General features: G+C 44.9%; 6 protein-coding genes and 1 pseudogene across 12 annotated transcripts in view; 4 read left to right on the top strand and 3 right to left on the bottom strand.

The window, feature by feature from the left end:
- The window catches only part of LOC144125288 (pregnancy zone protein-like), a 57,679-nt gene extending 10,657 nt beyond the window's left edge, over window positions 1–47,022 (top strand). Inside the window, exons 7-34 of one of the 2 annotated variants that reach the window (XM_077658538.1) lie at window positions 669–753; window positions 837–951; window positions 1,575–1,686; window positions 2,273–2,388; window positions 3,343–3,579; window positions 4,471–4,662; window positions 4,984–5,247; window positions 6,612–6,761; window positions 7,370–7,454; window positions 7,610–7,659; window positions 9,633–9,690; window positions 11,656–11,685; window positions 11,773–11,790; window positions 15,330–15,447; window positions 19,138–19,360; window positions 24,484–24,729; window positions 25,198–25,249; window positions 25,513–25,605; window positions 27,497–27,676; window positions 28,701–28,939; window positions 31,500–31,743; window positions 34,313–34,488; window positions 35,675–35,890; window positions 44,061–44,167; window positions 44,591–44,666; window positions 44,783–44,851; window positions 45,398–45,500; window positions 45,925–47,022. In XM_077658538.1, the coding sequence (XP_077514664.1) occupies window positions 669–753; window positions 837–951; window positions 1,575–1,686; window positions 2,273–2,388; window positions 3,343–3,579; window positions 4,471–4,662; window positions 4,984–5,247; window positions 6,612–6,761; window positions 7,370–7,454; window positions 7,610–7,659; window positions 9,633–9,690; window positions 11,656–11,685; window positions 11,773–11,790; window positions 15,330–15,447; window positions 19,138–19,360; window positions 24,484–24,729; window positions 25,198–25,249; window positions 25,513–25,605; window positions 27,497–27,676; window positions 28,701–28,939; window positions 31,500–31,743; window positions 34,313–34,488; window positions 35,675–35,890; window positions 44,061–44,167; window positions 44,591–44,666; window positions 44,783–44,851; window positions 45,398–45,500; window positions 45,925–46,142 (3,872 nt within the window). In that variant the 3' untranslated portion in view covers window positions 46,143–47,022. Of the gene's footprint in view, window positions 1–668; window positions 754–836; window positions 952–1,574; window positions 1,687–2,272; window positions 2,389–3,342; window positions 3,580–4,470; window positions 4,663–4,983; window positions 5,248–6,611; window positions 6,762–7,369; window positions 7,455–7,609; window positions 7,660–9,632; window positions 9,691–11,655; window positions 11,690–11,772; window positions 11,791–15,312; window positions 15,448–19,137; window positions 19,361–24,483; window positions 24,730–25,197; window positions 25,250–25,512; window positions 25,606–27,496; window positions 27,677–28,700; window positions 28,940–31,499; window positions 31,744–34,312; window positions 34,489–35,674; window positions 35,891–44,060; window positions 44,168–44,590; window positions 44,667–44,782; window positions 44,852–45,397; window positions 45,501–45,924 lie in introns of both variants that reach the window. The other variant, XM_077658539.1, reaches the window with a different exon arrangement.
- Window positions 47,023–72,952: 25,930 nt separating this feature from the next.
- Window positions 72,953–73,514, top strand: LOC144125287 (dynein light chain LC6, flagellar outer arm-like). Its single transcript, XM_077658537.1, has one exon. It carries the CDS (start codon window positions 73,051–73,053, stop codon window positions 73,375–73,377), a length of 327 nt encoding a protein of 108 aa, XP_077514663.1. The 5' UTR covers window positions 72,953–73,050; the 3' UTR covers window positions 73,378–73,514.
- Window positions 73,515–73,680: 166 nt separating this feature from the next.
- Window positions 73,681–123,883, top strand: LOC144125284 (uncharacterized). Of its 4 annotated transcripts, XM_077658536.1 has the most exons (9): window positions 73,681–73,811; window positions 91,823–92,098; window positions 94,548–95,030; window positions 95,886–96,063; window positions 97,815–97,907; window positions 98,007–99,924; window positions 104,088–104,479; window positions 120,803–120,855; window positions 122,691–123,883. In XM_077658536.1, exons 2-9 carry the CDS (start codon window positions 91,856–91,858, stop codon window positions 122,694–122,696), a joined length of 3,366 nt encoding a protein of 1,121 aa, XP_077514662.1. In that variant the 5' UTR covers window positions 73,681–73,811; window positions 91,823–91,855; the 3' UTR covers window positions 122,697–123,883. The 4 variants fall into 4 exon arrangements, with proteins under 4 accessions (XP_077514662.1, XP_077514661.1, XP_077514660.1 ...); XM_077658535.1 differs by lacking the exon at window positions 120,803–120,855; XM_077658534.1 differs by having other exon boundaries at window positions 97,815–99,924.
- Window positions 108,644–109,697, bottom strand: LOC144125285 (histone-lysine N-methyltransferase SETMAR-like; annotated as a pseudogene).
- A 9,998-nt stretch (window positions 123,884–133,881) lies between the features above and the next one.
- On the top strand, window positions 133,882–194,605 carry LOC144125283 (spatacsin). Of its 2 annotated transcripts, none has more exons than XR_013313357.1 (38): window positions 133,882–134,147; window positions 134,232–134,362; window positions 134,462–134,656; window positions 134,903–135,326; window positions 135,913–136,054; window positions 137,145–137,295; window positions 139,667–139,839; window positions 141,428–141,652; window positions 142,962–143,144; window positions 143,829–144,028; window positions 144,720–144,937; window positions 148,399–148,555; window positions 151,907–152,107; window positions 155,566–155,654; window positions 158,764–158,967; window positions 160,895–161,069; window positions 163,047–163,213; window positions 164,447–164,552; window positions 168,633–168,792; window positions 169,200–169,374; window positions 172,152–172,226; window positions 173,251–173,402; window positions 173,515–173,694; window positions 174,102–174,209; window positions 175,592–175,960; window positions 177,074–177,190; window positions 178,960–179,202; window positions 181,240–181,356; window positions 181,466–181,586; window positions 182,451–182,587; window positions 183,004–183,214; window positions 184,461–184,604; window positions 186,929–187,179; window positions 189,490–189,652; window positions 191,759–191,844; window positions 191,964–192,113; window positions 192,818–193,026; window positions 194,315–194,605. XR_013313357.1 is itself a non-coding variant. In XM_077658532.1 (38 exons), exons 1-38 carry the CDS (start codon window positions 133,897–133,899, stop codon window positions 194,496–194,498), a joined length of 6,687 nt encoding a protein of 2,228 aa, XP_077514658.1. In that variant the 5' UTR covers window positions 133,882–133,896; the 3' UTR covers window positions 194,499–194,605. The 2 variants fall into 2 exon arrangements, 1 of the variants encoding a protein (XP_077514658.1); XM_077658532.1 differs by having other exon boundaries at window positions 192,818–192,969.
- Window positions 194,606–214,517: 19,912 nt separating this feature from the next.
- On the bottom strand, window positions 214,518–219,723 carry eIF3j (eukaryotic translation initiation factor 3 subunit j). The gene is made up of 7 exons (XM_077658531.1): window positions 219,507–219,723; window positions 219,312–219,397; window positions 218,708–218,759; window positions 217,057–217,266; window positions 215,599–215,757; window positions 214,981–215,054; window positions 214,518–214,705 (listed from the first exon to the last, which is right to left on the bottom strand). Exons 1-7 carry the CDS (start codon window positions 219,520–219,522, stop codon window positions 214,592–214,594), a joined length of 711 nt encoding a protein of 236 aa, XP_077514657.1. The 5' UTR covers window positions 219,523–219,723; the 3' UTR covers window positions 214,518–214,591.
- Window positions 219,724–223,179: 3,456 nt separating this feature from the next.
- Window positions 223,180–286,747, bottom strand: part of LRP1 (LDL receptor protein 1) — a 116,585-nt gene continuing 53,017 nt past the window's right edge. For both annotated transcript variants that reach the window (XM_077658528.1, XM_077658530.1), the window contains 45 exons: window positions 286,570–286,747; window positions 282,881–283,061; window positions 281,401–281,605; window positions 280,718–280,907; window positions 280,105–280,233; window positions 279,137–279,262; window positions 278,680–278,904; window positions 277,233–277,385; window positions 274,011–274,151; window positions 272,675–272,791; window positions 272,101–272,229; window positions 271,112–271,231; window positions 270,111–270,233; window positions 268,926–269,057; window positions 267,334–267,456; window positions 266,677–266,805; window positions 264,276–264,484; window positions 263,888–264,075; window positions 261,253–261,479; window positions 259,783–259,971; window positions 254,798–254,936; window positions 253,691–253,911; window positions 251,856–251,990; window positions 250,767–250,886; window positions 249,004–249,246; window positions 248,457–248,573; window positions 247,792–247,908; window positions 247,319–247,438; window positions 247,116–247,235; window positions 245,447–245,560; window positions 245,136–245,264; window positions 243,681–243,955; window positions 242,474–242,652; window positions 241,647–241,885; window positions 238,141–238,317; window positions 236,564–236,728; window positions 235,162–235,231; window positions 233,122–233,229; window positions 232,316–232,438; window positions 231,287–231,456; window positions 230,011–230,284; window positions 226,775–226,989; window positions 226,476–226,566; window positions 225,352–225,502; window positions 223,180–224,321 (listed from right to left, as the gene is read on the bottom strand). The exon at window positions 286,570–286,747 is cut by the window's right edge and continues 56 nt beyond it. In XM_077658528.1, the coding sequence (XP_077514654.1) occupies window positions 224,166–224,321; window positions 225,352–225,502; window positions 226,476–226,566; window positions 226,775–226,989; window positions 230,011–230,284; window positions 231,287–231,456; window positions 232,316–232,438; window positions 233,122–233,229; window positions 235,162–235,231; window positions 236,564–236,728; window positions 238,141–238,317; window positions 241,647–241,885; window positions 242,474–242,652; window positions 243,681–243,955; window positions 245,136–245,264; window positions 245,447–245,560; window positions 247,116–247,235; window positions 247,319–247,438; window positions 247,792–247,908; window positions 248,457–248,573; window positions 249,004–249,246; window positions 250,767–250,886; window positions 251,856–251,990; window positions 253,691–253,911; window positions 254,798–254,936; window positions 259,783–259,971; window positions 261,253–261,479; window positions 263,888–264,075; window positions 264,276–264,484; window positions 266,677–266,805; window positions 267,334–267,456; window positions 268,926–269,057; window positions 270,111–270,233; window positions 271,112–271,231; window positions 272,101–272,229; window positions 272,675–272,791; window positions 274,011–274,151; window positions 277,233–277,385; window positions 278,680–278,904; window positions 279,137–279,262; window positions 280,105–280,233; window positions 280,718–280,907; window positions 281,401–281,605; window positions 282,881–283,061; window positions 286,570–286,747 (7,182 nt within the window). In that variant the 3' untranslated portion in view covers window positions 223,180–224,165. The remainder of the gene's footprint in view (window positions 224,322–225,351; window positions 225,503–226,475; window positions 226,567–226,774; window positions 226,990–230,010; window positions 230,285–231,286; window positions 231,457–232,315; window positions 232,439–233,121; window positions 233,230–235,161; window positions 235,232–236,563; window positions 236,729–238,140; window positions 238,318–241,646; window positions 241,886–242,473; window positions 242,653–243,680; window positions 243,956–245,135; window positions 245,265–245,446; window positions 245,561–247,115; window positions 247,236–247,318; window positions 247,439–247,791; window positions 247,909–248,456; window positions 248,574–249,003; window positions 249,247–250,766; window positions 250,887–251,855; window positions 251,991–253,690; window positions 253,912–254,797; window positions 254,937–259,782; window positions 259,972–261,252; window positions 261,480–263,887; window positions 264,076–264,275; window positions 264,485–266,676; window positions 266,806–267,333; window positions 267,457–268,925; window positions 269,058–270,110; window positions 270,234–271,111; window positions 271,232–272,100; window positions 272,230–272,674; window positions 272,792–274,010; window positions 274,152–277,232; window positions 277,386–278,679; window positions 278,905–279,136; window positions 279,263–280,104; window positions 280,234–280,717; window positions 280,908–281,400; window positions 281,606–282,880; window positions 283,062–286,569) is intronic.

The raw sequence follows: 286,747 nt of genomic DNA, 5'->3' as shown, positions 1-286,747 counted from the left end.
TCCGTCACACTGCTTCTCCGTATACCAGTTTAGAGATGGCTGTTGGTTAGATTTTTTTAGATGTCAGGCAGCTACCATGGCCGCAGCCGATATGTGGCATTAGTTCCGGCTTGTCGGCAAGCATTGCCCCCAGCAGTGGGGCCGGCGGAAGAGTGCCGACCTTTCTGCGTGCAAAAAGTGACGAGAGGAGAGGGAAAGGCGCGAAGACGCTGAACTTCAAATTTTGACTACAGATAACTCAGCTTCAACAATGCGCATCAAAAAAATTCTTGCTGGGGGGTATCCGTCAAGCAGCATCCTTCCACATCACAGGCATACCGTAACTTTATTAGAGCCGCTTAGAGCCCCTTTAATTTATATTCCGACTGCAGGCAGGGGCTTATTATTTTTATATCTTTTTACGTTGCTCAAACCTAATATTATGTATATGTGTTTTATATTTTAGTGGTGTGGGCTGGGACACATTTTTCTTGTTTCTTTTTTTTTTTTGAAGTCCCAATATAATTTATGTGTTTTATATTGTGTTTTATTGCTTTTTGGCATTGTTTTTGCATGGTAAGTCACAAATCTGTAAATTTAATCATAATTGTAAATAGCTTATGACTATTGCACACTTTATTTTGCCTAACGAGAGCTGTCAAATTGTTTTACCTCTTGCATTACCACAGTATTGCCCCGATTTGCTGTTCGTCTTACTGCACCACCGTACATTTTTCCTGAGGAATCTAGTACCACATGGAAAATATGTGCAAGGTACATTTCTCCGCTCTTTTCCTATTGCTGTTCTCGCTTGCAGCAGATTTCACTTTCGATGATATTTGCATTGTTTTCTTCAGCTACCTCTATGATAAACCTGTACGAGGTCAGCTCAGAGCTCAGCTCACATATAAACGCTTCCCCTGGACTTCTGAGCTGACAAAAGTTCTTCCAAGCATTGATATCGACACACCGGTAGGTGTTTCCTTGTCATGCATTTAATGCTTACAAGGCATTTTTCATTCATTTTATCTTTTACTGTTACTGTGCTTTGCAAGGATATGTTTGACAGGAGTGAAGATGTAAAATGCTAAACTTGGCATGAAATGTGAGCATACATAACCGTATCTGTTCTCAGTAACCATAAAGTCTTGCAATACAAGTCTTTTTATGAATACAAATAATTTGTTTGCTACATTTGAAGTCAGTGCTGAGGGAGCTTTATAAGAAAGTGTAACCACCTTCCCTCCAGGCATATTCAACCTTATGTTGACTTTTTCCTGAGTCTATGGCCCATTTTGACAAATTCTTGAAATAAATTTAATGGCATTGGTAGATCAAATTAAATACCATGCAAACAGCAGATGCTAATGCAATTTTTGTAAATGTAGCATTGCCTGCTGTTGTAGCGTAGCTGCTTGAAAATTTGTCAAGAAAGCTAGTCCTAATTCAGTGGTTATTAGTTATCTAATATTATATATTCACATGGTGTAAAGTTTCCACCAGTTTGTACAAACTTTTCAGCTTAGAGGGACAAGTGCAATGCCTTGAAACTTTTGCAATTACATTTTATATGCTCTCTTTCCTGTTAAGTGTAGATCAGAGGTTGCCATGAGTTTGAGGTCAATGGGAGTCATCTACTCTTCGCCAATAGAGATATCAATCGTCGTCCCCTCCTTCTAACAGCCGAAGTTACAGATAGTGCTACTGGTGAGTGCAGCTTATTAGATTAGCACAGCTTGATTTTATCAGCAATTGCTTCCTTGTAATGTCCAATAAGCACAGACACTGTGAAAATCAATGGCAATAACTGCCTGCTGATCACAGATATGTAACATCCCTGCAATTTTTTTCTGCTAGGAATATGTTGCCTCTTAATTTATTTTTGCCAAAATGCCTGGAAACTTCCATAGTCATTATCACATTATCAATTATTTGTGGTGCTTGAAGAGAGAATGAATGAAGGAAGTACTACTGAGTATCACTGTGGATATTCATTGATGGTTACACTGGTTGGTATATCAGTAAACAGAGGGGGTAATTAAGTGTGTGAATTTGTGGTATACTTTTAAATTTAACAACAAATGCTAACCATGTGTGCATGCCGAATATGAATGACAGATAATTTAGGACCTTTGACATGTAAAGTTCACTTCATCTTAAAATGCAGGCTTGAGCTCCAAAAGTGTAAATGCATTGATGTTTACTTGCATAAGTGGATGGCTGTTCTGGGTCATTTGTGTATGATGTTCAAAGCCCTCTCTGATAACTTGTCACTCTTTTTTCTTTTTTCTAGGAGAAACAGTACGCATCAACACTACAAAAGAGTTTGTCTGGTCACCATTCACCCTGGAATTTGTAACGAAACGCTCGGTGCCCAGTTTCAAGCCAGGCCTGGTCTACAGAGGACTGGTGAGATTGCTTTCTTCACGAGATTTCTTGAAAAATATGTTGTAATCAGGCTCTACATGCACTCGGAATTTCCTCCACATTGAATTAAACTGTGCAATGAGTGTTACATTTTCTTAATATTGCAATGAAATTCAGATGCCAGTTAACTTACATAGATGTCACTGATGTTCACTATTCTTCTGTCATTAATGGAAGGAGCTAGTCACTGTTGAGTGAGCTGGTACCAGCAAGTACGCTACAACACTTTTTTTTTATTAAAAGAACAGTTCACAAAGTCATTTACTTGCTTTAGGGTATCAGTTCTTAACTTTGAAATTTACACCTGCATATTATTATGCTTTCCGTGGTTCAGCCACAATTGCCAAGAGTGGTATATAGGATCTTATCAACTATGTAAGCATGCTGTATGGTTGTTTCATGTGACAGGGCATGTTTAAGATGACTCAATCATTGAGATAAGGTCTGTTCAGTGGTAGAAGTAGTAGTGGTTTACTAACATTAAAAATAAAAATGGAAGGAAACGATGGGTGCTGGCCATGGCAACTGCTGTCTGCTACCTTAAGCACCTGAGTTGCAGCTGGTGGAAAAGAAAGGGACAGGGGAGAAGGTAAGAAGGCATAATGTCATGGGTTTTATACTCTAATTCTTTGTTGAGTGACACTTAAGACCTGTAAAAAACTGCGCTTGCACATGATGCAACTTTGCCTTGAATTCATGTGCTCATCCTTGCAGTTATAACATAAAAAGGCTGTGTGTTCAAAATGGTGCAATTTTTCTTTTTATGCAAAGGCTGAAAATCGAGAACTGCATTGTCTGTTTTCATCTTTGCCATCACATGCTCGTTAATTACCCTTGTGCATCCTTAATTCACTTACCACAATTGTTGATTCAAAAGCCTTTCTGTTGCAGCACAATGGAACTTGATTTTTCAGCTACTGTTTTTTACTATTGCAGATTCAGGCAAAAAACCCAGATGGCACAGCTGCCTCTGAAAAGCGGTTCCGCATCTGCTTTTCAGCATCCTCACTTCCAACTGTCCGGTGCAGTGCACGTAGAAAACCGCAGTGCCAGCGTATGTCATCCACCAACGATGTTGCTACGGGATGCAAAGATTATGAGACTGACACTTATGGGCGTGCCCGCTTCTCTGTTCCTGCATTGCGTGGCACCTTGAACAGCCTTTCACTTACAGTGAGTATCAGTACATTAGATGTGATCGTATATGATGCACTAACGATAAGAATGTAAGGGTTAGGCTTATTGACAGTATACCCTTAAAAGGCGGTATGTCATGCTCAGGTTGTATATTCTAGCACTTGGAGACAACTAATGACAACATTGCTTAATCCAGAGACTATGCATACATCGATTTCATGCCACAATAAGGTACACACCTCTTGAATCTTATTCAAATTTGATAGGTATCTAAAGAACAAGAAAAGCAGCAAAACTCTGCTTCGTTGATAGATTTTCTTGTGACACTATCACTGGATGGCTGTATTAAGTGCAGTAGCATTTAGGAGTGATCCCTAGGGACAGCAAAACAAAAATGACCAAAGAAATTTCTGCTCTCATTCCTGTTAATATGTGATTGCTAGACATAAAAATGAAAGAAAAAAATTGTTATTGTCCTTTGCGGCATGAACTGTGTCGTGTAGTATGCTTTTTGTTGTCCTTTGCGGCATGAAATGTATCGTGCAGTATGCTTTGCAAAAAATAAAAAGCAGGGATATATGAAGAAAGAAATTGTAATTTTTTCTGTATGGAACAAGCACTGATAAATGTAATATGCCCTTAGTTATATGCTAAATGTTGCATCCTGGTCTGTTTGTTTCTAGTATCATATGGTGCCCAGCATATTGTGGAAAGGCACAAGAAACTAAGAAACATTTAAGCAGATACCAGCATCAGCCTTGTCTGCTTTTCAATCTTTTCTACGTACCCCTGTTGTCCTATTATCTATTATCTATAATTGCTTTTTTTAGTGCAGTGAAAAACTATAGCATTAATTGCATTATGTTCCAAAGTAAACTTCAGAACTTTCTGGCCATGTTCAGATTATATTTTTGTTGTTGCATTTAGGCCACAGCTGATGGTGGCTTATGGAACGATCCTGTCTCACGAATTCATCTTCGAGCATGGACCTCTATGTCAGGACGCTATGTGCACATATCTGTTCCTTCAAACAAGCTTCTTTGTGGAAAAAATACTCCCATTTCATTCTACCACACGAAGCTTAGAAACCATCCTCAGGGAGTCTCCTTTCATTATCAGGTGAGGGGTGCTCTTGGCATTGATAGATCATATTTTGCCACCCTGCAGCCAACAGGCTACGGTGCACATGTGGTGTGATATGAACTTTGAATTCGTATCATTCACATGTCACATCATGTAGTCACTGGATGCAGTGATCCAATATCAACATATATTTAGTGCTGTTTGATCAAATTATTTTTAATGTGGGCTTGTATTATGCCATTTGATATCAGTATTATTTACAAAACTTTTTGTTGCTTTTTGTGTCTGTTAGCAAGTACACCCTCACTTAATTCCTATTTTTTGCACTATTCTCTCTTTTGCATTGTGCTCTGCAAGGTTCTTTCTGGACATCACATTGTGGACAAAGGGACTTTGTCACCAAGACGTTCTTGGGACGATGTGACTGACCGAATTCCCCTCGACTCTTCATCAAGCAGCATGAGAGTCTCTGGGTACTCTGTGTCAGAGTTCAACTTAACAGTGAACTCTAGCTGGGGCCTGTCAACCACTGCGCATCTGCTGCTGTACTATGCACATCCCAATGGAGAAATAATTGCTGACTCGGTTCCCCTGGACATTGAGCCATGTGGCTCAAATGAGGTTTGAAATGCAAATGCTTACAGATTTAGAAATGATTTATTATATTTCTGATATTATTCTGATATGTTCAGTGGAATCTTAGAGAAAAATTATGGCACTATTTTGAAAGGCAATGTTTGCAAGATTACGTGCATGTCTGGCTGCTGTCTGCTCATAGTCAGAAATATTAGGTTATATGTTTGAACGAACCATAGATTATTTCAGCTTTCAAGATTATCTTCGGGAAAAAAATGCTGCCATATGGGTTACATGGCGTTGATGGCCTGCTCATACATCCGTGAGCTTTTTTGACATGTCACTATGATAAAGCAAACAACCTGTACAGAAGACTGGGCAGAGAAGCACTTTCTATAATGCACCTAAACCTTTTTATAACTCCACATGAAGTGAAACTCCTAATAGTTGAGCCTTCATCGTGATTACATTTTTCTAACTGCATTCTTTTACTGAAATTTTCTATTATCACAAGCACTTACCCTCTAAAACTCTCTCTGGAGCAAGTATCAATGGCCTTACCAATGCTGTTTATGCCAGAAGTGCAGCCTTCTGAAGTGTTTGGTAGCCTAAACACGTTCACTGTGTCGAGGGTCACCGGTGTATCGCATCATTTATTCATGCAGTGCGGTTACGAATACCGGATCACATGATTAAGCCGTAGGACAGATTTTATTGTCAGTTCGTCCTTCTTAGACCTCATAATAAAGTTTGGTGCATAGCTTCATTATGTGACCTCATATTTGTGACCGCAGAGCATTAATAAATAACGTGTCCGACTAGTGACCTACAATGCAGTGAACGGGTTAAGCATTAGCCGTCTAACAATGTCCTAGTGTTGGAGCATTCATGTTGTGTGCAGGAGGTGCTGGGTTTGAATCCTAGCCAAGCTCGCAGTTATGTTCTCAGTGTGTGAGGAGGTCGCTAGTACTACTGATTTAAATTACTTTAGCAGACGCATTGAAAGCCTGGAAATTTGTGGAAAGCCAAAAAAAATTGGGAGTCATTCTTATGACGTCTTGAAGGGCCCTTGTCTAATGATATGCTGTTTCTCAAGTAACTCTGCCTAATGTAAAACTGCCAATATAGTGAGCATTTTTGCTTTGTCCCGACAGTTTTACGATAAAAGGGTTCTATAGTATTTGAGAGTGTAAGCCTAATCCCTTGTTTTTTCTTATTCTCCGCTGGAATTTCGCTTTCCGACTTTTTTTTTTGTTCCATATTCAGTTAACATTTGTTGCTACTTTTCATGCCTTTGTCATCACTCTAGGTTGCAGTGATCAAGGTAGTACTTGAATAATTCAGTTCTTCATTTTTGCAAAAAGCTGCAGTGTGCTCATTACTAAATGTGAGCATTCATTTTCATGTAGGTGGCTCTTACTTTTGTCACAAAGACTGCACAGCCTGGAACACCAGTGTCATTGAGCCTGTCTGCTGCTGCGGGTTCTATGTGTGGTACCTGGGCCCTGGACCAGGGCCTGGTGCAGAGCGCACCTGAGGCTGAGCTTACTGCAGACAAGGTACCACACAACACATGTCCTCTGACCATGTTCAGCAGCTGATCAAAGCAAACCATGCTGAACACCTCTGTGCTTTACAGGCAACAGCCTTTAATGTGGCTGTTAGCCTTTGTTCTGAATAGCTTGAATCTGTAGTAAATTAGTGGGCTATGAGCGCTTTCATTATAACAACCCTGTGAATGAAAACAGTGCTGTGTAGTTTTGGGCAAAAGCTATTTTGAAGCAACTTATTCGAAGGAAATTTCCAAAACAGGCTGTCAATGAAATTGTCATTTTCAGTCTATTTGTTCACAGCATTTGCACAGCACAGAAATGGGTGTTAAATTTTTCGTATTGTTGACAGTATCTCTGCGTATACCTTGATGCTTTTGTGACTGTTCATCATAGGACCACTAAACCACAAGAAAACTCCCCTGCAAAGTGTAACCTGGCTTCCTGTATATGTTGCAATAGTCTGCCTTAAATACTATGTGCTTGTTCTTAACCTCTCAATGTTTGCTTGTGCAGGCCATGGGGCAAGTTGTGAGCCTATGTGCTTGTTCTTAACCTCTCAATTTTTGCTTGTGCAGGCCATAGGGCAAGTTGTGAGCCTGTGTCTTTTTAATTAGCTACGCAGCTTGCTGAGCCCTCTGGAAACCAAGCCAAATCGTCCCAGGGTCCTGAAAGGTCACTGTGTACTACGAGAAGAGAACTGTATGTCTGCAGATTTACATTCTTGTTGCATTTTTGAGTTGACGATACCAATGCATCTGTGATACCAAGGCTAGTTTACGCCTGTTCTAGTAGCATTTAGACAATGCCCATGTCATCTGATTGTTAATTGTTGTGAATTGTTTTTTTTTTCTCAGGGCATTTTGCAGGGCCCACATTATTTCTTGACTCTGCTGCTGCCTTTGAGGTAAACCTGGGACCTTTAGTTGCCTGTGGTTGCTATACACGGTGTTTCACCTAAGACTTTGTGCAATTTTTAAAAATAGGGTTTTTTAGTTAGAAGAGCACTTTTTTCATCATAGCACTCTCAGTGGTGTACTTTATCAGAATACAACAAAGACGTGCTAACTAGGAGGATGGTTAAAAATATTGAATAGTTAGTTTTTTAACTGTTATGGTTAGGCTCCATAATTATTGAGATGCGTGTAGCCCACTGTAATTAATATCCATATCAGTTTTTAGAATTTAAAAAACGCAGTTACCCTCGGTGCTATGGTCCAGCAAATTTTGGCTATTTCGACTAGTTACGTGCACTAGAGAGGTTGCTTTGCCTGCAGGCTTCTCGAAAGCACATGTATTTTGGTACGATGTAGCCAAAATTTGTAGGGCCAGAGCACTGAGGGCAATCGTGTTTTTGAAATTTTTATAACTGATATGAATATTACTTACAGTGGGCTACATGCTTCTCAGTAATCAAGGAGCCTAACAGTAATAGATGAAAAGTTAACTATTCAATATTAGCTAATCAGCCTGTTAGTTAGCATGTCTTAGCTGTAATATGATTATTACACTGCTGACAATGTAATGCTGAAAATCGCTCTTCTAACTCAAAAAGCCTATTTTTAAAAATTGTGTAAAGTCTTAGGTGAAACACCCTGTATAAGCATTTACTGCAAGAATATGTGACATTTGCAGTTGCCATATTGGTGTAAATCATGTAACTAAGAAGCTGTGCCAGGAAAAGGGCTGCTTGGCTCGTGGTTGTGGAATGATTTGCGTGATTTTGCATGTCACTATTTCATACTTTGCTTTTGTTGTTGTTGTCTTGGTCACTCCAGCCTCTGTAGTTGCCTTTAGTAAGATGTTTCCTTTTAAATGCACCATAAACGTCAGCTTTAGATTTTGCCAGTGGTTTTTAGCACTGTCTTAAATAAATATGTAGGAGTACAGAAAAAGATTCCAACATTTAATGAGAGCGTCTGCTGTTGTGTGCCAGCGTGACGAGAGTGACAGACCGCTTTGAGTTGCTACTGATTTTAACCTTTTTTCGTGCTCTGTCAAGTGTGACATGCATTAGGTTGGCTTTGTCTTAGTCTGATAGCTTTTCAACCTTGGTCTCATTCATGTAGGCCAGCACCAACAGATGCTTGTTAGCTAAGTTAGACGTTATCATTTCTGAACATGCGTAACTCATGCAGGACACAGCATACAAGTTTGTAAGCAAGTGCTCCTTACTGTCTTCTAGGACTTGGTATCAGCTAGGAAAGCAGAATATTTATTTGATTATTCTTATTCATCCTGCCAATGGCTTGGAGTGCTTGATTTAATTTGTTTTTATTATAAAATGTTCATTGCTTAATTCCATTCATTCATAGGCCTAAATACCTAATTCAGTGAGCGTGACTATACTGCATAGACAAGGGTCTCAAATTAGTTGCTGTCATGACATTGTTAAAATATACTCTGCATTTTTTCATTTTCTGGCTTACGATTTATCAGTGAGCTGCCCCTTATAAATTAGCTTAATTAGGCTTTTTGTCACTCCTGTCTCAGCTCTGCCACTTACCTAGTTTTAGTTCCTTCACAAAGAAGCACCACTCCATTCCCATTCCCATAGCTTCAAATTGGCTCATTTGCATGGATGCACTTTCCCATCACTGGCACAGACATATAAAGGTACAGGTGGAAAGCAACTCTTTCAAAATATAAAATAATCTTCTTTATTGTTTTCTGTGTTTCATTAAAGGCTTTTATGAATGCGCTCGAAAGCTAGTACTAGCTGTTCTGGTTATCCACGAAATTATGAGCAAAGGATCAGCATCCTTGACCATGTAGGCAAGCTACTGTAGCAGTACGTTGTGCATCACTATAAGTTGCATGTCATTTGATGGCATAGTATAGGTTTTATAGTTCTACCTATCTTCTTATTTTTTTTTTCAGGAGTCGTTGGTCCAAGTTATCACTGATATGAAGATTAATGTCCGGCCTTGTTGGGAGGGTAAGAGCAATTTCTGTTCACAGTGAAAAAGTAAACACTTCATAACATGAGAGGAAGTCTTGAATGGAGATGCACACCGTGCAAGCTCAGAGAAAGTGATCGTATTTTGATGCTTCAAACTGTCTGGGCTTCTTTATCATAAGTATGACTAGCAAATACTGAGGAAACTGCGTGCTTATTATAAGCACGCACTTTATTTTCTGCGTCAGTGGCAGTAATCTTTGTTATACAAGTCTCTGCCATTTACCAATTCAGTATTGATCATTTTTAGAACACCTTCTGTGCCAGCTAGCCATTCCTCAAATTGCAAAATTCTAAAGAGCTGCATATGATAGTTTGGATCCAACATATTGTTAAAAAACAGAAAATAACAGCGAGCAGTGGCAACAAGCAGAACACTTGCACTAGGTCTGCAGCCATTAAGTGATCTCACTGCTATCACTTTGCTTGTCATGACTTTTGGCTTGCTGCTCAGCAACATTCTGAACTGAATCATGCCACCAAACTGAGGTTAAATTAAGTATCCCTCTCACTTTTCGTGACCATGCTTCAGAAAGAAAGCTAAGCCATGATTCTTAGCACCCCATGTAATGCAGTGCGATGGCACTGCACGTTTCTCTTATATCATCAGTTAGACTCCTCAAAAACATTTTGAATGGTGTCAAACCTGATCCTGGACTGGACTCATGTCATGTGGCAGTGACTTCTAGGTGCCCCTTTCCACATACCACTGACAATCATGCTGGATGCTTTCTGTGGCCACTTTGTTGTTAGAAATGAAAAGTGCTTGTGGTACTGCAAGCACAGGCCTTCTTGTAACTCCAGTTGGAATGGAATATCTGTCCTCTGGATCCGAACACATGCGTTTACAAGCTGTTTTCAAAGATTTTATATAAGGGCACTGTTTGAAGTAGCTGAGGAGTGATAGCCTTCTAACAATATTGACTGAAAGGATAAAAGCACCTTGCTGACAACAACTGCTACTTGGATAGTCAATTCCTTTGTGAATACTGAACTATTTCTATTCATTTAAAAAGTGCTGCATTAGCGCTTTACTATGTTTACATGGCACGTCAATCAGGATGTTGTCTGCACCAGCCCTTCCCTATATTGAGAGGCCCATTTTTGGAAACAAGGAATGTTTGAATTCGTGGTAATACTGTGCTTACGAAACTTGTGTTACAAGAGGAAGTGTTTACCCGCCGTAGTGGCTCAGTGGTTAGGGCGCTCGGCTACTGATCCGGAGTAACCGGGTTCGAACCCTACCGCGGCGGCCACGTTTCGATGGAGGCTGTGCGATGTCGCGTGCATGTTAAAGATCCCCAGGTGGTCCAACCGAGCCCTAAGCCCCTTCACTACGGCACCTCTTTTTTTCCTTTCTTCTTTAAGTCCCTCGTTTATCCCTTCCCTTATGGTGTGGTTCAGGTGTCCTGGAGATGTGAGACAGATATTGTGCCATTTCCTTTCCCCATAAAAAGAAAGCCAAAAGAGGGAGTGTTTAAAAGTTTATTGCTACGTTATAGTAGTGCAATGCATCAACAAACTAGTGAAAGGAATGACTGCAATATTTCTTGAAGACTGTCTTGTCTGCAAAGCAATATTTATAAAGCAAGCCCTATGTAAGGTCACAGTAAGGTGTGCAACCTATACTTTGTTGGAACAGTTTTACATACACTCCTGCAGGCTTTTAAGTTGCCATTTGTTTGTTTGTCACGCAGTAGCACAGTATGAAAAGTACAATTTCCAGAACCTAATAAAATTTTTTAAAGGATTCTTTAACACATACTCCAGAAGTGCCCAAAAATATTTATGGCACTGTGTTATACAAATGTATATCTAGGAATGAGCTCCAAAATGGAAACTTCAGTGTACATGATGAACTTGCATGCTATGTGTTTGCTTTCCATTAATAACTTTCAATTCTGATCCAAGTCATGTTATGAAAACAATTCTGGTGGTTTGCAGACGGTGGCCTCTGGACTCCAGAGCATGGTGGTGAGTATTTATTTCCCTCATTCTTTTTTGGCCCGGATGCTCTTTTACAAAAGCCACTGATATATTTGTTTTGCATTTATTTTTCAGCACGTGCAGGAATTGGAGGTGAGGGCGAACATCTATTTTGTTTTTCTCTTGTCCTCCGGAGAACATGTTGTTCTGGCATGCTCTTTTTGCGTTCTTCAGATATGTGTGAAGAACTTGTACACTCTCAGTGCTTGTGAAGAAAAAGTCCAATTAATGGCAATTATAACTTTGTATGGAAAGTTAAACTGGAAGTAAATCAAAGTGGGGACAATGGTTGCATTGTGCCAATGAAGGTGGTATGAGCGCAGGAATAATAGTGCAAGCCACAAAACGATGACACAGCACTTGCCCATCCATAGTTTTATTTGTCCTATCCTTACTTAAGGTGTTGCTGTAAATCTGCACAAACTGGCCTAGTCTTTGACTTAATCATCACTTATGGCAGTTGATAAAAAATAAGACTACCTTCTTGTAGAATGCTCGAAAAAGAATTTGAACCATTTGTATGCTTTGCATTTGAAGAACTGACAAAATGGTGTGTAAACATCAGATTGAAGAAATGCCAGTCTACTATGCTCCTGAGCTAGCAAAAGTTGAAAGTGTGGCATTTGAAACAAATTTTTGAAATGACCGTGACCCTTTGAGGATGGCAGTATATTATTGTCATCAATGGTCAAAAGTGTGCTCCCTTCATTTAAAACATCTTTTGCACACAAGCAAAACTTGGCTAACAAAATGGTAGGCCTTCTTTATAGCAGCTGGTTTGTTTTCTTTATGTGTATTTAATAAAATTAGTACTGTTTTATTATCAGGGGAAGTGGTTAGGGGCTGTGGTTGTAAACTTGACTTTTTTTTTATGGGCCTGTTAAAACATGAAAGACTTGCTAGCGTGGTTAAATATATATGCATGGTTAAATATATATTCATATAGGTGCCGACTATGGGGGGGGCTGGAGGGCTCGAGCCCCGCCAGGAGACTGAGCGATGAGGTCAGGGGGCAGCATATCTTCTGCTACAAACTGGCACATTCACACGGGCAACGGGCAGTCGCTGACAGCGATGTCGTTGTTTCCAGCCGCATGCTTCACGACAGGAACGGTGCAGTACACTGGAGCAAAAAAAAAGCGCGCAGCAAAGTATATATATAAACAAACTCGTGCCGTGAGCCACTTTATATCAGCGACAACGTATCATTTGTCACATGTTGATCAACACAAATTGCACGAGAGTCACTGCCACACAAACACTTTTTTTTATTCAATCATGTCATGTATGTTAAATGACTAGAACTGCCTTCCTGTAGACACTGTGTAAATAAGCGATTTTGTTGTTTTCTTTTTTCGCCAGTCCCTGTCTGCATTTTTGTTTCGTGATTTGATTTAGTTTTCTTCACAAGTAGCCTGTTTTATTCTTATTTTTTGCCATGATGCGTTTTGCTCATGTTTGCATGATGTTCTAGTTTATTGGTTGAAAATTTGTACTACTTTCATTATGCTATGATCAGCTTTGCTAATGTTTGTATTGCGTGCTAGTTCACTGCCCGTAAATTTTGTATTGTATTGCGTTTGTTCGCTAAAATTCCCGCTGTTTGCTTGTTACGATTTGTGTAAACCCAATCCCCTCTATAATGCTTCGGCGACTGGGGGTATGGAAAATAAATAAATAAAAATCCATAGTTGGCCAAAACAGCGGAGCACATGAGCGCGGCACTACACCACTTCGCCATTGTTAATTTCGGGTGCTTAGAAAAAAAAGTTGGGGTAAAATCAATTGCAAACCTCTTCTTTTCAGTCATCAGGCAACAATATAGCAAAAATTGAAAAAATTTATGTGATCGAGCAGCCATACTTTCTTCGATCTTACGTGAAATCACCCTATCCATTTCTCCAGCGTACCTAGATACCAGGCGCCATCTTTCATATGGTAGGCAATATCAGCTATGCCAGATCATTACACACTATCTTAAACACCATATTTAGGGTACCTAAAGCCGGGAATCATTTCTTATGTAAATCCTTGTTACAATGCTATATAGTTTTAAAATCTGAAAAAAAAGGCAAATTTTGGTGCCCTTTCATTAACAGCATTGCATAATACTCAGACGCGCTGGGAGGCTTGTGTGTCAGGAAAATCGTCGCACATTTTTGTTAAGCTGGCGCGGCCCAAAGGAAGCACGCCGCAGCATAGACTGTTTGAGAATCTTGGAGAAGTCTCCCCTCTTAACGTGTTGAGAGTGTGTAACCTCGTGCACACTTGGCTTCATCCTCTCCCTATCACTCAGAGGTGGCGGTGGCTCACCGGTGGAGAAGCCCCTAGAAGGTTCCAGGCGTTTCCACCGCACCTGAGCAATGAAGACACGCATCTTGGCGGGAGGGAGAGAGGACACTTGTGCTGTAAAAGCTACGTGTATGTGCACGCCTGCTTTGGCGCGTTGTAGCAGACAGATGCGGCATGCCCTATAAATTGAGGTCACGTCGCTTCGGGAAGCTGCAGCTACGTTGCAGTGAGTCATCAAGTGCTGCCGCTTGGCTCCCGGAGCCTAACGACTCACTGCTGTTACATAAACTAGGAGTGCTGAACATTGACCCTGCAGTTCTTAACTGGACCCGTGGATTTCCTTCTTCTCATCTTGAATCTGTCAGCAATAATGATGCTGATTCCTCTACTCTACCACTTGGTTCTGGGGCTTCTCAAGGATCAGCACTTGGCCCCCTTACCTTTTTTTTTTAATCTTCTGTATTGCTGTGAATTGCCGTTCCCCTCTGTAATGTACTCTGTATCCTGAGAGTAAAATAAATAAATAAATATCTCTTGCCAAGGAGCGTGCCCGGAGGAGGTGGGGAAGGGCAAATGTAAAAAGAGAGAGGGTGCTAACTGCCCCCTCCCCCCCTTTCCGGCAGATTGAAAACTTGGTGCCTATGTCTATATTTATTTCTAATTATTCATAACCAGGTTTAAACTAACTTATCTGAATTCTGTGTAATTTCATCAGATCAACGCTCCAGACACAGGCACAGTTGATGCATATGGCCACCAGTTACACGGAATTATACCTTGAAATATAGCTTTTTTTCCAAGGGCGATTAAAGAATGGATTGCAATACCATATCCAGTTGTCATATCTTCCTCTGTTTGTGCCTTTGCTGCTGGTTGAGAGGATCTCATCTTCTCTGATATGAATGCATCTTAGCTTGTATTTCTGTTTCTGATGCACATAATACGAGTGTATTTTGCCTTTGTTCACTGCATGTCACTTTTTATAGATACTGCCATTGTATTGCATTGTCGTTTTTCATTCGTCGTGGAGCGAGACTTTGTATATTTTCTTTGTTGTATTTTTTCCACTCCTGTAAATTTCTCTTACTTTGGTTGACAGCATGAATAAACAAACAAACAAAGAATAGTAGAGCTAGAGTTTACAGTATCAGAACTTTATTGGGCTTTTGAATAGTGAGGCTAGTGGTTATATTGACCGCTTCACCATGGGGAGTGGATGAAAAAAGTTTTTGACGTGATTGCCTACTGGATGTGCCTTTTTTTTTTTTTTTGTTGTGGGAACCTCTTTTGTGGCTGTGGTGAATATTGCAATTGCCCTGACAGAGGTTTTATTTGTGCAGATGGGGGTGATGGTGAGATTGCTGAGCTGGCCCCAGTAGCTACAGTTCCAAAGTCTGCAGTGGACATCCGTAGTCACTTCCCTGATACCTGGCTCTGGGAGCTCCATCACATTCGAGGGCAAGTTTGGGATCTAAGTTGACACGAAACGCAATTGAAATTTAAGCTTAGAGTGGAGCATTCTTTATTTTTGCTTTTAGTAAAAGCATTGCTTCAGATATTAAGTTGAGCAGTACAGTAATTGTGTCCTGAGCGGATGGTACCAAATGTATGCATGGGAAAATCTGCATTTCAATTGCCGTGTCCTCCAGTAACCCACCTTCACGGCCTCGAAATCTAGGCATTAAGAAGACGCAAATGAGGTGGGCATTTGGAGTCAGAAAATTAAAATAGGTACCAAAATAGGCATCTTGAGCAATGCTTTTCATTGTTTAAAAGTAAATAAAAAATAAAAAGTAACATGATAAGAAATTAGCTATAGTCAACCTCTTCATACTCATAGTACAAGTGGACAGAGTGTGATCAGCCATGCAGAGGTCACACTCCTGAAATGAATAACTGAAGCATTTTATTAAAAGGCCCACGTTCAGGTTGTGAAGAATAGGTGTCCTTGTGGATTAACAGGGGTCTGAAAGGGTGCAGTGGCAGCTGAACTGTTTACAACATTAGTGACAGGCGCTATGCGATGCTAGAGAAAGGGGTAAAAAGTTCCGTGAAGTAACCCATCTCTTCTATGTAAAAGGGACATGAGGAAGAATAAGGTGTGAGAGGGGGAAGTGTGTTGATCATTGGGTGCAAAGGCAAGTGCAGTGCACACTAATAGACAAGTGGCAATAAATTACATCAAGTTTTCAGACTTGAAGGACTATAGGCACCTAATTTTTTTGCGTGTTTTCTTCTTTCAAATGATATGTTAGACATTAGAATACACGGATCACCATGTGGTATTCATCTACAACTACTAACTAATGTATAATTTAATTTCTTTTCTCATGCTGCTTCAGTTTCGGCTCCATCAACCAAACTTTACATCACATGAGGCAAAGAAAAACTTCAATATAAATGCTGATACGTAGTTTTAACTCACTAAAGCACTTAAACCAGCCTGCTTTAAAAGCTAGAATTACAACAAACGACGTATCAGCAGTTATATTGCCATTTTTTTTCATGCCGCATGTGACCTAAAGCTCAACTACACATCACAGTCATCATTCGATTGAAACCGAAACAGCATGAAGAAAAAATTCAATTATAAATTATTTAGCAGTCGTAGACAAATACCATGTGATACTCCATGTATACAATGTTTAACATATTGTATGAAACAAGAAAATACACAAGCAAAAACTTGGTATCCATAGTGCTCTAAAGCTTCTTTTGATCTCCATTTGAAAGTATATATCCTTATACTTTAAAAAAATTTCTTTCCACATCACACTTGGTTATTCACCTGGTTTTCATTGCGCTCTGCTGATACTTATATCTGGTCTTCCTACAGCTACATTTGGGCAATGTGCTTGTAAATTGTGATACAAAAAGCTGCTTTCGTCAGCAGCACTATCTGAATTTGCACAAGGCGGCACTTGTTTGCGGCTGAATGATCAGCTTACTCAGCACCTGGGAGTGTATAGAATCATTCTATAATATCGTTTAGTCAGGTTGCACTTCTTTGCAATGCGAGGGCAAGACATTTTTCACAAAAAGAGGAACTGCAGTATTTGCTTGAAATCCACTGAAAGGCAGACATGTCCCAAAATGCTGCATGTAGGTATTTATACGCACATACCTCGGCAAAAGGCCTGAAGTAACAGGCACTATACTAAGCACATAGTAAAACCTCATTGATACGTTCCTGGTTCATACGTTACCGGTTCATACCTTCCAATTCATACACTTAGAATCGCAGGCAATAAAAATGGCCAATAGAGCACTGTTTTCGTTCCCAAATAGCACGTTGTCCTGGCTGCTAGGTTAAAAATTTCAAACAAATCAGGTCGTGTAGTATGTTTAGCGACCAACTATGTGCAAACATAGGAGTGGGCCGAATCTGGGGGCACGTGGCATAGATCTAAAATGCAGCGACAGTCACCCGTCAGTGTGGCTTCTCTGCAGCGCCGTGGCGCAAAGGGGTGAAGCACAAAAAACGTTTGCAAACAAGCAGGCAGTTCCCGCAAGGACGCAACATAAAGAGGATAAACAAAGTGCCCTCTTCAGAGTGCTTAGGACAAGGGGGCGAAACACCTGAAGGCTACAGGGATGCGTTTATGTGCAAACTGGCTGGGTCTGGTGAATGCAGCACAAAAACACTTCTCAAGGACAAGAAGGCGCCTTTTCCGCTAAGCATTTGTACAAGGGAGCAAAGCATCCAAAAACGAGGAAGAAACTCGGATTAATTTTGTTTTTGCTGTAAACGAACCGGATGTGCTGTGAAATTTCTTCCTGCCAATGACAAGACAAATGCGGACTGAATTCTGCAAGCACTAGGAAAGGAGTCGTTCAGACCTTGTGCCAAGAAGTGCTATTGGAGATTTTTATGAAGTGAAAAATGACAATTATCCTCATTCAGTAGTCACATTTTTCAAAATTGGGTGGTTTAATTGACTCGTATGTTTTCCCAGACAATAAGTTTTTATTCCGCATTTCTATTTAAAAAAAACGTTTCAACGAAGTGTTACTGTAATGCATTTTTTTTTGGCACTGATGGTCAACTGGCCGGAAAAGTGAATGTTCATCAAATTTGATCTGCATCCTGCTCAGTTGTAAAAGCTAACTACATGTGACTTGCTCATTTTATAGACTAAAATTACCTCACTAAGTTCAATCATGTGCACTGATAGCTTTTATCTTATTCATTTTGTGGTTTATTAGCTTAACATGGACTGTTGAATTGTATGAGTCAAGTAATTTTATGTATTATAATATGAGGAAAAGGAAATTGGTCATTTATATAGTCGTATTGTGCAGGGGGTTAATTATCGTATTGCTTTTTTTTATGTATCCAAAGGTTGTATATTAATGGCAGAAGGAAATGGAAGAAAATTGGAAATAGATTAATACATTTCTTTTATACTTTACTTTTTGCTGAGGGAGAGTAGCAGAACTGTTCCTCCCACTTAAACTGAGAAACATGCAGAAAGGGAATCCAGTGCTATTTGACATACAATTCAGTGATGACTCAGCAAAGCTAGCTACATTATGACAGAACTTTCAAAAAAGTTGCCTTACATACATGTTGCCTGTCAGCTATAGGACACTGAGAAAGATGGAAGAGAACAGGACTAATGCAAATGCCTACAGTAAATGCACCTCTGGTACTGTTGTTCTGCTCTTCTGTTTTTCTTTTTTCATTTTTTCACACTACTGTTTAAATTATGGCGAACATTTACCAGCTAGCCCAGGTATATGTTTTACTAGAGGAAGATGCTGCACATAGCACACCATTATATTTCATTAGTCCATCGATGTTACAAATGTGATATTATGAACAAATTTGAAAGATGCAGAGTATATATATTTGTCACATAGTGGCATTTTGTTTACTTGTGCTGGTACACAAAAATTCCTATGTGCCTCATTCTGATGACAGACTTGAGCTGTCAGTTCTGTCTTCTTTTGATGACAGTTGCCTCTGCAGTGGCACTCAAAGTGTCACAGCTCTCGTGTCATCTTCTTTTATTTCTACATGCAGGTCTCAAGCTAGTAGTTGCATCACATTTTGAAATTCGCTTTAAAAACTTAGCAGCACTGATATGAACATTTTCAGTTTCACCCTATAATGATGTAATCATTAAAATGTCTCTCTCTCTGCAGGGATGTACCACTCAACCTGAGCCGAGAGTTGCCCCATTCTGTGACTAAGTGGAGAGCAGGCGCTGTGTGCGTACACACATCTCACGGCCTGGGTGTCGCCACAGATTCTGTGGATGCTATGCAGCCCTTCTTCATTCAGCTGTCGCTTCCCAACATCACCAGACGTGGAGAGATTATTCCTGTCACTGCTTCGCTGTTTAGTTACCTGAAGTCGTGCATACCTGTGAGTTCTGCTTCTCTGCCTTTACTTAAGAGCGTAGACATCAAATTTTTGCTTGTGTGTTTTCTTCTTTCAAATGATGCTTTAAACATTAATATGCATAGGTCACCCTGTGGTATCTCTCTTTGAGCGTTAAATAATTTATAATTGGATTTCTTCATAATGCTGTTTCGGTTTCAACGAATGAACAGTGGCTGTGATGGCGTGTTTAGGTCACGTGAGGCATGAGGAAAACTGCAATATAATCGCTGATACTTAGTTTTAAATCACTACAACGCTTAATTCAGCCTGTTTCAAGACCTGGAGAGACAACAAACGATGTATCAGTGAATTAAATTGTAATATTATTCATGCCTCACATGACCTAAACATTTCATACATGTCACCGCCATCGTTCGGTTGTTGAAACCAAAACCAAAACAGCATCAAGAAAAAATTTAGTTACTATAAATAATTTGTGGTCATAAGCGATAACCACATGGTGACTTATGTATTCTGATGTCTTATGCATCATTACAGAGAAGAAAACGTGCAACTAAAATTAGGTGTCTAATCCTTGAACGATCACTTGCTATCACTTAAAAATGCATCATACCATGTGCATTATGACTAGGGCCCTTCACTTTTGGCTTTTATTTTTTCAAGAATTCAGGGGGTAAAAGTCTGGTAATATTTTTTAGTTTAAATTTGGGTACAAATCAGGTTATTCAGCAAAAATTTCCATTATTCATGTTTTTTCGGGTATTTTTTTTTTTGCAACAAAAAATAATTTACTACAAGCGCTCGTTTTTGTGTGGGACACAAAACACCCTATTTTTTGTTTAATATTTCACAAATATGGAAATGACAGGTTGTGCTGATAAGAATTGTTCATCAGATTACATTTTTCTCCTCTGTTACAATTATTTCATCACGTAAACTGTTAATCTCCTACGCAGCACTTCACGTGCATGCAAGGCCTGCCTGCCTTGTATACTGTGAAAACAGGCATTAAAGATCAAAGAGGCTATTTTAAATGGGCAAGAGTCCTGGAGCAGGACACCATTAGCTTGGATAGCACTTGACATATGATGCCAAATAAATTCCTGATGAGTAAGAGTGCATGGTTTGGCCTTGTGCTTCTAAAAGCTAGTTTTTGAACATATCCTCAAATTAAGCCAAGCCATGAATAACAAGCTATAAAAGTAGTTTAAGATCACCTGCTGAAGGAACACTCCTGCAGAATAATATCAGGATGTCCACTACGTGCAGTGTCTTAAGCTTTGTTCAGGAAACCTCATGTTCTTTAGGCTCTCTCATATTTTAGTATATCATAACGAGCCCCTCATTCCCTTGCCCTTGTGTGTTCTCTAAAAGGGGCATTTTCGTTTAGAAATCGGGTTTAACCCAATTTTTAAGAAATGTGTTCGGGGTGCAAAAGTTGGGTAAAGTGAGTTTTACCCAAAAACTAAGGGTTATAATTATGACATATTTATCAGTGCTGTGTTAGCTTTTAATGAATGGGTATCATCTTGGCCACAACCTTCTATGATCAAACCAATTAACCCTCGGCCCTCAGTCCCCAGCGGCTGCAGAGCAACTGACCACGGCGGCGGTCAGACCTGTGACGCAGCGGAGGGTGCTAAGAATCTCTGGCTCCGGACAGGCCGCCATTGGAATCTGAACCTGGCAACGTTTAACGCTAGAACTTTAGCTAGTGAGGCTAGCCTAGCAGTGCTGTTCGAGGAACTAGCGGGAATTAAATGGGATGTGATAGGGCTTAGCGAAGTTAGGAGGACAGGTGAGGCGTATACAGTACTAAAGGACGGACACATACTGTGCTATCGCGGGTTAGAGGGTAGACGAGAACTAGGTGTGGGTTTCCTTATTAATAAGGATATAGCTGGCAACGTAGAGGAGTTCTACAGTATTAACGAGAGGGTAGCAGCTATAGTAATTAGGCTGAATAGGAGGTACAAGCTGAAAGTGGTGCAGGCCTACGCACCCACATCCAGCCATGATGACCAGACCGTTGAAAGCTTCTATGAGGACGTAGAATCAGCAATGAATAGAGTAAAATCGCAGTACACTGTACTGATGGGCGACTTCAATGCGAAGGTGGGCAAGAAGCAGGCTGACGACCACGCGGTAGGTGACTATGGGATAGGCTCTAGAAATAGCAGGGGAGAGTTATTAGTCGAATTCGCGGATAGAAATAATTTACGGATCATGAATACCTTCTTCCGCAAACGAGAAAACAGGAAGTGGACCTGGAAGAGCCCCAATGGTGAGATTAAAAATGAAATAGACTTCATACTATGCGCTAAACCTGGCATCATTCAGGATGTGGCCGTCCTCGGAAGGGTGCGTTGCAGCGACCATAGAATGGTAAGGTCTAGAATTAGCCTAGACTTGAAGAGGGAACGGAAGAAGCTAGCGAAGAAGACCATTAACGAGTTAGCCGTAAGAGGGAAAGCACAGGAGTTTAGGATAGCGCTGAAAAACAGATACTCGGCCTTAACTGAGGAAGATGATCTTGATGTTCATTCAATGCACGATAACCTGACATCAATAATTACGGAGTGCGCAGTAGAAGTAGGCGGTAGGACAGTTCGAAAAGATACCGGGAAGCTATCTCAGGTGACGAAAGATCTGATTAAGAAGCGCCAAAACATGAAGGCATCTAACACTACCGATAGAATAGAACTAACGGAGATATCAAAGTTAATAAATAAGCGCAAGGTAGCCGACATAAGGAAGTTTAATATGGAGAGAATCGAGCATGCTCTAAAGAACGGAGGTAGCCTAAAAACAGTGAAGAGGAAACTAGGCATAGGTAAAAACCAGATGTATGCATTAAGAGACAAGCAGGGCAATGTCATTAGCAATATGGATAAGATAGTTAACGTAGCCGAAGAGTTCTACACAGACCTGTACAGTAGCCAATGTAATCAGAACGCTAATGAAAAAGACAGCAGTGCACAGCAATGCGTCATCCCGACAGTAACGAAAGATGAAGTAAAGAAAGCCTTAGAAGCAATGAAAAGGGGAAAAGCAGCTGGGGAGGATCAGGTAACAGCAGATCTGTTGAAGGATGGAGGGGACATCGTGCTAGAAAAACTAGCCACCCTGTATACGCAATGCCTTATGACCTCGACTGTACCAGAAGCTTGGAAGAATGCAAACATTATCTTAATTCATAAGAAGGGAGACGCCAAGGACTTGAAAAATTACAGGCCGATCAGCTTACTATCCGTTGCCTACAAAGTATTTACTAAGGTAATCGCTAATAGAGTCAGGGCAACGTTAGACTTTAATCAACCAAATGATCAGGCAGGCTTTCGTAAAGGATATTCTACAATAGATCATATTCACACCATCAATCAGGTGATAGAGAAATGCGCAGAATATAACCAACCTCTATATATAGCTTTCATTGATTACGAGAAAGCATTCGACTCAGTGGAAACCTCAGCAGTCATACAGGCATTGCGTAATCAGGGGGTAGAAGAGCCTTATGTCAAAATACTGGAAGATATATATAGCAACTGCACAGCTACTATAGTCCTCCATAAAGTCAGCAATAAAATTCCAATAAGGAAGGGCGTCAGGCAAGGAGACACGATCTCGCCAATGCTGTTCACCGCATGTTTGCAGGAGGTATTTCGAGGCCTGAATTGGGAACAGTTGGGAATAAGAATAAATGGAGAATACCTAAATAATCTGAGATTTGCTGATGACATTGCCTTGCTGAGTCACTCAGGAGGTGAACTGCAAATCATGATCAACGAGTTAGACAGGCAGAGCAGAACGATGGGTCTAAAAATTAACATGCAGAAAACCAAGGTAATGTTCAACAGCCTAGCAAGTGAACAACAGTTCACAATTGGCAGCGAGAGCCTAGAAATTGTGCCGGAATACGTCTACTTAGGGCAGGTAGTGACAGCTGATCCGGATCATGAGAGGGAGATAACTAGAAGGATTAGAATGGGGTGGAGCGCATATGGCAAATTCTCGCAGATCATGAGTGGCAGTTTACCAATTTCCCTCAAGAGGAAAGTGTACAACAGCATAATCTTACCGGTACTCACCTATGGGGCAGAAACGTGGAGGCTAACGAAAAGAGTTCAGCTTAAGTTAAGGACAACGCAGCGAGCCATGGAAAGAAAAATGATAGGTGTAACGTTAAGAGATCGGAAGCGGGCAGAGTGGGTGAGGGAACAAACACGGGTTAATGACATCCTAGTCGAAATCAAGAGAAAGAAATGGGCTTGGGCAGGGCATGTAATGCGAAGGCAAGATAACCGCTGGTCTTTAAGGGTAACGGAGTGGGTTCCAAGAGAAAGTAAGCGTAGCAGGGGGCGGCAGAAGGTTAGATGGGCGGATGAGATTAAGAAGTTTGCAGGCAAAGGGTGGATGCAGCTGGCAAAGGATAGGGTTAATTGGAGAGACATGGGAGAGGCCTTTGCCCTGCAGTGGGTGTAGTAGGGCTGATGATGATGATGATGATGATGATTTTTTTGCAAGAGTTTTGTTGAAATTTTCTTATTTCTTAATATTTATGAACTTTTCTTGTCACGATTGAGGTTGAGAGACAACTTCTCTCATTTTTCTTTCTTCTGTGAGCTTCAAGGTTCGATCAAAATGTTATGTGGTTTTACTGTCTGAACTTTTGCCTATTTTTGATCCAAGCGAGACTAAAGGCACAGTAAAGCATTCGGGCAACTGGATGTAGCTCTTGTTACCAATGGTGGTTCTTGACCACGAGCTTGTTCCATTTAAATCAAATCAAATGAAATCAAATCACATTATTAAAATTATTTATTTTAAGTCACATTTTTATTTATATCATGATGTGCATGCACAGTTTGTTTCTGCCTGTGGCTGTAACAGTAGGAGAGCTGTTGAAAAGAACCAGTAATACTCAAGAGATGGGGAACTACACTAGATTGCGTTCGCTGCTAACATAATTTGGTCCTGAACATTTACATCTCACTCTCTTGAACGTGGCCTTGGGGAAGATATAATGTAGCATTCGTGCACGAAGCACAGTGCATATTTGTCATTACGGTTCTTAATACACTGCTTATAATATTTTCTTTTTGTGACATCTTTTATGACATGTTGGCACGACCTCCTTTTTACAGGTCAAGTTTGGTGTGACTGCTGATGCCGACTGTTTTAAGGTGACTGGCAGGGTGCAAAAACGCTTCTGCCTGTGCAGTGATGACACGGCTTCATTGAGGTTTTATGCAAGGGCAGAGTGTATGGGCCAAATCAACATCACGGCTCATGCCCTGAGCCTTCCTCGAGATGATTCCATTTGTGATCCTGGCAGTGTTCTCGAAACAAGAAGAGCTCGAGATGCTGTGCTCAAAAGCCTGCATGTTTTGGTAAGGCAATAAAGTACGTCTTTTTAAGCGATCCTTGCGCTAAAAGCATAACTTTTTTTTCCTTAGCAGCATTAGCTCTAAGCAGGCCTGTGAAGAAACAAAAATAGTGTTTTGGCAAGAAAGTTTCATTGATCATTAGTACGTTACTAAGGTTAACCATGTTTCTCTGTTTTGCATTTGTTATTGTCTTGTCTGAAGTATATTATTTAGAAAGTAAAAAGTGTGATGAATTACTTTATCTGTTTGTTTCCCTGACATTGTTAACACATAGCAAATAAAATGCGTTACTGATGCATTACTGTTTCATAACATTTCTTGTGTCTGGATATAAGCATCAGCTTCTATGGAAAGCTAGTAGTTATGAATACTTTGCTAGTATACCTGCTGCATAAAGTGGTGCATGTGCCAGGATTTTTTTGTGCTTTTATGCTTTTGTGTTAAAAAAAAAAAACGTCATCTGCCTTTCAGCCAGAGGGGATACCCAGGACAAAGTCAGTCTCTGAATACATATGCATTAACAGTAAGTTCTATTTTTTCACTATGTCATGCATGTATGTCAGGATGACGCTAAATTGCATTTTAATGTCGAATCATATCTTCAGAATTTTAGGTTGTACGTAAATTCTTGTCTGTTAAAATGACTAGCATCTAGACCTTGTAGCTAATTACTTCACTCTTGATAATCTGTGAGAGGTTAATCAAAGGTAGCAAAGGTAGCAAACAGTTCTACATACAAATGATGCTTTCATTGTGCATTTCAAAACTGTCAACCAATCTTTGCAGCCACAGAAAATGGCACAGCAACTCGCAGCTTTGTACTAAAGCTTCCCAGCAATGCCATTCCCGGCTCCTCTAGAGGACTGTTTATGGTTTCAGGTAAGAAAAGACATTCCAAATGCTTTACAAATAGCTTTTAGAGTGCACCGCATGTTTTTCATAAGAAAGCTACAAAGCTTATCATTATGTGTGTTGACTTGTGTGGAAATGAAAATGAAATGAAAATTGGTTTTTGGGGAAAGGAAGTGGCGCAGTATCTGACTCACATCCTGGGGGCGCCATAAGGAAAGGGATGGATAAAGGAGGGACTGAGAGAAGAAAGAGATGCCGTAGTGGAGGGCTCTGGAATAATTTCTACCAATGGGGCCACCACGGGTGGGTACTCTGGATCAGTAGGATCAGTAGGCCGAGCGCCTTTGCGGAAAGAGAGGTTTCTTAAATCTTGGCGGACAACCTCTTGCACATACTGTGAAATGTTACTTGCACCAATCGTAAACTTGCTTTGGACAGGTTCTATTTGTCGTAATTTATTGTGTTTAAAGAAAATGGTGAGCTTTTCACTCTTCCCTCATGCAAAGAAGTAACGGTGTTGTCTATGCTAAAAATCTTTTCTAGGGACTGAACGCTGAATTTTAAGCACCCAATTTTTTTGACCACTTAAAATTCAGCTTGCCATCTAAGGCGCTCAATTCCACAATGATTTTGTTAGAAACACTGTAGAAGATTTATACCAAGAATTTTTTTATCACTGCATGCGTACATTTTTATATCTGATGCTGGCAACCGTGATCAGTGAGCGCGATGGCGTTGCACATCAGCAAAAGTGGTGTGTCAGCACTAATGTAAATCTCACTGGCCAGACAATAATAAGGCGTTTTTAGTATAGCGTAGCAGCCATTTTGATATTTCCACACCCAAAGCTGTTAGTGACACAGTGATGTACACCTTGTAAACGAGAGTTTTAGAGGGCCATGTTATTGCTCCATCCAAAAAATTCAAAACACTATGGCACCATCTAGCAACAAAAGCTAAAAGCACATGGCCGACAATGCGAAAGGAGTGTTGCTTTTCATCGAAGGGCACACTAGAGAGAACATAAACTATAGTAAAACATGACTGACACACCTGAAAGAAAAAAACGCTGTGCACTTAAAAAAAAAATAAGTGATATTATACCGAGAAATGGTCATGTGATCGGATACACTGATAATGGCAAGGTTTCACCACAAGATGGCACTTCAGTTAGTTTTGTGCAATTTCCAGTGTAGAGTTAGAATTATAAATCCTCATTTCTTTGATATTGCAGCGCTCAATTCTTACGATATGAGGCACAGTATTTTAATTTACGCCATACGTCTTTGTCAGTGGTTGATTCCTTTCAGTTATAACCAATTATAAAAATTATGACATAAAGAATCCTTCCACTTGTTCTATAAGCAACCACAATGTTATGGTTTCAGTCCCACAACAAGCACCAGTTTTTTAAAACCCTTTGCTGGTGTTACATATATTTTAAACTGCCTTTTAAGCCCCTGTATTTTAAACTAACTGTGGCGGTATGCACTACATTATTGCTCTCTCAGAACTGAGACACTGTCCTGGCTACCATAAATTTACATTGCCATCCAAGAAACTATACGTTCCAGTGCATCTAACAGATCAATTGAGCCTGTACTACAGCCTGAATCCATAGTTTACTGTGCCTAGAACAAGATGTCCCAAATTTTATACTATCTTGAGTGGTTAAATTTTATTTATTTCTAGCAAATAAATTAAGTTCACTTAATGTTTGAAATGCCAAAGTTTAGAGTGCTGTTAGCCATCAGAGCAGAATATCAAACTGAAGTAAGCAGCAACGCAGACAGGGCATCGAGCCATGTGCGTAATAAGTGCATTTGTATTCTATCTCAGAAGCAGACTTATTGTTCACACTTCGCACATTGTCACCCTTCACCCACTCCCATGTCAACCCTTGCTCGCTGGGGTACAGGTGACATACTCAGCCCAGTTGTAGCATCAGGCCTGGAGTCCCTCGTTCAACTGCCAACTGGCTGTGGCGAACAGAACTTGGCTATGTTGGCCACCCGTGTGGTGGTGCTGGACTACCTCTTCTCTGTGGGGCAATCCAATCATCCCTTGGTGGCCAAGCTCAGGAGAAGCATCATCACAGGTTGGCCACAAAAGCATGAATAAATCTAGACATCAGCGGAAGAAAAAGGTCAGGAAGTGTAACGAACTAAGAGGGTAATCACCAGCTGCTTGCAGAATTTAATGTGATACAAAATACTGACAGACACTCAGATGGTCTGATGCAGTGAACTGTGTAAGCAGAATGTGCATTTAGGATGATGCTTTTATATTTGATGCTTTTCCCTTTTGCCACATCTCATTGCCTGAAAGTTGCAGCTATTAATTTTGCTTTACTTTCACTGGCTTTATGGCTTGCTATAATTGATTGTTTTGTGCCTTAAAATTTTTTTGTTTTACACATTTCGCCTTACTTGGCCCGTCGCGATGGATATGTCAATAACACGCACTCGCTTTAGGCTCCGCTTGTGCTTTCTCCACACTGGCTGCTCGCTTGGAGGTGTTGCTGTGTCCGTCTTTCCTCCTCCGCTGATGCAGATTTTGTTGCTCGCCTTTTGTTGGGGGCGGCTCTCACGTTCAGCTCGCTGCGGACACCTGACGTTTTACTTGGTGGCCACACAGACACACACTGGCATATTGTGTCCACAAATGTGCTAATTTAAGATAATTGGACAGGAACAGCATTTTTATGATGATGATTATGGATTTTTATGGCGCAAGGGCAACTGTGGCCAAAGAGCGCCATGACACAAGGTATTTTGCATTTTCTCAAGGTGGGGTCAAAGACCCATTTCCCAAGCATTTCACCCTAAATAAGCCGAGCACCAGACCAGGGGAAAGCTTGTACCTATTGTATCACCGGTGGGTACCCGGCGGCACTGGGGATCGAACCCTGCACCTCCCGCATAAACAGTATTTTTGTAGTCTAAATGTTATGTGCAGTGATGCTGAAGTGCATGTGAGAAACTTTCATGATAGTTAAAGCAGCAGCATATTATACTACAACATCTTGTCATACAGGACAACTGCAGGGTATATGTTCTGGTTTTAAAGAATGTCTTCACAAATACACTCTGATGTGGTACTGCTTTCTCTCCTTGCTTTAGGTTACCAACAGCAGCTCAACTACAGGCATCAGAACAATGGCTATAGTGCCTTTGGCACTGCAGATCCTGAACCTAGCCTGTGGCTGGCAGCATTTGTGGTGCGGACTTTTGGACAAGCCCGCCAATATGTTTTCTTTGATGATGCTGAGCTGAGCCTAAGCACTCAGTGGCTACTCGGGCATCAATATGATACTGGTTGTTTCCCATCAGTAGGCCGTGTGCTGAACACCCAGCTCAAGGTTTGTGCCATTTCTGCATGTCGTGCCTTGTTGTGTGCATTCTGTGACGTATTTTCTTCTTGTACAGGGTCTATTCTCCATCATAATTATTTGCATAAGAGCTTTAATTTATATGAGGGCTCATGAGTGCACTCATTTTATTTCTTTTGGTCATAAGTGCATTGCAAAGTGGCAGTTTTTAAAGTTTACTGTACAATGGCATTAATTTTATCAACAGCACATGGATACATTACATGAAGAATACGCAGTGCGCTTGTGTGGGCTAGGCGAATTCGAGCTCGTCGTTTCTGCCGTGCGCTTTTTCTTGTCCTCTGGGGCCTGATTAATATACACAGTTTCTAGATCCTAACTGAAAAAAATTGAGACCAACCAGAGCGGTCACTGCAAAACAACCGCAGCAGTGCACGCAGGCCACAACTTCTGCACAAGCCGCGCCACATCTGTTATCGTAGTTGACTATAAAATGAGAGGATCGCTGCCAGTTAGGTTGCCAGACAGATGTCGACTGCATCAAGGCATCGCTCAATGATGGTACATGCTGCACTTGTTTTTCGACCTGTGAGCATGTACCTGCCGGCCAGCGGCAGCTCTCGATGGCCGTGACAGCCCATTGATTTTATTCAAGGCTTAGCAATACTACGTGCGGGCATTTGCCGCATGCTGGCAGTCAGTTTCATGCGGAAAGAGCAGGGTAACTCATGTGAAAAATGCTAGATACTGCCTGTTTGAAAATGTCGAGATGTCTCACCGTGAGTGTGTGTGCGTGCGTGTGTAAAATCAAGAAATTGGTAATTTCTCATTTTTTGGGGCGTTCGAAGAGTGAAGAGCAGTACGAAACTATTCGAAGTTTTGGATGTTCGCACACCATTCTGTTTTGTGACGTAACCATAAATCTGAAGCTAGGTTAGTCCTCAATTGGAATTTATTACTTTTAAGTGACACGCCCCACCAAACCAAACCAAACTAAATAGAACAGGGCTCTGAGGCCAATGTCTTTACAGCTTTGCGGAGCTTTCGCAATTTGATGCCACAGGAAAAATATACCGCACCTCCACATTTTCATTAAACTTCTTATGCCCTTACCAATTTCAAACATTTGTAGGGTGCGTGACCTCACTTTTTTTTGCCTTGCTTCGTGCTAAACTCGTCGCTTATGTTCAGAAACACAGATGCTGACATGAAACGATGCATGTGGTTCATGGGCTGCATGTGCTATCCGCCTCAGTCAGCTTTAAAAAAAAATTATTTTGAGGGAAGGAAATGGTGCAGTAACTACTTTACTTCTCGGTGGATACCTGAAGGGCAATCAGGGAAGGGAGGAAGGTGGGAGTGAAAGAAGAAAGAGAGGTGCCAAAGTGGATGGCTCCTGAACATTTTCGACCACCTGGGGATCTTAAATTGTGCACTGACATTGCACAGCACAGAAGTGCCTCTCGCATTTCGATGGAGGCAAAACGCGGACTTCGTGACAGGATTCAAAGCTGGGCACAGCCAAGCCAGCTTCACTGTTTAAAAAGTGGCCTGCAAAAACGTTTTTACTGCACTAGCTGCAGTAATGCCATTTCTCAAAGTCCCGATGTTGTTGGTGCTCTTGTGAAGCCTCGAAAAAAAAAATAAAGAGGAGGAAGTATGTGCAGAGGATATCAGTGACCCCGTCGCCAGCTGTGTGGGTTTCGTGAAGGTTGCCGCTGACTATTACTCAGCTGCGTCACAGAAAAGTTATCTCACTGCTAGCGCAGATGCCAAAACATCAGAATGATTGCCTTTAAATTTTTCTCTTCACCACTTATTTAGCTCTTTGTGGACGGAAGCCATTTGAAGGTCTTTTTCTGGTATTGCAAGGCATTTTTACTTGTGTAAACATTATAGAGTTTCTCAAAATTACGAAGGAAAAGTGACGCCACCATCTATGCGAATTTCTCAGCACTGCAGGAACATCGGGAAGATGAGGTTCCTTATTTCGCTTAGCTGGGGCTGGGCCGAAAACATGCATTCTGCATTGGAATTGATAGCTGTGCCATGATGCTGTCCTCTGTTGTGTATTAAAGTATTTGAATTGTGCGTACGGTGTTAGGCTAGTACACAAACTTTCACAGCATTTCCTAGAGGTTTGCCTCAAGAAGAGCGGTTTTGTTTCAGCTGAATACATGTTTTATGCCCAGCAATAGCCAAACCAAGTACGAAACCACTTCTTCCCGACGTTCCTGTGCTTCTCCCTTGTGGATGAACTATCTCAGCGCCACATTTCCCTCTCGGTAATATTGAGAAACTATGTTTGTAAACGTCAAATTCCTGGTATCTAATGGACCACTGGTATCATCTGTGAAAAGCTCCTTACAAGCCGGGTGACATCCAACTCCCTTCCCTTGAAATGGAACTCCCTTGACTGCGGCGCGTTCCTCTAATTCAAGGGCGTTTTGGGCTGCCATGTGACAAGCCACGGTATTGAGGGTATTGTGTTGGTTTACTTTATAATGCCCCATGTAATTTTACATAGCTGGTACGGGTACAACAGTCTTGTAGAACAAGTAACTCCTGTACGATTCTTTTTTTTTAACAGGGCGGCGTACAGGGGACATCACTCTCACCACTAACATCCTATGTGTTAATCGCACTGCTTGAAGCAAATGTGACTCTCTCCAGATCTGTACTAAATGCAGCCATCCAATGCCTCATAGAAGAGACTCCTCACGAGCAGGACAGCTACTCACTAGCACTTCAGGCTTATGCCTTGGCTCTTTCAAACCATCATGATGCACAGCAAACTTTTGACTTGCTTTGGAGCAGGGCTGAATCAGACGTTGGTGAGTACACCAGGTAGCAGCAACTTTCTAACGGTGTTATTCCTTCTTAAGAAATCCAGGGGTGGTTTAATATAATGATTCTACAACCGGTTCCACGCCATTTTTAGATTTCTCGTCCTTCACTAATGGTTGATGTGATACCGTGCCCTACATTTGCTCTTCATTATTGCTGAAGCCTGGGGCATGGCATCGCTTCAGCCAATGGCGAAGTGTGGGAAATTCAAAAATGGGATCATGAATTCTGGAAGGAATAGTTATATTATATCGACCCAGGTCACAAGCAAGAGCATGCTAATTCCGATGGATGCTTGCAAGTCTCTTTGGCAGAATTGTGATTAACTTCAGTGCATCAAAATTGGAGTATAGACACCAAATTTTTGCTCGCATGTTTTCTTTCAAATCGTCGTCAAACATTGATCACCCCGGTGTACTCCCCTATGACCACTTCTTTATGCTGTTACAATTTCAACAATCGAACAATAGCTGTGACATGCGACGTACATTTCGGTCACACGAGGCATGAAAATTACTGCAATATACTCGCTGATACATAGATTTAATTCACTACTACGCTTAAACCGTCCTGTTTCAAGAGCTGGAATGACAACTAACAACTTAACAGTGGTAATGACTGGATTGCTTGGGGAGAAAAAGAAAAGACGAGAATTTAAAAAAAAAAAATTTTTTTTCCACGAAGGATAGAAAACGGGAAAAAAAATGGACGTGCTCTAGAGCAGGGGTATTGAAACTGGGTTCCACGGAACCTTGGGGTTCCTTGGAGTGCTACTTGGAATTCCCAAAGCACCCAAATTAATGCATGACCAAACCCCCCGCCTTTCCTTTACCTGCTTTATTTTGTGACTAATCGCACTATAATTGTTCACTGCACACTGTTCTACCAGTCATACCTAATTGAATTTGGGCATTTCTTGAGCTTCCATGTGTCTGCTTTTTTCGTGCATGTTCGGCAGGTAGGAGTGTAAGCCAGGACATGGGGGTACCTCAGTGCCTCTTGAAAACTGTTGGGGGTTCCCCAAGGCAAAGAAGATTGAGAACCCTTTGTCTAGAGGGCCCGTAAATGTGGCATTGAACAGTCATTCCAGTGAACATTCAAACTGTGTTAGATGGCTATTTCCGAAAATTCTTTAAATGCAAAAAAGTGCACTTCATTTAGTGTTATGCTTCGGTTCTAAAATAATTTGGGGTGGAGCCATTACATCATCCTTACCTTTCAGTGTGTAAGGAAGGTCAAAATGACAAATGTTGCACAGTCAGTTCTGTTCTGCGTGATAATGCGGCTACATCTGGTGAAAATTTAAAAACTGGATTTTTTAATCAGCTGCTACTATTTCCTTGTTACCGCATATCTATACCAAAAAAAAGCAACTGGAAAGAACACGTATATATGAACAAGAATCCACGAAAAATGTTTTTTGGCATTAGACTTTGTACGCAGAGTAAAGCTCGTTTATTCAAACTTCAGGGGACCTGAAAAAATTTTAGAATTATCTGAAAGTCCAAATTGTCAAATGGCCCTCCCAAAAGACTAACTAACAAGGATCGCTTGCATCTCATTAAATTTATTTGGTCACAAACTGGGAAATGAAGGTATGAAGTGTGAAAGTATGGAAGGTATGAAGGTATGAAACCAAATAATATTCTAGCTTCAAATGCAATGACCCACAAACACAGCACTGTAATTTTGTTGCCAGAAATATATGTACAGTCTTGGTCAAAAGACTTAAAGCCACAGCGTTCAGCTCCAGCGAAATGACTGTTCCTAGAATGCTCTGTGCAGCGGATCATTCAACACACAAATCAAGCAGGAAGCTTCTCTACCGCAAGAAGAAACCTTCTGCTAGCATTTCAAGGTCATTTCATCTTTAATACTGGCGTAATGGCTCTTTTATGTGGCCGAAGCGAAAAGCCTTTGGCCTTAAGATTTTTGACCAAGACTGCACACTGGAGAGGAAACTGTCTTAAAGGAGTGACTCGTGAAGATGATCTTGTTTCATTGTTGCCCACTATATTTGTTTGTTTGTTGGGGTTTAACATCCCAAAGCGACTCAGGCTATGAGGGATGCTGCTGTAGTGAAGGGCTCCAGAAATTTCGGCCACCTGGGGTTCTTTAATGTGCACTGACATAGCACAGGCCTCTAGAATTTGTTACATGGCTTGAGACTGGAGGGGACCACAAACTTTTATTCCACAGTGAAATTTGAAAGGTGTGGAGCAAAAAGGGGCCACATAATTTTTTTAAACATTCGGATAACATTGCTGATTATTCCTGGCATGCACGCAGTAAATTACTTGCATACATGCATTGCAGATCATATATTAGTGTGTCACAGCAATGTTAATTTCTTTGTTTTGACCTGTTCAGACATGGAGAGCAGTGGCAACTTCTTGTGATAGGAGCAAACCTGTTTTGGATATTCCTGAGAATATTCAAGCTGTACAGGAAGCAACATATCAATTCTTAACACAAAATTGAAAATACATAAATAAACCAGCAATTTAGCTCTGTGGCACTGACCCTTGTGTTGTCTTTATCATTTTCTTTTTGAAGATGGCACGTTACATTGGAGCCACAACGTGTCTTTGGGAGTGGCTGTAGAGACAAGCGGCTATGCAATTCTCTCCTGCATGACACTGCTCAAGGTAGCAGGTGTACCTAAAGCCTTGCCCGCAGTCCAGTGGTTGGTCAAGCAGAGGAGTGACCATGGAGGATTCGCGTCTACACAGGTAATGACATTCGATAGCTAATGACTTTGTGGTCTCCTTATAATTATTTTTTAATGAGGTTGATGATTTGGGCCGGCTACAACATACCTGACTAAAAAGAAAAATGCACCTAGGACATTCTGGAAGGTTGATAAACAGTGCCTCTTGTCTGTAGCTTTTCTCATTATTTTATTTTTATCTTTTTATTTTTTAATAATACTGCTGTCTTGAAAAACAAGACCATGGCAGGTAGGTACACACATTTGTACAGCAAGATAAAAAGTTGAAAACTTAAGAAAAAAAGGAAAAAAAGATGCGCATTCAAGAATATTACTTCAGAGCGATATTATCACACACAAGACCGTAGCAGATTATATTGTTATAATGTGAACAAATCAGTACAAATAACCGAGTAAATCAACAGTTAGTAAATTGCCAATTTGGTAGATGCTCCGAAAACAAAGACTAGGAAATTTGTGTTCCCACATTATCAGCTAAGTTGTTCCATTCAGTAATGATTTTGTATTTGTATTGTCTTTTCATCTGTTTAAGGTAATCATCTTTTTCTTACTGAACCAATGTCTGTTCAGTGTACACTTATAGAACACATAGTTTTTCACCTTGGAAACCACTTGTACATAATGATATACCACTTGTAAAGCCTGGTGATATTTCCTGCCATATAGATGTTTTAACTGTTAGGCATAATATTTGTCCAAAAAATGTACTGTATCTAAGTGCGCCTAAAAAGAAACGGAAAATTTTGTTGTATTCACATGCAAAGCAATGACGAGTTCTTATTCCACGCAGTTTGTGCACTGTCATTTCTTCTCTACAGTCTCCCTTAGAGAATTATGCAGTCTACATTCTATTTTAGATTGTCAAACATAGGAAAAAGAAATAGCAGGCACCAGTTGCCTTCCTTTGGCACATTGTGTTTGCATTCACATACATAGCTTTGATGCGTTGTCCAGAAAAGGTTTAGACAGCCAAAAAAGAAATAGAGAATATTCCTCCAGTTTTTTATTTTGCAGTTTGATAAGCATCTTTAATAACCTCCTATTCAACACACCTACATGTGTTTCTCTTTTTTTACTTCTGTTCTATTACCTTCCACTTTGCTTATGAGCTTGTGCATAATCAAGCTTCCCACCCAGTTTGGCCACTCCAACAGCCTGTCTTTTTTTTTTTTTTCACAATGATGCAGGACACTATTGTAGCCTTGCAAGCCCTGGCTGCATTTGCCAAAGCAACTGTTCTGCAAAGCACACACTTGTCAATGAGAGTGTTGTCCCAACACACAGAGGCCAAAGAGCTTTTTGTGGAACCAAGCAATGCAATGCTGCTTCAGGAGGTGGTCATCCCTACAGTGCCGGCGATGGTGAACCTCAACGTCACAGGGAAGGGGTGTGCCTTTGTGCAGGTAGGTGGATTTTAGGATTTGTGTTGCCCTTGTCAAGGTATAAGACCTGTTCTCTTATCAAACTTTGTTCTGAGCTGCTACCGTGCAAGCTGAAGTAGACATGAGCATCAAATACTTCTTTACAGCATTGCCATTCACGTGCACATCCAGATCAATATGTTCATGCCCATACATCTCGTATTGCTCTTGAGTTCATCATATCTAAAGCCAATAACTTCATAGTCTTCGCTCACCTTGCTTGCACCTTTTCATTCTTTGGTTGTCACATCAAGCAGAGCCCTTTTTTTCTCATCAGGCACTTAGAAGGACTATAGGCACCATGCAGTAACCCAGGCTGGAGCACTCTCGATGGACAGACAGTGCCGCCGGGTACCCACTGGTGATGCAATGGGTACAAGCGTTCCACTGGTCTGGTGCTAGGCTTATTTAGGGTGAAATGCTTGGGAAATGGGTCTTTGACCCCGGGTAATTGCGAGGGCCAGCATCAGTGCTGACGCAATGTGATTTCTGCCCAGTGCTCTAAATGTAAACATGAAGAAATTCAAAAAGCGAGGGTAAATGGCAGGAGTAACTATGGCTCTCTTGTATCGGCTGTCCGCTAAAGTGCTGCTGTCCAGACTGTAGCAGGAAAATCATTTTCACAAGTTCCAAGCTGGGTTCTCTGATGACAGCAGCACCTTGTCGAACTTACTGCTCCTACAAGCTCTCATGAGGGCTTTCAAAACTAAGCACCGTCCGTTATTTGCGGTTAGCTTAGATGTACGGAAGGCTTTCGACTCTGTGTCGCACCATGCCTTATTCTCTGCTTTTGAATGCAGAGGGGTTCCCCTGTGCTTCGTTGAGGTCATACAGGAGATGTACCGCCACTGCACGACGACATTTTGGTCAAGGGGCCTGACAGATGGTGTTCGGGTGCCAGTCAGAAGGGGTATTAAGCAAGGCGATCCTCTTTCACCCTTTTTGTTTAATTGTGTGCTTGACCCCTTGCTGGCTGAGTTGAACAACTCTATGCAAGGCGTATCTTTAGGAGGTGCGTAGCTCTCGTGTATGGGGTTTGCGGACGACCTCCTCCTGGTGTCTGACTCTTTGGAGGGGTTGGAAGCGCTGCTCTCGAGGACTGAGAGCTATATGTCAAACATAGTGCTCTCGCTGAATCCAAAGAAAACCAAATATTTTGGTTCGCGGGTTGTCCATTACACGAAGAGTTTTAAGTACAACCTCCCACCAATCGCCGTAGCCAACCAGCCCATCTCGGCGGTGCCTCGCGATACACCTATCCGGTACCTCAGCCTTGACTTTTTTGTTAACAAGGCCCCGAAGGTAGCAGGGGACAAGGCCATGAAGCTTCTTGCCCTCATTGAGAAAGCAGCCCTAAAGCCTTTTCAGAAGTTGCACTGCTGGAGGCAGTTGGTGATGCCAGCTTTTTTATACACTGCATCAAACTCCTTGGAAGTGCAGGCTGAAGCCTGCAAACTTGATAAACTCATGGGGCTCACCATAAAGAAGGCACTTCATCTGCCCAAGAGCTTTCCCAACAGCCATCTTTGGCTGCCCTCGCATTGTGGGGGTCTAGGACTCCTCCAGCTCCAGCAAGTGGCACAATTGGTTCAATTAAAGGCATTGGCTAGGCTAGCACGCCTTGGAGATGAATGTGTGGATGAGTTATTTGCCCTAGTTCTGGGCGAACGCTACAGTCGACTGTCCCAGCTGTTCGGGGTTCCGAACGGTGTGACTGCGAAGGAGCAGGTAGCCAAGGCAACTAAAAAAGGTTCGCTTGAGCGGTGGAAGAGACTCCAAGGAACCTACAAGAACAAGGACCTCTTTGCCCACAAGACCCAATTCCTCGCGAACTCTTGGCTATCTCACGATTCTAAGCTCCTGAGGGATGGCGACCACATCCGAGCCCTGCGCATGAGGACGAACATCTATCCGACGCGGACACTCTCGAATCGTCATTCCACGAACCCCGCCTACCGTCTCTGCCGTAGGTGCAAGCTGGCACCGGAGACAGTCTACCATATCCTTCAAGAGTGCCGGAACATGGACCTCCCCCGAATGGAGCGGCACAACTTCCTGGCCAAACAAACGGAAAGGATGGTCAGGGAGCGCAACCCAGTGGTTATGGTGGTCCGGGAGAAGCTCTACGTGGCACCTTCAGGCACAAGGCTAAAACCTGACAATATTGTAACCGATGGGGACAGTGTTCACATAGTTGATTTCGCCGTAACATGGGACACCAATGTAGCGATTCTGAGGAAAATGTGTGCCCGTAAGCGGCTGAAGTACAAATGTCTGAAGCCCTTGTTCCCTGGCAAGAAGGTCCAGGTTTGGGGGATGGCATTCGGAGCACAGTCAATGATTTGCATGGACACACTCGCGACGGCTAAGATGCTTGGCTTTACTAGGTCTGACCTTGGTTGGCTGTCAGCCAGGGCTTTGCTGGGTAGTATAATGGTGCTCAGCAGGTTTCGTCGACAAGTCGTGGCTTGAGCATTAGGGACAGTGGGTCTAGGCTCTGGGTCATTGCCCAATACTAGTGTTATTTTGTTGAGTTGTGTTTTACCTTTTCTTATGAATTTTTAGTGTTTTAGCACGCATTTATTTTGCCTTTTCCGTGCGCTACAAATTTCTAACCCCGTGGCCCCCCGGACTTTTTATTCACTGCCAGTACCAAAACATCTCTTTTTCTCAGACACTGCGGCACACTATAGCAGGGCTTGCAGTGCTGTCAAGGGGCTCTCATTGGCCACGCATGGTGGGGCTTCAGCTTCGCCTGCTTGGCCACAGTAAGCCCTACACGTTTTAGGCACACGCCCGGGGGGAACTTTTACCTTAGAAATTTTCAAGGACATTTTAGTAACTAGCCAAATTTCTCAAAATGGATGAGAAGGCGATTGATGAGCTGGTGCTTGCGCCTGGCCCTGATGTGCTAGAGGGGAACCCTTTAAGCCTGACCATGACGATGTCACTACCCCCCCTGGGGTCTTGTCTGCCTTGGCAGATACACGCTGAACTTGGATGAGATGGTTCTTTGTGGTGGAGTAGGGGAACCTGTTGCGTCACCAGGCCTGTTTGCCATTGACCCGGAGGCTGCCTCTAACGCCTGTGTCTCGAAGACTCCGGTGTTGGTGGTGAGTGGGCCTGGTGCTCCGCAGCCTGGTGTGTGTCCCTGCTCTCGCCCGTTGGTTCTGGAAGTGCAAACCAAGGCCCGGGACGGTGGCTTTAATAGTCCCGTGGCGTCGGCGAGTCGAGGCGCTTCCCTCCAACTCGAACGAGGCGTGGTTGTTGACTCTGAGGTCCCCGTGGGGGGGGCCTTGGGTGCTCGACCCAAGCGCCCTTTGGGTAGCGGCTCTGCTACCTTGGGGGGGTGGGGGCTGTGTTGACCTCCCTACCCCTTTTTCTCCCCCCGCTCAGGCAGACAGGGGTGAGGGAGGAGGGGTTGGGGGTTCTGGTTATAGCATTGCTTTCCCCTCCTCTGGGCCCCTGGCCCCGGCAGACGCAGTTGGGGGGGAGAGTGTCTCGATGTTAGTCCTTGGAGTTCGGGGGCTGAGGATGACTATATTCCATGTATGCTTCATTGAACCCGGAACCGTGCGCAACCAAAGTCCACTCCAGTGCACACTTCTTTGAAGCCGTCTGCAACGAGGTCCAGGCTGTTGCGGACAAAGGCTGCTGTAAGGGGGAAGGCGAAGTTTAGGCCGCCTCCCAATCGTGGAACATCCTATTCATCTTCGTCATCGAGCTCGAACACAGTAGCGATCAAAAAAGGTCGTCCTTTAGTGACATGCAGCGTTGCTGCACGTCCTTTATGTTTTCTAATCACATCTCACTCCTCAGATTCCGAAGTACCCCGGGGTCAAATATGCAAGACACATAACACCTGCATAGATTGTGGTAGCACATACAAAACCAAAGTTGGTCTTAGCCAACGCCGTAGGTTGGCCCACTTTGAAAAGTATAATGCCGACAGTAATATCCCATATTAAACCTAGATGGTCAAAGGAGGATAATTTCCTCCTAGCAAAAGCTGAGGTTGAACTCACAATAGCCGGACCGGTCCAAAATATAAATCAACTTCTTCATGAACGTTTCAAAGAAAGAGCCTTTGGTAGTATTAAGTCCCATAGAAGAGCAGCTGCCTATAGACAATTAGCTGACGATATACGAAAGGGGGCATATGCTGCAGCCGGAGGGGGAAGGGGTTCGGATGGGGATGAGTTCTGGGATGTGGATAGGGATAACGAGTTCTTTGCCCTCCCTGCCAAAAGTGCAAGGGATGAGTTGGTTGAAGAACTTTGTAAACTTGTAACTAAACAATGCCCTCGGGCATTTCATGCCTCTGAATTATGGAATATAGCAAAGTTGTATCTAGACCATGTAAATATTGACATGCAACTTAATAACTATGTCCGGGAGAACTTTTTTAAGGACCAGCCACTATCTTTTGGCAGAGTGGTTGGTAACCAACAGGAGACACCGATGGGAAGGCGCAAGAGGAGAAGGAGGGAATTTGCGAAGACACAATCAATGTTCAAAACGAACCAGAGTGCGTGCATACACAATATTCTGGATGGGGAGATGGTAACTAAGGTGGAGGACCCAGCCTCTTTCTTGGCTGCATGGGCCGAGATTATGGAAAAGCCTAGTACGGTACCGCCCCCTGCGTGTGGACAGTTTTACTCCTGACCCAGAGACCACTCCGTTGCGCCCATCATCTAGAGAATTGAAGTGTTTGCCATCTCTTAGCACTGCTGCGGGGCCCGATGACTTCGGCCCAGGGGATCTACATGCTGTGCCGACACCGGTCATCAAGGTTCTCCTCACCATTTTTATGCTCCAGTGGAGGCTGCCTGTTTGCCTCTCTGAAGCCCGTACTATCTTTGTTTTTAAGAAGACTGAAGCATCCGAGCCGGGAGACTTCCGACCTATAACAGTATCCTCTGTATTGGTCCAATTGTTTCATAAAGTTCTGGCAAACCGCCTCCTTTCTACAATAGACCTGGATTACAGACAGCGTGCCTTCCTGCCTGTGGATGGGTGCGCCGAAAACATCTTCTCGCTGGCTGGAGTCCTCTACGAGGCACGACGACGTTATCGGCACTTGCATATGGCCACACTGGATGTGGCTAAGACCTTCAATAGCATCACGCTTGAACGCTTGACGCTATTCTAGAGGGCCTTCGACGGAAGGGCATCGCCGATGACTTTGTCTCCTATGTGGAGGGTTTTTATAGGTCGGCAACAACTGTTTTGAACTTCGATGGACATATCCGTACTGTTCACCCTTCTCGTGGACTGAGGCAAGGAGATCCCCTGTCTCCTCTGCTATTCAACCTGGTTTTGGACCATTGGCTAAGGAACTGCCAGGAAGGGGTTGCTTTCACCAGCGGTGAGCTGGAAGTCAGCGCTTTGGCTTTTGCAGATGATCTTGTTCTGTTTGCAACATCACCACGCGGCCTCCAGACACAGCTGTACAGCCTGGAAACATATTTGGCGGAGAGGTGTTTGCGTCTCAACCCAAAGAAATGTCTAGCTGTGTCTGTGGTCGCGGACGCCAAGAACAAGATTTCCAAGATATCTGACGATCAGCAGTTTTTCATCGCTGGAGAGCGGATCCCCCAGGCATCTGCAACAACATTTTGGCGGTACCTGGGTTTCCTCTTCACTCCCGCTGGTATGGAGACGGCCCCTCTGATTCCGGAGATAAAGGATTATATTTTAAGACTAACTAAAGCTCCTCTGAAGCCTCAACAATGTTTAGTTGCTCTCAGATATTATCTAATCCCCCGTTTACTCTATCAACTGGTACTGGGGCCAGTATCGGCCAAGTTGCTTATCAAATGTGATAAGCTTTTCCGTTCGGCCATCCGACGATGGCTGCGTCTCCCCCAAGATTTCCCCTTGGGGGCGTTCTATGCCCCTATGAAATACGGGGGGTTTGGCATCCAATGTCTTAGAACTTTTATTCCAGCTCAACGCAACAAGCATATTTCTAAACTGGCCTCCTCTTCAAGTGAAGCGTGCCGCGCTATAGCGCGGATGGACTACATTAAAGCAACAGAATACCAAGCAGAGGAAATGTGCATGTATCGAGGCACTCTCATCGACTCTACGGTGGCACGCAACAGTTTCTGGAAACTTCTCTTCTCAATAGCAACGATGAATCCCCCTTGCTGGGGGTCTCCTCTGCACCCAGCTCTTCAGCATGGATCTCGGAGGGAACCACACTCCTCCATGGTCACGCTTTTATCAACGCGATAAAAGTACGATATAATGCTATGCCAAACCTCACCCGTACGAAAAGGGGACAGGATGTTCCTAAGCAGTGCAGAGCAAGATGCAATTCCTCGGAAACACTGACCCATGTACTGCAAAGGTGTCACCGAACATATGGCGCCCGGATTCAAAGACACAATGCTCTTGCAGCTTACCTGGCCGATAGCCTCCGTAAAAGGGGCTATAAAGTGCCAGAGGAGCCTATTTATACCACCTCACTTGGAGACTGCAAACCCGACCTGATTATCAAAAGGGATTCTCAGTTGGTTGTTCTTGATGTGCAGGTGGTGGGTGGTGGTATTTCTTTGTCCCAGGCATACCAATGCAAGGTATCGAAATACATGATGCATAATTTACTTTTTCAAATATCCCAAGAAAATAATAATTGTAAACCTCTAGTGACATCTCTGACCCTTAGTTATTGGGGGGTCTGGGCTAGAGAGTCATTCAAATCACTCAAGCTACTTGGCTGTTCGAGGAAAGATTTTAAAATACTAACTGTCCATTGTCTTGAGGGAGGGGTCCGTTGCTTCAGGGTACACCAACACATGGCGGGCACGTTGGTGCGCTGAGGTTCGGGCTCTCCGGCTGCAGCCCCGCGCCACTACTAACCAGCATACCACTGCGTCCAGTGGGAATTCGTTCCTCTTCAAATTCTCATGCGCTAAATTAGTTTAATCTTATTCGGCTAACGCGGCGCAGTTGTCACTCCGAAGTTCCCCACCGGTCTAGAGTTGATAAGGCCAGTCTGGCCTAAGGAGGTTTCGTGAGTGACAGCAGCGGGAGGTGGGGAGGACCGCAAAAAATAGCCGAATGCCTCGGTGGGCCGCTTGCCCCTCACGAATGTGGCCAACTGGAAGGACACAGCACTGTAAGTGGATAGGAGATAGAGATTGAGAGCAAAGGACGGGAGAAAAAAAAACTAACTACTCTATGGCTTAGTGAATACATTCAACGATAGCCGTCATTGGTTGCAATTGAAAACTTGCAAAATTCTGAAGTCAGCTTAACTGCAAGAATTTTTTCCCACAAGAAATTTCTTATTCACAGACTCATTTGCACTGCCTGCTCTGCTTACAAAAGGAGCTAGCATGAAGTGATGCTCCTGTTCCCTCCATTGCATTCTTTTTCGAAAAAGAGCGGGCTTGCCGTCACGAAAAATACTTTTGTTCATAAAAATTAGATTTTAAAAATATTTCAAATTCTGTTTTCTAAATTGCAAAGATGAAATGAAATTAAGATTAAAATTTACATTTGTCGAGTAGGCTAATTGGGAGCAGAAAATGAAGGAGCCACTTGGCGAGTAGCCCGATTATTTTCAGGTACAGAGAAAAAGTATGAATGACAGAAATTGTAGTATATCTTCTTTTTGGGAAGAACGTCCTGTGGTGAACCTTGACATGACTGCCAACTCAGTGGCCATCAGACAAGAGCGATACAATGTTCCCGTCACTTGGCTTCGCAGAACTTGTTTTGGAAACTTAGCGGGTTCTCTTATGTGCTATTGCTGATTGCAATGCAGTTTTTCATGTTTGACCACAGCATGCTGCCAGTATGAAGAATTAATGAAGAGTGCAACACACATCTGGGCAGCTTTACAGCATGTGTGCAGCATGGGTGGACACGTCTCCCACAAAATCTTTCCTTTTTACTGTGAGTGGAGTGAACATCAGCGCCGGAGTTACTCCTGCACGGAGCCTATAGGATCACTTCCTGATGCACTTCTTTAGCATAGCCAAATAGTTTGGCCCATCGCAATTAGCTGTTCAGTTATTTGGTGCAGAAAGCTGTTGTATTATATTTTTGGCTAAATAACTTGTTACTGAATGTGTTCTTAGTTGACGCCATGGCAGTTCTTGGTGTCAAACATTGCTTCTGACTGACATCTTTGCAGGCCTCTGCAAAGTTCAACATTCCTGCAGTGGCTGATACCAACAAGTTTGATCTCATGGTACTGGCATCCCATGCGGACTGTAAGCCAAAGATAGAGCTTTGTGCTAGGTAATACATTCTTGGTGCTTTTAGCCACTTTACTGCAGCTAAGGTCTTTTTATTATTGTTGTTTTCTGAAAATAAATATAGTTTTTGGTCTAATAAATATAAAAACCAACATTACATGCACTTTTTCTAGTGAACTGTATTATTCCTTTATATTTCATCTTATTTTCAGTTTTTATTGTGTGCATCAGTGCTAATTAGCAGTAAACCTAGCAAATGGGGTTAATGGTGATAACTGAGTAACAAGGAAAATTTATATGTGTATAGAGCAAGTTTCATGCTTTTAAATGCCAGCTAGCATCCAGAAGAAATGAAACTGGGCACACACTTAATGTTAAAACATAAGAAGAATGCTTGCACTCTCTCTGCCACATGGTTTTGGAAATTTTGTTGCTCGAAATTTTGTGCACCCTTTGTCTACTTCAGTTACCTCCTCTCCTGGGGCATGTCTGGAATGGTGATCATACAAGTCCATCTGCAAACTGGGTTCCGTTTGAGCAAGGTGTTTCCTTACCTTTTGTTCTTTATTTTCTGTTGTTTCTGTTCTCCCAGTATTTTCCACAAACTCTTGTTGTGCTTGCCATATTTTGTTGTTTACGTTACCCATTTAATTTTCAGGTTGTTGATGGCCTGGAAGTTAGGAAGACTGAGGAAGAGCCTGACAAAATAAACTTGTACTTTGATGAGGTGAAGTAAACATATATCTGTTCAGGCCATGGACCTTCGAACTGACACATTTACAGTTAAACTTCTTAGACTAATCCAGTTTGCTGACTTGATCTGGCAGCATGCTGCAACATCTCCTCAGTGCATATGTAGTCCAATGTGATTCTAAAAAATATTATTCAGGAAAACAAGGAAAGGCTGTTCAATCTGCTGTGAGAATATAGTGCTGTTAAGATCGATTCAGTCTTTTGTTTTTATTTTACTTTGGCACTGCAGTGAGCACATCTTTTGGAGATTTTTTTTATGTACTGCTTTAATTTATAGACCTACTCACAGTATAGGTTCAAGTGAGTCAGATAATATGTAAAGTGCATTTCATTGTTTCAAGCACAAATTTATGCTCTGGTGACTGCTCACACGCTGCGCTTTTCTTTTCTCTGACGCCATTATTTTTCTTGAGTGTTGTGCAGAAATTTCATCATGTATAATAAGTATTCATGACAACAGCAGGCTTTAGAGTGTGCCATAACTACAAAATGTTTTTTTTTCCTATTTTTTATTTTCCAGCTAAGTAATCGAAGAATGTGCATCACCTTAATGCTGACCCAGGAGTTTGAAGTGCAGGACAGTGCTCCTGCTGCTGTTGTATTGCAGGACTACTATGATCCTGGTTTGTGGAAAATTTATATATTTATTCAGTGCCCTTAAGGCTCCTCTGTTTGAGAATACTAAAAAGGGAACATTTAATAGGGAAAACATATTCCATTATATGGGGAGGCACAGTGTCATATCTTTTATAAATAAATAAATAAAATGTAAATAAGAAGGACACATAATGTCCATTTTTGCATGCAGTTAGGCAGGCTGTTGTTAAAGCACAATTTTAGGCTTCGTACCTCTGAGGAATATCGTCTTCACAGCCTGAAAGTGCACACAGTACACAGAAGACCACTGATAGAGGTGAGAAATCATGAAATGAAGAAATTTTGGGCCACTATTTTTCTTTCTTTCAAATGTTCAGACCTTTTAATTGAAATATTTAGTGGAATTAGTTTAATTTCTCATGCCAATAATTTTGCACGCATACTTTACAGGTGTCATTGTACTAAGGAACTACACAATTCCAAGTTGTGAGAGGGATCAACAAGACCTTAGTGACTCACAAATTCCCCTGCAGTCAGAAACAATGCAAGAAGATATTCGTTCAGCCAGGACTCATCTTGGAAACTTCCGAAATATTGAACAAGACTTGGACTTCCCAGATGGCCCTGAATCAAACATGCCTGTTACAGTGCCTGCTCCTCAGACCTGACCGGCAAAAGGACATAAACGTGCAGAAAACTTTCATACTGACAGAACTTGCAAGTTGCTGGGATGTGCTCCAAGTTGAACCTCAATGCACTCCAGTTTTTATAAAAAGAACACTTAGGAACAACATAGAAGAGCCAGAACTGTCTTTTGAAAGAAGCTTATAGTTATTAAGTTGAAGCTTTATTCGCTTTTGTGGTAAGCAAAAAAATACACTTGTTCAGAGTTTACGTCTGAAAACCAAATGTGTGCTTAACCTATTGAGCATGCGAACTTTCCTCATTTGGAACTTGGAAGTGCAACTGAGCAACATGTTAAATGCAGGTGCCCATATCTTTCTTGTGGAGTGAAGTTTGGTTACCTTGCTTGGTTGGCCCAATTTTTACAGTCTGTGTCATCATTGTACTGAAAGCCACCTGTTTTCAGCACATTATAGTCGGTAATATTTCCTCTATAAAAAGCATCATTCAAACCTGAAACTTCATATCATCGCCAGATTCTTGTTAAAAGCAACGCCGCTGTAGCAACGGTGCATGACGGTGGAGTCTATTTGGAGTCATGCCGTGCATCAATTCTTTGTATCTACTGACCATGAACTAATTAGCTTAAAATGCAAGCTGTCCAATATTTCTTTTCTGTAGCATACAATACTACTGTGCAGTAATGCCTTCCAGCTCAGGTTCCAGTTTAGCTGCGCAAAACTGCTGTAATGCGCATTGGGATTGTACTGAAGCGAGGTATAAAAAAATTGTAAAGAAAACCCAAAAAAGGCTAGCTCTTTTATTATGCACTCTGTCTGCGATTTTGCTGCTGTTCTTGGTGTCACCTAAGCACCCATCTGGACTGTAGACATGCTACAAAAAAAATAAATTCTTTAAAACATTTTCAGTTTTATTCATTTCTATTACATATGTGCTCAGAAAGAGAAATAAATATACATTCTTTTAAAGCAACTAAAGGGTTTTTGAGGTCTACTGTTTTTGACAAACTGTTTGCTACAGGTCCTCCTTACTCTACTGGTCTCGTGGAAAATTTTGCAGCTCTGGGGTGGTCTGTTTCAGCACAAACGGGTTTAAATGTACTGCATTTCGTGATGCCTTTTAAGGGGAATTTTTGAGGACACCTTAAACTTGCTGGTCGGGTTTGGATGTGTTAATTTCAGATATGTCATGAACAGGCCAGGGTCATCAACTGCAGTCGCTAGTTTGGCCGTCAAACCCATGCATGGTAGTTTTGGTTAGTTTTATTTCAAGGAACAGAAAAGGAAGGTGGTATGCTGGCCGCGCCAGGATTGCCTAGCCCAATATGTTTTGTACCTGATCATCATCAGCTGGTAGAGGGGGAGTAGACATAGAGAAAGGGTAAAAAGATGAGAAAAGGACACACAGGCGAGCACTGCCCTCAACTGCACAGCCTATTTTCAGTTTCAATTTCCTCTTCTGCACAATTATTTTGGCTACTATTTCGAGAAATAGGTTTATTAGCAAGGAAGGGGAGGAGGTCTATAAGGTGTTTCATATATAATCAGCATTTATATAGGGGCTCCGGGAGGTACCTAAATAAGAAAAAACTAGGGGAGGGGTCCTTCTTAACTGCATTCTGTGTCTAATGTTCTTTCAATTTTCCTGCCAAAACTTTGGTTCTTCTAGAACTTTCCGGTGCCTTCCATTGGATTATCATTTTGGGTTATACTAATCCGACCAACTAATTCACCTACTATTACACCTGAATCCATTTTCTGGGGTGGGTCTATACTTCCAAAATTTTGGGCGCCCTCAGATTGTCAAACTTAGCGCTGCACTATGATTTGTCCATGACCCTCTCAGTCGCGTTCATAGATCACGCTGTGGTGCAGCGTATCAGCAGTGCACTGCCCTTGCAGATAGCTGCTTCAAAGACATCTCGGTGGTGCTTGTGAGCAGAGACGGGCAGATACCCTCATTTTTATTGCCTTTCTTCCCTCATCCTCACCATGAAATATTTGGCCCTCCCTCATCTTTATTTTGAAGAATTCCCTGGCCCTCCCTCAACCACACCCTTAATGTACTGTTAACTTATTACCAATATGTATGTGCCAATATTATTGTTGCGCAACTAGGCGCTGTTCACTACGTCCGCTTTTCACTGTCGAGCAACGTGGATCTTGATTTGCACATTGATGTCCTCAGTAGCCAAGAATCGGCGCAAGAAATAGCACAAGTGACTATGGTCATACTGTAGTTGATCACTTGTAGAGCCCGGACAGTCGTATTTCTGGCAGCGCATAAAATTAAAAATTCTCAACCCCTATAGCAAATCAGCGAAGTGCTGGGAGAAGAAATTCTCCCGGCCGACCTGCCCACCGCTGCACACTCCACAAGTTTGGAAGGGCCCGGGGCATAGCGATAAACTGTCGACAACCCGGCCCGGCCTTGCACGCGCGCGTCATGCTTGGTTTGGCGTTGACCGAAGGCACAGGGCATATATACACGGCAAATTGGACAAAAAAAAAAATTGTAGCTGCTTTAGCTTACTTGGGCAAATGCGAAATACTGCGCTAGCATGTCGCGTTTATTTTCGCTTTGGGTTTGAAGCTAGAGTTCAAGGTTCAGGCTTCGGGCAAAGATAGGCGAAATCGATGATCGGGTACCTTAGTGGTCGCGCACTATGAAATTTTGGGACAACTTAACGCACCTTAAGAGGGCATTGCGATAGGGATGTGATCTGGATTCGTTGCGCACGGGTGGAAATTGATGAAGACGACTACATGCAATGCACAGCACGAGAAAGGTTACACACGAAGACGTTTTTTTTTTTCAAGATTGGAAGTGTTATTGCTTGAGTGCACTAAAAACTACTCGATCGGAATCAAGTTGCAAAAAAAAACACTATCATGCACAGTGTTTTAAGAGTAATTACAATTAACGTGATTTCCAAAAGGCAAGTTAGTGAAGCGTACATGACACAACTGAGCTAGTTAGTTACGTACAGATAAGACACACAAAAAAAAGAAGGTATGGTGAAATTAACACACGGGTAGAGAGAGAGAATAAACTTTATTGAGAAACTGCATGGACTTGAGAGTTGCTTGACGATCAGGTGGGTGGGGTCCTCATTCCAGAACTCCAATGGCGTACCGTGTATAATGACTAAAAAATGGTCGGCGGTTTAGCATTGCTGAGTACGAAATATCTGAAAGCACAGTGGGCCACCCAAATTTTGGGAGTGGGCAAAACCCATTCTGGGGGTGCCCCAAGTCTGTTCCGAACAACTCAATTTTAAAATTTTGGGGGGTGACCCACCCAAATTTCGGGCGTGAGCTAAGCCCATTTTGCAGTTGTCCCAGGTTGATCCTGAACGTGGGTCAACTCAGTTTTCTAATTTTCGGATGTGGGCCAACCCCATTTTTGGAGGTGGGCCAGTTCCATTTTGAGACAAGCCCTGTTGAAAATTCCAACATGGTTTCTGCTGTAAATCTTGATACGGACACATCAGAAACCTTGTTGGTTGCGTTGGAAAGTATATATTGGTAACGTTGGAAATAATAATGGGCTTCTTGGAGAGATGTTGGGTACGGTGGTGGCGTCTAGAACTCGTGGCGGCGGTACTGGAGAGGTTGTTGTGCACATGGCAGACGCGGTGGGAGCTCATGTTGATGACGAAGGTGGCGAAGCTGGGCGGGGCAGCTGGAAGTCGATGGAAACATAGCTGGGTGGATGTGTTAGCCGGTATAGCACTGGGCGTGCTGAATGATACTGCTCTCTAATTGCATGTACACAGTTGCATGTACGCAACTGTGAAGCACATGTGCGCACCACGCATGCCACTGGCGAAAATGGTTCGGATGATATTTGAAGGTATTGTCTACGAAGTTCCTGGTCATGCAAGTACGCAGGCGATAACTGCATTCTATCGGCGTTCTGACGTCGTACGTCGGCATCGCGCCCCTTCGAATTATGTACCACCGCCCGCAAACGTAACACGAACGCTCGAGCGCGGCGCTTGGAATGACATATATTAGCGTCGCTGAGCGTTCGCCTCTCTGTGCGAGACACGGTGCGCTACGTCGAGGCACCCTATTTGCTACGCGACATCAAGACGCAGAACCACCCACCCAATCCGCGAAGGAGGAGCGCAAACGCCACGCACGACATTTTTACGCCTAAAAGGGTGCACTTGAACTTGTCGCACAACTAACAACACCCATTGGGTGCGTTCTGTAGTGCTCTTCAGGATGGGTGTTTCCCAGCACTTTCTGGAAGTGTGCCCGTGACCAGATGGCGACGCAGCACATGCAATCATTTGCCAGTCCCTCCCTATGCCACTCGTAGTAAACAGCAATCTAGTAATTGGCACAATATAATCACTGTCTCGCTTATAGTATGCAGGAAAAATGAGGGAATGAAGCGCCTGGGAAACTACAAGTCACTTCCTAATACTATACTTTGTGAAGCAGGCGTTATGGGGGAAATGTTGGAAAGTTATACAGCATGAGCAAAATCGGCAGCTGGAATCACACACACGCATTCCCGTCATCCAAACCATAAAAGCATGCTGAGTAAGCAGCGGCATGGAGCTTGAAGGGGCTTTGAAAGGGGGTCTCAACAAAGATGTGATATGCCTAGGATGCTAAAGGACGCCACTTCGCAAATATCCTCCAGCAAGAATTTTTTAGATGCGCTTCGTAGAAGCCGATTTATCTGATGTCAAAATTTGAATTTCCTCGTATTCGCTTCTTCTCTCGTCACTTCTGGCACGCTGAAATGTCGGCGCTCCTCCGTCGGCCCTTCTCACTTGCCCCCTCCGCCGGCTGCCGACGCACCCGAACCCCAATTCTAGCAGTCCGCTGCTGACGTAACGAGCGCGGATTCGGGCGAAAGCGCAGCACTGCAGGTTGCTGCTAGGCGCGGAAGCGGTAGTTTTAAAAATTGTATTGTAAATTATCGGCTCGCTTTCGAGGTCTTGTACGCGGCATGAACGCTCGTTGAACTGTGCTCTACATAATGCGAGCATTTTATAGACAACCTCAAGCACCCTTTTCAGGGAGCCTTTAATACAGTATGTCTCAATTCAAAAAGAGCATCATGTAGAACCATACATAATTTCCGCTTTCGGCTTGCAATTTAGGAATGCAGTAAGCGCCGAGGCACGTTGGTCCATAAAAGATAGCAGCTGTTACTCTTGTTATTCCTATGCCAGCTGCTTGCGTAATTCAAGCATGACAGAAAAGGCTGTCGTTTCACAAGCTGCATCACGTAGCCCTGTAATGCAAAATATCTGTAAATCAGTGAGATTAATTCTGATATAACACTAGTAGAGATGACAGGACAATAGAATGTTTAAAAAGAAACACCAAGTTCCCTCAGGATGTGGACTGAACTGGTAGGTTCACTCTGGATTGCCTGATGTCTCTAGTGTAGCCACACTCGTGCGTTCTGCTGTGACTGATAATGTTTCCGTAATGCTGCCAATTGATGCTAATGGCTTGGAGTCTTTTTACCCCTGCGAGTTTAGCATGGCTGATCCTCTCATGTTTTGTAGCCACCTCGGTGGCTAAGTGGTTATGGTGCTCAGCTGCTGACCCGACGGACGCAGGTTCGATCCCGACCGCGGCGGTCCCATTTCGTTGTAGGCGAAATGCTAGAGGCCCGTGTTCTGTGCAATGTCAGTGCACGTTAAAGAATCCAGGTGGTTGAATTATCCGGAGACCTCCACTACGGCATCCCTCATAGCCTGATCGCTTTGGGATGATAAACCCTATTAAACCATAAAAACCATCTCTCATGTTTTATGATCCAGGTTTAGTGTTCATCACAAGAAATTATCAGACTTTACATCTCGCTCCACTTTTATTCATATCTACCAAGCATAAAAATCAAAACTTCAAGAGCATGTTTTGAGGGAAGATTAACTCAACTGCTCAACTACTAAAATAAAAACACTCCAAGTAGTGTAGGTGAATAAATGCGTTCCCTTTGTTATCTTGTATTGTCAAAATAACAGTGTTTAAAATAATCCAGACAGTTTAAAATATCGAAATGCAATAAATCGTAATTGTTTAGCTCTTTATTTGGGTTTTCTCTGTGCGAGTTCCTCTCACTTGAAACCTCTTCCAGCATTGATGAGACGTTTCTTGCAAAATCGTAAGTTAGATTTCCTCAGCGTCCTTGGATAAACCCCTCCAGATCCCTCATTAATCCTGAAATGGGTAAAAATATCTATTAGTTAAATGAAAACACTTTATTGACGACATCAGAACTGAAACTTTATTTTTGTAAAGCTTAATCAGAATACACGGATGTTGCGCGTCCGGGTTCAGTCATTTTAAGGAAATGAAAGGCGCAGTAACTTCTAAAGGAAGCGAGATAGAGAAAGGGAGAGAGTAGCGCCTCGGGGCACCACCAACACCCTCTAGAGCACCACACGGAGCGAAGGTAGGCAGGAAAGGGAGAGGCACGGTCCTTTGTCACCATGCCGTCGTGTCCGTGGTGGTGGTGGTGCGGGGTAGCTAGGGCTGAGGAACCCACTCTCCACGGCACGGGGACAAGGGCCCGTCTGTTTCGCTTTCCTGTCTAGCCTCTGCTACATTGCCAAAAAAGTCCCCAAGTGTAAGGGGAAGCGGGGATGAAGCAAGGGGGAATATGGCGCGTGGTTGATTCATGCAAGTGTACTGTGCTGTCGCAAGAAAAAAAATGAAATGGTTTTTGTTGTCGGATACAACTCTATAACGAAGCGACAAATGCCCTCCAAAGGAGACCCTCCAGCCAATGCGTCGACCGGTTTAAGCCGTGATTATTTCCCATTCATATGCCACCCCCTGCGATTTCACGGTAGCAGGTTCAAGTCTAGGTTCAAGTTCACGGGAGCGCCACCTCGTAGGTTACGCGGAATTCTGAAGAACCGGAGAGGGTCTCTTCGGGATCCGGCCAGCCTCACGAACGGATGCAGCCGTACGTTCTCGTCACCTTCCGCGGTAGGCGCACGGAGGTATGTTGTACCTTGCCGCTGGGCTTCCGGTTGCAGGCAACGAAGTGAGCGCAGCGAACGCGCGCTCTCGTCACCTTTCACAGCAAATGCTCTGGGATGGCTTTGCCCCAAGAATGCGGCGCGCACGGGAAAACCCGGCCGCCATTGTCGGCGCATACAAACGTTCGCCGCCGATACTTCCTAAGTCGCGTCCCTGCCCCAGCCGGTAAGTCGGAAGTCCTTCTTACGTAGCCTCCTACTTCAGAGGAATGCCTCGTTGATGTTTTGTAGCTAGCTGGTCCGCTCTGTGTATTGATTGCAAGTGTAATAAATAGCTTGAGTGTTAACGCTTTGTCGTCCCTTCCCTTTGTTCCCTCGAGCACGAACTCCTCCGCGGTTAGCGAGCGGGAACGCCGCATCCGCGGTTTGGGAGTGCGGGGGGGGGGGGGGGGGGGGGGGGAGGAGGCTGGTCCCTGATATTTCCACAAACTAGGTTCAAGGGGGTTCAAGATGATCGGTCAATGGGGAGAGGAGCGAGTTGGTCAAGGGGGAGAGGCGGTTGGCGCCATTGGCTGAGGGCCTAGGGCTCCTTTCAGGGGCGTTTGCCGCTTCGTTCTTGAGTTGTAACCGACTATAGGAATGGGAGGGAACTGTCTCACTTAATGGTGGACACCTGAACCGCGCCGTGGGGAAAGGGATGGAGTGAAAGAAGAGAAACAGATGCCAGAGTGGAGTGCTGCGGAATAATTTCGACCACCTGGGGATCTTTAAAATGCACTGACACCGCGCAGCACACGAGAGCCTTCATCGAAATGCGGCCGGGTCTGAACCCGAGTCCTGCGACTCGTTGGTCGGATGCCATAACCACTGATCCACCGCGGCGGGAAGTCGCAAGAGCGAGAGGCGTAGCACGTGCAGAGAGCGCGATAAAGGAAAAGTGACGAGGGAGCTCTCTGGATGCAAGTAGGACCTGGATGGGACGCAAGCAGGACCTCCGGAGCTTAGCCCAAGGTCTGATACACCAGGCCAGGCATGCAGCCAGAAATTTTTTTTTTTTTCGGGATGGGCCCGAGGCAGTTGTGTAGGACGAAACCCGGTGGGAGGGGGGCAGGGCCTATGCCTAACAAGAACAATTCGGGGGGGGGGGGTGCCTTGGATACGTCCCTGCACCAGGCACAGGCGGCCCCCGCGTCGGAGTTCTCCCAGGAGCGCTTGCACATGTTCAGTGAGCTGACTCAGGCCTACCGAGCTGAGAGACAGCTATACCGCTCACCCCACCCCTCCTTTGACAATTACAACCAAACCCTATGGCGCCACCTCGAGACGCGAACCCTCCCATCCCCTTATATTAGGTTCCCGCTGCCACCAAACCCTCGCCAACCCTTCCTGCACCCTCTTCTGCCACCCTCGTCCACATCATATTCCAATGCCCGGCGGTTCCTCCCCCGCGGGGCCTGGAGCTCCTCAACGCCCTGGAAGACTGGGAGACCGTTCTACGCTCTGAGGACCCGGCCCGGCAGAAGACAACCATGGACCGGGCTGCCAACGTCATGGGCCGCAGGAATCGAACGTTTTGAGTTTAGTAGGGTCATGTGGGGGGCCAGGGACCAGCGTGCCGCAAACTCCTCTGTTTCAATAAAAGTTTTTATTGCTACTACTATCGACTCGCACCACAAAACAAGCAAGAACAAGCAGGTCTTTCGATGTGTGTCGACGAAGCTTGGCGCGCCGAACAGCGGCCGCCTGCCATCAAAGTCGCGTTAAACCAGGCAAAACCGCGTCAAAGCGCATACATGCGTTGACAAGCAACAATCCTCGAATAAAACGCAGTAAAACTACCGCAAGGGTCATTCACGGCCTGTCATTAACGCAACGCTCCAGCCACACCGCACATAAACTAAAAACATTGACGCAATTAAAATCCATGCACAGCTGCGGCACCCCAGTCGCAAACATGCTGCGCCTAGCAAAAGGCCAATCATTGCGTAAAATTTTAATAAGTAAAAGTCAGAAGCACGGGGAAAGAATCCGTGGTCTAAAGCAATCCCTCTTACTACTGTCGCAACTTCGACGTATCAATTCTAATGATCGTCTGCCATTTTTTTATGAGAATTAAGCGCCATGCGTCCGTCTTGAAATTTTTTGCAGAGGCACTGAACGATCGACGCCGTAAAATACTTTCCATTATTCTGTTTGAACAGCATCTCGATTTCTTGGACCATTAGAAAAGAAATGTCAGTGTTTATTTTTTCCGTCACAGGCCTGTTTCAAATGCCGCGCGTCTTTGGACAGCATGCTGCAACGCCCACCAGTCTACGTCACTCCGTTGCGCACGCGCCAAGTGACTCTCTTTGTACCGCCCGCGCTGTGAAGCTCGCCGCTGCTCGATGCTCCAGGCAGGCAGCAGAGTGAAATGCGTGACTCGGGAGCGTTCTAAATTTTTCGGCTGACAACATCATGTTTACCGTCTGGAAGTCGTGTCTCAAGACGACGAGCCATTCGCTTGAGCCATGCTTGAGCGAGCAGCTGGCGTGGCGCAAAGAAGTGCGTTACTTGATGACGTAAGTTCAGGTGACGCAAACCTTCTACGTATTTCCTGCTGTCGGTTTGCAGACGCCCTTCGGCGATATAGGTCCAAGCGAATGCAAAAAAAAAGGCTGCTGCCTGTGGAATAATACGTCTTCGGTTGGACAGAAATACCGCGCATACACGCCTGCATGACATCGCCTGTAGAACAACCGTTCTTTGCAAAGGCATATGCCTGGTGAAAATCCCATCATGGCTGACCTTTCGTTGCCTACCGCATGCCGCGGTTATATTTCTTTTTTTTTTCTACAGATGCTGTACATACCGTTTTTGGCAAAAGTAACCTGGCTGCATACACTCTAAACACAAATACGCCAATATGAGAGCAAAAAGGGATTAAGCTGCCCTCTAGCGTACTCCCTTTTATGAAAGGGAGTACGCTATGGACAGCTTATTACTTCCTTTTTACCCTTTTTGTGTTTAGAGTGTAGTTTAGTTCTCACTCGTACGGTGGAACCATTACGGCTATCCTAGAGATCAAAAGGGCCTGAAAGGTGAGGGCTTTTCGAGGGACGGGATAACTGCGCCATTGTATACAGATGCTAACCATTTCAACTTGGCAAAGACGCTACGTATACCACACGTGCTACCGAGGCTGAGAAGCTTTCAGTTTGATAATTTTCATCTCATAGCACAAGTCACTTGAGGCATCACTGGCGATAAAACCTATTTGAAGCGCTGCTGCTAGATTTTACTGCGAGTAAAAAATAATAAAAAAGTAGATACTACTAAATAAACACTACTAATAAATAATAAATAAATTCTACTAAAAAAAGTAAAGTAAATACTACCTACCCGCCGCGGTGGCTCAGTGGTTAGGGCGCTCGGCTGCTGATCCGGAGTTCCCTGGTTCGAAGCCGACCGCGGCGGCTGCGTTTTTATGGAGGCAAAACGCTCTAAGGCGCCCGTGTGCTGTGCGATGTCAGTGCACGTTAAAGATTCCCAGGTGGTCGAAATTATTCCGGAGCCCTCCACTACGGCACACCTCTCTTCCTTTCTTCTTTCATTCCCTCCTTTATCCCTTCCCTTACGGCGCGGTTCAGGTGTCCAACGATATATGAGACAGATACTGCGCCATTTCCTTTCGCAAAAAAAACAATTATTATTATTATTATTATTATTATTATTATTATTATTATTATTATTATTATTATTATTATTATTATTATTATTAATGAAATACTACCTCGCGGAGTGAAAGAATAGAATAAACAAGGAAACAGTGGGCAGTTTGTTGAAATCGAAGGCTATGACACCGGGTGAAGCATAAGGTGTACTTATACGTGTGCTGTGCTTGTTTGAACCTTTCAAGCTTAATTTCGAGTGTCGCTTGCTGAAGTCCTGAACTGTCTTTTGAGTTAGCTCGATCCGCACAATGTAAAACCGTGACTAAACCTGCAGCAGTGCATTCGTGCGCATACGCCCACGTTTAGAGTGCATATATAAAAGATCCTGGTTCAACGCGGGCGTGGAGAAATACTGCGTGTCATAGCGACTTGAAAAATAAAACAAAGCAAAAAGAGAAACACCCGAGAAGGCTTTTTACTCGCGCCTTTCCGGTCGTTCCGATGATTGTCCGTGAAAGCCGATCGCCTTCAATTACAATCGTGCCCGCGATCACGTTTCGAAGATTCGATCGAGTTTGTGAGATCGTGCATTCTAGAACACCGCCAGTGCAACAGCTACAGAATTCAGCAGGTTGTTTTGCATGCCGCTTTTATCTGTCTTTTGCTCTGCGACAGATCTCAAGGTGCGTGCTTTCACGTACTTGAATATATCGACTTACACGATGGGAAAAAAAAAGAAACAAAAAACGGTCGACGTCTTTAAAGTACTTAACGTACGGCGCCGCGAGCGATGTAGCAGTTTCCCACAGTCGAGCCGCATATAAAACAGCTGCGCGGCAAGCAAAAATTCTGCGGCATTTGAGCTTTCTCACCGCACACACGGCGCGCTTGGCAAGGCCCCAAGACAGACTGTTTACAAACGTTGCCTCGAGTGCAGAAGCTTAAAGAAAAAAAAGAAGGAGAAAACAGGAGATGGGTATAACGCTGAGAGGAGCGCCAATTAGAAGAAACACCCAACGCGAAGGAGTCGACATGTTGCGAGGGAAAAAGTTGACTCGCCAACCGAAGCGCGTGTTCGCCAGCGGCGGTGCGGCGTACTACGTCGGTCTGGGGCGCCCCGGTTGATGCAGCAAGGCTGCATGACGCGTTCGTGCCGGGCATGGCGCGCACACAGCGAGGCCCAACGCGCGCTCTTTGTATTAATTCAAGCCACGCTCGTGATCGCGCGCTGCAGAGGAGTGCGTGCTCGCGGCCGCCGATTGCGATCTTCGGCCGGTGGCGCGGTTTCCGACGATGGCGCGCTGGGGAACGCAGGAGGCTAGAGCGGCTTCGTGCGCGCGCAGTTTCGCGACGTTAATTGACTCGGACTCGTTAAAAACTCCGCACGCGCGTTAATTAACTACCATATAAACGCGAATAGAAGCCATATATAAAGCATCTCGTCTTGCTGAACATCAGCGCCAACATTGCTCAAGGTCTGAACACCGCCCAGTGTGACACCACTTGATTCTGAGACAGAAGTTAGTCTTCGGGCAACGCAAAAGAAGTTGAAGTAGGCCGCCGCGGTTGGCTCAGTGCTTACGGCGCTCGGCTGCTGACATGAAAGACGAGGGTTCGATCCTGGTAGCGGCGGTCGAATTTCTATGGAGGCCACATTCTAGAGGCCCGTGTATTTGTACTGTGCGATGTCACTGCACGTTAAAGAACCCCAGGTGGTCGAAATTTTTACCCCTCTACCTTCCACGTTTAACGAACTCATCGAGTTGCAGCGTCTTCAGAGGAGACACTTCTCTCCACCTCATAGAAAACAGACACCCCAGATGCCGTCTCTTGGCGGCAGACGAACGCATTTCCAAACCTCCGTAGACTACATCTCATAAACCCAACATTACACACCACACATGTCCCTGGTGCATGCCAGGGCCGCCCTTCACTCTTCTGCATTTCGTGGGGATGTGGGGCCAAACCAAACACTCTGAAATACGTCTTTTGAGCGGTACGTGGGAGGCCCTGCTGACCAGCGATAACCTGGAGGAACAACGGGTCCGCAGGGCATGCAGCTCAAGCCAGTTGAGCCCTGGAATGAAGACCCCACTCATAAGCTCGCACAACTCCTCTTCTTTTTAATAAAGTTTTTCCTCCTCCGGAGCCCTTCAATACGGCGTCCCTCATACTCGGAGTTGCTTTGGGGCGTTAAACCCCCTTAAACCAAACCAGAAGTCGAAGTAATCTAGCTGTCACACACGCCGTGCAGACCTCGATGAAAACCTTGCAAGTGTTCCGCTACAACCACCGCCGAAATTTTCTGATCCTAAAGCTCTCTTAATTCATTTCTTCTGTTGGTAGCATATCATGACCTAAAGCTCACAAAACTGTGTCGCAGCTCTTCCATCGCATAACCTTGAAAAGCTCCCGTGTCGCACCGATTCTAAAATTGATGTCGATCGCGAACCTGACAACAGCGTCCGAATGTGAGAACCAATTCTTTCTTTCCTCCGTGGTAAAAACCGCCCGTGCTGCGCAGCAAACGAGGCGGCGCGCCTCCGCTCGTGCCGATCCTATTTCCATCGGTTCGTGGATCTGCCGTTGTGCGTTCATGTCCAACATTCTTGGACAAAAATTTTGAATATTGGAAAATTTCAAGGTGCTGGTATGGAAATATTGAAGGTAATGGTCCTTTCTTCTGATGTGCAGCAAAAATCTTTCTTTTAAATTTTTTTTCAATCGCTCGCATCGAACAGTTAACTCACTGCCATAGAAAACCAATAAGGAACGCTTTTGACGATAGCAAAAATGCAAGCCTATCGATGGGAGATCTGCGGATATATTGATTGTTGTAGTAAAATCTTACAATATATGAAAAAAATTGCGCTCATAATAAACTATTTCCCGTTCAAAAATGCGTTTGTCCAGAATTGTTGGGTATGCGTTTTGCGATAATCGTGAATAAGCGGGCCCGCTTCGAGGCACACCTGAACGACATACTGCTCCCAGATGGCACATTCTCTATACATGGCCGGCCAATTGGCATGTGGAGCTGAGCAGTGCGCACAACAAGCGGCGTGGCGCTGTGCCAATAGAGTGTTAACGTTCTCGCAATTAATCTACTGGATTCCCCCTCTGCTATCAGATCAATAAATGTGTGCGTAAGTTGCTCCAGAAGGAAATGACTCATCCCGTCGCAATCATGCCCGATGTCACTGCCCAGATATACCCGATATCTCTGCTTACGGCTGTCCGTGCACCCCGCAACGGAGGTGGTTTTATGTATACAACCGCAAGAACAAAGCGGCAAATGTCTCTCAAAGAAGGCCCTCCAGCCAATGGCGTCGAGTGGTTTTTATGTTCCGTGTTTATTCCCCTACCACGCTAGCGTGGCAGGGTGTGAACGCCAATCCACAACTACGACCTAAGCACCCGCGGTCGCCCTCGGGAACAGCGCATTCCACTAGTTGAAGCCTGTTGCACATGCAAGCGAAAACACAGGCGAATCCTGCCGCCGCGGCGGAAGAACCTGTTTTGAGTCGTCGCGGCGATGAGCGGCGAGCTTCGAACAAGTTGGAAATGTTCGCTGCGACGCGCCGCTCATACGCATGCATGTGTTCACACTGGCGAGGCGCAAACGTCGAGCGACCGATGTCGGACAATTAGTTACGGTTTCCGAAGCACTATAGGAAAGCGGGGAGGGAGCGTAGCAAATCGATTTAAACCGGTCGCGCGACCTCCGCGACTTGCCGTGTGAATTCTCCTTTAGCGTGAGGGGAGATGAGTCAGTGAGCCTACATTGTAATCTTTGTTAGAAACGGAGAGGGGTATTCACCTTAATCTGCATAAACATGGACTCAAGACGGTTTCCATTGTAAAGGGAACATGTCGAAAGGGTACGGTGGCGCCTTCCCCGGGAGGGAACCTGTCTCGAATTCCTCCTCGAGTTCGTACTGCCTTCTCACCACTGCTAGGAACACAAAAAGAGAGAGCGTGAGGCACAAGTCGCCATACATTTCTTTCGCTTATTGTTGTTGATAGGATTTTAGGTCCTTCCGGCAACTTCCTTCTAAAGCATATTGAGGGGAATCTCCCCCTTCATTAAAAAAAAATTAAAAATGCCGTCTGTGAGCGAGAGCTTTTGTTTGGAAAACATCCTCGTGGAGAAGGGGACATACAGGATTTCGTAATTTATTTTTATTTTATTTTGAAATCATGGTACAATTAACGTCGGGGGCCCGGAGTAAAAACAGACGCTTGAAAAAGCCACGGGCCCCCACATTCCCTTCGTATTGCGTGAATATCAAGATCACGTGCGAAAATAAATCTGGAGGCTTGTGGGTATGATTATTCTGTGTCAGGTTATCCTACTCAGTTCTACCCAGCTGATGACCCGTACGGAAATAAGGAAGATCGCAGCACGTGTTCTTCCACAGCCACAAAAGGGGCTTTTATAATATAGGATGACGCTATATCGGTTAGGGGAATAGCAGGAAGCCAGTGGGCAGGCGCAGGAGTAACCAAAGGGAGGAGCGTTATTGTCTTGCGCCTTTGCACTGGCCCTCCGCTATTCCCCTATGCCCCTAACCGATAGCGTCACCTTAATCTAAATGTCTCTGAAGTATCTGATAACCCACCTCTCCCACAGCGCTGCACCGTATTGCGCTGTGCTGCATTGTCGCTGTGCTGTTTTTTCCCTGTGCTCTTTGGTCGAGCTGTTTTTTCCGTGTGCTGTTTTGTCGCTGAGCTTTTTTTCCTGGCGTGCTGTTTTGAAGCGTGCTGTTTTTTTGTTCTCTGTTCAGACGCGTGCTGTTTTTCAGTGCACGCCCGTAGCGATCTGTGCAATTAGTGTGCACTGTGAATGTTTTCAATTCTCTCGGGAGTGAGAGCGCACGAGCTTGGCTGCAGGAGACCGGGCCCCTGTCGGCTCGTTGCTCTAACCCCGCGGTGGATCCTTCTCTTAATTCGCACGCTGCTGGGACTTGTAGGGAAGCCCACTCTTGAGCTGCGTAATGACACCGACTCGTTTAAGCAAACGCATACTAAGCTAGAAATAGTAAATAAACTGCAAAATAATAATAATAATAATAATAATAATAATAATAATAATAATAATAATAATAATAATAATAATAATAATAATAATAATAATAATAATAATAATAATAATAATGTTGAAAATAACAATACGCATAAGTAAAATAATGTAAATCCCCAATCAAAGAAAAACAAATGCCCTGGCGTCGCTGAAGGAGGGGTGCAAGTGTGGACTGCGGAAGTTTTAGCTCAGTGCAAGCAATATTCATAATCTTATACCGCGTAATGCGCTTTCAATTGCAGTGATAATAACAAAAATTGAAAGCTTAATTCGTGGACGTCTCTTCAGACTTATTGGAAGCTTCGCTCATTTCGGTGCGTACAGTAAGGCATAGTTAAGAGGTTAGACTCTCATGACACGCATCGGCGAGTTCACATTCAAAATGCATTCCCCGTAGTTTGTATCCAAAATCACAGGGGCTCGATTTGCGTCAGTATAGCGCGGGCACAGTCAAACTATCATGCCAGACACGTCGAAGAGTTGTCTCTAAGCTCAGTGGCAGCTAGCGGAAAATAGGAGGAGTAAAAAAAAAAAAGAGCGAGCACCTCCAGTAGCCGCGAGAACAAATGCGCTTTTGGCATTACATGTGGTACAGCTGGATCTGCGGACAGCACTCATCGAGGCTGTTGCTGCCGCGCAGCACGTCACACGCTTGGGAAACAGCAGAACTCTGAAGCGGTTCCCGGCTTTTGTTATTTAGGCGCGGCGGTTGTGGAAGCTCGCGGCACGACATTTCTGACGTCTTCTGCGTGCCGCTTCAGCAGGAAACGAATAATAACGCAACAACCGTCGAAAGCCGAACGTGAACTAGCAGAGCGCATGCGCGCTGCTCAACAGCGATTGAAAAATACTACCCGTGAAAAGTTCACGTGCGACATTCCAAGCGGTTCTTCTGTTTTTTTATTTCTGTTCATTCGCGCTTGCTCTCTTGGCAGAATTCAAGTGCCTCGTATAATCGGTTGCGTGATTGTATTGTACGCTTCAGTGTGTGTTTGTACAACGCGTAGTGTTTACTTTTGCGCGATGACTGAGTATCGCATTTGAAACCCAATTCCTTGGCGTACGTTACGAATGCGTTGAAACGCGCAGCTGAGCTGAGCTGTCCTGTGTGAAGCAATCTGTACGCTTTTTCTTTTGTTTTCCATGATCGGGGAGAGGGGGGCTAAAGATAAGGGAAACAGATGTAAGTACCTCCACCAGCTAGTGGATTGCACGCACGCTTCGCTTGACTAGTGGAGTCTGGCGCGGATGTTTCCTGCTTCGTGATACAGCACTGCACGCTTCGCCATCAACGCCTTCATCTGCCTGGAGGCAGTCCTTATTAGTATGCGTGTTCTCAAAGTCATTCACAGTAACTGATTACACGCTTTCTGCGCCTTAAGCTGAAATGAAACGCTTAGGACATACAGGTGATGTATGTCTAAATATTTATTTTGGAACTCGCTGTCAAAACTGCAGCGCACTATCCAAAACCGAAAAAAAAAACGCTATATCGTAAATATATTGCAACGAATAAGAACTGCCTAAGCAAGTTTTTAAAAAGTGGGAATGGAGCCTGCGCGGGAAGCGTCGATAGGGAAAGGGTGAACAAAGTATACATTAATTAAATGTCCACAGAAAGGGGTGTTTGAGCTTGGCTTTAAAATGCTTGCACTATGTAGAGTACAGGCCACCGAGCGTCCATGCCGCGTACGAGACCTCAAAAGCGAAGGGAAATTTACAATACATTTTTAAAAATACCCGCTTTCGCACCTCGCGGCGACGCGCGGTGCCGGGCTTTCGCACGAAAACCTGGCAGACGACGTCACGTCTTGCTAATGACGTCAGCAGCCGGGCGTAATAATTGGTTCACAGCGCCAAATTCTTGCAGACGTCACGCGCTACCGCGGCCGCGGCCACTCTGCGCCCTCCGCAGCCGGCGGAGGTAGGGGAGGGGCCGAGTGAGTGGGGCCGGCGGAGGAGAGCCGCCGTTTTGGCGTGCGAGTGAGGGAAAGGCGCGAAGACGCGGAAGTTCAAATTTTGTCTGCATATAACTCAGCTTCCACAAAACGCATTAAAATAATTCCTGCTGGGGGATAATTATGAACCGTCGTCTTTTAACATCACAGACATATCGCACGTTTATTGAGACCTCCTTTCTGGGTCCCTTTAAAAGACTAGCGCATATAACTAGGACACAGACATAGAAGAAGACAGGATGAGCGCTAATCCTGTCTTCTTCTATGTAGCTGTGTCCTAGTTATATGCGCTAGCCTTTTAATTAATGATGACATATCAACTAGCCCAGCTTTCCGCCTTGATCGCTTAGTATACAAGCTGCTTTCAAGAAGGCGCTTAAGCAAGGTGACTATACGCACGTGATTCATTGATTTAAATCGGCACCATAACTCTTTTTTTTTCTACGTTCTTTCTAAGCTGTAATTTTTCACACCAAGCTGTGAAATGAGTGAATCAACGTGGCCGCCATGGATGTACTTGTTCCACCATGCAGTCGCTGCTAATCCATATACGAGTTGAACGTTCATTGTCACCGTTGTGAGCGCTTTTCAGAGTGCTGAATGCACGAGCCGAAAGAAATGAGCGGAATGCTATACCAATACCTCTGTAATCAAATGGAAGGTACTGAAATTCAAAAATATCCAGACCTGACGTCATCCATTCACCTTTACCTGCGGCCACCACAGATGGGCGCTTGGAGCCCAGCGGTGACGGTGGTCATTGATAAAATGCAGGTGGAACTAGCCTCACGATAATTATACATCTGGAATTGTTCCACCTGAGTCCCATTGTGAAAGCGGCTGCGTTCACGTCCGCGAATGATGGACGAGACTAGTGCAGAAATGCACATGCGTTTACTTTCCTCGTGACCTACTTCTTCCTCAGTCATGACCCTCCGAAGTGGCTAGCGGCATTAAGCCGGTTAGCGCGGGCTCGCGAGTGTTCTTGCGTTATGACGCTGTAGAAGCCCTTGTATGTATACGGAAAGGGCATCGTATCCTATGCACTCATTCCGTAGACGTGACGGATTGGCGAGTTTTCCCTCTGCTTTTTTACAGGAGCTTCCATAGCAGTACCCAGAGAAGCTCCCGTCGAGGCTATCTTCTTCTTTGTCTACGACTTCTTCCTTTTCTTCCAAGTTCACCATGGATGACGATGTACTATCATGAGCAATATGAGCAGGAACACGCGAGCGCGTGGCAGATAGCCTAGAACCCTCCCTGTGGCGGTGCACGTCTGCCGCTATTCGGAACACTGGGGAAAGGTTTCTGCCGCGTTGCCTGCTTCTGATAAATGGAAGAACGCACCTCCCTTTCCACTTAGTTTTTGAAAGCGGCCGCCACGTATCTTGGATTCGAGGCTATCGGGCACGCGCTCCTGCGTTCCCGCATCATATTACTCATGATAGCACAGGATATTCTTTCAGGGTAAACAGAAAACCGCAGACGAGGGGGATGTGCTTTTTTACGAAAGCCGCCCTATTCCCAAGGAGCTTTTTTTTTTCTTCGCGAGATATAGTTGGTTCGTGCTCTGTGGAATACGTACGCGCTTACCTGACGCAAAAGAGGACATAAAAAATGACAGAGAATGTTTAAACACTCGAATCAGTGCGATAGAAGGGATTTGTGCCACGAAGAAGACGACGATGAGCGGGCAGTGCCGCGGGGCGGCGGTGCGCTCGCGCTTCTCGGACACACAATCGGCGAAGGACGATTTTGCTTGTCTCTGAGTGAGAGAGAGAAAGCGTTTAATGCATAGAGGAAATAGCAGTTGGTTGGGTGCGCCCTCATTCCAGGAGCCCATTGGCTGTTGCCGCCGCTCTTGCCCGGTTCACCATGCAGCGAAAGCTGGGCCGAATGTGGGCTGGACAGCGCCGCCTGCCTCCCAGTCCTGATCAGTTGTTGGGTTATTGGTTCTTGGAATACCTGGATTCTTTAGAGGCAGTCAGCGAGTATTATGTTTCGGGAAACGTCGTAGGGAACCCTCTGGAGCAATGCTAAGAAATTCGACTACGATCACTGGCGTATAATTCGGCACCAGAACAGAAAGACTCCAAGCAAGCGCCTGGGAATAAATGCCAGCTGCAGCCTTTTCGCCATGCTGAGATGCATTGGTGGAAACAACTGTGTGGCGCGGAAAATTTAGGAGATATTCGTCCAGGAGGCCATTTAACGCAGTATCCTCACTGCGCCCTCTGCTGCGAAGTGGCTAACTTATATCGCGTGATATTCGTATGCCAGGACAAACCAGATATTGTGAGAATCAGTGATCCGACAACTGAGAACTGGAAGGCAGCGCTGTTCGGCTCACACCCGGAAGACCAGCCTTGGCTGGTGACCCGGGCAAGAGCGGCGGCAAAAGCCACTAAGTTCCTGGAATGAGGGCACACCCAACTAACCTCGGTTTATTCTGTGCATTAAATGTTTTTTCACACACATGTGCACATACAGACAGACACGCACAGACACACCGAAAGCCGATATATTCAGGTCATCTCCTTCGTCTACTACTTTCTGGTACGGGGTAACACGAAGATAGAGAAAGAGAGGAACATGTGGATTGCAGAATAAACTCGCATTACTGAAATCTTGCATGAAACAAGAAAAGAAAGCGGACTTGTGCGGGGCGTGCGATGCGCAGAAATGATAACCGATCGGTTGTTAGGGTTGGAGTGGATTACAAGGAGTGAAAAGACAGCCGGGGACAGCATAGATCTAGTTAGATGGGCAGGGAAGATAGGAAAATTTGCGGAAATAATTGTCTACCGCAGGACAGGGATAACTGGAGATCGACAAGTGAGGCCTTCCTCGTGCGCTGTACGTAACTAGGGTTGTTGGTGGTGCTGACGATGACTCCCTTTTCTTCCAAATTAGAAATTCACCTGGAACATTATCTAATAACTATGCGGCCAAATAGAGGTAGGTTTATTTAAAAAGGCAGAGAAGTCGGCCTATAAGGGATTGCATTGGGGCAGGGGAAGAGGAGAAATATGGTTAGGAGATGACGTGCACAGAACACAGGTGCAAATATATGCAATTACGTCAGGAGCACGCCTAATCACAACTGCAAGTTCAGACCCACGTTGCGCGAGAAACGAGGGAGCGCCCGCGTTGAATGGAGAGCTTTCCGAGACCTCCGGCCAAGCGCCATCCGTGATTGGCCTGATCCCTCGAAAGGCGCCATGGGCAACGGCCAACGCGCGCATATACATGGCGTACCTTGATTACATATATGGTCCACAGTCTCGGTGACGTGACGAGAACATCGGTATGAAGAGTTGTACCAGGTATACCACCGTGTGAAAGTGAGGTCCACTACGCTTACCTGTGTGCATTGTAAGCCATATACGTATATACAGTGTAATCTCTTATAGATACATGGTTGTTCTTTATTGTAGGCAAACCTAGTGTTGTTGTGCTCAAACAAAGCCACGATATGAACGCTAAACGCATCTCTGCATTATAAAGAATTACATTTCTAATCACTGCCCCGCAAGGCTGGTACTCAGTTTACAAGCTGCACACTTCTTCAGTTCAGTTCGTGATTCCTCAGGGCCCACAACCTGGGCTACGCTGCCCAACAGCACATAACACCACCCGCAGGTAGGTAGGTATAGGTAGGTAGGTAGAATGTGCGCACACGCAATAAAACCCGCCCGGACATGAACTATTCTAACGTTCTAATTGACATAGCAACATTAGCTGTTTAGGTATAGGACCATCGTCGGAATTTTCCCCACCGTTCTCTTCTAATGGGCCCCTTTCTGTGAATGGCCACCGTTTTATGTGCAGATCTGCTTCGATAGTGCGGCCGCTTCTGGTGCGAGAATGACAGCGGACAATTGGAGGTCAACCTTTGTCCCGCAGTGGACTAGACAACACGACTGGCGTCGATGTGGATGACGACGACGTGCAGCAGCAGCAGCAGCAGCAGCAGCAGCAGCAGCAGCAGCAGCCCGGCAACCGATCGTTTCTTCTGCTATCCCTCCCTGCCTCTCGCTTGACGAGCCGCCAACGCTCCTTCCGCCCACAAAAGCTGTCGCAATCAAGCTCGCCGCAGCCACGCTCCCGTGTTGTTCCCCTGTCGGGCAGCGTTCACACAGCACGCACACACGCACCTCGAAGAGCGCGCGCAAATGCCCTCACAAAGGGCTTCGAACGGTGCGCGTCGCGCTTCGTACGCAACCGCGCAACCTCAGCGAGTTGCCCGCGTAAATACACACGTCGTCTGAGCAATATAGTGTATGTTTGTGTGCTGATGCCAGCGAAAGAAGTGCCCGCTCGCTGTGTGCTCAGCTGCGTCGCGAGTTATTCGAGCGTGTGGTGTATGTGCGTGGTTGTGCGCGTTTGCGTGCGTGTTTCTCGGCCGATGCGAAAAGAAACACGTCGACGGGGGGAGAGGGACTGAGCCTCTCCCTCGCGATTGCGGCCGGCTCCGAAGCAAAAACTGGTTTTTCTACCGCACCCACAGAGCGCGACAAGCTATTACACTACAGGAAAGAGGGTGGAAGGGGAGGGGGACTTTTTTTTGTATGTGTGAGCTTGTCGGGCGCGCTTCTTTCGCGCTAGCGGTGAATGACACGGGTTGACAGCCGTGTCGATGCATGCTCAGGAGGACTGGACGGACTGCTGTTGAACAGCAGTTTTCGCCCCCCTCACCTCTGCGCACGAAACTGTGTAATGTGAGCATTTATCTAAACAGTGCGAGGATTATATCAAACGTGTGCTGTATGTGTGTTGATCACTGAAAGAAAGGGGGGAGATGAAAATTGACCGACTGGTTCCTTTAAACTACCGATCGTGTTCAACATGTCACAAGCTGTAAAAACTAAAATGTCGTCGTGCAGCAAGTTGAAGTAGACAGGAGTCTAATCATGGCAAAATATTTAGCAAGAAAACGGCAATGGGAAGCCGGCTAACTGAGCGGTTCCGTACGAGCAATTCTCAATTAAAGTTTTTCTCTGTTTTACTATTGAATGAATTAATTTTAAATGGAATTGGAAACTTTGCCAACGGCAGTTGTCATCATTCTCAAACACTATTTTAGGTACCGGACCGGCACGTGAAATGAAGCCCTCATATGCAGTATTGACCGCCTAAAAAAATAGTGTTTGCCTCGAAATATCTGCGATAACTCTATAGTTTATGCAAACACAAGCGAATGTGTGCGCTTGGCAACAATACACGTGACTTGATGGAATTGGATGGAAATAAAATGGATAATTTTTGTATTGTTATGTTTATGCTCGCGTTTTGTACGTGGAAACTGCGCCGCTCTCGTATTTTTGCTGCGTTTCGCAGAAAACATTGCAGAATTGCAGTCTGCTTAAGAGCGGAAATGCGAAAGCCTTTCTTTCCCTTTCCTCTGTTTCTCCCTCCATTTGTCATTTTTATGTTTTATTGTTTGAAAATTGGGTGTTTTATTTTCACCCTTTAATTTTTTAATTTAATTTTTTTTCCTTTTATTTTTATACCAAGTAAGCCTTCTCAAGCATTTACATCGTTTTTCATCGAATCACTCACACAAAAACCTGCTTCAACCACGGCATAATTGGTTGGTTTTTGGTGGAAAGGAAATGGCGCAGTATCTGTCTCATATATCGTTGGACACCTGAACCGCGCCGTAAGGGAAGGGATAAAGGAGGGAGTGAAAGAAGAGAGAAACAAATAGGCATTTATTTTCATTATTTCAGTCCAATTAATTAAATAATTAAAATTAATCAACTAAACTTTTCCAATTTCAAGATCTCCTCACGCACTACCTGACACAATCAACCTTTTGCACATTTATCTCCACAGAACGACATAATCATGCGGACAAAATTTGCGGACACTTTTTGCTGACGCGACATAACCATATAATGCTTACGCATTAATTAAAATGCGTGCTCATAATTTTCATTGAAACTGATCGATTACTAATTGTCCAGAGTTTTATTGGAGCAAACTGCACTTTGCGTACTAAGCGCTCACTCAATCAAAAATTCGTCTGACCACCACGCGTATGAGCACAGTATGCTGGATATACATGTATAATAGCGACATGAATTGAAGGCACTGGACAAGTGATGTCCTTTATTTCTAGGGTGGAAGGCGCTGCAACGCGTTTGTACTCTATCATAATCTACTCGCAGTAGCCTGAGGAAAGCATCAAGGTTTCTCCCACAATGTACCGCAATCCCCAGTTTTCCTTTTTTGTTTTTGTTTGCTGCATGGTTTCCATTGTTTTTGTTTGATTGTTACATGTGTGCCTACTCCTGCATCAATTGCCGATGGGTCTTAAGAGTTCCCAGAAATAAGTAAACAGTCGAGTACTAGGTTGGTCAAAGATAGTCAACTAAAAATTAAGATCAGCAAAAAATCACACTTCCACATCTTTTTTTTTACAAATAGGCGACCCATGCTTCTTCACCATGTTCGTTTCGATATTCGTTGGAGCAGTGAAAACGTTTCAGATTGGAACAGCGTGCGATTGTAGGGCGTCGTTATGCCCTATACCTACTGGGAAATTCGAGTATCTGAATGTTGCATTTCGGGCCCATTTCGTAAGTCGGAGCCGTTGGCGTTTTTGAAGAGAGAGAGAGGTGATAAAAACGTTCTTGTGGCCGCTATTTCTGGCGCCCCCCAGCGTTGAGTTCCAATTATAACCGCCTTCCGCCTAGGCCTTTCCCGCTTTCGATTCGCGAGACATATGGGATGTTGACACCGGAGCAGCGAGATATTGCATTACCATCGCTGGAGAACGCCGTGTATGAATATGTCGCCTGTTCTTTAAAAACGAGATGGCGCGCGGATACCTCGCAACGGGCTCTAGTGTACTACATACGCATTTAATTGCGCGCTTTCACTCGAGAAAAAGAACAAGGAAGACAACTGCGATCGCGATTTAGCAGAGATGCGTACGGGATTAGAGGCTGCGTTTACAATTCTTGCTTTATTTTATGTTTTGCGTCTGCGGAAGGTACGCCATCCATGCGTGAGCTGCCTCCTTCGACGATGGAAAACCGGGGATTGAAAAGAGCTGGCAGTCTGCCTCCAACCTGGAAAGAGATAAATCTGCAGGAGGGAGTTCTGCGAGAGCGAGCAGGCTCGGAGGACACAACGACATGGAGAGGAGGGGAAAGCTCGATAAATGAACGATCGCTGGGGGCAAAGAAAGAAGGCGAAAGCTGCGACCAGTTAAAAGAAAAGAGAGAATCGGGCGGGGGGGGGGGGGGGGGGGGGGGGGCAACGAGGATAAAAAGAAAACTCGGGCAGAAACTGCCAACAAGAGCGAGAGAGCAAGAGAGAAAAGAAAAGGAGAGAGGAGAATAAAAGAGCGAGAAGCCGAAGGGAGAGAGCCCGGAGTGAAGGCAGCAGCAGACGCGCAGTCTCGAAAGCGGCAGCAGCAATAGTGACGCAGTACGCGTCGTCTGCTACCGCTGCTGTTCATGCCGTCGCCGCCGCGCCCGCCCGCCACTGCGGCTCGGACCGCTGCTGGTGCAGAGTGGTTCCGCACTCGGCAGAATAATAGTGCTGTGGATCATCGAGGGCGGTCGCGCCTTTTTGGAAACTCCCAAGCCTGTACACGACTCAGGTCGTGGAACGCGTCGTCGCCGTTCTAATTATTTCTTCGCGGAACTCAACTAGCAGCACCGGAACCGGCGATCACCTCCCGACACGTACTCAAACACATACAACACCACACCGGTTCTTCCTTCGCGATGATGGCAGCAGTGCCTCAGAAGTGTTTCGCTTCTCTCTATCTCTCTCTTTGGTCCTTTCTCTATTTTCTCTCCTCCCCAGCTGTCCCTTTTTTCTCGGTGTGGGTTGATATTGATCGGCGCGCCATAGTTGCTGCCATGCGGCGGACCTTCTTTTTTTACTTCGTCATTCTTCTCTCCCGAGCGGCGAAAACGCGCCGGAGCCCACCCTAGCACTTTTACTTTTTAGGGGCCTCTTAGGCCTAATTAAAATGACCGCTAGCCAGTGAGTGTCCCAAGGCTCTCGGAGTGCGTGCTCTCGGATGGCGGACCCCGGAGAATCGAGCGGTTTCATGGGTTATGCTTGGGTTATGTTCATACTTTATATGTTCCGTGCGAGCGGATGTTTGAACTTTCTTTCTCCATCGCGGTCATTTTAAAGCGCGGTCTCACTCGGCTCTCTCCAATGAACCAGAGTGTGCAGCCATAATCTTAGAGCTCACTTTCACACACGGGAGTATATTCTAACTTGAATTACTTATTACAAGCGATCAAAAAATATGAATAAAGAAAGAAAGCAAACTTTTGTTTGTCTTCAAGCTGAATATATACAAAAAGGTCGATCGATACGACGTCATTTTTTTATTTTTAGCTCTCTGACACAGGCTGTTGAGGAATACGCAATTTTGTTCATGTTTTAATCGAAACTGGTGGCTTCGTTAAAGGGTCTTATGTCCTTTACGTAAAAAATAAAGGTGCGCAAGCGGATGGGAAGAGGGCTGACAGGAAGCAAAGCACAACCTTCTCTTCTTGCCGTCCTTCCGCGGTAGGCAAATTTGCATGAAGACGGCGCAATAGCGAAAAAAGTTAAGCCAAGAAGCTGCCCAAATTGCGGTCTTCAGCTCCCCCCCTCCTCTGGGATTAGTTCACTAAACGGAATTTTGATGTTGCCGCAAAGCAGTGACATGAGAGGAAAATATTTCTTGATGCCTTCAGTGACAAATGACATTTAATAATGGCGAGCACATGCTCAATGATATGAATCAAACGTAGATCATTCTAAAGGCATATATGTACATTTAATTGCCAATGGATCATCGCGTGGCTTTAATTCCATGGAATACTTTTGCCTTCTTTTGTGCTTGATGGGATAACGTGCCACGTTCCGCTATCCTGTTGGTGCGGTCCGTTCACACAGCGCATACCACCGTGGTCCCGACATAACCAGTACTGTTGCCTTTGAATATGTTCGAGTTTCAGGCGTATACATATGTTTCCTTGCACGTGGTGTCACTAAAACCGCTGGGAAATCTTGCATGTCATCTTCGTATGTGGGGCCGATGGCGCGCAGAGCTGCTACGCGCTGTGAGAAGAAGACAAAGCGCGAATTCCAGCAGCGCGCACGTGGCTCGATCCCCGGGCCCTGCCTGATCAGTCGCCACGAGAGCTCGTTGTCGCTGGTCACGAGCTGCGCTAGCTGCAGACCGCCGCCCCTGGAAACGTTCGGGACTGAGCTTGGAACGTTCTCCGACCCCTGCGACCTCGGAGAAACATGGCTGCGGCAACTGCTACGGCACCCACGGCGGCTCCCCTGGCGGGCGCGGACTCCAACGCCGCAATGGACGTCGAGGTCCACTACGGGGACCTGCCCCAGGAGATGATCAACGAACTTCGTGACGTGGCAACCAAGGCCATGAAGGACTCCAAGGACTGGGCCGACATCGCCACCACCATCAAGACCGCCTTCGAGACCAAGTACGGTCCAACCTGGTTCTGCGTCGTGGGCAAAGACTTCGGTATCACGGGCACCTGCGAGATGAACCGCGGAGGCTTCGTCTCCATATCCGGAGTGGCCGTCGGAGTCTTCAAGTTCAAGTAACGAACTGCTGTCTTCGTCATTGCTGTCGCACATGGGACTCTTAGGTTTTCCCCTGGCACATCTGGACCTTGCGCACTCATGCGAACTAGTTGAAACAAAATTTACGAAGAAAGAGAACCCGACTGCTTCAGCCTACATATCTTGTCTTGCTTTTGTTCTTCTTCCTGTATGTGTGTTTCACTAACAACTTCACATTTTTAATTTCTCAGGCAGTATGCAAGCCGGCTCCTCGCCAGACGCGCGACTGTTCCGCTGGTAGTTTTTCGAAAATGGAAGCTTGGGCATTCCGACGCCAGGCGGATCCACGATCACCGACGTTGCCGTTCAAAATGGCGGGCCAAGATCGTTTTGTTGTGTTCTGGCTGCTGAAAAAAAACGACTCTTCAGGATGCGTTGGCTTGGATGCTATTGTTGCAAACTCCGCTAGTGCTTGCGTGAGTACCGCGCTCTGCCGAGTCTTGTCAGCCCAGCCAGTCGCGCAAACGAGCATTTTAATCGAGGTGCTCCGAGATGCCCGATTCTCCGCCGTGGGAGAGCTGTCTGTCAAGCCTTTTCTCTTACCCCGGACCTGCTTTGTATTTATATTACTTTCTCCTCTGACGCGAATTCACATTAAGGCCAATTAAAAATACCCCAGCAATATCGGTGTCTTTGGAAATGGCCCCTAGGATCATTTGTGCCCCCGTCGGCGGTCGAAAAAGTTTATTCCTCTTCTTTGTCCCGTACACTGCGGTGTCTTTGTCACAAGCACGAGTACCATTTTGCGGTCCAGCGGCCGACTTTACGGACGCTTCTGCGAGCATCGCGACCCTGTCTGGCACGAGCTCCTGCAAACAGTGGTGCGAGTGCGTGCGTCAAATTTGGTTTGATCTCTTGCTCCGCGTGATAACTGGCGAGCCGGTGCCAGCTAGCCAAGGCCCCTCAAAGTTTTCGCTGTTTTTTGTTTTGTTTGCTTTCACGGTTGATCGTCTTCCGAATGGGCCGTCGGCTACCGCCCTCCAACCGTGTTGTGTTCTCCACGGAAGGCTGAAGAAAAAAAAGTGTAGAAATTTAATATCAACGCTTGCTGGGGTCGGCAGCCCGCAGTGTTCATTCTTCGTCTTTCTCGTTTAATTACGGCAGCCGCGGTCACCCAAGCCGCGTCTTGTGAGGAACGGCTGCGCGCTCGCTTGCGTTCCTTGGGGGGGGGGGGTCGCCGCAGTGGCGGCCTGTGCAGCACGCAGTTCGCATCCATTTTAACTCACCTTCAGCCTTTCCTCGAACTTTTACTTTTGTCTTCTTCTCCGCCTTGTTTTTCACTGACGTTGCAGCACTGTTAGCTTTCCTCATTGCCGTTGTCTGGCGCGGCGCCGTGGTGTTTGGGGCGAGCATTTGCTTTCGCTGCGCGATTTAGGATAACGCAGTAGTCATATTTATTGTTCTCCAACAAGGCGTTAATTAAAACGAAAAATCCGGGAGCGCGTAGTGGCTGGATTTTTAATTGTTGCCGATTATACGCTGGAGTGGTTCTGTGCATGAAATACTGAACGCCGTTAGAAGAAAAATTCATAATTACTGAAAGTTCAGAACAGTTTCGCAGAAACTGCTTTTTTTAGACGTGAGTGCTGACATCTGGCATTTGTCAAGTAATAACAAAAAACAGCCGTCATGAAAGTACTATGAGGGAACTGATGGAACAAACAGTTATTGCTTTTTGTAAGTTTGGTACCATTTTGTGCTGTCACTTGAGGAACAGAGGCCAGTGATATCCAGAGAGAGGTGTGAAACATCGGTGTGTGTTGTTGGAGGGCTTGCAAAATGACTGCGAGTAAACAGTTATTGTCCTGAGAATGTTTATGCAGAGAGCTTAACAGATACACCATGCACAGTCTGTTGTTAAGGGAGTGGCTTTACTGCTGTGTGGTGTTATCTATTTGGTAGTGCACCAGTCTACCTTGTAAACTAATTTCCCAAATCTCATGGACAGTAAAAAAGAAAAAAAACAGCATGTACTCATTTGCTTTATTTCTAGTTTTTTTTTCATGCATTCTGGTAACTTCTCACTGTCCCTGAACATTGGAGAACTGAAGAAGAGCATAGACTACATTTTGGAAAAATTTTTATGAAACAAATGTCTTAAGAAACTGGCACCTGGTTCTCAGATTCACTTTCACTCTGTGATTAGTGCAAAACAGGAGTATTAAAGGGACAATTAGGACAAATTGCAGTTGGTCTGTATAGGTATAGGATGGCATTTAATAACAAATAGACCTCTCTCACCTGAATCGGAGCTTTTTTAAGCTGGCAAAGACCGAAAAAGTAAATGCAGGTGTCGCCACCATCAGCTGGTTTTGCAACTAAACTGCGTGTGTCAACACCGAATTTTTGTCGCAGATACCAGAGGCTGTGTTACACCGCCATTCAGTTGAAAACTACGGCAATCCATCCTTTTCAGTGTAGACCACACGAGTTTGAATTGAGTGGTGGGAAAGTTTTTAAATTCAATTTTCTCAACCAAAAATTGATTCTTTGCTGCCGTATATACATTTACATGTAATGAAAATGGCCAGAGAATCAATTTTTGGACAGAGTTCTCATTGTCCCTTAAATGCTTTTGCACCTAGTTTATTTTTATCGAGTAATTTGAAAGCTCAGGAGTCTGCCATTCTTTGCTTTTCATAGTGGATTGGCAACTGTATTCTTGGGAGATTCTAGGGTGCTACATGTAGTTGGGAAGAGTAATTTTAACAGTCCCATATATTTTGCATTTCTGAATTGCTGGCTTCATTTAGAACTGCACTTTGTTTGAAGTGTCTGTTTGAAATTCATGATTTTTAAATGACGTTAACTGTAGGTGTTTATATGTGTGCACCTGCTCCTAAAAAGAGCATATAAGTGAACATTGGCAGTTTAGGAGCTTTTATGAGGAGGTATCCGCATTTCATTACTTGGTAGCATTCATTTCTGTCAAATTTTGTGAAGCAAAGCATTGTTTCCGCTTGTTTCTTGTACAGAGTGCTCAGATATAAACCTTATTTAAATTGTGAGAGAATAATTGCTGCTTGGTCCTTGTTTTGCTTTTTTTTATTGTATTTTATTTGCAGGTGCAGGCACCTAATAGCCTAATGCAGTGCTGATACACCCATTGCCTTAAGTCCGTAGTTCGCATTCGTGTTTATTTGCTGAAAATTCTTACTTTCTTGCCCTTTCTTATTTTTTGCCACTGCTTTGCTTGTTTGCAAGGAAACTTCATGAGATGTTCTTTTGTGCTGCACATAATTGCAGGTTTTGTTAATCTTTTAAGGGCGATAGACACCAAATTTTTACTTCCATGTTTTCTTCTTTCATATGATGCATTATACAACAAACAAACACAGAACAATAAAAGTATGCCGAATTCAGTTTTCAAAATTTGGTTTTAACCGAAAAAGGTCAGTCTTTTTGGTATGCAGCTGGCTTTTGAGTGCGAGTTACACTCAGTCGAAGTTGAAAATTAAACTAAGTAGGAAAGCAAGGGGCATGATGCGGAGATGTTAGCATAGGATAAGCAGCACAGTTGTGCGATTTGAGGTATTGATCCTCTAGCTTATAAGCCTCTGCAGACGGAAGCATCACCTCCTTGCCACCTTCTGGCTAAGCTCTGTTTGTTCACTATCATCACCTGTTTAGGGCAGTTAGTCTGTTAAGAAGGGTAATCAGCGGCATGTAGGACATTGACATGAAACTGCACATGGTCATCATGAAAAATTATGTTCTGGCTACCACGACTAATATTGAGTGGTAGTTCCATCGCTGCCATCAGCAGAGACGCAGACCATGCGATGCCCCGCCCTCGCCCTCAACTTAGTGCGACAACCCAGTGAAAACTTGTAAACCTTCGTAGAAAGTAAACTTCCACTTCCGTTTTTGTCAGTCTCTCATGAAACTTGAGCTACACTTTTAATGACAATAGCACTTCTGCAAGCACAGCTCCAAGTACTACCATATGCATGTTAATTACTGGTAAATAAATAGTTCAAGATGAAAAAAAAACACCGCGATAGATTTTAAGGGTCTTGACCACACAGAATTGCTACTTTAAATCGCCAAAAAAAGTCTGTATTTCATTTGTCAAAGGTAACATTCGCCGAAAAAACAAACAAAACAAAAACAGAACTTGCATTCTGAAATGAAAACCTAAAAGTCCGACGTCTAGTTATACGTTAATACACATGGATCACTGCGTTGATATTCACTTACGATTGCTAAATTATATATAATTGAATTTCTTCTTGATGCTGTTTTGGTTTCACCAACCGAATGATGACTGTTATGTGCAGTTGGTCCCTAGGTCACATGAGGCACGAAAAAAACTGGTATAACTGCTCATATGTCGTTTGTTGTTATTCCAGCTCTTGAAGCAGGCTGATTTAAATGTTTTAATGAATTAAAACTATGTGTCAGCATTTATATCGCAGGTTTTCTCATGTCTCATGTAATCTACAGATCAACTACATGTCGCAGCCATCATTCGGTTGATGAAACCAAAACTGAAATGGCATGACAGAAGAAATTCAAGTATAAATTATGGAGTGGTTGTAGGCAAATACCATGCGGTAATCCATGTATTCTGATGTCTAACGCATTATTGAAAAGAGAAAACAAACAACTAAAATTAAGCGTCTGTGGTTCTTTAACCTCGGCGTTTTTCATAGCCATCGAGAACCGTGGGATGTTGACAATTTCAAGTAGTTGCAATTGCTATATTCTTGGTTTGTAACATGGGAACTGTATCATCTTTACTCAACATCCTTAGCACTGATTTTGTTATATGTTACGCCATGAATATGATGATTAATATCCTTCTAGTCTGATTCAAAATTGGTGCTGTTATTTTATATTTCAGAACATAGTTGCATCGTTTGGCAAAATGGTAATGCTTGCTTCGTGTGAAAGGTCAAAAGCTTGTTTGTGGCAGCTGCTGAAGTTGAGCATGAACTTTCTGTTGGCATTAAGAGAACGGTGTGTGTATTCATTGTAAGATGGATCTATGGGGCCAGATGTTGGACTCAGTGGAGTTATGTAGGGCGGTGTATGTATCTATCTTGTTGGGGCTCTTAAGCCACCACTTTGGTGTTCTTAGATGCCATTATCACCATGCTGTAATGTGTACTTTGAAATTAGGAGAAGCTAAACATGCAGTTTAAACGTTAAAGTAGTTTTAGCTGTTTTAGGTGTATCAGTGCGACAAGAGAGGGGCGGCTGAGCAAAATTTACTTTGGCGTTGTTTGACAAAAATTAAAAGAAGTAGAGCAGTCTGACTGCAGAGTAGCATATAGCTAACTGTTCAGTGGATCTGGCATAACACGATGTCATAAACCGTTCGTGCATTTATGAAGGTAATGAAGCATCCCGGGTATTCATGGACACATGCAGCTTATCTGGCCTTTTCGTACAACTCTAAATGTCACGGGGAACTCAAAATGCGAAAGCTTTGCAGAGACTAGGAATGTGTTTTTGAATGTTGTAGAGGTGCTAAGCTACTCCCTGAGGACTTTCAACGGACAAGTTTTTGAAGGAATTACTTTTTAGCAGAATTAATATAATTATGCAAAAAAGCAAAGCTGTTGCTTGCACCTGCATTGTCAGAAATGCAGTAAATGGATTCTGATGCAAATGATGTAAATGGATTCTGATTGCAGTAATATTGAGGTTGGTAAATGAAATGAAGCACGCATTGCATGGCAGTAGCCATAATTTAGTCTAAATCTTATTGCTGGAAAAACTGTTAGGTGGGTGCGGCCACAACTGAGAGGCCAGTCTGACTTCCTTGTATGGCATGCATTGTTACTAGCACTGTTTGTTTAAGTACATTACTTATGTTACTACACCTCTCATTAATGCACCGGACACTGAGGATATCTAAGTAAAGAAAGTTGCTTCTGGTTTACATCTCCAAGAACAGCAAAACCCTTGGCTTTTGGTGTTGCTGTTCATTTGGCACATTGGAATATTGTGTTGATGCAAAATATCTGATCTTAAGTTTAATGTTGTGCTAAGTAATGAAATGAGACAAGATTTAGAGCCATTGGTGGTGGAGTTGCAGTATGCTAATTAAGAAAACTTGCCGGTTATGATATTTGAAGATATTCGTTTTAAGTGGTATTGTGCTCATTGATCTGGAAAGCTATATTGTATGTCAGGCTCTGTGCTCCAAACACCATTCTTTGCTTTCCTCTATGTTGCATTATATATTTTTCTTTTAAGTACCATAAAGAAAAAGGGGCCTTTTTCATACTAAATATTGCTGGCTTTTATGTAGCTTATCAATTCAGAACTGAAACAGTTGTAAATGGGCTTGTATTATGCCTGTGTGTATTGGTTCTTCATTTCCGAGCTTGGATTTGTGCTATTAGACACCACTGTAAGCAGTATGTTCTCTTTTTAAAGTCTGTTTCACACAGCGATTTCGTACATCGATTTCTGGAAGTGTGGTAACTTCAGTTCTCAATTTTGCATTTAGCATTTTGCACTGAACAGTTGCCACCGCGTATTAGTTTCGTCGAAGAATGAAAGCTAGTACACATACTGGTTAATGTTAAAATTATTTTTAAAAACAAATATTTTGTCAAGAAAAAAACTGAAACCATTCCTCGTAAGTGCATGTACAGAAGTATAGGCAACACTTCACCTGTCGCAAATCTGCGTGGTGATTTTGTGCCCCAAAACATTTTAAAAAATCACATACACGGAGTTATGCGGTCCTTTCCTTGTGCATGCGATGTTGCTTGAGTGCATTTGGAAAGAAACTTGTTCATGTGAAGTAGGCATTTTAGGTGCCTTTAGAGTGTTTATTCTGTCTTTCACAGAGAGCCATCTTTCATTTGTTCGACAGAACAGTCCTAAGGAAAAGCAGCTCTTTCTTTTCTTGTTATTTTCGGAGTCGTGCAGACGTCTGCTCCTCCTTGGCCTGTGCGCTCGTCAAACCACCACTCTTCGGTTAGCAGGCAGTTTCTTGGCTAACAGCTAGTAGAAGTGCATACTTAAGGTAGTATTGCGGTCCTTTGTGCAGAGGTTTTGCTATGGTTTTCAGAGATTCTCTTGGTTTGTGCTGCATCGTGCGGCGAATTTTCTGTATTTCAATTCCATGCGTTTTGCCTCCGTTCGAGGCTTCCTTAATTTGGTGACTTAGATTTCTCAGAAGAAGAATGAAATATAATAAAAGGTAAATCAGCATTATTGAAAACTTGCATTTGTGAAATTAATTTAGCGTTTTGCTCTTGATGGCAGGATCTCTAAGTTGCAGGCTTGTCGTGTCTAGCTACTCGTGAAAATGAAGATGAATTTTTCATTGCATACACGTCTGGGTAACATTTTTTGGGCTTTGCTTTGAAAAGTAAGCTCAATTTGGATTGCTGTTCCTTGACGCCTGGCAGCGTAAACTATCTCTGTCATTGACCGCAGGATGTTGTGCCTCTCTTGTATGCTCGAAAAATTTGAAGGGCGAGGGAAATTTATACCTCTACTTCGTCTAGAGTTCAATAACTTCTGAAATGGGCCCTTCCTTAACCTGTGCAAGGGACACTAGTTTTGAGGTTACTGCAAAGCATCATAAAATGTCCTTTTATTTGCTGCATTTAGCAGATATTGATGGTTCATCCTAATTTTGTTCGCTGTTAGATGGATCAGCATCTTTGGTGTATGTTAGGGTTATAAACAAGAATGTAATTTGGACCTTCCCCTTCTTTTGAGACATCCTATGGGCATTTTCTTACCACACCATTTTATGTTCATCCTGGAGGTATATATCGCTAGGTCTGTCTCTGTTAGCCAGCATTGTGTTTTATGAGCACTAATTGCGTTGTCTGACAAAAATTGTCATGGGAATTTTGACAGACACATCCTCAACTTTACGTTCTCGTTATGGGGAATGTTGTTCTTGTTGCGTTCTTCTTGCTACGTGAACGTCATTTTAAAATTTTTTTCTTACAACTCAAACATCACTAAAGATTTCCAGAAAGGTCACATCAAGTGTGACGAGCATACCAGAGAGGTTAGGCCTATTGTGTTCGCTTTTGAAGGAATAGGAGGGCACTGTCGTCATGGACCTTCTTGCTATTTGCCCACGTGTCGCTGCGAAAAGCATGCTCCACTGACTAATTATCCTGGTTCACAGGTAATGTTTGCAACTTAATTATTGCATTTGTTATGCAGGCAAGGTTAGATAATGTTGAGCAGAACTGTTAGCATGGTTGGCACAAAATCTAGCAGTATTCCTTGGTTGCCAAGCCACACCTACGTATGTTGCTATGCCTTTGCTTTTTCTTTTGTCATGAAATTTACAGGAATTTTGCATAATTTTTTTTGAAGCACCTGTTTGCAGCCATTGCAAGGGGATTATGTTAATAAATATTATGTTAATAAATATTATTAGGTCATTGTTATGGTCTTCACTGGCAATGGGGGGTATGGTTGGGCTTGGGTTAGGTTGGGTTGGGTTAGGTTAGGTTGGGTTAGGTTAGGTTACGTTGGGTTAGGTTAGGTTAGGTTTGATAGGTTAGGTTAGGTATGACGACTTTTTTTTACTTTTTTTTCATGCTTCCCAGCTGTTTCATGCTTTCCAATGTGTTTGGTGCATCATAGCCTTTGTTGCTTTTGCAACATAAAACTCTATATAACTAACTTCCCAGCTGTGTTATTTTAAATGACAAGCAAGGTAAACACATAGTGCACTCTATGGAGTTGTTTGATAGTGCCTTTAAGTGCTTATTTTCGACATTAGGGCTCCATTTGACTTTAGTGCTCTCAAGAAATGTTGCGTTTTGGGGATGGTCTTTTTCTTACACGCACTTTCGGTGCCTGAAAATGGTGTGATTTGGCAGTCTAAGTGTTCTTAGCAGTACAGCTCAAGGACTGATTTAGAGTCCTCAAGCTGCCTAGGAGGACAGTAAAAAGTATGCCTGCCATGCCAATTTATGTGAGGTTCCGGTCACTGCAAGCATTCCTTGGGAAAGAGTGGAAAAGGCAGCATTAGAACAGTTATCATGTAAATACCGCTGAAGTGGGATGCCTGAACTGATGCTGATGAAAATCAAAGCACCTGTTGACCCTTGCATATTGGTCATTAATGAAGTAGTGGATAGATTGCCCCCTTCAGTGGGCAGGTTCTCACAGTTAAGAAGAGAAAGCTTTCTTTTGTGCCGTAGAAACCTGCAGGGAGGGCAAATGCAGAAATGATACTGTGCTTTGTCACCTAACCTTTGAAAGTGCTGCTTGCTTGTGGAGTGGTCTCCATATTCACAAGGCTGCTGGCTTTGCATAGGCCTTATAGCCGTAGGTGTTGCACATTACATGTCCATGTACGTTGTTCATGAGGAGGTAGAAAAAAGGCTTAATCATTCTACTTGAGTTAACTTACTGGTGCATTATAGGTGCTTTGTTGCGTTTTTCTCGTTCAAGGAGCAGCTGCCAAAGTTACTTTTCCCCTCACACACATTGTGATGGGCTGTAAACATTGCCAGAAGCAATTGGGTACAATGAGAAACCCTCATCTCATGGAAGAACGTTTGTAAACAGCTCTACAGGAGAATGAAGTGTTTTGGTCAGGAAGACAGGCTGCTGTTCCCTGAAGTAGGTGGCAAGGAGACCTTATGTGATTGTGTGCAAATTTAACATTCCTTTGGGGCACCATTAAGAACTCAACTATCACACTAAGGATATTGGATACAGTTTGGGTGGGCAGGAATTGATTGTGGCAGTGTTCAAAGAGCCAGCAGCTGCGAAAATGCTTGCAAAATTGAGGTCTTGTGAAAAAGAGCCATGTATTGTTTTTTTTTTCTTTCATTTCCATCCAAGTGTATTTTGAATGGTATTGTCCATGAATGCCCTGGGCCATTGTAGTCTAGGCACCTGACAGACATATACTGCTACATATACATATACTATACTATACTATACGCCACCGCGGTGGCCGAGTGGTTATGGCGCTCGGCTGCTGGCCCGGAAGACGCGGGTTTGATCCCGGCCCCGGCGGTAGAATTTCGATGGAGGCGAAATTCTAGAGGCCCGTGTACTGTGCAATGTCAGTGCACGTTAACTCTTTCCTGCCCACGCCTATGCCCATCGATAGCCCGCTATCGATGGTTGCAAGTTCGTATTTACGCGCTTTCGAAGCGTTTACGGACATGCTGCGCCATCTAGTAAGTAATAAAGGAACTATTCTTTCAGTTTCGGTTTTTTGTTTCACGTTTTCGCCGCGCGGGGGTTTTAAACGACATTTCGAAGTTAGGTGACGCTCCCTCGTTGTGTCCGTGATGGCGTCGACATCGCGCGCTTCTGCTCCGCGCAAACGTCGCGCTTCCATCGATCCCGATGCATCTGCGAGCGATGTTTTTGAAGATGAAAGCAGCAGCGACTCGGAGGACAACTTCAGTTCGTCGGATTTTAGTACTGAAAGCGAGAGTGCGTTGATCCAGCCCGGAACGGCCGCAGGCATCCGTCGGTAAGTTTCGGTTTCTCTGAATCGTTTCGCTGCGCTCCCACGCTGATCTGTAGATATCCTCCGTGTGCTGAAGGTCAGATTTCTTATCTGCAGGGTGGCAACGTCTTTCGGGAGGGACCATTTGCCGGCGGCTGCGCAGGGTGTCGTGTTTTCTCCTGCACGACGGCCAGGCCTCGACCTCGGCATCGCGCTCCGGAGTGGCGCTAGGCGGTTCTCCAGAGCCGTTGATTTCTTTTTTCTTTTTTTCACTGGTGAAATCATCCGAGAGATATGCGACAATACAAATAAATATGCCTGGATGCATATTCTTGAAAAACCAACTTACGGTGAGAGAGATGGGTCCTGGAGAGAAGTGACACCGGATGAAATGCAGAAGTTCATCGGACTGCTAATCTACATGGGTATCGTGCAAGTCCCACGTCTGCACTCATATTGGAACACGGGGAGATTGTTCGCAGGCCTTGTACCACCGAAAGTGATGCCGAGAAGGCGATTCAAGGCATTACTGGCATTCTTGAGTGTGACGGACCCAGAGAAGACCACTGCCGCAACCCACGGGAAGCTTCACCGCGTATCTTCTCTGCTAAAACACATGAACGTTTCGTCTCCGCAGTTCTTTCAGCCGCATCGGTACCTGTCCGTTGACGAGAGGATGGTGAAGTCGAAAGGTCGTTCTGGAATTCGGCAGTATATGAGGGATAAAGTAATAAAATGGGGGTATAAATTGTGGGTTCTGGCTGATTCAAAAACTGGCTACACGGTTCAATTCAATGTGTATACCGGAAAGCGAGAAGCGCCCAGTGCACGTGGTTTGGCATTTGATGTTGTGACGCGGCTGTGTGAGAACTACCTTGATCAGGGATACTTAATTTTTTTGGACAACTTTTACACATCAACATCTTTGTTCATCCATCTACTGGAATTCAAGACACTAGCTTGCGGAACGACCCGAAAAGACCGCCGCGGTTTTCCCAGCGAACTAAAGGACACAAAATGGGAAAAAAAAGCAGGAAGAGGAGATGTTCGATGGCTGCGGGACAAGGACGTATTGTATCTGCAATGGAAGGATAAGCGGGTTGTCCACATGATGTCGACAGCCCACACCGCTAACGACTATGTTATTGCGAAACGAAGAAAAAAAGTCGAGAACAAATGGACCGAAGTCTCAATCAGAAAGCCGCAACTCATAGACGACTACAATGTGGGCATGCTGGGAGTCGACAAATCTGACCAGCTTATCGGATCCTACAACGTCCTCATGAAGTGCGTGCGCTGGTGGAAGACCCTGTTCTTCCATTGTATAGACATTGCTGTAGTCAACAGTTTTATACTGTTTGATGAGCACCGCCGACAGCATCCAGAGGTGGCAGAACTGTCAAGAATCTCGCGCTTCGACCAGTTCGCCTTCAGACTAGAACTGACTGAGCAGCTGCTGGGATTTGATGAGCGACCTTCTGTAAACCCCGCCGTTCCTCCAGTTGTTCCACCAGGTGGTGCACCCCAAGGTCTTCAGCACAAGCCAAAAAAAATGGAGCGTTATAGGAACTGTAAGTTGTGCTATGAAGACAGAAAAGTTGAACAGAAAACAAATGTCTTCTGTGAGACCTGTGCTATCAATTTGTGTTTCACTACGTCGAGAAACTGTTTTGCCCGTTGGCATGACACGCACCATGCCTAACGTTTTTTTTTCCGCCTCAATAAGTTCTGGACATAGAAAGCTGAAATTTTGTGAAACATTGTACAGATGTATCCTCAACAAAATGTATATACTGAAATTTTTTTATATTTTGTGTGTGTAAAAAAATGTTGATGTTTTTGTATATTTTGTCCAGTGTTGTTTGAAATTTTTGTGCAATTTTGTTTTTCAAAATTTTCTCCAATTAACATGTTCATTGAGACTAACACCATTAAAAAGACAATTTCCTCTTCTCAACAATGATACTATTTCCTTGAGTATCAAGCATGTTTTGTTGAAGGAACAAAAATATTTCCTATACCACCCAAAAACCACTACTTTTCCCATGGGCAGGAAAGTGTTAAGGAACCCCAGGTGGTCGAAATTCCCGGAGCCCTTCACTACGGCGTCTCTCATAGCCTGAGTCGCTTTGGGACATTAAACCCCCATAAACCAAACCAAACCTGAACACTGATGAAGTTTGAGAATGTTTCTGTGAGAAATTTCTGACAGCGGGACTCCAGCACCCTTAAGCTTCTCAAGAGCGAGGACGAGAGTCCCTCTTTTTTGAGAGATTTGCGGCATTAGTGGTGCAAGACAAGCCACACTGCATGGCCCAGAAGCAAGCACACTGGGCTGTATATATACACTGACAAAGGCTGCACATATGAGAGCCTGTTCTGAAGCTGCGCTGCGGAAAGAATGATTTTATATTTTAATTTACAAATTGCCTTTACCTGCAAAAGTCTTGGCTGAAATTTGAAATTACGTGCTTCAGTTTTGGTCATATGCTGGAGTTCTCACTCTTTTTTCATTGGTGTAATGAATGAATGAATAAACAGTTTTACTATAAAATGGCCATTTCCGACATATTTATTTTAGCAGCGCAGGGAGGCTTGCTGAAAGATAAATTCATGAAAAAGCCAGCCCTAACAGTGAAAAAGCCTAAAATTTCTGCGGTCATATGTGTGTGATTTACTGCACACGTATGCATATTTGGCGTAATTTTACCATCGTTAGATATTCAGCAGTAATCTAAATTGGCATAAATGTAATTATGCTGTAATTATCCTTTTTTAATCATCATCAGCCTGACTACGTCCACTGCAAGGCAAAGGCCTCTCGCTTAACCCTGTCCTTTGCCAGCTGTGTCCACCGTATGCCCGTAAACATCTTAATCTCATCCGCCCACCTAACTTTCTGCCGCCCCCTGCTACGCTTGCCTTCTTTTGGAATCCACTCCGTTACCCTTAAGGACCACCGGTTATGTTGCCTTCGCATTACATGCCCTGCCCAAGCCCATTTCTTCCTCTTGATTTCGACTAAGATATGTCATTAACCCGTTTCTGTTCCCTCACCCACTCCGCCCGCTTCCGGTCTCTTAATGTTACACCTGTCATTTTTCTTTCCATAGCTCGCTACAATGAAGGGACCATTAGTGGTGAGATCCCAGGGTTTCATAACTTTCATTCGATGTTTTTAATGTCTGGGCAGTACAGGGTTAGTGTGGCGTTTTACCTCATAGTTCTGAGCTGCCTGCCTTGTAGCTGTCTCGCAGGGATGTGACTGCTGCCCTAATCTCATCAAACTCTGCTAAAAGGCGGATCCTGCTACATGCTGCTTTACTGTGATAAAATACGAGTAGTCTGCGCCCAAAACGGCACATGGAGTAGTACAGTAAACATCGTCTCGTCAAGCACTGTGGTCTTCATTTTGTGTGTCAGGCGGCACAACCAGCAAACATAATGCTTGTCTAGAACATCCAACCTATTAGTATGAGGTTGGACACCACGTTGATTGCGTCTCTTGTCTGTCTGCGTCATGAAGAAGAGATAAGCTACACGCCGGCATCTTATACCCCTGTCAAGCGCGCAAAATAAAGTGCACTTGCGAACCATGTCACCTGCTAAAAGTGCACTGTAGCAGAGCTAAACGGCGTTAACATAAGTGCACTCGCCAAAGTGCGCACTCAGGTCGGAGCGCAATCACAGAACACACTTTGAGCATCTATGCTTTGAGAGCCAAGTGCATAGCCTTGAAGGCAGTGATTTTTTGGGGGCATAAAATGTAATATGTAACAAAATGCGCATACAAGTTGATTTTACCTGCTACATATATTTTTTATTTGCGAAGTGGTTTTATGATAGCGACCAGCAAAACAGCACATCACTGAAACGCGCTGTAGTCTGCCATGATGTTTGTTGTCCGGATTCTGGATGTGCTAGGAACTTGTCTCGACTTACTACACTATTACCGTAAAGCAAATATAATGCAGTCATGGCCAAAAATTAATTCATGTTGATTTTTTATGTGCTTTACTGCTCTAAACCAGCATTTTTCTTAAGGTTGCGCTTACAAATCGGCATTTCGAAAAGTTTTGTTTTTAGCCAGCTGCCATTTTTATATCTACGAGTGTACTATGAGCACCGCGTAGCGTAAAGTGCACTTGAGGGACTGACTAGCATTTCCTGTAAGTGCATTTTGTTTTGCGCACTTGACAGGGGTATTACTGTGATCATCCCGAGGTGTGAAGGGCAGGCCACAAACACACGCGTTACGAACATTTGCAAGGGGCTTCGGAGTTGGGTTTTGTGTCTGCTTGGCAGAGGTGGGAGTCAGCAGGCTACTGTGAAATTTTCGGTTGGTGTTGGTGTTCGCTTTTTTTTGCTGTGCCGAAAATGGGTGATAGCACTTGTTGAATGCTTCAGAAATTATGGATGTGTTTGTGCACTGAAACTGACACTGTTTCTCTTTCTTTTTTTGATATGCTCTTCAGAGCAGTGCAGAAGTTGTGCTCATGTTTGGTAATACTTTGTCTTATTTTTATGATTCTCCAAGCCACAGAAAGGGCAGGCATATTGATGATTGGTTGAAACGGAATTGGCCAGGAAAACAACGGGATGTGTGCATGCAAAAAAAATAGTGACTTGGAGGGGGGGAGGGGGGGCTCGTGTACTAGAGACTGCACACACATGTACACTTATGCACAAATGCTTTCATACATGCACACAAACGTACACATGTACACCTTTTTTTTTTACTGGATGCAGTTTTCTTTCCTTTAAAGGCTCTGGAAGATACTTTGGTGTGATCTGCAGAGATGGATTGTATGGCAGGGCTGACACTTGCTGATAATGTACAATTATCCGATTAACTAAAATCAGGTAGTTAACTTTATATATTTATATAGCGTATAGGTCATAAGAAATAACCACGAGGTATATGCATATTTTAATTGTTTTTCAGCGTGTATCAGTCTGTTATGTGTGCATATACTTAATAATAATGTGTGCACACGTAATAATACACATGCACACACCTGCTTCAAATGCTCATTTAGCTGCTTCAGAATGCAATTCTGGCTGCTCCAAAGTTACTTAGGCCAATCACTTCACTGATCTTGTGATGCTGTGAACCTCTTGATGGACTCTTAATAGCCATCCTAAAGCAGTTGTATGCAACTGCATTTGATGATTGCTGTGAGCCTTGGCATGTGCCAGTTTAGATGTATCAGCTGTTATAGAACTCTGTGACCAAATGTTTTGAAATTGAACGTATTAGTTTACCTCTCGTCTAATTAGTCAGGGGTGTGTCAGAATCTGTCTACTTTCGGAGACTAGTATAAAAATATTGGCATATTCCGACAAATCTTGCCCATGGCGGCAATAACGAAGGCAGAACGCACTGTTTGGGTAGAAATTTATATTTTATAATATGGTATACACCTCAAGTGAATATGTACTGCATTCCATGACTAGGCCCCACCACCATACAGAGTCATCTTTATTTATATAAATTTCAGGCAGCATACTTCTTGCTGTTTCTGTAAATTGCAGTGACTTTTATTTTAAAAAATTACAGGATTGCACTTAAGTCTGCTTAAGAGTGAAAATGTAAAAAAGCCTTTCTCTTTCCTCTCTTTCTCCCTCAATTTTACATCTTTAAATTTTTAATTTTCGCCCCGCCGCGGTGGCTCAGTGGTTAGGGCGCTCGACTACTGATCCGGAGTTCCCGGGTTCGAACCCGACTGCGGCGGCTGCGTTTTTATGGAGGAAAAACGCTAAGGCGCCCGTGTGCTGTGCGATGTCAGTGCACGTTAAAGATCCCCAGGTGGTCGAAATTATTCCGGAGCCCTCCACTACGGCACCTATCTCTTCCTTTCTTCTTTCACTCCCTCCTTTATCCCTTCCCTTACGGCGCGGTTCAGGTGTCCAAAGATATATGAGACAGATACTGCGCCATTTCCTTCCCCCCCCCCCCCCCCCCAAAAAAACCAATTATATAATTTTAATTTTCTATTACTTCAGATTTTGTTTTTATATTTTGTTTTTATTCTTTTCATTATTTATTTATTTACACTAAGTAAGCCTTCTAAGCATTTACATCATTTTTCATCGAATCAGTCACCCTGCTTCGAACACAGCACTTATGTTCATTCATTCAGTTTAATTAATTAACTAATTGCAATTCATCAACCGTTTTCCCATTTCAAAATATCTACTCATGCACTACCTAACACAATCAAACTTTTGCACATTTATCACCACAGAACGACATAATCGTGTGGACAAAATTTGCAGACACTTTTTGCTGATGCGACAACCATATAATGCTTTCGCATTAAAGATTGCTTGATCATCTTTTAAAATGTAAAAAAAATAAATCGCACTACTGACGCCAACGTCCTATTTGAATCGGCCCTGCCATGGCCAGCGCAGCTACCAGTAAAAGCAGTTGCTGGCATCTATGGTAGATATCGGAAGTGTTATTTTATTGATAGTATTATTAAAACCACATTAGTGCTCTGAAGTGTATCAATAAAACGATGCATCTTGGTTTATGTAACTCTCGTTATTGCCACTGCCTTTGCGACGTGGCATGCATCGTGTCCATAGAATTGCATAGTAACTGTACTGACTGCATTTTATGCCTGATGTCAGGGTTCGCAAACACCGTACCATGAAAAAGCAAGACTGCCATATTAAAAAATTAAGTTTATTTTGTATTTGTTTATTTGGGTAAGGAGCTTTTGAATGCACAAAAAAAATTGACCGACGATTACAGAACTTTATAATGTGAAATTTGAGTGCATCTGGATTTTTCGATATATTTAAGCAGAAAAACTTGGCCAACACTTTAGCTACCATTAAGACTGCAATGCGAAGCATTGCCACCTTGTCGTATAAGACTTCTAAACTATCGCACTGAATGATTGCTCCTCAGTGGTGTAGAGCTGCGCGCTGAAGACCTTGACCAGTTGTGGCATCCTCTCCTGCGTTTGCTGCTTCTTGCGAGAACGCATTGCAAAGTGCAGTGCTTGTCATATTGCTTCAAGGAGTAATGCTGAAGCCATAAAGGACGCATCTTCATTTGGAACGGGCTACGAGGTGCATGGCCTGCACATTCAGAGCAGCATGTGCCCGTTCCTATGGTAAACAGCAAGGGCTGCATAAATGTCCTTCATAGATGCCCATGTATGTGCTGGTTGACAGTTTGATTGCAGATTCAAGGCCGACTCAAGTTGCTACTTGCAGCTTTGTGGTAGATCTTGCCGATTCAAAGATAATCAGTCACATACCTTCATGACAATTTGTGGGGGCCCTCAGTCGTTTCGCAAGAAATCTCCTCACTTGGGCAAGGCAGTGCGTCATTTTTCACGAATCCTCCAGTGTGTGCCGCCGGCGAGGTTGGGGGGGGGGGGGGGGGGGGGGTATCTGCCTGTTACTGCATCCATTGCAGTCGCTCTTGCACAGGTGGTTGCAGTGCTTGATGTAAGCATGACTGCTATCTGTAAACACATTTGGGAAGCCATTATGCAACAGCCGGTGCAAAATGAGCGCGACCTCTCGTTTGTTCCAGTTGTACCCCTCTCCACTTTACACTTTTCTCTCTTCCACCACTACCCCCTCCTTCACCTTTTCATTCTCACCCTACTTTCATTCTTTGCCATGCTCTTCACTTTGCCATAGCTCTGCTGGTCATATCATCGACTACATGCAGGTCACGTACAGCTGTCTGAGAGCTGTGCTGTGAAAAATAAAATCTTGATAAATTTCGGTAGACTGTCCGTTTAAGCCAGCTGGCTTTGTTGCTTTGCGAGTTAACTTTGCATGATGCCTGTTTAGAAGTGCCAGCAAATCATTACAGCCCCAACTTGTGGGATGTTGTGTCAGTTGATGATTTAGCACTATGAATGTAGACTTCTGGGTCACCATTGTTTAGTGTAAGCTTCCCGGGATGGCTGTAGTCATGTGCAGATTGTTTGATGTTCCATGGTGACATCATGGCTGTGCATACTGTGTATGTTGCAGAGGCGGGATGCGTAGCTGGTTGAGTGGCGCCCAATGAAAGACCCTCCCCCGGGGGCCTGCTGTGCGTCGTCGGCGGTGGATGGCCAGCCGGGCGGTGGCCACCAGGGGGCCTTGACCGGGGCGGCAGCGCCCTCTGGCGGCGGCTTCGATGACGACTACAACGAGTGGGAGTTGGGCATCGGGGACCTCATCATCGACCTGGACGCTGACATAGAGAAGAGCAACGACCCCATGGCCTCCTCCTCGGCCGCGGCCTCCCCGCCCGTCGAGCACCAGGTAGGTGAGCGTGTCATTAGGGCAAGCCGTTCAACGGCACGGCATTGTTCAGCTTCGGTTGGCACACAGACAACATTTCGACAACAAAGCAGAGTATCTCATTCAGCTGTCTATCCAGAATGTTCTGTTGACACTTTCTTGAGGGCATGAGCACGTTCACATCCACCACATCTCGTGCAAATGAGGTGTTGGTAGGCAGTACCTAGTGGCTTGCCTACTGCAAGGTATAGGCTAATCACCTGTCTATGCTTAGCTTATACAGCATTGCCCAAAAGGTGAGTGTAACCAGCTAGTTTTTTCAGGTTTGCTGGAGAGACAAAACAAGGCAGATATGTTGTATTGGTGGAGGAAGGTGTGGAGGGGGGTCCACATTTATTGGAGGTCCCGGTAGCCGCAGCTGGTGAGCCGGTGGAGCGGGCTGTTGGCGTTGCTGGCCAGGCTGGCTGATGAGAGCGTTCTCTGCTGCACGAGCGAGAGCTTCTGGTCTCACAAGGCAGGTCGCGCTAACTTCATCAGTGCTGCTGGCGATACTCCCCCCCTAGCGCGGTGCGCGATAAAGGAAAAAAAAATGGTATGTACAAGTTTGTACAGGTGGGTCAAGTCCAGGACACAGGTTCGTGAAGGCTGCTGGGTGGGTGACACAAACTCAGGCGGTCGAGCCTGGCTGCTGCGCAAAGGGCGAGGAAAGCCAAAGGATGAGGATGATGACGTAAGGAACAGGCGGGAGAAGTCGAGGAAATGGAGGTGAGCTAGACGTGCTGCAGTGAGAAGGTCTACTGGTGGGGCCGCCAGTTGGGTTGAAGTGGGCTGGAAAATGCCATTGCAGAAATGCACCCGCGGCGGGAGTTACGGGCGATATGGGCTTTGCGCTGCCCCAGCGGGTACAGACGAAGCGATGGCATGTGAAAACCGCTGCCATAGAAGAGGAGGGGATGCCTCAGCCGCTGGCGACGGTGAAACGACGGCACACAACACCGGGCTGGAGGTCTGCTGTATGGGACTCTGGCTACCGTGTAGGGAAGTTGTCGAAGTGGTTGACGAGGTGGAGCGGCTTTATTTAAAAACGAGCTCACTGTGGCAGTGGGACTGGTGGCTGGGGGCACAAGAAGCAAGTCCGGGGAGGAGTTGTTGGAATGGGAAGGATACAGTAGGGCTGTCTCGTCTTGTCACGGAGGCACAGGCTCTGATGAAGGCGCCAGGTGGGCAGGGATGTGTGGCAGGCGTTGCGGGTGGCGCGTTAGGCGCTACAAGGCCCTGGGGTGGCGTGCATGCGTGCCTCGCGACAGGAAAGACTGTTGTGCTCACTGTGGTTGGGCTTGAGGGAGCAGGCGAACTTGGGACTAGAAGCGAGTCTGGGCCCATGTCGAGAGAGTGTGCTGCCGGTGATAGCCCAAGGGCAGGCGCCACTGCTGGGAAGCAGGGCTGGACAGGAGGTGCCGTAGGGCGGGAGATCACAGGTGGATGTCCGTCCATAGGGGTCGGTGAAGCAAACTTGAGAGAGATCGGGGTGTAGTTTGAAGCAGCTGGTCGAGAAGGTTGGCAAGAAACTGGCACATCCTCGCGTGGCACTTGCCGAACCGTGGATGGGAGCCCATACGGTGGCGACAATAGTGGAAAGACCGATGTGGGGAGGGGCGCTGATGTAGGAGTGGGTGGAGGGAAAGCCTAATCAGCTTGGTTCGGGAATGCGGCCAGGTGTCGGGAGTAGGGTGGCACCACAGCTTTCAAGTCTAGAACAGGAGCGCAGAGAGTCGGCGGCAGCTCCAAGCCAAAATACGCTGTCAGGCCCCTCTTGAAATCGGCGTATATGTCTGGGCCGGGAGGCGGCAACCGCAGCTGTGCCAGGAGACCGGGTGGGAGTTTGCGGCTGGCGTGCTGACAGCGCAGTAACTGGCTGGACACGTTGTTGACATGAAAGTGCAAGTCCAGCAGTGCCGGCCACAAAACGGGGTCTCTGGCATAAAAAGCGGGCAGGCCGGGCAGCTGAGGGAGGAAGGAGCGCTGGTAGTACTGAAGGAGCTCACCGGATGCGGTGGTAGGCGCGTACATGGCGCTGAAAAGCTGCCGAAAGCCAGGTGCGAACAGCGGGCTTGCAGCGGCAAGGCTAAGTGGAGGGACAGGGCGGGTAGGAGCGCAGAGCTGGTGGGAGTGGCGTTGCGTGCGTCGGGGCTGTCGTCCGGTGTCACCAGATGTGGTGGTAGGTCCACATTTATTGGAGGTCTCGGTAGCTGCGGCTGGTGAGCCGGTGGAGTGGGCTGTCGACATTGCTGGCCAGGCTGGTTGATGAGAGCGTTCTCTGCAGCACGAGCGAGAGCTTCTCGTCTCACGAGGCAGGTCGCGCCAACTTCATCTTCATCAGCGCCGCTACAAAGTCATGTTTGATTGTGCAGCTTAGCTTGGCTAGTCTGTGGTTCAGTCTCCTGCCTATTGCACATCTCCTTTGTTCCAGGCAACCGTGGACAAGGGTCTTAAGATGAAGATCAAGCGCAAGAACCTGGCCAAGCACGAGATAGTAAAGGCGCAAGACACTGGTGCATCTCCACCACCTCTGGCACCACTGCCAAGCACTAAGCACTCATCATTGTCCGTGTCGTCGTCATCGTCGTCATCCAAAAGCAGCAGCCGCAGTGGATCTCACAAGAAGAAGCGGATTGAGAACGGGGCCTCACCCCCACGCCTCCAGTGTTCTCTGGGAGCTCCTCTCCCTCCCCCCGCTCCTCCTCCTCCGCCACCATCTTTGTCCCCTCCCCCTCCCCCTGCTGTTCCCCCACCCCAGGCACCCCCTGCTGCTGCTGTGCCCCTTGCCCCCATGGAGCAGACTGCTGCCAACGGCGTGCCCTCTTCGCCCTCGGAGGAAAGCAGTGCTCCGGCTTCCGCAGCCCTGCCAGCACCAGAGGAAGCTGCTGCTGATGCAACAAAACGAGCCATGAAGGTTTGGTTTCTGCCATGGGCAGTTCCTTCTGGCCCTTGCATCTGACTCCTTGCTAGGGGGTGGTGAGACTTAGCAGAGTCCCTACAAATATGGCAGTGCACATTTGACTTGTATAAGGCAGGGAAGGTATGGAAATATGTGATGCCACTTGTGAAAAATTGTCATACCTACTGCATATGTTGATTCTTATGAAGACAGCAGTCGCACCTCCACAACCCTGCATGGAAGCAGGGTGGAGTCGCAGCATATTTTTCGAAATATAAGAGGATGTGCAGTAAATAACTATAGAAATCTGTAGTATGTTGTGGCTGTTGTGCAGCTAAAGCGCATAATACCCCTCAGCACAGTGGCATTGCATCTTGCAGTTGCATGGTAAGGGCTTTGTGCAAGTTGGGGAGTTTCTCCACTCTTGTGCTCACGTTTGTTTTATGTAGATGAAAACACCATATACACAGGAGTCCTGTTATCTCTGAAAGTGCAGGCAGTGCTATCTAATCTATTGCTTGCAAAATAAAGAGCAATTCTAGGCTACCATGCTGCAAAGTGTGATGCTTGGAAACCTAAAAGCATTCAGCTGGGGATTTTGATGCTCAACCGTGTTATGACATCGCTCAGTGCCCTGCGCTTAGCTTGTAGCATTGTGTAGTGTGGCAGCCTAAAACTCACTGCTTCGCAGAGCCTGCAACAAATGGTGCCACTTGTGTGAGGTATGGTGGCGATACGCTTTGCGTTATAGTAGTCATCTAATGATGCACCCATTGTCTTTTGCTCACTCATCATGCCACTTGTAGGTACATTTTTGGCTGTGTGATGTTGAGTTGACTGCACCTTGTTTGGGCAATGCCGTACTTCCAGGCGGAGTGCCCTGACAGTCCTGCAAAGGTTGTGGCGGCAAGTACCAGTGTAGAGCGAAAGGACAGTGGTGTGCTGTGCACGTCGGTGGGCACCATCACGGAGCCCGATTGTCTAGGGCCTTGTGAGCCAGGCACCAGTGTCACCCTCGAGGGCATTGTCTGGCAGGAGACGGAAGGCGGTAAGCTCATCCTTTCTTATGCAGTCCATTTAATATCCCTGTCAAGGGTACAAGTTAAATGTGTTAACAACGAGTGTCACTCACTGTAAGTGTGTTGGCAAAGCTACACGGCCCAAGTGGATGTCGCCCACAGAATAGGGCACTGCTCTCTGAATGTGTTGCATCGCTGGCAGTGATTTCAAATGCAGATAATGTAATGTGCGAAAAAAAGGGGGACTCGCAAGTTTATTTCACTTCCTTTAACACATTTTATTTTTAAATTTCTAAATTTCATTGAGTGTCACTCACGGTAAGCGTGTTGGTAAAGCCACACGGTGCAGATGGATGTCGCTCACAGAATAGTGCACTGCTCTCTGCACGTGTTGCATCGCTGGCAGTGATTTCAAATACAAATAATGTAATGTGCAAAAAAAAAAAGGCGGTGGTTTAGCTCTGGTTAAATCTGGAGTGACGCGATAGCTACAGCTGGCCGAGTGGGATCTGGTCACGTGACCAACCACGCGATCAGCCACGGCGCCGCGCCGACGGCAGCTGCTCCGCACCACGTGACAGCGTGAGCGTGGCGGCGTAGCCACGCTGAAGGCTCGAAGTGCTACCGTAATGTAGCTGTTGCTACAAAAGGGGGGCTCGCAAGTTTATTTTACTTCCTTTAACACTTTTTTTTTTCATTGTTACAGCATCAAGCAAAACAACCAAGAAACGAGATCAGGTGCAGCTTCTCTGCATGCCACCATGTTGTTTGTTGTCAGAATTGTCAGTGGGCAAGAAACTCTTCTTGGTTTACCTTAATAGCATAAACCTTTCATTTTTTTGTTGATAAAAATTATTTCAGTTTGTTTTTATTTGTGAGACTGCTCCAAACAATTAATTTTCAGAAGGTGTTGTTTTCTCATCCACTTTTTCAATAATCTTACTTGTTGTTTGTTGCCTTTTTTGTTACCACGGGTGACAGTCTGCTTTCCTATTTAGCACTATGTAGCCTAAAGTTCCACTTGAGATACCAAAGTGCACTCCCTGTAAGTGCACTAGACTTGCATGCTTGACAGGGGCATAGAGTTGAAGCCTAGATGTTTACTCTGTTGCGCAACACTGCGTGAAATCACTAAGAAGATGGCAGTGAAAGATGTAGAAATGCTTTGTTTCATATTCAGTCCATTTCCCAGGTTGCCAAGCCTTGCATGCCTGCGCTGGCTGCCACATACCTTTAGTGCTTTGAATGTTCGCATTATTTTCTATTGGTATAAATTATTTCGTGTCAAACACGCAACAAATTTGAAGGAACGAAAATTAGAAGTTATTGGCTTATATGTTGTCACACCCTTTCTCTTGTGGCATATTAGTTCGTAGATGTTCTAACAAAGGAGGCACTGCATTTACGAGCAGGCTTTTGCCTCCTGAAAAAAATTTGAATGCTGTATGAAAAAATAAGGGTACAAAAAGTGCATTTCTTGGTCAAGAACACTTTGCAAGGTGCAGATGTATAGGGTAGGCTGTTTTGTTAAGGCTGATAGTGGGTAACGTGCAAGTTATCTTAGGGGTTCCTTTAGCTTATGCTTAGATCCGTTTTCTTGCTTATAAGCTTCTTACAGAAATGCCCTTCAAATGCAGTCTTGCATATACTGAAATGTCTCCTGTGAAGCACTGAAGTGTGTTTTAATGCCGGCTTAGGTCACCGTGCCACTGAAACTTGGCTGATGGAGGGAACCTAGCTGAAAAGGGTGAGCTTGCACGAGCAGTCTCGTTTGGTGCAGGTGTGCTGGTCGTGAACGTGACGTGGCGAGGCAAGACTTACGTGGGCACCCTGCTGGACTGCACACGGCACGACTGGGCCCCTCCACGGTTTTGTGAGTCTCCCACTAGCGACTTGGATGCTAAGGGTGGCCTCCCCAAAGGGGGACGTCCCAAGAGGGCTCGGGGTGACGCCGAAGCCTCGGCCCGCGCAGCTCCTGTCCAGGGAAAGCTTCGCAACGGGAAGGGCCGCCGATTTGCAGTCCCCTGCAGTCCTGCCAAGAATGAGGGTCGCCGCCGAAACAAGCCACCTGAGCTGGAGCTCAGTCCCCCTGACAAGAAGCGGGCACGCGCCCGCAGCACGCCCACTCCTGAGGCTCCCTGCTCCCCGGCCCTCATCCTCTGCCCGGAGCCCAACTGTGGCAAGAAGTACAAACACATTAATGGCCTGCGCTACCACCAAAGTCATGCACACGGCTGTGGAGATGCAAAGGGGGGTGAGGAGGAGACTTCAGATGGCGGAGAAGAAGGCAGCCGGCCCCCCAGCCCGGATTTGGGGCAGCAGGCTGAGGAGGCCCCGGCAACACCAGTGGCGGCGCCAACACCACCAGCGACGGCAGCAGCAACAGCAGTGGTGGCAGCAGCAGCAGCAGCAGCAGCAGCAGCAGCAGCAGCAGCAGCAGCGCCCTCCCCCGCACCCCCCTTGCCTCCCAGTCCCCCTGTGTCTGTTACTGTCAGCATCCCCACGTCGCAGGTGTTCTCATTTGTGCCAGCCAGTGCACCGCGAGCTTCCACTCCCCCGCGCCCTTCTGTTGTGTGTGGTCCCGCACCCCCGTGTTCCCCAGAGTCTCCCCATGCGAGCGTGGCACCTCCCAGTCCAGCAAAGGCACTCCCAGCAATTGTGGAAACACCTCCTCCTCAGTCCGATCCCAACCGGCCCCACAAGCGGCCTCATCACAAGAAAAGCAAGAGCCGCAAGTTGGAAGGCAACGGCTCGGTGGTTTTGCAGGATGAAGCAGGGCCTGAAGGGGCTCCGCCTTCCCTCGCGGAGTCTGGGCCTCCCCAGGAGCAGGCGCCACCACATCTTGAAGAGAGTGTTCAAAGTCCAGCCTATTCAGACATTTCCGATGATGCTGCGCCTTTGCTTGAGGCAGCAAAGGACAAGGAGCCTCCGCGCACGTCTTCTGAACTGTATGGTGTGTACCCTTACTTTGGGCAGCCCCCATACCTTCTTCCCGGGGTGCAGGCGCCCGAGGGAAAGCCCGTGTCAATAGCTGGACCAGGATCTTCGGTTGAAGAAGACTCCAAGAAGGACTCCAGTGGCCGGGACAAAGCAACCAAGGAAGTTGGCACTTCCCGTCCCCAGGAAGGGAAAAAGCCAGAGACTGACTTTCCCCAATTTCCTCCCTACTCCCTTTGTGCTGCGAGCCCCTTTGTGCAAGGAGCTTCGGGATTCACCTACGATCCCTATCATGTACATTTGGTGGAGCCACCCTTCAAGGAGGACAAAGCAGCTGCCGCTTCCAGCAAAGAGCCTGCTGCAGACAAGGCCCCACCCCCAGAGAAGGTCCCCCCTCCACCTAGACCGCCTCTGAACCCGCGCCGGGCATCTCCGGAACCACCTCCTGCATTAACCAAGGACCAGCTTGAGTGCAAGGAGGAAGCCAAGCCAGAGCCCAAGTTCAGCCCTTACGATTCGTTGTACGAGCGGCGCTTCCTTTACCTACCCCCCGAGCAGGCAGCACCTCCCCCTGTCCCTCCTGCCGAAGTGGTGACCAAGGAGGTCGTGCACCCTCCCAAGAGTGTGGTGCCACACAAATCGACGCGTGCTCCGAAGGAGCACAAGGAGAAGGAAGCGGGAGGTCAGAAACCCACCATGGAGACAACGGGGCCACCCCCTCCAGCCAACTATGCCTACCTGCACCCTGGGTACCTGCCCTCGCACTTCTCGCCACACATGGCCTTCGAGTCAGTGTACCGGGGCCTGCCTCCACCGTACGGTGCATCTCCCTACCTGCGCTTCCACGTGCCTCCTCCCGAGGTACCGCCACAGGCACCGGGGCCACCTGTAGCACCACCACAGGGACCCCCCAAGGCACTTGATCTCCTGCATCAGGTGTCCCAGCACTATGGGTAAGCTATTCTCACCCCTCTGCTACTCAGTTTTCCCTACTCTGGAGAGGGATGGAGAGCCAAACTTGGGACTGCAGTGGAGCCTTTCTCCACTGGAAGTAAAAATTCTAGGAGTTTTTCTCTTGCAAGGGATATATTCTTAACGCCAAAGCCTTACAAGCCCCATTAGATGAAATTCCGTCGGTGACCGTCATTGAGGCTGAGAGATGGTTCCAAAATGTTGTCGTAACATCCATTGTTAGCCACCAAAGTGGCGAGTGCGACGACAGCATGCACATAGCATACGTCTTCGAGTCAAGTTGCAGGCTAGCTCACTACAGGGATCTCATCCGATGCTGTATGTACCTTTAATAATTAAGTATGCTTTGCCCCCGACTTTTCCCTGTTCGTCGAACAGTGTACCGGGTGGTGTCATACGATTTCTCATTGCTCATAGCATACAGCTGCTAGTCAATTTGGAGTACAGCTCGCGACAGGGATTCCAACTGATAGCATATAAACTCCCGATGAGAAATTCATGCTTTCGCCTTCGCTGCACGTAAGCAGTCTTAAGTGCCCTCTTTGTTTTTTGTTGTAGCGGTAGAGTAAGAGAGGTCACGAAGTTTTTCAAAATTTGGGTGGAGGCAGAATTGCCTGAAAATGCCACAATTGTGTGAAATAAATACTCCTCTCTCTCTCTCTCTTCATCATCAAGGCCTGCAAAATAATTAAATTTCATGATATATTGGAATGACCTGTGCGTAACAAGAAATCGGTCTTGAAGTTAGAAGCTTATTTTCTTGAGACATATAAGGGGTACTGATTATAATAGATTTGAAACAAAATAAGGTCCCGGCATGACTGTTCATTAATAGGACCCCTTGTGCTATCACAGAAATTAAATTTGCATATCTCAGCATGGCAGTTTCCTTGGAGGGAGCCTGAATTCACCAAGAGTTGGAAGTGTGAGCTAGTTGGTCCTTTTCCGCGTTGATAAAAACACTGCTAGGGGTGGAGACTGACAGAGAGAGACACACAACACTGACTTGCAGCTAAATTTATTGATGAAATTCACGTGTGTATGCAGAGCAGCATACATACCTAATTAAGATGTGGAATTACAGTGTGCAAGCAAAGGAAAAAATCTTGCCAATCACTTTGTATTCATGATATCAAGTACACGAGCTCCTGCTCAGATAGCCCAAGGCAGTGCATGTACTGCTGACACAATCATCCAGCATGATAATTTGGTAGGCTTTTGTAATTTCCAAGTAGTACAATCCTTGTTTTCCAAAACAGTTAACTCGATAAAAGTTCATTCTGAGTTATCACATTGCAGTAGAATCTCATTGCAGTAGAATTGTTCGAACCTTACCGACACGAATTTGAAAAATTTCCTGGCCGAAGTTCGTTGCATAAAATGTGCAAAATTTTGGGCGCTCCGAACGCCCTCCCGTGCCCCTATGGATGATACAGTAAAGCCTCGATAATTACTAGCTTGGATAATTCGAAGAATTTCTGTGGTCTCGTAATTATTAATGTAAATTAAACTGGACAGTTTGATGTAATTTGCGCATACCAGCCCGGTTAATTCAAAGATCCGAGGTACTGTGTGAGGATTTCCAATCCCAATTTCGCCGCATTCCAATGAAACTACGGCCCGTCAGAGCTGCAAGGTGGTGCTACAGAACGATGCTGATTAGTAATGCTGGTGTTCAATATGCAAGCACCCCAGCACCGGTACTCTCAGCACAAAAAGCAATTGGTATGGCTTGCCGACCGCCGGAACACACATGCATAGAAGACGTGCCTCACTGCAATGCAGGCGTGGATATTAGTTTCAAAGCAACATGCTCTCAGTGCTTTGTCAAGGCACGGCCGAACTGGATGCAGCAGTGCGCGCTCGTTGCTCCTGGCCGCAGTCAAGGCAGCGTCGAGCGGAGGAATTGGTGTCAAAGCACTTCTCACCGCCAACCATGTCAGTGCATGTCCCACGACGTGACGGTTTGATCACGCGCAATGTGGCCAGCGCCATTTCTCAGAGTTGTGTGGTGTGGTTTTCCTTAAAAAAAAAAAAAGAGAGACCATCCTAAAGTTTGGGGTTGACCCATACATGGAGCTGACCTACTATCTGCGAGGCCTAAAGTAGTTTTGGACGAGCGCCAGGTTAGTACGTGCCCTGTGCCGGTGGCCATTCCCGGCAAGACGCATGGGGCTCCATGCCTCAAAAAAAGTTCATCCTTATGCAGATCGGTTCCGCTGAAGAAAATCTGAATTGCGTTCCGTTTACGCAGCTGGTTCACGGTGGCAGTTGCTTCCTTGGACGAGTGGTACGTAGTGCGAGGGAAAACTTCATATTCCGAGAATCTCCAGGGCGTACGATGTGCCAGAATCTGAAACTACAGGGCCGTTTGCAGTGCAGTTTGCCGCTAGCCAGTCGGGCGGAACACGAGTGTGAAGACAGGGTGGAAGCCCCCTTTTTCGTTTTTTATCTCCATTGGCTTCAGATTGCTGTCCTTGTGATTGCATCATTACTAGTTTGTTGCTTTGAGTTGCATGCACGCATGCTGCGGTGTCATCCTGCGGGAAACTACAACTACAAAAAACTTTCTCTTTGGCTAGCACTGGCTACATGCTGGACTGTAGACTTTTATGTGGCAATATACGGTAAGCTCAAAGTTCGTCCAGTAGCTCGTTCCGGCAACGGAATTTTTTGTCTGGTTCCCTTTTTTTGCTGCGGTCTGTTAATTAAAATATTTATCGCTGTCCCAATGACTTCGAATTAATGAGTTTTTGCTGTATGAACATGGAAGCCGCGACTGCACCCTCTGCTGTGTGTCCACATCACCACCAGTTCAGTTTCAGCAAACAGTGGGCGGTGGTGTGCAGCTGTAAATAAATGCTGTCAGTAAATAATTTCCACAAAGGCATTTCCCATGCTTTAGGACAAGGGATTTTGGTTGTTTTTTGATGATATGAATTTTTGGGTGGTACGGATATTTTTCGTGACCAGGTGAGATTTGATCAACAAGATTCTATTGCATGTGGCTTGTGGCATGAATTAGACCAGCGTAATGGAAAGAGCAGGCATCGGCGATTGTCTAAAAGGCTTTTGTGACATCTTCATACAGTGCCTGCCAAAATGTAACCACTCATTAGTCCCTAAACTCATTGGTCTGTGTACACCTCAAAAATGTTTGCTTCTTGCACAGAATTCATTGCATTGGCCAGCTCTGCTTGACATCTGCCGCAGTGTGTCCCTTCACGCACACGTCACACATAGGATGTGAAAATGGTTCACCAGTGTTCTCTCAAACAGGCTAGTGGTATAGATTAATATGAATGCTTCCAGCTCTTCTAAACTGTAGTTTGGCTTACTACAGCGAGTGTCGAAGTGTTAAGCTGCTTTGCCCGCTGACAGTATCGTGTGGTGCAAAGCTTTTATTGCTTGCTTGCTTGTGTCTTAAATATGTGCTGCACATTGCTTCTGCAGAAAATAATGAAACAATGCAGAACAATAATTGAATGCGGTGACTTGCCTTAGCTACAGTGGTACGCTGCGTGCTCGTCAGTTGATCCTGTGGAGCATTTGTACATCATTAGCTGCAGTTATGCTATCATGCCCAACCACATTTTGCACATCATGCAGCCATGACATCAGTCCTTTCAGAAAAGGGGAGAGTTGTCGTTTAAGTGGGCACGGACAGCAATCCGCTGGGTAGCATGAATTGTGTTGTGAATGTCTGATGTAGGTTTTCTGCTATTTGAGTAAAATCTTTATTTGCAGCTGTGTCTGGAACATATGCATGGCCTCCTTATTTTAGAATAAAGCTTGTTCACACACTAGCTAGGAAAAAAAATATCTAGAGTCACACTCTTGCACTCTTTACTTTCATGATACCCACCTGTAAGAGAGGCTGTTGTGTTCTCAGTACATAAATGTGCTTATAGCAAAGACGAGGATGGCCATTTGGGTGCGCTTGACACTCTTGTCCAGTTTCTGGACTTAAGTGCAATGATATTGTCAATAGCCATTTGGACCAATTGTTTGCACAGGCAGCCAAGTGCAGTAGAGCACCATGTATTCTGGATCGTTGCACAGAGGCAGCACAACTGTCTTGCTGTGGGTCTGCTCGCAGTTGTGGTCTGACATGTACTCATGCTCTATTTTTTATTTTTTTCAGCAACCACAAGATCCACGAGCTGCAGGAGCGTGCAGCACCATCGCCATCACCTCACGTAGCTGGGGAGCGCCCTCCAAAAGGGGGTCCCCCCGAGAAGGGACCCCCTTCTTCACGGGGGGTTGGAAGTGAGGGGGCATCCTCCGTGGGGCCCCCTGTTGTGATGGGGGGTGCTGCTGACTTGGCCAAGGGGGTGCTGGGGCCCGGGGGTGGTCCCATGGGACCGCAGGGCCCCACTGGCCTCCCGCCAGGGGTCGCGGTTCCCCCTGGGGCTGTGGCGGGGGCACCCAGCACTGCCACCGAGGGGTCCCGATCACCACCGCCCCAGAGGCACCTTCACACGCACCACCACACCCATGTCGGCGTTGGATATCCTCTTTACGATCCTTATGGAGGTGCGTCTGCGCACGTAAAGTGTGCATTTTTAGTACAGTATCACTTATTTTAACCTGTCACACTTTGTGAAGACTACTTTCAATACTGTTTGGTATACTGTGCCCCCCACCATTGGTTTATGGCCTTTCTTTCTGTCTGCCCAGATTCATGCATGCCAGTCATAGGTGGTGTAGTGAACATTCGTAAAGTGAAAAGTCACCCCTCGCATTAATTAAATATTATGCGGAGCAAAATGCACACTACAGTTAAAACTCGATTTAACGAAGTTGAGGGGAGCCGTGAATTATTTCGTTAAATCGAGAACTTCGTTAAATTGAATGAGGCATTTCTTGGGCACATAATTCAGTACATTCGATTACAGTAAAACCTCGTTAAAACGTACCCGCTTAAACAGTACTTTCGTTTTAAAAGTAGTAAAGTCAAGTCCCCGACTGAGCACCCATTGAACATAATGCATTTTGCATCCGCATAAACCGTACCAGCTTATCGCGGTCGTATCGGTTAGCACGTACCATTTTCACTTTTCGTCGCACTCGCGCGTGACGAATTCACGCCGGTAGCACCGACCCAAAGGACGGTTCGGCTAGCGGCGCAACAATCTTCCCTAAATACCGCCGACGGGACGGCAAGCCACACAGCTAATGACAAATTGGCGCCAAAGTTGGTAATCATACAACTAGCGCAATCTTTGGGGGTCCGTATGGTCATCGTCATGAGCCCCCGCGCTACTTTCGAGTGGGTAGCGCCAACACCACGACCGGCGCCGCTAGCGCGTATGAAAAGAAACAACAAAAATTCTTACTCGACAAGAAAGGCCCGAGGGGACTACAAATTTATTTTCCTCCAAAGAAGTCGGTGATCTTTGCCTGCGTGCGCTTTGTGAGCAACGGCCGCACCGATTTCTCGTAGGTCTGAAGTGCGTCCAGCGCGTCTTCCGTCCCCTCGTGTGCGCCGGCAAAATGTCGCAGCAGATCGAGAGCATCCATCACCTGACCTGGTGTCGGCACGGGAGCTTCGGCACCTGCAGGGTCGTCAACAGCGTCTTCAGCCGTCACTCCCTCCACGCTTCCTACAAGCCGCAACATATCGGCATCAGTCAAAACTTCCGTTGTGACTGCTTCTGCGTCGGCGTTCACGTAGTCTGAGAAACTTATGCCTGTGGGCACTTCATCCACTGAGCGAAGGTGTTCCCAGGCATCTTCATCCTCGTGCACGGCGCTCGCGCAGTCCGGACCAGCTTCGGCAGTTTCAGGGCCTAGTGTACCGAAACCGGCAGTCCTGAAGCAGTTGACAATTATCGACGGCCTCAATGCTCTCCAAGCCGCCGCCACCATCTCAACCGCCATAAAAATATCTATTTTCGTCTCGCGCTTCAGCTCCAGGTTGAGGAGAACTCTGTCGACGACTCGACGCTTGTATGCGCACTTCACGCTATTAATTATCCCTTGATCCAAGGGCTGAACCACGGACGTTGCGTTTGGGGGGAATTAGCGGAGCTCCACGCTGGTCAGCTCGACCTCTGCAACGTAGTGGGCCGTGCAGTTATCCAGCAACAGGCACACTTTCCTTTTCTGGCGACACATGTCGCTGTCAAATTCCTTCAGCCATGTAGCAAAAATGGCACGCGACATCCACGCCTTTGAATTGGCAACGTACTTCACAGGAAGCTTTTTGGTGCCTTTAAAACAGCGCGGCCTCGCACTCTTTCCGATGACAAGCGGGTCTCGTTTGTCGGTTGCGTCCATGTTGACGCACAGCAAAAGAGTCAGCCTTTGTTTGCTGTGTTTGCCGCCGTGGCACGCCTGCCCCTTCAGGGCGAGTGTTTTTTTAGGCAGCATTTGGTAGAATAGACCGCTCTCGTCGGCGTTGTAGACGTCGCTGGGGGCATATTTTCCCAGAATGTCGGGCACGTTTTCAGACTGCCAGTCGCCGACTACAGCCATGCTTACGCTGCTCGCTTCACCGCTAAGCACTTTCCCGACGATGCCGTGTCGTTCTTTGAAGCGCGACAGCCAGCCGGGACTTGCCTTGAACTCGTTGTCGCCCAGCAAGCACGCGAAAGAGCGAGCTTTTTGTTGGAGCAGGTCTCCACTCACGGCAATACTATTCTTCGCCCGCAAATCCATAAACCAGGCGAAGAGGGCCTCTTCCATTTTGCTTTGAGGAGTGGTATTCAGCGTTTTTTTGCGCGAGAGATTCCCCGACGAAGTGGCGCGGAGGATGTCATCTTTCTCTTTCAATATTGTGGAGAGAGTACTCGCTGGAATGCCATGTGATGCAGCCACGTCACATTTCTTCTGTCCACTTGTCACAGCACGAATTATGTCCGCTTTCTCGTCCAGGGTAAGCCTTTTTCGTTTCTTGCAGGGCTCCATCTGCTAGTCAGGAGGGTTAGCGGCGCGCTTGCTCGCACACACCACGTCCGCGTTCACGATAGCAAGGCTAGACTGATGGAGGCCTAACAAGCTGAGCTTGACAAAGACGTGCGTTCAAAGGCACGGGGAAATCCGCACAAGAGCGAACACAGAGCACAACACACAAACACACACACAAAAAAAAACACGCGAACTGCAACATATAATATGGTGGAGCTGCCATAAAAAGAATGTAAACCAATAAGCTCCTGCCCGCGAACTGCAACAGCGCCATCTATGAAATGTGGCACGAAACTTTTTTACTGCTGGCGCCATCTCGTGAGCTCGACTCAAAATTAAAACTCGTTTTGCGCTGCGCAGTTTGAAAAAAGCGACGGGATGAAGATGCTCCGCGCTGTTACCGCTGACTCACAATCAATAAATTTTGGGGTGCTGTCTACAAAATAGACCAAAAATTAACACTTTTTCACCTTTATTTCTCGAAAAAAGGTTCGTTAAATCGGGACAGATCACGGAATCGGTTTCGTTCTTTCGGGTTAGTCAAAGCATTGAACCCTATGGGCGTCTGAGGGGGAATTAGGATACCTTCGTTAAATCGAGATTTTCGTTAAATCGGGTTTCGTTAAATCGAGTTTTGACTGTATATCGTATTTACTTTTGTAGTGATTGACACATTAAATAGGTCAGCCCCACAACTTCAGGAAGCGGGGAAAAAAAAAAAAAAGTTGGAATGTTGTATAGGTTGACTAACTAGGGTGACCGGGGCAAGCCGTGTCAGTACGGTGAGAAACTTGTCACTGGAGGTTGTGTATTTGCACACCAAGCACAAATTCAATCCTTCCCAAGTAAAAAATGAGAGAGCATGTCAGACATAAAGGTCTTCATTTCATTCTGTTAGTAAAGTTAGGCACAAAATCTCAATTTCCGCAGCATTACTGGTGTCGCACATTAACAGTAGTAATCCTCTTCAGGTGAATGAAAAGCTTAGCATTGCTCTAGAACGTTTTTGCGGGCTAGTTGGTTAAGCATCCTATATCGAACAGCGCGAACACAGACAGGCACAAGAGCGCGTCGTTCATCTGTTTCCTCGTCTCTTGTGCTTGTCTGTGTTTGCGCTATTCGATACAGGGTTAGCATTGCTATTGCGTGCGGAAAGGTGTCCTTGCTGCTTTCCTCTCTGTCAGTACCTGATGTACTTTTCGGCGACATTGAACTTGTGTGATGGTGCGAAATTTTCCACCGACTCTGCGCATTAGACAACAGCTCATGCGCTGCCGAGGACAGTCGCCAACGTTCGGGAGGAAGGACTCGCAGTTGAGCGACTGGCAGAAGCTTAATTTTTACGAGGCCTCTGAAGTGCGCAGGCGGCACAGTGACAGTGCGGCAGGACTCCGTGCTTATGTTCGTCATTCTTGCCTGAGAATCCTTTGCACACCTAGCTTGAAAAAGAAGGTTTTTGTGACAACTTTGAGCAGTAACGATGTTAGCAACTGCTATACTTTGTTACAGATGAAAAGTGGCTTTGCCTTACTATGAAGTAAACCCACAGGAAAACCATTTTTTTCGGTATTTTCATTCATAACCTTCTAGCCGACTTCGTGTATATGAGCTCTGTTAGAAAAGTATCCGACCTTTGGCCGAAGGTAAAGAACTGGCATAACTGGAGCGTTGGAAACCTGATAACCCCAAAAGTAGTCTCCTTGGGACTCCACACACTTCTCCCAGCGGTGCTGCCTTTGTTGGAAGCATTCCGAAAAGGCCTATTTCGGAATGGAGTTTAGTTCAGCTGTCGTTGCAGCCATAATGTGCTCTCTTGTCTGAAATCACGCTCCTTTCAATGGCCTCTTGATTTTGGGAAACAGCCAGAAGTCGCAGGGAGAGTAAGGAGCCTGTTGAACTACAGGAGTCTGGTTTTTCGCCAAAAAAGTCAATCAAGTGCGTGGAATGTGCAGGAGCATTGTCGTGATGGATGGATGCGCCAATTTCCCGTTGACCACAACTCTGGTCTCTTGCGCCGCACAGCATCACATAGGCGATGGAGGACATCCCTGTAGTACTCTTTGGTGATTGTTTGACCGTGTGGTGCGTACTCGTGGTGTACCACACTGCGGGGGTCAAAGAAAGCAGTCAGCATCACTGTGACGTTGCTGCGTACTTGGCGGGCCTTCTTTGGTTTTGGTGACGTGGAATGCTTCCACTGTGACGACTGGGATTTGGTTTCCGGGTCGTACCTGCACACCCAAAACTCATCACCAGTGATCATGGTGTTCATGAAGTCGGGGTCACTGTTTGTGGAATCCAGCATGTCCTGTGAGACTTCAACACGAAGTTGCTTTTGCTCCACTGTGAGCAGCTTTGGCACGAATTTCGCCACAACTCTCTTCATGGCCAAATCGGTATTAATGGAATGTGCAGAAAAAGTGCTGTTGCCCACCTCTTCCGCAATTTCTCGGGTAGTCACACGATGGTCCCGCATCACCACAGCGTTCACTTCGGCAATGACCTGGTCATTTTGGCATGTTGATGGCCGACCGGAGTGTGGCTCGCTCTCCAACGATGTGCAGCTGTCTTTAAACCGGTTGTGCCACTGCTTAATCTGTGTGTTGCATAGCATTGTCACTGAAAGCCGTCTGAATCTTTCGAATGGTTTCCACTTGGCTGTGGCCCAGTTCCTGGCAAAATTTGATGCAGTAGCGCTGCTCCAGTCGCTCCGCCATTTTCCTTGCAATAAAAAACCGACGAGAGCACTGCGCACTACCTCACTGAAATGCTGCGTCCCAACGACTGACGCTATCGGCAGGCAGGAAAAAACTCGCGCATGCTTATTTTATATCCATCAGGTGTTCGCAAAAGGAAAAAATAAGGTTGGATGCTTTTCTAACACCTCGTACTGCGGATCGATTGTTACATTACATTTATATATAGTAAAACCTCGATAATTCAACCTTTGTTCATTTCGAAATCATGGATAATTCAGAGAATTTCTCCGGTCTCATAAATTCTAATGCAGATTTGACTGGATAATTCAAAGTTCCAGCCTGCACCAGCTGGGTTAATTCAAAGAACTGTGGTACTATTTGGGAGTGCCTGATCCCGATTTCGCTGAAAACCGTTGAAGCGGCGGCTCCTCAGAGCCATGAGGCAGCGTTACTGACCGATACCAATGCTTGATATGCGAAGTGCCCCAACACCACTACCCCCATCATAAAAACCAGTCTGTGTTATGGCTTTTGCGCCGCTGAGACACATGCTTGCGCTTGTCCCGCGACACTACCATTCTCGCTCCGTGTCCGTGACGGATTGACTGTGCACAACAGTGGCCTCCACTGTTGATTTGAGATGTGCAGTGGTTAGAGTGTTATGTTACTGGTATCCCTCTGTTTGCGAGGTCTAAGGTAGTTTTGGATGGGCGGCGGGTAGTACGCTCATTCCCGGCAGGACACATGGGGTTCCAAGCGTCATAAAAAGTTGTTAATTTGAATTCTGCGCTGTTTGCTTTTTTCTTTCGCGCTGACGGTTGCTACCTCGAACAAGTGGTAGATAGCGCAACCGCAAACTTCTGGTAATTCCCAGGGCGCTAGTTGCGCCGGAATCAGAAACTACAGGACCATTTACAGTTCACTTTGCCACTACAGTCGCCGACCGATTTTTCGGACCCAAAGGGAGCCGAAAAATGGTCCGAATAATCGAACAGCCCGAAAAATCCGTAAAGTACAAAAAAATCACTTTATTGAGATGAAATCGGTTGAAAAATGTCACTGATTTTACCTTGCGGAAAATTTTTCTTGCTGGCAACGAGTTGCGCCTGTATTTGCGCCAAAGTTGTGCTTTCACTGTACACGCCAGACAGCAAGGTCACCGCATTTTGTTCGAATACTTCCCACGCTTCTTTGACGGACCCGGCAGGGCCATGTTGTCCACAACCCTAGTGTGCACCACACCGCTCGTCAAACACATGCAAAGATAAGGCACTTTTCGTTCAAAGCGGCGGAACCGCCGTATACAATCACAAAACGGCGAACGGATGTAACTTAGTGAAGACTGAGCGCCACTCGGTCGATGCGGTCAGAGAAACCCAAGTGACGAAACGGCGAATGGTGAACGCATGCCGCGGTTACCTGCCGCGGTGGCTCAGCGGTTAGGGCACCCGGCTACTGATCCGGAGTACCCGGGTTGGAACTCGACCGTGGAGGCCGCGTTTCCATGTAGGTGAAACACAAAGGCGTCTGAGTGCTGTGGATGTCAGTGCGTGTTAAAGATCCCCAGGTGGTCGAAATTATTCCGGAGCCCTCTATTACGGCACCTCTTTCTTCTTTTCTTCTCTCAATCCCTCCTTTATCCCTTCTTGCCGAGATGCGAGATAGCTCCTGCACAATTTCCTTCCCCCAACAACCAATTTTCAACATATGGGGACAAGCGATAACTTCCCACGGCAACGTCGGTGACAAGAGTGACGGCGATGACAATCCGGCTGCCACCTTGAAGTGTCAGAGATCGCAGGGACCTCTACTGGCAACAATGAGGTACCGAAAGTATGTCAGGCCAATCCAACTGCAGCGTAAATCCACCTCAATCCAAGATGGCTCCTTTTGCGCTGGCGAAAAGCCGATAAGACGGCCGATTTTGGCCCGCAAGCGACTGAAATAAGTCCGAAAAATCGAACTTTCAGACTTTTGAAGTCCGAAATATCCGTCGCAAATATGTATGCGCTTCTATGGGGCAACTGACGGTGCCTCATTGAGGCCCGAAATATCCTGCAAGTCCGAATTATTGGAGTCTGAATTACCCGTCAGCTACCGTAGTCTGTTTGGCTGTACGCTGCCGTGGAAGGCAGGTTGGAGTGCCGTTGGAGACTGGCTATATGTGAGCATGCACAGTCGCATTGACGACCTGTTTCGAGTCGGGTGTTATCACAAGATATTGCATGTGCAGCCAGTCAGAAAAGGTCGATTGGAACTGATCAAAACGTTGTTGGAACCAGTCGGATTCCAGTTGGTACCAATTTTCATTTTTGAGTCGACAGTCTAACTAGAGCACAGAGCTCGGGCATTCTGAACAAACACTTTGCCCTCTACTACTGTTTGTGGCCGTTATTTAGAAAGCAAACTTTGCCATAAGTAATGAAAGCTTGCAACAGCATTCTTTTTGATCGAGGGTGCACTTCTGAAGAGGCAGGCCTCTCTCCTAATTTTTTTTAACTCCCTTTCCTTGTGTCGCCATTTACCCTTTAGAGGCTATGAGGTGAAGGTCCCACTTGTACAAGGGTAGTAGTCAGACAGCTTGTTTAATGAGACTGGTTAGACAATTCCTTCTTGTGCAAATAATTATTTGTAAAGGTGAAAGGAATGCAGAACGGTAGGTCTGGTTGCTGTCTCCTTCCTTTACAACCAGATGTCTGTTCTACCTTTGTTCACTTAACAAAGGAATTTGCTTATCCATCAGTAAGCACAGTGAGGTTAGTTGAAACCTCTAGTGTAGTTAATAGCACTGCTGTAGCGCATACTATGTAATAATGCTTGCCAAAGCACGACTCCAAAGTCTGCCACTTTTGCATATCCCATTCTAGCTTCCTCTCTTTTTGCCTAACACCTGTAAAAAAGGCCACATATAACAGCAGAGCCTGAAACTTGCTTGCGAAGACTTCATGTAACAGTAAACTTTCTTTCTTCATCTTTATTGTCGAGTTAGTTTCATCCCGACAAAACGAAATAGGCAATAAGAAAATTGAGGCAGCTGTGCAAAAGGCTGTGCGCAGCCTAAATTAACTGCCACAGCTGCTATTCCGCCATGTTTGGATAGAAAATTTTTTTTTCACATTTGTTTTGTCAGCTTGTCATTCTTGGGCGCTTCTGGGTGCACTTATCGGAAACCCAAAATAACTCAGTGCTGCCTTCAGCTGGCTTTGCCAGGTGTCAACACCAGACGGGTGAGGTAGACGAACAAGTCGGTGATACATTTTGCGCTGTTGCCTAACAGTGTCGCTCAATTGATGAATGTGACCACATGGACACCTGTTAGGTTTAACACCTTGTCAATCCAACAACATGTGCAATGATACTGTAGGGTACATTGGGCTTGGCCTTGATCTTGGAAGGGGAGGACTTTTCGGGGTTCTTACTTTTGGCTACGATTGCACTTGTGGCCCTGCTTGGACCTTGAGGAAGTGGGAATCCATTTGTTTCAAGCGAAAGATGCAGCAATGAAGGGTGATGCAGTGAAATTCTTGTTTTATACTGAGAATAATTCAATTTAATTTCTTGTGAAGGGACATACCGTATAAACACGTGTAAGGGCTGCACGCGTGTATGGGCCGCACCCTGTTTTCCAGAAGGAAATATTAGAAAAAATAATATCCCTGTAAGAGTCGCACCCAAACTTTCCACACGACCCGCACAGGAATAACCTTCGAAAGGCACGCGCCGTGGCCTCCGCGATCTGCTCCGGCTGCGCGCAACGGCGCGCTTGATCGCGGAGGCGACGCATGCGCATCGGAGCTTCCAGGTGCCACCCATGGATGGCGCCAGAGGCTGAGGCTCATGATCATCATCGTCAACTTCCTCCGCCGCCAGCTCCCGCTATCCATATCAGCATCAGTATCACCAGCTCCAGCCTTTTGTGGCTGTGGCTGTCGAAGACACGGGATTGTTGGTTTGCCGTAGTTGTGGCTTTCCCGTGCTGCCGCCGAGTATTGTAGTTTTAGCAGTTTTAGCACGATTGGGCAAGCACGTTAATAGCTACACGGCTGGGAGTTTGCTGTCGAACACGGCAAGCGTGCGGCGGGCACGAAATTCAACATGGTCGAGAAGTGCGTCCGACGATGGTGCAACCAAAAGGATGCATTGAGGAACACAAGTTGCAAAAAGCGCGCTTTCCTAGGCAAGCCATGCAAGTTTCCCGAACTGGAAGAAGAGCTGCTCTGCTAAGTGATGGAAGTGCGGAACAACGGTTACACGTTGACAGCAGAAATGTTGTGCGACTTCTTGTGGGATGAGCGCACCGGAGCACAGCACCATCTCGGAGTCGGAATACACCGCGAGTGGCGATTAAACGTAGAATAAATGCTGCTGATTTCCTGATTGGTGTGCTTTTACTTAAGGGGGGATGAGGGTCTTGAAAACTTTTTTTATTTCTTAACATATCTTCCTGAAAATTGGCATGCAGATATATCTTTGAATGCTAATCCCAAATATATATTCAGATTTTATATATCTCATCTAGAAATGAACATATGGCAAAATAATTTATGCCACTTAGGTCTTTTCTTACGGGCCATTATGGTGATTTCTTAATGAGAAAAACTAGTTTTAAAGATGCTGTCATTTTTAAGGGCCCATTGCACATCCTAAAGCTAAAGAAATTTTTTAAAAAGTCATCACATAGGTCATGAATGAATAACAAAGTAGGAAAAAAAAACAATGTGGGAGTAATTAGCTTACATCTGACCTAATTGCTAGTCTATTGGGTTTAATGAAAATTGTAAAGCTTTAGGATGTAGCTGAGGTGTTGCTGAAAAAAATGATACCTACTTCAATAAAATCAGTCGATGCAAACATTATGAAAAGTTCCGTAAGGCAAAGGCATTTGATCGAAAAAGCAAAGCTGAGAAAATTGCATTCAAAGTTTTGCTTACTCTGCCATTTTTGTTTACTGATCATATGGAAAAATTTAATGCTTTAGCATGCAGCCCAGTCATCGCTGAACACAATAACACCAAATTTACAGAAATCTGTTCATGTAAAGATTGTGAAAACCTCTGTATTGCATTGGCACTTGACAAAAAAAAAAAGCTCAGAAAATCACTTGCTATTTTCTTTGAATCTGCCACACATTCACAAAAGTCCTGGGCAGTAGTCCTGGGTGCTGTCAGGCTTGTGCTTCTTGGCCATCCTCTTCTTCACCTTTTCAGCATTGGTGTGACCCTTATCAGACCTGCACAGCCTCTGTTTATCTCTCTTAAGGCTCCTACCAATGAGGCAGCTCCCAGGCCTGTAACCAAGCTGTGCTGCAACAGCTCTGCTGGTTGCTGCCATTCCTTGATTGAAGCGAGAAACTGCTTCCTGCTAGGTTAAAAACAGGACAGTGAGGAGTGTCTAATGCGAATGTTCAAGCTTCAGTTTAGAGCGCACAACGTCTTGGCGCTCTGCCAAGTTCGCCGAGCCCCCCCCCCTCGCGCAGGAGCTCTCCTCAAAATATATAAAAGAAACAAATGATGTTATCAGCGGCGGCAGCGGCTTGGCGCGCTGTCAAGGTCCGCGCTGCGCGTGCCTTGTCGAAGCGTTGAGTACGCGAGCTCGGTTCAGCCCTGTCCGTCGGCACCGAAGTCGACGTTAGGCTTAGGTCAGCCGGCTCGGCCGCTTCCCACGACACGGAATTCGAAGCGGCTTGCAGCGTATCAAAAGTCGACATTTTCGACGGGCTTAGTCCAGGCACATCCACCGGCACTCCAGAGACTTGCGGTAACACCGAAGTTGACGCCGATCGGCAATGTCCAGCCGCGTCCACCGGCGATGCTGGCGTCAACAGGGTTTGTTCAGCCGCGTCCAACGGCGAAGCTGTTGTTGGCGAGCTCAGTCCAGCCGCATGCACCGAGGGTACAGCAGCTTGCGGCATCACCGAAGCTGCAGTTCTCGACGATGCAGCGCTCTACTTATTCCATGCGCGTCTCTTTTTGCCGACTGCTTCTCGCGTGCTTGCTTTCAAGCGCGCGTCTCGGGCCATCGTGACACACGGAACAAAGACACCAGGCAGGCAAATACACGCAAAAGCACGAAATTCGAGGCTAAAAGAAGCGATTCAATAGCCAAAATATCTACAATAACGATAAGGAAAAAGGCAGAACGAAAAATATAGGAAACAAAGCGGAGCGCGAAAAATGACGGGTGTGCAGGCGAAAGCAGGCGACGGGAAGGAGCCGGACAACGCGGCCGCGGGGGGCAAAGCATGCGTCACGGCCAATCAGAAGGCTGCGCCTCGAGGAGGCGCCCGTTTTACCCAATCGGCGGCTGTCTCGCGACGCTTACCCCCATTGCGAACGGGTGCTGATAGCTCCGTTGTGCGAGGGTCTACAGCTTGCCGAGAGGCGCCAAATTGGAGAGCGGGAAACCAGCTTTCAAACGAGACCAAGATGGCGCCGATCGGTTCGCGTCGCGCGGAGCTACGGCAGCTTGAAAATGGGGCAAACCTTCGCGCTTGGCGTTCAATTTCGGCTCACCGACGTTTCTAAATTGCCATTTTTTTCATACTTTCAGTTGGAATTCAGCTATAATATTTTGTAGAGGCATAGTTGGGACATTAAAGACTTCAAAATCGCAATTTTTGAAAATTGCCATTTTTGACCATTTTTCGCGATTTCAAGACCCGCGTCCCCCCTTAAAAAAAAAAGGCTTTTTTCCCATATCACGTGTATGGGCCGCACCCCGAAAATTGGCCCTCAAATCAGGAAAAAAAAAAGTGAGGCCCTTACACACGTTTATACGGTAATACATGATGAGATGGAGTGTTCATTATGCGTAATTTTGACTTGGCACATCAAGCAAGTCAGATTAGGGTTGATGGAAAGGCATGCGTCCGTAATATCCTATGCATGTCAGCCTTGCATGCCTTTTGTGCAAAGTTGATTAGGAAAGCACTTGTGTGTTCTCCTCTACACCTTTTTGTAAGGTAAACAAACACTATCAGTTCAAGAACTGGTCGCAGTGTCTGTAATAAGCGCTAAAGCAGTAGCGTCTTATTGGAGTACACGATGTCAAAGTTGCGGTCCAGCTTCTACTGGCACCACACTACTTAAATGAAAATGGAGGAAAACCTACCAATGCTGACATATTTTTGTGGATGTAAATGTTGCCCATGCTCTTATCTAGTCCGATTTGTTGCTGTTTATGAGATTTGTTCTTCAGCAAATTTTCTTTCATGTGTCATAAATTTTGTCACTGGAAGGTTTGACTGTACGCTCATGATGTGATAGTGAATTGGAATTCTGTGTTGACCAAACAAACTTTCTGGACCTACTGCAGCATTTCAGTGATAAAGGTAATACAGTAGAATCTCGATGATACGAATTCCTCGGTAGCACGCAAAATATTCGTATCATCCCGAATCCATATGATCCAAAACAAGCCAACTTCAACATGAAAATGAACAAAAACTTTATTACGCTGAACTATTTCTGGCCAAAAAATGTAACACACTTCTGCACTTTTCTGCCCTCGATGTCGCTGACCAGCCCCGTCTGCAACACACAAAAAAAACCGTGCAGCGGTTTCGTCATTCACGCTGCTGGCACCGACAGTGTGGCGCAGGACATCAAGAGCATGAAAGGTTTCTGCGAGTGACGGCGATTGGTCAGGCTCATCAGCAGCTTCACCATCGCTGTCAGGCTTTTCGAGTTCATCTCCGTCTGCTTCATTGACTAATACCTGTGCTACACGGGCACGTTCGAATGACATCTGAGTCGAATGGCATTCGAGACTTGGAATGACATTCGGACTCCCACGGTGCTACACGACACTTTCCGAATGCATTTGAAATTTGCTCAGCTCGTTTTCATTGTACAACGACGATGACGATGGCGGCGGTCACTGCGGTCACTGCGGTCACACTGGTGCGACGACACTGTCACGGTCCACAGCAGCATATGATTTTAGTGGGACAAGTTTTCTAGGCCAACGACACCGACGAATCCGATCGGCAGACGGTCAGCCTTCATGTCCTCGGCAGGCAGGCGGCTGAGCGAAAACACGCTGATGAGCAGACGGTGTGAATATATTCGCGCTTCTACCTTATCCGTATTGAAAATAAGCGAAACGAGCGGGTATATTTCACATGTGCACACTTGAACACTCACCAGCGATAAGCGCTTGCGAACTTGCAAACTTGCAGTTTGCAAGTGTGTTTTCTTTCCAGGCGTGTCGACAGCTGCAAGCGTGGCGTGCTACGCTGATATGGCGCTGCGCCGTGTCAGAATCAATGTATCTTAGCGATCTCTGCATTAGGACACTGATAAAGCTTCCTTGCGGTGGGCAGTGTAGTTCATGGCTGCTTCACGAGATGCCCCCTAAGGCTCACACACTGTGATAGGTACAGACTAATCAACGCTTCACAATAAACCGCTACGCTGTAAGTGGGCACCAAATGCCTGAGGCTCATTACAAGCAGATTCTGGGGATCTCATTCATCTATGTCCTGAGTGGAACTACCATGCTAGTACACCTTAAAGGGATATTGCATCAAATTTTAGGCTGCCTATTTTTGTACTGGAATGAAAGCTGGCATTCCTAAGTCAACAGAAACCGCATCGTTTTTTACTCGAAGCCAGCGGAAAGCACTTTTCTCCTCTTTTTTTCCTTGAACTGATGCACCTGGCGGCGGTGCCCCAAACTGCTGCTCCTTGGAAGCTGTGACGTCGCGCGTCTGCCCGCTTCCATGCCCTGCTGGCCCGGGCGCTTTGGCGTCATGGCGCGCTTGCTGCAGCTGCGTGGACGCTACGCGCCTCGTAAAGGACGTGCTGCGAGTGCCGCCGTTTTTGCTCAAATTTGATTCGCGCGGCTGTCAGACCTGCGAACGGTGGGAGTGCCAAAGTATTATTCCTCTAAAGGTTGTAAAGTAGTGCGGCGGGGGAAGGGGACACGCCATGTCATGTCTTCCCAAAAGATGTTATGTTCTGAAGAATGGATCCGTGTGGCGCAGCTAGCCTTCGCGACAAACCTTCTTGGTCCGAACTTTTCTCGCGGCAATTTAATCGACAGTGACTGCGACATAAATCTTTCTCTGTTGCAAATCCTCATCATGCCACTGAGACGACAGTGTCTTGCAGACCTGGAGCCAGGCAGGAGGGAGTGGTTGTTGTTGTTGTTGTCTTCGACATAGCGGTAATGGCAGTCGATGAGCTATAGCGCAAGCATTATCGTCTTCTTCCAGGTCAGCTCTGCGCCACTTTGCAAAACTAGGTGGCAGTATTCCCTAGAGAGCGCAAAACTGAAAGCATGATAGCCGCGCTTTAGCGAAAAGGGGACCTAAACTACATGGAAATTACAGGTAGCTTATAAAGAGCGCAGTTTACTGAAAAAAAATGTGCTCTTTGTAGCATATGTTAATGCGCAGAAATTACAGAGAATGTGAAAGGTATAAATGTGGCAGCATTTGTTACAGGTGTATTTTCCTTGTCAAGAGACAGTTCGGAAATATTTTCACTCGTTCCAGTTTTTTTCGCTGATTCAACCTCCGACCGAAAATCATCTCTGATGAGACACGGAAGAGAAATACACATTATAAACACTCTCGTCTCCCCTATTCCGAATTTTCAGTGCATTCACCAAACAAACCCCCCGCAGGCAATATATATGTATGCTTGAACAGGTAGAAAAATAAAAATATTGTGTAATAGTGTTTTCATGCGAGCATGCACAAATATAAGAAAAATTGAGCGGAGAGGTTCTTTGAGAACCATGAGAAAGTAACAATTATAATTTACTAACAAGCCAATGCCACGAGAATCACACGCCAGATCCTATTCGTGGGAGTTTTTAGGAGACTTACGCAAGTCTGGCATCGCAGTACTAATGCTCCAGTCACTAAAACTGCGTTCTGCGTACTATTTTGCTATGTTGATGCAATTAAGTTGGCTGCTTTTATATGTCGAGCACTCACTCTACTGTTCGCGCTGCATATGTCCTCCCCGCCTTATCCCAGCGCCGCGGCTGCTCTTTTTGTGTGGCTTGAGCAATAAATGAAGGTGATGCCTTGATTTATCTTTGGCAAAGGAAAACTTAATACCTACTTCAGGAAAGCTTGCCTGAGCCGTATCAAATTGGATTATCATATGCACAGCTACCAGTTCGGGGCGTGCGCCTGGATGATATGTCATCCTCCAGGCTCATTTTACTTTCGATATCTGAATGATATAATCGTTACTCCCACTGCCGCTTTCTAAGCTGTAACTTTCTACCTGTTTCACATTTCCATGCCGCCAACTCTGAGCTTCCAGGCACGACAGCTGAACCGATGCCAGCACGGTGCGACGGCCTGCTCCGGTGCGACGGGAGCAGGCCGTCACGACACCTGTGTCGTCACGCACGCCTCCAGCCAGGGAGGCCGGCAACTAGCGTGCGCACACAGCCTACAAAATCACGCCATCCGCACAAAAATACATGAAATAAAGACTGCAACTTGAGATAATCGCACCTTCTTAGTCCAATTTCGGCGATTTGACAGAAAGTCGCAATTTAATGCAGTATCCCTTTAAAGAATCTTTACTGTACATATTGGCACCCCTAAATGCAGGCATGGTTATTATGACTGTGGAAAGAGGGTGTTGACCTTTGAATGATTTGGCCAGACTTGTGTTCTGATTACTGTTCTGGCTCAGTCAAGCAGTGACTTGTGCATTCTTTTTTCCATCTTCTGATACCCCAACACCAGCTACTTAATTTTTACTTGTTTGCACAACCACTATTTTGCTGTACAGTCTCTACCTTCTAACACCGTTCTTTGAGAAGAATCGTGCTAGCGAGAACCTTTCATTGCATTTTATAGCTCTCATCCCATCACCTAGTTTTTATTTTCACAACTATCACTGTTATGCTCTGCCTGCCTTTCTGTGTGTACTAAGTTCTGGTACCTAGTCCTAGCCATTAGCTCAGATATTGTGTGTTTTCCTCAGTTCCACATAAGTAGATGTAGGTTAGCACTTTCATTGAGTCAGGCATGCTGTTGTAGTTAGATGACGCAGCGTGCATGTTTGTAGACCTTTTTGTCTTCCTTTTGTCGCTGCCCCAGGGGACTATAATGTTCCCGCATGCGAGCCACTACCTGGCAGTTGAGAGTACCCCTTGTAAATTGGGACACGTTCGTTCCCTTGCTCTCAAAAGAGGGTGCTTCAGAGCCAACCGATCTGGCTGCGCAGCTTTGCGCCCCTTTGGCCCCTAATCTCGTGGCGCCCTTGGTTTGTAGTGCCCCCGAGCCCATGGAAGCAGGCGCCGCCACAGAGACCCTACCGTGTGATGGTAAATAGGACTTCCCATTTTCTGCTTAACGCAGTCACACCGTTGCAGTTCTGACTAGAAGCAGTAGTGCTTCTGATTGGGATTGAATGGCTGAAACAAAAAAAAAAAACGAGTTTCGTGTTGAGGCCGCAGTGCTTTGAGGGAAAGGTAGTGGAAGTAGCCTGGGCCTGTTCCTTTTTTGCAACTAGCTCATTGTAATTGGCTTATGAGTCTCTGGCCAATGTGTGGATGAGGCAGCATGGCACTTATATTGTTATTTTTTCATGAAGCGAAGGTGCACTTTATTCTCTGGCAGAAGCCTGGCAACATTTGATATGACAGGATTGTTGGGGTGAAAAAACTTCATTGTTAGTGCCCCTAGTCTGAGGCTGTGTGATAACAGGCGTTTTATGGGGTTTAATGCAGACCATGATGGGCACAAAAAAAGAGGGATGGTTTTCAAATTTCTTCAAATGATTAATGTTTCATGGCATGTGCAAAACTCTACTTGAGGTAGGCCATGTTGTGTTCCAAAATGCCATGACGAGTGGAAGCTGTAGGACCTTTGTATCTGTTGCAAAAAAGAAGCAGGGCAGTCCTTGGTTTCCCCCTCTTCAGTTTGCACACTGTTGCTGGCAGGATGTTTGTCCAAGCATGTATTACAAGGTTGTGCCATTGCTATTGTTGTTCTTGAAGGGCTGACATTAATACAGGTGCATGCCCCGCTAACCCCCTGACCCCATGGTGCCCCTTTTGTTTATGTTCCTTAGATACCCTCAAGCACTGGATCTGTTGGCTCTGTACCCTTTTCATGTTGAGGTGCTCCGAATATGTTACTTGAGCTTTCAGCTCCAAGGGGCCTGTGAATGCTCCTAACCATGCAGTTAGCTCTTTAAACTTTCGGTGTGTACACTTACTGCTGGAAGCTCTCACTACATCATGCCTGTTCGACGACTACTGGATAGTCGGGCACTGTGTAAGCCAGACGTCATGCTCTACTTGAACTGTTCGTGTCATCCAATTGCGAAACCATTACTAAATTATATTGTCAACAAAGCAGCAATTTTTTTTTTCTTTTGTAACTAGATGTTGAGGATCATGGTAGTGTGTGACTAATGGTAAAGCTTTGATTGCCTAGGGGTGTTGTGAAACATGTTCCTATCTGGTACTGGTTTGAAAAGCACAATGTTTCTTTGTTTAGAGTGCGTTATGTACACTTGCTTGTTGCATTGTTTCTTATTTGTTATTTGTGTGGCCACCCTGCTTTTCATAAACTTTGCATTGCAAGTGCTTGTTGTTACATCAGACTTTATGCTTTGCAAGCATTTTGATATGTTAGGGTGGCACACATTCCGATTGAAATATTAGCGACCTCAATTTCGGGTATTTGCTGCCTTTATACCTTGTCGAGGGTTGCTGTCAATGGTCACCTAACCAAGTTTTATAAGCATTGTGTTGTTTATCAGCCTTGAAATAACTCTGAAAAGTAACAGGCGCAAAATTTAAATGGTACTTATGCACTCTGCTTTAAACTACCTTACTTCACGCTATCTTGTCAAGTTCTGCAAAAGTAATTGTGATTAGAGGTTAGGCAGTAAGCTGTAGCAGTGCACTTATGATAATGGCAAATGTGAACTCCTAGTCGGCCGTGCAATAGAGGCTCATCTTTGAAGCTGCTGCAAAAAAAGCATTTCGCACCTGAAATCGTAAGGCAGTGCTAATACTGGAGAATAGACCAGCATACCACAACTGTGTCAGGATGGAGGGGATTATCATTGTAAATTCTATTCCATGGTCACTTTCCCAGCATTCCAAGTAAAGGGTACCCAACATCCTTTTCTTTGTTCTTTTTGCAGCCATGATAGCAAGCCAGCAGGCAGCTGCGTGCGCCGTGGCAGCCTCATCAAACCTGCACCCGTTTGTGCCCAAGTGAGGCTTCCCCACAGTACCTGGCGGGGAGGTGCGACAACGACCACCCCGATGTGTAAATAACCGCTGTGTGTAGGGCCGAACTGGACCACCGATGATGTGTGCAAGACGGCCCTTCCCCCGACCCTGTCTGGCCCCCGTCAGCTTGCCTGCCCATGCGTGTGCGCGCAGTGTGGTGTATGTGTGTGTGCAAGTGCGTGTGCAAGTACGTATGCCGGTGCCTCGCGTGCAGCCATGTGTGAACCTAGCTCCCCCCTCCATGTAAATAGTGCAACAAGACTGCCTTCCCCTGCCCCCCACTTCCCATGCTCCAAGCAATGGTTTTAGACGCGTGCTCTCTCTCTCTCATCATCCCCTCTGACACTGCCATGACGACAGAGCCGTCTTCTGTGAGGACGGCCGCCACCTACCCACCTGCCCGCCGCTTCTTGAATTGTTCGCCGGAGCCTCCAACCTGCTAGACATTGCGGACGAGGTTTTCCCCGTGCTTCTCTTTCCCTCTCAATGTTGGCGTGCATAAAGGTGTGCCCTCGTGCACCAGCTAGGTACATTTCTCCCAGCGACAAGAGAAGGAATGTGCTGTTGAGTGTTTTATAAGGAGGCGGGGCCCTCCTCTGGCATACCCATTTCCCCCTTTTCCTCTCGCTCTTGTGGGCCTCTACCTCTTTCCCTCACCCTGTTCAACCCTCCCCATCTGGGAGGCTGTACAAAGTGTTAAATATTTCGTGCTACTGTTTCATTGTAAGCTATAGTTTCATATTACCCACTCTTTATTTTCCACTTGTTCCCTCACCCATCCTGCTGTGCCTGGTTTGCAGCAGCAGCAGCAGTTCTATCGCTCCTCTCCCACCCCTGATATTCTGTTGGTGTCCTAGTGACTGTATTTTTACGAAAGGCAAATACATTTGTGCCTTTGAGCACCTCTAGTCCTCTCTCACAGCTCTGCTGTTTGCGCTAGGTAGAGGAACTGCTGGGCACTGTCAACATTACAGGCACCTTTGGGGATGGGAAAGAATTTGCAAGCTCCCATTCAAAGGGGCACTGGCTTGGAGTCATGTATGTGCAGTGGTGTACCCCAGGTGTCAAACATTCGGAATTACATGTTCATTTTTCAAACGTTTTTGGTGTCTGCGGTTCAGTTGTGCTTGGTGAAAACAAGGAATATGGCAGCTTTTGAGCCAGAAGAAAAAAAAAAAAGGTTTAGGGCAATGTAGAACTCAAAATTAAATTGATACACACCCCCAAGTATTGGGACAGTTGCTGGTGAAATTTCAGCTGAAAGGTTTTACAGAACATGGCTTTAGTGCCTTTAGAGCCTCACATTGAGGCTCTAAAAGCTATGTGGCAGGAAGGCTATGGAAATGAAAGAAAGTAGTCAAGATTTTGAGCAGGTAGCCAGCAGTGCTCTGTGCTTTGTGCAGTACAAGGTCAAAATCAGCATTTTATTTGTGACTACTGTTCAATGGAGAACAAGTTTATACTTGGGCCTTTTTTATTGTTATTGGTAATCGAGGTGTAAACCTACATTCTGGCACAGTCGTGTGACACAGAAAGATGGGACAAGAAGAATAGATGAGTGTTAACTGGCAACTGAGAGGTTATTCTAAGTAACGGTCTGAAGGAAACATTTTGATTGGTTAGTAGCTGGTACCATTGAATGCTGACAGCAGTGCCCATCATCAATGAAAAACAGAATTGATGAGAAAGGGAACAGAAAAGTTGTGCAAAGACTAAAGCAGTTGGGTGACGTGTATGTTGTAGTGTCTGCTGCTTTAAACATGACCTGTGACTGTCTCTTGTGGAGCTGCATTTAATTTGCATCATGTTATTTTTAAAATGAGCTCTGCAGACATTTTCATTTCAGGTGGCCCACTTCACGCGATTCTTTGTAGTCCGGGAGCACGTGAAAAAAAAATGTTGCATATCAGATCTGCGTTCCTCTCGCACTGAATTTGCTCCAAAGTCAAAGAAATGGCAAATACCTTTCCAGCGGTCTACTTCATTTAGGTCCTGCTCAAGATCATGAACACTTATTTCATGCAGCATAAGACATGACCAAATCAGAAGCTACTGTGTGCCAAATTCACTTAGATAAGAGAGATGCAGATAATCCATGTAGGAACGTAATTCTCGAATAGGAGGCCCAGTCGCTTAAGGAACCCAGAGAAATAGCATTCAATCAGTGTGTGCACATATACAAAGCCCGAACGGTGCCTTTTGGAGAGTTGACCCAGACCATAGATTGGAGAAATAGCATGCCGACTCAAAAGCTGGGATTGCTTGCTGCACCAATGTGTCTTAAGTTTGTGCCAAATGAGTGGTGCATGAAGCTTTTACATTGTCTCGGCTTGCCTCCATTATGACATTTTGTTGATAAGGTGCCTGAAATTTTATGATTGCATCTCAGTTTCGACTGTTGCAATGCCAATTGAAGACAGTTGAATTACCTTAGAGATATGGCATCGGGAAGGGCAGAATATTCTAATGGGCACATTTTCCTGCCGCAGTTGAGTTGCAAATGTCTGAAGCACCCGCCGCAGTGGCTCAGTGGCTAGGGCACTCAGCTATTGAGCTGGAGTACTCAGGTTCAAACCCAGCCGCATTTTGATGGAGGTAAAACATCAAAAGATGCCAGTGTGCTGCTCAATGTCAGTGCAGGTTAAAGATCCCTGCAGGTGGTCAAAATTATTCCAGAGCCCTCCACTGCGGCACCTCTTTCTCTTTCTTTCACATCCACCTTCATGCCTTCCCTCACAGTATGATTGAGGTGTGGACCCAGAAGTGAGACAGTTACTGCGCTATTGCCTTTCCTCAAAAACTTATGTCTGGGGCATACAAGTTGCCTGTTATTTATCACTTTTTTTATAACACAAGAAATCCATAGAATAAAATGTAATTGAGCACTTTGGTTTTCTGTCAGAGTAGAACTGTGAGCTGAAAACACAGTCTGGACGAATCCACCACTCTTCTAAATTTCTGTCACTTTCCACAAGGCCATCTTACTGACAGCTGGCAAGGACTCAAAATTTTGGTTCCTTATTCTAAAACGCATGGTAGCTTACTTTCTCTTTACGTGTTCAAGCATTGCCATACAATTAAATACAATTCAACTCTTAATTTATGCACTTGTATCGCAAATCACGTGGTACATTCTGCCATTGTAACGATAGAAAACTGCCTTCAGAGGGTTATCTTGGGCGACTGCACCCATTGTTGGGATGTGTGTGGCTTGGATGCAACCTCACAAGCTAGCTGTAATGTGTGAATCTGCTATGTATTCCTACTTGTGATGTCATTGGGCACCTGCCTCGCAGCAGCATCAGTTAAACTATCAGCTAAACTGTACAGTGAGTTTTGAATAGGCTGACTAACAGAAAGCCTGATTGTGTAGGAAAAGTTTTGGTGTAAAAGGCAGTATTGTAGTCTGAGCTGCGAAAAACTGGCTTGAGAGATCGTGCTTTTAGTATTGCCTAGTATTTCCACAGCCTCTGCTGAGCATCATTTGTATCACTATTGGAATGAACATAGTTCCAGCTGCTTATTTCCTAGCAGATGTAGCTGTTTAAGAAAAAAAGGTTGTCAGCAGCAATTATAAGGCATGTTTTATCACAGCTTATGCTCGGGCTAAAATTTTGGCTTGTAGATGCTTGCCGCATGGTCACTTTATTAAGCTCATGGAAATTTCCTTTGCAGAATTTGAATGTTGCAATGCAGCCCAAAATGTCAAGCAACAGTTGACTGGTTAATGCCAATCACAGTGAATGGTAGCGGCATCTAACATCAGCTGAAGTTAGAAAGCAAGAGAGTTAGCTTAGACCTTCAAGAAGCTATTACTGGAAACCCACAGTGGCTTATTTCTTCACCGTAGATTGATTCGTGCTAAATCGGTGCCAAACATTACTTTTTTTTTCTTACACTCGTCTGTAGCTCTAGGAATATTGTAAACACGTGAAGCATTGTAATGAGCAGCAAAACGTGGCATCCTGTACTTGGTTGTGATCACTGCTGGCACATGTGGGATCCAGAAGTTAGAATAATCTAAGTTTGCTCATATGGTTGAGGCCCCTAGTTTCCTGCAATTCCGCGAAAAATTGCGGATTTAAGCACTTTTTATGGAATTGTTCTAGCAGCCACATTCTCTTTCTTGAAGCTCTTTATTGCTGTGGACATTAATAGGAATGACGGTACAATGGAGAAATGACTAATTTACAGTATTTGCGTGAATGTAACGCACTGAAGGTATTTAAGAACTCTAGAGAATTTTTAAAAGAAATATATTACAGCTATAATACAATCTCACTGTTTAAGCCAACAATAGCCAAAGCCCCCGCGCCCTGCCCCTAGAAGACTGCAGGATAAAATATGAAATCAATGGGTACGTCGACATTATTTAAGAGGTAATGCTTCAGATGCATTTGACACAATCGAGGGAAGCCAAACCTCCAATACTTCACTGCACGCAGCAGTAGTCACCGCCATGCCACCTCTACTCTGTTTCGAGTTGCCCAGTACAACACCCGCTGCACTCCATTGCTTTCCCTACTCCATTCAACTCTTTCATTGGCTACTCTTTCTACTCCAACTCTTTCGGTGGCTACTCTTTCTCAACGACTCGCACCACCTTCTTTCCACATCTAGAGCCACCTTCCTTGCACACTGTGCACATTGACTAAAGGTCATTAAAAAGCTACCGTAAAAACCGGACTATAGGTCGGACCGGAATATAGGTCGACCCCCTAACTAACCAATTCTAAAAATGAAAAAGATCTTTTTCAATGGGAAAAGTACCGAAAGACATCAATACTTTGAAACAAATGCGACTCGAGAGGTTGCACAATGGTGACAGTATTTAATTTCATTTAAATGCTGCTTGTATGTACACCCGGCAATTTTCTTAACAATATCGCGCACCAATCGGCCCGCGTGTTTGTTTCTGGCACAGGCAAGTACGGCGCCGTAGAGCAAAGTCCTCCTCTTCATGAATCGCCGCAACCAGGATGGCGAGCCTTTGAATTGCGCCCTCGCGAGTCTAGAGGCACGCGCGATCTCTGCCGCTTTCACGCGGATGCATTCGGCAGTCACAGGCAGCGATCTTGCTCGCAGAGCAACGTTTCCTTCCTATTCTCGATACACTACGGTCTGCCCACGAAATGATGTTTTCTTCTGGTTGCTGCAAGTTGTAATACGCAGCTTCTGCTTCTGCCAGTACTGAATGCTCTTTTCGGATACTCCAAATTCGCGCTGTGCCGCCAGGTTCCCGTGAGCTTCCTCGTACTCAATCGTGTTTTTCTTGAAGGCGACAGTAAATTGCCGTTAGCATCTACTTTGCATCTACTGAAACGCAAAATGGCGGCACTGCTGCTGATGGCGATGGTGATGGAAACTGTTGACTTCAGCCACCCATTGTTGCAAGACTTCCGTATTTTTTCCGCCAATGACCGGTATATAAGACGGGGGTCGACTTTTCACCATGTTTTTTTGAAAAAAAGTTCGACCTATATTCCGGTTTTTACGGTAGTTTCTGCTAGCAGCTGTCATGCCCAATGGCAAAGATCACTTTAGCTGCCATGAAAAGGTCGGAAAAACAAATGAGTTAAGGCTGTATTCATACCTTGGTTCCTTGTATAACGCAAGGCACATTTCGAAGCATTATTTGATGTCTCTCATGGAATATTTCAGATTCTTTGTTCTCCATTCACGGAAAATTTTTCGCCACAAAAAGTTGGGGGGGCCTTGCACCACACACTTCTTTTTTTTGCACATGGGAATTCCTTTGCAGAAATTCTGTGCTTAGTGCAGACAGTTCAGCGGAAAACTGCTTTGAGTTGACCCTTTTGGCCAAATTAAGGGGAGATGCCTAGTCTTTAAGCTGTTTTGTCAAGTCACTGTACTTGCTTCGCGCGAGTATTTGTCATTCTATAGTACATTATTGAGTTGCAGCAAGTTTCACTCTTGCCTTTGTCATGTGGGAAAAATTCACAACTACAGCCAATTGCAGTATAGGCCAAGCTGTAGTGTAATTATCAGTTTCTTCAGCACTTGTGTACGAAATGGCTTGGCTCTGGAATGCTGCCATGGGGCTGCAGGGTATGGTGCAAGTGGTAAGTAAATGCTACTATAGTGTCTACAGTAGCATACAGTGTCACTGTTACCGGTACTGAGCTACCGGGAGCCCGCACGCAGTCAATGCGCATGCACAAATCGCCTTGACGGCACCAGGCACCACGGCAGCTGCATGCACTCCTGCAGCATCGAGACCAATTGGCACATGCTCACTGGCGGTGAGTGGGCTCCCGATAACTAACAGTCCACGATATGGTGTCTAACGCTACAACCTGCGGACTGCTTGGAGTGTCGGTGGTAATAGTTAACCAGCTGTAAGGTATGTATGCAAACAGTGCCATTGTTTAAACACATGGCTTATCCTGTGTGTGCTGCAGCTGTATGTATGAGCTGTTTGCGTTGGACCACAATGATGTCTACTTCCGAGATGAAAAGTACGTGGCTACATCTATTTTTGCTGTTCCGTTGATGGCTCACTGCGTGCACACAAGAGTGTAGAAGTATATAGCTCCTGCAAAATAGCAAAGCCCTCTGCGGCCTCCTCAACGCCTCCCCACGGAGCCTCCCCACGTGAGGATGCTCCACCACGCTAGCTGCGAACAGTGCATGACAAGCGTGCATTTTCGGTGCACGGGTAGAATGGAAGAATCATGGGAAGAACTGTGGGTGGAAGCGAGGGAAACGCGTCGGTGGTTCTAAAAACCTGGAACGGCGAGGTCCCTTATTTGGGGGGGGGGGGGGGGGGGGGGGGGGGGGGGGGGGGGGGGAAGCTGTGTGCAGTTGTGTGCTTGTGGCTATCTGAACAGCCGTCGTCGTCCGCGCTGGTGCACACCTCAGACAAGTGAAACCGAAACTATGCGGCTGGACTGTTCTTTTGTGATAGTGTCTTCGGACTGACGTCACGCTGGCCATCGCACGCGTCGGGCTCGATCGAATAATTGGACAATTCTTTGCCGGCTACTCCTCGATGCGGCTAGAGGAACGGAAATGAATGGTTAGAAGATAGGAATTTGAACCTTACCCATTTGCATTTTGAGCTTAATAAATTACAAGAAGCAGTAAAGTCATGCCAGCACAAAAAAAAAAACGGTTCTCGGAAAAGATTTTGTTTTAAGGGGTTTTTTTATGCATGCAGACAATACCAACATCAATAGCTTAGTGTGGTTTTTCGTGGGATTTAATGACCGAACTCAATGTCATTGCTAAGAAACACTTCTGAATGACTCCATTAATTACTCCGTTTGTGCTCTACCAGGCAAAAGAAAAACGTTGGGTCCAATTGAGGTTTTCAGTTGGAATATCCAGTCGGTTCCAATTGTGTATTTGGAACCAGCTGAAAGCTCCATTTGGGACGTTCCAATTGAAATGTCCATTGAAAGCCCAGCTGGACCCAACGGTTATTTTCGCCTGGGCCAATACAAAGTTGCTCGAAATTGAAGCTATTCCTGACACAAAACTGCTCCAAAGCTCGAAATGGCTGGGCCACCACTGCATAGAGTAAAATACTGGACTGCTGTTGCACTTTGGAGAGGCCTAAATTATAGTTGCTCAAAGGAACTTCCCAGTGTGAGATTTTGCTGACCGTGCTGGACTCAATGTGTCACGCAGGAAATGTGCTGCCCGTTTTCTGCTGTTGGTGGGTGCACCAAGCCTTGGAAACTGGTGCTCACACTTCCTTGAAGCCCGCACTGGGGCCTCGCCACAGTCGCGCCATGAAAGTTCGTTTTGAAGTTCGTTCTCGAATTTTTTTTTTTTAGGAAAGGAAATGGCGCAGTAATTGTCTCGCGCATATCTCAATGGACACTGGAACGGTACCATAAAGGAAGGTAGCAAGGTGGAAGTGAAAGAGGTGCCGTAGTGGCCAGAGGGCTCGGGAATAATTTCGACCACCTGGGGATCTTTAACGTACTCTGGCATCGCACAGCACATGGGCTCTTCACGGTGGTCACCTCAACCTTGTGGGGGTAGTGAAACGTAGAGCTCCTGAATAATTTCGACCTCGTGCCCGCCGCGGTGGCCCAGTGGTATGAGTGCTCGGCTACTGATCCGGAGTAGCCGGCTTCGAACCCGACCGCGGCGGCCGTGTTCGATGGAGGCGAAACGCAAAGTCGCCCGTTTGCTGTGCGATGTCGGTGCACGTTAAAGATCCACAGGTGGTCGAAATTATTTCGGAGCCCTCCACTACGGCACCTCTTTCTTCCTTAATTTTCTCTCATTCCCTCCTTTATCCCTACCCTGTCGGCGCTGTGCAGGTGTCCACCGATATGAGAGACATACTGCGCCATTTCCTTTCCCTAAAAATCAATTCATTTTTTTTTTCGTGGGGCCAAGTGAAAATTTGCAACTGGAATGAGCCGCCGCGGTGGCTGGTTAGGGCACTCGGCTACTGAGCCGGAGTTCACGGGTTCGAACCCGACCGCGGCAGCCTCGGGCGCGAAACGCAAAAGCGCCCGTTTGCTGTGCGATGTCAGTGCACGTTAAAGTTCGCCAGGTGGTCAAAATTATTCCGGAGCCCTCCACTATGGCACATCTTCCTTTCTTCTTTCACTCCACCGAGATACGCGCGAGAAAGTGCCATTTCCTTTCCTCAAAACCAATTTTCATTGTTCCTATTTTTGTGTTCCAACAGTGCTGGATTATTAGCATATCCTAACAGCTGCTGGAACCAGTAGGTCCTACCACTGGGTCCAATCGTTCCACTTGTATATTTGAAACCGTTTGGTTTCAATTCGCATTGAAACTAAAAAGGTCCAATTGGACCCACGTTTGTTTTTTTTCGACTCTGTAAACAGATTGTACGACGACCTTTTGCTTTCTACTTATCCGAAATATTAGTCAAGAGCTAAAGTAACAGTATCTATAATGCTAAGCGCACAAAAAATTAATGAAAACCTCGCGACCTACACTAAAATGTCAGTCATCCTGCAGGACCTATGTAGAGACGCAGATGTGCCTGTAGTGACAGCACGTACACCTTTAAAGGGCTATAGACACCTAATTTTATTGCGCGTTTTTGTCTGTCAAACGATGCGTTACACATTAGAATACATGAATTGCCGGGTAATATTTGCCTACAACAGCTAAATAATTTATAACTCTATTTCTTCTCATGCTATTCCGGTTCCATCAACCGGCCGACGTCAAGTTGACGGTTACGTGATGCAATAGAAAAACTAATATAATCGTTGATATGTAGTTTTAATTCACTACGACATTTCATTCAGCCTCTTCCAAGGCCTAGAATGACAAAAAAAATGATCTGTCAGTGATTATATTAGTTTTTATAGCGGACCACGTGACCAAAACATGACGTCACAGTCGTCGTTCGGTCGATGAAACCGAAACAGTGTCAAGAAATTCAATTATAAATTATTTAGTGGTCATACACGAATAACACAGGGTGATCCATGTATACGAATGTCTAATGCATCGTTTGAAAGAAGAAAACACGCAAGCAAAATTTGGTGTCTATAGTCCTTTAAACCTCACTCGGCATGCGCAGCGACAAGAGCAACAACAAACTATACAGCTAGTCGCATGGTGGTGAACTGTCATACACTAGGGTGAGGATAGGGGTCATCCTGAAATATCTAACGTGGGCCCTCACGATGGCTTCAGGAGGCCGGACACATTCAAACTAATACCACGGGTATGCCCTCTGTTGAGGGTGTATACCAGAGGTGTCAGTGAGGAAAGGTTAATGACCATGTTTTTCTCGTCGAATTTTGACAGGCACAATCCAAGTGATTTAACTGAAAATTTCGGTTAAATAAGCACACCCAGACTGAACACCAGTTTTCAGCTCGACCCAGTTAACTAAAATGGGATCCCAGCAGGTTTCGCTGGAACCAGTGGGGCAACTAAAAAACCAGCAAGGTTCTTGCTGGTACCAGCTGGCCGCGTCGAAAAGTTATGCTGTTCGCATCAGCTAGCGCAGTACAAAGATATAGTTCCTGTTGGGACTAAATTGTGAAACGCAGCAAGTACTGGCACAGCAGATTCGTTGGAAATTTTAATCTGGGGAACCAATTTTGTGAACTACATGTAATGCACGCAGAGGAAATAAAAGCATTCTTGATTCGCGGTGCCGCTCATCGATGATATGAAGCGCGGAAAGAAAGAGCTACAAGTTGCCGTCGTGGAGGGCTCCAGAATAATTTCGACCATATGGGGATCTTGCGAACAGCACACGAGCGTCTTTTGCGTCTCGCCTCCATCGAAACTCTGGTACTCCTGCTCAGTAGACGAGCGTCCCAACTCTCTAACCATTGTCTTCTACCGCACATGCCACTGAGCCACCGCGGTGGATGAGCCGCTCATCGCGACCATCGCGACGCTCACGCTGGCAGCCAACATCGCAGCAGGCGTATGCAGGTGAGGACCGTGAGGAAAGTGACTTGGAGGACTGGAGTCACTGGAAGCTTTTTTCCAGTGACTCTAGTGAGGACGAGGTAAAGGATGAGGTCACGTCGAGTCGCGACGGCCCGCCTTTCCCCAGGCTTGAACACGAACACCGTCTGCAAATGAGTTTTAGCAGCATATAGTCAGGCAACTTGGTTAAATTTCGTAGGTTACAGCGCGAAAAACAGGCGAGAACAAAACAAAAGTGGCACACTAGCAACAGTAAATCTGGCTCCTACTTCGTACCAACGCTAACCAACCGTAGAACTGCAGCATACCACATCGTGAAAAACAAACGAAATCCCGATCGCCTGCTCATTTGGGCAATAAAGTGAACTACTACTACTACTACTACTACTACTACTACTACTACTACTACTACTACTACTACTACTACTACTCCTCCTCCTCCTCCTCCTCCTCCTCCTGGTTTTTACCGGTTTTTAAAAAAAAGTAAAAAGAGGGCGTACACTGATAGACTGATATCACTTTACTGATGCACCATTTTTTGTCGCAGAACAATACCACGATACCCAGACATTCGTGTTGTTGCTTCCAACTTTGATTGAAATACTTATGTTCTATTTCTTTCATAGAAAATTGTTGGTCGTCATTACGCCGTTACGTGCTGTCAAACATGCTATTAAAATCGCATAGGGGGCGCAAGCGATGCCTGCTCTTTTGCACGTGATCGTGTTTACATCTGGAGGCGTGTGCAGCAGATGCGATCGTCATGTGGCCGAGTTAGATATGGCTTTCACCGTATTAAAAAAATTAAGTCACCAAAGGGAAATAATAGAAGGAAGTGTTATAAGTCCGTCGCCTAACCTCTTGTCATATTGCTATATAAATAACTGCTCGCTTAATGTCGTCGATTTTAAGACTGAGCATGTCACGGCGGTCGTCGACGCTGTGCAGGAGTAAGTTGCCAAGGGTGCCGCAGCTTTAATTAAAACTGCTTAGATGCTTGTGTAATGTGTGGTGCCAAATTTTATCACTTTCAGTTTTATATGGAGAGAAGGGGTGCAAGACGATGAGCTTGCAACGGTGTCTAACAGCCACGAAATATCGCTGTATTCATCACTCGGCTCCGAAGCGCCACTGAAAAAGCAGCTCAAATGGACTGCGCTACACGGTCAGTCCCTTACTAATTTGTTGTTGTTGTTGTTGTTAGCCTATCAAAAGGTGATTTAGAAAAGAAACTTATGCCTTAATTTTTTTCTTTTTCCCGCAGAACCGGAGGAAATCGAGTTCGTGTTTTGTAATGCCAACAACTTCGCATTCCTCATTAACAAATCTCACCTTGCGAGCGCAGTCTTGATTGGAGATGTGTTGGAAACCGTCTGGTGCCTGGAATCTCCGTGTGATATACTCGGAGTTAGAGTTATTGGCTCAGAACTATATGTGCTTACGTCTCAAGGAAGTCTTTGTATCCTTTTCTGGGTGGATGCGCCTGCGTTTATGAACTATGGTGTTAACGGCCAACCCATAGGTCTCGCGTTTACATAATTTATACTTGAGACACAACACTTGTCTTCCTAGCTTAGTCGCGTTGTCGCTTTTAAATCAAAGTAGGTGCGTGTGACACATTTATTTGTTGCAGTTGTAACCTGTTTTCTGCATGTTCTTGTATTTGGCATCCTTGTCAAGTGTGAACCTTGACCGTCCTGTGCAGTCGGTTACAACATTAAAGATGGTTCTCAATCTGCGCACTGGGAGCTGTCGCAGAGTTTCTGTGACACGAACAGGAGCTTGGATTTCTGCATCTGTCACCGTTCACGAACTGCCGTAATTTGTGTTGGTCACACAAGGCTGTATGCTGTGTCGCTGGGACGGTCACGAGACGAGAAAGATGCCTGCAGTCGTGCTAACAAATCTAGAGGTGTCATCACTGGCCTTGCAAAAACGAAGACTCTTTCAAGCCCCGCAACAAGTGCCCAGTGTCAGGTGCTGCTTGATCAGTCGCACTTGGCCGCCGACCAACATGTTATGTGGGTGCCGGACGACAGACATTTAGTTTTGTGCAGTGGCCTTCAAGGACTGCAGAGTCTGACAGCTTTTGAGTTGGATGCCAGTGGGATGTTCTGTGTAGTACCAAGGTAAGACATATTGATTCCTTATTTTTATTGGGTTGCAGCAATGAAGCAGTGGATGCCCAGCTGCTGAAATTACGAGTTCAGTTTCTGAGCAAGTTTGACCTAAGCTAGATGTTGACATGTTAAACCTATGGTCGAGCCGCCAATTATTGACTATGATTTGACAAAGCCTAGCTGTAGCAGTTCTAGAACAGCTCTCGTGCGTGTTGATTGAAAGCATTTCACTGATAATTTAGTTTTTCAGTAGTTTGGTATTATATATAACTCATCTGTAGTTCAGAAAAATGTGCACTTCATTCGAACACAGTTGTATTATCACCAGTTTGCTCATAGTGTGACTGATGGAAAAAAAAAAAACATTTTGTTTCACAGAACTCATTATTGTTTTAATTTTCTAAAACTTGTTTTTGCTATATTGCTTTGACCTGTGCAGTTATGGTATGCTCTGCCCTTCATGGTCCTTTACAGCCATCCTTGCACCTGTTGAGCACTTGTTATTGGTGATATTGCTTTTTAGATGTAAGGTTCAACTTGAGCTGGTAGTGTTGTCGATAAACCCTGGTGTGTTTTTGTTTCTTTTCTTTTGTAGTGAAAATGGCCTGCCTGGAACAGGATCGTTTGCTGTGGTGCATGACCCCCGAAGCACCATGGGTCATGCTGCAGCATTCCTTTTTGGGGACTGCACTGCTGCACTGACATTTGGTGCTGCCACTCGAAGACTGCTTGCCGAAGTATGCAACAGAGCACTTTTTCAGTACTGTTAAAATTACATTGTGTGCATATTATCACATTTATGGCAGAATTAGGTTAATATGGCTCCAGATTAATACAATTCGAGTGTAACTCATAGCGGTTAGCAGCCGTAGTCTGTCCTGTGACTTGCACTATGCTAGGCTAGGTGATGAAGACTGGTGTTTGGGATTTGAGATGTAGGGACATGGCAGGAGTCTGTAATCAATGTCCAGGTCAAGTGCAGCAGTCGAATAAAAAGGTGTTCTTCGTAATTTAATGCCACAGACATTTAGTTCTTGAAAAATGCTTTTTGACTTTTCGATGACAGCACTGTGTTTTCTTTGAACATTTTCACTGCAGAACTCATTTTGAAGGCTTGATCATGTGTCATGACCCACTGGTGGCCCACTATCCTTTTTTTTACCTATATGTTCTGTGACCTTCTTGGAGTTAATTGCCTGCAGTTGCTTTCTTGGTCCACTGAGAAGCTTGGGCTTTTAGAGTTTTTGCCTTATTGAGTGGTCCACTTTGTGCTGCTAGCCAGATAAATATTGACAAATGCCTTAATGCTTTTGGTTGAAACTACAAAGTTTTTATTTTATTCTCTGAATTTAAAGTAGAGATGTCAGCGTAATAATTGCTTTAATAAGACTGGGTAATGCTTAACAGGAATCTGTTTTATGCAATGCATTGAAGCTTCTGCTGTAGCACTTTGATAAAAAAAATTGTGTGCTTTCGAGTGGAACCTCGTCTATCATCACCTTCTGTATCATTGATTGCCAGATTTTCATTCATTACATAATTTATCTTTCAATAAAACACTTCAGACATAAATGACTTCCCCAGTCAAGTGCAATGAAATGTAACAACCTTCTTTTCTCTTACTGTGACCCATAATACATTGCATTTATTGCTATGTAGACATCATTAACTCCTGATGATCTAGTTGCAGTTTTTAGCCTGAAATTTTATTGAATATTATGATCTAGCCGTTTGTCACAGACGCTGTGATAGCCCTGGGAAGCTAAATTCACTGCAGAATTATAAAAGCAATTTTTTGAGACTAAGTCATTTTATCTTTCAATGAAGGTCATGGAGCAGACCGGCACCAGGGTGGCTGAGAACCTGTCCCAGTTAAATCAGTGGCAAGTCATGGCTGTGGACCTTACTGTGCTCCTTCGTGGTGTTCAGAACCGTCAGCTTGACATGGTGGCTTTCTTTTTAAAGGCAAAAGAAGAGGGTAAGTGAAAGGGCCTTCAGTGAAAGCCAGTTCTTGACATTGTTGTGGTAGCTTTTTAACACGGTAGCGTTAAGGGGCCCGTGTCGCAGAAAAAGCCGGCATCGGCGTCCGTTGTTGGCATTGGCATCATTGACCGTGCGCAAAAAATGCATGAAAAAGTTTCAGAGAAGCAATCTAGTTGGACCACCTAAGTCACGTCACCTTGTGGCGCCTTACACGCTGCCACCGTGGCAGGTGGCAGTTAATGATTGGTCGCTCAGGAAGAGCAACCTGGGCTGTACAAGCCCTACTGGTGGCAGCACCTGCCATCGCAGGGCAGTGGCGTATTGCTTAACCGCTGCACCACTCCACCAGGTGTGGTATGAGGACTGCCAGGGATCTATGAATGAAAAGTAGAGAATTGCCAATTCCGCATACATGGGCATTAACCCATTAACACTATCGTGTCATACTCTTAAAGGGACTATGCAATGAATAAAAAGTCGCTTGTAAATGTTTTCAATGCTTAGAAATGATGCTAAGAAGCATTCACACAAAGTATGAGTCTTCGGAACTCAGCCGGCAATTTATTACGAAGTTTTAAAAACGGGTTTTTAAATTTCGCAGGCCGATTGGTGTGCTCGTAGTGACCAATTTTGAAACTAAAATCGTGGAAAAAGATGTCACTGTACCCATGACGTCGCCAGGCCGCCACATGCTGTCATTCGCTGGAGCCGCGGCAGCCACGACGTCACGGGCACACTTCCGGTAGCCATGAAAATCGTCTGCTCGTGCCGCCGCGCGACCCTCTCGGGCAAGCGCGAGCCAGAGCATTGCCTTCGCGCATATGGTTTCAATTTTCCTCTGCCGCCTCCTTCTGTCGAGAGTTTCGGCGCCACTCGCAGTGGCTAGCCGAGTCGCTACTGTCGTTGCTGGCGTTCAGCCGGTACGGCGTGAACACATAGGGCTCGATGCCGATCGTGGCCGTAAGAGTGAGCAGACGCGCTTCGAGGTCCGGGTCCATTACTGCTAACTACAACAGACGACAAGCGAAGAAACCCGACGCGCGCCGCAATCACGCCACCTACGCTGCTGCTGGGGTGCTAGGAGCGGCAACCGGAAGTTGCAAAAGGGACGTCAGCAGATGACGTATTCATGGGCGGGGCCCAGTCCTAGAACTGTTTTCTTTATTTTTGTCTGGTGCCCCCACGTGGACGAGTTGAGGGGGAGAGGAGGAACGTAATTTTTAAACGTCTGTATCTTTGTTGTTATTGATGCTAGCTTAAAAATTCTTGCGTTGGGGTGATGAGTGATGAAATGCCTATCTCTCGTCTGCTTTACGTAATCTCAATTAATTTATTGCATAGTCCCTTTAAGGCGGAGCTTAAGTGTCCCCTCTAGATTTTATCAATTCTACCAAATCCATTGCTTCATTGCTGAAAAAATCGCATGTCTATTGAATAAGTGTTGTTTAACTGTGTTTACTCACTGCAGGCAGTTAGCTGATTGTGCTTAGTTTGGCTGATTGAAAAGCATTCTACAGGTGCCGAGAAATGCCTGCACTCAGCTGCATTTGTTTTATTGTACCCACGCATTGATGGCTCTGTGAAATTTTGAAATTGATTCTGTTGCTAAAAACCTTCATTTTGCTCTCTACTTGTGTGAAGCAAACTTGAGAACTTTTCACATCATAGACTATAAATAATGGCTATAAATTGACACTCCTCCACATTTCAGGTCACAGTGCCCTCTCTCTCTCTGTGTAAATCATCAGTTAAGTAAATGCACTGCAGACACTTATGTCATGAGTTATGTTGCACTCTTGTTATTAAATGGTGGTAACTGGGGTTTAGCCACCTGAATATGTACATCAGCTGCGAGGCACACTGTAGTGGAAGGCTCCTGATTAATTTTGACCACCTGGGTTTCTTTAATATGCCGTGGTATTGTACAGCATGCAGGCGTTTTTGCATTTCTCCTTCATCAAATTGCAACTGCAGTGGCTGGGATTCAACCCGACAGCCTTGTGCTCAGCAGCCGAATTCTTTAGTCGCCATGGCTGGTGCACTCTTTATTACTTATATTGCACAGCTGTAGAAGCTTAATTTGCTTTTATGCTAGACTGTTCATACCAAATGTTAACTTAATAATTCTGCACTGTAACAACATATAATGCCACACCATGATACTTTGCACAGTGATGCACATTTATATTGGAGACTCTCATTGTCACTTGCTGGTAATGCATTGTTAGAAATGGGAAAAACAATTGTTCCATGGTAAAAAGCAAAAAAAATGCACGGATTAATTAAAAACTTTGCAAACTCCTGCAAGTTCCTGCGAAACTTCAAGCAAACTTTGATAAGCCCCGTCTGTTCGATTCCCTTTCAAGCTCTGGCCGCCCAGCTCTCAAAGGATTTCGATCCACAGCAGAGCGATGCTCAACTGCAGCTACTGTCCGGAGAAGCTGAGACTTGGAGCAGAGTGTTAGAAGAGCTGACAAACGTCATAAAGCAGAATGCTGAGGACCTCTCTTCCAAGCTTTTCTCCCAACAACTCCTTCAGGTGGTATTTTGAATTGTTTGATCAGACAAGAACTAAGGAGATGTCGGGCTTGATAGAATATATGCAAGATGACAACTGTCTTTGGAATGATGGAAGACAAAGCATATCTTGCTTCTTCAGAGAAGGAAAGTCATTTTGTAATTATTTAGATAAAAGAGTTACATGACAATATCGAGGGAAAAAATATCATGCCATTAGTGAAAACCGATACCTTTCACTGTAGAAGAGGAGACAGCTGCTCCTGCAGCTCACTTGGTTGTGCACCATGCACGACGTGACATGAGGCATTCATGTGTTTGGTTTTCATTGGTGGTAATTTGCCCTTGCTTCTAATTTGCTAATTTTGTAAATAATTTCGATTAAAATAATTGCTTAGTAATGTTTATTCTCTACAAATACACTGTCGATATTTCTATGCCCACTATAAGTTATGCCTCATGAAGTGCCGCATTCTTTCATATATTTTAAGCTGTTTGATAGATGCCATGGCAGTTACAGATACTGACAAAAAGGCTCTTCCACTTGTAGCCATTGGAGAAAGGAGTGGACTAGGTTCACTTACAACTCTTGAGAAATAACTACAGCCACTGTTCTGTTCTATGTAATTATAGCAGAGCATTTGTGTTGTGTGTGCACATATTGATTACATTCTATTTTGTGTTCATCAGCGTGAGCGGGCTTCCTTGTTTAGAAGCTATGTACTTAAGACATATAAAGTAACCTTGTATAATGGATTTTATTGTAGAGAATATGGGTAGAAGCAGACAGATTTTTTTTGCACTTGTAAAGACGCAAATCAGACGCACAAGAAATGTGGACAGGCAAAATCTTTGTTGACACAGCGTAGCTCCAAGCCAAGAGTTCGAGAGCATCAGCTTCGTCTTCTTCGCAAACTGAACTGCGTCAGCTTCGTCTTCTTCAACTTTCTCTCCTTCGGCGGCACTGGCCGCTGGGGCAGCAAATCCCAGTTGTATGTCTTACACACTGTTTAATTCTTGTCATTCATTCATTCATTCATTCATTCATTCATTCATTCATTCATTCATTCATTCATTCATTCATTCATTCATTCATTAATTACTAGCAGTATTAATGGAGGATTCTTAATGCAGTTATAATACAAATAATTTTTAATGCAATAGCCCCATGGGCTCACAATGCGTCATCGGTCATAAAATTTGCCTATTGGCTGGAGGGAAGTGACATCACCAGACTGGAATTGACATCGCTTCCGGCAAAGGCATCAAAAGCTGCCAGTGCCGTCGCACTGCCAATACGTAATGCATAATGGTATTAGTTTTCCGTGTGGATTTTTTTTTTTACCAAGTGAACATAATGTATGAATGATTACTTTAAAAATGGAAAGTTTCACTTGCCAGTTATTCTGGCCTGTAACAGTCGATGAGTAGTTCTGCTGCTGCTCCTTTCATTCACTTGTATGTCAAGAATATCAACATGCCTTTTCTTCGCATGTAACTTAAACTTTTTAAAAATAATATATGTAGCTGGGATGTCTCTGAAGTAGCTGACACAAAATACTGTAGATGAAATCTTGAAGCCTATGTTGTTGCATTGCCCCCTTTTTCAGCTTCTTCTCTCTAGCCTCGTCCATCTCTTGACCATGCTGCACCCACGAGATATGAATGACAGCTGGGTCGAAAGGGCAGATCTTCGTAGACAGATCTGTAAGACTCTTGCCAACTACCTAAGTCAGCTCCGAAGCCACGTGCATCGTAACCTGAATGAACAACCTGCTAAGCCAAGAGTCATCACAGAGAAGCCAACACTGGACTGGGACAAACTCACTGACCAGGTGGCCATCTGTTGCCTTTTTCTAGCTTTGATGCTAGCTGTGATACACACAAAAGCACATTTCTACCAGGGTTCTGTGGCAGTTTTTCTTGTGTGCGCTGGTCAGTTTGACTGCCCACCTTCGTGATAACTTGCTCACTGGTTGATGCTGCGGTGTGCATGGCAGTTTCAAATCGATTTAAATCAAGTTTATTGTGTGCATATGGAACCAAGGAACTGTACACATTATTATTGACATGTACCATCTTTGCTAAAAGTAACCAGGCTACGGCGTTTGTTTCTGAGTTGCGTAGCGGAGCACTTATGGCATTCCTTAAGCTCTAAATATATGTAAGGTAAAGAGAACCTATGTACTCACCTTTCGAGACCATTTGGCATTTAAGGGTGCCATAAGGGCTCTACCATGTGGCTCAGAAGCAAACCCTGTTGCCTGGTTACTTTGGGCAAAGACTTTACATTATAGTACATGCATACAATACTCACATTATAATATTAGCACTCTACCATGTGCGCAGTGCAAAAGTGTAGGAAGCTCTCTTGTGCCTCCATTGGTCTGACATGCCTTGCCAAGCTTAGAGCCTTGCTTGTTAGTGTTCCAGCTAAATGCTCTTTCTGGCATTTCTTGTGCAAAGTTATAAGCTGCATTGTAGAAAAATTACGAGCACCATTTATAGTTTACAGCGTCATTTATAGTGTACAGCATTATTTATAGTGTGCAGCATCATTTATAGTGTATGCAGTGGCTTTACATATCCTTGCCTTCAAGAGGGCCGGTTCTACCATTGTATGCTTGCCATTTTCTCAACTGCATGCAAAAGGTACGAGTAATGTGAGAATAAAATTTATGGCTTTTTTTTGCACGAAGTTGAAAGTGACTGTTGTGCACAACTAGCCTTTGGGGCTAACCTGTACTTACCCCTTAGCCCCACTTGTGCAGATATATTTCTTATCTCTGCCTGTGAACATATGTCAGGAACAACTGCAGCGTGTTCTTTCAGTACCAGTACAAGTGGCCACTAGTAACAGCTTAGTAGGCTCACCTTTCTGTGGATGTTTTAACCTTTGGCAGCAGTTACAGTGCTTTCTTCAGAAGAATATTCATTTCTTGTTCTTCCACTTAGCTGGATGTTTTGACGATAGCAGGAGCATTTTTTAGCGAGGCTGTGTTTGGTTGAAAGACTGACTTGCACATATTCCAAATTTTTGTGCCTTTGATTCTTTTCGTAGTGCTGTTGTTTATGCTTTCTGTGCATATAGACTAATGGTTTTTCATTGTATTTCTCTTGGTGCAAAATACTGTTCTTGTGCAGGAGGTGATCCTTCATTGCGTTCGCAATGGACATGTGCCTGAGGGTCAATATCACCTGCTGCGTCGCGGCAGGCCAAAACATGCAGCACTCTTGAAATCCTTCAAACAAGTGGCAGAGCAAGAAGCTCTGCGGTGTTTGAGCAGAAAGGAATTTTCCAAGGCTGATCTCATCTTGGGCAATGTGGTGAGCCATGCGTTCTGTTGCGCTTTCTTATTTATTTTATGCATTAAATGCAGTATATGTCTTAACAAGCATAGTTCCAAGGCGTGCGTAAATGTATATTGTTAACAGACAGCATGCTGTTTTTTTGTTCCTAGCTTAAGACTTATGGTTGTTAAGTAAGAGTTGGATCATTTTGTTGGTGACTGACGTGTTCCCCGTTCCCCAAAAAATCCGGCGTTGGCATTGTCGGCATTGTGAGCGAAAAATCACAGGCATGGCTGTGGCAGGTGGAACACCCAGGTTACGTGACCTTGCGGTGTCATCACAGTCTGCCCTCTGGACAGTGAGCACACTGCCCACCATTATAGGTGGCAGTTAAATTGATGATTGGTCACTCGGGAAGAGCAACTTGGGTCGGACATGGCCCACCGGTGGCAGCACCTGCCATCGCAGGGTAGTGGCGCATCACTTAATTGCTGCACCACTGCGCCAGGAGGGGTATGAGGACTCCCAGAGTTCTATGAATGTTAAGTAGAGAATCTCCTTCTGCATATATGGGAATTAACTCTTTACTCTATTGTGTCATACCTTTGAGGAGGAGCTGAATTGTCCCCTCCAATTTTTTTTTTTGATCCTTCCTCATAATTGTTTTTAAGCCAGCAAACGTTTCATGCACCTTTTTTTCTAAATGCCCATTCTGCACAGGGATTTTCTAGCTCAGAGAAGTTAAAAGAAATGCTCCTTCTCTGCCGAGACCGTGGCATCAGTAGACTGCTGAAGGAAGAGCTCTTGAATACAGGAGTCTTTACCTATGACGACACTCGTCTTCTGGAGAAGTCTGCCAAGATTGAAGCCGTCTTCTGCGATGACAGGTCATGGGCCTGCTTTTCTGCAACACGGCATCGGTGAGGCAGTGGGTTATATTCTGGTATTGTTAGTGCGAGATTCTGAATGGGGACACATTATTATTTCAATGTTCTAGACTTTTGTTTCTTATACTTTGGTGGCACTAGCTGTCTCTGGAACTGTCTGCTTAAAAATCCTCTGCAGTCCTTCTTGTGGATGGGGTTCTCTAAGATTCTAAAAGTTGACTTTCTTGAGGTTCCATTGCAGGGGGCTGATTTGTGGGCAACTCTTAAGAGGGGATGGTTGGGGAGGTGGGGGGGGGGGGGGTGATCTTTTTTTAACAATGCATTTATTGAGCTGTTTCTTGATCAAAATGAATAAAATAAATAAAGGCCAATGTCACCTTCCATGGAAGACTCCTTGCTTGGGAAAGGGGCAGTTCCTCTCTATCTCCCGCACCCCCTTTTCTTAAATTCGCCCTTTGGCTTGATGGGTTACCTACACAAAAGGTACTATATTTGGATGTCTTTTGAGGTTTCTGAAATAATACTTTTGTAAAATGTCTTCAAACTGTATTGAAAGAATAAGCCTGTTATACGTAGTGGCACAGGCAGGAGCTTATTGGTTTACGTTTTTTTTTATGGCAGCTCCACCATACTTTTTGTATTGAAAGAATATTGAACGCCTTGCACTACGTCTTCTCTGAAGTATCCATGTGTTGGCCTGTTCATACCTTTTCATGTTTCCTAGTGCCATTGCCAAGCACAAGCAGCCATATGGGTCCAAGCAAGCAGTTCCCACTGTGAAACCATGCCAGCCACCAGATCTGAGCCTTCACTCAAACATGGCGACAAACCATGGCTTGACAGCACCCTACTGTCGACTGGCTCCCTGTTGGCTCAAGTTTTGGGAGTCTGACACCATTGACAGGGTGTTAACAGAAGGCCATGCAGTGCTTGCTTCGCAAGGTTGGTGCCGGCCAGTTTTTAATGGCTAATTGTGATTAACAGACTTGTGCTATATGGGTCTTCTTTTCACATAAGAATTGTTTTACCTATAGCAGCTGATAAAAATATATATGCTTTAACATTGCGGCGATGTTCGGCATGCACACGTCCTTGTCAGGGGCACATTACATAGAATTGAAACCTGTTAGGCTTCGGTCTCCACAAAAGTGGAATCCGAACTACAAGAGATTGTGCTGGTTTTGTATGCAAACGGATTTTTTTTTTTTTTGAATTTTGTGGTTGGCAGAAATTCACATGCCCACACTTTGATGTTCACAGTGTCTAGATTTGGTCTCTTTGCAGTTTTTATTATTCTGCATGGAGATTGTGTAAAGCTGTTGAGCTTTTGCAGGTCTGTCATGTCCCTTCATCCCCAAACCACCAGTACAGGTAATATCTGGTCACAGATGTTATGTTTGCTTTCTTTTCTTTCTTTCTTTCTTTTTTTAGACCACAAATGCATTTTTGCTTTTAAACTCAAAATCCACAATCATTAGTACAACATATTGAGAGGTCAATCAGGATCTGCTTCTTTGTATTATGAGTTTGGTGCCCTGACCATCTATTGCTTTGCAGTTTTGTGCATGTACAGTATAGAGTTGAGGCTCGATTAAGAAAATTTGCTCCCTGATCTGTTCAGTTATATGTGCCATTTTTTGTAAAATTCGTGCTGTCTGCATTCACTTTTTGAATGAGGTAAGTATGCTTTATAACTTACAAATGCGCTTAAAATGTGGATCCACACATAATACGAGGTGTAATTTGGGGATAGCAGAAACAGGAAAACGTTTCATCAGCATATAATGCGAGTGAGAAAAGCTCGCCAAAAGCATTTATTTGCACTGCATTTCCTGCTTGACTCGGTGACTCAATGGACACTTGCGAGGTGTACACGGAGCGCCACCCCATGCCAGGTGTTGGAAAGGAGCTTGTACCTCCATGTGTCAGGCTGGTTCGCTCCCCTCTTGCGCTGACACTTGATCAGAGAATTTTATGCTGTGAAGAAAAGAGCAGCTCACACTCGTCCTGTCACTCGTGGGAGCCACGTGGTTCTCCGATTGGTGCAAACCAGTGTGCCACTTCAGGTGTGCGTGTGCATGCGGGCTTGTGACTTGTAACGCACGCATGTGCAGTTGCAGACCGGCTCCAGCATATGCGCATGCACGCAGGTGTGTGGCGTTCCAGAAGTGTCCTGTGAGTTATGGCTTTAGTGATCGTCGTTATCGCATGTGCCATCTTCCAAGAGTCCCTTGTCATCAAGTAGAACTCTTGTACAGGCTGGTTGGTACATCAGATTTACAAAAAAAGACGGCGCGACAGACGAAGACAAAGGAGGCACACAAAATGACAGAACCGGTGCCTCTTTTGTCTTCGTCTGTCGCATTGTCTTCTTTTGTAAATCTGATGTACCAACTAGCCCATACAAGAGTTCTGCTTGAAGAAATTTTTTCTACAATGGGCCCTTTACTTTTTCGAAGCTTCCGCACTGAACCTCATCACTGTCTCTACTCGCCAGTCCCAAGTCATTTCCTACTGCTTGAAACGGAAACTGGTTCTTTTGGAAGCTCAATATCTCTTTCATGTTTTAGAGGTGCTGGTCCTGTCGTTTTGTGTGCCTCCTTTGTCTTCGTCTGTCACGCCGTCTTCTTTTGTAAGTTCCTTGTCAGAGGTACCTTTTCATAGCAACTCTACTTCGGTACCGTCAGCCATGTTTGATATCCCACATTTCTTGAAAGCATGACTGGCAAGCTCCTTGGGAATGCTGGCCCAAGAGTCTCTTGTAGAGCTTGGCTGGAGAGGCCTATTTCAGCTGTCCGGCGGCAGTAACCACAGGATCTCTTAACCTCATCCAGTCTTCTGTGTAGCAGCACTTGATGCGGTGTCAATGCTTCCTGCAGCTACAATTACTTTCCTTTAAAAGCAGCCAACTACTGCTTTTGCTGTGCCAACATCGTGGGAGGTGCGATCGTCCTGCTTCCGATAGCGTGGGCTTCATTAGTTCAGCATCATGAAATGGCATAGAAATCGAAACCATTGTATCAGCTAACTGACACTACTGCTACATAGTGCCTCCTCTCGCTGGAAGCCTGACGATTAAGCCTGAATATTAACAAGATTGGAACTGCGCATTTAGTCTGAAAAGAAACATCATATTGGTGCTGACTAACAACTGAAGATTTTATTGTTCTGACACTTGGGCAAATATACAGCAAGTATCAAACAACAAGAGGAACAACAAAGCCTGATAGACAGATAAGCGAACAGAATCACTCGGGGAAAACCATTATCACTGAGCTCCTGATAGGAAATGTAACTCCTTATCCAGAAGGACCACGGGAGGAGTGCTGACACAGCGCTCTTTTAGGCTCGCGATTTTTTGGCCCTCAGTGGTTTCTCGGGTGGTTTTGTTCATCGCACCTGCGAAGCATGCTCGTGTTGCTGAACTTGGGTATGCATTTACAATCTCTGCAGTGAATACCCAGGCGGCCTGAAATTCGTTCTTTCACATTGTAGTTGTGCTCTGATAATCCTTTATTAACGCATCTGCTGGTTTAGCCTACGTACACATGGCCACAAGACAAGGGAATTGAGTACACGACACCTTCAGCGCAAGAAACGAACCACTCGCAATGATTTATGGTGCAGCCAACTTGTCTTTGACCGATTTGATTTACACGCTTGCACAGACTTGATAAGCAATCCGGAGCCGAAAACAGGACATCTATTCCTACTCTTCCTCCTAAATATCTCAAGTTGTGTGAAATGATGTGTGTGTATGGAATAATTTTTGTGGGATTTAAATGGTATATGGTCAAGTGGTGGTGGAAATATCGAAGCATGCAGTCGAGGGCTTATAAGGGGACAGTTTACAGGCATGCCCAGACAAGTAGTGAAGAAATGGTGTTTGTCCAATGTGTTTAGTCGACTTGGCAGCTCTGGTAGCTTTATGTGCACTGAGCAATCATTGGTTGGGAATGCTACTTTTGTCGCACTCGGTTTAAGCATGACAAAACTTGTAAGATGTCCAGTGTCCGCATTTCGCCGACAGCTAGCATTCCAAAACTGAAATTCAGTGGCAGTCGACTGTGTTGTTATTTATTTCTTCTAATTGTTGTTTGTCTGCAGGCTAGTTTGAGCAGGATGTAGTTCTAGCTATTTAGGGTTTAGCAGTGTCGCCCAAGTAATGCACATGATACATTTTGCAAATTAATGTATATGAAATAAACAGCAATGCCATTGCTATCTCTTATGTTAGCTAACATGGCGGTGTAAAATGTTTTCGTTTAAGTGGTTGCTACCAGGGATTTATCTGGCATTTGTGCTGGCACAGGAGCTACAGAAACGCTAGTACTTGCCTGCTTGTTTTGTCCTTTGGTGAATGAGGTGTTTTGCAAGTCTAAATCAATTTCCTTTTCTTACAGACAATGTTCACCTGGGGCCTGGCAATGAGTCCTGGTGTCTTTTGCTCGAATATGGGCTGCTTGAGAAAGCCCTGGCCAATCCACTGCCATGCGAAGCTGTGGAAGAGACTGGCTGCATGACACACATTCGTCGCATGCTCTTAGCAGCTTTGGCAAGGTAGGCAAATCCAAACGAATATTCTTAGCTCTGCGTTAAAGGGACAAGTGATCATATTTGAGGTAGTTGATGCGTAGCAAAGGGAACTGTTAGCTGAAGCACAAAACGTGGAGGGATGTTTAGAAGAGGTAGTTAACAGCTAATTAATGACAGGAAAAAATTGTCAAAGAGCTTGATTACCTTCGTTCCCATTGATTGCATGCATGCCGTTTGATGTAGTGACAATTCAGCATGCATAAATAGTTGCGCCTTTTCCAAACAATGTTGTGTTTGAGCCCAACTCAAGTTTTAAATGTTTGCAACGATGGGCTGCAGATCAGTATCTGGGCTGTGCATTCCTACTGATCATTTGGAAGTCCATAGGAATGCTCCCTCTCTGTCACAAATAGATGCTTATAGTGTGGCAGTGAAAGGTCATGTATTATTTTAATGGGTGGGGCTTCAAAGATTCTTGCTTAAGATAGAGGTGTCAGTCGGCAATATGTGTTTGCAATTTGTTATGCATGTCATGTTTTGTGCATTAGCTGCCAGTCCTAATGACTAAAACTTCTGTCACACAGCCGATTAGGTACTCCCTTGAACTTCCTTGATCTAAAGGAGTGCAAAGAAGTTTCGCCTCAAAGGAGTTGTTGCTGTGTCACACGGCCTGTGGTGAGCTTCTCAGAGGAGCTACCAGGGGCCAATTAGGCACTGTTCATTTAGCACAAACCAATGTTTTCCGGCACAAACAGACAAAAGAAAAAGTTCAAAACTATTGAAATGGTATTTCTGTGGTACTTTTTTTTCTCACAAAATGTAATTTTCTAGAGACGTCATTAAAGGACTATAGACACCAAGTTTTTGCTTGCGTGTTTTCTTCTTTCAAACGATGCGTTAGACATAGACATTCATATACATGGAGCACCCTCTGGTATTCGTGTACGACCGCTAAATAATTTATAATTGAATTTCTTCTTGATGCTGTTTCGGTTTCAGTTTCATTGACTCAACGCTGACTGTTGATGTCAAGTTGATGTTTTGGGCACGTGATAATCGCTGACAGGTCACTTTTTGTCATTCCAGGTCTTGGAAGAGGCCAGATTAAATGTCGTAGTGAATTAAAACTACATAGCAGCGATTATATTTCTGTTTTTCTTGTGGATCACGTCACCAAAACATCAACTTGACGTCGCAGTCTTCATTCAGTTGATGAAACCAAAACCGAAACAGCATGGGAGAAGAAATTCAATTATAAATTATTTAGCGGTTCTAGGCAAATACCTCCCTGTAATCCATGTATTTTAATGCCTAACACATCTTTGACAGAAGAAAACGTGCAATAAAATTAGGTGCCTATAGTCCTTTAAAAACTAACATTTTTGCAGAAAAAAAAGAGCATGTTGCCAGCACAGTGCTTTTGTCTTCCCTGCTGAACACCACGTGGGGCATTGTGGAGGAAGCTGCGCGGGTTGCACGAATGCATTGTCCATCATAGCGCTACACAGCTACGCGTGCAAGGCGCAAGCAAGCGTGTGACAGTCAAGGCAAGCCGTCAAACGCGTAGTTTGAATGTATAGTGCAGTTGCTAGAATTGAACATAACTGAGCTGGAATACTTATTTTATGTGATAAAAATTAAAAACTAATACTATAGTTTCTAGTAAAGATAAAATTATTGCAGAGAAGGTTATTTACTTGCACGGAAGTAAAATGCATTGGAAATGAGATTACTCCCTTCACCCATTGAAGATGATCAATCTCCTTTCACTGGGAACTTCTTTTAACTTCCTTCCTTTAAAGACTTCCATGCAACACTGGGCGCATTTTCCTCGACCTAAAGACCGCTTTGGTTGAAGGGAGTTGAAAGGAGTTCAGCTGTGCCCGTGTGACAGGGGTACACAACGGGTTGAGTTTTAGCATTCTGAAGGCATGTTTTATCATAGCTAGGGGTTGGACTTTTAGGTTTAAACTGAAAAAATTCATTGAAACTGTTCAGAATTCAATTTTTGAGGTTCGGTGTTAATGGAAAAAGATCAGTGACGCTTTGCATGCTCACCTTTTCAGTGTGTTTTGCATGCGTTGCATGCTGACTCCGCAGCTAGCCACCTATTCAGCGGGAGTTGCACACATTCAAAAGAGAAAATTGACAACGTATGGAAGCCAGGAGCAGGATGAGACAGTGGTGCAACTGGATGGCGCAGTTGTGCACTTTGAAGCATTGTGTTGCTACCTTACACGTCCCTGAAGGCTGGGAGGCTTCATATCTCACCATCTTCTAGTGAAGCATTGTTTGTTCACTGTCACAAAACCATGCATAAGCGTCACAAAAAAGTGTCATGTACTGGCTACCTCAATGGTTCAGCAGCAGTTCCATTGCTGCTGTCTACATGCAAACCAAGTGGTGATCCATCCTCTCGCTCACCCCTGTGTAATAATAACCTAATGACAATATCACAACCCAGTTTTTGGAAGTAAACTGCTACTTGTGTTTTTGTGTGACGGTTGCTTAATTTACCTTGGTTACCGTTTTTAATAGTGATACTGTGCTTCCAGGCATTTAAGTTTGATCGTTTGTGCGTTTCGTGCCGACAAAAAGGCCAAGATAAACTCTTAAAGGGTTGCACAGGAATACCAGATTATATCACTGAAAGAAAACCATTAACTCACTCATGAAAATTAATATTGCCACACTGCTGACATTCTGCTGGCGCCACCTGGTGGCCAAACCTGTCTCCCAGCGCGTGGCCGAACGTCGTCTTCTGTCTCGAATGAGCACGGCGGTTCGGCAAGCCTCGCCCTAGTAAATGGCTGTTTCCCGCTTCTTGCTACGTTTGTCAGTGACAATATTGATAAAAAAAAAGTGAAGAAACTACATTCTGAAATAACTGATGGTATTTTGCTGTGAGTGGAGCTGTGAACATGTTGCAGAGTTTCTGAGTATTGTGCATTTGGGAAGAATTAGCACTGAATCCTTGTTTGGTGCCGTTATGGCTCCGCTGACACACTGCAAAAGCATGTGGCATAATTTATGTGCTACAGAATAAATTTACATTTGCATAAAGAGATGGTCATTCCGTAAAGCACTGGTGACCTGTTGCTAAAATGGCATACAAAACTCAAACTAATAAAAAAAGAACACAAGAGCAAAAAAAACACTGAAATTCATTGAAAAATTGTGGATGTAGGCATATTATATATATTTTTAAAGCAAGACATTTACAGCAATGTTTTAGTGCAGCAAATGTGCCACACATAGCTTTTACATTACCTTAGGCTTCGTAGAAAGAATGCTTGGCAGTGTGCACCAAAAGAATTTTTCGAGGTGGGGTAAGGTTTCAGTCTAATTTCATTCCCTTCATGGCACCTTGCATAGGGAAGGGCACGTGGATGAGGACACGCTGGAAGATTTCGAGGCACTCCTTGGTCTCCTGGGTGAAGCTGGCCTGAGCCCATCTCAGCTCGCAGCCGCGCCACTTGGGGCAATCACACCTGAAGACTTTGTGCACCGTATGGTCCACTTCTGCCTCCAGCACCGGCTGTATCACTTGCTCTACCTTTTTCTCAAAGATCTGTGGTATGCAGCTATGATTCTTTCATTCCCCTGTGTGGTAACATGTACATACCATTCAAGTGAAAGCTGCTTTAGAACTGCGCATTATATACACCTCTCTCTCTCTCTTTTTTTTTATCATGTTGTGCACTTTGTGTCAATTTCTGTGACCGTTTAACTGTAGTACAGACCTATCTTTGAATCTGATCAAAAGGTGTGTTGCAAAGCTTTGCAGGGTTGTGCTGTTAAACTTTGGCAACAAAAGTGTTATGATTGTCAAAGCGGCAGATACATGGGAAGGAGCACCCTCATGGAAGAAATTTAAAACCTCAAGGAAACTGGGTAACCTTCAGGTTTCTTCTGGATCTCGCATTTTATTATGGCAATAGTTGCATATTCATTCCTGAAAATTTGTGTGCTATTAGAGGTGTGTAGTAGAGATAGCATATTTAGTGTTAATGCTTAGCTTGTACTTATTGTGATTTGTTATGGCTGTAACAGAATGAGATGTTATGCTTACAGGAAGTCGAATAGCTATAAAGTTGGTTTGTAATGTTTTGTAATCGTTACTAGTGGTCTGCACTGAGTGATTTGTTGGACACTTTTTTTTATTAATGTAGTGCAGTTCAAACAAACTGTTGTTTAAACGCTTGTTAGCATTATTTCTTTTGAGAAAAAAAACAACCATACTTCAAGTTGCATAGAAGCTTTCTCAAACACAATTTTCATGGCGAGGAATGACATACCATATATGCTCGTGGATAAGCAGCCCTGGTGTATAGCTTGCACTCCCCACTTTCTCTGCAAAAATTCTGAAAGAACAAACAAACAAACTAAAACGTGCCAAAAATGCGCCTGGCCCCACAAAGTGCTCAAGATGGCGGCAGTTAGTTTTTCCCACACCACATCAATTATCATCATCGTTGCACAACACGACGTTTCCATGGTTTTCTGTTTCCAGTTTTCATGGTGCCTTGCCTAGCACCATTTGGTCTTTGTTATCCGGTGCTTATTTTGGAAGTCTGAGGGCTGCTTGCAGAATCTGTTGTGTTGAGTGCACTGTCGTGTGGCAGATTGCGTGCTTTTGAACACGAACAAAAAAGCAGTGGGCAAGCGCAGACGATCCTACACTGCAGGCTTCAAATTTGGTGGCAAAATACGCTGAGGATCACGGTAAACGGGAGGCCGGGCACGAAAAGTGTGAAGCAGTGAATACACGAAAAGTGTGTTCGCTGCTGGTGTATGCAAATGCAAGACCTCGCCGAGACTACCCAAACCTGGAAGGCTTTCCATGGGAAGCAGTGCAAGTTCCCAAAACTTGAAGAGGACCTCGTTGAGTACGTTCGCACTACAAGGAGTAACAGCTTCACGGTGCCTATAGAAATGATCCGCATGTAAGCAATCACTATTGCTCAGCACATGAACATTCGACCTGCGGACTTCAAAGCCAGTCGAGGGTGGCTTCAGCATATGAAATGGCACCAACTCTCGACCCGCAATCGAACAAAGTTGTGCCAGACACTGCCAGCCAAATACGAGGACCAAATAATGAAGTTTCATCACTTTGTCAGCGCACTTCGGAGGGAGCATGAGTACGACCTCGTCACAGATAGGCAATGCTCGTCAGACCCCTGTCTGGTTCGATGCCCCTGAAAATTGCATGGTGGAAGCCAAAGGGGCAAAAAGTGTCTCGTGCGCACTACTGGCGCCGAACGACAAAGGTGCACAGTAATGCTTTGCATCACCGCTGATGGAAGGAAGCTTCCACCGTGCGTTTTCTTACCAAGAGAGAAGTTCCCCCAGGGTATCGTAGTCCGAGTGCAAGAAAAAGGTTGGACGTCAGACGAATTGGTCATAGACTGGCTGAAAACAGTCTGGCAGAACCGAGCAGGAGGCCTACTACGCCGCAAAGCTCTTCTTGTGCTCGACAGCTTTAGAGGGCACCTAACAAACCGAGTGAAGACTCCGCTGGCAGACTGCCGAACGGACTTTGCCGTAATTCCTGGTGCCCTCTCAAGTGTGCTACAGCCGCTCGATGTTTGCTTTGGCCGGCCATTCAAGACGGAATTTCGGCGGTGCTACACCGAGTGGATGGCCGCGGGCAACCACGGAATAACTCTGACAGAGCGATTGAAGCCAGCGTCCCTCCAGCAAGCGTGCGCTTGAATTCTGCACGTGTGGTGTTCAGTGTCAGCGATCATCATCTCAAAGAGTTTTAGAGTCACACCAACGTACGTCATACAAAGAGTTTTAGAGTCACAGGGCTGTCAAACGCCATGGACGGCACACAGGACGACCAGCTTTGGGAGCACGCCAATGAGGCGAGCTAGTCCAACAGCGGTGAGAATGCCGATGAGCTGAGCTCATTCGACGGTGATTAGCGTGAAAGCGGCGATGAATGGGGAAATAAAATGTTCATATCTGTCGCCAGCTTTTTAATTATCTGACGCAGTAGTCGCAGTGGCACTACAGTGTGTTATGTGTACCTATAGGCCTGATTCATGTATAACCCACACCTGAGAAAATTTGATAAGAGAATTTGATACACTAGTATATACGGTACGTTGTCAGCTAGTTCTTAGCTAGCGCTTGGTAAAATGTTCTTAGCAAGTTATCTCAAGTGTTGTACATTGTGACCAATTCGTATACCAGATATTTTATGTTCCCCGTGTAAAGCATGCTGGCATAATGTTTGCACATGTAATATTAAAAATTTCTATTGTCAGTGCACTAATCTATTAGAATGCAACAATATACCTTATCAGAGTTTTGGGAAGAAGTATGTATTGTATTAGATTGATATATGCATATTGCTTGAGATATGGCATTCATACAAAGCAACTACAGTGGAATCTCAATGATAAAAATCTCATGGGTTTGCGAAAAATGTATGTATTATCAAAAAATGAAAATCCATTTGCAGAAGCACAGGAAATACATTCACGCAGATGTGTTTTTAGCTGATGGGATTTATTTACAGCCATGTGCCACCATTCACTGCTCACGGTATCTACCGCACTACTGGTGATCGCAATGTCAGTGGTGTACAGGCTGCACGCCACTGCTCAGTACTCATGCTGCCACTCAATGTTTGTGGTGCATACTATACGATGTGCAATTGCTGAATATTTGACAGCGGGTCGTGTGCTATCGCTCATTACTCACGGTGTGTACCACAGGACTGGTGATCGTGGTGTTGCTGACATGCAGGTCGCACGTTGCTGCTCAGTGCTTGCCATGCATACTGCATGACTAGCAATCATGGCACTTACAATGCGAAGGCATTGCTTACTGCTCGCGGGTGCAGTTGCGGCTTTCACGTTCATATCATCCGTTGTGCGCAGAAGAGTGTTCGGAACAACCAAATATCTGCCCATTATACACAAGGAATATTTTACGGATTCCTGTCATACAGAAATTTGTATCGCCCATGATCAAATCATCAAAATTTTACTGTAGCTTTCCTTCATCATTTCTTTCAGGCAAGAACTGCCACCGCTGTGCCCTAAATGCAATGGTTCCTTTGTGTCAGCTTTGCGGGAACACTGGCGCTGGATGGAAGATCCGAATGGTGAACCCTGCTTTTTTTTTTTTCATAAAAACAATACAGGAAAATTTAGGCTTTGTGGTTAATCAGCTTCTATAACAAATAATAAACAGTTTGCTTTTAAAACACATTATTTTGCTGCGCAAGAACGTATTAATTTCTTTTTATTTAATGCACCCACTACATATTGAGGTTTTAAAATGTGCGTTGGCTACTTGTAAAATAGTAAAAAGCTGCGTTCACTTGTTGAATAATGCTGTCCTTTTCCTTGTGTGAGGTAAACATTTAAAACAACATTTTTTTTTTCATGTTATGATGAGGTTACGTGGCATTTTAAAAGGTCGATTCACTGGGCTGATACTTTCAAGAAGGACATCATTTTGTATGCAGTGAGAAAAATAAATAGTGGGCACTATTTCTAAGCACTACAATTATGGCCTAGTTAAAGTGATTGGCCTTTTGTAGCTCTATACTTGCTATTTGTTGTCATGATATATCGGGTGTTTATAACTGTTTACAGATCGTTATTTTAAGCCCTGTGAGAGATACGTCGGTGCGGTATGTGCAGGTGAATTGTACAGCAAGGCCGACATTATGTACAACCTTTGTCCGTAAAGTTCCGAGACTGAGCCCATTAAAAAAAGATGCGTTTAACATTGAAATCATTTGTGCAGCACCCCTTCGAAATAGTCTCCCTTGCAGTCTATACACAGCTTCCAACGCTTCTTGAGGTCTTGGAAATAGTTGCATAACGCTTCTTTTGGCAGGGCTGTCTGCTCCTTTGTCGTGGCGTCTTGAATGGACTCCATGCTCCCCATCCAGCGACCTTTTAGGGTTCTCTTCAAACGAGGAAACAGGAAAAAACCGCATGGGGAGAGGTCAGGCGAGTATGGCGGATGGGGAAGTACAGTAATGCTGTGCTCGGGGAGAAATTTTGACACGCTGAGAGCAGAGTGCGGCCTTGCATTATCGTGGAGAAGGCTCCATTGTCCAGATGCCCATAAGTCAGGGCGACGGCGTCGCAGTGTATCACACATGTGTTGGAGCACGCGGATATAAAACTTCTGATTCACCGGCTTCCATTATGGAACGAACTCGTGGTGTATGACTCCTCTGGCATCGAAAAATATTGTCAGCATCATCTTTGTTTTGGTCTCTCGATGCCGGAGAACTTGTGGACCGCCATTTGGCGCTCTGCCTCTTTGTTTGAGGGTTATATTGAAAACACCCATGTTTCGTCTTCAGCAATGATGCTGTCGACGAATGCAGCATCCTTCTCTGCCTCGGAGAGCAAATCAGTGCTCACTGATGCCCGCGTGTCCTTCTGGTCCTGTGTGACGGAGTGCAGCACAAGTCTGGCATTCAGCTTTCATTTCCCCAAGTTCTCACGCAAAATTCGGTGGCATGTTGTCTTACTAATGGCGAGAGCATCTGATAGCGTGCGGACTGTAATGGTGCGGTCTTGCTGTACGATTTCCCTGATCCGAGCCACGTTTTTTTCATTTCGTGAGGTTGAAGGGCGCCCCTGCCTTGCGTTGTCTTCCACCGACGTTCTCCCCGAAACAAACTTCTTGTGCCACTCGAAAACTCGCGATAATGGCTCGTTGCCATAAGCGTCACGAAGGAGCTCATACATCTATGTGGCTGTCTTGCCAAGCTTTACACAGAATTTTATGTTTACACGCTGTTCGAGGTGGATGTCCATCTTTCCACATTCACTCACAGTAGAATGCGCAGACGACAAGTGACAACATATTTTTTTCTACATGTAGTGCCATCTAGCGGCTGCCACAGCAATTAGCATAAATAGCTCAGGTTAGCCCGAATAGATGGCACTACACATACGCACCAACATTTGTTTTGGGGAATCATTTCTAGAGAAGAAAATAAATCAGTCCCGAAACTTTACGGACAAAGGCTGTACGTGATAGAGCTCAGTGATTAAACGATTGACTAAAATTAACAAAGCAACTTTTTTGCTTTTCTTTTAGGGGCCAACATTATATTAAAATATTGAAGGCCTTCGACATAGAAGCTGAGTGCAGTTTATAAATATTCTTTATCGGCAATGGAGTTCGATGTATTTAACATCAAACTCATTTTTTTAAGCTTGTAAAGTTGCCTTCCCACAATGCACATTTTTAAAACTGCGTCGCTCGCATTTCTAATCCAACAAATATGGAAGCCCTTTGTCTATTCCATGCCGTAGAAGCAGTTAACGTGATTTCCTCGACAATACTACGTCCAGCAACGCCGTTTTAAAAATGTGCATTGCGGGAAGCCAACTTTACGAGCCAGAAAGTGCATAATTTTTATATTAAATATTTCGAAATGCATTGCCGATAAAGAAAACTTAAAAACTGGACTCAGCTTCTATGTTGACAGCCTTCAATTTTTTAATATATTGTTGGCTCTTGAAATATGAAGTAAAAAAAGTTGATTAGTTGATTTTAGTTAATTAATCGTCTCATCACTGAACTCTATCACGTACATAATGTCCACCTTGCTGTACAATCCTCCTGCACAGACTGGACCGACATATCTTTCACAGAGTTTAAAATAACGATCTGTAAGCAGTTGAATAAAACACCTGCTAAATTCCTTAATGAAGGAAGCCATGCTGTCCATTATATTAAACTTTGTTGCACCAGCTTTTGTGGTAGATATTGTAATCAGAAAACCAAAAAAAAAAAGCAGTCTCAACTGCATGAACATATGAAATCTCAAAATTTTATATGCATTGTACATTAGCATATTCTTTCTGTTGGTAACTTCAATGAAAATTACTACATGTAGACACTGCAGGCATTAGCTTGTAAAAATGCCAGAAGGCAAGGTTTTGTTTAGGTGAGACACTATAATAACTGTTTAGCTTATTGCGCTCAGTGACCTGCATAGAATTACCACGTCAGTTTTGACTCTCTTTTCGTGAACCAATTTGAAGAGCCTTTTCTGCAGCAAGAACAAGATTACAGTATTTTTTTACATTCTTGACACTGCCATAATGCAGCTTTTTTCTCAGCTGCACTTGATCAAGGTTGTGCAGGTGTGCTGGCTGGCAGAGTCTACCCAAAATGATTAGGCCTTTCAGGCTCTAAATACATGTCTATAACACCATGCTGGTGTTGTGCAGATGCGGCCAAAGCACGGCGTGCCATACTGGCACTTGCACGATGCCTGCCGAAAAAAACGAGTGCCGAGGACCCAGCTACCATTCTTGCTGTTACATCAGCACCGACGGATCCTGAAGACATTTCTCTCTATCAACTGCTTCAAAAAGGAACACCATTTGAAACGGGTGGCCTATTCTCATGGCAGTCTACAAATGCCTGCCAAGGTATGGATGGAGACAAACTACGCTTTTTATCTCCCTCCCCCCTTTTTCGAGCTAGAAACAGAAATTGTGTGGAATTTCACATTTCACAGTAGCATAAGAATGCAGTTGTTTTGGTTTATATATATGCATATATTAAAATCCTATTATATAATCATATCATCATGGATGGTAGTGTTTCACTGTTTTCCCACAGTTGTCTTCGTTGGGTTGCACGCAGAGTTCTGTCACATTTTTAACTGGGTAGATTGTAATTTTGTAAACGGTTGCAGCAATGTTCTACTAGGAAGTTCTAATTGCAAAAAGAGTAAACCAGATTTGATCTTTGGGGTGCCTGACCATAGAAGAAGAGATTAGCCTGGCTTAAAATGGCCTTTTATGTTTTTTATTTCGGTTCCTTCTTGAGATGGGCTTCTTTGTATTTTGAACTAAACTTTGCTGTGACAAGAGAAAGTGCATAACATGCCACAAAATCTTACCTCACTCTGAGTACAAAGGAACCAGGAAGCTGTTTTCAACGTTGGTGTAGCTGCGAGTGATGAATATACTGCACAAGAACAAGGAGAGGTGCTTATGGCCTTGCAATTTAAATTAAAAAGGAAGTGGTGCACCAGTTTGATGCCGGTGAAGGTTGGCTGTTTCTGTAGGCTAGCCTTCAGCTTACAATGAAATGCACAGATGTGTTTAATAAGTTGAAGGGATGACTTAAGAGGTGTGACACGTTATTCTTTTGCTTCTTCATTCATTTTTATTGGGCAGGCAAGTTATAGTTGATCCCAGATATATTGAACCCACTTATATCGAATTATTGTTTACATTGGACATTCAGAATATCCACTTGAAAATTACATGCAATAGTATAGCACTCCTGTTCGCGTTTATTGAACTTCCATTCTATGGTTCATTGGATATCTCGAACTCTGCGCGCTCCCCTGCAAGTTGCACTTCTAATGGCCCTCCCGCAATCCTTTTTTGTGCACTGACCCATGTCTGTAGCAAAGCTTTGGACACCTGCTGGTAGTGCTAAGCATGTGAAGACTGTAAAACCATGTGACGAGGGGCATGTGGGGTGTGGTTATGGATATCCTTCGGTCCGGTGTATTAGTTTCGATGTGGCACCACTGTCGTATGGGAAGGCCGGCTTTCCGCGCATCGCTTATTGTGCAGTGAAGCCAGTCTAATTGACCGAAGGTTCACGGTGGCTCTTGCTTGGCCTGCTTCGCTGCTGAAAGGCGCTATGGAAATGTACTGTACCCCAATTTTAATGAGATATTGTAGCAAGATTAGATCTATTATGATAGGAGATAGCTAGTTCCAAAGCACTGTCCACTGCGGTTTCTATGCGCGCTCTAGGCCTGCAGCGAGCAGCGCATTTCCAGTCATAACTGGAGACGATATCCAGTACGCTGACAGGTGGCATGTTGCTGCAGGAAGTGCAGCGGTAGCATGGATGCTCCTTATTCATGCTTCAAGGTTACAAATAAGCTTTGTTACTGCCATGTTGTATATATCAAATATCGATACATCAAACTTTTTTGCGATCTCCTTTGAGTTCGATATATCCAGGATCGACTTTAGAAGTATATTCTTGACGTGATCAGTAAGTTGTGCATATTCATGCAAACATATATTGAATATTAATGGGTGCAAAACTTTTATATAGAAGTTTCATTTGAAAGTGATTGATTATGTTCTTAAAGCAATTAGTAAATGAACACAAGCTGTCTGTCCTGAAATGTAATATGTTTTAGATAGTTTAGCAAGTTTTTTTAGTTCCAATTGTTTGTCCAAAGATTTATTATCATTGCATACTTCTTGTGCTTGCATCTGGATATGCACTTCTCTTATGCAAGCAAGCAAATTTGTCTTGCATACAGAATTTCAAATCATTCCTTGCCTGACCACTGTGGCACACATCTTTCACCTTCAGTGGACTCTGAAGGATCCCCGCTCCCCCACTTTTCCCAGCCTTCGTTGCGGGACAAGTTTGGCCTGCGTGAAGAGCTGGGCTACACGTACTACCTATATAAGGGACGGCCCTGTGCTGCCACATTCAAGTTCCTGGCTCAAGAGATACTTCAGCACGGCTGCCTCTTTGGCAAAAGGCAAGCTGGGGATGAGCAGTCAATTATGACTTTTTGGCAAAACAGTAAGCACCGTGTTGGAGAACTATATTGGAGACCTGTTTTTCTGCTTATAGAGATTTATAAAGCTTATAGGGTGAGCCATCCAGAACTGAGTAAAATGTTCTCTGTTTGGCAGTTTTATGGTAGGAAGAGTTACTCAGTAACCTTCCTTCAGCAATCAGTATTGTTTCAGAGCATGACTAAAGGTCTACTAGTAAGCCTATCGGCAAATAGCATTTATATGAGAATGTTGTCAGTCATGTTGCACCGAAAAGCCTTACCAGATTTGCTCGGTAAATGTCTTGTACTCCAGACCTGCCAGATGTGCACATGCTGTAGACTGGACTCTCACTCTTTGAAGAGCATGCGAAGGTCAAACAAATGCACATCTACAAAGGGCAATTTCAGGCACAGCTTCTTGTTGTTGTATGTGTCTCTAATGTATGATCTCACATATTTCTGCTAGGCCACTTTCTTTGAGTTGTCGATGTAATCCACATTCAAGTGTTCACAATGGCTAGAAGCATACAAAGCAGACTAGCTAGTGATGACAGCTAAGTTGAAAATTTAAAGAATATCTTGAAATATTGTGTACTGTCAGCAGCTAGTGTTCGACAAAAATGTGGATGTGAGCCTTGCTCACACTGTGACAGGGTATGTTATTGGCACATAGTAAAACTACAGTTTACTACAGTTACTTTAGTTACTACAGTTTACTACAGTGGTTTTGCCATGTTTTACTGTTTGCTATGATCGGACTGTTGTGAATGCCGGGGCTCAGCTTGCCACAAGCAGAACTTCGCAATGTGTGGAGTTATGAGGCTCTCGTTTTGTAGCTGGTGTGATCATGAGAGCATGTGATCACACCAAATAGAGATTGATGTTTTTCTCTGCCTTGCTGTAGTGACTGCTCATTCCATTTATTGATTTTGCAGTAGTTCATACTTGAAGGCCTATTATTTCAAGGGAAAGACCATATTATAATGTCTGAAAATTTGTGGGAAAAAAAAAGATGGTAAACAGACTTTGACTTTGTGTGAGAATTTAGCATAAAAACGAATCTGCCTCTGGGGTCATTTGCAGGGACACCCCCCCCACCCCCCACCCAGTCTCCAACTGCTTGCACTTGGATCAGATTTCTGACAGTTGAAACACTTCAGTTCTAGGACTCTTTTAATGCAAAGCACAGTGGAGCTGAGCTACTAGGCTTCGTAGCCAGTTGTAAAGCATTCTGTATATGAGTAAGTATATAAACCAGTCATGTCCCTTACAGAAATCAGCAGTCTGACCCGTGTACATTAGCAGGACTTAAAAAACTATACACAAACGTTTTTAATGCAATTGATCACTCCTCTTGCGTGATAAAGCTGCCCATTTCAGTTAGTTTTATATTGCCGTGACTCTCTGCATCCAAAACTGCCGGCACAGGGCTTTATCATTTTGTTTTGTAATGCTAGATGCAACCAGACTTATCTCCATTGATCGTGGCCACGTGCAAATGCTTCCACATTTTTCCAGATTGTTGTAGTTGCTGTTGGTTCTTTATCTCGAAGTTTCCCTGCCAGCTTTAAATTGAGCGCGGCCAAGGACTGCATGCATTCAGTTCGATGACCACCCAGCGCGCTTGTGACTATTGCCGCCGCCGAGTCATTCAGTTCTTAGTGGGCGGGAGTCAGCCCCTTAAACAGCTTCTTTTGGAAGCCTTTTCGTTGTCTTCCTGACTGCTGGAGTGTCATCACCACAACATGACAGTTTGCATCAACCTTTGAACATTGAAAAATAAAATAATAATATAAAATGTATTATGTAAATGCGCATTAAATAAATAAATAACAAAATAAACTCGAAGTCTTGCCCCCCACCCAAAAAAAATGTTCCGGAGTCCCTGGTAATTTGTCATGAATCTGTTTGCTTGAAAATGTGAACACAGGGTGTCTGCATGTCTGGCTGCTGCAGGATTCGTGGTGCTTGCAACAGAGCCTGGAGACTCGCTGAACGACATACAGATGACGCAAAAATGGTAGCTTCAAGCATTGCCTTTGCCGAGCTTCTGGGCACGGACTCACGTAGCTTCAGATTGAACCTCAAAATGGCACGACTTGCTTTTCCTAATGCGGACCTAGGTGTGTATTGCTGAATTTCATGGTAATTTGACTGCTTTCCATGACTGTTATGTTAATCAATGTTGGCATGCTGGCCTCTTACGGCTTGTATTAAGGTTGTTTACTATAGTTTGGCCTATGTATTGTACAGCATTTATCAGAAGTTTAGAGGCCAAGGGTGTTTGTTTCTAAGCTGCATACTGGGGCTTTTGTAACATCCATGGAAGTCCTTCGGAGGGGGTGGACTACAGTTCCTCTAACCTTCAAAAGATTTGGGATGCTGGGAATGGATAATGAACCACACGGTGTGACCCAGTAGCAAACACCCCTGGGCTCCAAACTTTTGAAAAAGGCTGTACATGCCAACAGAGCAGTAGTTGCATGGTGCCTTTATTTTTTTCTGTTTTCAAAGTAATTTATTATAAAAACAGGTGCAGTTTGGTTGCACATCCATGAAAGAGTGTTTTTTTTTTTTTCAGTTTTGATAGCATTGAGCCCTTAAGGGGGGAATCTGGTCTTAGAAAAAAAAATTTTGTTAATGATGTCACAATAGCGAAATCTTCAAGAAACGTATTTTTGTGTGCAGATTTTAAATATGTGATTCAATGTTATGTAAAACAAGTCCTTGTGCACTTATATAATAATGTTATGTAACTTTTTCTGAGAGCTTTCAATAAATTTTGCTGCAGGAAACTTGCTAGAACACATGCCATTGGCTTGTCTTGACATCAAGCTATGCAATAAGGGCAAAATTATTATCCTGCCTATCATAGAAGTTGAGTTACAGGGTTTTTAATTTGCCACTTCACAAATGGGAAGAAAAACTTGGATTCGTGATGATTTCAGAATCCTATAACTCACTTTCTATAACAGACTGGATGATAATTTTACCCTTATTGCATAGCTTGATGTCAAAAGAAACCAATGGCATGCAATCTAACAAGTTCCCTGCAGCAGAATTAATTTCAAAATCACGGCAAAAAGAAGTGATGCTGTCCAGAGACCTTTTAGCGTTCTGGTGCGGTTGCCTAGTGAACAGCATTTTTGTATATTTTTTTGCTTCCAAGTTGAAGAGTGGCCCCTAATCAAACTTGTACAATGCCTAGCATGCAGGTAGATTTTTGTAACTATCCTTTCACTTTCAAGGTGCCTTTCAAGAGTATTCATGTCTCATAATATAGCATGACATCAGTAATTCTGGGTGTCCACCTGTGTAATTTTTTCTTTATGCTTGCTTTTATGGTTGTGCTGCAGGAGAGGTCCTCCAAGCACTGCGGCACAGCAAAGACGTCGCCAGAAAGCTATTGCACCAAGGAGCCATTTCGCTTCAGCACACACTCGCGGATTCTGCCAGTACTGGGTGAGTAGTTCTGCTGCTGCAGTTATCGCAGCGAATAACTTTAGCCACACTCATTTGCCTGAATGCACTTCCCCGAAGGGAGACGCACTTCTTAAGCACACTTCTAAGCGGAAAGAATATTTTACACGCCATATTTTTCAAAAGCCTTGCTTATGGGTAGTTTAGCCAGAATTTGTGTTATGGCAGAAATGTCCCAATACTTATTGTTGTCATACCGTGCCAATGAGGTGGCCAGTGATATACCTGGCATGTCCCCTGTTCCTACCTGTCAAGATCATTGGCACGCACAGAGGAAGGTAGTGTACCTTCAGCTTGCCGAGCCAACTTTGTTGAACTCGCATGAATAAACTAATGTTCCTCTGAACTTAAACAGATGCATCATGTTCAATCTACTCATACATCAGGGGTCAGGGTGGTCTCTTGCATTCTTCTGGGCCTAACTGAGCATGCCAAACATGCACTATGCATGTGTCACATTCCCTGGTATCCTAGTGTTCCTCTGAGATAGGTGAGAGTGCTAAGGCATCACACATCACGCTTATCACTCTTGTTATCGACTCTGCTGTGGTTTTTGTGATTTCTACGCATGTTGCTTCCTGTAGATTGTGAGTGAAAAGAATAAAATGGGTGCATTCTGCCCAACTGTTGTCTGTTGCACGCCATAATGCACGCATAATCTCAACAAACACACATCAGCTGGTTGAGTGTGTGTGAGTGAGTGAAAAACTTTATGGAGCTCTATATTCGGTGGTCTTCTGCGGTCTTCAGACGGCTTCGTCCATCTTCTTGTAGAGCGGTCAGTTGCCCTCAGTCCAGGGTTCCGCTGGATGCTGCTGCCAGTTGTGCTCGCCGAATCAGACCTTTCTTGGTCGACCTGGCGATCGCTGGAGAGCACTCCCTCCCATTGCTCCGCACTCGGGTTTGATATAACGGGTACCACGTCTATCTTCTGGCATGCCCACGTTATGTGATATAGCGTGGGTGTTTCGTGACACCAGGGGCATTTGTCATTCTATTGTGTGGGATACATTTTGCTAGTCGAACATTTTTGTTGCAAAAGTGCATGTACCTTAATACACATTTGCCGAATAATCTCGTGTAAGGGCTGCACCCATATATGGAACGCAATCCTTTTTTTTGGACTAGTTAATTGAGAGAAAAATGTATAGTTTTACATTTTTTAAAAATAAATTCGTATGTCACTTGACTCATTAAAGAGAAAAGCTTCCCAGTGTGGGCCCATCATGCATGCATGCACCGACATGCAAGGCTGGATTGTTGCACCTTTCATTCGAGCGTTTGCTCTCCATAGCGAAGCTGTAGCATACGGATATGATTTGCAGCTACCGTGTAAACTTGTGTTGGCGCCATACTTTATTTTAAAATTCAGGTGTGAGTTTTGAAAGTGCGGCCCATACACGAATTTATCCAAAAGTCGCTCTTGTAGGCAACACAGACGATGTGCACCTTGGACCAGCCAAAACGAGTGCCTGCGTCGTGCTAGAGATCAAACAAAACCTTGCGTGAAGCACCGTGGTCCTTGTCTATATCAAAATGGCTGCGCTTGCTTCCCACTTTCGCACCACCTCTCCATCATGCAGCCAGCACAATATCGTCCTGGCTAGTGTGGCTGCCCACTGGCGACCCGAATCCACTCATTCAAAGGAAAAAAAAAATCTACCAGAAGTTGCTGGAGCAACTTCCGAGAAGAAACGAGCACCTGGCACCACGCTCTGGCAATGTGTGGGTAGCCCACGGGCAACCAGAGGTGGATAATCGAAGAGGTCCCCTGACTGTGCCATTTTGTGGCAGGACTGTTGGGCTGAGGAGCACACCCATTTCCTTGCTTCATGCTACTGATGTATCTGGGGCTCTTTTACAGGCATATACCATATATAGCTGTCTCTGTAAAATGTATTTACATTTTATAATTACATTAATACATTAACAACATATTTACATATATACTACCTGGTCTGTCTTATGTTAGATGGCTAATTATCCACATCTTTTTTTGTTAGTTGGGAGCTGCACGGCCTGTTTTCAGTTCATGGAATGTGTTCTGCGCGGGCGTTTCCCTGTGTTTGCAGATTCTTGCCCGTCCATTCTTCTGTGGTTGGACACAAAGACTAACGCAGAATGCTGTTTAGATGGGCTCAGAAGAAGAAGAAGAAGCTAAAAGAGCGGAAGAAAAAATAGCTCATCTGGATAATAGTCCATGTTCAAGCCTAATGGATACCAATATAGAACACCTATGTGCCACACCCATGTAGAGCACAATATAGTACATGACCACATGTAGCACACAGTGAATACATGGCTGTATAGGTAGGTGGGTAGCTTGTCCAAGCTATCTATCCTGGTGAGCATGGAAGAGGAAGAAGCAGGCAGCAAAGAAGATAGCCTGGATGGAATACCTCTGCTTCTGTGGGAGCCTCTGTAAGAGAAGCACAACAAAAAAAGCGAATAGATATGGCATCCTTGTTATCCAGGTGAGCTCAGAAGAAGAGGAAGAGGGTAATTTTGACAGAATACATGAACTTCCATTCCTTCAGAGGCAACAGCAACATGAGCTTATATGTGAGCTCCATGGATGCATAATGCTTGGTGTGTATGTGTGGCAACATAACATGGCACAACACACATATTCCATGCATTAGTGCAGTCTGTGTGTAGCATGGATTACCCTAGAGGTCCTTGTGTTTTGCTGTAGGCAATGATATCTGTAGTTAGGTAGTTACAGTGAAAGCTCGTTAATTCGAAATTTTGGATAATTCGAAATAGTCATCGTGGTCCGGTCCGCAGTGCATAGAAGTCTATGCGCGTAACAGCTCGTTAATTCACTCAAAAATTGGCGATGAGTATCATATAGACTGTGATGAGTATCATATAGATTGTTTTGCATTTCTGCTCTGGCTGCTTAGACCGACCTCTTCCGCAGTTGAAGAGTCGCTCTGGGACGTGGCACGACTTCTAGCCGCATCTTCATTACGACGCTTCTCGAGTCGTGGCGCATTCTTCTGCCGACTCTTGAGCGTGTTGTCTCTTCCTCGCTTCGTTCTTTTGTTGTTGCCTCTTTTTCGCGCTCTCCATAACGACTAGAATCCACTGAGGTGAAGCGCATAAATATATATACCCCCCGCGAGGCGACACCTTCTCTCCCTCTACCCCAGCGGGAGCACATCTGGTGGAGCGAGCGCGACGGCGGCGCCATCTGTTAGAGCGTGGCTGCGGCGCTGCTAGGCAACGGCAGCTCAAGGTCATTCGTGGGCCACGGCATACGGCTGAAGTGCCACCACGCGACGAGCCGAGCTGGCTGCCTGGCTGGTGTAGTGTTGCTTTCGCAACAAAAATGGGCCGCATCCATGGTTTCTGTTTGTGAAATTTTGGCAAGTGGCACAAAAAGAGCAGAGATGCCTGTATCAGACCTGACCTAACCTGACCTGACCTAGCCTAGCCTAACCTAGCCTAGCCTAACCTGACCTGACCTGACCTGACCTGACCTGACCTCACCTAGCCTAGCCTAGCCTAGCCTAGCCTAGCCTAACCTAACCTAACCTAACCTTACCTTACCTTACCTTACCTTACCTTACCTTACCTAACCTTACCTAACCTAACCTAACCTAACCTAACCTTACCTAACCTAACCTAACCTAGTTGGCGTGTCGTTGACAAAGGTGGCGAATAAATGGGGTTTGGCCGCTGCGGTGGCTCAGTGGTTACGCCGCTCGACTGCTGGCCCTTAAGACACGCGTTCGATCCCGGCCGTGGCGGTCGAATTTCGATGGAGGCGAAATTTAACGTGCACTGTTAAAGAACCCCAAGTGATTGAAATTTCCGGAGTCCTTCACTACGGCGTCCCTCATAGCCTGAGTTGCTTTGGGACGTTAAACCCCCATAAACCAAACCAAACCAATAAATGGTGTTTGGGCAAAGATAGGGTACAAGCATTCTTTTCCTTAGCGAATTCTGCCAAAGGCAACCTGGTCAAGCTTCATACTCTTAATCAGTAGAAGGTCAGGCACTGGATGTCAGGACACCACGTAATCCTGATTCTTTCATTTTGCCAATGTTGTGCAGGTTGGATGAGGTATGCAGTAGTGGGGGATTCCTGCTGCATCGCTTTGCCTGTGAGCATGGTCTGGACACACCAGATGTGATGCTGCGTGTGTGTGTGGCATCAGGTGACTGGCTGGGCTTCCTCCTGTGGGCACAACTGCTGCAGTTGCCCAGGGTTCAGGTGAGGCACTGCATTTTCGTCATTTGTGTTAAATTTGGGTTATTGCTGGCTACGTCTGGCCTACTGCTAAGCAAGCAGCCAACATCTAAACCAGAAAAAAACTGATTGCCCTGTATTGTGAGTATCTCTGCGTTGAAAAAAGCAAGACACATAATCGATAAAAATCTCATTTAATTTGTGGCTCTTTACTCTCGGTACTGATAAGTATTAATTATCCCATTTGTTCACTTCGTATCACACATTTATCTTTCGCATTCTGCGCAAGGTGAACAGAGGAGCTCTAATGGTCAAAACACTTGGTAAATAGTGGTCATGCGACTTAATTCAGTAGTAATTTGCTCGGGTTTTCATTCAGTTTGTTTGATGGCTTGATTTACATATCATAACCATATATATTGTTGTTTCAGGTGCTGGAGTTAGTTCAACTTTTTCAAGGGAACTGCCTGAGGGAGCACTTAACCAAAGCCCTTTCAGTGGTGAGCTCCCTGCGACCGAGTGAGCACCGCAGAAGGGACCTCAGGGCGTCACTTTATGCCCGCATAGGTCTGCAGGCTCCTGCAAGCAAATCTCAAGAACAGCAAGGTAAATGTAGCAATATTTGTTTAATATTAGTTGACAGATCTCACAACATTTTTTGCTGGGTACCCGCCACAGTGGCTGAGTGGCTGTGGTGTTCGGCTACTGATACCAATGTTGCAGGATCCTGGCCTTGGCGGCCGCATTTCGATGGAGACAGAATGCGAAAATGTCCATGTGCTCTTCGATGCCCGTGCACATTAAAGAACCCCAGGTGGTCTAAATTAATCTGGAGACTGGAGCTCTCCACCACGGCATCCCATCATGACCCACACATCACTTTGGGACATAAAAGGTGCTCTGAAAGGGGCTCTAATAAAGTTGCGGTATGCGTGGGATGCTAAAGAACGCTGCTTCACGAATATTGTCCAGGAAGAATTTTTTAATGCGCTTTGTAGAAACAGAGTTATCTGTAGTCAAAATTTGAATTTCAGCGCCTTCGTGCCTTTCCCTCTCTTGTCGTCAATTTTTGCACATTGGAAGGTCGGCACTCCTCTCCGCCGGCCCCACCTCCGGGGGAGAGCTTCCTGACCCGCCGGAGCTACGTGGCTGATTGGCTGCAGCCTTGGTAGCCGCCTAACGTCTGAAAGAATCTAACCAGTAACCATCTCTCAACAGGCATACGTACATACGTAGATGCGAGCGACGGAGGAGGGTGCGAGCATGAAAAGGTCGCCGGGAAGGGCTCGCCAACTTTGACGTGTGATTGTGGGTCGTCTGCTGCGTGTAGAAGAGTATTATTTGGCTCTGGTTTTCATGGCAACACAGTGCAGTGATTAAGTGAGTTAATGTGCTCTCCTCGGAAGGCCAATCAGCCACGTAGCTCCGGCGGGTTGGGAAGCTCCGCTCCTGGGGGGGGGGGGTCAGCGAAGAAGCGCCTACCTTCCAGCGTGCAAAAAGGGACGAGAGGAGAGGGAAAGGCGCAAAGACGCTGAAATTTAAATTTTAACTACAGATAACTAAGCTTCTACGAAGCGCATTAAAAAAAATTCTTGCTAGACACTATTCGTGAAGCAGCGTGCTTCAATATCCCAGGCATGCCACAACTTTATTAGAGCCCCCTTCACAGCTCCTTTAAACCCCACAATTTACAATTTTATTTATAGGAGGTCCTCCTGACAGCTTCGCTTTGGCACCTCCTATTGTACCAATTTACCAAACCACTCATTTCTGCAACACATTTCTGTCAATAAAGAACCTGAAACCTAAATTTCTTGCCAGCTTACTTATGGTTCGAACTCATATTCAAATGTTAATGTGTCATACTTTGCAATAGGTATTGTTTGACATGTGTTCTTATTTGGTTCACTTGCAGAGGAAAACAGCATGGTATTGGTAGCACGTTATGAGTTATCACTGGGGCATTTTATGGATACTTTTCCACAGCTTATTGCTTGTCTTTGATAATACAGACAAGTCAGTAAGCTAGCATCAACAACTATGTTCATACAGTCGACACTTGATAATCTGGACTCAAATGGGAATGAGAATTTATTTTAATTATGTGGCATTCGATTTAAGATGAGCCTTTTTAATACACTTGATGTTGACGGGACCACAGTTTCTGTTCAGATAAACCAGAATTCAAATTAAGCAAGTTTGAATTAACGAGCATCCACTGAAGTTAGACTAAATGGGCTGAAATGTGATGTACTAGAAATTTCTGGACTACTTTTTATCTGCAGAAACGTAGTAGTAGCGCATACATAAATAAATTAACGAGTTGGCATTCTGTATGCACAGGACACTCTAGTCTTCAGTTGTTGTGATGGGCTGGAAACCTTCATGTCAGCTCTGGTACCAGCACAAATGTGAATAGGGCTCTGTACCAGCAGGGGAAAGGGCCACACTTTTTGCCAGCACCTTCCTTCTAAACATCTGTCCACTTGTGCAGCAAATGTGCTGCCCACTCTGTGTGCAAATAAGTGTTATTTCCCTCCACCACTCTGTCATTTTGCTTCCTTTCCTTCAGTGAATGCACTGATTTCGATACATTTGTACCATTTCTTAGACACACTGTAGCTGCTGTGGAATACGTTGAGAAGTTTAAATTAGTGCATTTATGAAAACTGGAAAACTTCAAAACCATGCCTTGTCTATTCTTACATCACTTGGAGGCAGTGAATAAAGTCAATTTCATAAATGTGAGAAGCGATTAAAACCAGCATGCAAGAAGCACACTAGCGTGCATTTGTGCATTGCAATTCATCTCTTTGTGCTCCTGAGATACTGTTTTCTCAGATAACCTGTCCACCATTTACTTAACTGCCCCATCGCGATGGCTTGGTGGTTGGGGCACTCTGTTGCTGAGCCTGAGAATGCGACTTTCATCCCAGCTACAGTGGCCGCATTTCGATGGAGGCGAAACGCAAGGCATCCTTGTACTGGGTGATTTCAGTGCATGTTAGTGAACCCAGGTGGTCAAAATTCACCTGGAGCCTTCTGCTATAGCATCCTTTATAGCCCGTGTCGCTTTGGGATGTTAAATCCCATATACTGTATGCCGTACCATTTACTAAACTGTGTACAAGCTTGAAACTTTGTGCTTGTTACAATGAAATGCAGCCATGCCATTTACTAAGCTGTGTACAAGCTTGAAACTTTGTGCTTGTTACAATGCAATGCAGGCATCTGCTGTTGAAATCAATTCCTGTACTGTGTGTCACTTTCTTCTTGTTTTGCATGTTTTTTTACTACATGTGTATTATTATGAGGGGCATATGTAGATCAGTAAAACTTTTCTCCAGGGGCAACACAATACAATACTTCTCTACTTCTTGCAGAGAGCACAGCTGACCACGATGCACTGTCTGTCTGCAGCAGCGAAAGCATTGATGCTACAGTTGTGGCTGGAACTGGTATGCAGCCTCTTGTTGGAATGCAACATTTTAATGTCAGTGAATTCATTACTGCTTCATTTTAGCATGCATAATTTTGCTCATTTATTCTTCTTTTTAGACTAAGTGTAGTTGTTACAAATTCATTATAAGCTGTACCGTGTATACTTTTGTAATGAACCCACTCGCATAATGAACTAGCCACTATTGTCGGCCAGAATTTACTTTTCTTTTTTCCAGCCTTTGCCTTCTTGTAGCGGGTTCCTCAGTTTTCGCACGGGTCCGCAGCCCAGACCTTGGCTGCCCGCTGCCGATAACATCACCACTTGTTTATCTTTTGAGGAGAGCTCCTGCCACAGGGGTGGGGAAGAGAGGGGGAGGAGGAATGGTACGGTGAACTTGGCAGAGCGCCAAGACGTTATGTGCTGTAAGCTACAGGGCTTAAACATTCACACTCACTTGTCACCGTCCTGTGTGTTTTTTTAACTTTGTGTAAAAAACGCGCGCCTGATCTTCAGGGCCGGTGTTCACCGTCGGCTACCACAAAATTGTCGGTTAGCATCAAAGTGAATGATGCTAAACACCAGCGGCACGAACGCGTCTGTTTTTTGACGACGGAAGGACAGATGGAGGTATGACATGAAATTTCGACCGTTCTGAAAAAATCTCTTGAAACTTTTTTCCCGCGTAATGAACCCTCCCCCCAAACTGATGTCAACATTTCTGGAAAAAAAAGTGGGTTCATTACGTGAGTATATACGGTAATTAGATGTGTTCTTGCATTTGTGGTGCTTTATGAGGTCAGAGCGCCTTTGCATATCTGCATGTAAGGGTGACCCGAACTTTATGTTTGAACTAGAATAGCCCTAGCAGAGTGCTTTGTTGTTTATTTCTCTTATTCCTGGCAGCCACACACTTTGAAGTTTTGGGCTGAATTTTCATTTGCTCGTTCAGTGCTATATGCCCACTTCTGTACAAACCTGTTAACCTTATTTAGAGATGGAGGATATGCTGAGAGCCCCGTGCATGCGTCATCTTTTTACAGAACCACAGTACTCTTCAGAGCTCATGGAACTTGTTCTGCAGTGTAGCGGAGGCAATGGTTCAGGCACAGCAGTGCTGGCATGGGAACGATTCTTGCGTGCTGCTGCTGTGGTGCGCCACCAGACACCGTGCTTGCTTGCCGGTTGTTGCCCTGTGAGTGCCGTACACATTTTTCAGCCTGTCATCCTGCAGGTGCACGTGTCTGGGAAACATGTTGTTCATCTGGATGTGCTGCCTCATTGCTGCTGTTACTTTTCTCCTGCAGGATGCCCCCATGGGCAGCTGCTTGGCACTATGGTTGCAGCTGTGCTTGGGCACCTACAATGCAGAGTTGAGGGAAGGCACGCTGGAGTTCACATTAGTCGAGCTGCAGGAGACCTTGGAGGATGCAGTGCGCAGAGGCCGCCTTCGCACTCTGCACCTGGGACTCCAGCTTTTTATGCCCGTATGCACAAATTATTATGAAGTTGAAGCTCAATAAGTGCAGCACTCTGCTGATGGGCAAAATTAACTGTGCTGTTTATATTTCACTTGCACTGCACTGCACGTCTTGGGGCATCATTTTTCTTTTTTATCCCTCCTTTCATTTTAGCATAAAAGGTACACTAAGTGCCATGGAATAGCTTTTGTAGGGTGAATCTGCTGGGGGAGCCGCAGCAGTAAGTACTAGTAGCTCTAAATTGGTGATTTAGTAATGTGAGTGTTCCTTGATGCGCATCTGGCACCAGTGCTGATTACATGCTCACACCTGATTAAGCCTAGTGACATCCATGGCCTCAGTGCTCATATTCTTCCTTGCATTTGTACTACTGAAAACTATAATTTTAATGTTCTTGCCACTCTTGCTTGCAGGAGAGCTTGCTGGTCACTGTGGTGGAATTTTTGGTCTTCGTTTTTCTTGAACGTGACCAAGGGCAGGCGGCATCATCGCTTGAAAAGCTTAAGTGTTTGGTCACAAAGGTTTGTTGAATTATAAGTTTATATTCTCTTCTTAAAGCATTGTGTTGTATTTTTTTTTACTGCATCCTTATTTATGGCCTTCTTTATTCTTATTGTGAGGTTTGATAATTTCATTTAGAAGTATGTGTGCGAGAATTAATTTTACTTGGGGATGCTTATTACAGCTGGTGACATTAAATGCACCAGTGTACACAACTGCGAAGCAGATTTTTTTTCCTTAGTGTTGAAATCTTTGCATGTCACATTCACTGAGTGACTGAAGGTCTGTGCATGATTTTTTGATAGTAGCTGCAGGTTAGTGAAACTTGGGGCTCTGCGCTTGAAAATTATTCTGATGCATGTTCGTGGAATCCTAGTGTCACATAATTCATTCACATTTCATTCACAGCTGCAGGATTTTTTTTTTTTTATGAACTCAGTTTATAAGAAGCTGTAGGGTGTACCTCCGCAAAGCTGATATGTGCAATTTTTGCTTCCTGCAAAGTTCTGTACAACATTCTCATGCAATGGTGTACCCTTGCCAGCAGTTATATAGCTATAGTGGCTACCAAGAGAGGGCATCAATGCCGCAACTTGAGTAACACCTGCACACATGAGTTGCATGAGCATATGAGGAACTTGTTTTTCAGTCTTTGGTTCTGGGAACTGGGCATACCTGGTGAAGCTCAGCTCTTCACCAGTGGGATGTAGCCTGTGAAGAATCTGCAAAGACATTCTGTCCAGCCTCAGTGCCATGATAACCCCAGGACAGATGAACACTTGCTTGTATCCCTAGCTTGTGTGTCATATACCCTTAATTTTACCATTGCAGCCATTCTGAGGAGCTTTGCCTCATCGTTTGTTAGCCTGCTTTACTTTTATATATAACAAGAAATTCATACCGTTTCATTTGTGCTAGTACATGTTATAAGAATTTGTTTTTGAGAGTGGTGCCTGCCATAGTTAGGTTTTGTCCCTACGTGTTTCTGACCACACAATCATGACCGAACTTTTGCTTTAGCTGTGATGGGTACTACAGTGGACTCTCATTAATTCACACGTCTAATTCAAACATCCTGTTTATTAAAACTAAGGCATTAGTTCATGCCAACATCTAGTGTGTTATAAAGACCCTTTTTAACTCAAGCCACATCTATTCGAACAAATGTTCAGTCCCCTTGAAGTTTGAATTACCAGATGTTGTCTGTGTATTTTTTATACTTTCTGCTTCATGAAGCTCGGCAAGCAGGTGGCACACTAGAACGTTTATTGGTGCACAATTTGATGATGAAAGTTACACATGGTTTTTGTCCTTATTTCCTCACACCTTCCACGATCATCTGTGCATGCTTTGATTTTCAAGGTAGCCATGCCACGAAATACTGTTTCACCTGTTGTTGCAGCTCGATGAGGGTCCCACATCAGGCTCAGGCCTCGGGTCTCGGACTTGGCTGAAGGAGACAACACGCAAGCTGCTTACCTCCTCGTTCGAGCTGTGCCGCTCACACAAGGATATAGAGGCCCTCCTTTGCTACTGTGCCTTTTTATTCAATGCCAGCGAGCTGCCGACCCTAGCACCCTTGCTGGCCTCTCTGAGCCCATCACTATATGTTGACTTTGACTGGGCCCTCCTGTGGGCAGCGGCACCTGCAGAGCGCTCTTGTGCCGTGGCTGCTTTGGTTGCACAACTCAATGAAGCCGGAAACTTTGCTAGTGCCCTCCAATTGGCACAGGCTGCACAGCTCCCTTTGGCCGATGTGGCTGTCAGTCAGGTGGGAAATTGAAATTGTGGGTCATGCTGCATGCTATACCTCAAAAAGTCACATGAGCATGACTGCAGATCAGTTTTTCAGTAGGACTGAAAAAAAAACATGTATGGATGTTGTTAGTATGTGTCAGTGCACTCGCATCGTTAGCCTAAATGCACCAGCTATGCTTTCTTTCACTTTAACTTTTTGAGCACCATGCAACTCAAACGGTTGACACATACGGTATATAGTACTCGCATAATGAACACACTCGCATAATGAACTCGTTCCCCCCACCGCCACCCCCTTTTGTCATCCATAATTTACTTTTTTTTTAGCCTATAGTTTTTTGTAGTGGGTTCCTCAATTTTCGCGCCATCCCCAGCGGGCTTAAACATTCACATTATGCGCTCGTAACCGTCCTGTGTTTCTTTTAACCTCGCGTAAAAAACCTCCGCCTGGCCTTTAAGGCCAGAGTTCAGCATGTTCGCGTTATTTTGCCATTGGCTGGCACCGTTGTCTACTGCAAAATTGTACTGTAAAATTGTCGGATCGCGTCGAAGTGAATGATGCTAATCACCAGCGGCACGAACGCATCTGACTGCGTGCATTTGTCGATGAAAAAAGGACGGACGGAGGTATGATATGAAATTTCGACCCTTCCAAAAAAAATCTCGAAATTTTTTTTCCCCTTATAATGAACCCTCCCCCCAAACTGTTGTCAACATTTCTTGAAAAAAGTGGGTTCAGTACTCAAGTATATACGGTATGTACGCATGTGTCATGGGTATCTGGGTAACACCAGTGTATACAGTGGGGCTATATTTATTACTATATTCTTTACCTCGTGTGTTTTCAATACCAGTGTTGTTCTAGTGTGCAGCCTTCTTTGTGCGCAAAGTTTTGTTCAAATGGAGAACTTCTGTTATGCTTAGATCGTGAAACAAATTTTTTGGGCTTAAGTGGTCCCAAATGTGGCGACTTGAGTGTCACTCTTTGCAAACCATTCATGAGAAACTTTGAAATGACTAAATATTGCCCATATTGTATTCAGCTGTGTCCTAGTAATTTATAGCATAAAGTGAGGTTTTTTTGTTTAAGGTGAGGTTTTAGAGAAAATGTTATTCTTTCTTTCAGCTGGAGCTGTGTTTCGATAGTCTTCTTGGGGCCACAGACTTTGCCTTCTGGGAAGATTGTGACAGGGTACTGAAAGAAAATGATGTAGATCCGACAATGGCCTTCTCTTTTCTCAAGGTAAGTGAGCTGCAGTTTCTTCTCAGTGCCTGCTTTATTCTGCATCAATTACAACAGCATCATGCCATGAACATTTGTCTGGAGTATAAACTCCTCAAGCTTTAGTTTTTACAGGTGGGTTGCAAAAGCATAAGCTTTTGTTTCAACTAGCAATGAGGTTAAGTGTGTTCTCATGTGCTGCACTGTCCGTTTTGCTTTCAGTGCCTAAGCTTGCCGAAGCTTAGGGCCATAAGCAGCTTTTACTTGGAGTTCCATGACTCATGGACATTCTGTAGACTGCCATAACCTAATGGTGATAGAACTTTGTCCAGTGAACATTTGTTATTTGATATGTTCGAGATTATTCACATGTGTCACTGATCATTGACTTTTATTGAGTCGTTGCAATCACTGTTTTTCTATTGCCTTTTGCTGAATCCAATAACAACCCTGTAATCGCCTTCTCCTTTGTGCCGGTGTCCTTGCATTGCAGGATGATTTTGGCATCATACCTGCCAGCTCCTTAGCCCCAGAACCTTTATTTATTCTTGTCTAACAATTCTAGCAGGTGCCTTTTTTTTGTGTGGTTCCTTTGCATATACAGGGAGGTGGTCGTGATGCATTCATCTGTTGCACTTTAAATGTGTCTTATAATACTTGCCCATGTAGTGTTGGTCATAGTTTTTATTGTTCAGAATGTGTTATGTGCTGTGCTTGTGCTAGTAGCTCATCCTTGTGATGTTCACAGCTTAATGGGCGAACTTTTAGTCCTGGAACAAAAAATGCTCTTTATTCTGATCTTGCTGATGTCAGATTTCTTTTCCCCAAATTCTTGCTTTTTTTGTGTGCAAGTGGCACAGAAGTAGTTCAAAACTATACAAGGTTTCCATTCTTGGCCCACATTTGGGGTTTCTTGGGTTGAGACCTCGAGAGTGAGAGTTAATGCTATTAAATGCAGGAGATCTTTGTTAATCTAGGATAGGAGCCTCAAGCACACTGCCCGCAGGTCTTGGTTGTGCAGCCTGCTGCCCATATATAGATTTCAGCCGTGGTCAGGAAGAACTAACTAGTTTCTCCTTTTTACCTTTTTGTCACATAAAGACTTAAATAATTCCTTGGTGCCTTGCCATCCTTGCATATGTCATTGGTTACCCTTTAACTTTGTTAACTTTGACTGCCACATAAATAAAATAAACTTAGAAGCAAAAAAGCCTTTGCTTTGTCAAGTGGTCCTCAGATTTGAGCCCTTGTTAAGAAAGAGACACAAAAACTAAACCATATAACTTTTGGAAAGGTGTGCACGAGCAGTGTGCTTGGAGACATGGATAGGTTTTCAGCCAGTGTGCAGCCTTTGTCAAAAGTACACCATCCAAGGGTTTTGCCTCTAAGCTTTGTAGTGGCGAGCTTGTAGCACAAGACCTTTGCAGTGCTAACAATGAAAAGTGAGCCACATGGCACGGCCTAGAAGCAAATCCAGTGGGCCACACATCTTTGAAACAAGCTTTACTTTGGAGACAAGCCAGGCTGGCATGTGATGAGCCACGTGCACAAAGCAATTATAAACCATCAAAAAGAATGGGATTAATTATAGTGCAGTATATGCATCAAGCATTCTTGCAGGTTTGAGGGGCTGTGGGACTAAGCTTTTGCAGGTGGTCTTACAGGTGTGTGAATTTACTGCAGGTAATAAATAAACGAAATTCATGGAGGGATGCAACCCAGTGTGGCATCATTTTAGTGTGTCTTAAGGCCCACTGTTGTGTTTTCCCTGGCATGCAATCCTTGCGCAGAGCAAAACGGAGCTGCTGGAAACGGATGCTGAGCGGCATTATGTGGGCCGCCTAGCTCTGCGCTGGCTGCAGGCAAGTCCCGCATGGCCTTCGCCCCAGGCCGAGCACTGGGAGGCCAAGGTGTGGCTTTGGTGTATCCGCTGTGGAGACAGGGCACAGCTGGAAGATGTGGGGCATGGCGGTGCCCTTCTGATGCCTGTGCCACCAAGTCCCGGGGCCTGTGAGACGCTTACTGACCCACAGGTGAGTATGTTATTTCATGGCAATATGTGTTGACAAGGAAAGAGAGAGCAAGAGCGAGTGGCTGTGTTTGCAGGGCGAATCAGCACGCAGAACAACTGTTCACAGTCTTTGAGTTGTACAAAAATCAGTGTGATGGCACCAGCCTCCGCACTGTCGACTGTACATATACTGTCGACTTCCATGTATTCAGCACCGGTTGGTTCACTTTCTTTGATATGAATGCACTGAAAAGTTTTGGCATGTGCCAACACTTTTACGTGTAGAAAAAAAGCTAGTTGATACAGACTGAAATTTTCACATTAATTTTTACAAACACAAGCCAATGTTCAGGCAATAAGTTGTTAGTCAATTCTAGTTAACATTAAGAATTTGGAGTGCAGTGGTACACACAAACAGCCACCTTTAGAGGCTAGTGGCTCTTATCATGAAAAAGCAAGATAAGCCAAAGCAACTGTCTTGCTCAAAATACAGTAGAACACCTCTATAGCGTCCTAGCATCTATAGTTTCACCTTTCAAGGTCTTAGTTTCATTTAGAGGCGATAGTTAAGAAATGCGTGCAATGCAGTCAAATGTGTCAAAACATCTCATGCACTGCTGCCGTGCCACCACTTTTTGCCGTCGCTGCTTTGTGCTTAACGCTGCCCAGTGGTGCGACCGTTTGCCCTTTTTCCCCTTTCCTACACCTCACAGCTCATTTACTGCTGTCTTTTTCTAAGCGACCGACCCGCGCAGCTTTCTTTCCACGTTTATAGTCAGCTTTTATTTTTTTTTTATTCTTGTGCACGCTTTGTTTCACAGAGACCAAGGCCTTCAAAAAATTGGCTTCTCCTTGCAGGTGACAGGACTTGTGGTTGAGCCATTTCAAAGAGCGCACTTTGTCTTCTGTATCTATTTGTCTCTGATTCTTGGGCTCCGGAGATGTCCTTGAATTCACGCATGTCGCGATATCACCATTCCGCGAGAAGGGTTGCCATTACCAAATGCTCTTTACTATAGTCGTTTATATATTAAAAATGTCTACTATAAACGAAAAAAAAAACTTTACAGTCATCTATGGAAGGCAAAGTGCGACCACAGTTTCACTTTACTGTAACTGGGCTTTTACTGTATGAAAGATTACTATAGGGTGTTCTACTGTATTGAACTAAATACTATTGAAAACCCTAACATTAGAGTTTGTGTCAAGGTAAGAACAGGAAATACAAACAATCTCATTAAAGTCACATTATTTCAAATGTAAGATGCACTGCTTTGCAGTACCAGCGTAGCACATTCTATAGACCCGCGGGCGCGCAGATTGCGCAACACGCGTACACGCCCCTCGAGCTGCAGAAGAGAGCATACGCTTCTTTGTGCCGCGGCGCTGGCTTCTTCCTCCGTGGAACTAGAAAGCTGTTGTTGATGCATGCGCTGGTCCTGTGGCAGTGCAGCACGTAGGTACCAGGGGCCAGACAAGAGTTTCGCCAAAGTTTGTTTACGCTTGCCTCCATGTCCTTCCTTTGTTCTGGCGCCAAGGTCACCTGCAGCGCACTGACAATGGGAGTTAAAAGCGTTTCATGCTTAAAAAAAAATCGTTTCGCTCATGCGTGAAATGCAGTGGATGCAGTCTGTCACATTCTTTCAAGGACACCAAGGATAGCACCATCTAATTTTTGTTCTCGCTTGAAATCATTTCTCTGGCTCTTTCTGGCGATGTTAATGTTTGTTCAACGACAAAAGACATGTTTATTATTGAAAAATTTAGATCTAAAAATGAAACAATTTTTTTTGCTACCACAGGTTTCAAACTCGTGACGTCAAACCAAAAAGGGCTTCTTTGATTACCATTTTGTAGCGAGTGGAGGTGTAGCCTGGCCTCTTGTGTGCTGCACCAAAAAAAAACTGTGTTGACCCACAACTGTGGTTACATGCGAAACTGGCCGGTAATGGCAACACCTGTATTTGATTTCTTGGCTTTTTCTAGCTTATAAAAGCTCAGTTTTCAGTGAAAGTCTTGCAGTCTTTCACACCCTAACTCTCTGCTTTTTTTTTTGCAGGAAATAGAATCCTTGAAGAAGCTCATTGATGATCTCCTATCCCAAGGCCAGTTTTGCAAGGCTTTCCAGTTGTCATTGCTCTTCGGCAGCTCTACAACTGATCTAAATATCTTACTAGTAAGCCCGCCACTTTTGTTTTCGTTGATGCACCAAACTGGCTGTGCGATATGAAAGAAACTGTGCTTTACTAAAGTAAGTTCTTTTCTTTTGCTTTTTATGCTTTCAGACGTGTGTACGCCTAGCTCAGGAAATGCTGACTGCTGAAAATGTGGACCCTGAGATTATGAATATAGTTGGCAAAGTACTGTCAATACCCATGAGGAGGACTTCAATGGTTGTACTTCCATGTAAGCATTTAATTATTGTTTGATATGACCTAAAATTTTTTTTTACTCTAAAATATAGTGTGCTGTAGACACTCTGGTTATTGGTGACTAAATGTTGCATTTATCTGAATGAAATCACATTAATTTGCATGAAAAACTAAGGCAACTTGCTTCATAGTAGTTGTTTGTTTCTTTAGGAAACAGTGGTATTTTTTGCTTCAAGGGCAATTCAAGGGCTGCATCTTTTTTTTCTATTCCTGTTTGTCTGGGTGTAGACTTTTCTCCATTTTAATTGCACTGCTTTTTTTTATCATTTACATTGCAGCTGCATAGCATAGTGTTGTTATGTATTTGTGCATGTATAGTTTCTGGGGCTGTTCAATGCAGAGCTTAACCATTTTGCAGAAGTGTGGTTCTTGCACTTTTTTTTTAACTGTAGTTCAGTGCAGTGCATTAACATTCATGTTCACCAACTGCTGCGTTTGTCAGGATAAGATAGCTCAGGACTACCCTTCAGTGATGTCCTCAGCATTACAGCTTTGTGTAGTTAGATTCCCAAAATAAGTAAGAACCTTGGTCAGTAATATTTCAAAATATATTCTGCTTGTTGCAGATGATTAGTGGAAATGAACCAGTGGCGGGTAATGAATATTTTAAAATTTGATGTGTATTGTTGTACAAGCTGTACTCTTCCAGCTTTCGTTTCTATATATCTAAATTAGAAAAAAAAAAAATCCTGGTGATAGTCTTGCATAGATATGAAAATATGTCCTAGCCCTGGGAAATCGGTGTTTTTTATAAACACTCTCTGCTGTGTTAAAATTTGTAGTTTTATGATAAAGTGGAAAAGAAAGGCATCTGACATACTTTGCATGCCATGTGCAGCAGCCTGGCAGAATGCCAGCAGCAGCAAGGAGTCCAGAGATGAAGGGATCTTAAAACTCCTGGAGCAACTTGCCAGCTCTGCAAATTATTCCCGAGAGCTGTGTCAGCGTGTTCTGGTCATGTTCAACCTTTCCTTGGTGAGCGTTGTTGACTCAGACTTTCTGCACTTTGTTCATTTAACAACACTCTGGAGAAGGCTCGATCTTTGTTTTATCATATAATCACAAAGTAATGTGTTTTTTTTTTCTGCAACCTTTTAGTAACTTTGCATGCGTTTATGTGTTGCCACAAATACACCTTTTACCTTATTTAAAGAATCAAAGAGCAAATTTTGATATGCAGAAAGAGTTGGTGGAAAGTGTGCAACTTTGCGTGCTGTAATAAGGGGTGACCTTTGTCAACAGTTCTGGCATAAAGACGTCTGTGTATTTTTATAATTATTCTTTGGCACATTCTAATGCTTGTTCAATTGTGTGAAGTTAAAGTACACAGTGCCACCATGTAAAGTAAGGCGTTTTTGTGAACAAGAGGGCCTCTGTGTTGCTCTTTGCAGCATCTGCAGTGTTCATACGAGGAGCTTGCATTGGAGACTGACCCCATTTGTCACCTGCAACGCCTTCTTGACTGCAGTGATGGAGAGCGGAAACTTTCACGGAGTGACTTTGCCCTTGCAAAGAAAGTGGTCACGTGTTTCCAGATTCCGGATGAGGATGTGGCGACATTTCTGTTTCGTCATGCTATGACTGCAATCAAAGCAACCACAGGTAAATTGCCTTTTGCTTCACAGCACAGGCACAGTGCCTGGGAAAGAAGAGCTCTGCCTGCAGGGTTCTGCATTGAGTGGTGAAAAAGTATGCTGCTGTGCCCTTTTTTTTTGTGACATGAATAATAATGCCGTTACTTAAGCTTGCCATGAAGGCTATTGATGTTTCAGTTGTTGGCATAATATTTGTTGACCGATGGTGATCTGACGTGTTCAAGTGTATGTAGCACGTACTGTTTTAGTTTGCGAAAAAGAACTTCAATCTCAGCCTTGTGGTGAGATGGCAACCATGCAGCTTGAAAGCAGTTAATTTTTCAGTGCTTGCATGCAGTAATGAAAATAGTATGAAGTTACCTTGAAATGTTTCGCCCTTTTTGGGACAACTAGATGCATGTGGTCCCACTTACTTGAAGTGCCCATAAACGGACAACAGTGCACGTAATTACTGTATTTTTACATGCTGAATACTACCGAACTATCAAACAAACCATTTATTGTGTTTTTATCTTTCGCTAATAGGCCTCCTTGGTCCTGTGTATTTTTACAAGCCCGGGTGTCAGTGTGACGGCAAAAATGCATTTTATAAAATTGTCGATCTTTTGAGTCTTTTTAGCCGAGAGAAGGCAAGCGTAGCAGCGGGCGGCAGAAAGTTAGATGGGCAGGTGAGGTTGAGAAGTTTGCGGGGATACGGTGGCGGCAGCTGGCGGAGGACAGGGCTAATTAGAGAGACATAGGCCTTTGCCCTGCAGTGGCGTAGTCAGGCTGATGATGATGAAGAATGCAAGTTTTCTTATGTGCATAAAAGACTGAGGTACGGATGGATGTGTACCACATTTAAGGTCTCTTAAGAAGTAATTGGTATAAGTGTGCCATCCCTTTTTCTTTTTTTATTAACCTGTGGTCGCAACGGTTTGAAAGTGATGTCATTCAATTTATTGAGTCATTCTTAGTGTAATTTCACCTTTTGTATGCATTTGAGACATGCATGCAGCTTGTGCCTTATAAAGGGTTAATGCGGGAAGAGCCTTTTGTCGAAAAAAATGGATTTTTAAATCTTACAAATGGATTTTAAAATTTTACAAACTATTGATAGAGTATTTCTTTAGCTTTCACAAAATATATTGCGACTTCGCGGCCTTTTTTTATCCTCTTATGGCAACATGTGGAGCAAAAAATGGGAGTTTCAGAGGCTTTATTCAGTATTTGTGTGTGCAGCTGATTTTTTTTTTGTCATCTGCCATCCCTAGGACGTGGCCGTGCAAACACGAAAAACACAATTCTAAATTCCTGGGATCTCACAGTGGGCCTGTGCAATGATCCATGCTTGCTAGGAAATCTTCTGCTCAAGGCTCGTGCACCTAATCTTGATGCCATTCGCAGCAGCTTCAAAGGTATGCTATTAGTTTTAACTTTTTATTGTTCGCCAATATTTAGCGCATCTATATAGGGTGTCCTACGAAATGTGGGTCGAAGAATTGAAAAATAAAAGCTGGTACATGCTTTGAAATTTGGAACTTTTGAATAAAGTGCTTCGAATAAAGTGTGGAAAACCCCAAAGGGGCAAACATCTCAGCCATCCCAAGTTAGTTGTGTCATGAGTCATGACAACGGCAAATAAGCTAGGACTCTCACCGTGAAAATGCTCAATTTTGCATGGTTTGTGCAGAACATGGTAATTACTTCCTTGTTAAATTCAGTTCAATTTCAGTTTTCAATTCAATTCTTTACTTCCTTTTTTGAGAGGAAGAAATGGGCCCAAAGGAGTGACAACGGCTTGACGTGGGTCCTGGCCCCTTACAAGTTGGCACTGACAGAAATACGGCTATCATATCATAGTTTCACAAGTTAGAAAAGCACAAGTATTTAAAAGCATACGTTCGAACAATAATCAATTATATGAAAATAGGTAAATTAAACGCAGTGAAATTGAACAAACAAATTAACAAAGTCATACATTAAGCACATATGTTTTGCACGTCATGCAGGCAAACATGGTAAAAGCAATTTAATTTCAGAATTTGATTCAGGAAATGGGTCACAGAATGCTTTCTCCAACCGATTTGATAAAGAAGGGAGGGTGTATGATAAGGATTGCTTACAATAGTTCGTCCATAGTGTTACCATATTGGGTATGACTAACCGATACATTCTTTTTCAGCTTGGTGAGCGGTCCTATTTGGCTACCTCAGCGAAACTAAAAATGCCATTTGTGGTTTCTTTTAAAGGTGTACAAATTTCTGACATGTTTCACATATTTTCAGCAATTGGAATTTAAGTGAGTAATTTTGTTTGATTAGATTAGCACAAAGCAAAAAAAACCTGTTCTTGTCCTAGGCAATGCTGAACTCACTTCAGAACATGTTCATCTCGAAGAGAATTTGGCAAACTCAACAAATGAGCTTGAAAATGAGGATTTATTTTATTTTATGATGCTGGTGTGTTGCACAGAGCCTTACTAAATGTTGTGGAAAAGAAGTGCTAAGTTAATGATGGCCATGCAACGTTGTGTGGTAGAACCTCGTTGATACATTTTTTAAAAAGTGCAGGAGAAAAGGTATTGTTTAGAAAAACACGATTCAAACAACCTAATCACATTCATATTGACCGGAAAAAAAAAAGCTTAAGTCTATAGGACATTTTTATTTGCTTGTGACTTTGAGCGTATGAACCTATTTTGCACATGAGGATATGCTTCATGCTTGTCCCATCTTGTGATATCCATGTTACTAAGGATGTAGCAAGTAGTCATGTTTACAAAGGAAGGCCTTCTAGAAAACATTCTGATGTGAAAAAATAGTCTGGTTTCAAAATCTGAGTGCTGCTGACAGCTTTGAGCCCATATTTGTTTTACCAAACTTGTTGACATTGGTTCTGAATGATGCCTTCTCTCGCAACATGGCACCATGCTGCCGAAGTGCCGAAGGTGATGCGTACTCTCTGGAAGTGACAGAGAATTTGCCCGTTTGAGGTATATAATTGTGAATAATACAGGCTCCCACCAGGAAACCAAAATGTTATTGCAGCAGACAAGAAACTGTGTGTGCATTGCTGCAAATACGTGCAAAAAGTGTGTGAAGGTGTGTGTGAAGCCCCTTCTGCTTTCTGTGATAATTAAGAATCTGATGATGATACCCAATACCTTGTGTTTCCTTTGTATATCCTGCAGCGCATTTCCCGATGGAAACCCATGGCTACATTTCTTGAGAAGCTTAATCTTGCAGTTCATACCCCTCCCCTCTTACCCCACAGAAATTGTGGTCGCAAGCCCAGAGCCGTGTTTCCATTTTAGTAGTTTCTTTTCTTTTCAAGGTTGGAGGTGAATCGATTCTTTGAAGCAGAAGCTAGGCTCAAACATCCCAAGCTTTGTTATGAGTGGATTATTTGTGTGAAGTACCGGGATGTTCAGTGGGGTAGCTGGATGGGAGAGCATTTATTATAGCATTACGGACAGGCAGCAAGTTCAGACAGTGGTGCTATCTCATTCTTTCATTAACATGCGTTCTGCCCTGTGCAAAAGGACGTGCCTTCTTCCTCATTATCACTACACGGTGCTCTTTACTGTCAGCATTAAAGCAACCCATGTTGCTAGTTGTTAGTGTCTCTGTACACTTAAGCAGGCAGTGTTGAGTCTCTCTCAGCCTTATTGCTAGCAACAAAACTGCATCTGTGCAGAAATCACACACTTGTTAACCCTGCCACATTGTATGGTGTGCAGCACTGTCAGTGGAGGTGGAGCTGTGCGTGCGTGCGCACAGCTGCTTCCTAGAGGCCTGCAGCATGGAGGGCATATCACGTGTGCTGCATCGCTGCCACCGGCTCACTCCCTACCTGGTGGCTGGTGACCACTTTGGCCTCTTGGTGTCCCTGCTGACCGGCATGGCACGTTACAGCGAAATGACTTACGTGTTTGATCTCCTTCAGCAGCACCATCACTTTGAGCTGCTTTTCCAGAAGGGCATGGAAAAGGTCAGTGCTGGCTCCCATCCCCATTCCATGCTTGCGCAGTTGGTGTCAGAACAGGAGAAAAGTGACATTGTGAAAAGGCAAAGGCTGTTGTGAAACAACAACAAAAAAAAGACTGCTTGTTGCTTTTATTTGTTCTTGCAAAAGGGAGCAAAAAGAAACTTGGCACCATTGCTTCTGTTTTGCATTGACGTTACACTTGTAGGCCACCTGCAATTGGCAACCTTCGAACACAATACTACATGCTATCCAAATTTGAATGACTGAAACTTACAGGCAGCCACTGCTAACATGCCATTGTGCATTCTAGCCTCCTGAGTGGTTGTCAAAAATGTTCAGGAAAATGCTGAAAACAGTTCAGTGCATGGACATGCAGACACTGCGATCACATCTTGGGCCTGGACAGAGGTGTAGTAAAACAGTTTGTTCTGCAAAACAAACAGGAACGCAGAAATAGAAATGATGGCTGCCGCACACACCTGCTTAAGGAGCATATGATTATGTAACTTTCATGGCTTGATTTTTGCATTTAAGCTGCACTGAAGAGAGTTGTGGTACGTCATCCTTAAACACTAATACAGTGCTTTTTACTCACCTGTTTAGAGCACTTACAATACTGCTGCAGTGCCTAGGCTGTTCATGAATGACAACGTACTGCTTCGTGTGTCCCTAGGCGAGTGTATGTAAGAATGTACTGGCAAATCTTTCTGCCATTGTGGTCAAACTCCTAGAGACAACCCACAAAAAATTTTTAGTGCAGTAGCACTTGTAGTGGCCACTCCCTGCATTTAGCCGTTGTGCGTTTGTCTGACGCCTGCTTTGTGTCAGGCTGCCCACCTGCCCACCGGGTTGTGGGCAACCTGCCAGGTGTGTATGTGATATATAGATACTGGGTGTTTTTTCTTTTGCAAGGTCCAGAATGTTTAAAAATAAAGTTTTTCTGATAAAGAGAAGCTTCTTGCGGTATAGTAATACCAGTATTGGCGGACATCAGCAAATGGGCGAATCATGCTAACTAGTAAAGTAATTAACTAAATTCTAATAGTTAACTTTTTAGCTGTTACCGATAGGCACCTGATTGCAATTAGGGATTTGTAGCCGGCAATTAGTAATAGCCATATCAATTTTTGGAATTTCAAAAACATGATTACCCGCACCACTGTGGCTCAACTAATTTTGGTTATATCGTGCCAAAATACATGAGCTTTCAAAAAGCATGCAGGCAAAGCAACCCCTTCAGTGCACGTTAGTCGAAATTTTGTCGTGCCACAGCGCCAAGGGTAATCACGTTTTTGAAATTCTAAAAGCTGATATGGCTATTACTAACAACTGGCTACAAATATTTAATTTCAACAAGGTGCCTATTGGTAATCGTTAAAAGTTAACTATTAGAATTTAATTAATCACTTAACTAGATAACATGATTCACTGGTTTCTTGGTGAAAACACACAGGGTGCATGCATGCGTGCATTCACAAGCCCCAGTGATGGCAGCAGCTGCCATCGCAGGGCAGTGGCGCATCGCTTAACCACTGCAGCGCTGCACCAGGATTGGTACAAGGACTCCTGGGAATCTATGAATGTAAACTAGAGAATGACCATTTCCGCATGTATGGACATTAACGTACCTTTGCTATCCAAACAACTTCCATCTGTTTACAGTGCATTCAAACACCAAAACTGAAGTGAAAACCGAAGTGCTAGTGTACCTAACTCGTATTTGGCCTATCTACACAAAATCAACCATCAATTTTTTTTAATTACTCCTCCGTTTTGCAACATTGTTGACCAGTGGTAATGAGATTGTGCAGATGCGTAGGGTGAATTGTTCTTTACAGTTGCGAATGTCATTTTTTCTTTCTGGATGACCGCCTTTCTCACTGCTGGCTGCTTAAAGAATGTGGATTAAAGGGTGTGTCACTCACGTGTAGCTGGCATTCATTGTTACTGGCCATGGCCATGATGTTTACAGCGCTTAATTCTTGCAAAATTTTTTTCATTCTCACATCTATTTTTCTTGCTTCAGCTAAGAATCTGCTTAATGCAATGGAAAAGACCAGTGATAACAGAACTGAGCTAATATTTTACAAGAGCATATGTAAATACTTGGCTCCAAATGTATGTTTCTTTCTTTACTCATTTTTATTCTGCTCTTGTTTTTGCTAAAACCTTATTTTCTTTGGTGTCTGCTAATTTTTCTGCTCCTTTTCAATTGTTTTCTGGGACGGCAGTCAAAGGGGCAGGTTTGAAAACCTTCTAAAGTTGTTGTTGAACTTTTGTGCTCTTTTCTCTCTTTCTCTGCTCCACTGCCAGGTGCCATACCTGCGTGTGGCTTTGCTCGACTACCTCAAGCACCGGGGCTGCACAGACACAGATTTCTACTCAATGCTTACTCTAAATTTCAACATGCATCGTGAGATTGCCGAGAACCTAGAATCTACAGCTCTGAAGAAGATAAGCAGGCTTTCTAGTGATGGTAAAGTACCAGAATCATCCTTTTCTTTTTTACATATTTCAACTTGTGTGGTAGTTTATCTTCTGAATGTGTTTTTATACAGTGCAGTCATGGCTGCTCAGTTTTGGCCTCTCTTTGTTGTTGTTGCCTTGTTTTCTCATATTTTAAAGTACTGTGCTAAATTACTGACCTTGGGTCTCGTGTGTGTGATGCATCTGTATTAGTGCAGGCTTCCTTATTACAATTTTTTTAGCTGCTGGAAGTTATGTAGCTCTTCGCCCATTACGAACTATGGAGTTCATTACACATTTTTGCTTGTTGAATGGCGTTTATGTTACATGCTATGTATCCTTGCATGTATTTACATGACTGGAAACATGCATTTCTTGCTGTCCTTGTGTGTTTGCCTTGCTGATTGGCCACTGTTGCTAAGAGCAGAAATGATAATACTGTTGCAGCATTTGCTTCCCATGTTGTAGGAATGTTGCTTTGCAAAATACTATCCAGGTCTTAGCACCACAGCGAAAGTACTGTCGAATTGTGACACTGCACTTGAATGCTGAACACTAACATGAGTTTAAAAAGTGCATGTTGTTGGGCGAGTTGGTCGTACATCGTTGAGTAAAGGTACTGTGCAAAATAATACAAACATGGACGAGAAGGGCACAAGGACGGGACCTTATACTGGGACCTTAGGGTAAGATTTGCAGTTTCGCTACTGTGGCCACTTCCAGTTTACAGGCAGTATTTCCTGCAGGTTTGCACGTGTACATTTAACCTTTATTCTGTAGTGTAGTTATGGGTGCATTTTAAGAGCATAGGTAGAGTGTGCCAATGCCAATGCAGACAAATTGGCTGGTGTCAACAGTTGGTATGTGGCATACTTCAAAGGCATCCTGAGGTACTCTTATCGTTCCTTTTCTGTGGTTAAGAGGACATATACATGAAAAAAAAAAACAGGATTTTTGTCTAAAAATTGCATTCTTAGCTTTTGCTTGTTTTATTATGTGCAAGCCTTCCTTTTTGATGTCCAACAATACCAGTGTAGAATATAGATGCGAAATTGCTAAAACATGCTATGTAAATATGCTAATTGATTGAGAATGAGCAGAACTGAGTTCCTTCCACAACGGAAACAAATTTGAATAGTGGTGTTTTCCACCATTCTGGCTTTGCAGATGGGTAGAGAAAGCCTTCTTCTTTCAGACGTGTCCTTAGACAGTTCCGTAGCTCGAAAAAGAAATTTGAAACTAGCGTTTTTGTGCACCCATAAGCTGCATCGCCACTGTCTGAAACTCATTTTTCATCGTTTATCATTTTCATGCAATCCCAGTGCTTGTTCACAACAATCTTGTATTTACACTTGTCGCATCACAATGAAATTTGGAGTGGGTATGTTTTACTATATGCTGAGCGCAACTGTACAATTTTTATTGCAATTTATAGTTAACGAATGGGATTCAAATTTGTTACAACCACTGTAGTCTCTTCAGAAAGTGACTTTCTAAAGAGTGTTAATTGTTTTTAAATTCTGAATTTTTTTACAAGGTGCACTTTTTTGTATAGAGGGAATCATAGTGAGCCAGGTAGGACATTTTTTAATGTTGTGCTATGTCTATACTGGCTATAAATAGGCGCACATCCCTATATTTTAAATGCATGACTTGCAAAAGTTGAACCAAGCAAAAGAGGCAAAAATGGAAGACACTTTAAAAAAAAAAAACTGACAAAGATCTCTGAACTGTGCAATTTTCAGCCTCCTTGCACAAATATTATCAAAAGATGTTTTGTTCTTTATCATGCCCCCTTAAATCCCTTGCCATGCATTGTGATTTCTGCTTCATGAAGAAGGGAGGAGCATACTAAAGAGCACATCATTGAAAGGGTGGCGATATTCAAACATGCGTACAGTGACTTGTAGACCTTTTGCACAAACAGTACCTTTGAGCTAGATAGCAAGGTTGAGAGGTGAAAGCCTGTGGGAAAGAGATGGCAGCTTTGATGAAGTGCATTTCAGGGTGCCTTGAGGGCACTGCCCACATACAGTAGCACCATATGCAGCATTTAACATGGGCAAGTGGATGATAATGATTAACCCTCCTTATGGTTGTTATAAATTGGCATTAGGACCCATGACATGGAGCATGCAGGAACAGCAGACATTGGACACAGTGATGCAGGATCTGGCTGATGCAGCTGAAAGCTATGTGAAGGTGCGTTTTCTTCTCTGCATTATGTTTTGTGTTCAGTCTCCAGAAATTCAGGAATGCACCTGCTTAGTTCGATGTTGCTGCGTAACCCTATAAACTGATCTCCTTATTTCTACTTGCAGGCAGAATGTCTTTTGAGGGCCCAAGCATGTGCTCGACAAGCACAGCTGGTTGCCCTCCAGTTGCGTTACTTCAAGTTACGACTTCAGTTGCTCAACTTGACGCCTTCTTCTGCCCTCAGCACAGTGGCACAGCATCCGTATTTTTTTGAGGTGAACATGGTTTGAACATATTTGTTCACTACAGTTGATCATTGGGCTGTGAGCCTTGTCGATGCATGCATGAGCCAAAGAAAGCATGAAATTCAGATGCTACACATTGGGAAGAAACCTGGGAAAGAGCTGGGAAAATGCTGAAGGTTTAGAGGCAACTTCGTGACTTTTGAAGCCATCATGAATGGAGACATCATGAATGGAGTCATCACTTATCACTTAATTAGGTGGTCAGTGCATGCATCAGTTTTTGCTGTCAATGTTAGGGATAGCATTGCATCACCTCTGCAGCGAGGTTTTGCTTACCTGTTCACTGCTATCTTAAAATTATTTTGCTCAGTATACTGTTGGGCCTCATTATAACAAAGTTGAAGGGGCCCCTTGATTTCCTTGTGTTATCCATTACTTTGTGAAACGATTTCGTTATAGTGAGGTTCGACTGTATTTAACAAAGAGAGGGAATTCTAAGAGATACAGTGTGATTTGAAATCCCTCTGGTACTTCTTGCTGCCATGTTTTCATTTTTGAACGTTCAATGATCAGTGCTGCCAGCATGTTTTGTTCTTTCATGCTAGGACAAAGATAAAATACAAATAATTAACACTTGTTGAGTTATGTTAACGAACTTAGTGTAAAGTGCAAATTATTCATTATTTTTTACATGCAGTGGTAGTATTTCATATTTTCCTATCTATTTGATGCAGGCTGTCATGATAGCAGAGGCATATGGGCTTCAAGGATGGCACAGTGCTGCCCTTTTCCAGAGGGTACTGCTCAACCAAGATTGGGGATACCTGAGGGACCTGTGCTCAGTCTGCGAGTTGACTCCTCAGCATGCTCAAGAGCTGGTGATAAAGTAGGCTCACTTGTACTTGCACAGGCTGGCATACAATGCAAAGGGACAACAAAAACAGTGTGCTTCACATTTCACTCATAAGTGCTTCTTCCGTGGCATATTTAAGTAAAAACTATGTACAGTCATGCCTCGTTAATATGGCCACTTTGGTTCCCGAGTAAATCTGTCCATAAAGTGAGCTGGCAGTAATAATGTATTGTGAAGAAAAAAAATTGTTAGGGTCTACTTCTACAACAATCTGTGAAAAAAAAATATCAATAATAAAAAATCACAATGACAGTAGATAATATTGAAATATTAAAAGCCTGCTTCTTTGCATAAGGGTGGGCAATAATGTGGATTTTATATTTATCTTGGAAGCTCCAAGGCCCCAAGTTCATTATCCTATTCTCCAGTATCTTTAAAATAATGTGGTGCAGCTTGAAGCATCCAGTGGTCTGTGAGAGGCATGATGCATGTCAAGAGGACACCTGGGCACTGTTAAGCTTGTCACCACAAAACAAAAATGCTGTTGCTCAGGCATCAAAACTTTAGCACTGCCTTTCGTTGGTGTTGATTCAGTTAAAATACATGAAAGTAAACATCTGATTGAGGCATTCAAAATTTATTTTGATGCTGTCCATATTGAGACATGAGGTGCAATGGAATTGAATGAGGAAATTGAGGAAAGGAAATGACGCATTAACTGACTCACATATCTTGGCAGACACCAGAAGGGATGGTCAAGGGAAGGGATAAAAGAAGGAGTGAAGAAAGAAAGAGTTTCCATAGTGGAGGTCTCTGCAATAATTTCGACCACCTGGGGATCTTTACTGTGCACTGCACAGCACAAGGGAGCCTTTTACAGTGGGAATTATGCGTTTTCATGCTGCTTATAGTACAGACAGATATTTCCTTATTCATGTTAGCAAGGCATAAATACTTTGAAAAAGTTTGGTCCCCAGAAAAATTGTCCATAATTTGAGTCTATATTTAAGGTTTGTGTTAATGGGGCTTGACTGTACTGGCTGTAAAGCTTTCAAGGAGTTTATTGTCAAACTTGGTATGTTTTTTTGTATGAAAATAATGTGCCAAAATTACTTCTTAAATCATGCAATGAAAGCCAGTATTTGTTGTTAGCATAGGTAAGGACCCTTTAAGCCCTCGGGGGGCTTAGTGAAGTGCCACCTGTTCAGCTTGCCAACTAGCTGCTCAATGGATGTTGTGACAGAACTGGGACATGCACACCTGAGAAGCTAATGGAGTGACAATTGCTGCATGCTTTCGTGTTTGCCTTCACCCTTAGTCTTTGTAAATTGTTATATATTTGAGAATTGTTCTCAACAAAAAGGTACTTGTTTTTCAGATATGAGGCAGAACCAACAAGAAGCGAGAAGAGTCGAGAAGCCCTTGAGCATGTTCTCGAAAGGCTCCCTTGCTTGGAGTCACGGCTGCAGTTAGCAAAAAGGCTTGGATTTGGACGGCTAGCATCTAAGATTCTACAAGATCACCCCTATCTTCAAGACCGCCTTGAACAAGATGTCCGATAGCCATAACTCAATATTTTCTGCAGTGATCAAAATATTATATTCTGTGTAAAAAGAAGAGTTTTACAGAGGAACTGTTTTTACTGCAATAAAGTTGTTTTTGTTCAGAACGTAAACATTATTTAGACATCACTGCACAACCTCAACTTTTGTAATAGAGCACATTTTGGTGGTATATTATAGTGACACAGACATTACTGGGCAGCCTTAGAGCAAAAAATTGAAAATTTGTTTTCGAGGAAAGGAAATGACACAGTAACTGCCTCATGTCCCGATGGACACCCAACCCTGCCTTAAAGGGGCCCCAAAACACATTTTCAGTGCATTGCTTTGCCTGTTGGTTGCATAGAATGAGTTATAGTGATGCTATTAGCATCGGTCGTACCGTGTATACTGTGGTTTTTAATATTTTAGTTAGCTCGCAAAAACAAATTCGTGGCACTGACGGTGTCACCATACAGTGGTGGTTTTTAGCAGCTGATATGACATCACATCACTTTGTGCGAGCTTGATGATCGGACAAAGAGTAAATATACCGCGAATTGGGTTAATAACTAGAGATACGTTTTGTCAAGTTTTTGTGTTTTATATTACATTAACAAAACCAGCTTGTTTGCCCTAGATAAAAGCACTGTAAATCAAGTAAAACAAAAACGCCACCAGAGGCACTGGCTACTTTTTGCATCAAAGGACTTTGCGCCTCAGTGTAAACATCCTACGACTTAGCACTAAACACTTATGGATACTCTCTATGTATTTGAGAGCGGCTTTGCGGAATCGATCCGATCGAGCCATTGCACTCTATAAGCGCTCGTTTCGGTCCCAAGGAAGGATGCGTTCGTTTAACATTTAGCAGGCAGTGTGCATCGTCAGTTTGTAGAGAATCACTGGGCAGTGGCGCCAGATGGCGCCACGTTCCCGTCAACAGCACGCGCTCCTTGCTCGCCGTGGCCAACCAGCACGCTAGGAGCGACGGTTGCCGGTAAGCAGTAGCGGTACGCGCTATGCTAAATGTGTCTGATATCTTGCGCAGGCGGTCACACCGTCGCAGTATCTCGTGCTCGAGTTCGGATCAATAAGTAAGGGAACGTCACTGATAGGGGCTGCGAAACACCGCTTGAACGGATGCCGGTTACGCTTCAGATGGATTCTTAATCTGGGTGACGCGATAATCAAATCTAACGCGCATCTCTCTTCGCTGTGTCGCTCCCACTCACCCACAGTACCGTCCAGTGAATCCGCATGGAATTTGAAAAGGCTGCGAAGGGATAATGCGAGTAGAGAGGAACTGCTTAAAAAAATAAAAAAGTTACAGCTATGCTTATCGCTCATTTTCGGTGTCACGCAGATGCCGATTCAAAAATAATTACTAGAATCGATGCATAGGAACGGGAGTTATTCAATTAAGAAATTTCAAAATACAAGCAAACAAAATGCTGCCCTCAACTCTATTTTCGCGCCGCTTCCCATTCTCATTTCACTCTCCTAATGACGACACACTGTGCGACCAATCAAAACAGCCTTTCTTAGCACGTGGCCGAAGTTTACACTCCATGGTTGCCTGTTCTCTGTAACTCTCACGCCAAGGCTGGCGGCGCTGTTTGCATGGTTACAGTAGTGTTCCTGTATATGCTCCCGCAGGATGCGGGAGCACATACAGGAACACTAGGTCACAGCAACGATGTGAACGCCCAGCTGACCCAGCGATGCTTCATCGTCACCACGACGGCGCAGAAGGGAACACTGATCAGTGACGTTCCCTTACTTATGGATCCCATCTCGAGCGCGAGATACTGCGACGGTGTGACAGCCTGCGCAAGATATCAGACACATTTAGCATGGCGCGTACCGCTACTGCTTACCGCCAACCATCGCCCCTAGCGCGCTGGTTGGTCACGGCGAGCAAGGAGCGCGCGCTGTTGACGGGAACGTGGCGCCATCTGGCGCCGCCGCCCGGTGATCCTCCACAAGCTGACGATGCACACTGTCTGCTAAATGTGAACTGAACGCATCATTCCTTGTGACCGAAACGAACGCTTATAGAGTGCAATGGCTCGATCGGATCAACTCTGCAAAGCCGCTCTCAGATACATACAGAGTAACCATAAGTGTTAGTGCTAGGTAGTAGGATGTTTACAGAGAGGCGCAAAGTCCGTCGATGCAAAAAGTAGACAGAGCCTCTGGTGGTGTATTTTTGTTTTACTTGCTTTACACTGCTTTTATCTAGGGCAAAAAAGTTGGTTTTGTTGATGTAATATAAAATGCAAAAACTTTACAAAACGCATCTCTAGTTATTAACACAATTTGCAGTATATTTACACTTTGTCCAATCATAAACCTCGCCCTCCGTGATGTCATATCAGCTGCTAAAAACCGCCACTGTATGGTGACACCGTCAGCTCCATGAATTTGTTTTTGTGAGCTAATTAAAATATTAAAAACAGGAGTATACGTGGTACGACCGATGCTAATAGCATCACTATAACTCCTTCTATGCGACCAACGGGCAAAACAATGCACTGAAAATGTGTTCCGGGGCCCCTTTAAAGGGTCCCTGAAAGGGTGTTTGAGGTTGTCTATAAAATGCTTGCATTATGTAGAGTACAGGCCAACAAGTGCGTACAAGACCTCAAAAGCAAGCATATAATTTACAATACAATTTTATATACTCCCACTTCTGTGCCTAGTAGCGACCTGCGGTGCTGGGCTTTCACCCGAATCCGCGCTCGTTGTCATCATCATCACCAAAACTTTTTTTTCCACCTAAATGAAACTCCTTTTTGGACACCCCAGCGTTTTTATGGCGACAAAACACTAAGGCACCCGTGTGCTGTGCCATGTCAGTGCACGGAGCCCTCCACTACGGCACCTCTTTTCCTTTCTTCTTTCACTCCATCCTTTATCCCTTCCCTTACGGCGCGGTTCAGGCGTCCAACGATATATGAGACAGATACTGCGCCATTTCCTTTCCCCAAGAACCAATTATTATTATTATTATTACCCTAAGGAAGCCCTACTCAGGAGCCTCGCAAACCAAGGTCTGGTGAAGACTGGGCACGCCGAGGTGCGCGGGAAACTTGCCGTGAATACGTAGCTACGAAGTCCACGCTGCAGCCCAGTGATGAGAGCAAGAGCTGCCGCGCACTGGGGCTTGCGCGCGAACGGCTAGGGGCTTCGCGAATGAGTGTGCGCAAGATGGCTTCCGTTCAGCGAGGAAGCCGGGCGAGCGACAGGAGGCCGTTTCTGCACCTCTGCTAGACAGGAGCGCAACGAGGACTTCTGGCAGTTGGAGGTGCCTGCAGGGACCACCGCACCGTGTTGAAGTTGGAAACAATATAGAAGACGGGCACGTTGGTGACCGCCGCCTCCGGCGGCGCGATGAAAAGGCAGACCGCCGTCGCCTTGCCTGCAACATGGAGCCGACGGCCCACGTGCACGAGAAACGCATGCGCCGAGAGAGATGCGGAGTTAACTGCTTCCTTCGGGTGTTCTAGCGAAACTGTTTGATCTCTCAAAACGGCCAGCGCAAGAGCAAAACCTCTCCGCGCTGCTTGTGGCGCGAGGGAGAGAGAAAAGAGAGCGACCTTTTGGAACTGATGCAGCGGCGGCGCATAGCAAGTCCTTTGCACAGCTTCACGGCCCTACTCCATGATGCCGCCGTTCCAGATGGCGGCGGAGTTCAAGGCAATGGTCGACTCCTAGCACGCACCCTGCATTCCTCAGCGCCTCCGACGACTGCGGCGTGTTGGTGGCAGCGTGGTCGTCCACTGCGGTCATAGGCGGGAGGGACCTTCGGAGGTCCACCACTCTCTTGCTGCGAGTGCCCATGGAGTGCCCTACATTGCCGTCCTGTCGCAGCGGCATAGTTCGTGTTATGACGCGTCGTTATAGTGACCCCTCCCACCCCCACCAGATTACTTGCGCCTTGATCTCACCTCCCACGCTGTATTGTGCCGCACGCGCGGTCTGCTGTACCATGGCTCCTCCCAGCAAGCCCGTAGTACCTCCCCATGTGCGCCCAAAAAAGATGGAATGTCCCAGTCCCAGTACAACAGTCATCAAACACGTAGAGGGAGGACATAGAAACAGAAGCAAAAGGGCAGTGCTCCCACTAGGGTTCTAGAAACGTTCTTTCGAAAGCTTTAAGCAGCAAAAAAAAAACAAATCATAGCATTTTGGTTCCATGGAAAGGTAACTGGGTATAACGTTTCGTGACCAAAGTATACACGCAGGCGTTATTCGTACGCGACACGTTTCCCCAACCCGTGACTTAGAGTCGCAGCCATGGCAGGTCCGGACTAAATAGGCAACGGCAGGGCACGCTAAGAAATAGTTTATTATCATAACGCGAAAGCACACTGCGGAAGAATGTTCTATCCGAAAAATAGATGTTCAGTAGCTCACCAAGTCGTTGATGTCGACCGGCGTTGGGTTCGGGGGTTTCCCCCGCAGTTTCCCCTTGTGGTTTGCTTTCCCGCGAGGCACCGTGCAGCAGCAGCCTCGCCTCGAGGAGGGGCACATTCCCTTGTTAGTTACATTAACTAACAAGAGAGGGAGCCAGCGTCGCAGCGCGAGAGACTGCTTGCAGCTCGCGCGCGGGAGAGGCGAGGAGGCTTTTCGGCTGGGATCGTCGGCGCGAGTGGACGTTTCGCACGCGGCTCCGCTCTTCGCCAACGGGGAGAGGAAGAGACGGGATGACTGTCTCCCATATCTCGTCGCAACCAGGCCTCGGAGTATCCGTTGCCCTAGCCTGGGCGAACATTCCCTCGTAACCTCGCTGGTGAGTCGGACGACCTCGATTCATTAGCGTGTCTTGTTGCTAGCTGGCGTTATTGTTGCTGTAGCAATAAATGCCTGTTTGTGTCAGCCAGTGTCGTTCCTTTGTTCCGTCAGAGCAAGGCCCGCCGTGGTCGACGTGCGCTCGATAGCGTACGCGATCACGGGTTGGGGTCTGGAGGGTTTTGAACTGTGTCAGCCGCTATTAAGTGGGGAGAACGTATTTATATCCCAACTCAACCCCACGCCGCAGTGGATGCCACACCAACAGCACGCCGCGGTCGTCGGAGGCGCTGAGGAATGCAGGGTGCGTGCTAGGAGTCGCCCATTGCCACGAATTCCGTCGCCGCGAACAGCGGCATCGGTAAGGCCGTGAAGCTGCGCAAAGGACTTGCGATGCGTCGCACTGCATCAGTTCCAAAAAGAATAGCGTGTGCACGCCGAGGCGAGCGGGACAGCTGCCGTGAACCCGTAGCTACGAAGTCCACGACGGCCCGGTGGTAGAGCAAGAGCTGCCGCGTGCTGGGGCTTGCTCGCGAACCGCTATAGGGGCTACGCGAATAAGGGCGTGCATGATGGCTTCCGAAAAGAGCAAGCCAGACGAGCGACAGGAGTCCATTACTGCACCTCTGCTAGACAGCGGCGCAACGAGGACAGCTGATAGTTGGAGGTGCCTGCAGGGACCACCGCACCGTGTTGAAGTTGGGCGGCAGCAGGTGACATGCTCGAAGACAGGCACGCTGATGACCGTCGCTTCCGGTGGCTCGATGAAACGGCAGACCGCCATAGCCTGCCGACGGCCCACGCGCGAGAAATGCATGCGCCGAGAGAGAGACAAGGTAACCGCTGCCTTTGGCTGTTCGAACGAAACTGTTGCGACGAGTGCAAAAGCAAAACCTTCTCTTCCCGCAGCTTGTGGCGCGAGGGAGAGAGAAAACAGAGAAGCAGTAGATTTTTATTTCTTGTCGAAAAGCATTAAGTCACTATATTGTATGCACTAAACCTCGCAACAAGATATTTAAATACATGTACGTCTCCATTAAATCTACGTATCTAAGCAAAAGTCACTGTATACAATGCGTCAAACAGGGCAAATAAACATCTTGCGCAATCGCAGATAGTAACATCCCCAACCCAACCCTGGGAGGCGACCCTGCTCGGCTGCCACGATTTACAGGCTCAACAAGCCTTAGTCGGGCGCGCCCGGGCGGCGGTCACCGCCACTGGGGTCCCAAACTAGGGACCTCCACCTATAGTGTTTGTAAGGGCCAGTCCCTTACGGGCTGATCCAAGCATACCTCCTGTCCCTTGTATAGTAGGCAGGGGCTTATTTTTCAATCTTTTAGGTTGCCCTAACCTACTTTTTGTCTCTTGTACAGCCAATAAATGTTTTTTTTTTATCACAACCACCAGCTCCCTCTTCCTCAGTCTCTGACGCTAGCTTCGCGCGCTTAGCATTGCGGACCCTCTCCAGTGAAGTAGCTCGACGGGCGATATCCGCGGTGCGGTCAGACGCCGTTTTCCGACGACGGCTCAAAGCCTCCCGCTCGACGCTCAGAGAACACGGCCCGGCCTCACTCTTATCATGAATGGACAAGCTCGCGCTGACTAGGTCAGCGCGGCGAGTCAAGTAGTCAGGCGGCGACCCAGCTTGGCATGCGCCAAGCCGGCGGCGGCGCAGCTCCGGTCAAATGAAGGTCAAACTGCACCCCACGGCGAAATCGGCGCCGCTAGGCCAGTAAAGCTTTCGCTTTAAAAGGGCTTCACCGTATAGTTGCAGAGGCTCTGCGCGCGACCGTGGTTCTGCAGCGACCTCGCGGCATTAGACAACTTTAGCATACCGTGCTACGGTTATTAGAATACCGGCAGCCCGCTCTCCGCCAGTGCGCACGCACGCGCCGATTGGTCCCACTGCGGCAGGTGCGCGAGCGCGGTTGCCATGTGCCTGGCGCCATCAAGGCGATCTGCGCATGCGCACTGACGGTGTGCGGGTTCCCGGTACTCCACGCTATGCTGAAGGTCCGTTACCGTTGGCTTGCCACTCGAGCTACCCTACAAGAATCATTCCCGGCTGCTTACTTCATTATATTCCAGATGTGCAAACTGTCGCCTAAATGCTCGTACTATCGCGCGCACTATGAGTGAGAGGGTTTACTGACGGGAAAGGCAGAGAGGCTGGCCCCAAAAATGAATATGTGGCCTACTACTCTGCACTGGGGAAGGGAAAGAGAAAAAAAAAAGAGGGTCACGATGGGGGATGATATGATGATGGGAGAGTTGGGGGGCAGGGGGATGAAAAGAGACAAGGCACATTTCAAGGCCCCTGTCGCTTAAAAAGCATGAGAGCGCCCGCGTTGCCTGTAGAGTTTTCTCTGGCCAAGCGCCTAGGATCAAATCCTCCGAGAGGGGCCTGCTGTCAAAAGACTTCAAAGTAGATGCTAACATGAGTCTTTCCCGCGCATATGCTGGACACGCTACTAAAAATTACTTGCAACAGGGCAGAAAACTGAGCTAGTTGGTATACGTTCATGATGATAAATCCAGGCGCTCACAAACAACGACACAGAGGGGACACAGCGCTTACTCGCAACTACAAGAATTTTTATTCAGAGGCTTCTATATATATACTACAAAAAACAAAACAAACCCAGAGTAATCGCACACCACATGCCGACCGATGAGCAGGGAAAAAATTAACGCGCGGTTTTCAGTCGCTCTTTCAAAAAACTTATCTCCCCATCAGACAAGCCAACTGTGGTGCCCCGTGGACGTTGCCGGGGTTTGTGGGAATGTTTAGGGACGCTGACGTGGTCAAGGAACATCGGCTCTGCTCTGCTGGGATCGATCGGCTAAGTTTCGGGTGGCTGGTTGTGGCCTTTTCTCTCTGCGTTTTTGCGCGGTAAGGCAGTAAGCCCGGGCTATGTCGACCCAGTCTCCCGGCCAGGGGAGCTCCCTCTGGTCGGCTTCTCTGTCCCCTGATCTCCTGCCGTTGGAAGCTTTCTTGCGCAGTGGTGTCGGCAGTATCCCTGTCGCGCTGGTGTCTAAAGATGGTGGTGTAATCAAGATGAACAACCATGGTGCTGTTCGGGCTGCTCTCGAGGCGGCGACTTCTCATTATGGGTCGATCTCAGAGGTATGCCAATTTGGACGCGGCGGGATTCTGTGCAGATTGCCAGACCTCCCCTGTGTAAGAGATTTGCTAAACTCCTCATCCTTTGCCTCCCTTAAGTTCCTTCATCCCTTCACGTCTGGCGTGCACGAAAGGTATTGTACGAGGCGTAGACTCTTCCCTGTCTCCGGCAGAGACTCTTGAGCTCCTGTCGGCTGCAGGTGTTGTTGCTGTGCGCAGCTGTAGCCGGGATGTAAACAACTTGCGGATGCCCACTGAATCTGTGATTGCTACCTTTGCCGGCACTTCCTGCCCCTCTGAAATCAAGGCATGGCCTCTAATTTTTCGGGTAGACCCGTTATCATCTCGGCCTCTGCAGTGTAACAACCGCCGGCGCTATGTCCATAGCCTTTGCGGTGGTGCCCACTCTGCAAACTACTCAAATTGTCCCTCTCGAGCTCAGGAAATCCAAGTTCTGGAGATAATTGACAGAAAACGCTGTTCGCGCCGTGACGCTATTTCAGAGGTCAAAGAACGTGCTCACGGTTATGCCGCTGTGACCGCTCGGCAAGGTGTCATGTTAGACTCAACGCTGTCCCAGGCAATTTCGGCTGCTGTGGAGGCTTCCATGTCTAAAATGGTAGAAAAGATTGTCGCAAGTGTGACGGAGTGCCTTACAAACGTTCTAGCGACTCAGCTTACACATGCCGTGCAGGCCGGTTTGGCACCTCTTTCGACAGCAATTCCCTCTCCTCTTATCCGGTCTACAATGCCAGTAGCCTGATGCGCGGCTTCTTAAGCGCAGCGGGTCCCCCATGCCTCATTCGTTGTCTTCTCTGTGCACCCAGCCCAAATCAAAGAAGCAGCAGCTTGGCACCAAACCCAAGGATACCATTTTGGAGCAGGCAGTTGCTGCTGCTAGGCTTTCGCAACCATAGCGTCGTTGCGAGTTCTGCAGTGGAACTGTCGCTCTATTCTTTCAGCTTCCACAGATTTACACTGCATTTCTACCCAGCTTAATCCGGATGTCATAATTCTGCAAGAAACATGGCTTTCAACCGACAAACATTTCCATATCAAAAATTACCGTTCATTTAGCGTAGATCGCCAGTCTAGAGGAGGGGGTTTACTAACTTTAGTCTCTTCAAAATTTTGCCACAGGGCTATGGTATCTTTTCAACAAATGTCTCCTGACTGTGAGATTTTGGCACTAGATTTTGTACTTCCTGGGTGCTCTCCCTTTTCAGTAGCAAATTGTTATTTCCCCAATGGTGTACAGGATGTTAGACCTCTGGATTTGTTACTCGCTAACTGTAAAAACCCAGTTCTCGTGGCTGGGGACTTCAATTCTCACCATGTGTCGTGGGGTTTTAGGACTAATACATGCGGCAAGCGCCTTTGGGACTGGGTTTCTGATCACAACCTGATGTGCTTAAATTCAGGATCGGCCACTTATCTTCGCTCACACACTCAATCTGTTTTAGATCTCACGTTCATTAGTCCTGGAATTGGCGTAACGAATCGGTCGACTGTTGATAGCGGCACCTCAAGTGACCATATACCTATTCATTTTGATATCATATATGTCGTGTAACTCCGGCGTCTTCTCAGTTGCGGTCACATGTAAATTATGACAGATTTCAGATGGCGTTGCGCTCTGCCCTTGCTTCAGTGTCTAACATCGCCGAGGCCCACCAGTCAGCAAGCATATGTCTGGCTATAGAGGAAAGCCGTAAAAAGTTCCTGGTGAGGCCAACAAAAGGGAATTATAACTGGTGGAATGCGGACTGTACAAGAGATTACAGGCGGAGGAAGGCAGCATGGAAAACGCTTCTTCATATCCAATGCCCGAATAACTGGAGTGATTATAAATTTATTGCAGCCACCTTTAAACGCACAGATTCTCGCGCGAAGGAAAAATATGACTCAGAACACTTCGATTATCTTTCAAAGGCGGGCAACCGACGTGCACTATTCGGTTTTCTACGGTCTAGGAAACAGCTCATGTCCTCTCATAATTTTCAGTCATTAGTTATGTCACCTGAAGAAGCTATCCAGGCGGTTGAATTAATTGCCACAGGCCTGCAAAAGCCGTTCTCGTCTTTACTACCTTTGCGCCCAATGTTGTTTGCACCAGTCGTGCCAAATGATAATGCCTCACAAGTAAATCTATCAGAGTTTTCACAAGTTGTCCAGAGATTGCCAGCTGCTGCTCCTGGTCCTGATGGTGTTACTACAAAGATGCTCAAGATTCTCTTTGAAGAGTCTCCCAACTCCTTATTGCACCTAATAACTATACTCCCTCAAAAACGCTTGGATACCTTCTGAGTGGAAGCTGTCCAAGGTGATCCCTTTACTTAAAAATCAGGGTGGAGGCTATGAATTGGATAATATTAGGCCAAATTCTTTAACATCAAACGTGGTAAAGTTGATAGAAAGGGTGTTACTAATTCGGGTGTCAGACATTGTGGACCGCAAAACTATACTCAGCCCGTGCCAACTCGGTTTCCGGCCACGGTGTTCGATATGGAATGTACATGCTGATCTTGAGAGCAGAATTCTCCTTGCTCGTCGTCAACGCCTGGTCCCGGCTTTGGTTACGTTAGACGTCGCCAAAGCTTACTACAGTGTAGAACACTCCATCCTGATACATAGGCTACAGTCTCTTCAATTTCCAGATTATATAGTTGCATGGATATCTGCATTTCTTTATAACAGGGAATTCTTTTGCGTCCATAATGGTGTTCATTCAGAGAGGTACAGACAAACGCGAGGTGTACCACAAGGAGCTGTTCTTTCTCCTGTGCACTTTAATATTCTGTTGAATTCAATTCCTCTCCACCGCCATGTACGCACTTACGTCTATACGGACGACATTGCGTTTTTTGCTGCTGCGCCGGATATACATTCCCTGTATGGTCTGTTGCAATCATATTTGATTACATGTGAGCATTGGTTGAGCGCATTACACCTGAAGTTAAATGTTGGCAAGTGCGCCACCCTTGTTTTCCCTCACTCCTGTAGTGGTCTCTCTCACTTGCCAGTTAAAAATAATACCGCAGGTTCAATCCCTAAAATACCTAGGGGTCATTTATGACAACAAACTCACCTGGCGACCTCACATTGACCATGTTGCGGCGAAAGGGGCTCGTGCCGTGGGCATGTTACGGAGATTATGTCATCACCGGTACGGCATGCGCAGAGATGCGCTATTAATGATCTACATAATGTATGTCAGGCCAATTTTAGAATTTGGATCAGTGTTGTTTTCAGGCTCGGCTTCATATAAACTTCGTCCTCTCGTCCTTTTAGAGAGGGAAGCACTTCGCATGTGCCTCGGACTTCCAAAATTTGTGGCTACCAATGTGCTGTACCTTGAAGCCCGCATTCCGCCTCTCTTATCACTTCAATTTTTAACTGTGCAAACTTACCTCAGGATCTATGAATCCCATTTCTACCGTTCCCAAAGCATTTTCTGTTGTCAGCCGACCTCCTTTTTTGGTGTCCCCTGGTCTCGTTTCAATTCCCCTCAGGTATTGTTTGTGCAAAGATTACTTCAGCCTTTAGATGTAAACATTTATGATATCCTTTCTGCGCTTCGCAATGATCCCGCTATCCACATTGTTTTCGATGACATATTCCGAAAAAATGCAAAACTTTTGCCACAGAGTATTCTAAATGGTCTACTAGAAGATCATCTGAGGATCCTACCTACAGATATAGCAATAGCCACTGACGCATCGCAATGCAATGAAAAAGCAGGTGTGGGAATATTTTGCTCGCATTTATACTGGTCCTTTTCACTGCGCCTTCCAGATTTCACCCCTATTTTTCAAGCAGAGTTTCTAGCAGTTGTACTTGCTCTACGCAAGCTAGACCCCTCTATTACAGCAGTTGCAGTAATTACTGATTCTTTATCTTTGTGTTCGTCCCTCGCTGCACACGTTGACGGTCCCATTTTAACAACTTTCTTATCCCTACTTCCTCCGCATTTGAGCCTTGTTCGTTTAGTATGGGTTCCCGGTCACAGCAGTGTGACAGTAAATGAGATTGCTGACAATGTCGCAAAGGCTTCCCTCAGCGGCCCCGTGTTGCCAATCATCCCGGCTACAGCTAGCCTATATATTTACAGCATCTAGATTTCGGCGACGTGCGTTTTTAAGCACGCAAGACACAACACTTTTAACATATCGGCGGATTATGAGCACCTTAAATATTATTGGAACAGGAAAATTTGTTGCTCTCGGCAGCTTGAAGTATCTCTGACGAGGCTGCGCTGCCGCATCTCCCCTCTAAATTTCTATTTACACAAGTCGGGTTTGGCGCTCTCTCCCCTTTGTGCATTTTGCGGTGAGCCTGAATCTATAGAACATTTTTGGCTGTATTGTCGCCGATTCAACTCTCTGAGAAAAAGGTTGCTGGAGGAGCCCTTGCAGCATCTTGGCCTTAGTTTGAGCACCGCGCTCTTGCTATCATTTGGCGCCACCACATTTGGGTTCAGCCACAGATCTGTTTGTACCGCTGTTCTAAATTTCCTGATAGAATCTCACCGACTCCCTTGCTAAGTGTTCCAAAATTTCTTTTGCTATCAATTATTACATTTTGACTTAATCATTATTATTTAATCCCTCTCTTTATTATTATTCATATAATTTTGAAATCAAAACTCTCATCCCTTTACTGTTCATGAGGAAGAATGCACCGGTGTTGCGCTTCCACGTGCTTTTCCTTTTTATTAACTGCGTTCAGGTGTATAGCCACCCGATTCTTGGCCTATCCCCCAGTGTGGGTATGTGCCATCTTTTGATAGGCTAACAACAACAACATCACCGTATGTCCCATGCAAAGTGGGCACAGTGTACAAGATCCCCATGTCGTGCGGAAAAGTGTACATAGGCCAGAGTGGTCGTTGTTTGAATGTGCGGCTGATGGAGCATGCCGGAGATTTGCAAAAAAGGTAACACTTCAAACAATATGGTTCTTCATTGTCGTGACTGCAGCAAGCGCAAGAATAAATGTTCTCCCCTTTTTTCCAAAACGTGTTCTTTTTCGTCACCGAGATCGTGTAACGCGGGAGATAGTTGAAGCCTATCATATCGTGGAAACGGGGCATACATGTGTTAGTGATCCCTCAGTTGGCTTGTCTGATGGGGAGATAGGTAAGTTTTTTGAAAGAGCGACTGAAAACCGCGTGTTAATTTTTTCCCTGCTCATATCGGTCGGCATGTGGCGTGCGATTACTCTGGGTTTGTTTTGGTTTTTGTAGTATATATATATATATATATATATATATATATAATATATATATATATATATATATATATATATATATAATATATATATATATATATATATATATATATATATATATATATATATATATATATATATATATATATAATATATATATATATATATATATATATATATATATATATATATATATATATATATATATATATATATATATATATATATATATATATATATATATATGTATTGCGAGAGAGGAGGAGGATATATATATATATATATATATATATATATATATATATATATATATATATATATATATATATATATATATATATAGAAGCCTCTGAATAAAAATTCTTGTAGTTGAAAGCGCTGCGTCCCCTCTGTGTCGTTGTTTGTGAGCGCCTGGATTTATCATGGGAGTATCTGCTGCGGGTCCAAGTTGGACTTATTTTTGGAAATGTGGCGGAGAGTTTGAAGGATGCGTCACTCCCGCCACCGGTTGGCCCGGTATTGCCCTACCTCCGGGATCGGCCTTGTCTTTAGCGCGTCTTTACTATCCTGTCTTTCTATCCCATCTTTCATCTCTCCTACTATCTGCACGTGGTAGCGATTGTGGCGGCTCGGCTTGAGCCAGTGAGCAGGCCTGTGCACTTTCCTTTCTTTTTTCCTCGCAGTAACAGACAGACAGATTTATCATTATGAACGCCACTAAAACATGCTCTACAATCTCGAGTACGCCACATGTGGAACAGTCCGGGGAGTCCGCTTGTCCAATCAAATGCAAGTACTTGCGCGTGAAGGCGACGTTCAAACGTAACCTATGTATTAAGCCCGGTATTCCACAAGGAACAGAACAAAAAGCCATCGCCGGATCTAGCCGTTTAAGGCTGACGTGTCGAGAGCGCTGGGGGTCGAGTTCACAACGAAGCATGTGATGTGCGCGAAAAAAAAAAGGCGAGGGTTTGGTCATTCCAGAGATGAGCGTCGCCCCTGAGCTAGGGCATTGCAAGAGCGCTCATCGGCTCGCCCGGTTATCGCTTCAATGAACGATATATTGCGAGAGAGGAGGAGGACAGGGGAGAGCTCAGGGGCGACGCGCATCTCTGGAGTGGCAAAATCCTCGCCTTTTGCCACGGCCAGTCTCGAGGGAAGGAATAAACTTTATTAGGCTTTTCTGTCGTCGTTAGCCCACTTGCGCCCCAGGTGGACTCCATGAAGGGGCGACCTCGAGCATCAAATCTGCGATGTTGGCTTGTACTTGTCTTTACTGCGTATGATCTTTTCCCAGCTGTCAGCTGAGGGATATGACAGGAGCTTTCTGGGAGGTGGGGGGGATTTCCCTTGCATCCTTAGTATGGTGATTATCTGCGGTAAGGTTTCTGTCACAAATTTGTCAAATAGGATTAACTTCACATTTTGTAATTAAGGCCAATCGATATGGGCTCATAAGACTTTTTGTCTGAGCTCTTCGAAGAGCCAGCCGTCGCGGTGGCTGAGTGGTTATGGCGCTCGGCTGCTGGCCCGAAAGACGCGGATTCGATCCCGGCCGCGGCGGTCGAATTTCGATGGAGGCGAAATTCTAAAGGCCTGTGTACTGTGCGATGTCAGTGTACGTTAAAGAACCCCAGGTGGTCGAAATTTCCGGAGCCCTTCACTACGGGGTCTCTCATAGCATGAGTTGCTTTGGGACGTTAAACCCCTATAAACTAAACTATCTTCGAAGAGCCGTGGCTTGTGCCCTAGTAAGCTCTGGGTGTGGGCATGGGTAAAGGCGTCTGTTTTCCCTATATATGCTTGTAACCTCGTTGCATGTGGTGGGTGCAGTGGCGTGCAGAGGCCGGTTAGTTAGCCCTCGGGCACATTCGTCCGCCTTCTCGTTTCCTGAGCAGCCCGTGTGGGCTGGCACCCATACAAGGTTGATGGTGGATGTAGGTGTGTAATTTTTTAGTAGGGACGCGGTGAGTTTACCCGCTCTGATAGCCGGTGATCGCGTAATTTGAGTCACTAATGACCGTCTTCGTGCGGTGATCCTCAATGGCCAGTGCTATGGCTGCCTCTTTGATGGAGGGGGCGGCGCGCCTGTGCCTCGCTGCGAATTCGGCCGCCAGGGCGCTGCGTAGGCGCCGGCGCGATAGTAGTTATACTGCGCGCGATAGTACATTGCCGTAACCGTGGTGTCATTATTTTCCCACTTCAGTTTTACGCCAGCTTTAATCTGCCTTGCCAAATAACAACTTAGCAATAACACAGAATCCGCATTTTTCACACGGCCGCTATGCGCCTCGATCCTCCTACAAGCTCCACAGATTGAAAAGAAACTGCCAGCTATACAGCCAAATAAAGGTTTCTTCTCTCTCTCTGCCAGCTTCTACAGGCGCAAGACAGATAGCGGCAGCTGTCAAGCCCACTTCTAGCACACGCAGTACGCGCCGGATTGCGTCTGCGTCTCCCACGTGCGTTTGTTTTCAACCAGATTTCGCCCACTCCCAGGAGGGCGTCACATATTGTGAAAAAGGCGGATTGCTTCAGCCAGTGGGAATGCAGTAAAAATGAAATGGTACTATTCTGCTCCAGAATTGGAATCCAATTTGACAGTGCTGCTGCTACGGCACTTTCATGCACGGCATACATGTATGCAACAGTTCCCCTCGAATGCCTGCTTGCCAGAGATGCAACCTGGCATCACTAATTTCTCAAGACCACCACCACATCCTCTTCTCAAATACACAGTTGGCTTTCGAACTACAGGACAAGCTGTGGACACCTCGACTTTCCAAGTAAAGCTTTGAAGCTGAAAAGTGCACAGCAGCTCAACATTTTTGTGCATATTTAATGGCTGAATAGCTCGTTGCATCACTAATGTCCAATTATGAAACAACACTCTCCCTAGATTCTAATCCAGGGATAGTCTTTATTTTGCACATCACTTTGACGGGAAGCATATTGACTAAGTGTAGGGCGATAACATCAGCATTGATGCAGTCAAGAACTTGAATAGGACAAATTGCCGGGCTAGTTGGTAATGATCCATTCTTGTTGACAGCGCGTTTAGAGCACAGGGACAGAAGAAACACAGAGGACGACGTCACAGGCGCTGAACTTCAACTTTATTCAAGAATCATCGAAACCCTGCATATATACCCATGACAGAGACGCCACCAAGCGGCGGAAGCTTTATGCGCTCGTGGAAACAGAGATGATAAGGCAGGTGGGGCAAAATGACAAAGGCTAAAAAAACCGAAAAATTTTGAACAGAGCAGGAAAAAGCAGAGCAAGAAGATGCAAAAAACTCTACCAAGTCATTTGAAAGAAACACTCCGACACGTGAAAAATGGGGCAGATGACAGACAGAATTTTGAAGACGGTTCCCGAAAAACACTGAACCAAAATATACGCGTATAACAAAAATCAAACGTGGCGAAAAAAGAAAAGCATAGTGGCAAGCAAAAACCAACAATGAAAAAGCACAGTGGTGATTGGATAGGCAAACGAAAATTTAACGATACAGGTGAAGCCTACAATTAACGCGGCTAAACACAGAAGATAAAATGCACTGGATAGATAAAACGGTAACAAACTGGGAGGAGCATGAAAGATGAAGCCAACAAAAAACACGGCTAAGGCTAAAAGATGAGGTGCATAAAAACAATAAAAGCGAAAAGGAGAGAATAGCGCGAAAAAATTTTTGTTTAACTCCTTTGTAAAACCATTACTACTTCAAACAGGCCCCGATAGAAAGATTAACTCTTTTTTCGACAATGAAACCGAGGGTGCACTTACACATTCACCCTCGTGCCTAGCAATCTCGGTTGCTTCCACTATTTCACGTGTCAACTTGTTCCTGTGCTTTTTTATCACAGTGGCTTTTTCGAACAAAGGATGGCATGGATTTTGTGGGTCACAGTTTCGGCAGTGTACGGGCAGATTCCTGAGTGAAGTACCAGATAAATCGTTCTTGTGTTCCCTCAGCCTATCATTGATACATCGGCCTGTTTGGCCGATGTATACCTTGCTACAGGACAAAGGAATTGAGTAAACGACACCTTCCGCGCATGCAGTAGATGGATCTCTGTGCCGAATGGTGCAGCCTCTTGTTCTTTTCTCTTTTTCATTTACAATCCTACAGAGCTGCGAAAGGCGCTGAGGGGCGGAAAAAACGACGTCCACTCCTGCTTTGCTTCCAATTTTTTTAAGGTTGTGTGAAATTTGGTGCATGTAGGGGATAACAGCAACCTTTTTATATTGCTTGCGCGCTTCAGCCGGAGCCCTCCTATTCTCGCGCTTGATAATTTTCAGAACTTTTTCAGCAACAGAACTAAGCAGTTGTGGCGGGTACCCTGAGTGCGAGAGCCTGCTTATCTGGTTTGTGAAGCTTTCCTGAAGTTTGTGCTCACATGACTTGTTCAAGGAATTAAGAAAGGAAGACTGGGTAATACCTCTTTTCACCAGCTTCGAGTGAGCGGAGTCATAAGGTAGGATGGCCTTTTTGCCCCTCGGTTCAAATGCCCAGCACACGTGATTGGGCGTGAAGAAAATCCTTAGCTCCAGGAAGCGCAAGGAATCATTGTCCGGCAGTTCGTGGGTCAGTTCGAGTGGAGCTACAGTACCCTTAAAAACACTAAAAATTTGAGGCACTTCCTGAATAAAAGCTTCGTTGTCGCAGTCTAAAAGGACTAAGAAATCATCGACGAAGCGGAAAATTTTTTGAACGCTGGAATGCTCAAGTTGGTTCCTGAGAGCTCTGTCATGCATGGCAAGAAAAAGATCGCTAAGCACGGGGGCAATGCATGATCCTATACAGATTCCTTGCTTTTGAATGGAATGGGTCACGTTTCATTCAAAAGCAAGGAATCTGTATAGGATCATGCATTGCCCCCGTGCTTAGCGATCTTTTTCTTGCCATGCATGACAGAGCTCTCAGGAACCAACTTGAGCATTCCAGCGTTCAAAAAATTTTCCGCTTCGTCGATGATTTCTTAGTCCTTTTAGACTGCGACAACGAAGCTTTTATTCAGGAAGTGCCTCAAATTTTTAGTGTTTTTAAGGGTACTGTAGCTCCACTCGAACTGACCCACGAACTGCCGGACAATGATTCCTTGCGCTTCCTGGAGCTAAGGATTTTCTTCACGCCCAATCACGTGTGCTGGGCATTTGAGCCGAGGGGCAAAAAGGCCATCCTACCTTATGACTCCGCTCACTCGAAGCTGGTGAAAAGAGGTATTATCCAGTCTTCCTTTCTTAATTCCTTGAACAAGTCATGTGAGCACAAACTTCAGGAAAGCTTCACAAACCAGATAAGCAGGCTCTCGCACTCAGGGTACCCGCCACAACTGCTTAGTTCTGTTGCTGAAAAAGTTCTGAAAATTATCAAGCGCGAGAATAGGAGGGCTCCGGCTGAAGCGCGCAAGCAATATAAAAAGGTTGCTGTTATCCCCTACATGCACCAAATTTCACACAACCTTAAAAAAATTGGAAGCAAAGCAGGAGTGGACGTCGTTTTTTCCGCCCCTCAGCGCCTTTCGCAGCTCTGTAGGATTGTAAATGAAAAAGAGAAAAGAACAAGAGGCTGCACCATTCGGCACAGAGATCCATCTACTGCATGCGCGGAAGGCGTCGTTTACTCAATTCCTTTGTCCTGTAGCAAGGTATACATCGGCCAAACAGGCCGATGTATCAATGATAGGCTGAGGGAACACAAGAACGATTTATCTGGTACTTCACTCAGGAATCTGCCCGTACACTGCCGAAACTGTGACCCACAAAATCCATGCCATCCTTTGTTCGAAAAAGCCACTGTGATAAAAAAGCACAGGAACAAGTTGACACGTGAAATAGTGGAAGCAACCGAGATTGCTAGGCACGAGGGTGAATGTGTAAGTGCACCCTCGGTTTCATTGTCGAAAAAAGAGTTAATCTTTCTATCGGGGCCTGTTTGAAGTAGTAATGGTTTTACAAAGGAGTTAAACAAAAATTTTTTCGCGCTATTCTCTCCTTTTCGCTTTTATTGTTTTTATGCACCTCATCTTTTAGCCTTAGCCGTGTTTTTTGTTGGCTTCATCTTTCATGCTCCTCCCAGTTTGTTACCGTTTTATCTATCCAGTGCATTTTATCTTCTGTGTTTAGCCGCGTTAATTGTAGGCTTCACCTGTATCGTTAAATTTTCGTTTGCCTATCCAATCACCACTGTGCTTTTTCATTGTTGGTTTTTGCTTGTCACTATGCTTTTCTTTTTTCGCCACGTTTGATTTTTGTTATACGCGTATATTTTGGTTCAGTGTTTTTCGGGAACCGTCTTCAAAATTCTGTCTGTCATCTGCCCCATTTTTCACGTGTCGGAGTGTTTCTTTCAAATGACTTGGTAGAGTTTTTTGCATCTTCTTGCTCTGCTTTTTCCTGCTCTGTTCAAAATTTTTCGGTTTTTTTAGCCTTTGTCATTTTGCCCCACCTGCCTTATCATCTCTGTTTCCACGAGCGCATAAAGCTTCCGCCGCTTGGTGGCGTCTCTGTCATGGGTATATATGCAGGGTTTCGATGATTCTTGAATAAAGTTGAAGTTCAGCGCCTGTGACGTCGTCCTCTGTGTTTCTTCTGTCCCTGTGCTCTAAACGCGCTGTCAACAAGAATGAGTCAAGAACTGCCCCCAAGATAAGGCGTCAGAATGATGAAATCGCCACATTCAGCAGCAGCACGAAAAGGTGACGATTACATGTTGCAGATGAGCAAATGATGCTGAAAAGTGCCATCTGATAATTTTAACGATGTCCATGCTTCATTAAGACAGTCTAATGCAAGATTCCATTCTTGGTCACGAAAACCGTCAAACTTAAATTTACCCAGCCATACATGCCAACGTGAAATAAAGAGGGAGATAATAGTAATATCTTTTAGAAAAGCCTTTTATTGCAGTAGAAGTATAAACACAATGGATAAATAACTAGACGGGTGGCCAACGCTACATGAAGTCATCATATTCATTGCCATAATCTTGCAAGGTATCTAGAGCATCATCCTTTCCAACATGCAGGCTAGCTCCCTTCTTGGCTCCTCCTTTCTTTTTGTGCTTTATCTGGAAAAAGCAGATATTTTGTGAAAGCAAGGACAACACAGGCAAAATAAAGCGCAGTAGATGGGACAATTGATATAAGCAACAACAGAACAGACAACACTATAGAAGGCTTGTTTACACACATATGCATGCAACGGATTCTCCTTTAAAAACATTTTGTAACAGTTTTCTTGCACTTTACAGCTCTCCACAAACACTTTGGAGACTATCCTTGTGGTTTGGTACACATATGTTCAAGAACAAAAATTTTCAAATGGAGCACATGTAATGCTTACCTTTTGCTGTTTGACTTTTTCATTGGCAACCGCATTGAGAGAACTGGACAGCCTTTTTACATCTTCAGGTTCCACTACACACAGAAAAAAGTAAATACTAATAGTCAATTTTTACAAGAACTTAACGGAAGACATTGTAGTCCAACTAATTGTGCACTTATTACAGAGAAGACAAGTTAGTGCTGGTGTAGTTCCACCCAACCTATGTGAGATCATGGAGGGCTCTGAATTAACTTCAGCCACAAAGGGCTCTTGATGTGCAGCACATGTCATACTGAAGCAAATGGGGAATAAATCCCATGAGATTTTACAAGGGATGCATAGAATGTGCATTACACCAAGGCCTTTTATCAATACTGAGAGACCTGCACTGTAAATAATGTCAAAGGCATTTGAAGGAGGTCATAATAAGTCAATAAACAATTAGCAATCCCACAGTAAGATTTAAATTAATTGCAGGGGAAGAGGGAAGTAAAACTGCGCACTGCATAAGAAGCCAGCTGTTAGTCATACCAGTATACAAGAACGAAAGCCTCATTAACTGATGGCAGTGAGTAGGCATAGTGGCCGAAGGAAAGTTGGGCACTACAACTCGTACATTGGAAGGGTAGTGCTTACTGTTGAGGCTGAGGTCCCTGAGAAGATCATCCAAGAAGTTCATATAGTGTGGCGACTTTTCACATGATGTAAGCTTGGCTGCCAAAGCCTTTCGGAGGTTGTCAAAGTCATCCCTCGTTACCGGTTGAAGATTTTCGATGCCGTCAGAATCCGTCAGTCCTGAAAGAACCACAAATAGATTAGCACACACTAAAATAAGCACAAATGTGCATTTTCAGCTCTCTGCTAATTAAGTACTACTGCTTTAGCACTCCTGTGTCATAACAAGGCAAAAGAATACGACACATATTTCAAAACAGTACAAGCGCTCGTGGTGTGTCCTCCTTTTCTCGTCCAGTTTCTTGCACTAGCTGTTTTCACAGGTTGAGAGATCACGAAAAAGTGAAATGCCAAGAATATATGAAATGACTGCAAACATTTACTGTCCAGGAATCTCTACACAACTATCTTATCAATATGAGTAAGTCCAATAATGCGCAAGACACAGGAGGGGGAAGAATGCTATGCAATCAAGATGCAAACAAAGTCAAGAGAATACAACTAAGCTTTTTCCCCTTGCTCCCTGGCTACTCTAGCTTTTGCTTCAACATGAGCAATTCCTTTTACTTATATGCATAACAAAAATAGATAAGCACTTGACAACACCTTTTGGTCGGCGCTTCGTTATTTTCGCCAGATAAGCACTTTTTGCACCCTATTTTTTGCTCTCTACTCCGTTGTTTTTGGCCTCTTGTATTCTACTGACGTTATTGCCTTGCTGCAACAACACCTGCCAGGGTCGGCAGTACTTTGAAACAAAATTTATCGATATACTGAATTATTCAGCTATCCCCCGAGAGTTCGATATATCCGGGTTCGACTGTAGCAATGCTAAGTTAAGGTAACAATAAAAACCAACTGCAGGTTATTTTTAAAAGTTACTTGGGTTTCAATTTGTTTTTGAAATGGACATAGGCAGGTTATGTAATTTGCAGAACTGACATGATCTGTTACTGTCAAATGGATACCAAGGGAAAGAAAACGTAACTGGGGCCAGTAAAAAGTTTGACAGAGTGAAGAGCTTGAGAAATTTGTGGAAATATCACGGATGCAGCTAGTGTAACAAAGCAGTAATGCAACATCGTCGAGGTGACCAGTTGCCCTGAAGTCTGCCCAACTTGGTTGACCATAATGAGTGCAGGTCACAGAAATTACCTTACAGTTATAACGTCAAAAATTTGGATACTTGAACAACTTCTCTCAGATTCCTCTTTTTTACAACTAGAGCCATTCAGGGAAAAAACAACTTCCACCCAACACAACTGCTAAAGGTGTGACACTACGCCAGCTTATGAACAGCTTTCTTTAAAATTACCGACATCTAAAATATGTCATGGCATGCACAGTGAAACTGCAACAGTACAGTGATATGAAAATGCACCGAGCACAAGACTGCCAAGCCATAAGATGGGCACCAACCAAAGGCCTCCTTTGCGAGCTGCAAATCAGCCTCCTCCTGCATGCGCTGCCGCCTTAGCTTCTCGGCCTGCTCCTCCTCAGGAGTCAGTGCAGCCCGTTCCTCTTCTTCACGTGCCCGCTTCTCCTCGGCTTCCCGCCGCCGCCGCTCTTCTTTCTCTTGGATGATCTGGCTCAGCGGCTTCTTCTTTTTGGGAGCGACAGCTGGCACAGCTGCATTGCAAGTACAAACAACGAAAATGGTAAGAGGCATCCACTTCTATCTTTGTGGACATGGCTAACTACTGACTTGTATTAATGTTTCGGATGCAATATTCGTGGGCTATATTTTACCTACTGATGCCATGTGCAAAAGGCACATATGATGCAGAATAAAGTGGAATCAGTGATATGAATTTCACAGGGTCGCAAAAAAATTCATATCATCCGAAATTTGCACCATTCAAAGGAACAAAATTCATATGCAAAAGCATGAAAAATGCATTCACACAGATCTGCTTACGGCTGACGGGATTTATTCACGGCTGTGCAGCCGCAGCTCGCTACTTGCGGTGAGTACAGCGCAACAGGCGATCGCGACGTTGGCGATGTGCGGGCCGCGCACAGCCACTCACTGCTCGTGGAGCGTACTGCACGATTAGCGGTCGAGGCTTGCGCGTTTGTATCATCAGTAGTGGCACGGGAGAGAATTTGGAATATCCAAAACTCTGCACATTGTACACAATGCGCTCTGGCCAGGGAATTCATATCAACAGTGTCCATATTACTGACATTCTACTGCAATACCAATGCACGACATTAATGCACTGACGTCATTTGAAAGATTTAACTACCACATAAGGTTACTTCTTAACATCTATGATAACTGAAATTGCTTTGCATTCTAATATTTGCAAGCGCCAGTGATAATCTTGCTATTAAAACAAGTTAGATCACCACAGCTGCTGAGCCATCATGGCAGATTATGATCAGTGATTGCACACTGCTGTTCCATTGGGCATGGAAAGACAACTGACACGACATGTAAAAGGGAGAGCCTCATTCTTGCTGTTCTGTCATAAATTGAGCTGAGGAACTTGTTTCTGTTGTTACTGGACTAAAAGAAAAACTGAAATGCAAGACAGCAGTCTTGTCTTGCTTCAGGACATGTCAGTTCCCAAGTAGTTTTAACATGCATGAGCGACCGTTTATATATATATATATATATATATATATATATATATATATATATATATATATATATATATATATATATATATATATATATATATATATATATATATATATATATATATATATATATATAAAGAGCTAAATGCAGTAATTTACACAGTGAAAGACCCGCAGCACACAGAATGCCCAGTGAAGGGTCTTCTGCTGAGTGGGCATGAAATCAAATGTAAATATGCTACATAATGCAATCTGTAATACCAACAAAATTACTGCGCCTGTCAGCCAGCCAAAAAAGTGCAGAAACACGCCATTTCCGAAGTGCGAAGATGTGCAATGCAAGTCGACGCCAGAAAGTCATCATAATCCAAATAGTACAAGTCCTTAAGGGGTACTTCCACGAATTGTGTGAAGGGTGAGCTGTGCTAGCAAGTGCACACTTTCGTTAACTTCCACGAAATACGGTCGGCAAGCGATAACTAACCTTCAGCTGGAGGCGTTGGCTCTTTCTCCTCGTCCTCATCGTCCCAGTTATCCTGCAAGAAGTTGAAGCACCGTTAGGAATGCTTGTATATTCGCCCGCAGGGTGGTGGCAGCCGCACAACCTACTTTTTCCGGTTCCTAACAGCTTCTTTAATCACTGAGTACTTGCTCCGTAACTGCTAGCAGTGTAGTTACAACGATCACGCCACATTTCTCTCAATAAACTAATATACGCACCGTAAATTCCGCTCGAACAGTGGCATGCACAAAGCTCAGGGACGTATCTAAGCAAGCCCCATTCGGTTCGCATCTACCACTATAATTGAACTTTCCGTATTTTATTACTGCGCGAGCTGCGGCAATGAGTACCGGCCAATGTGCAAGCGCCACTGCGCAGCCGTTACCATGTGCCCGCTCGGTTAAAGCATGGCACCGTGTTGACGTCGTACACCGTGTGCGGCGCGACAGACACACGACAGTCAAAAGCCGCTGTTTCAACAACGCCTGTGAACCTCGCATAAGTTGTGCGACATCGAGCAAGCAATTTTATTAATACAGCAGGTAAATAATATGGATAGCAGTGCCGAGATGCAGCGGATACGTGCCTTCACGTCTTCCTCGTCTTCGCCCTCCCATCTGTCACCGACAGCCGGCTTTTTAGCAAAGGAAGGTGGCTCGTAGTCATCCTTCTCTGAAATAGTCACACATTGGGTGATGTCAGCACTGAGAGAAAGGCGAAGTTTCAGCGCCTGACCAAAATCGCAAGCATGTAATGCGTGCAATGTGCCGCATATGCTTACCCCAGTCGTCCGCCATTTTGACACCTGAAGTGGGTCACGTGGGCTGCGCCCTGACGCGACGAGTGAGCGATTTTGGCATTTCCATCTCGCATTTCACTACCGTTTTAAACGAGTGGAAATGAGGTGGAACAATGCAGCGCCAGGCGGAAACAACACTTTTGACAGATTTCAAGGACAGAATACCTGAAGAAGTGGCGCTATAGCCGTAGTACAAGAAAATTTCAACCAGCTTCGGTCACCACATGCAGCCGGCAGCGACAGCGCTATCACGCAACCGTCCACAGTGATAAAAGAAAAAAAAAAACATACGCGTATGCACAGACCGCTTGTGCCGACTTTTTATCGTGTGACGTAGCCCACGTTAACGTCATTCTTTCATGAAGACGTGTTGGAAGATAAGTGCCACTGCTCTACGTGCAACCAAAATGGCTCGCCGCGGCGGCTCGAGCTGCCTGACCGACGAGGTTGAAAATTGCGTTTTTGAGTAAAGGAAATGCCGCAGTAATTCTGACATCTCGGTGGACACCTGAACCGCGCCGTAAGTGAAGGGAGTAAGGTTGGAGTGGAAGAAGAGAGAAAGAGGTGCCGGAGTGGAGGGCTCCGGAACAATTTCGACCACCTGGAGATCTTAAACGTGCACCGACATCGCACAGCACACAGGCGTCTTTGCGTTTCGCCTCCATCAAACACGGCCGCCGCGTCTGGGTTCGAAACCGCGGGAACGCTGGCCCAGTAGCGGGGCGCCTTAACCGCAGGTTCCAAGGTGGAAATTGAGGTCTCCACTGACCCACGGAGCCGGTTGTGCACCTTTCCTTTCGTGAATATGAACGGTCTTTGCAAAGTTGTCAGTTGTCAACGCCAATGAGCCCTATGAACGCCGTCGGCTCACTTGTTTTGTTTGGTTTCTGAGGAAAGGAAATGGCACAGTAGCCGTCTCACATATTTCGGCGGACACCCGAACCGCGCCGTAAAGGAGGGAAAGAGAAAACTGAAAGTTGGATTTTGAGGAAAGGCGCGGCGCTGCGCAGCGGCGGAACATAGGCACCCTAGCGGAACACCTGTGGCTCGGTGCTACTAGTGGCGCATGCGCAGTAGTGACTAAGGAGCGAGAGAGAAAATTGGCAGTGGCTTAACTTGGCTATGCCAGGATATACGTAGCGAAAGCGAAGGCATAACATAGTCTTGGTTAATAATTTTTTTTTTGGGGGGGGGGGGGGAAGGAAATGACGCAGTATCTGTCTCGTATATCGTTGGACATCTGAGCCGCGCCGTAAGGGATAAATGTGAAAGAAAGGAAGAGGTGCCATAGTGGAGAGCTCCGGAATAATTTCGACCACCCGGGGATCTTTAACGTGCGCTGACACCACAAAGCACACAGGCGCCTTGGCGTTTTTCCGCCATAAAAACGCAGCCGCCGCGGTCGAGTTCGAACCCGGGAACTCCTTGATTGCAAGTCCAGGTTAGTATGGTTGTCTAGCTATGTTGTCGCATTAAAGACGACAGAACTGTGGTTGCGGCGCACCCGAGCTCTCATTTTCTATCCTCCGACATGTCAGCAGGCATGCGACGCAGACGCAGCTGGCGAAGCGAGCGGAGGCGAGCGCAACAACGAGGAACGCGGTGTGACGTCATGCCAGATGGCGCGGCGAGCGCGCAAAACAGTAACTGTCTCCCATATCTCGGTGGACACCCGAACCACGCCGTAAATGAAGGGACAAAGGAGGGAGGGAAAGAAGACAAAACTGAAAATTGAAAGCGCAGGGGCGGAACACCTGTGGCTCAGTGCTTCTAGTGACACATGCCCAGTTGTGACTGGGGAGCGAGAGAGAGAGAGAAACGCGCCTTGTCCCATCACTGCTCTCCAGGAATCCGGCCAAACTGCTCAACCTGTGCCCAGTAAAGCTTTCCCTTTAAAAAAATTGCTTTAGTGGAAAGGAAATGGCGCAGTACCTGTCTCACATATCTGCCACAAGGGAAGGGATAAAGGAGGGAGTGAAAGAAGGAGGGAAAATGTGCATAGTGGAGGGCTCCAGAATAATTTCGACCACCTGGGGATCTTTAACCTGCACCCAAATCCCACAGCACACAGGCGCCTTTGCGTTTCCCTCCATCAAAACACTGCCACCGCAGTCGGGGTCGAACCCGGGAACTGCGGATCAGTAGCCGAGCACCCTAACCACTGAGCCACCGCGGCGAGGTAAAGCCTTCTTGAAGCAGTGCGAGGTTTTCGCGCGTATCAACTAGCGATAGAAAAAATGCACACAACCCTGCGCTGCAGCAAGTATCATCACATTTATTCATTTGTACACCTACGATATCACAACACAATACAGATTGAAAAAAAAAAAAACTACAAAATTGAGCTGCTCAACCCCTGCAAGCTAAAGGAAAGCTTTTTTTTTCAGAAACCAGTACCAATTATAACGCGCTTTAACAACTCCTTTGAGAAGACGCATGCCCTCACAGCAGACTGAAGAACCCGTGCTCACTGGCGATAGCGAAAAGAGTGGCTGGGTAGAGTTCTTCTGCAGCAGTTAGCTTCGAAGTATTGTGGAACCTTGTGACTAGTCAATATCAGATTGGCTTAAAACTATGAATGGAAGAACTGTCGGCTGTCAATCAACATTGTGCTATATTTTAAAAGAGCAACTTACAAGTGCAACAGGCTGTTTAAGCATGTCTTGAGCAATGTGAAGTTGCAAATAACCTTGTCTGCAGTTCAGGACTGCTATGCCTATACTGTGAGCCACTGGGCAGAACATCAGCACAGCCACATCCCCACTATAGAAAACACTGACAACTTGCACAAAGCACATTAAAATGTACATACACAGGCTTGTAAACTTGTAGAAACAAAACAGAGTTCAACTGAAACAAAAGGATATAGAAACTCTTGGGAAGATCTGGAATAGTTCTGTACGCTATTGCTACAAGTACCACGTAACCTCCATAAATGAGCTCCTATGTACAACACTAATGCTTAATATCTGGTGAAGAGGTCAGAGGACAAGTGAATGTCAATCAGTGCAGTAAAAAAAGCTGCCTGGAAACAATGGTGAGACATATATGCACTTAGCTTCTCCACTGTCTACATCCCACTAATGACAGCACAAACTCACACACTGTTTAATATGGGCTGTTTCTTTGGCACGGGTTTCTGGACAAATCCACAAGACACTTCCTCTGCACTATGACGGCTCTTCACAGATGCTGGAAGGGATGTACTCTGCTGCCTCAGTGCACAGTGTTACCACAACAGTGCAATTAAAAAACAAACTGTTCAAACGTAAAAAGCATTGCTATAAAACAGTCATGACCTCTGCAGCACATGGGGCAATCTCATGCCACAGTCCAGTGATAAGCCTCTGGCCGCAACAAAAAGACCCTCATTTTCCAAAATACGACTAAAAACAAAACAAAAAAGAAAAGCCCTTCGTGAGCGGCTGGAAAGCTGGCACAGCTTGCACACAAAGCTGCTTTGCTGGTGATTGCCAAACTCTCAAGAACCTGGGCTTGCTGCCTATTCGACTTAAAATATAAAAAAAGATGGGGAAAGAAAAAGTTCAGTTGGCCTCCACCAAGTCTATGGTGGCAACACCCGACACAGTGGTACAAGCACGAATAAATGGCAGGGCAACTGTCGTCACTCGAGGTCCCCAAAACAAAGTGATCGTTAAGTAGTGCAAGGTCATTTACAAGGTGTTGGACCAAGGGCTCGTCTCTAAAAATGAAAACATTGTAAAATGCAGGATTCTTTAAAAAAAAAAAAAATAGGATAGAGATATACAGAGGCAATGCATGTGACTAGCACTTCAAGCTACCTTGTTCTGGACTGTTCCTCTGTAGATATTTGTCCTTAGTTTACGGTTAAACTACCCATTCAAAGGCTGCCCATGTGACCATGATAAAAAGATCTGCCACCTGCAGTAAAGTAGTAACTCCCACGCTGCGACAAGTATAAAACCACACTCCTGTAAGTAAATGCATCTGTAGGAATTGTCAGGTGTGCTCATACCGTTTGCTATACGCGTCAAATGCACATAACAGGAATCCCCGTGGCTGGCCAATTAAGTCGATGATTGAGAACAGAGAAATACGAAATGTTCAGTATCGGCAACTGCAAGCAGGAAAAAAAAAAAAAGAAATAGAGAACAACCGCACTGAACAACAAAAAAAGGGAACCATGGACCATCTTTGCAGTCCCCATGTGTAAGAGCAACACAATGCCATGCACATGTTGGATGACAGCCATGGTGACCCGTTTCTGTGACCTTGCGAAGTAAAAAAATAAAAGCACCAGCCATCTCTAACCGTCATCTGACACCTGCGGTGACAAGTCTGGCACAAGAATGTGTGGTAATCCTATGACTGTGTAAATAAAAGCCGACGACAAGCTGCAGCACGGTGGTGCCAAAGGGATCAACTAGCAGCTCGTTCCCCATACTTTCTCAGCAGCACAAGCGTAGCATATCGATCTGGCACGAATAGGTGGCAGATTGCAGCAGGTACTCTTCACGGGAGCCTTTTCACTGTGCCCAGAGTTGTGCTGTATGGTGGCGGCAGCTGTCACAGTGTGCTGCCGCGTTCCACTGTGGGGAAGGAGCGAGGGGGTGTGCGGCAGCAGGGCTAGTCTGCCCTCCTCGCAGGGGTGGATGGCTGTTAGGCAAGCGGGTGGTCGCCGCAGGGACCTGTGGTGTTCTGGCCGTCAAAGAAGTCCACCTGCGGTTCCCCCTGCAGGAGCCCTTTCTTCTCCTCTCCAGTCCCATTGCTGTCAGCGTACAGCGAGTCATACACTGGATTGCTGAAATTCGTTGCCTGGGGAGGGGGAAAAAGCATGAGCATTAAAATGAAAGTATATTAAAAAAAAAGATGGCATCAATGAGAGATATATTTTCTAGGTCAGGCTCAAACCCCAAAGTTCAAGCCCCAATACAAGAATAAATTCTGAATAATCCAGACGTCTGAAGGTTCGAACCGGACCACAGCAGGCGCCCCTGTGCTGTGCAATGTCAGTGCACGTAAAGATTCCCAAGTGGTTGAAATTATGCACTCCACTACAGCACCTCTTTCTTCCTTTCTTCTTTCAGTCCCTCCTTTATCCCTTCCCTTAGCAGTTCAGGTGTCTGCGGAGATACCAGACAGATACTGCGCCATTTCCTGTCCCCAAAAACCAGTTTTCATTTTCAATTTGTCTGAATTGTGGGCACCTGAATAATCAATTGGCGACTGCATCCTAGTATGTTTCAAATCTCAAACATTTGCTTACATCGGCTTGTTTTTGCCCTCTTTGCTGAAAACTGTTCATTGCAAAAAAATAAAAAAAATTCTTTTTCAAGAGCCATAGAACAAGTACCAATATGACCTATCTGGTTTGATAATGGTTATGGCGATCATTATGGATTTTTATGGTGCAAGGGCATCTGTGGCCAAAGAGTGCCATGGCACAAGGTTTTTTTTTCTTATACTCAAGGTAGGGTCCAAGAGCCGTTTCCCAAGCATTTCACCCTAATGAAGCCGAGCACCAGGCAGGGGAAAGCTTGTACCCATCGTATCACCGGTGGGTACCCGGCGGCACTGGGAATCGAACCCCGCACCTCCCACATGCAAGGCGGATGCTCAAACGACTAGGCCACCGCTGCGGTGATCTAGCTGGTTTAATTTTTTACACTTCCCACCCCCCAAAAATACAAAAAAGCTGTGCTGACAGTCTGGGTACAAATATTGCCTTGGTATACACAACTCCCCAAATTATGTGAACACTTCAAGCGAAACTTGTGTAGAAGAAACAAGGCATTGCAAACATGCCTTCTGTGCTTTCTGTTGAAGCTGAAGTAACAGGCCTCACCTTGTCTGGGTCAAGAGTGAATGAAGCATTCAGAGCTTCTGCAGCATCATCCTCACAATCACCACGCAGATATATAGGATTGCTTATCTCCACATTGGCACCACCACCACCTCCGCTTTCTTGCATGCGGACATGATGGAAGGGCCGGGACCTGCAATATTCCACAAGGTCAAAGATGAGAACCACCTTACAGCAAATGCTATGCATCATTCCTGTGCATGTGCGTGTGCAGCCCTTTCTCCACTGCTAATGCCAGGGTTGGTGGAGGCAGTACAACAAATGGAAGCATGGAGTAAAACAGACATTTGAGCTAGTTAGTACAGCATCTTGGAAAAAAACCTTGGAAAAATCTTCAGGTATGTTGATTATTATCTAGTATTTGTAGACAGACCAAAATTTACTAGGGGCATTGTGGATGCCGCCGAAATATTTAAAGAAAACAGATTCGGACTTGCTTTCACCTTTGAAACACCCATTGATGACTGTTTGCAGTTCCTAGACATTAAACTCCGTTTTCAACAGGATCACATGCGCTGGAATTATTTCCCAAGGTCGGTGAAGGCGTTTTTAAATTTTCGGTTGGGACATTCCAAAATCGTGAAATGTGCCACTGCTACAGCTTTCCTGGGAACACCTTTGCACAAGTCATGTACTGACCCAATGAATGACAGTTTCTGTGAACAAGACGGCAGATTAAGAGTGGCTGGTTTTCCAGAAGACATCTTGTCTCTTGCTTTCAACAAGGTACTTAAGAAATTTACGGATACCAAGAGCTTATCATTCACGGTTGCGTAAAAAGAGAACAAAAAGAAAACAAGAGCGGTTCTCCCGTATGTTCATGCTTCCCTCATTTACTAAAAACGTTGGTAATATAGGTATGGTATCAATGTGTACAGGGTCCTCGGCAGCAGTGCGAGGAGGACGGACCAGTGCGCACTCTCTTTATCCTTGGTGCGGGCAAGCACCTTAAAGGTAACGCAACCTTAAAACAAACATGCTACTTATTACATTGATTATTGCTGGTAGTGTCACCGATCGTGAGATTGAAGAGCAAGCACTGAACACCAAAGAGAGTGAATTATATCCAATTAAACACACACGAGCCATGTGGTGCCTCTACTCACCGCTTTCTTTTTCTGTAGATCAGCACGGCCATAGTAATAAGCACCACCAGCGAAATGGTGACAACAACCGGAATAAGGATGGCACCCAAGACTGCACAAAAGAACAGAGCCCCACGCTGATTTTTTCCTTGCGTTGAACAAGTTCAAATTAAAAGACAAAAAAAAAAAAAGAATGTAAGGCTGCCAGCTAAACTTGCAACTCCACCTCTTTAAAGGTGTCATGGTGGCAGTTTATGTACCTACTGAACAGCCTATTAAAAGGTTCATAATGCAGGCACCATAAAAAAGTCGCAGCTCACTATTTGGCAGGTTGTCCGAGGCCGAGGTGCTGTGGTCACTGTAAGCAATCTGATCGACCCTGTCCTGACAGCGGGGACCAGTGAACCCTCGTGCGCATAGACATGATGGCATGGCGTCGTTCTGCGACGACAGCAGGCACGTGGCATGGTTGAAACAAAAGCCCTTGCAGCTGGTGCTCTGGTCACAGTGCAGGCCACCCCAGCCCAGGGGACATCTGTGTGGGACACACCACACAGCGATCATATCAGAACAAGTGACTGGTTGACCTCAGAGGCTGCCCGCTGACTAATGGCTCTGTGAAAGGGGGCAGAAACTAATTCCATTTCCAACAAAAGCTGCTCTCTACAAACGCAGTTTTAAAGAAAAAAAACATAGACAATAACATCTGAGAATTTAAGTATCTCACTTGCATCAATTTGTCAATGGAGAATTTTAGTGTCTCAATTATAAGCTTCAACAGCATATAAAGATACTGCGTCAAGTCAAACGACAAAAAATGAAGCTTCACATCAGCAGAAATTTCACTGAATGCATGCAGAACTGACTACCACATAACTTGTCATAATGTCAGTGGTCACCATTGTTTGACTGTCCCTTACAACATTGTTGCCCACTACTCATGATTTGAAATTTATGTGCTTATTTCTTTCCTGGCATAAAGACTATGGTGGTCAGTGGTTAATGTGATTTGTTGGTGCACAATTCCACAGACTGCACATAGCCTACTTACAACGCTTAGCACTAGAGACTGCAAAATCCCTAAAAATTAATGTAGTACTACCGTAAAAACCAGCGTATAATACGAACCCAAATATAATATGAGGTGAAGTCTTAGAGACGCGAAATGGAAAAAAAAAAAAGTATTACCCATGTACAATATGAGTGACAAATGCTCAGAGCAGACATTTATTCAAATCGCATCCCGCACTTCACTTCAATCACTTTCATCTTCAGCAGCGCTTTCTTCGGACATTTCTTGGTCCGACAAATCATCCAAAATGTATTCATCTTCTGTGCCATCGAGGGCGTTCGGGATGCCGCACTTCTTAAAAGAATGACGCACAAGACCTTCTGGGATGGCTGCCCACACGTTCACGATCCATTTGTATTGCGTGGCTGGAAAAGCCCGCTTCAGCCGCCCAGTTGATGTCACTGCAGGCTCACCTGAGCGCATCCACTCTGCGTAGCACCGCTTGACTGTGTCCTAGAAGGGTTTGTTTAAATGAACATCAAGGGGCTGTAGTTGTGATGTCATCCCACCCGGAATCATAATGAGTTCAGTGCCACAGTCGCATAGCAGCCTCTTCACCGAGTCGGCGAAATGGCAACAAAACGCATCCAGCACAAGGATGGACGGCAGAGACAACAGTGCACCAAGTCGCCTACACCACCCAGTCCAAGACTGGATCCTCATTCATCCACCCTTTCTCATGACATCTCACGATGACATTTTTCGGCAGCTCCTCACCTTTCGGCATTGTTTTCCTCTTGAAGATCACGTAAGGGGGAGCTTGTGGCCACCTACTGTGCTTGATAACATGACTAACTCGCGTCTTCTCATTGCCAGTGGACCGGACGCCAACTTGTTTAAACCCTTCTCGTGCACGGTGAGGGGCGATAGCATGTCCAGGTAAACTGGCATGTGATCGGCATTGCCTATTTGGCCCAACAGAAAGTTCTTTGACTTGCGCAAAGAAATAACATAGCACTGAAAACTCGTAAGCAGCTCTTCGAACGCTTCAGGCAGCTTCCGTGAAATCAAGCTCCGCCATGTAGCGATGGATCCAGTGCTTGCCCGCTTTGAAGGCAGAGAGCGGTATTCCTTTTTCTTTTGCAAGCTCTCTAGCTTTTGCTTGCATAAGCTCCACACTCAAAGCTAGATGCGTGGCTCGCTGTTGCCGTACGAACTCCGTCAGGCCAAGTTCAATTTCTGGGAATGCGCTATTCTTCGGGCCGCGAAAGCTTCGTTGCGTACCGCTACATGCGAAAAGGGCTTCTTTCTGTAGTCGCCATCCACGAATGCTTCCCTCGACGACAGCAAACTGCCTCCAGGCCGCACTGTTGTCGATGTTCTCCGCAGCTAAAATCACTTTTCGCTTGAAAGCAGCTGAGTACTGTTTTTGAAGACCCTGACATCTTGCTCGCAAAAAGAAAACATCCACTTCACGAAGCGTGGCTTACATGCGAGCATGTGTGTTGTCAACAGGCACACGGCACACCACGACCCCCCGGCACACCCAACGGATCAAAAAAGAAACGACATCATGACGTCGTTTGTCGAGAGTAACGAAGCCAAGCCGTAGCCACGTGCCAATAGCAAAGCCAAGCCGTAGTCATGCCGCAATAATGAAACCAAAACGTCGAGCAACTTCGAAAATCTTTGTTCGGATCTGCAAATAGTACGAGGCAGAAATTTAGGACACTAATTATGGGGAAAAAACCTCGTATTATACGTGGGTTTTTACGGTATTGTGCTTTTCATCTTTGAGTTGAATTGAACTAATACTGCATGCTTGAAAACTGGAAGTTTGTATAGGATCTCTTGGGCTTTAGGATGCATACAACTTTCAGCTGCAGCTGCATAGGCAACATATACAATGTTAAGAGCAGATTCACGCTTTAAATACTTTCACACCTGCTCTAGATAAAATCACAGAGTAGTCATACCGTAAACACTGAACTGCAAGTGGTACACAGTCATTAATGACTGCTCATTTAAAAAAGTGCTCTTTGAGAGTTCCCCAAGGACATGTGCAAAAGACAATTTTTTGAAAATCAGCATTTACTCAATGTTTCTGCAAACAGCAAAAAAAGGAAAAAAAAAAACTTATTCAGTATTTAGCTAACTGATCAACTGTGAAATAAAATTGCCCAGTGAATATGGATTCAAGGAACAAGATAAAAGTGGCTAGCTTCATCTCAGTTGGTAAAGAATATGCAAAGCCGATGGTTTGACGAGCTGTGCACACAGGAGACATCCCATTTCAACAGGAAACCTACGGGTGTCATTAAAAAATCAGCATCACTTCCTAACACTGTGCAATGAACAATTGGTAAATGCATAAAGCATCGGGCAGATGGGCATCATACTATGGAAGCTAGGAGTTGAGATGTGCAGTATTTAATTGTTTTCTTCAAATGTTAAGCTGTTTTATGTCCACAGGAAGAAAAAAAAAAGAAAGGAAAGTGAGAAGGTGGGACGGGAGAGATGTTCAAGAAATGACTCAAGCCTCACTTGCAGATCGGCTGCCCGGCTGAGGTGTAACAGATGCCGCCGTGGTGGCAGGCAAAGTCGAGGCAAACATCGGCGAGGCGGCTCTCGCAGCGTTCGCCTGTGAACCCAGCAGGGCAGACGCAGCGCTGGGCCAAGCCCTCCTCCCGCTTGGTGGTGACACAGGTGGCACCATGCAGGCAGCCACAGCTTGCACCACCTGGCACTGGGGAGCAGTCGCTGCCCGGGTAACCGGGAAGACACGTGCAGGGGAGTTTCTTCTGTCCCAGGCAGGTTCCTGCGCAATGGCATGCCTCAGTAAGACTTTAAAGGACACCCCAGACTTTGAGAAGTGTTGGACGGCAGGAACGATGGATTGTGACCCCTTCCTTGGTGTGCGAGGGTGACGAAACATGTGCACTGCTTTCTGATTAAACAAGAAGTGGTGCCTATCAAAGTGGGTGTATGTGTTCTCCATTGCTTCAAATTTCTTTGCGTGTAATGTGCGAGGTCCCAATGTGTTTCCCATGAAGGGGTTATTAATTTCTAGATGCGATGTTGACCTGAGGCTTACAACCAGAGAATTAGGACACAAGATTTGTACAGGTTACATCAGCTGCTTTTCTCATAAACACACATACACAGACAATTCCACTGTAGTTTTTCAGCCTTGCCTTTGAAAGGCTGCACAACAAGCCTGTCTGCATGTTTACCGACCATGCCGGCCCAAGCCTGCCACCACTGCGACGCACATGTGGCGCAAATCATTGCACGTTATTTTCTTTGAAAGCAGCCCAATATCTAAGTAATAGGAGTTCACTTTTATGCCGTGCAAGCACTATCAGCAGCCACTGTTTGTGGAACGATTTGAGTAACGCACTTTGAAGAGACTCACTTTAAGTGAAAGTTCGGTGGCATTCTCTTGTAGGAAGTGCTATGGAATAGCTATAGATAGAAGAAAGCAGTTCCACATTTTAAAAGCTTCGTTACGTATGCAACTTAGCTCGTCTGTGCACGAATGACACACACACACACCTGGCAAACTATACGACTGTAATAATGCATCTCGTTCCCAACGCATCATCATAAAACCAATACAGTGCACCAGGGCACAGTACACAGGAGGAGGTATAATGTACAATGAAGACCATATTTGTGGACAAAAAAAATAAGGGGAGGGGGGGGGGGGGGGTGCCAGTTTGTAATCTTTGAGGTGTTAGTACACAACCTTAAAAGTGACACTGGCAGAAGAGAAATTCTAGCCAGGAAATGGCTGCAAATTCAACAGCTGCCTGCTCACCGCCATTCCTGCAGTACTTGTCGCACAGCGGTGTCAGGTTGTCACAGCGTTCACCCGTGAATCCACTGTCACAGATGCACTGACGCACTCCGGTCTCGTTGACGCGGCACACGCCGTGCTTACAGTGGTCTTCGTTGCCCTGGCTGCGGCAGGGATCCTCTTGCGTGCACCTGTGTGTGCCAGCATCAGAAAGAGAACATGCTTGCATGGTGGGGCAGGCCTGTGGGGGGCCTCCCAAAACGTGCCTGCATGCGATGTGTGCACCCTCATTTGACACTCTGCGTACATAATTAATATCTAGAGCCTCCTCTGAGCATTCTCTGCATCTATTAAGGTGACAGGTGCTACGATTTTCAGCCTCTTAAACAGTGCTCACCCCCCCAATTTTTGAGGAGTGGAAAGAAAAAAAGAAGCCGCCCAGTTCTCTAAAAGGCTGTTAAACAAAAATCGAAGTAGTTCACTTTTGTCCCCCAGCCCTTCACTTTTGGGACACTCAGGACAAACTGATATAGGCATATATCTACTACCACATTCACATGACAAAATGCTCTTTTTCTAAAGACAGAGCTTTTATAAGCTAGAAAAGGACAAAACACAAACTGCAAGTAACGCTGCCACCAGCTATTTTCACAAGCACAGTGTGATGATGTCAAGCACATTTTGTTTGGGCATCTCTGAGGCTAGACCAGACTGCCGTCCACCTCCAGCCAGTGATCGCACAGTCCATAATCCTCTCAAATTTTTTTCTTCACTGCCAAACAAACTAACATAAATAGACCAATATATGGCCAAACAATCAAATTTTACAGAGAGAAAAATTAGATGAAATTGTCATCAGTGTCCTTTTAAAGTCGCCTAAACCTTTGCCAAGGATTCACAACACGAAGATTCTCCAGGAACTTCTACTTCGAAATTTAAAATCGATTCTGTCATGGCTTGTCATAAACTCTAAGCTTGCACAGCTGTCAAAATAACAAGTTTCTGGGGTAATTAATGCATGCAAACTTTTCCAGGAAGGTGAACACTCACCTTAGGATACAGTGTTTGCACTTTACATCAGCAAACCCATTGGTACACGATCCATCTCTCATGCAGAGCTCACATATGTTGAGAGGGGTCTCGCATCGTGTGCCGGTCCACTGTGGTGGACAGCTGGAGAAAGAGAAGAGACATCGCCACAACAGCAGGGGGAATGAAAAGCTACACACAGCTTTCGTGCAAAGGCATCAGTGCTAGAAATTTCCATATGTCCACCGTGTGGACCTACAAAATACTTCTGCAAACCGCAGAATGACTTGTTTCAAAATGAAGTGGAGATTAATGTACTCTATTGTTTAATATGCACATGACACAGGGACACAGAAAAAGAAATAGTGGAATTAGCTTTAAGCACAGAAAGACAGCACTGTAAGGAATGAAGCTGACAGGACAGAGCACTCTGTCCTGTCAACTTCATTCCTTCCTGTGCCATCTTTCTGCGCTTAAGACAATTCCAGTAATGCACCGACTAGCCTGCAAAAACATCCTTGAAAAGAAAAAAAAAAGAAACAGCGCAGGAGACAAGAAAAACAAAACAAAAACAACAACCAAGGAAGCAAACAAAGAAGGCCACCTAAGGTAGGTTTTAATAATTAGGATGCTAATGGTGTCAGCCCTAAGCTGTGATTGTTAGAAACTCGTGCGACACGATAGTGCATACTGGTGTGGATTAGAAGCAGAAATTTGCATAAAACAATATGAAATTGTGGCAAAGGATATGAAATTAGGTTCCACTAGTCTTCTGTAGTTTCAGTTCATATTTTTGCCACAGAAAACATGACGGAAGGGTGACTCACATGCAATACAAATCCTGGCTTGTCATGACATTACAGAGGCCCTTGTTCTTGCAGTACTGGGAGCAGATGTACCGCTCACATCGTTTTCCAATGTAGCCCACGGGGCACCTGGCAAAACAGAAAAAGTGGTTATGAGACCCACCAAGGAAATGGACATAGTTCACTTGCTAAAATTCGCACTAAAATAATTATTTAAAACAAGTGCATTTGCTGAAGGCACTGCTGGACACCAGCTCCAAGGAGTGTCTTACCTGCTTTCAAGGTTTCAGTGCAGTATGTGCAAATCATCACTGGTCCAACAAAGTTATGACACTTGGCATATTTCATGCACTGCCCATTTCTGCCTCAACAACTCAAAAATAAAGCTCATAGAGAGAAACAAATCATAGTACTCCAGTTCTGCCTGACCCTCATTAAGGTGTTTCAGCTGCACAGTACAATATAATTTTACTCTCCAAATAATTGCAAACAAACAATTGCACATCCTTATAGTCAAGCTCACTTATAGTGAACACGACTGTCATGCAGCACTCGTTCATTACATCGTGAGGCTCACAATAACTGGGCCAATGCAACGTTATGGAAGGCCAACTTCCATTGTGTGCTCCCAGTGCAGTATGAGCAAATCATCACTGGCCCAACAAAGTTATCTCGGCTGGAGTAACTGAGTGCATCACGCACATAATGATCAACAGGCCAATCAATGTCCCAAAATGTGCACGTCTTTTGAACCTGCCAGTTGGAGGTGCTTTGCTGCCAGGTTGTCAGGCCTCCAGCACAAGTCTTGACTGAAGCGCGAGTAACTGCAACTCCAGTGAACGAAGGTGACTTTTATCACAGTGCAAATATGTGAGTTAGCCGAGAAACTTCCATGCGCAAGTTGGGCCATTTTTGCACCTGACCGAACTTTATTTCTGTCAGAATGCTATCTCTGTTGAGTCAGTGACAGCATTAGGGAAGAGCAGAATAATCATACTGAGACTATGCGCTGATGCAGGGGAACGTTTTGCACTTGCAAAATTACAAAGTGTTTCATGCCGCTGAGGGTCCGTTCTAAACTTTACACAGCCAAATTTCAGGCTCCATACAAGGCAAAGGCATCCAGTGAGTTTTGCACAGATAAAAAGTGTGCCTATGAGGCAGTGGTTGCAGTGACGGATGGCGAAAGTGGATGCACTATGCAACCACCCATCTGCGCTAAGCAAAAAGCCATGCATTTGTGCAACCTTGGCCAAGTGGGCCTTTCTTTTTTTAGTACCATACATAATGTCTCACCTGACTCTAGAAGAATTAGCGACCACTGCATGTGGTACGGGTGACACTCAGAGACTCTGAATAACGATCCAGCTCCAGCATGCAATACGATCACTTCTATTATCACCCATCACAAAGATGAAAGCAGGGTCCTGTGTTTGATAGACAAGACAGCATGCAGCGAGTGTTGTATACCTGTCAGTGCACCGTTCCCCTTTCCTCATGTGCCTCAGGGCACAGAAGTGGTCGCTTTCCCATGCTCTTGAGGCCGTGATGTCAAGTTCCTATGCAAGCAAGCCTCAAGGCTGTAACCTCGAAGTCTGTTTAACCACAGTGGTACTGCGCACATGCAACAGATTTTCTTATTTCCTGCTTGCATTGATGCAACCCGTGTCAATTCCACATTCCTTACATAGAAAGCTGAAGCCTGTGAAATATTGCTGCTCATGTAGATATGCCCCTGCACTCGTTCATCGCATCTGTATTTGTAGTAACCAATTCTCATGTTTCAGGCATCCGTTTTATCCTAGATACAGTACCATGGCACTAATGTGCACTGTCACAGCTACATCACCTTTGTTTACGCTTAGCAGGTGTTCGTTATAACTGGGGCTGGTAAAAATTGGCTAAACTACGGTCACTTTTTTACTGTGCATAATGTTACAGTATCCCATTAAACTGATAAGCAGATTTTTTTTTTTACATTTGCATTACTTACTATTTTGACAATAACAAACACCACAAAAAAGTCACAGCTTTTAGCGCTTATTATTGAGCAAGGCTTACCTGCAGAATGGCTGATGGTTGTTGCCAAGAACACAGGTTCCTCCACTAAGGCAGTTCAGTTCGCACTTGGCTATTGGAAAAAGAAACAACACAGTTGACTGGTACAGTGATTTCACTCACCTCAAAAACTGGAAAGTATTGTTTAGGCAGGCATGCCTTTCATGGCTGCACTGCCATTTTCTTTCTTTGTACAGGAAATTGTGAGCACTTGGTATCACTGGTTTTTAGTGTCACTTGGTATGCACACATTTTAAGAGCATAGACCACCAACAGCATGTTCATTGCGATGTACTGTCAGCAAGCAAGATGCAGGCAGGCACTGAGGATGCAAGAAGGTAATCTGCCATTGGTTTTGTATTTTACACTGTTACATACGAAAAATAAGTACAACACAGCGTGGATGTTAAAAAATTTGAAAAGCCTATTGCTAACACCACCGGCCTAGAGCACTTCAGCTAAAGGCATTGGCCAAATAGCACTGCAAACCTTATTGCACATTTCAACTTAGCCAATGCATTTTGAAATGCTGTCAGCATGCTCGGTAGCAATATAAGTCACTCGAATTTCGCTTCTTAGTTCGTTCTTGCCAATCAAAAAGTTCCTGTCCCGTCCCCCATCTTCTGTAACCATTCTTCGTGCAACTATACAATGAGGTGTGACCTATAAAATGCCGATTGCACACCAATCCGCAGTCAAACACAAAGTAAGCTGCACCAAATGTGTGGAGCACAGAGTTGCTGTACGCTTAGGTTTTATGGCTATTGCACTGCTGTATCGTCATTTCGTACCTTGACTGACAAAGCTGAAAAAAAAAAAGCACCTGCCTTGTTTAAACAAACACAGAGAACAAACTGAAGTTGGCCTGTACCAATAGATTACAGCATTCTAATGACGATGATACAACTCTTACTGAAAACAAAGCTTTTGTAAACTAGAAAAGACCAAAAAATCAAATACACAAGTGCCACTATCATGGGCTGATTTCACAAGTGCGATGTGCCAAAATTTTTTTTGGTTTGGAGGGGGTTAAGCATCCACGGGCTAGGCTACACAACCATTCATTTCAAAACGCTGATCACGAGCCTTTTTGGTGATTGGTGAGATGAGTCGCGACGTCTGCAGGCATCATGAATTTGAACTGAGTGGGGGAAAAATTCGAAATTCAATTTCCTGAGCAATAAATGCCTCTTTTGCTGCCGGACAAAAGTCAGCGTAGCCAGAAAGAGCCAGAGAAATGATTTTTTACTGAGAACAAAAAGTGGATGGGGTTGACCTCCGTGTCTGTGTAACAAGGTGCGTTACTCCACAACTGTGTGAGCATCTACAGATACATGTGCACAATTAGTAAAGAACACCTGGTAAAAAATTGTCACAGCAGCACAGCTCTCAGAAGTGCACCCACCATCGGGTGATGGTGGAGTGGGCGCCACAATGGTGCAGGCAGTTCGACTGTCCACTGTCCTGGTTTCCACCATGCCGTCTGGACACAAACAACTGAAGTCTGTGGAGTTGTGAAGGACGCACAGCGCACCCGAGCCGCAGGGGCTCTTGCTGCAGGGATTAGCCACTGAAAGCAACACAGATAAAACACTGTGACCTGGCACGCTTTGCACATGGCCTGTTTTGCATGTTCCATTCCCGTTTTCTTTTCCACAGACTTGACACCATTTTTTTGCAGCTTGAGAGTTTCTACCATTTTTAGCAATCAGTAGTAGACAGAAGGAGGCATGTAAAAAATTAAAGGCCTCAATGAGACAGTGCCACAATCAGCAGAAGGTATAAACAGATGGCATCCGGCAACACAACAGTGGATGCCATGCCCAACTAAGACTGCGACCTATTAATATTGAGACATTAAACTACACAGTGGCTTGACATCAGTGTTCTGGAGTTGCAACTGAATTCATGGGAGAAAAAATGCATAAGCTGTATCAGAAGGACAATCTGGTTAACTTAGCACAGTTAGATTTTAGGGATCTGCAATAACAACGCATGAAAAGGAGATAACGTTACCGAAGCATTTATCGAGCAAACATGCAAGCTGTCCTTTGCTGGAAAATGAATTCCTCCTTCACAAGCATTTTGTGTAAATGAAGAGCAACTGAAACTAAGTAGGCTTTGAAGCTTGAACTACTCTGACAATATGCACTGGCCTCTACCGACACAAATATGCGCACAAAGGCAGACAGGAATCGTCATAAAACTGCATGAAGAAAAAAGCAAGGCAAAGACAAGACTCAATGATGCACCAACTACCATATATACTCGAGTAATGAACCCACTTTTTTTCCGGAAACATTGACATCAGTTCGGGGGGGAGTTCATTACGCGGGAAAAAAAGTTTCAACAGATTTTTTTGTAAGAGTCGAGACTTCATATCATACCCGTATCTACATCCGTCCTTCCGTCATCAACAAACGCACCCAGTCATACGCGTTCGTGCCGCTGGTGTTTAGCATTAGACGCGATCCAGAAATTTTGTGGTAGCCAATCATGGCGAGATAACGCGAACATGCTGAACACCGGCCCTGAAGGTCAGGCGCACGTTTTTTACGCGACGTTAAAAAACACACAGGACGGCGATGAATGTGTAATGCGAATGTTTAAGCCATAGCTTACAGCACACGTCTTGGCACTCTGCCAAGTTCGCCAAGCGACGCCAAGCCCCTCCCCACCTCCCTGGCAGGAACTCTCCTCAAAAGATAAACAAACAAGTGGTAATGTTATCGGGGGTGGGCAGCATCTTGGCGCGTAGACCAAGATCTGCGCTGCTGACAGCGTGAAAACTGAGGAACCTGCTATAAAAAAGCTAAAGTAAATTCTAGTAAAAGTAAAAGTAAATTCTAGTAAAAGTAAAAGTAAAAAGTAAATTCTGGCCGACAAAAGTGGGGGGGCGGGTTCACTATGCCAGTGGGTTCATTATGCGAGTATATACGGTAGTTTGTGATGAGAAAGTCTAACAAGACAAAAGAAGCTCACCCATTGCACTCTGCTTGTGCTCTTGGACTATGACCACGTCGGTGGCCCTGTGCAAGCCACGGATGAGGTAGGTCACCCTGCCCCCTCCAAACTTGCTGACACGCAAGATGGCATTACTTGGGAAAGTGCTGATGTACAGGTTATCCTCGAAAACGTCCACTCGGTACGGGCTCTCCTCTGCAGAGCATATGAAAATGCACCCAGTCCCTGTGAACAATTAAGCCTGAATGAGGCAGCAACGTGCCTCGCCATGATGCTGGTGACTAACTAATTTGAGCACAATCCCCCTGTAAACTGCAAGACACTTGATTAAAAAGACAAGAAAAGCGATGCACGCACAATTGGAAGGCACTTCACTTGTTTGTGCCTGGCAGTAAAAGGGAGCTAACTGCTCGGAGCAGTGACAAGGATGGTTAAAAAAAGGGCGCTCTCAGGCAACCTGCACAGGTTAGGTTAGGTTAGGTTAGGTTAGGTTAGGTTAGGTTAGGTTAGGTTAGGTTAGGTTAGGTTAGGTTAGGTTAGGTTAGGTTAGGTTAGGTTAGGTTAGGTTAGGTTAGGTTAGGTTAGGTTAGGTTAGGTTAGGTTAGGTTAGGTTAGGTTAGGTTAGGTTAGGTTAGGTTAGGTTAGGTTAGGTTAGGTTAGGTTAGGTTAGGTTAGGTTAGGTTAGGTTAGGTTAGGTTAGGTTAGGTTAGGTTAGGTTAGGTTAGGTTAGGTTAGGTTAGGTTAGGTTAGGTTAGGTTAGGTTAGGTTAGGTTAGGTTAGGTTAGGTTAGGTTAGGTTAGGTTAGGTTAGGTTAGGTTAGGTTAGGTTAGGTTAGGTTAGGTTAGGTTAGGTTAGGTTAGGTTAGGTTAGGTTAGGTTAGGTTAGGTTAGGTTAGGTTAGGTTAGGTTAGGTTAGGTTAGGTTAGGTTAGGTTAGGTTAGGTTAGGTTAGGTTAGGTTAGGTTAGGTTAGGTTAGGTTAGGTTAGGTTAGGTTAGGTTAGGTTAGGTTAGGTTAGGTTAGGTTAGGTTAGGTTAGGTTAGGTTAGGTTAGGTTAGGTTAGGTTAGGTTAGGTTAGGTTAGGTTAGGTTAGGTTAGGTTAGGTTAGGTTAGGTTAGGTTAGGTTAGGTTAGGTTAGGTTAGGTTAGGTTAGGTTAGGTTAGGTTAGGTTAGGTTAGGTTAGGTTAGGTTAGGTTAGGTTAGGTTAGGTTAGGTTAGGTTAGGTTAGGTTAGGTTAGGTTAGGTTAGGTTAGGTTAGGTTAGGTTAGGTTAGGTTAGGTTAGGTTAGGTTAGGTTAGGTTAGGTTAGGTTAGGTTAGGTTAGGTTAGGTTAGGTTAGGTTAGGTTAGGTTAGGTTAGGTTAGGTTAGGTTAGGTTAGGTTAGGTTAGGTTAGGTTAGGTTAGGTTAGGTTAGGTTAGGTTAGGTTAGGTTAGGTTAGGTTAGGTTAGGTTAGGTTAGGTTAGGTTAGGTTAGGTTAGGTTAGGTTAGGTTAGGTTAGGTTAGGTTAGGTTAGGTTAGGTTAGGTTAGGTTAGGTTAGGTTAGGTTAGGTTAGGTTAGGTTAGGTTAGGTTAGGTTAGGTTAGGTTAGGTTAGGTTAGGTTAGGTTAGGTTAGGTTAGGTTAGGTTAGGTTAGGTTAGGTTAGGTTAGGTTAGGTTAGGTTAGGTTAGGTTAGGTTAGGTTAGGTTAGGTTAGGTTAGGTTAGGTTAGGTTAGGTTAGGTTAGGTTAGGTTAGGTTAGGTTAGGTTAGGTTAGGTTAGGTTAGGTTAGGTTAGGTTAGGTTAGGTTAGGTTAGGTTAGGTTAGGTTAGGTTAGGTTAGGTTAGGTTAGGTTAGGTTAGGTTAGGTTAGGTTAGGTTAGGTTAGGTTAGGTTAGGTTAGGTTAGGTTAGGTTAGGTTAGGTTAGGTTAGGTTAGGTTAGGTTAGGTTAGGTTAGGTTAGGTTAGGTTAGGTTAGGTTAGGTTAGGTTAGGTTAGGTGTTAGGCTAGGCTAGGCTAGGTTAGGTTAGGCTAGATTAGGTTAGGTTAGGCTAGGTTAGGCTAGTTTAGTTTAGTTTAGGTTACGTTTGCACAAGCAGTGACATGCACAGTCACTGCTTGTGCAAGTAAAGTGGGCATGCTCTTGATGGTAGCAAAGATATGAGCATTGTATGAATTGTTTAAAATTATTCTGGCGTTTGTTGCTGAGCCACCAAGGGCATTTTTTGTTTATGATTGTGGAAGTACAAAGAACTTACAAAAATCAATTGTAAACCACCATATGACTAAATCTTGAAGAAATAATGAAATAATTTTGCAATGTAGAATTCACAGATGACAATCAAACAAAATGCTTGTTACTGTGTTTTCACATAAGCTCTTCACTGCAAGGGTACTGTGTTTACACGATTGTAAGTCGACCTCTTTCTCAAAAATTGAAAATCTGAAGTGGCGGGGGTCGACTTAAAATGGAAACCAAAACATCGCACATAAATAAAGGCGAGACAAACGACATATCAGGCATGCTACAGCGTGGTTGCATTTTTGCTGCGTTGCTCCGGCGCATCGCTCTTGGTGCTGGCCTTGAGCAGCTGCTATGTCAACACGAAGAACCGGCAACCCCACCCCGCATGAGGCGGCCGATGGTGGCTGTCGATAAGCAGCAAACCAGCCCACTCCGCACACGTGGCCACAGATTGCATCTGCTGATAAGCGGCGGCGACCAAATAGCTCATTTGCATTCTACTCTAAATAGGCATCGTCCAAGTTATTATTTTTTGTCTACTTTCAATAGCGCACTCGGCGCTCAAGGATGCTCTGATAGTTGATGGAAGGGCCGATGTTCCAATCGTGGTGGCACTGCCACTCGGAACCGCTGCGGCGCTGGGCAGTGTCGATAGCAGACGGAAGAGCTGACGCCACTCACACGTAGTTTCTCTTTGGCTCTGACGCATTTGGCTACTGCCGGCTGCATTGCGCAAGTTTTTAATGTAGTGCTTCGTCATTTGTGCTCAGGGTCCGGTGAGCGACCGGCGCTCGTTCACGGCTACAGTCAAGACGGCTGTCATGTTTTACGCCAAAGAAACGAACTGCGCGCCGGGCCCCGAGTTAGACGTTCACAACGGGCGATACAGATGTGGCAAATAGAGCGAGGCAAAATTTTTAGCTGTTCCTTGCGATGTCGTGATGTGGCTGTTTGCAAAGTGTGGGATTTCGCTGCACGACGATGTTAGAACGACAAGCTGTGGGACCGCAACAGTGATCACAACGGCAGCGCTAGTGAGGACGATGGCGCAAGTGTGGACGAGTAGTAGTCCAGTGACTAACACATTTTCGTTTCGGAATGCGCCTATGGGCGCTCCTGCGCGCGGCAGCCGATAGCGGTTGGAGATAAGCGGAGGCTGCAGGATAGTGCTATTGCGTTCTATTATTAAAGGCCAAGCGTATACGACTTTCAAGTTTTTTTGTTTTTTTCTCTCAGAAATGTGATATGGGGGGGGGGGGGGGGTCGACTTACAATCCTGTAAATGAGCGTCGTCATGAGCGTCATACCATGAGCGTCGTCATGAGTGGTCCTGTTGTACACGATGTGGCGCAATTTCCCTTCGAAGTTGGCCGTCTCCACAAGAGATGCCTTGCGATCTGCCCAGTAGATGCGGCCCGCTGCATGGTCCACAGCGATGCCCGTGGGCCAGACTACGCGTGCATCCACCAAAGTGCGTGGGTCGGAGCCATCCAGGTTTGCGCGGCCAATCCTAGGCTTGGAGCCTGTCTCTGTCCAGAACAGGTATCTGCACAAATAGAGACGGCCCAATGAATCACGCAACTGGGTAACGCAAAGAATGAGAGGAACAAAGAAATGCAGAATGCAAGAGAAAAGAAAAAAAAAGGCTAGCAAAAGACAGTCATCCTTACAAGCCTAGTACATACATAGAATGGGACATTAACTGTCTAAACCTTTTGTGCACCCATGACTGCATTAAAACTTGACTACAGCTGAAAAATTCTATGAAGTGGATCTTTGTTGTTCACTCGATTTGATTAATATTAAAATGGTGAAATGAAGTGCTTGCAAGTGTGCTCCTTCACTGAACTTGTCATTATTTACTTATAGTCTAAGTATGCATGCATGTACGCACATAAACAAACAATTCGTGATTTATTACAGTGAAAAAAAGATTTTAAGGCTTACTATTAGTCCATTTCACAAGCACAGAACATATCTATCTGCATGTACTTTTGTACCCACAGTCAGTTTACAAAACTCGCTTTTCTTAGCAATCCCTAGTTCTGCTTACAGCCCACAGCCACTGCATATTTTTGTAACAAACAGCAGGTGATGCATAAACAAATATAGCACCCATGGCAGGCCAACATACCCCGACTGTGGGTCGACCGCAATGTCACTGGGCTGGTCCAAGTTTTCCGATATGAGAGTTCGTCGAAGGCGGCCATCCAGAGAAGCGACCGAGATGCTGTGCTCCCCAGCATCCACCCAGTAAAGCATCTGGCTAACCCAGTCCACAGCCAGTCCTCTCGGTTCAGTTAGGTTTCCCAACTGAAAGAGAGAGAGAAAAAAATGATGTTAATCTGAATGACCAAGTACAAGAGTGATGGTGGCTGGCAACTGGAAACTGGGATAAGCCTACATTTAGCTGAGAGATGAATGTGAAACTTATTTAGAGCCGGATAAGCTAAGTAATCTGTGGCATTATAAAATTCAACTAACATAATAACAAAGATTCCATGCTTCTTCCTAAACTACTTCCCATTGCATGACAAAATGTAAACGAAAATTCTGCACAGCTACTAATAATACAACAGACCATTTTTAATGCACCGTCAAGCACCATGTGCCCTGTACTAGGCAATGCTCACTTACACCCCAGCTTTGCACGCTGCTGCAGCTAAACAGTCCCCCACACTGAACTGCTTTAGGGATGGACAAACCTTTTTTAAAGTATATTCTGTCACACATTTGTCTTACTTCGATCAGTTTCCAATTTAGTATGAAGCAGAATCACTAAAGTAAAAAAAACCTCATTAAATTCAGACTTCAAGAGATCAGAAAGAAACGTCAGAATTATTTGAATCTCGAATTATCAATGGCCCCCTAAACTGCTAAAAATGTCCCTGTGAAAGTAAAATTTATTTTGTGAAAGCCTGGATAATGGTCATCTCCATTTAAGGCTAGAACTGTGCGACAACAGAGATTTTTTCGCCGTTTCGTCAAATGCTTTAATTTACGCATGCTATCGGGAGTGTCGGAACCAGAACCACTTCATAATACTAAGGATCCCCATGGTTTCTTTCAGTGCGCAACGCGGTAGCGCTGGTGCTTCTTCGCATGCGGTACCACACGTGACGAGGCTCCTGGCACCATAGATTTACATAGGTGTTTGGCGGGAATTCTGTGGCAGTCTGAATTAACAAGGTTTTACTGTAATAACATTACGTGGCCAATAATGGTATGTTCTTTAATGTTTCTAAGCAGCTGAACACAAGCCCATAAAAGCATAACGTGATTACTTGTTTAAAAAGAAAAGTAATGCAGGTCTCACAATAGGAGACAGATGAGGGGCTCACCAAAACTGCAGCATCACCAGCTGCTTGCCGCTTGCGTCGTGTGTCCTCTGGCCTTTGGGGCAGTGGCGAAAGTCGCCTGCGGTAGATTGCGCCCATGTGCAAACTGGCCCAGAAAACCAGCGTCTGAGTGTCATTGTAGAAGAGGTCGACAGCATGGATGCGGTTGGAAGGGTCCAGGTTTCCCAGCATGCCCTGGCCATCCTGGTGATACACCTTGTATGGGTCCACATGGCGCAGCTCGTTTTCACTTGCCACCAGCAGGAAGGCTTTGTCCCCTGAGAAGGGCATGTGCACCACTGGGTTGTAATTACACGGTCATTTTCAACAGCAGTCCAGTTCAATGGCAGCTGGCTACCACTGAGCTTTGAATGATAGCTCAGTTCAACTGAGATCAGTGGTCCGAGTTGAAAATGTTTACTGACAGGATATCATTTGAGCCAGCAACATCCCTCACTGCCATATCTTCTCAAATCACGAGAGATGGCTGTCTTGGTCTGAATATACTCATATACAGCTTCCAACTAAACAACTACAAGTAAACATGCAAACATGCAGAGTAGCATCAGATGCTGAAACCATACATATCTCTGAAAGATCGTATCAGCTTTGAGCAGTGCACAGCTGGACTATAAGGAAAGCAAAAAGCTAGCGACAAATTGAAATACATTGGAATCTCGTTATTTTGCACTCACTTAATTCGAACTTTCAGTTGATTGAAACTGACACTTAGGTCTCTTCAATATTACATGCATTAAGAACATAACAAAAAAATTATTCATTCCCCTCACCTGCTACCAGTTGTAGCTAAAGCCCCTCTATCAATGCTGATGATTTTTAAGTAGCGCCATTCTTAGAAGGCCGCTGTTGCCTTCTTTCGGCATCCACATATAGCTTTTCCAATGCAGTCGCAGACTGACCCCGGGAAAACAAAGTGGCACAGCTTCCATCAAACATCGGAAGCCAAGAGGCTACGGTATGTGGGGAGGAAGCACAATTGATAGAGAAGGGAGGTTGGTGATACTTGGTCAGCAGAAAACACTACGGAAGGGCTTCAGCTGAAGCAGCTCTACCAATCAGTGCTTTGGCATGCATCACACTGCTGCTATTAAGGCAATTTTCTCCGCCTTCACAAGCTCTCTAAGTGTTTCCCGAGCATTTTCTCATTTCCTAGGTTTCCCCATGTTGCAGATGTTGACAATAACTAACTGACAAATCTCGCAGAACAGCCTCAATTGTAAGACTTCAGCAATGTAGAAGTGTGCAAGGATGCGATTAGTGATGTGCTAAACTTATAACCTCGAGTCTAGACACCAGTCAGCTCTGCTATATATGGCATAAAATCTGTACAATGCTGAAGCATGCTTAGTTTTGGTCATTTCAGACTGGCTTTAAATGCACTTAATGCTCCTTGCAATACGGGATCCAGCAAAGCTGAAAAACGTCAACCGAGGTTACCTTGTGCAACACAAGAGTTGTTCCGAGTGTGATCTTTGATGAAACCCTGCCCACAACTGCAGCTGTGGCTGGCATTTTTCTTGATGTTGCACATCTGGGAACAGGTGCCAAATCGGCATGGTCCCGTGTCTGCAAGAGAGCAACAAGTATCTGATATGCTTATCTGGTTCCAAAATGCCAAGAAGTGAGAGCTAAATGTGAAATCATGTGTCCGTTACATAAATAAATGACACTCCTGTTTAAAACATCTGCAGTAAAACAGCTGCGGCAAAGCAGCGCTATGCCAATTTCAATTGCGGTCAATCCCTTACCGCAATCCTCTTCGTCAGAGTTGTCGCCACAATCATCGATGCCATTGCAGAAAAATGCACTTGCTATGCACCGCTGACTCTTACACTTGAATTCGTGTGCCTTGCAATGATGGCCTAGAGGAAAAGAAATAACCATATTTATTTTCAATCTTCAAATACCAAAGTGCTAAGCCTGCTTTACACAGAGGAGTACACTTGTTTCAGGATCATTAGCAAATACAACGAAGCCCAACCTAACCTACAATTCATATACAGTAGAACCCCTCTATAGTAAAGTAGTTCAGACCAGAAAACTTCTTTACTATATCCGGGTCTTTATTATATCAGTTGTTGGTGATGGCATGGCTCTGACTATGCTCTCTGGCTGTTTACTCAGCATGAAGTGTTGGTTTATAAAACAAACACTCAAAAATACCTGACATCCTGCTCTTATCGCCCCTTTATGTGATAATTATTTGTGATCAGTTATCATATGTTATGTTTTTGATATCATTCATGTTTTGCAGAAGTGTATTTGCACAAAAACAACAAGGCTACAAAAATAAAGCAAGTTTGACGCCATGTGGAAACCAAAGCTTTCCATGATCACGGCGTCGTCTTCTATGGCTTCAGCATCATTTAAGAGGCAGTAGTTAAGAAACGCGAGCGACAAAGTCAAGTGTGGCAAAACCGCCTACGCAGTTCTGCTGCGCCTCCACTTCTTGCCGCTGCTTCCCCGTGCTTCGCGCTGCCTTGCTACGAACGCACACCCTTTTCTTTCCTTTTCTACTCCTTACTGTACTTTTACTAACTTTCTTTTCTAAGCGACCCGCGCCGCCTTCTTTCTACGTTCATAGCCTGCTTTACTTTTTCCGTACGCGCCGCGCGCTCTGCCTCGGCCTCAAGTTCTTCAAAAAGCTGGCTTCTCCTCGCGGCTCTCTAGCTTGGCGGCAAAGCCATCTCAACGAGGGCATTCGGTATCTATTTGCCTCGCGATCCTGCACTTCGCGCGTGCCGCTGAGTCATCATTCCGCGGGAAGCACATCGCCATGGTCAGGCGCTCTTTACTAAAGCCGTTCCTTCGAAAAAAAAAAATCTTTACTATAAACGAAAAAAAAAGTACAGTAGTCTATGGAAGGTGAAATGGGACCACAGCTTCACTTTACTATATCCGAGTTTACTATAGCGGGGGTTCTATTGTACGTGTTAGTGCTATCCCATTCACAAGGCATACTAGCACATCATTACTAAGTACTGCCCCTAACAGCTCCATTACAATAAGCATGCACTGCAGCTGTTGCTGCTCGTCGACTCCTTTGCTGGAAATAGTGACCGGGAAGTGACTACACTTCCCCTCATTAAAATGCTAGTTAGGCTTGACCTAACTACAGTGAAGTGCTTCATTGCAGTTTACCCTTGCATCAATTTTTATTGGCAAAGCAAGTCACTGGAGCACCAAAAAGACCTCTTGGTCTACTTTGACTGACGCCAAACTGATCACCTTTACATTTCCATAGTCTGTACGATCAAGTGCCTCAAAAGCCAAAGTATCATATACCCTGTAAATGATGAGATTTTTAATGAGCTCTGTGGTGTTGTCAAAGCTTCTAGCTCTGCGAACATTCAAGCAATTCTACTGACTCAATTGTGCATTGAAGCGTATCTTTGTCAGATGGGAAGAGCAACTCACACTGAGGGGAATCTTCATCTGAGTTATCACCACAGTCATCCTTTCCATCGCACACACTGGATCCCGGAACACAAAGGCTGTTCTTGCACTTAAACTTCCCAGGAGGGCAGGCAAAATGTACTGCAACAAAAAAGCCAATAACATCAATGCTACTGGGAAAAAAAAAAGAATAAAAAGAAAGTTCCTGATTTAGACACACTTACAACAAAGCTGATGATCTTCATCTGACCCGTCCCCACAGTCGTCCTCGTTGTCGCACTGGAATGCGCCTGTGATGCAGTGACCATTGTGGCACTGGAACTCGCCTGTCTTACACGCTATGTCTGAAAGAATGTCAGGGCAGGACAAAGATTTCAAGCACTGACTGGTCAAAGGTCAACATGCAATTAATGACACCACAACATATTAAAGCATGGTGCAGATAAATTTCTAGCAACATGCTCTCCAACACTGCAAAAAAGCAGAAAATGAAATCCACAGGTTCTGCTGTGCTTACAATGAGGTTGACTTAACATAATAAGTGCCAAGCACAGAATCATAGCTAAGGAGCCAATTATGAGGGGAAAAGCTTTGCCAGCCTGCATCAGTATATGCAAAGGTCACTTCTTTCTTCTCACAGACATATTGTACACAACAAAACTGCTGGAAAATCAGCCAAATAAGGACTGACACTCACTGCAACCTTCCTCATCTGAACCATCAGCACAATCAACATCCCCGTCACATCGCCACTCCTTGTGGATGCAGTGGCCAACAACCTTGCAGTAGAACTCGTTAGAACGACATGTAGAATCTGGAAAAAAAGGGCAACGATAAAGTAACCTCAATTGTCACGTCTGACATCAAAACCAGGTTGAGCAGCTATGCAGAGCATACTACAAGAAACACGAAAAAAAACTAGCATTACTACAGACCCGACAATAACGAAAAAGTTTCAAAAAAATGTGAAGATGCATGCAATGTGTTATCATTCCTGTTTTTACATCAGCCTTGAATATAATTTCAGCTGTTTTGGGTACTTCATATGTGAAATGCAATTTGTAAACTAATACCGTGCCTTTCTGCAACCAGAGCTCTCAATTATAAGATGGTCAGAAAATGGAATAAGTGCCAGGTGTTCATGTGTACAACTTGCAAGCACTATTCCTTGTCAAGTGCAAAAGCAAAGTCAGTCTAGCCTTGGTAATGACTGGTTGAATTACAACAGCTGCACCACTTGAATAAATGGCAGAATATATATGCATTCTAGGAAATAACTGAAGACCAGGAGAAAGGTAGTGAGACTTGTATAAATTTAGTACACTACCTCAAAGAAAAAAAAAAAGGAGAAGTAATACGCACTGCAGTTGGTCTCATCACTGCGGTCTTCACAGTTATACTCTCCGTTGCAATGCATTGAAGCCTTGATGCACCTCCCGTTTGCACATTGGAACTCATTGGTCAAGCAGCTTCGGCGTTCTGCACAGGGCAAAAGTAATAAAAAACTCTTATTGCTCCTAAAGTTAGGTACACAATTACGCAATGCTCCCTATATTTGGATTTTAAATTTACACTCACTGTACAAAACAGCATTTCAGAAACAAACAGCTTAAAGGGATCTCATGCTGAAGTTGTACATTAAATACTACAGGAAAACCAACAATCTCAAGTTTAATGCCAATGCGCTAAGACATCCTAAAGGAATAAAATACCTTTTAGAAACGTTCGAGAGTAAGGGCCAACTTCTCCTTAAACATATGCAACCAGAAAATTTGTCAAGTGTACAAGTGTTCCTGTTTAGATATTGTTACGCAATGCTTTGTCCTGCGCCACTGCTAGCTTCGTCTTCTTCATCACAATATTATCAAAAAAAGATCTGAGGGTACCCATATGAGCAGAGAGCCCTCACCACAATCCTTCTCATCTGAACCATCACCGCAGTCATCGTCGAAGTCGCACTGCCAATGGCCAGGCAAGCAGCGGCCATTGCTGCAACGGAAGTAGGACGGGTGGCAGCTCATGGCTTCCTCATCACATGAAGGGCCTTCATCTTCGCGACCCGAACAGTCGTAGTCACCATCACAGCGCCAAGCCATGGGAATGCAGCGTCCAGATGAGCACCGGAATGAGTTCGAAGAGCAGACTCTCTCCGCTGGAAGCACAAAAAAAGAAAAAGCACAGATTGCCAAATGTAACATTCGCGTAAGCAAAACTAACGGAAGCCAACAGTCACTGAAAGCAAGGAGCATAGGGGATGCTTTTTTTTTTTGTAGTTTTTATCAATGGGAGATTAATAAAAGCAGTCGTGGGTTCGGATCCCACCGGCGGCATGTGGTCGTTTTTTCTTCTGTTTGTATTATTCTCCCATTGATAAAAACTACAAAAAAAGACATCCCCTATGCTCCTTGCTTTCAGTGACTGTTGGCTTCATGTCGTAACGAGCACTTCTTTCCACTCCCTAGCCTTCTGAATTCATGTGAGCAGTTAGCCAGCTCCTCACAACTAGTAATGTACAAACGCACAGATGTCATAACAAAAAGCAGTTCCTTTTGGGCAATAGACACTACACCAAATTAAATTAAAGTACTGTACCAAACCTAATGACTACTGAGCACAAGTTTTAGCATAATGAATAAAATAAAATGATTCACTGCAATTACAGTGCATTATTTTGCTCCAGCTTCACGCAATAAAGAAGTATTTGTCATGGAGATCATTTCATCATGAAAGCTGCTACTCCTTCCCCCAATGTGAAAAGTTTGTGGTAGTCCAAAAAGCAAAAGCATGTTTTACTAATACCGAGATAACTTGGCAGAATAAAACACATATACACAAAAAACACTGAATGGTCAAAAAATGTGGCATTTCAATGCCATTCCACTATTGTTATTATGCAACTTTTATTCCATGCGAGCTTTTAAAAAACTGCACTAGTACAAAACATACAGTAAGGAATTACTAAATGTGCCTATTCTGACTCTATAGCCACATCAGCAATGAAAAGTTAAAAATTTAAGGGGATGGGTACAACTGTACTCAGGAAAACAGCAGCAGTGCATCGGGATAAATTACACACTTTTTTTTTTTTTAATGCAGACACCTGTTATTTTTTTTTTGCCAATCAACTGCCTGATCAGAAGCTACAGTTATCATTCCCGATTAGTCTTGGAAATGACTATGATGCATGCATGCGTTATTCCTTTCTCTTTTAGACGAAAAACACAATTGCAATTATTACCACCAAATACAGTTTTGTACAAGAGAAAGCTTTCATATGAAAAAAAAAAAAGAAAGCCCAACAAAACTTGCAAAACAAAGTTTTTTTCCCCACGCTAGCCTCAGTGCGGTAATAAATCATGTCTCTCTCTTCTGAATTCCCACAAACTTATGCAAATTGCCTTGCATGCAGACAAGAGTTACAAAGAAATTACAAATAAGCAAGACGCTAGAACAGCATGAGAATCCTTGTGCATTTTTTCACGCTGCACTAAGTTGATCCGCATACAGACCTTAGGTGCATGTTAAATCACATACAGTAGAAGCTCGCTAATTCAAACCATGTGGGGATGCGAACCTAGTTCCAATTAACTGAAGTTCAAACTAATAAGCTTTTACTGTTGTAGTGTACAACAGGATAAAAAAAAAAAAGAGACAGCACTGAAGTTAACGTACCGCAGTTAGGTGGTTCATCTGATCCGTCGAAGCAATCGTTGTCTCCATCACAGGTCCACACATCAGGAATGCAACGGCTGTTGTTGCATTTAAATTGGTTGGCCGGACAAGTCTTCGGTGCTGCAAACAAGATATTAGCAAGACATTAACTCTATTTTTGTTTTTTAATGTGTAGCAAAAATAGCTAAATAGCATCTGAATTGTTTTTTATTGCATGTAAAAGAGATTAAAAAGTTTTGGATTCCGCACTTCTGCCCTTAGGCTGCAGCATAAAATGATCACACACCCAACAACTGGACCCAGCTGAGGTTTACTTCAGGCAGAAAGGGATATGATGATGAAAACAGCTAAAAAAAAAAAAAACCTTTATTTCTGCACATACCTGGAAACAGAGTCATGCTGTTGTGGACCTACTAAATTCATTTAGGGTAATATTTAAAACATAATGACTGCCATACCACAATCTTCAAAAGTTAGCGTGTGCAGTAGAAAAGTCCAGCTGTGAAAATCATGCTGTGATTTTTAACTTTCTTGCACAAGCACGAGCAAATAATCTACTTGTTTAAACACCATTTTCTGTGAAAAAGAAAGAAAGCAGGCCTACTTGGGGCCACAGCACAATTATTATCTATGTGTGTAACATGCACTATACCATAAACAAAACATTACTGCAGAAAAATTGAAAATTGGTTTTTGGGGAAAGGAAATGGTGCAGTATCTGTCTCACATCTCTGTGGACACCTGAACTGCACCATAAGGGAAGGGATAAAGGAGGGGGTGAAAGGAAAAAGGAAGAAAGAGGTGTGGTAGTGGAGGGCTCTGATAACCACCTGGGGATCTTTAACATGCACTGACATGACATCTGCTGACATGACAGCCTCCATCGAAACACTGGGGGTTCCAACCCCGGTACTCCCGATCAGTAGCTGAGCATCATAACCACTGAGCCACCATGGCGGGTAATTGCTGCAAGCTGTTCAACGAAAACCGGAGCAACTGCAAACAGCATTTTTATGTGCTAAATTATAATACAGCTCCGGGCAAACTCAGCAGTTGACAGTAGGAGTGATATATTGCGGTGGTCCTTACGGCAATTAAGTTCGTCTTCTCCTCCCACAGTGCAGTCCTTGTGGCCATCGCACCGTGATGCCACTGATATGCAGTACGCCTGGGTGGTTCCATTTCCAGGACATTTGAACTGGCTTGGTAAACAGGTGTACTTGTCTGCAAAAGAAAAATACCTGACATTAGTAAAATTCTAAGAATGAGCAGCTGAGCACCAGCATAGTTCCCCCTTATCGCAGAAAACACAGGAACAAGTCATGATGAAAACTAGAGGAAATACAGAGACTTGATTAAGTATTGTAAAAGTGGGACGCTGTGCTCCACTGAAACTTTTCCTGGCAACGGAGCTGAAGCTGCAGAGCCAAAAAACGACCTCTCTTTCTAAGCAGCGGAATACAGTACCTGCTTGTGGTTATTAGTTTTAAAACATAGCAAATTGTGAATACTCAATATTTAAGGCATATTTCTAATACAACTGCCAACTTTCAACTTTGAAAGTGAGAAAAAAGTTTTCTTGATTTTCGGCTACACGTTTTCTTGGCAATGAAGGGGAACTGGAGACACAGAGCAGAGCATCCGGAACTGACATTCTGCCAAATAATCCGGCTGCACGACGGTGCACCTGGATGGCTGGCGCGCTCCTCTCCCTGCGATAGCTTCATTCTGTCGTTGCAACAGCTGAAGGTTTTCTTTTTTGGAACTGGATGTGTCCAGGAAATTTGTTATCAAGAAAACTTTTTTTTTCTTTAAATTTCAGCGTTGAAAGTTGGCAGCTGCGTTGGAAACACTGGTCTTTGGGACCAAAAAATGACCCAAAAATCAATTTTTTAAAAATGACATTTTTGGAGTCTATAGCTATTCTTGTTCAACTCTACCAGATTTTTCCTTCAGGACATTTTTATTTTGACCATAATATTAAATTTAGATCACTGTTTGGGTTCAATTTGTGCAGGAGCAGGCGATTTAACACCATGAAAATTTAGTACGTCAATATCTCAACGTCTAGGACAAATAGACATGTCATATTGTTTGCTAAGGGAAGCTGAAGGCACAATATATGCAGTAATCGAAGCACAATTGTTCAATTATGCTTCAAGAATTTATAATTTTGCAAAGTTTATCTATGCATGATATTCACACTTTGAATGCTGCTATTTTAAGTGCTGTAAAATTACTAATGAGGATAAAATGAAAAAAACAAAAAAACTGCTGTGATTATTGCACTCTTTACTCACATACTATGTAGCCATGGGTTAAAAATTCTTTTTTATTGAGCCATTTTTTGGTACCGAGGTACTAATAATTGACTAATTGAAATTAATTATCTTAGGAACTAACAAAGTAATTAAAAAAGCAATTTCATATATGAAATCAGTAAAAAAATACTGAGCAAGTTAATACAGTTTCATTAGGATTGGACTAAAAATAAGGAAAATAGGTCTAAGACCAGTGTCCCCCCTTAAATTACTAATATTGACAATATACTATGTTTTAAGAGAAAAACAATGACTGCAAGTAGGGACTATATTCCGGTGCGTAGAAAGAGAGGATAAGTTTCAGCTTAGTATCTTCTGCTCCACTGCCAGAATAAGTTGTTGCAGAGTAGAGCTTCTGTGCTAAACATATGCTGAATTCATAATTATCTTTATCATCACCGTCAGCCCAGTTACATCCATGACCAAGTGAAAGTTATCATTACTGTAGCAGCAGGCAGCATTTGTGCAACTAGTCATTCACAGTTGCAGTTATTACACAGGTTTTTTTAATTATAATTTGAAAAACAAATATTCGCACAGTCCTAACCACATTATGACCACACAGGTATCCTCACAGCATCATGAGAGGTAAAGTCAACTCACCACAGTCATGTTCATCATCACCCGCTGAGCACTGTGGCTTGCCATCGCACAGCTGGCTCGGTTGGATGCACTGCTCGTCAGCACACTGGAACTGGCCAGGGCTGCAGAGGAATGGCGGGCAGCTAGCCGGCTCGTCAGAGCCATCTCCGCAGTCGTCCTGGGTGTCGCAGCGCCAAAGAGATGGGATGCACTTGTACGTCTTCTCACACACAAACTGCGAGCTGTGAGGAAAGAACAAAGTGAAAGATGACGTGACATTACACTTTGGTGTAGTGCCATTGCCCATCCCCAATGCCATAATGCCGCAGTGAAATCGTGCATTTTAGACACCACAATTACTCACACAATGAATACACTTGCTATTGTGGTTGTCAAAATAAAAATTTCTGCCAACGTATTATTTCGCGTAATGAGTGCAGCCCTCAAATATCCAAAAATTTTTGGGAAATAAAATGCGAGTCTACTCTGTAAGCAAATATGTATCTCCGCTTGCTGAAGAATATGAAGAAATGGAGTTGGTTTATGATGATAGCTGGCCTTATAAAGATGCTCAAAAGTGATCAGCTATGAAAACTGGCCTCATGCGATTTCCACAAGCAGTGTCATGCAAACCAACCAGCACCACATATGAAGTAGTCACAGTTGCTGGGCCAAGGTTTCTCTTCGCCGTGAAAAGAATTTCCACAAGTGGCACGCTCTGAACAACTGAATTAGAATTATTCAAATGTCTCTTGCAACTTATTGACTGAAAAGCGGCAACCTTTAAACCAAAACTTGAGAAGTCTGACTGTGTATGTCTGCATTAAACGCGGCGAATTTTTTAAGCCCAGCAATTTTTGTGCAAAACCTGCATATGCAGGGGTGAAAAATTACATTCACTGGTTTTACCTGCAAGGTTCAACATAAATCAGGGGCCCTTAAAAGGAATGCACAGAACATCTTCTGCGAAGTGTGCAATTCTACTAACAAATGCTGTCACACTATTGAGGGTAATGAAAGTGCTCCCGAAGAGAAAATATCTCAGGAATATCATCACCAATAGAACCAGTTTTCTGAGCAAACTAAACGGACTGAGACTGTCTCCAGAGTGGTGCCTAGGTGCCTCACCTAGTGCAGTTGTTCTCACAAGACACTGAGTCCTCTTGCAAGATGTAATTTTCGGGACATGCACAGGTGGACTTGCCCCCCGCTTTCAGCAGGCACAATGTTGCACAGCCACCATTATCCTGGCATGGGTTGTCGGGCACTGCAAGCAGGCAAAAGAAGAAAAAAGGAAGACAAGGTGAGCATGAAGGATTTGCTGGACAAAAAAAAAAAAAAAAGAAAGGAAAAAACTCTCTTCATCACTGACTGCATTACAGATTTCAGAGAAAGGCCCAAATGGCTCTTGAGCCCCAGATAGAGCTCACAGTGAGGGCAGGACACCATCTGGACCTTGTTCGTATAGCACTAGAAGACAAAAGATGCGCTTGTGTCTAGCCTATTTCCTTCATCCTTTGTCATTTAGCATTAAGTGAACATGAGGGGAACAGGGCACACGCAGTTTGAGCTGTCTTGTGCACTTGCTCTGACGGTGGGGAAAAAAACTCAGCAGGTAAAAACAGCATGCTACGAACTGCTGCGCCAACCCAAAAATCTTGTGAGCAAATTATCATTTGTGCACCTGTTACTATACAGTGTATTCCACTTTAAAAGCTGGGGAGGGGGTGGGCTCAAAGATAGTGCCTTACGCTTAGTCACTGTCATTTTTACCCAGTTCACAAATGCAGAAACGGGCGGAAACTACATTTGTGTGAGCAAGCATTGCGCGGTGGCCAAGCAAACTCTTCCCCCTCCCTCCGGCGATTGTGACGATGATAGTGCTGGGTTCCCAAGGCCGTATGCTAAGCCCCCTCATGGATTTTGCCACGCCGGTCCATTTGAGGAGTTTTCCCATCATCCACTTCAAAATACTTTTTAAGTGAAACTTTCAGATATTTTGTTGGTAAACACCTTCCGGGCGGCCAGAATTGAATCCTATCGTAGCCGTTATGTCACTGATAATTTTATTGTTATATATGGTTTACTTTTACATAGGGGCAATGGGAGAATCAATCTAAAGAATTAGATCGTTACAAGCGATATATCATTATATATAATACTATTATAAACAGATTACACTGTACCTACCAAGCATTAAGTTGGCAAAGCATTTTTGGGCATCTTTCTGCTGTCAAAAACAACGTGTCACTGAGAGCCACCCACAACTGTTACTGCCTGGACTCCACGTTCAGGATGACGCACGTGAAAAACATATCGAAGTGAGTAATGCGGTCATCGATTCGGGCTTCGAAGCAAATATCAATATTCGGAAACCTGGAATATTTTCGAAGTATGACTCAGCCTTCAAAGGCTGCCCTGTTTGGCTCATCACCAACGAGCACATGCGATATGGAACAAAGCCTGGATGTGAAAGTGAGCACGCCACGGTGGAAATTGCGACGAAGGTGATGGAAAAGATAAGAATGTAGAGCTACCAACATGCCCTCGGCAAGCCCTTCGTCAGCGTCGGCTTTCATAGCTGTGGTGTCGCTGGAAACCAACTTCGAAGCCAGCGATACCTTACTGTTTACACCCTACGACGGCTGAAATTACGTGAGAGGTGAAACTTGAGTGATCATAGGTACCGTGATGAGAAAGCCGGCATTGTAAAACGTTTCATCACGGGTGCAGAGTCTTCACTTCAGAGAGCAGTGCCATTTTCCAGCCCTCATGATAACGTAAGGGTACACTTCAACTGTGCTTTTCTGCTGCCTTTTTGCATTCTAAGATAAAAGGACTTGCCTCAAGAGAGTTTCATTAAAACCTGTTCTCAATGGATAGGTGCACCCAGTGACGCATTTGGAGTGGCAAAAGGGCACGCTCGCATCTCATGCCTTGTGCTAGTGAGGCACCTCCGTTTGGAGCAAGTGCAACGCGAAATACTGCTAGGGTGGTCTACGCAAGGACCTATCCCAGAAATCACCGGTACTGCGTTCTCCAACTGGTGTATGACGGTGTGCCACATGCCGCATCCGGTCCACGCGATGCCTTCACTGGTATCTTTCGCTTAACGGAAGACGTGTGTCATAGCCTGCTCTGCCAAGTGGTAAGCGATCCCATATGTAGTGTGGTCACGTCATCGTATGCCGCACAAATAGTCGCAGAAATTATGACACGAGTTTCGACGCATCCAAAATTTCAGCCACAATAATTATACACTAACTCTGGGAAGTGTGACACAATGTCATGTAAGTGTGAAATTTGAATCGTGTCCGAAACTTCAGCATCTGAAAAATCTGTCAGTGATTTTTATATTTAAAATCAGCAGCATATGAATTGTGTGGTAAGGGCTTAGGAATATGATCGTTTCTGCACTTTGGCTTGCTGCAGACTGAACATTGCCAAACACAAGTTCGAACACATTTATTTTTGTTTTCTTTTGTTTATTTGTATATTTTTTACTTGCCTTGAAGAATTCCACAAACCATGTCTTTAGGTGTATGCTACTGAGCTGCAACAATTTGCCCCCTTTTTTGCTACTACATTTGAAGTCTCAAACTGCTCGCTTCGATTCAAAATTATTCGAACCAAATAGCTATTTGCTTTGTATTCGCTTCAAACTAAATATTCACCATTCGTACATGCCTACAATCAAGCAAAAGAGAAATTTATTCATTTCATATCTCAAATACCCCCTGTTTGCAAAGCCTTCGTTAATACAGTCGATACGAGATATATCGAACTCGAAGCAGATCGCCAAATATTTCGATATATCGATAATTTGAAATATAAAATATGCATGTCAAAAGCTTCTCTAACAACTCCACACATCTCAAGGCAGTTTCCCGATGTCGTGACTAACGGGAACTTACTGATCTGTGCCTCAAAGGCGCGTAAGAAAACAAAAACGCAGCGCGATGACCAGGGCACTTTATTTCGGAAGGAAAAAATCTGTGACCTTTGCTTGCTTTTTCTTCTGCACCATCAAGTTCATTAAGCTGTCCTCAAGCTTGATGACAATGTCCAAATGAGAAAGGCCAGCTCCTTCCATTGTGCCAAAACAGCGGTGAATGACGCTGAAAGCTGATGCAAGTTCAGCAGCAGAACATGGTGGTTGGTCCTCTTCGTCGGAACCTTCACCGCTGCTCGAGTCTGCGTCCTCGTCACCCATGATGTCAGCCACAATCTCCGCATCAGCGCGATCCGCTACAGCTTGCACGCCGTCGTCAGCGCTGACGAAATCAGGCGTCAGGCGTGCTGTAACGCCGCCTGGGATGGTGCCTGGGAATGCTGAGAGCTCGCGAAATTCGGTGTCCAGGCATCCAGCGTCATCGTCTTCACTGTCAAGACATCCGTCATCTGCAGCTACCACAAAGCCTGCTTCGCGGAAGCAGTTCACAATTGTGCTTTTTTCACGTCGTTCCAAGCACCAGCCAGCATTTAAATGGCTCCTAGGAGGTCCACCTTGAGTTTGATTCCTAATCAAAGGTTGATTAGGAGCCAGCAAAATCGATACGCGCACTTTGCTGTTCTTTCCATCATGGCATGCAGTGCCCTTCGAATGCACAGTCTTGTTTGGCAGCATTTGCCAAAACAGTGCCGTCTCATCTGCGTTGAATATGTGCGACGGCGAAAAGCTGTCGGAAATATTTGGCCACTCTTCAGACAACCACTTCTCTGTGTGACTTGTGCTAGTCGCCTTGCTTTCGCCCTAAAGTGTCTTTCCGACGATGCTGTAGTGACTCTTAAATCGCTGCTGCCAATCAGTGCCACCAGTGAAGCTTTCTTCTCCGAAGGCCATAGTAAACCATTTGGCCTTCTCCATGAGCACTGGGCCATCAACAGGTATGTTCTTGACATGTGTCTCCAAAAACCTGGCGTACAATGCCTTCTCGACCTTGTCAAAGGTTGGGGCGCGCACACGACATGCTCCAGGGTGTCTGGACTGCACTGCCTTCAGCTTAACATCGGCTTTGTTCTTGAGGATCGTACTCAGGAGGATGTTGCGAGGAATTCTGAACGCCGCGGCGACCGACAACTTTTTCTTGCCAGCCTCCACCCGTCGAATGATGTCCGCCTTTGTTGAAAAATCCAAATTCTTGCGTTTCTTCGTGGTCATGGCTCCGGAACACGTGCCAAAAGCGGAAAGAAAAACACACTGCACCACACGAGTCTCAAGCCTTCGCGTTGGCCTCGTGAATAAAAGGAACAAAGCGAATCGAAAGACACACTGCTCCGCGTCTCTGCACTACCACAAGCCCAAGCTGCACTAACCTCGTTCGTCTCGCTGCGCCAGCGGTGTCAGCCAACCAAAACACAGGAAACGAGCACCTGCAGTCAGCGTGGTTTCTCCCTCCCGCTTCCCTTTCACACCCAATCGCACTCCAAGTGCTCCTCGTCACGTGCCTTTTACCCACACGCCCCTTTCTCAGAGTGCGAGGCGGCGCGCGTGAGGTCGCGGGAACATCGCGAGAACTTCGTGAGGAGAAGCGCACTTGCGGGGGTGGGCTGCAATAGGAGAAGCGCACTTGCAAGGGTGGGGTATGGTGGGAGAAGCGCACTTGCCGGGGCACAGCTCAGCACGGAGTTCGACACATCGATACGCCGGTGCATGGGAGTTCTATATACGCGAACAATAGCACTATACTTTTGCACGGGATTCCCAAGGGGATTTTTCAACTGTTCGATATAGGCAATAATTCGATATATCCGGGATCGACTGTATGTTTTTGAAAGTCATGAAACTGCTGACAGAATGTTGTGTATGGTTTAAGGGGGTTAACGTCCCAAAGCGACTCGAGCCGTGAGGACGCCGTTGTGGAGGGCTCCGGATAACCTCGACCACCTGGGGTTGTTTAACATGCACTGACATCACACAGAACACAGGCCTTTAGCATTTCGCCTGCATCAAAATGTAAGTGCCACAGCTGGGATCGAATAGGCATCTTCCGCGTCAAAAGCGAGCACCATAACTGCTGAGCCACCATGGCGGCCTGCTAACAGAATGCGCTAATTAGTTGCTGAACAACAAACATGGTGGCTGCACTAATGAACATTGGCTGCCAACTCACTTGGTCTTTGCCTCAGGGGGTGCTGCACCTGGATGTCCATGGGCCGAATGGCAGTGCGCACCAATGTGGTTATGCTGGAGCAGTTGTTCTTGTTGCAGTAAAGCACTGCTTTGCTCTCCCAATCAGTCCAGTACAGTTTGTCCTCAAATAGTGTCATGGCAAACACGTGGTGCAATGGAGATGAGGGGCCTGAAGGAAAAACAAAAACAAAAAGCACAGCAAAAGGCAGTGAGTTGGGAAGACAACAGCAAAGATTAGGGGGTTTGCTAAAACGCACTGCGTATAGCATGTTAGGTGGTACATGGTTTTTTTGACCATGACTAAAGTCTAGTATAATGCCTGCACTGAGCCGCTCTTAGTAGCTGCAACAAGCAAGCTTTTATACTGCGACAAAAAATATTCTTCGGCACCTCAGCAGTTATCTTTGCTCCCTGCAGAAACAGAACAGAAGCAGTAATCCGACATTCCTTTCCGTGAAACAGCATGGCTTAAGAGCGAACTGCATCCCTTGAATGTAGTATGAAGAGAAAGAGTGCCTACATAGGAGATATACAGAGGCAACTGAACTATTAACAATGTCTGTTTTAATTGAAAATACTGGGTGTTTCACACAAGATGTTTTGCAATTTTTAAAAATAGGCTTTTTGAGTTAGAAGAGTGCTTTTTTCAGCATAGCATTGCAGCGGAGCAGTGCATGAGAATAGACTGGTTAACTAGTACCAAGTAGTTAACTTTTTAGCTATTACTGTTAGTCTCCTTATTTATCCAAAGGCGTGTAGCCCACCATAAGTAATATCGATAATAGTTTCTAGAATTTGGAAAATGCGGTTACCGTCGGTGTTCTGGCCCAACAAATTTGGCTATTTCGACAAGCTACGTGCACAGGAGGAGTTGCTTTGTATGCAAGGTTTTTGAAAGCGAATGTATTTTGGCATGACTTAGGCATTATTTGTTGGGCACAGAGCCGAGGGTAACTGTATTTCCGAAATTCTAAACTGATATGAACATTACTTATGGTGGGCAGCACGCCTTTTAATAAATAAGGTGACTAACACTAATAGTTAAAAAGTTAATTAAGCATTAGTTAACAAACCTACTAGTTAGTATGTCTTAGCTGTATTGTGATGCGCTACACCACTGACAAAGCTCATGCTGAAAAAAGCGCTCTTCGAACTCAAAAAGCCTATTTTTAATAATTGCAGAACATCTTAGGTGAAACACTCAGCATAAGGCCACCCACAGTATTACGAGCTAAACATCAGCAATTTTTATTTGGCACATGGCCCTGTAATACTACACGCATCCTGTGTGTCTTTCCTTGTGCTGTGTTTTAGCACAATTCCTTATGGCTTTACAAGACGGTAACCGACTAGCCAGACAACAAATCTTGCTACTGTAATTAATGTTTCAAACAGTTCTCAGCATAATAAGCTGCAATTAAAAGATAAGCACTGAAAACAATATGCGCACCATTTTGTGCGAGGATGCGTATGTTGCCTCCGTCTAAGTTGGCAGTAGCGATGTAGTCGTGCTTGGCATCAGCCCAGAACAACTGGCGGGTAATCAGGTCCAGGGTGAGAGCATTGGGCCAGCCCATTGACTCGGAAGAACGATTCACCAGGACAAGCACGTTTGAACCATCCATCTCAGCTTTTCCAATGTATGGACGTTCACCCCAGTCTGTCCAGTACATGTACCTGAGATGGAAAAGAAAGTTTTAGCTTTAATCTATGCGAGGGATGAGTGAGCATATATAATGCAAACAAATAATCAGTGACTGACAGTCACAGTTCCACTAATGAGCTATGAGGGGCGCTTTGTGCAGTAAGACCTTTCATAGTGACAGCTTTATGAGGAAGTTTTCTCAAAAGTAAACAGTGTCATTGTTGCCGTAGTCAGTCATAATTGAGAACTCCTGTGTTCTCCTGCAGACTAAAGGGAACGTTACACAGGTGAATCTGTAGTCAAGTGGTTCCACGTTCTTGCCCCGGAGAAAAATGAGAACTAAGGGAATTTTTAAAACCATTTATGATGAAGCAGAGCTATTTGCATGGTGGAGTTAAACGGCTGTTGTTGAACCAGAAAGTACTACTAACAGTGGTTTGCTATCTTTTTCCTTTACGCCTTTCGTTGATGAGAGCTGTCTGGAAACTCACATTAGAGACCGTAGCTGAACTAGCCGTGGTTTCGTGCTAGTTGACACTTCGGTTGATTTTGCATAGTGTAATCTGTCTTTTCCATCGATGCCATTTTAATCAAAACCATGAAAGAGCTGCTAGTAGAGCTAGCACTGCTCTTCCTTTGCCAATGAAGAGGGCAATAAGACTGGAACATTTTTTCTTAGCTACCATAAAGAGCTGTCCTTCCTTGCACTGAGACGTGTGAGCACCCTGTGGTTTCCTTGCGCCCTGCTAGCATAAAAATGAAGAGATCTCTAGAAGATGTACTTTGGCTACTTGCACACTTAGGATTCCCTAATGCAGAACAGGATACCTTATTGCAGGTTCAGCCTTGCACAAAAAACAGATTAAGACCAAATGGGCACAAATACCATTATGAAAACCAAATGACCTGCCCCAAAATTAAAAATAATCAAGTTCAAGCTTGAAATAAAACACAGAATGGCAAACCAAATAGAAGTGCACCCAGAAAGGTGAGCACTAGCATCAACTATGAACAAAGCGCAAGAGAATGTACTGCACAAATAACAGCTGAATTTCATGATGAAAAGTACAAAGCTCTAACATTTGTAGTACAGTGAAAGCTCGTTAATTCACAACTCGTTAATTCGAATTTTTGGATAATTCGAAATAGTCATCGTGGTCCGGTCCGCAGTGCATAGAAGTCTATGCGCGTAACAGCTCGTTATATCACTCAAAAATTGGCGCCGCCACCCATAATTCGAACTGCGCGCCTCCGAGCGCCGCTGTTGAAAACCATCGTTGGAAGCTTTCAAGGCAGAACGATAGATGGCACAACCATCGGGGCTCCGCTAGGGTGCTGGAACAAGTACTAACCAGTCTTTCCTGCCGAGACTGCTTCGAGGAACGACGTTTTAGTGTTTTAGCCCTCGTTTTGCACGCCGCTTGCTGTGAGCTTGTGTCCGCGACATGTGTTCACGTGGGAAATACTGCGCCAAGACGGTGAAGGAGAAAGTGGCGATTTTACGCGAGGTGGACGAATGGAAGGCCAGCAAAGTGGAAATCGCGAAAAAGCACGGGATTCCACCAAACACGTTGTCGACCTACGTCCCAAATAGGAAGGCCATCGAGGATGCCTACGAAGCCGAAGATTTCACCAGCAACAGAAAAAGGCTCCGATTAGCCAAGTATCCGGAAATTGAGACCGCTGTGATCACGTGGGTGAAGGAAATGAGAAGCGCAGACATTCCACTGAGCGGCCCAATTATCATGGCGAAGGCGGCCGATCTCGCCCTGCGCATGAATGTGGAAGATTTTGTCGCCTCCGAAGGATGGTACCGCTTTCGAGACAGACATAATCTTGTCTTCCGGGTGTTGTCCGGAGAAGCCAAAGAAGTGGACGCAGAAACTTGTGCCACCTGGCGAAGCGGTGCTCTGCAGCAGTACTTAGAAAGCTACTCGGCACAAGATATATTCAATGCTGATGAGACAGCTTTGTTTTATAAGCTCCAGCCCGACAGAACAGTAACATTTAAAGGGGACAGCTGCGCTGGTGGCAAGCGAAGCAAATAGCGGATTACTGTTCTGGTCGCCGCTAATATGACCGGGACGGAGAAGCCCTCAGAGAGAAGAAGCAGAAGATAACAGATTGTTTTGCTAAATAAATGTTTTCGTGCCCTCCGGGCATCAAACGCGTCCATTTTTGCTCACTTTCATTAGTTTGAATTTTGGTTAATTCGAACTGGCCTGGTGGCCCCGTGAAATTCGAATTAACGAGCTTTTACTGTATACAAAATTGAGAGAAATAAAATCTGGTATTTAGGTGCTTAGATTACACTTCTCAGTAGACATAAAATGGCTCAAGAACAACGTCACGCTTAGCAACGCATTTCAACGGCAGTATGCTACAAGGGCAAAGAGTTTTTCAAACTTAAGCAAACACAGACAAAGAATGGCAGGCTCACCCATCAGCGGGATCCACCACAATGGCTCGAGGTTCCTCAAGACCAGTCCTGATAAGAACCTTGCGGAACTTTCCATCCAAGTGCGACACTTCAATCGTGTCCTTGCCCTTGTCACACCAATACAGGTTACGGCCAATCCAGTCGACAGCCAATCCATCTGGGTTCTGTACTGTCGTCGAATGCAACACCTGAAAGGCACAGATAATGCGCAGAAGTAGGAAAAGTGGCAAGCTGTGCCTAAAAATGCACCTCCATTGAAAACCTCAGTGCCAAAGAGAGCAAGGCACAGAAGAGACATCACCCTTGATGCCATATTTTGGGTGTAATGTAAACCAAGTTGGTGAAAAATGCTGCCATGAAGCAGCTACAGACATGTGAAACTTCATACCTCATGTTGCTGCTTCCCTTTGAGGCACATTCGTTTGATGGAGCTCCCCACTGCAGTAACCTCTGACCAGTAGATGCAATCTTCAACAGAGTCGAAGTCCAGAGCCACGGAGTTCGTGAGGTTTTGAGCCAAGATCTCTGAACTGATTTTATGCAAGTCGACTTGCCGAATGTAATAACGATTTGACAGCAGCAAATGAGCTCGCACAGCTATAAGAGAAAGAGGGAAATGAAAAAAAGATGACATACAGGCGGCAAAAGCTAATGGTAGTGCATGAAAAAAAAAAAATAAGAGCAGCTCCTATGCTGACCATATGCAATGGGCAATTACAAACTTTTTGTTTTGTTGCATTTCAACCACAACACAATGCCTATAACACAAAAGCTATGTAGTGCAACCAAATAAAAGAAAGCTGACATGTTCAGGAGTCAAAGGTGTTTGAACATGTACTATATTTACACGATTGTAAGTCGATCTATTTTTCAAAATTTGAAAATCTGAAGTGGGGGGGTCGACTTCAAAACCAAAGCATCGCAACATAAATAAAGGCGAGACAAACGAAATATCAGGCATGCTACAGCATGGTTGCATTTTTGCTGCGATAGCAGACGGAAGAGCCGACGCCGCTCACGCGTAGTTTCTCTTTGGCTCTGATGCATTTGGCTACTGCCGGCTGCATTGCGCAAGTTTTTAATGTAGTGCTTCGTCATTTGTGCTCAGGGTCCGGTGAGCGACCGGCGCTCGTTCACGGCTACAGTCAAGACGGCTGTCATGTTTTACGCCAAGGAAACGAACTGCGCGCCGGGCCGCGAGTTCGACGTTCACAACGGGCGATACAGGTGTGGCAGATGGAGCGAGGCAAAATTTTCAGCTGTCCCACGCGATGTCGTGATGTAGCTGTTTGCAAAGTGCAGGATTTCGCTGCACAACGATGTTAGAACGATGAGCTGTACGACCGCAGCAGTGATCAGGATGGCAGCGCTAGTGAGGACGATGGCGCAAGTGCGAACGAGTAGTCCAGTGACTAATACATTTTCGTTTTGGAAAATTCCCACGAGCGCTCTCGCGCGTGGCAGCCGATAGCGGCTGGAGGTAAGCGGAGGCCGCAGGATAGTGCTATCGCGTTCTATTATTAGACGTTTTTAGCATACCGGAGACGTACTAGCGGAGACGCATACTGGTTTACCGGACCCTGCCCGCGCATGCGCAGTGGCATTGTTGGTGTGAGGGGGAGCCACTGCACGTGTGCAGCCGGAGTCCAGTAAACCGGATACGCCTCCGGTATGCTAAAAACGTCTATTAATGGCCAAGCGTAAACAACCTCCAAGCTTTTTTTTTTTTTTTTTTTTCAGAAATCTAATGTGGGGGGGTCGACTTACATTAGAGTCGACTTACAATCGTGTAAGAACAGTACATTGTACAGACAAATCTCAATATAAAAAACACAGATATTATGAATTATTGGCTGTGTCAAACTGTTCTGAAATATTTTTAAGAAATACATTCAATTCTTACTTTACATATCGTACACGGCTTGACATAAAACGGATATATCAAACTGCCGAGTGCCAAGCTGTGCCCACACGAACGGCAGGTAGCAGGCTTTGCCGCACTACATGAGTGACAGGTAGTGGTGTGCCGTCAAAACCACGGTTCAGTTTATCTCGCACTTGCTAACAGTGGCACTGAAGATACAGCAGCACTGAAGATAAAGAGGCGTGAAAAGTTGGTTGCCAGGTGGATGGCACCTGTCTGCGCACCTCTAGCACCCATTGATAGCGATGGTGCAAGCTTCCCGTATTCATCCTGTGCTCACATCGATTCTCACGTAGGTGGTGAAAACAGTTTTCGTTCTGATGTCTAATCTTTCACGCGACACCACTGTATTGCGAAGAAGCCACCATAGCTGGCAGTGCTGTGCAGAAAAGCCAACCTAAATCGAGCTTCCATGCGAGTTTTTGGTTAAATTTTATATTACGAATTTTGGCTGTAATGAACTATTTTATGATTTTTTGCGACTTCTGACTGAACTTGTTAGTTGATAACATCTGGCTAGCATGTCAAAGAGACCGTTATAGCTATGTGACTACAAGCATGCTTGAATGCAAAGACAAAGTCAAGGCTAGATTTGCAATGTGGAACACATGGTCAAGGGGCTGCTTGAAGGTTCTTTTTGGCATGTTGATACGAGTAAATTAGATAAGAAACAGTTCACTGACACAATAGAGTTACACTTTCACCTGGTAAAAGTGTAACCCTACTGCAGTCACAATTGCAGTCGTAAGAAATCATCTCATTACAAAGGGTTTCTTCGGTGGCTTCAGTATCGGGTACTGCTAGCAGTCATGGGCATGAATGAACACTAGCATGGTGTCAGTTGCATGATCAGAAACATACTCACAGGAGTTTGCCTTGCAGGTGCGGCCCCCGTCAATGGAAAAGTAACCGTCCGCACATGTGCAGGCAAACGACCCAAGCGTGTTGCGACAGTAGTGCGTGCAAGGAAACTTGGTGGTGCACTCGTCCACATCTACATGAGGCAACCGAAACAGACATCTCATGTCATTTCTCAACCCCCAAAACTCTTGGTGCAAGGAAACCACGATCACTTCCACAAAACAGTAGTGCTTCCAAGTACTATCACCATGGTAACCAATTGAAGGCGCACCAACAAATGATGCATTGCTAGTTTTTACATGTTGCTGCTACGGTTCTCTTATGACAGGCAGGTTGACTTCATTTGCCGGTTCTATGAATAAATGCAGCGACTGCTCTGGAATTCCAATGAAGGCAAAGTCTGTAGCTCATGAGTCTGGGACAATGGATTGCGCTAGTCCAGCTTTACAATTTATGGCCTTCAAATACCACATTCTCAAGAACTGCAAGAACAAAACAGGACTACAAGCAACATAATGGGCATTTAATAAATATTAAGGAAAAAAAAAACAGCGACAAGAAAAACAACTCTCGGTTCACTGTGTGACACTATTGAATTCCTTGACCTTACAGTGCCTTGTTCAACCTTGAACTGCACAAAGCAATCCTCCGTGCGACTGACCTTCACAGATACGACCATCGGACTTGGGCTGAAATCCAGGACGGCAGCTGCACTTGTAGCCTATGGGACGATCCTCACAAAGCTGTGAGCAAGCGTGAATTGAAAGCTCGCACTCATTAATATCTGGAAAAAATAAAGAATAAGAAAAATTGAAGGTTGAAACTAGCCTCATTACCATCCACTACTACAACGGTGTTTAAAAGGCACACTAAAAAAAAAAAGTCCACAGCCATTTTGGGGTGTGGAAGTAATAGTAATGGCAGAACACTACAAGAAAGTGGGCACCTGAAAGTGGCGCATCACAGCTAAACCTCAATATAACGAAGTCTAAAATGAGCAGTTTAGTTCGCAATACTGAAATTTTGCTACATCGAAATTTGTCTCCTAGCATGCTAAGAATCCACTAAAACATGCTGCAGATAACTCATGAAAAAAAACCTCTATTGGTGATTAAAGTGGTCCTTTATTTCTGCCCTTTCTTTACAAGCAGCAACAGTGTTACGTGCGTCGTGCTTATGTTGCAAGCTCGCGAGCCACCACAGCATGTCTGTCATGCCAACCAGCTTGTGGCTGACAGGGACAGAGCACCCGTTTTGAGTTTTCGTTTTGCTGTCATCATCATTCTCTTGTAATTGCCCCGAGCACATCATCGACACGCCGATGCATTCTGCCACTGCTACCACTGTGACCTCATGGCGAGGCCACGGGTCAAGCCATCTGCACTCCCCCCACCACTTTTCTCCTTTCTTTCTCCATGTCAGCGAGACCGAGAAGAGTGTCCTCTAACTAATCACCAACATATGAAATGAAATCAGGCCCAACCCGCTCCTCGTTTACTGCATAAGCGCGAGTGTGTGTCTTTTTGCACACACTACGCGCATCGTCTTAGTGAGAAGCGAGGCTGTCAGGTGTGAAGCATGAGATGGGCTTCACAGCCGACGGGTGTGCCAATGGCACTGACCCTTCCAGCCTTTTTCCCAAGCTTTGGCACCTGTAAATGCGATAAACATGGCACGGCGCCTTTAAGCACAGGCAGAGTGTCACATTTGTGCCAATTTTGGGCGAGATAACGAGAGCTGCGGGCTGGCCTGGAAGGCTTCCAAGGATACACAGATGTTCATGCCAGCCTTGACCGTACTACCCCAGATGGCGTGGCTGGCAGCGTGCTCGCCACTATGATCGCCACCGTATTTGCATCTGCCTATGCACTCTGTATGTGAAAGCCAGGAGGCGCCTACTATATTACATACACGCTCCGCCCAACCATTTGTGCCTGCGATACACTTTTTCCACAGGTTCATTTCCAGCCAGCAAAGAAATTTCGCTACATTGAAAGCGTGACAAAATCTGCTTTGTTATATTGAAGCTAAATACACATGGTGTTTTATGGATGTGAAGTTATGAAAACTGGAATACTTCGTTACATCGAGGTTTAACTGTACTACAATGCAGAACTACTGAAATTAATCAATCTCACCACTGACCAAGCCATTCATTTTGGTATCCAATTGTTTAAGTTATCAAAACAATCAAAAGCTTGTTATATTCTAAACGCTCTTGGCTGTTCATTTCAGAAAAGTAGGCACACTCACTGCACTGATTTTCATCGGAGAAGTCACCACAATCATTCTCTCCATTGCACAGGAGGCTTTCATTGACACAGTTCTTGTTGGCACACAGAAAGTTGCCATCTGGGCAGGAGACACCCTTGGAACTCGGTTTGTCTGCAAAGAAAGCCAACGCAGTTACCAGTGGGTCATCAGGTAACTTTGAGTATTCACATGGTAGCAACCAGGCACAAAGACACGTTTTGAGATATGCACCAAGCTGCTGAAGGTATTCAGTAGATAACAGTATTTATAGCTGCTTTATTATTCTATAACGGATGTTTACAATTTCTGCCACTTTCTGCATTGTTGCCATTTCATAACAAGAGTGTGCATTCTTCTTACAAGATTCAAGCGTGAGCATATCGCAGTACACTTTCTCTAACTGCAGGTCTTTACCAGTCGTGAGGCTTTTTGAGCGTTGCCAGCACAGAGATGAAAAAAAAAAAAACTCGAGTACCAGAAAAGGAATCCTTTTATCTCTCAGCTAAACTCTGGCTTACACTCTGTGCTAGAACTTGAATGTGCAGTCAAGGAAAGAGGCGAAAGTTATGTTGTACCTTGTGCTGGAATCTCCATCAAAATCCATCTGTCCCTGCCGAAATCTCTTCCAAGCAAGCAAACTTGCCTCAACCTTTGTGTTGAAAACTTTTTTGAGTTTGTTCACTGAAACCTGGCTGGCTTCAATTTAGCAATGACGCCACTTCTTTATCCACCTAGGCTGGCAGAATGGCCCAATCATTTGGATGGTTCAGAATAACTAAAAATTTACCAGGTTTACTTTTTTTTAAGCTAGCAAACTATTAATGGCACGCAACTCAATACACTGAACAAGACCAGTCTTGACCAAATGCATGCAGAGCTCGATAACCACATCAATCAACAATGAGCAGTTCTGACTGAACTATTATGTGCAAGATGTCATCAGTCTTGCTTTGGGTAGCCTGGCTGCAGTGGCAATAGTCAAATAAAAAAAGATTCCACGCTGAAGACTCCCTGTTGCAGAATAGGTAGGCTGGCAATATTTTGCCTATCAACATCAGCTGTGTTTGACGAAGCAGACTGTATTGTAAAACCTGGGCTAAGATTTTTTTTTTTTTAACACAGGTGCACAGATTATCCAAAAATATGAGAGGACAGAAAATGGCGGAGGCTAAGAGAGATACTCACTACACAAGTCTGGTTTTTCGTCCGAACCGTCTCGGCAGTCATCCCAACCGTTACAGACGGTATGGTTGGAAATACAGCGGCCATTCTTGCAGGTAAACTCGTCACTCTGACACTCGTGCTTCTCTAAGTTCAGAGAAAATGAGAAAGAAAATGATAAAAAACCCATTTTTTACGCAAGCTGCGGCACTAATACTAACATACTAAATATAATGAGCATTTCTTGAGTCGCTGGCTGTGGTATGTTAAAGATGCAAGATATATTCAGAACACTGTTCACCTAGCTCTCTTCTTTCTTTCCTTCAAAGCGTCCTGCTCAGCAGCCTTTTAAAAAAATGGCGTCTTGTGAGTACCACCAATGAAATAAGAATGAAAGCCTTTCATCATCAGGTACCACCAGCTGGTTTTTTCAAGTCACATCAGTACTTTACAACATGTGCGCCACACGCATTATTTCTTGTTTGGTGCAGTAGAACCCCGCTGTTATGTTTTTCACGGGACTGCAGAAAAAAAACGTACCAGCCAAGAAACACAGTTGCCGGGAAGTGCGCATGAAAAAAAAAAGGTGCACTGTTGCCTGCCATATTTTAGTTTTTATTTTACTTCTATGTAGTAAAAGGAACATGCTTCTCTGGAATTTTCAAGGCTTTGTGGCTCTCGCGATCATTTCCATGCCCAGAATGGCCTAAATCCCCTGCGATGACTCTCTGCCTGAGAGTGGAAGAGATTCTACAGTTCGCATTGGCTCCGTCACCATTCCGCAAGCACCAAATGTTGGCTGTCAGGATGCTGGCATGAGGTGAAACACTATTACTAAGTGACATTTGTGACATAACATGTAGGAAAGCTGCCACAATTGCGACGCAGCAGCAGAGTTTGTGATGCATGAGTTTCTAAGGGAGCTTGGATGGGACTGGCTGACTGGGAAAACGCAGCACCCGGGAACATAACAGCAAGGTTCTACTGTACAAAGGCTTACGACTTTCATGGCTAGCAAAGCATACCACAGGTGCTGGGTTCGTCCGAGCCATCCTCACAGTCCTGGTCTCCATCACAGTAGAAGCTCCCCAGGATGCAGACTTGGTTGAGGCATTTGAACTCATTCTCCTTGCACTGCCGAAGAGCTGCATAAAGGCGCCAACCGCAAAGCCATCAGGTAAAGCGTAAATCTCGAAAATGCAGGCAGACAGAGGTGTGCAAGACATCAAGTGTGCTTCTGAACGCCCGAGCTGTCCTTAGTTTTACAGCATAGTAGTTAATAACGCTTGAGATCTGACATCCACTGGCAATTTGATACATATACATCGGTTCATGGGAATTAACGTCCCAAAGCGACTCAGGCTATACGGGACGATACATATACAATGGCAAAACAGACATGCACATTAGGTACACCTACATACTTCAAGGAGTGAGTGACAGTAGGAACCCACGCCACACAGGCAGAAAACTTGGCCACATTATCGACAGCACTGAGATGGAGCACTACTAGGCGGATTCAGAGGACAGGAAATTCGGAGCGCATGAGGCCACTGCACAACTGCCGGAGTCACGGAACAAGAGATTGCAAGTAATAAGCCTGTTTTCACACCCTTCTTGAAAAATACATGCCATACATTGCTGCCATGTTTTTTTCTCCTTAATTTTTGTGTGCGCTCTTAACCTTGCCTTTTTTTCTCCTATATTTACCCCCCCCCCCCCCCCCCCCCCCCCCCCCCCCCCCTCTCCTTCCACTACAAGTGAAAATCATGGTGTAAGCAAGCATGCTTGACCAATAGGATAAGGGAAGGCAAAAAGGAATATATTACAGTTTGAAATGAAATCGAACTCACTAGAGAAAAATTTTCTACATGATATGACTGCTTGCATGGTGAAAAGGCTATACTGTTTCAATATTTCAAGGAAGAAGTGAATTCAAAGATGAGTGAATCGTCCTGTGTGCAGAGCAACCCTAGCTAGCCACGTCACCCGAGTCTGTGTGAGGAGAACTCACTGCAATTGAGGCTTGGGTCCTCATCAGAGCCATCCAGGCAATCACCAGCGCCGTCACACTTCCAGTCGTTGGGGATGCACTGGCCTGTACTGTTGCACTTGAACTCGCGATCACCACATTGGCGCATTCCTGGTGGCAGTGGTAGCACATGGCACAAATTTACACAAGCATACCAAGCAAGTAAGAGGACTGCATCACATAGCCATTCATTACATGCCCCTACAAATAATATTCTGAACAAAGAACAGTGCTTTAGTGGTGGAGTGCAAGCAAGCCACTGTTTCCAGCTGCATTAATTTTATTTTTTATATACATAATGTGGCACGAACCATAGAGAAAAGGAATGAAAAAATCACTGCGGAAACATGAAAAGTAAAAGCCTAGTGCCCCTGTCACTACCTTCCGTTTACTAGGGCATAACAAAAAGTGCGTATGTAGTCACATGCAGGCTGATCCTAAAATGTCACTTAAAAACTTTGTAGGCTTGCAGCTGACAGCAAAATTCTCTGAGTAGTGCAGACGAAGTGCATTAGGAACCATGCAGTTTAAGTGAAAAATACCGGGTTTGACTCACGGCATGCTGGAGGTTCGTCAGAGCCATCTGAACAGTCGGGTTGGCCGTCGCAGCGATTCAGAAGGCTTATGCATTCACCATCAGAACACTGGAACTGGTCTCTTGCACATTTGTATTCTGAAGCAAGAGATTCAGATTCAGACCAAATATGTGTGACTATTTGTGCGATCACATTAAAGCAGTAGTCTCACAGATGGCGCAGCAAACAACAACCCAGGTACTTTTGACATAACCTTGAACACTAGTTGGCTTCAGCAAACAAAGAGGAGTACAACTAACCAGCAGAGGTTAGGTACACATGCTGAACACATTGTAGCCTGATAGCTTTTACTTATTTTTTCGGTACACATCACAATACTGGAGTTCTTAAAGCCCTCCTCCTTTCCAAGGGTGGCATCTAGTATTTCAAAGAACAACACATCAAGCAGTTTCTAGCAGTAGACTGCCCTTGTACTGTGAATAAATCGGCAGTGGACACTATAAAAACTTAAAAAACCATAAAGCATACAAATGCTAATGCAAAATATAAAAGGTGATGAAAATTAAAAAAATGGTAGATTTATGGTAGAAAGTGGTCACTGCTTGTTGTAAGTGTAAAATTGCACCCTCATCAGCTTGTACAGATCAAAATCTTCCCGGTTTTGCATCTTGGACTTCCATTATCCAAACTATATCAAGTTAATTGGCTTCCATTAGATTTACTTAATTTCAAAATTACTCTGAGGCCAGTTCTTAACGAACCTGGTTGCAGAAAAATTGTGCTCCATTCTGAATGCCTGAAAACACATGAAATTTGTTAACTTAAATACTTAGTATTAATAATTAACTGGATAAAACAGAGCTCATACTGCCACTCTCTAAGCACTACAGTTTCTGTTCTTCCCGGTATCTGACTTCCTCACAAGCCGCAATTCATAAACAAGCGGCAGGAAACAATTTTATATATCTTGGCAGTTTTGCCCTGCTTCTATATTTTTTGATGAATCCACATGAAAGAGGCCACTGAAGTTTTTTATGCGCAGGCGTGACTGTGTCTAACCTCTAGATGCACCAAATAAATTTTCATGTGCTCTACAGCTTGTTAAAGGTGGGTTTTACTGTACATCTGCAGCAAAATTAAAGGTCTCCCTGCGCTATTGCTATTGCACTCGCTGAGCGATAACCCAGCAAGCAAATCTGCTAGCCACCAGTCGCTTTACTGCGACTACAATCAAAAGAACAATTTGCGTTCTTCTTCCACTCAAAACATACACAAAAATGCTTTCATACATACATTTCAAACATAAAATCCTGCGAAGAGAATTTTTCACCAAACAGAAGTAATCGGTACGCTTACCACAGCCCTTCTCGTCCGAGCTAAGCGAACCATTCTGGCCGTCCTCACAGTCCATGTCTCGATCACAGCGCCAAGAGTCCGGAATGCACAGGCCATTCAGGCAGCGGAAGGACATGGCAGGGCAGGACACCTGTGGTGTGGCTGAAGGAGCAAGATCATTAAATCTTTTAAACACTGCCTTCAAAGTGACTGCCAACAACTGTGCACTTCCAAGACTGGCACCACAACTAGTCGCAACTAGTCAAGCATGCTGCACTTGCTCTATTAAATCCTGAGATAACAAAAAGTTACCGAGACAGAATACAACATCCTGCAACAATGTGACAATGATAACACAGTCTTTACAAAACGTCACATTATGAAGAAATGTGTTCACAAAGAATCTAGCACACCATCGAATGGTAACGAAAAGTTCAGCAGGTACATGTACAAGTTACAAAAGTTGAATGGCTCGCACCAAATTTTCCGGCGCGTAAGTCGCGTTTTTTTTCATAGCTTTTTGTAGGTGCACCTTATAATATGATGAAAAATTATGCACCACCACGCGAAATCTCTGGAGTTCTTTTTAAAACGTTATCTTATGGGTAGAATCACATAACCTACTGTAAAAGCCAGAATACAGGTCGAACTTTTTTCAAAAAACCAAGGCGAAAAAGTCAGCCACTGCTTATATACCGGTCATTGGTGGAAAAACTATAGAAGTCTTGCAACAATGGGTGGCTGAAGTCAGAAGCCTCCATCACCATCGCCATCTGCAGTAGCGCGGCGTGGCGACGTTGTCGCACAGCCATTTTGCATTTCTGTCATTGCAAAGCTATTTTGTAAAAAAGGCCGCTTTTTCACATTTCGTTTCAAAATGAACAGAAGCCGACAGCAATTCACCATCGCCTTTAAGAAAAACGCGATTGATTACGCGGAAGCTCATAGTGACCTGGCGGCAAGGCGCGAATTTCGAGCATCCAAAAAGAGCATTCAGTACTGGCGGAGGTAGAACCTGCGTATTACAACTTGCAGCAACCAGAAGAAAACATCATTTCGTGGGTGGACCGCAGCGTATCCAGAATTGGAAGTAAAGGTTGCACTGCGTGCAAGATCGCTGCCTGTGACTGCCGAATGCATCCGCGTGAATGCGGTAGAGATCGTGCGTGCCTCTAGACTCACAAGGGCGCAATTCAAGGGCTCGCCATCCTGGGTGCGGCGATTCATGAAGAGGAAGGGCTTTGCTTTACGGCGCCATACTTCTGTGTGCCAGAAACAAACACGCAGGTTGATGGGTGCAAGATACTGTTAAAAAATTGGCCGGGTGTACATACGAGTAGCATTTAAATGAAAATAAATACTGTCACCATTGTGCAACCTGTTGAGTCGCATTTGTTTCAAGGTAAGGGTGTCTCTCGGTACTTTTTCCATTAATTTTTTTTTTTTTTTCATTTTTAGAATTGGTTAGTTAGGAGGTCGACCTATATTGCGGTCCGACCTATAGTTCGGTTTTTACGGTAGGCACGGTTGGATTGAATGCGGCAGCCACTGCACCCACTACGGCCATGTTCAGGAAAGTTCATACATCAGCTCCGTAAACATCACTTCCGTTTGGATTTGCACGCATTGTGTACTGTTCTTGCCACCTGTCCAGAAAAACTGCAGTTTGCTGGGGGGTGTAACAGGTGAGACTTGCAGACCGCAAAATACGGCAGATAAATGTAGTAATGCTCCTACATCTTCTCCTCCCACATGATATACCGCATTTACACAATTGCAAGACGACCTATTCTTCAAAATTTGAAAATCTGAAGTGGGGGGGTCGACTTACAAATGAAACGAAAACATGGCACTATAAGTAAAAGCGAGACAAACGAGATATCGGGCATGCTACAGCGTGGTTGCATTTTTGCTGCGTGGCTCCGTTGCATCGCTCTTGGCGCTGGCCTTGAACAGCTGCTATCTCAATGTGCAGAACTTGCATCCCCTCCCCGCACGGGCGGCGGCCAATGGCAGCTATCGATAAGCAGCAAACTGGCACCCCACACTCCCCACACGTGGCTGCAGACTGCGGTTGCTGATAAGCGGCGGCGGCCTGATGACGTAATCGCGTTCTACGGGAAGCTCAAGCGTCCAACAAGTTTTCTTTTTTACTTTCGAATGTGCACTCGGCGCTCAAGGGAGCGTTGATAGTTGATGGAAGGGCCGCTGTTCCAATCGAAGCAGCACCCCCCCACTCGGAATGGCAGCGGTGCCAGAGTGTGTCGCTAGCTGACGGAAGAGCTGACGCCATTCATGCGTAGTTTCTCTTTGGCTTAACCGCGCTTAACAAGTTTTTAATGTAGTGCTTCGTCATTTGTGCTCCGGGTCCGTTAAGCGACTGGCGCTCGTTCACGGCTACATTCAAGATGGGTGTCATTCTTTACGCCGAAGAAATGAACTGCGCGCCGGGCCGCAAGTTCGACGGTGATACATGTGTCGCAGCTGCAGCGAGGCAAAATTTTCAGCTGTCCCACGCGATGTCGTGGTGTAGCTGTTTGCAAAGTAAGGATTTCGCTGCACAACGATGTTAGAACGATGAGCTGTAGGACCGCAGCAGTAATCACGATGGCAGCGCTAGTGCGGACAAGTAGTCCAGTGACTAATACATTTTCGTTTTGGAATATGCCCACGAGCGCTCCCGCGCGCGGCAGCCGATAGCGGCTGGAGGTAAGCGGAGGCCGCAGGATAGTGATATCGTGTTCCATTATTAGACGTTTTTAGCATACCGGAGACGTACTACCGGAGACGCATACTGGTTTACCAGACCCCGCCTGCGCATGCGCGGTGGCATTGTTGGTGTGAGGGGGAGCCACTGCGCGTGCGCAGCCAGAGTCCGGTAAACCGGTATACGCCTCCGGTACGCTAAAAACGTCTATTAATGGCCAAGCGTAAACAACCTCCAAGTTTATTAGTTTTTTTTTTCAGAAATCTGATGTGGGGAGGTCGACTTGCATTCGAGTAGACTTACAATCGTGTAAATGGTACCAGAGTCTTGCCCAAACCACTGATCACATTAGTTTCTCTAATGTCTCTGATCACATTAGTTTCATGCCAAAAGTAAAAAAAAAGAGCCAGTCACTGAACTCCATTCCTGTGTTGATACACAGAAGTGAAACCGAAGCTCTGCCTGCTATATTTTTTTCAGCTTTGTTGCCACCATTGGCATCTCTCTCACAATGAACTTTGATCAGTCGAGCTTACTGGTCTGGCAGTTTTCCTCGTCTGAGAAGTCCCAGCAGTCATTCTGGCCATCACAGATCCAGCCCAGGTGGATGCAGGCAGTTGTCCTTTCACAATTCACCAGCAGCAGATTTGGGTGCAAGGTCATTGGGTGTCTTGAGCAGTCAGGCTTGGCTGCAAGTCAACGCCAACCCTCTCAAGCCTCTGAACTAGCTGCCATGCTTTACACTAGCAACAAAAAAGTGCCTTCATAGCATACCACAACAAGCTTGCCAGTATGTAGAACTGCGTGTGGTATGGCAATATTGCACGCACTCATGCAAAAATCTGTTGGATCATATGATCTGTTGGATAAGATGTTTCCCTACAAAAAGGCTGTTTACTTAATATGGCAGGAAAAAGGAAAACAGAGCCGTTAACCATATATATATATAAATGTAAACTGTAAATAGATGATATGCGAAATGCACAGCGCCATCTCTTAGCTCTTTGAGAACTAGTCCCGCCATGTTGGTTCGATCGAGAAAACAAAAGATGGCTAGGCTTCAGGTACACGGTGAAATGCACTGTTGCGCTAAGCTATGCATTCAGTGAGGATACTACATGATGCGTGCTGGAATGTTATCACCCAGAGTGACAGAATACACCCTCCTACAACAATGTGACAATGATAATGTGATCTTTACAAAACATCGCATTATTAAGAAAGGTGTTCACAAATAATCTAGCACACCATCGAATGGTAAGAGAAACTTCAGCACGTACACGTCCAAATTAAAAAAGTTAAATAGCTAATACCAAATTTTCTGGTGTAGAGGTGACTAAGTCGCATTTTTTGTCCTCAATTTTTCGTTGGCGCGTCTTACAATATGGTGAAAAATCCTACTTTACAGCTTCTCATTTCCCACTGTTCCCACTTCAAGTTATTGATCGATTCGCTCTCGCCCTACCATAAGCTAGCCGTCCTGATTAGCTCCGCTGGTAGAGCGACTGCTCCGGTGAACCGGTGGTCCCGGGTTCGAACCCCGAACCAGGACGAATTTTTTTTAACTCGAAGTTTCTGAGAAAGCTGTATAGCTTTGCCATTGAGTAATTACTCCCTTATTACAAGCCCCAAAAATGAAAATTTTGCACTTAGCTTCCCACCTCCTCATGTATTTCATGATCTTGCCCAGAACAAAAATAAAAATAAAATTGACAGAATGAGCCACAGGAAACCTCCCCCTGGCTTCGAACCTATATAGCTGACTCTGCCCATAACTTAAGCAGACCCATTAATTTTAGTCAAACCCATAAAACAAGTGTCGCTACTACATCAAGACTTAAGATATGAGACAAATGCCCTGGACATTACGTCGTTCACAACACCTTTACTGTCCAATAACATTTTCCTCTTTTTCTGAAGACTCGTTCAGGAAATGTTACGCAGAAAGAGCTAGTAGCAACGAAATCAAATGGCCACACTTACTGCAGTTTATCTCGTCGCTAGCATCCGGACACTCGGGTTCCAAGTCGCACACAAAGTTGGATGAAATGCAGGGACCCCGTGCACACTTGAACTGATCGCCTTTGCAGGAACAGTTCAGCTCATCACTGTAATCTCCACATGCATCCAGGCCATCGCAGACACGGGCCTTGGATACACAACGGCCATTGTTACATCTGTAGAATCCTTCGGGGCAAGTCAGCATGGCTGCAAGCACATGAGAGAAAATTAAACAAGCAAACACTGTTAATGGATACCTAGGGGTAAATCAAGGAGAAACTGCTTTAAAAATGCATGCCGGGCATGCATCATTCCATGTTTATCTGTACATGTCTCATCAATATTTCAGAAACAATGCAGTCAAAGCTTATTAAAAAATTTTCAGCAGCTTGATCACAATTTACAAAGAAAACTACGGATGTGACGGGATGACACTTGCCACAATCAATCACATTTTCATCAGAACCATCAGGACATGCCAGCACGCCGTCACAGGCCAGCTCAAACGGAATGCAGGCTCCATCGCCACACTGGAACTCTGTGCTGGTGCAGTTGGCAATCCTCACTGCAAGACAGAACACCAACACCCATATTCTAATGTCATAACTAGTACCTCGAGACAAATCTCATGTGCGCAACGAATGCAGGTTTTGGTTAATCATGATTCTAAGATCTTTTTCGGCATTTCAACGTACGCAGACAAGCCTTACACTTGTGCCAAGACCCATATGAGTGCAACCAGTGTCATTTAAAAAGTAAAAACAGGCTAGATAATGCCAACAATAAAGCACTGCAAAAGTGAAGCCATCTGTGACCTTCCACTTGAATCTGCAGATTTTATGTTTTTCTGGTTTTCGATGCTCCGTAAGTAAGCTCTCCACCTACTTGGAATGTAGAATAAGCAGGCAAAGAAATGTAGCATTGAGCGCTAGACACCGGCCACTGACAAAAAGTCCTGTACATATGCTAATGCAGCAAACGGAACAAGTTAGCAAAATAAGTCAACAAAGTGATGGGACTGCAATGCTATGGTTACTTCATTGTGCAGCAGGGTGCAATGACATCAAAATTCCCCTTGCAGAGAACACCAATATACAAGCATCAAAATATACTACAAACAGCAGATGGTGGCAAAGACTTTTTTCTTAAGTCAAATTTGAACATAACAGCAACTTCAATGATCAAGATGCCATTGACTAAATGCATTAGAAGTGCTGGGCAAAACAATTGCAGCACAAATGGTGTGCAATAATTTTGTATTCAGCACGCTACTGATAACACTGCTAGGAAAGGATGCTACACATCAACATGTCACCCAAATTGATCAGGTTAAAAAATATGCCACACAACGACGGAAAGTGAATGAGCACCTTGCCCAGCTGTCCAATTACCTACAGCAGCACTCACCTGCACAGCGTCTTCCGTCTGGCATCAGAGATCGCCCTGGGAAGCACTGGCAGAAGACAGTCCCATTGGAAGCCACCACACACTGGTCCTCACAGCCGCCATTCAGTGTAGAACACGGGCTTAGCGTGCCTAGGCAGCCAAACATCAAACGCAGCAAGTTATACCTCACGCTTCAATTTCTCTACGATTATACTTTTTTCTCGCTAATGCGTTTGCCCAACGGGGCAATCGCACGTGTTGCATCACATTGGCGTATGTTGTACCCCACAAACTCGTTCTAACCTGTTCTGACCTCTTCTTTCAACAATGTAGCCGACTTGGGTGCACACAGTTCAACCAATCAGATGTGCCGAGTAGTCACATGATCTACGAACAGGGGAAATGCGCTGCTCAAACGCATCCGTTGTACCCCACGAATCTCTCTTTGCCTGCTCTGTCCTCCTCCTCCTTCTAAGGAATGCTTTCACTCTCTTCCTGTCATCCTCCTTCAACTTTTCCTTCTCACCATCTTACATGTAACAACGATTACAACGTCACACAACCTAGGGATTGGGCGCTTTGCAGCTGCGCTGTGTAGAACAGCCTAAGGTATATTTAAGAAAGCAGGACTCACAGTCGTTGGTGTCATTGGCCACTGCAATGATGCCCATCGGCCGCACCACGTTTTTGCGCAGCACCACAACATCGGCACCTGTATGCTTGTTGGCACGCAGGACGGCATGTGCCACCCAGTCAGTCCAGAACACAAAGTCCCCATACACAGCCAAGTCAAAAGGATGCTGCGGGTGCTCGCTCAGCAACACCTGCAAAATTGATGCGCGAGTGTTGGGATGCAAACTCCGAGCCCCCAATATCAGCAGACATCTTGTGCATAAAAAAAAAAAAACTAAAGAGGTTCACTAGACGCCTCAGGAGAGAATGCCACAGAAATCTTTAGCAGGAAAGGTACAGCTGAATCTGACTTCTCCTCCCCTAAGTAAAATGAGTTAAAGATATCACTATTTCCTTTTTAGAATATTTTCTGAGAATTCAGCCCTTTAAAATTTTGGCAAAAGTTCCGCTAGGTCCCTTCACAAGTGCTCCAGTCATGTAGATCAGCACTGCGCCACACTTGAGCAGTGAGGGTGCACTTAAGGAATACAGTTTCACGAATCAAACACCTGGAAATCACAGCAGTCAAAGCTCAGGTAGCCTATAAGGTAGCAGCTATGTGCTCGATTAGCAAAAACTTGTAAAGATTAAAACCATTTTTTTTTTCTCAGCCCAGTTTCACGATGTCAGAGTTTGCTAACTCACATGACGATCCCCGCCATTGAAATCACAGCGTTCAATCTTGTCAAGTCGTGCGTCAGACCAGTACAGCTTCTGCAGCTGGTGATCGATTGCAATGCCATTGGGCATGCGAATGTCAGTTGTGATGATAGACTCCAGCTCATAGCCGTTGAGGTACGACTTCTGGATGCTTGGGTGGTGGCTGTTCCAGTTGGTCCAGAAGACCCGCCTGCATCGCAAAAGCCAAACCACCCTGCTCATTCCAGTTCTATGTATACTACATGCGCACAGTATAGCCGGAGTAAGCAAATGAGAAGCCTTTTTCACAGTGTTAATTTTAGAACACCTGCTAGTTTGCTTGCAAAATTATATGGACATTAAAAAGGATATCTTCACCTGCTAGTTTGCTTGCAAAATTATATGGACATTAAAAAGGATATCTTTCAAGTGGTAAAAATGCGCTACTAGTAAGCTTGCTGTCAGTGCAGTGAAAAATTCCACCCAGCATCTCTTTTTGGACGCTGAAATGATACAAGTGATCTCGTTTCTTTACAACCAAATGACTGCAGAAAGATCATTAAAGCAAGGAATCAAATTCCAAATTGACTAAACATCAGCTGAAGTACAAATCACCATAAACTTTCAGCTCAAGCTCCATAACAGCAAAACCTTAGCAAAGGCCATTCATTGCGAATCCTTTGTCAGGAATTATTATGTTATTTTCCTTCTCTGCTTTTGAGCACCCCACTCAGAGCCACATCTACCTTAAACCACTCAAAGAGCCGCCATTCAGCAAGGAGACATATTGGGTATGCAGGTTCTAAAAATCTGGATACACTCGAGCCTATACATTGCTATTAATGCCCGTTTTTATATGTAGCAACAAGACATTTCTTTATGGCAAATAAACACACACTATTATTGTAATAAAAACTGCCTTTTCATAAGTGTGCCCTTTTTACATACAGGGTCGTCCACTCTTGGAGTGAACATGGGTGTGCGTAGCCGTGCTCCATGGCGCGCCAGATCATCTGGCTTGGCTGCACGTTTAAGCGAAGTGGTGCAGGCAGAAAGGGACCTACAGGCAGTGCTCCACGTCATCTGCTACAGCGCTCGAGCACAGAACTCGCTGCAGAAGATGACACGAAGCACCTCCCTCAGCTCCCTCTACACCTGCGGCCACTTGAGTTCGATCTGTGGCCACGCCGAATGTTCTGCCGCACTGCGGAGTGCAGCCACACGCTCCTGCATTCAGCACAAGAGTGAACAACCCTGTCCTTACGCATTTACGGCCTTTCTATGTGCATGTTTCAGCCACCTAATGGTTTTCACTTTGCAGACAGGTCCACATTGAATCTTAGCATTGCGTATTTTGCAATAAAACACAAAACTGTTCTATTTCAGAGACTAAAAACAGTTTCACGCTTGTATTCAGAAGTGTGGCAAGCCAAGGTTGTGTTAAAACTGCTAGCCAAGGAGGAGATGATGGGACGAGGGAGCTCACTTGATGCAGCTGCTGACGACAATTCCCCGAGGCTTGTCTTCGGTGCCCAGCTTGACAATCTTCTCTGGAAGGGCGGTTGGGTCAGAAAGGCTGACTCGGCCGACAGAGGCATCCCTGTGGCTGGTCCAATACAGTTCGTTGTTGACAGGCTCGTAAGCTAGGCCTTCGACTGAACCTTGCTCTGCAAATGTAACAAATTAACACAAAACTGATAAGCAGCTCCCTGTGAACTCCCTTTTTACTGAACTCTGTGAGCACAACACTATCCAAACAACAAACACATGCCAAGTGTACATCCCAGGCAGTGATGTCAAACCACAATGAACATGAAACAGTGTAGGAGTACAGTAAAACCTCGTTAATTTGAAATCGCTTAATTCGAACTGACGGCCGGGTCCCGGCAAAGCCCTGTGTATTTCAATGGGTCAAAACTCCCGATAATTCGAATATGCCGGTATCCACGTCAATTAATTCGAACTAGGCGCCGATGGCTGGCATTGCTCCTCGCATATAGAAGTCACCTCGTAGCAAATACAATGCGCTGAAAATTAAAAAAAAATGCAGAATGATGAGAAAAAAAATAAGCCAGCACGCACGAGGTGAGACGTGAATTTCGTTGCCCGAACCAACCCTCCGGTGCATGCCGTAGCAGGTTTTCGCTGCCGGAGCGTCGAAGCATTGGCTTGTCTATTTTTGGCTGACGCGCGGTCATGCGGGTAGCCACCCTACCGCGGGCGCTGCCTATGCTCCGGCCTCGGTGGCTCCGGCGCAAGCCGTTGCAGGTTTCCGCTGCGCCGAGGCAGTCGTGACCATTGGAGACGCACGCGACCATGGAGGAAAAAAGTACTCGGGAGAGGCGGTTACGTCACATTTTTTTGAAGCCGCGCTTTTTTTCTGATGGAAATAAACGTTTCAATCAAGCGGGCCTCCCCTCCCCGTTCCCCCGCTTCCCTCTACTTGGGCGCCGTCCCAGCGCGCCTGCCCATGCAGCAGACGACGCCGCTGCGCCCAGCGTTCTATTGGCTGCGCCGTCGGCTAAACTCTCCCAGTAGCCCTTGCGAGAACGCGTGACTTCCGGTACCCTTTTATTGTGCAGCTCGGGAAGCGAAGACTTTCCTTTCCTTCATCCTGCACGCAGCACCCGGCCCCTCTTGCGCCTAGTCTTTGTTGCCGCGGTGTCTAGCGAAGTTTGTGTTGCGTGATATTCCTCGTTTGTTTGGTATCTCGCTGGTGACGTCTCATCGACTGTGGCAATCATGGCAAACCGAGGAAAGTACTCCGCAAAGGATTTGAAGACGAAGGCGGAGATATTACAGGAGGTCGAACGTGGTCTCCTAACAAAGACAGCGATCGCAGAGAAGTTTGCAGTCAAGAAAAGCACGCTGTCCACATACCTCAAGAACAAGGACTCGATCTTCAATGCGTATCAAAGGGAGATGGAGCCCTCGCGGAAACGACTAAGAACATCGGCTCATCCAGAGATGGAGGATGCTGTAATGGCATGGATTAAGGACGTTCGCAGCAGGAACATTCCGCTAAGTGGACCAATAATTTCTGCAAAGGCAGTGGACTTCGCCAGCCAGATGGGCATAAGTGACTTCAGCGCGTCGGAAGGCTGGTTGTCGCGTTTCAAGGCCCATCACGGACTTACGTTTAAAAGCGTTTGTGGAGAGGCAGCCGCAGTCGATGAAGAAACGTGTCAAAATTGGATCTCAGGTCAACTAAAGGACTACCTTGCCAATTACTCGCTCAGCGATGTGTTCAATGCAGATGAAACCGCGCTTTATTTTAAGTTGCTGCCGAACAAGACTGTCAGTTACAAAGGCGACACGTGTTCAGGCGGGAAGAGAACCAAGGAAAGAGTGAAGGTGTTGGTGTGCGCAAACGCGACTGGCACGGAACGGTGCCGCTTGCTAGTTATAAACAAAGCAGCGAAGCCTCGCTGCTTTAAAGGGCTAAAAACTCTCCCTGTTGATTATACTTTCAACAGAAAGTCGTGGATGACGCGAGCAATTTTCACGGATTGGCTGCGCACACTCGACAGGAAGTTCGCGGCACAGAACAGGAATGTTCTGTTGTTTGTCGACAACTGTTCAGCCCATTGCGACATCAGCGGACTGAAGGCGATCCCTCTGGCATTTCTGCCGAAAAACACTACGGCTGTGCTGCAGCCTATGGACCTTGGGGTTATTAAAAACCTCAAAACACTGTACAGGCGCCACCTCCTAGAGCGGATTCTTGTGTGTATGGACAGCGGCAAATCGTACGACGTCAATCTCCTCGGAGCCTGCCACATGCTGGCAACAGCGTGGAATGCTGTCAAGGCGGACACAGTCGCGAACTGTTACCGAAAGTGCGGCTTCATTGAAGGCCCAGAAGCCTGCAGCACGGCAGAGCTGGATGCTCAGTGTGATGACTCCGTCGCGCTGCACCCTGCCTACACTGCTTTATCGGAGGGTGTTGACTTCCAGAGCTTCGTAGACGTTGACAGCAGCGTGGAGACATCGGGGCCGTTAAGCGATGCCGAGATTATTGAAGCAGCCTGCGGTGACCAGATGTTGCACAACTCGGGCGCAGCGAGCACAGCTGACAGTGACGACGAGTCCGACGGAGGCGACGATCCATTGCCACCCCCGAGTGCATGTGAAACAGCGTCAGCACTCGATCTGGCTGCGCGCTACTTCTCCGCCGATGATAATTCGGACGCTGCGTTGGAGCTGTTGGGCAAGTTGCAGACAATGCTTGTCGAGTCACGGCAAAGAAAACGAAAACAAATGTGCATCACCGATTATTTTTCTCTTTGATATGCTTTGCCAATCTGCTGTTAATAAACGTTTTTGAAGCATAGTGTCATATTTAATCATTAAGCTTGCTGCTTACGCGAATGCATTTTGATGTTAGCTCCAACCGCATAAACAAATGAACTTTATTTCCTTCGACATTCGGGCTCTATGATTTTAATTCGCGCAATCGCCCGCCGCAAATGTGTAGTAGCGCGTAGTAAGAGATAACGATCTCAGATATGCCTGTTTTAGCTTCGGCCCGTGCTGCCGGGCGTGATGGCCGCTTTTTTTAGCGCCCGCTCGTTAATTCAAACTCCGCTTAATTCGAACAATTTTCCGGTCCCCCTCGAGTTCGAATTAACGAGGTTTTACTGTACTTCCTATCTTGCTCATCATGCTGGGAGCAGCCTGCTGAGGGAGTGTTCGCACCTGAGAGAGACAGAGGTTGTGCGACTGTTCTGGCAAATTTGTTGCTGTTGTGATAGACATTTACAAAGTGCTGACTTCAAATCAGTGTTTACAGTATGCCTACAACGAATAATGCTTATTCAGTGAAGGGGACCAAAGACGCACAAAACCTTTGAAGTGCTTGCAATGCACCATAATGGTAAAGTCCATGTTAGAAGTCCATCCGTCACACAAAAAAAATAGCTGTCTGCAATTTTTTCTTTACCTTATTGCTCTTGTATTTTTGGTGTATGTGACAACAACAACAAAAAAGCACTAATTTCTGGTCAGCACTTTGTTCATGTCAGTTTCTTTCAATCACACCTGTGCATCACTTTCCAAACTTGCATACAATGAGCCACAGAGCCGGAGCATGCAATCCATGAAAGGAGTCTGCTTGCATGCTATGGCAGTTCAAGAGCAGTATATAGTATATAAAAAAAGAGCGAATATGCTTACTCTGTACAAGGACAGTGTGGCCAGAGCCATTGAAGTGAACACTGTTGATACTGCCGCGCTGGATGTCCGAGTAGAAGATTCGGCGCTCAGAGTAGTCAAAAGCAAGGCCAATGATGTTGCGCATAAACTCCGAGCTGGAGATGCTCGGAAATGGAGCGTTCAGATTGGTCTCATCCAT

The sequence above is a fragment of the Amblyomma americanum genome, chromosome 3, assembly GCF_052857255.1.
Source record: "Amblyomma americanum isolate KBUSLIRL-KWMA chromosome 3, ASM5285725v1, whole genome shotgun sequence".
In the NCBI taxonomy this organism is placed as follows: domain Eukaryota; kingdom Metazoa; phylum Arthropoda; class Arachnida; order Ixodida; family Ixodidae; genus Amblyomma; species Amblyomma americanum.
This window is presented reverse-complemented; position numbering and strand designations above follow the sequence as displayed.

Bases quoted from the DNA above. Each gene is read 5' to 3' on its own strand.
- LOC144125287 (XM_077658537.1), top strand. From the start codon at position 73,051: ATGGCTGCGGCAACTGCTACGGCACCCACGGCGGCTCCCCTGGCGGGC.
- LOC144125284 (XM_077658533.1), top strand. From the start codon at position 91,856: ATGAAAGACCCTCCCCCGGGGGCCTGCTGTGCGTCGTCGGCGGTGGAT. The intron at 95,031-95,885 runs GTTTGGTTTCTG...CCGTACTTCCAG, and splicing joins CAACAAAACGAGCCATGAAG to GCGGAGTGCCCTGACAGTCC. The intron at 96,064-97,814 runs GTAAGCTCATCC...CGTTTGGTGCAG, and splicing joins CTGGCAGGAGACGGAAGGCG to GTGTGCTGGTCGTGAACGTG.
- LOC144125283 (XM_077658532.1), top strand. From the start codon at position 133,897: ATGCCTGCTCTTTTGCACGTGATCGTGTTTACATCTGGAGGCGTGTGC. The intron at 173,403-173,514 runs GTGAGTGCCGTA...TTTCTCCTGCAG, and splicing joins TGCTTGCCGGTTGTTGCCCT to GATGCCCCCATGGGCAGCTG. The intron at 181,357-181,465 runs GTAAGCCCGCCA...TTATGCTTTCAG, and splicing joins CTGATCTAAATATCTTACTA to ACGTGTGTACGCCTAGCTCA.
- eIF3j (XM_077658531.1), bottom strand. The intron at 215,758-217,056 runs GTTGGTGCCCAT...TGGTTCTTTCAG, and splicing joins GCTCGCAAAGGAGGCCTTTG to GACTGACGGATTCTGACGGC. The intron at 215,055-215,598 runs GTAAGCACTACC...TTCTGTGTGTAG, and splicing joins CAGGGACCTCAGCCTCAACA to TGGAACCTGAAGATGTAAAA.